Source organism: Dysidea avara, chromosome 3, assembly GCF_963678975.1.
Source record: "Dysidea avara chromosome 3, odDysAvar1.4, whole genome shotgun sequence".
Lineage (NCBI taxonomy): Eukaryota > Metazoa > Porifera > Demospongiae > Dictyoceratida > Dysideidae > Dysidea > Dysidea avara.
Window position 1 is genome coordinate 27,960,260 of NC_089274.1, and position 223,310 is coordinate 28,183,569.

General features: G+C 38.7%; 1 protein-coding gene and 3 long non-coding RNA genes across 8 annotated transcripts; 1 reads left to right on the top strand and 3 right to left on the bottom strand.

The window, feature by feature from the left end:
• The first annotated feature begins 7,003 nt into the window (after nt 1-7,003).
• On the top strand, nt 7,004-8,792 carry LOC136251888 (uncharacterized). Of its 2 annotated transcripts, XR_010699246.1 has the most exons (6): nt 7,004-7,244; nt 7,614-7,772; nt 8,260-8,350; nt 8,404-8,491; nt 8,545-8,625; nt 8,677-8,792. It is a non-coding gene; the product is annotated as an uncharacterized lncRNA (long non-coding RNA). The 2 variants fall into 2 exon arrangements; XR_010699247.1 differs by lacking the exon at nt 7,614-7,772 and having other exon boundaries at nt 7,069-7,244.
• Nucleotides 8,793-13,379: 4,587 nt separating this feature from the next.
• LOC136250612 (transient receptor potential cation channel subfamily A member 1 homolog) lies at nt 13,380-219,502 on the bottom strand. 4 transcript variants are annotated; one of them, XM_066042842.1, is made up of 23 exons: nt 219,352-219,502; nt 200,365-200,435; nt 193,791-193,977; nt 185,114-185,876; nt 183,119-183,452; nt 152,343-152,434; nt 141,656-141,711; nt 133,823-133,910; nt 125,653-125,794; nt 122,435-122,601; nt 89,695-89,867; nt 73,221-73,356; nt 73,029-73,092; nt 64,988-65,162; nt 64,075-64,098; nt 52,689-52,724; nt 52,229-52,635; nt 39,750-39,953; nt 38,450-38,518; nt 26,042-26,242; nt 14,199-14,324; nt 13,676-13,780; nt 13,380-13,604 (listed from the first exon to the last, which is right to left on the bottom strand). In XM_066042842.1, exons 1-23 carry the CDS (start codon nt 219,428-219,430, stop codon nt 13,545-13,547), a joined length of 3,759 nt encoding a protein of 1,252 aa, XP_065898914.1. In that variant the 5' UTR covers nt 219,431-219,502; the 3' UTR covers nt 13,380-13,544. The 4 variants fall into 4 exon arrangements, with proteins under 4 accessions (XP_065898914.1, XP_065898915.1, XP_065898916.1 ...); XM_066042843.1 differs by having other exon boundaries at nt 13,676-13,758; nt 14,198-14,324; XM_066042844.1 differs by lacking the exon at nt 26,042-26,242.
• Nucleotides 219,503-220,576: 1,074 nt separating this feature from the next.
• Nucleotides 220,577-221,033, bottom strand: LOC136250614 (uncharacterized). The gene is made up of 4 exons (XR_010698597.1): nt 221,008-221,033; nt 220,884-220,958; nt 220,728-220,830; nt 220,577-220,680 (listed from the first exon to the last, which is right to left on the bottom strand). It is a non-coding gene; the product is annotated as an uncharacterized lncRNA (long non-coding RNA).
• A 93-nt stretch (nt 221,034-221,126) lies between these two features.
• Nucleotides 221,127-221,955, bottom strand: LOC136250615 (uncharacterized). The gene is made up of 5 exons (XR_010698598.1): nt 221,716-221,955; nt 221,614-221,650; nt 221,398-221,558; nt 221,311-221,349; nt 221,127-221,260 (listed from the first exon to the last, which is right to left on the bottom strand). It is a non-coding gene; the product is annotated as an uncharacterized lncRNA (long non-coding RNA).
• Nucleotides 221,956-223,310: the final 1,355 nt, after the last annotated feature.

Genomic DNA, 223,310 nt, shown 5'->3' on the forward strand with positions numbered 1-223,310 from the left:
ATTCAGCTGTAAACAGTTCAACCTGTGTGACTTATTTTTATGATCAATTAACACAATTGTAAATTATTTCCTAAATGTACATGTAGCTAAACAAATCATTAAAATCTTCTTCCTCATAATAATCTTCTCCCTGTGGTAAAGAAAAAGATAAGTTAAAAGAAATACCTAAAGCTGTCCAAAGGATGGCTTTAGGTATGAAATTACCAAAATAAGTGATATCTAGTCAAAAACAGCCAAGCTGTAAAAAAAAGGGTGCGGTCTCCAAAATTCCAGGATGAAAAAAGATGTGAAATCAAAGGTGGCAGCCAAGAAATGGTTGTGATGGTAGGTTAATGGCAAAAAAATTTAATAACGACAATTCAGGTGAATTCGGTGCTGAATCCTAGTGAAACTTGGAGGAGGCAACACAGATTCACCTGAATTGTCGTTATTAAAATTTTTGCCATTAACCTACTATCACAGCCATTTCTTGGCTGCCACCTTTGATTTTACATCTTTTTTATCCTGGCCTTTTTGGAGGCTGCACCCTTTTTTTACAGCTTGGCTGTTTTTGATTAGATAGAGTGTTCTAGAACAATCTAGATTTTCCATTGGTAGATCTATACTTTTACTATTGAGTAGATTTTAGCTAGAAATTTCATTTATAAGGTAGAAATTAAGTGAGGTGAGCAACTGTGATAGCAGTGGTTCAGTGGTTAAAAATTTGGGTGTTCAGTATGGAGGTCCCTGGTTCAAACGCAGGTTAGTTTTTCATGCACACTCATACCCTGCAGTGACTGTTCTATTAGAGTATCTCAACCCTGTGATTTACAGTAGTTTGGTTTTTGCTTTGTGACTCTATAACTGTCAATGTGATTTCTTTTAAACCACAAAAGGTTTTAGCTATGATGATTATCCTATATGCATGCAAACTTTTAAGTTATCTCCACAAGCGGTTTACCCTGTATATAGACATGACAACAAGTTGGCCTTTTAAATGCAAATAATTGTCCATAGCTCTATGACTGTTCATCAGATTTATACCAAATTTTTTGTCACAATATGGTCTTAAAGTGCACCAGAAAATTGAGCTATACATTTGCATTTTATAACGGATTTTGTAAAGTGTGAGAAAAGAATAATCTAAGCATCTCAAGTCCCCTGAATGAAGAAAGAAATTAAGCCAAAGTTTGAGCTTTTGTGTATTAGGTAATCTTGCTATGTGGGATGCTGAAGGCGGAGGGTGTTTGCAGTACAAAAATGATTCCGAACGGAACATGGAGCTACGTATGCATGAAAATTGCACTTTCTTTTTTCCTGTAAATATATACTCATGGTGCAGTGTGCCGGCTTTCTTGGCCACACGACACACTATCGTGTGTCTTTATAACCTGTTATTGAATTTATTTTTAATAGATATTCATGGCTATTAGAAAGTAAGTTTCTGGTACAAGGATGTTTGTAGTGTTGTGATACAGAATGCTCAATCATTACAAGTACACAAAAAAAATTGGAATTTTCAACTAGAGTTAGGGACCATAGCACATCGATAAAAAGTACTGAAACAAGCTGGAGTAGTGCATGACAATAAATCACAGTAAAACAATAAGAAGTGTTATATCCCTACTGTGCTCAAGATTCCATAACAGAAATGTACATTAGGGATATAACACTTCTTATTGTTTTACTGTGATTTAATATCATGCACTACTCCAGCTTGTTCAGTACTTTTTATAGATGTGCTATGGTCCCTGCTCTAGTTGAAAATTCCAAATTTTTTGTGTACTAATTTGTTAACTTTTTTGTGAATAGTTATCTGGTGAATCCACGCATACCGCATCAAAAGAAAGAAATCATGCTGCGTGCCCCAGTTATATCAATTATTGTCTGAAAATTGAAGTATCCATTTTGCTTCGTTGTCAGCTATGTTCAACCTATTACACAGCAGTACGAATCAAGAGCTGTTAGAAAAGCACCTCTGCAATCAAAGTAGCCAGTATGAAAAATACAGACGATTTCCGTTATGAAAGGAAGCCATCATGTGCTACCACCAAATCAACACTTTATGCTGTCAGCAAAGATGAATGGGATACAAAGGAGGACACTGGTAAGTCCATAAAGAATGCATTGTACGTACTGCAGTTTGCCAAAAGGCATGTGTCTGGCTGAAGTGACGTCAAACAGTGAAAAAATCAAGCCTGTAGCCTTAACAATTGTCAAGTTACACTTATCTGAAGGTATCAGTCAATTACTTAGTAACTCAGTTACTCAGTCAGTCAGTCAGTCAGTCAGTCAGTCAGTCAGTCAGTCAGTCAGTCAGTCAGTCAGTCAGTCAGTCAGTCAGGCAGTCAGTAGAAAATTCTGTTAAATATATGTTTTTAAATTCTGTAGCAACTTGTTGAAAGCATTTTGGGTCAATCTGAAGGCTTGTTTGGCGTTAGTTTTTCCTAACCAATACTGCTTCATTGTTGTCTGGGAAAAGTGAGGCTGGTTTTTGGGTGATGCTTTTCATGGACTACATCTACTTCTTAGTGGTCCCTACTATACAGTACTATGATATTGTAGTAAATTTAGCTAAATGGATTAGACTAAAAAAGGCATGTAGATCTTACATAGACACATATTAATCATTTACACTCAAGCAATAGGCCAATGAAGAAATTCACATTACATGTGTGGAAGTGAGCTGATACATAACCAAAACTAATACATTAGCCATACGTAATTTCAAACCTCCAGTACACATAATTATAACATGAAAACTTGAACAGTCTCAGATCATGTATATGGCACATATGTTCAAAATCAGAGATGATGTGTGCAAGCAAATGACTAGTTGAGTGATGCATGTAACTGCATGGACATATGGACAATGAAATTTCCCCTGACTCAGAAGTTCTCTCTATCACCAAGCCATTTATTGGCTGTTATGTCAGATAGCATATAAGTGGTATTATACTCATGGCCATGCTGTCATGTGATCATCTGTACTTTGTGTCCATGTGCCCATTCCTTGTTGCATGTGCAAACACTTTTTCTTGTAAAATTTCAGCCATGAAATTCTTATGACATACAATACTAACAAGAACAAGCATATATTGCTACGTACATACCATAATTTGTAATGGGTGATTTTGTGTAAAATCTTTTGGCAGTTGTTTAGTTCCCATCCTGTATAAGTAGATTCAGTCACTGCATGTTACAGTATAATAAAACTATAACTAATATATAGAAGGGACCAAAAAGGACATAGGATTTCCATACTAACTATGAAGACATCATTATCGTTATCATCATTGGAAGCACTGATTAGGCAAATTTATACCTAAACATCTTAACATGATGAAATAATTCAATTGTTTCTGGTTAATCATCAAACTACATATCTAATTCCTTCAGACATGAATAGTCCAAACTGACCATGCCTATGTAATAATTAGACTCTTTATGTAGTTGCTGTACTTTAACCACTGTTGACAACTGCTTGTAACAAGGAGCCATCAAGAGCAACTTCAATCTGCCAATCATTTGTTCGATGAACTTCCTCCTAGCATGCATTCCTCAGTCATGTTAGCTCAGGAGAAGGGTGCATCGAATTGGCTCTCTTGTATTTTGTGCTTCATAAAAATGCTTTTCGTGATGCAATTGCGCTTCGCTATCTTTGGCTACCATCTGCCTACCCTAGTCTACTTCCTGTGCCTGTGGTCACTCTTTTATCATAGAACATGCTCTGTCTTGTCCAAAGGCAGGTTTCCTTCTCTGAGGGGTTGGAATTAGCTACTTTGGCATACACAGTACTTAAAACTGAAAAAAGGTACATTTTTTCTCCAGGGCTCCCCATACATTTTAAAGGGAAAAATGGTACAATTAGATCAGAAAGCCATCTAGCAATCTGTACTATCTTGAAACTGCAGTTGCTTCTAGCTGCAAGTTTGTACATGTAATGAGAGTAACTTCAGGTCTTATCTTTGTATGCTTTGTGGTGAGCAAATATGTTGTCAAGTATTGATTGACAGACATTTGAATAGTATTGTAATTTAATATTTCATCACTTATTGCTGTAAATCATATGCGCATGCATGTTTCTAATACTTTAAGACAGACTATAGTGAGAACATGTGTTGTAGCTTCCTTCAGCGCTCCTGTGTTCTACGAGCAATCTACCGCTATACTTCATATATGTTTCACCTATTGCACACTTCTCAATACAATGGTGTATACTCATAGGCAAGTGGATACCTCAAGCGGTAAAAGCATCAAGTTAACAACTTATAAAGGTAAACAACTAAAGTGGAGGTGCCGCAATGATTCAACAATACCTAAGGTGGAGTTGTGGTTTCAATTATGGCATTGTTATGCCGACTTTGAAGTGGTTTATACTTTGAGCTGATGACACAGCCATCAGAAAATTGCTCTGGAGCTGAAAATCGCTAACCTGAGTGAAGTAACTACGTACTTTAAAGTAAGCACCAGTGACTACCTTCTACCCGACAGTATGTTTTTTAAAGTTTTGAAGTATTCTACATACATTACAAGGCTTGAAAAGATTACAAAACAACACAAAACTTACTTATATGTAATGCGCACGATAAAGCTAAGGTTTTCATGATGATCAGCGTGTGGACAAACCCCACAGTGATGTTCATCCTAATTGGAGCTTGGACGACGGAGCAATCTCAAGTTAACATGAGTTGTCATTTTGTGCCATGATTCTATTGGGGAATATACGGAGAATTTTTTTATTAAAAAATCTCGGACAGTATCTTTAGGGCACACATCTAGTAGGCCGGTTTCCCCGAGTATTCGACTTTAGGCAACGCGTCTAGTAGGTTGCCCCGAGCATTCAACTTTAGGGCCGGAAACACGTCTAGTAGGTTGCCCCGAGCATTCAACTTTAGGGGACGCGAAAAGTAGTTCTAGTGTTAGGGTCGGGTTCAACTTTAGTTTCTTCTTCACCTTCAATATATATTATATAGAAGTTATTCCACTCGGAGACATATAAGGTAGAAACTAAGGTAGTTGAGTAGCTGGGAGCCATGTAGCACAATGGTTTGATCTCTGGGCTCAAGCACTGGAGGTCCTGGGTTTGATTCCCGTTCAAGGCATTTTCTGTTTTTCTTTTTTTTCGTTTGAGGACCTTTTTTGTCTAAGTTTTGTTTTTATTCATGTGACTGCTGGAACAATAGCAACAGCCTTAAACGATTGGATAATAGTTGTCTGCATGCACTCAACAGACTCAAGGCTCTACTCACGTGATTACTCGTAGTACCATCATCCCTCAGAAGGCTCTAAACTTAAGCAGCAGCAATGAGGGAAACAATTAAAGCCATTAACAGTAGACTCAAGTAATAGCCCAGCCCTCTATTTGAGACGAGGAATTTATTTTCAGAAGGTGCTGGAAACCCCCAGGCTTATAATCAAGACAGGCATTTAATTGAATGCAGCTTTTATACGAGGAAATACGGTATATGAAGCAAAGTGCCTACTAGCCCAGTTATCAGTGTCCCATATGCATTCTGTCTCATACTAGGGACACTTACCTAAGTTACCTTAGCACCATTTGTTGTTGTCTATAGCTATATAAAATAGTTTTGTGTACATATTTTGTGTAATATAAATAGTTACTATTTTTTGTGTTATATGTATATTTGTATGTATGTGCAGGGCTCCACTGAAAATCAGCTTTAATGAGTGAATAATTTAATCGAGCATATAATAAACAATCTGAAGTCTTTCAAGTCTGTTTTAAACATTCCCCATAAAATTCCATCCATTGATTCTGAGGATATCCTAATTCACTGTGAAAAAAGAGGAATATAAAATGGTATATCTAATGGCTTAAGGGGGCAGGCAACTATGTCCTATGGCTTCCGTGGATTTAAAACATGTCTTTATGTGAAGCTCTATAGTCAACACAGACACTATTATCTAACTGATCAATAACTGATGTTGTAGTTGAGGCCTTGAATATCTGTTTAGTGCAAATCTGAGTAAAAATCTTCAAAGCATGTGTAAAATATGGCACAATTATCATTTTTCAGTAAAATTGATTCTTCTTCTACAGCTGATGATGAAATTCTCTAAACATTTTTGCAGAGGCTTGTCATAGTATTATCTTGAAAAGTATAGAATCAGATTTTCGTATGATGTTATTACCCGACTACTAGAGCACCAGAAAACCGGATCAATTTTTTCTTACAAATATTGAGAATTCCACAGCTAATTTGAAAAAGGAATTCCAAAAATTGATTCCATGCTTTTGTTACAAATCCACTTAGGTAGCAGATTATAAAGTTTGAACACCATAGAACTAAAACTGAGAAACTAGTTTCATAAATTCCATAACTGTGTAGGTTTCTACAACTTTTTGGTCTTAAACACAAAGCTGAAACTTTTAGTGAGTGTTTTTAACTGGAGATGATGATTTCTTAGTGTTATAAATGCATCTGATACAAAAAATAATGGATAGCAAGCAGGGATCAGTAGAAAGCAGTTATTTTCAGGTGAAGCCATATGAATTAGTAGCGTGCCCCCTTAAATTATACAAATAATCTTAGTGTAGTCTTGCATTATACTAATTATCTTATACTTTAGTATAAACCCCATCTTATATTATGGGAAACAGATTATACTTAGTTTAATACACATTCTTTTGCTTTTTTGCTATGGCTTTGTTTACTTAACTAAATGTGATAACTGACTTTTTAGCTTTACCATCTCATTATTCATAGACTTTTGTTTATGCAGACAGCATGAGACTTAAGATTTTCAAACAAAGTCATGATGATTTTACAATAAGTACACAGTCTGATATTAAATCACTATAGCTAGCTTTGTTGTGATAGCTAATTTTATATGCACACATTTTCATATGGCAAAGCATATAATACCAGAAAATTAATTATTCAATCAATTCTTTCTAAGAGTCATACAAATGTTAATCCAGATTTTCTTGCACAGTTAGCACACCTGTAAAAGTTGGTAGTATGCTTGTGTAAAATTAAAGGGGTCAGTGGTGTGTGCATGCGTAACAGATGCAATTAAGTTACCATCTTTGTCGCTATTGTTGTATCAGAGTCTGAGAGGTTGTAAATGTGAGACAGTGTATCTTGCAGAGAGATTGTACGCGATCGGCACCATCGTCCAATGACCGCACAATGATAGTTATGGACCACAACTGTGCATCCCTGCTGGCTGTAGTGGTGAAGTGGCGGCGTGGTGGCCTAATTCCTACGATGGCAGTGATCAAAAACAGCTCTAGATGAGTAAGTATTAGACTAAAATGATAGCTTGTACAATAGGTTTAGCCGTATTAAATTGTTTATTGTGTATTGTATCAATGGCCTGTAAATGATTCAACTTTGGTCTGCAGTGTTAGTTTCCTTCAGTGGTAGCTGCTTCCTTTAAAGAATCTGGTAGCGGCCATATGTGGACAGTTTTGTTCTTTTCTCACAGCTCATCTTCTAATTACTTACAGCTGTTTAAGCCTGATTGCATTTTTATTCATTTTCTTTTCAATAGGGTAGGAATTACAGACTTAGTTTCAGTTCTAGGAGATTCTTCTTATTGCTAACATCTATAAGTAAGTAGACTAGAGAGTGTCCAGTATACAATTTATATTTACCTTCATTTAGGTTTGTGGAAACTGGTCTCATTTCTTCATGTTTTCCATTACTTTTTATCAACAGCTGACGGCTGCTACCTCATGTACGTCTGGCACTGTAATGAGTTGAGTGCTTTCAAGAACCTTGTTTGTCCTTATTTCACTGACCATGCTCGCATTGCTAACAAAAGTAAGTCCACTGAAAGTATGCAAACTTTAGTTGTACTTAGTGATTACAAGATTCTTGGACTTGATTATCAGTGTATCATATGCTTCTTGTGAGCTTACATAACGGACATAAAAATGGCCAAGTGGTAGGAGTATTTTTGTGAGTTTTGGGTATGGGCGAGTGTCAGACAAAGATTTTTGAACGGTTATATCTTAGCCAAGAGCGAATATATCAAACTCTAACTAGCAGGTATGCTTATAAATTAGCCAAAAGAATAGGGATTTAACATAAATCAATGCTTGAATGTACTTATTTTAACACTTTATAACCATACCTGCTAGTTACAGCTTGATATTATTGTTCTTGGCTGAGATATGACCGTTTAAAAATCTTCATCTGATATTAGCCCGACAAAGTCACATACTAAGTGACTGTTTTATGTCTGGTTAGACGCACTGATAACAACTGTAAGTAGTCCAGAATATGAATTATGTTTGCCTCCATTTAGGGTTGTGAGACCTGGTCTTATCACACTTGTCTTAGTTCCATGGATTGTCAGTCTCAGACTCGGTCTCAGTTTTACAAGATTGTTACAAACTGTAAGTACAATGATTGTTCAGTATATACGCATTATATTTACCATCTTTAATAGAGTTGTGGTACCTAGCCCCCATTCTACATGGTAATACTAGGTTTCCAGACAAGGTCTCAGTTTTATGAGATTCTTATTGTTACAAACTGTAAGTCCAACGATTGTCCAGAATACACATTATATTTACCATCTTTGTATTAGAGCTGTGGGACAGTTCTACCAGACGACCAACAGATTGTCACAGAGTTTTACATGGTGATGAACATGGTGATAATAATACAGGTAATTAGTAATAGAACTTGTGAATTGCATTTACTGTCTTACCTGCTGCAGTTGGATAAAGACTGATAAATGACGAAATTGATTTGATACTGTCATGGCCAAGGAGACATTGATTTTACTAGCTGTACCTATTGTGGTTTTAATATATTTACAGAATTAAATTCATTACAAATAATAATTATAGAAATTATTTAGTTAAGGTAGCCACAGATTATAGGAAAGTAAAAAAGTACAATAGTACAGTAGCCAATATATGGTTGAAATAGGCTTAGTATATACATATATAGTCTGATAATACATCGCACTATACTAGTGATTTAATCTCTAATTATATATGACTGTCTTAAATGTATTCAATAAGCTTGTTATAGTAACTTAAAAGTCCTAATCTAATAATATATGCTGTACTATTTCATTCTAATACTAACATAATAAGACTGTTATAGACCTTATTATTCTGAGCTTTTTTCACAGTGATTAACTTAAAAGTTAGCATATCATACCTGTTTAATAGAAATTATTTTGTATAGAAATTTCTATTGTAGAAATTGCACTGTTGGGTTATTGCAATTCATGGTCTTTTCTGCACTTGTACTAGCAGTTCAAGGGCTTCTGAGGGTAAACTGAGGTGCATGTTTTGGTGGTTTTGCTGCTTAAAGATGATAATTCTTGATTTTAGCCCCATGAAATATGCCAGAAATGAACCAAAGGTACCTATCTGTAACCATTGTTTTGTGATAGTGCAAATGTATACGTACTCTTTTAGACAATAGTTTTCACCACGTATTAGTGGATATTGACTAGAAAGGTGTACTAGCTATTATAAAATATTTCAATTACTGTACATGTGGTCCTACAAGTCCCTGCCCATTTACAGTGCCATTAGCATCTAATAGCTATTTTTGGCAGCATATCAGTTTTGTTACACAATTTGCAAAATTAGCTAGTAGGTTTTTGTGATTATGAGTTATTTCAACATTGTAACTGAACACCTGAACACTGTATAATTTGTATAAGTAGCTACATCTAGGGTACATAATTATCATACAGTGTGATAGTACTGCATAGTAGGGACGACAAAGGTGTGAGTGCGATGCCTGCCACCAGGAAATGGACTGCTTGTGGAATGGAATACACAAAGTATGAAAGTAAACTATTGTTGTGAGTAAGTTAGTCTGGTGTAGCTGCATGTAAGTGTATTAACTGGTGGCTACACCAGATGTTAGTGCCGTTGGTGCGTATCAGTAGTATAGATGCAGCTGGAATGTAAGTGGACAGCCATTGTACTTAATGAATATAATTATTAGATTCATGATTGCTGCAGATCATGATCTCACTCATGAATGTGAGAGTTGTAGTTATTTACATATGTGAAGGTAGCTAGCTTTTTAATAGTGGTCATGAATTGACAAAAAAAAGTTCACATTGTGGGTAGTTCTGCAACAGCAGTTAAAGTGTTGATTGGTCAAAATCAACTTTTCCAGAGTGTGACATGCAATTTAGTAACAGTAACTTTGTGAGTTCAAATTTTGTCTTTGACCATTGAGTTGGCACAAATTTAATGGCTTTGACAGTTTATTTTTATTACTGCCACATGCCAGCCATGTGTACTCTTGTGACTGGCACATATGGTAGTAAAACTATTGCAACCGTGAAGGTAATCAGATTTGCAAAAAGGTCTTCAACCACATCCAATTTTGTGAACAGTAACTTAGATTTCATGAAAGATTCAACCCTGAAATTTTCTTCATCCACTAAGCTGCTATGTTATTGCTCACTACTGATCAAATTTCAGCTCACTGAATGGTCAAAAATATGGTCAAATGGTCAAATTCAGGATCAAAGTTGGCAATTTTGGATGTGCATGGATGACTACTTTTGCAAACAAGTATAAGGAATTTTAAACTAGAGTAGGGACAATGACCACTCTGCATGGAGTAACCACTCTACAAGCAAGCTTCCCTATCTAGGCCTTTAGTGAACTGCATAATTTTTCCATAAACGATTCAATAGCACTGATTAAAACATTAAACTCGTGTAACCAAAATTCTCCATGATATTTCTAGGATATGTCCATTCATTGTTAGTACCGCTGCAGTAAAAATTACTGAAACAAGCTGGATCAGAGTAGTACATAATGACCAGATGCTGTAAAAAAAACAAGAGGTGAATATCGCTATACTGTGTATGGAGATTAGTTCATCGTTTTAGTATGTGATATGTGCTTAGACAGTTGGCTAGAAGGATGCAGCCTGATTATATACATATAATTATATCGTAATAGTTGTAACACGGGCATGAGGGCTTTGCCTGATATGTATGCCCAAGAGCCACAGGCCCGAGGGCAGAGGGCATGCATATCAGGCAAATCCCGAATGCCCCGTGTTATAGCTAATATATAACACTTATCAGGCTGATAGCCTGTACTAGCCCAAGCCAATACAAGTGCAGCCACTGGATACATTATTATATGCATACCTAAAATTTTCGATTATGGGTCAGCAGCTAGTATGTTCTGGCTACGTTCGGTTGCAATTGCACAATTGGTATATCTATGTATTATCTAGAGCTGGGTAATAGTAAAAAAATATCGAGTATCGTGAATTTTCAAATTGTAACATGATATTTAGCCTCTACACTATCAAGATGGATGTAACACTTCTAAATGACTACTAAATAGTTCTATTCATGAACCATATTCTTGTCTTTTCATGAGAAAGGAACAATGATTAGGTGTATAAATTAGTAAGTTTGCTCACAAAATTCTCAATTGTACAAGCAACTAACTACTGATCCGTCATTTAGATACTATCGTTATACATATCATTATCGTGATATATTCATTACTATTGATCGTCTTGTGAAAATTTTGCTATTGCCCAATTCTAGTATTATCAAGAGTTAATGATAATAATAATATGGGGGGGGGGGGGAGTCTAATTGTTAATAGGCCTGTATAAATAAATAATTATAAGTGTGTAGGGCATCCCAGATATTATTGTATTCCTTTGCAGTATTGAATTGTGTTATGGTCATATAAACACATTATGTAGAATAAATAGTTGGCTGTAAAAGCAACGCTACAATTGCAACTCCAGTGGGCGATAAAAGAACCAGAGAAATCATTGCTTCAATGACTTCAAGAATCAATCTACCCAAACTTTAGTGGAACAACACAGGAAATCATGAAGAGTCATCCTCAAGTTGCCTTTGGAATTAACAAGCCCCATCATTAGAGAAGACACGAGCTGCACAACAAAGATCAAAGCAGCAGTTAGTCTGAGTGTATTTCAATCAGAACATATACTATCCATTGAAGAAATTAACTCTTGATATTGTTATACTTGATAATACTCTAATACAGCAGTCACTTACTCTAATCTGGTACAACAGTCAGGAAATACTTATCATACTGTATAATAGGGATCACAGAATTTTGGGCTTTTCTGTCCAAAATATCACCCAAAAACCAGCTTCACAATACCATCCTGGTGCCTTGGCAGTATTGGTCAAGTATAACCAAGTGCCTTCAGTACTACTCTAATGCTTCTAATAGATTGCTACAAATTTTTTTATTTTTTTGGAATTTTCTACTGACTGACTAACTGCCTGATGCCTTCAGACAAGTGCAACTTGATAATGGCTAAGGCTATGGGCTTGATTTTCACTGTTTGATGTTGTTTCATTCCAAGATGTGCCTTTTGGCATACCACAGTACTTACAATGCATGCATCATTGACTTACCTTTGTCCTCCTTTGTGTCCTATTTCTTTCTGCTGATTCCCAAAGGTGTTGATTCATGGTAGCACGATGGCTTCCCTACGAGAATTGTCTGTATTTTCCGTAGTGACTGGATTGATTGCAGAGGTGCTTCTCCTACCGTTTGTTTGTAGTGCTGTGAAACGGGCTGAACATAGCTGAAAGTGAAGCATAATGGCCTGTAGACTTTCAAGTCAATAGTTGATATTTGGGATGAGCATTCAGTCGAAAATGTTACCTCTGATACCACCCTTTCTTTTGATGCAGTATGCATGGGTTCACTATCATGATAATGTTACAAACAAAGCAAACAACCAAGTACAGTATAAGGAAAAATTAAGAAATTAAGTTTGATAGGGATCATAGAAAAGGTACAGAAACAAGAGAGGCTGCCTACACCTATTTATCTTGTATTTGTATACACTCTAATAAAACTGTAATTTTTTTAAATTTTGAAAACATAACAGGAGCATTGTTCTAAAGTGTAATAGGCTGTTTTCAAAGCAATATTGGCTCAAGCTTACATATAGGTGAATAGCAGCACAACTCTGCCTATAAAAATGGACTATGAATAGCAATGGGCCAGCAAAGGATGCATGCAATTAATAATTTGGTCGTTGACTTTCAACACTACTGTATACGTATGCAGTGGTTACAGATATATAACCAACTAATTATAATAAACTTATACAGTTGAATTGCTGCTGTTCACTCATCTCTCCTCAACCAGGCTACACTTGCATGATTCTAACAATTCAAGCAATGACATACATTGAAATGGAGTTTTTAAAGCTGCTTTACGTTATTGTTACTGCAGTTCTGCTCTAACTATTATATCTGCATTTTACTTTTAAATTATATTACTGCTGATTTGCTGTTACTGAAGTGGCTAGTTAATGGCTTAGCTAGCTACTAGCCTGCACAAATATGGGAATTTCCCAAACCGCTTGAACTCCGCTGGTTATGGGCCTGCAGGGTAAAATTGATAAAGCACATCATGCAGACAATTGTCATAATTATAAAGAATTAACAATATTCAAATAATGAAAATGTACTTTTACACAACTCAAAAAGTGTAGATTCTTTACAAATAAATATCAAACTAATTCTCAAGTGTTGTAAAACCTACAAGCAAGTATTTCATGTGCAAAATATAAATATCATTCGGTGAGTAATTCTTCTTCATCTGAAGGACCACCTCCATTTTTCAGTGCCAGTGGCTACATTATCAACATGTCATATCAACAACAAATATTACAGTCAGAATTCCAGACAACAAAACTGTACTTACCATGGTTTGCTCTATAAAGTGAAGAAGAACATCTTGCCTTTTGTTCTGTTCATCAATCAAAGCCTTCATCTGGACAATCTCTCCTTGAACTTGGTCCATAGAGCCCTGCATGGATGGTAGCAAACATACTTCACCATATAAGTCCACAGTTTACTGTATTCTCTCAACTCCCTATACTGAAATAGCCAAGCTGTAAAAGAGGGGTGAGGCCTCCTTTAAAAGCCAGGGTGAAAAGTAGTTACTGTCAATGATAATAATGATATAACTGGGGCAGCATCTTTTTTCTCAGCTTAGTGGTTTTGGTAGAGATATCACTTTTCTTGTATTTGCAAGATCCAAAACCTGACCTACAACTGACCTTGGGACTTGCTTTTACTTTTATCTTTTTTTCTTTTCTACAGGAACATCAATAATTTTTTTTTATTTTGTGTATTGTTTTGCTATATTTGAACAACTATGATTCTACTAGGGTAAATGCACTATTAGAGTAAATTAATTGCCTAGACAGCAAAACTGTACTTACCCTGGATTCTTCAACATTTGAGCTGGTTTGCTTTATATACTGAAGGAGAACATCTTGCCTTTTGTTCTGTTCATCAATCAAAGCCTTCAGCTGGGCAATCTCTGCTTGAACTTGGTCCATAGAGCCCTGCGTGGATGGTAGCAAACATGCTTCACCATATAAGTCCACAGTTTACTGTATTTTCTCAACTCTCTATACTGAAATAGCCAAGCTGTAAAAGAGAGGTGAGGCCTCCTTTTAAAAAGCCAGGGTGAAAAGTAGTTACTGTCAATGATAATAATGATGTAATTGTAGGCAGCATTTTTTTTCAGCTTGGCGGTTTTGGTAGAGATATCACTTTTCTTGTATTTGCAAGATCCAAAAGCTGGTCTACAACTGACTTTGGGGCTTGCTCTTGCTTTACCTGTCTTCTTCTTCTCTTCTACAGGAACGTCAATGTTTTTTTTTTTCATTTTGTGTATTATTGCTATATTTGAACCATTATGATTATATAGTATGGACTGAATGCTTTACTGGGGTGACTGCACAGTTAATTGCAAAATTTCCTATGCATAATTATTTAGTTACAACATATATAAAATGTTCCTTTATCTATATTTCTGCCATAAAGCTCTTCTAGTATTATTAATCCATGCACACAATAATTTTCAGTTCATTCCTTTCAGCGATTTAACTGGTAGGCATGGCAACAAATCATTTATAGGAGCTCGATTGGTGCTCCTTTTGTTTTTGTGAAATGCTCTGCATAGTGGGCAATTTCACTGTAAAATCTCTTCAGAGCTACATATATACATATGTGTGAAAATTGTATTTTTCTCTTCCTGTTAACAATACACTAGCATGGCATGGCAGCTTCTTGGGTTGCATGACACACTGGGGCTGTGTGATAATTAAGATAATAAGATTATTTTTTGCTTATGACATTAAGATTTTAGATGTATGAAGACTATACCCAGCTTCAGTTTGACTTGAATTGTCTCTCTGAATGGTCATTGAAGTAGAAATTAAAGTTTAATGTTAGTATATATGATGTCTTACATCTCAGAACTACACAACAACACACCTACTATGTTTGTGGCATTGCCATCCAGCCTGCACAATCTGTCAGAGACCTCACGGTTGTGATTGATCAAGATTTTAAATTTCATGAACACACCTCACTTGTGACTAACAAAGCAAATCGTGTACTTAGAATAATTAAAAGAGTTCTACTTACTTTGACTCTAACATGTTAGTTTGTCTTTACAATTTATGGTGTGTCCTATACTAGAGTACAGTAACACAATATGGAGACCTGACTACTTAATGGACCAAAGGAAAGTTGAAACAATTCAATGTAGAGCAACCAAATTGATCACCAGTATACATGACATTCAGTGACTATGGCACAAGACTTGCAGAATTAAGGCTGCCTTCACTTAATTATCATCGTCAGCGTGGTGATATGATAAACTTATATCAAATATTCAACAGTTTAGTGGACATTGATGTCAATGATTTATTCACATGATCATCAGAAATTACCAGAGGACATGAACTAAAACTTTACAAGTACTGTTCCTCTTGTTTGCTACGAAGCAATTTTTTTTCTCTTACCGTGTAGTGAATGCATGGAACAATTTACCACACGTCATTGAAGTACACTCCTTAAACAACTTCAAGGCCAAACTGGATACACATTGGACAGACAATATGTACTATTTTGTATAATGAGTTGGTGTACTGGCTATTTTTGCTTTCTTGCCAAAATAATAAACCCATCCAAAAACAGTAAAAAAGTGCGCGTCCAAGTAAAGCAGAGTTAACTGCGAAAAAAGTAATGATATCACAATGCGGCCATGTGCGAGGTGTGCAAGTTGTAAAATTAATATTAACTAATCAGATAATACAATGTTATTGTTAAAGTGTTAATGAGAACTATGTGATGCTGCTAGTTTTTAAGTGTGTGAGCATCTTCATAAATGCCACACAAATTTAATTCTCAACAAAGCAATGTGTATAGATTCTCTGATAGCAATAAATAGTTTGAGTTTTGTTCGTAGCATTGCCATAATACAGGAAAGGCGGTCAAACTCAAACTATTTATTGCTATCAGAGAATCTACACACATTGCTTTATTGAGAATTAAATTTGTGTGGCATTTATGAAGATGCTCACACACTTAAAAACTAGCAGCATCACATAGTTCTCATTAACACTTTAACAATAACATTGTATTATCTGATTAGCTAATATTAATTTTACAACTTGCACACCTCGCACATGGCTGCATTGTGATATCATTACGTTTTGTCGCAGTTAACTCTGCTTTACTTTGACGCGTCCTTTTTTTACAGCTATAAGCTGTTTTTGGATGAGATTTCAATACTTTTTGTTAGAATAAGCAATGCACTGTTGATAACAGTAGGTGAGTTTCCATGGTTTTGACAGAAACCCCAGATTACAGTGACAGAAACCCCAGATTACAGTGACAGAATATTAAAATATAACTGTAATTTTAGTGGCCAGGGCCGCCCACATGGGAGGGGGGGGGGAACTGGGGCATTTTGCTCCCGGCCCCAGCCCGAAAGGGCCCCCTTGAATACCTGTTTAAAGAAAGATCGATATACTCTAATAGAGCAGTCAGGATCTAGACCCTTCCTTGCCCCTGGGCCCCTCTTTAACTCTTTGCCCTGGGCGGCCCTGTTAGTGGCATGCAACTGCAGTCAACTAACACCCATTTTAACTAGTAAACCCTTAATAACACTTTGCCTTTCATCTTGTACTGCATTAAACGATCAAGATACTCTATTAGAGCAGTCACAAAACAGCTGTAACACAGCAATCAATATTTAGCATAGTTACAACTTCTGCTTAGCATTGGATTGTATAGTTTAAATTACTAGCTACTTACAGACTTTACAATATAAAAATATGGCACTTGTAGAAATGTGACTGTTCTATTAGAGTATTTCGATCTACTTCAAGCATTGACTAATTCAAGCGAAGAAGCTACGCCCCTGCCAAGAGATCTTGTGAAATGAAATGAGAATAGTAAAGAAAAGGCAAGTATGTACAGAGACAATAGAGGGGTGTGTAATTATGTCCTGTTGTAAATAAACGCCTTTAAAGAGAGAGAAAACCATCAATTATGATGTGATGAAAGTACATAAATTACAGAAAGTGTGCTAGTCCTCGGTCACATGCGACCACATGTATGGTCCTACGGAAGAACCTGCGTGGGCATGGCAAGGGTGTGAATATAAAAATAAAATAGAAAGAAGCTATATAAATTAACTAATACTAGTCACATCCAGCCACTCTTTATTATTCCTAGCCAAAAATATCCTCTCAGAGGCTAGAGTACTTTGGTAGGCAGCATCATCTAAACATTTCCTTACAGTAGATTTGGGGATAGTTATGGTAGGGTTGGAAAATTTGATGAAGTTCAGGTAGTTTCTAATGGAAAGCTGGTTGGTAATGGCCAAGTGCTGAAATTTCTATAGTTTCATAATAACTGGGGATACTTAATCTGTCAAATTCTGCCAATAATTGTAAATATTCAACTTTCGATTGCTTTCTATTCCGTGCTGATTCCAGATGATGGGAAGAGTCTAGTGGACAGGTCATTATAACTTACTCGATTATAGAATTATATTATATTGCAAGTTATTCTGTATGGAGTTCAGCTACAAAAAGTTAATCATATAGACAATTCAACTACAAGCAAGTCACCCTGTAGAGAGTTCAGCTACAACAAGTCACTCTGTAGAGAATTCAGCTACAAAAAAGTCATTGCGTAGAGGGTTCAGCTACAAAAAAGCTATCCAGTAGAGAGTTCATCTAGATCAGCTACAAACAAGTTACTTTATACAATGTTCAGCTACAAGTAAGTCACTCTGTAAAGAGTTCAGCTGCAAACAAGTCACTCTGTAGTGCAAACAAGTCACTCTGTAGTGCAAGCAAGTCACCGTGTAGCTGGAGAGTTCAGCAATCAATCAAAAAAGCCACTCTGTAAAGAGTTCAGCTATACAAACATGTTATAACTCTATAGAGAAAGTTATAACTCTATAGAGAGATCAGCTAGAAACAAGTCATCCAGTAGAGAGATCAGCTACAAGACATCACCTTATAGACAAGTCAGTTACAAAGAAACTACCATGTAGAGATTTCAGCTGCAAACAAATCACCCTGTAGAGAATTCCAGTCATCCTGTAGAGAGATCAGCTAGAAGGATCACCTTGTAGAGAGTTTAACTACAAACAAATCACCCTGCAGATAGTTCAGCTATGAACAGATCACCCTGTAGAGAGATCAGCTAGAAGAAATCACCTTGTAGAGAGTTCAGCTACAAAGAAACCACCATGTAGAGAGTTCAGCTGCAAACAAATCATCTGTAGAGAGTTCAGCCAGAAATAAGTTTACCCTGTAGATCAGCTAGAAACAAGTCACCATGTAGAGAGATCAGCTAGAAGAAGTAACCTTGTAGAGAGTTCAGCTACAAAGAAACCACCATGTAGAGAGTTCAGCTACAAACAAATCATCTGTAGAGAGTTCAGCCAGAAACAAGTTCACCCTGTAGAGAGATCAGCTAGAAACTAATCACCCCGTAGAGAGATCAGCTACAAAGAAACCATCCTGTAGAGAGTTCAATTACAAACAGATAACCCTATAGAGATTTCATCTACAAGAAAGTCACTGTGTAGAGAGATCAGCTAGAAACAAGTCACCCTGTAGAGAGATCACAATTATAAACAGAAAACCCTTTAGAGAGTTCAGCTAGAAATAAGTCACTGTGTAGAGAGATCAGCTAGGAACAAGTCATCCAGAGATCAGCTAGAAACAAGTCACCCTGTAGAGAGATCAGCTAGGAACAAGTCATCCAGAGATCAGCTAGAAACAAGTCACCCTGTAAAGAGATTAGCTACAAAGAAACCATCCTGTAGAGAGTTCATTTACAAACAGACAACCCTATAGAGATTTCAGCTACAAACAAGTCACTGTGTAGAGAGATCAGCTAGAAACAAGTCACCCTGTAGAGAGATCAGCTAGGAACAAGTCATCCAGAGATCAGCTAGAAACAAGTCACCCTGTAGAGAGATCAGCTACAAAGAAACCATCCTGTAGAGAGTTCAATTACAAACAGACAACCCTACAGAGATTTCAGCTACAAACAAGTCACTGTGTAGAGAGATCAGCTAGAAACAAGTCACCCTGTAGAGAGATCAGCTAGAAACAAGTCACCCTGTAGAGAGATCAGCTAGAAACAAGTCACCCTGTAGAGAGATCAGCTACAAAGAAACCAACCTGTAGAGAGTTCAGCTACAATCAAGTTACACTATAGAAAGATCAGCTAGAAACAAATCATCTTGTAGAGAGTTCAGTTGCAAACAAATCACCCTGTAGAGAGTTCAGCCACCCTGTAGAGAGTTCAGCTAGAACAAGTCACCTTGTAGAGAGTTCTGTCAGCTACAAAGAAACCACCATGTAGAGTTCAGCTGCAAACAAATCACCCTGTAGAGAGTTCAGCTAGAAACAAATCATCCTGTAGAGAGTTCAGCTAGAAGCAAATCACCCTGAAAAGAGTTCAGCTACAAACAATGAGAGTTTCAGCTACAGTTCAGTTATGTAAGAATTCACCTTATTAACTACAGTATGTGATAATCATGTTAAATATACAAATATTTCATCAGACAAAAGCTATGCACACAATTACTTCCTTTGTTCCACAATTCCTGCAGTAAAGAAAAAAAAAACAAGTTAAAAGAAGCATCAAAGCCATATGGCCAGCTTTGTGGCTTGCAATACAAAAAGAAGTGATATCTAAACCAAAACAGCCAAGCTGTAAAAAAAGAGTGTGCCCCCCAAAAAGGCCAAAGTGAAAAAAGATGTGAAATCCAAGGTGGCGGCCAAGAAATGGCTGTGATGATAGGTTGATGGCAAAAATTTTAATTACGACAATTAAGGTGAATTTGGTGCCGAATCCTAGTAGAGGAGGTAACGCAAATTCACCTGAATTGTCGTAATTAAATTTTTTGCCATTAACCTACCATCAAAGCCATTTCTTGGCCGCCACCTTGGATTTCACATCTTTTTCACCTTAGCCTTTTGGGGGCTGCACTCTTTTTTTTACAGCTTGGCTGTTTTGGTTTAGATATAATTTACTCAATTATATTACATTGCAAGTTATTCTGTAGGGAATTCAGCTACAAACAAGTCACCCCGTAGTCAGATCAGCTAGAAGAAGTTGCCTAGTAAGAGAATTCAGTTACAAAGAAAACATCATGTAGAGAGTTCAGCTGCAAACAAATTGCCCTGTAGAAAGATCAGCTAGAAGAAGTTACCTTGTAGAGAGTTCAGCTACAAACAAGTCATCCGGTAGAGAGATCTGCTAGAAGGATCACCTTGTAGAGAGTTCAGCTACAAAGAAATCACCCTGCTTCATCTTTTCTTCTTCCTGTGGTAAAGAAAAAACGATAGGTTAAAAAAACTGCTTTGGGGTATACAAATACAAAAAGAAGTGAAATCTAATCCAAAACAGCCAAGCTGTAAAAAAAGAGTGCGGCCCTCAAAAAGGCTATGGTGAAAAAAGATGTGAAATCCAAGGTAGCGGCCAAGAAATGGCTGTAATGGTAGGTTAATGGTAAAAATTTTAATAACGACAATTCAGGTGAAGTTTGTGCCGAGACCAAGCGGCACCAAATTCACCTGAATTGTTGTCATTAAATTTTTTACCATTAACCTACCATCACAGCCATTTCTTGGCCACCACCTTGGATTTCACATCTTTTTCACCATAACCTTTCTGAAGGCCGCACTCTTTTTTTACAGCTTGGCTGTTTTGGATTAGATATGCTTGTCTCCTGGCTAAACGTCTACAATCAGCATTACAGGAAAAAGCTACTCCTGTTAATGTATTGCATTTTTACAATACCGACTTATTACTTATATATAATTTAGGTTTTATATTATTAATTTATATTTATCAGCTTACTGAAAATACTGTAAAAATTGAATGCCTTCTTAAAGCTACAATATCAGATACCGGTTGTAAAAATATTGATACCTACAACACTAAACCCAGCCAGGAGTAGATGCACTTCATCACTAGGGTAATTTGGTCACACTACTAGTCTTCTCTTGTCTGTAAGTATATATCATTTGGTACAGAGTAAGCAAGTTCACCTCATTCTTCCCTCTTCTGTTGCTTCATTTGATCTCACTACTTGGCTTAGAGTTATGTTGTGGAACACGTAGAATAATAGACTTTATTATAGAGATATGTGACATTACCACATCTTACTACTGAGATTTACCAAGGTTTGTGTTGTATTAAGGTCTTTATTTTCTAAAGCACTTGTGAGATATATGTAGAGCAAGAGTTCTAGCTTTGAGACTTCAAAACAAAACTTGGAGCAATGTAAATGCTACTCACTGAAATCCAATTAGTACTAGTAATAGCATGGGTAGCAGTGAAATTTGGGATAAATATCATGAGTGTTGTATTGGAAATACCATTTCCAATACAACAAGAGTGGTATTTATCCCAAATTTCACTGCTACCCATGCTATTCCCAGTTAATACCATACTCGCTGCATATGCGCATGCCGTGCATTAGCATTGCTATGTACGTAATTTGTCACTATGTACTAAACATGTGTCAACGCTAATTGTAACATAAATTCTAGCCAATGAAATTGCAATTACAACTTTTTCACTGCTACCAGTGAAATACGGGATAAATTTCACTGCTACTATTGAGACTTTTGTATGGACAGTGAAACAGGTATGGTATTATGAATTTTAATCAAATTTTTGAAATTTTATGAAGTTTTTTGTTTTCTGTATTGTCCCAAAAAGTGGACATTTCCACATACTAAGTGCTTAATTGGAGTCGAAAATGTTGCTTTGTGGCATCACCATGCTATTTCACTCACATGTTTTTTTAAATCTGATTTTGCAACTTTTCTTTTACCAGTAAACTATGGTGAAACGGATTATCGATCTATCTATTAAAAGGAAAATGGTATTATTTATTGTGCTGTTTGGTAGTTCACCATCTTATCAAGCTATGAACTTTGTGCAGATTCCCACAGCCAGCCACAACATGCTTTAGTTGGAGTTTCTAAGCAAGCTGTAGCATTTCTAGCTGCAGACTGGAACAAGGATTGTCCTAATGTAAGAATAGACTACAGGCACATATTGTAAACTATTTTGTATGTGTAGTCATGTACATGCAACAATTTCAGAAACTAGGGAAGCAAAAATTGTAAATTTGAACAAGAAAGGTGGGGTTTGTTAGTTGTGATCATGAAAATCTGCATAAACAAGAAGTAATAGTGATGGAGAAGTGATCACTGAGATGGTAATGTAAACCACAAATCCCTATTTGACTCTTCTATCAAGGCAAAATAGGGATGTGCCTTACATTACTGCATCAGCAATCCCTTCTCCATCCCCATTACTCCTTGTTTATCTTTATCACAACTAACGATCCTATCATTCTTGTTCAAATTTACAATTTTTTTTGCTTCCCTAGTATTAGGGCACATGGAAGTTTGGGTTTTCCTTGCCAAAAATATCACCCAAAAACCAGCTGCACAATATCATCTTGGTGCCTTGGCAGCATTGATCAGGTATAGCCAAGCCCAAAGTGCCTTCAGTACGAACCTAAATGCTTTCAATAGACAGTTACAGGCTACGGGCTTGATTTTTTCATTGTTCGATGTTGCTTCATCCTGAGACGGACCTTTTGGCATGTTATATACCACAGTATGTACAATGCATGAATCGTGGACTTACCTTTGTCCTCCTTTGTGTTCGATTTCTTTTTGCTGACAGCCCAAGGTGTTGGTTCGTGGGTAGCACAATGCATGGCTTCCCTATGTTTGTAAACAGGAATCATCCATATTTTCCATGGTGAATGGATTGATTGCAGAGGCAACTCTAATACTGCTCTTAATTTGTAACACTGTGTAACAGGCTGAAATTAGGTGAAAGGTGAAGTGTAATGGACATTTTACTTTCGAATCAGTAATTGATACACAAATTGTACGTACTTTTCATGGTTACTACTGGACTGATTGCAGAGGATCAGTCCAGTAGTAACCATGAAAAGTACTACTACTGTTCTTCATTTGTAGTGCTGTGTAATGGGCTGAACATATAGTATGTATACGTTAAGTTGGATCCTCAAAAACATTTAATAATTGTCTCATGGATGCAATTACACATGATTTTGAAATATGGCTCATCTTTAGTACTGCCTGGTCTGCTAAAAATATTTAATCTTTTTGTTGAAATGCCTGGCACAATATTTACAGTGAATCAAAATTTCCACCATACATTTCCTATGGGGAAAGCCATAAATGTGCAGTGTCTATTACAATTTTTTCCCAAACTTGTAATGGAGCCAAACCACACATGTCTGTTGATGAAAATTGTATAGTCACTACTAATCATTTGGTTGGTTGAAATGTTAATTCTTTTGAGAAAAAAGCCACCTTTTTTAGCTGTTTTTTCAGGATCCAGCTCAACTTGTACATACTATAGCTAAAAACAAAGTGCACTGGCCACTTCACCTTCAAGTCAGTACCTGATAGCTGGGGTGCGTGTACAGATGAAAACATTAACCCTGGTGCCATCCTTTCTTTTGATGCGGTGTGTGCTGGTTCACCAGTCATCAAGACACACAATAGTGTGTCGTGTGGCCCAAGAAGCCAGCACCACACTGTGAGTTTATTGACAGGAAGAAAGAAAACTCGATTTTCACACCTATGTAGCTCTGCAATTCTTATCGGATTGGAACCAAATTTGCTACAGAAAAGTGTTGGCCAGGTAGGGGGTCTACATACCAAATATGAAGAAAATTACTCCAGACAGTTCCGAGATACGAGCAACCAAAAGTTTGTTTTAATTTCTTCGTTTTTTTTCTACTGCTTCTTGTTCTTCATTTTGCACACTTTACAAAATCTGCCATAAAACACGAATGCGTGCTCCAATCAGGGTGAAATTTGGCACACTTAAAGGGCTCATTACAGCAATCTCAGTACCACATTTGGTAGGAATTTGATGAACATTTACGGAGTTATAACCGATTATTCACATAAAATAAGGTCAAAGGTCTGTCATGCCCACAGGGTAAACCCCTTGAAGGAATGAGCTGAAAATTGCTATGTAGATGGAGTAACCATCGTAAGAGTGCCTTTTTGTGGTTTGAAAAGAATCGAGATAAAAACCATGGAGATATGACACAAAACCAAACCTGTGTCACAATTACGCTATCTACTTTTATGAATTAAAAAAAAAACAACTATGCCTACCAGGCAAACTGCTTAGAGCAATGAGCTGAAAATCGGTATGTAGCTGGAATAATCATCATAGAAAGTCCTTGCAGTAGTACAGAAGAATCAGATTACATTATGATTCAAAAACGAACTACATGTAGCAAAAGCAAGATCGAGATACTCCAATGGAACAGTCACCCTAATAGAGCATTCAACTGCCAAGATACTCTAATAGAACAGTCACCATGCAGCTACAGAAAAATCGCTCTAGCCATTCAGACCATTACAAGTCACCCTGTAGAGAGATCAGCTTGAAACCAATTCACCCTGTAGAAAGCTCAGTGGGGGGGGGGGGGGGGGGGGCTATCACCCTATAGAGAGATAAGCTAAAAACAAATCACCCTGTAGAGAATTCAGCTAGAAAAACTCACCCTGTAGAGAGATCAGCTACAAACAAGTCATCCTGTAAAGAGTTCAGCTACAAACAAATCACCCTAGTGATATCAGATAAAAACAATTCACCCTGTAGAAATATCAATTTATTTACTGGTAAATCTAAAATAGTTAAAGTATTAAAAATCTGCTGTATAACCTTTTCTTCTAGTGGTAAAGAAAAAAAGATAGGTTAAAATAGCCTCAAAGCCGGCCATAGGCTGGCTTTGGGGTATACAAATACAAAAAGAAGTAATATCTAATCCAAAACAGCCAAGCTGTAAAAGAAAGTGCAGCCCCCAAAAGGCTTATGGTGAAAAAAAGATATGAAATCCAAGGTGGCAGCCAAGAAATGGCTGTGATGATAGGTTAATGGCAAAAATTTTAATAATGACAATTCAGGTAAATTTAGTGCTGAATCCTAGTGAAACTTTACAAATTCACCTGAATTGTCGTTATTAAAATTTTTGCCATTAACCTACCATCACAGCCATTTCTTGGCTGCCACCTTGGATTTCACATCTTTTTTCACCATAGCCTTTTGGGGGCCGCACTCTTTTTTTACAGCTTGGCTGTTTTGGATTAGCAATAATGTTACAAAGTATATAAACAAACAAATATAAGGGAAAATAGGAATTTTAAGTTTGAATAGGAATCATAGAAAAAAAGAGGAAAACAAAGGAGGTCGCCTACACCTGCAGATATACTATTGAACATTTCATCCCTAATTCAATGTTCACTAGTATATCTGCAGGTGTAGGCCACCTCCCTTGCTTCCCTACCTTTTTCTATGATCCCTAATCGAACTTAAAATTTCTAATTTTTCCTTATACTTGTACATATAAATGCAATCATAAATGTGCAAGCTGTAAAAAAGGTTGTGGCCTTCAAAAGCTTGGGTAGAAAAGTTGTGAAATCAAAAGTGGCAGCCAAGAAATGGCTGCAATGTTGTTAGTGCTAATAAGTTTAATAATGCACAGCTTTGCATGGATTTCACTTCCTTTTGTGATTTGGTATCATGTTAGCTTCATGAGCTGCGATCTAGGTTTCATAATGGAGGGAGATAATGGTTAAAGACTAAGGATAAAGTAAGGGCTTAATGCTTAAATTAATTGCAAACAAAGTGTTGACATATCTACACTTACTGTGGCAGGCATCTCATCAGCATCATTCTTCTTGTTTTTGTAAAATAACAACCTGATGACTGTGTTCCACACTGGAGTCCTATGAAATTGATTTCTTAAATAGGACCTATCATCATTTACTCGAAAAGTTTCATCATCAAAATCTTTTTTATAACGCTTATGAAGGTATGGAATTTCTTCAATACGTAGAATGAAATTCACCTGCAAATTAAAGATGAGTGTAAAAGCATAAATCATACCTAATACTATATATATATACACAATAGTCATGCATACAATGTATATGCACTGTGAATGATGACCATTTTGAAGTCTATCTCTTGCCCTCCCGCAGCCCCCCTACCCTCCACCCCTTTGTGAGCACTTGTGATACTACTTCGCTTGTCCAACTACTCAGATTTTCTTTCTTATTTGGTGAGAAACTCTGCAAGCAGCTACAAGTACTGGAAGTGGTCTGAAAGGTAATAGATTGATGCATCTTTTGTGTAAATTTCATACATGTGCTTGCTATTCTTGGCATGTTATGCTGACTTGAATTCTTTACAACCGTTTATCTCAAAACTTCTATTGTGCAATTTGGATCGTTTTTCCAAAATCCAGTCACAAATAATAATGTTTGAGAAAACTACAAGGCCTAAGGCTTCGCACTCACTGGGAATGGAATCCAGTTGAACAAAGAGACAATCATATAATGGGCAGGTGTTTTTTCATGGAGGTGATAGAAACGGCACAATGATTCTATTTCACGCTGATCAAAACACCTTAGCATGTGACCTATGTTCCATTGTGGGTATGTGTTCGCTTGCTCATTGATCAGAAAGAGACAATGGGTTGGAAAGTAGATGTACAACAGGTTAGTGTTAATTAGTCAGGTCACACATGTTTTATCAGAGCTGGTTGTTTACAGGCAACTTATTAAATACCACTTTTTGTGGGTTTCATCAGCCTGTTGGAAAAATGGCGCTTGCAAAATAGCTAATGTAAGAAGGCTGGAAGTAAGTCTCTTATAAAAATACTGTACATTCTAGATACTCTAATAGAGCAGTCACTTTAGTGCACACACTTTTAATTGCCATGTTTGGCTAGCTACCTTATAGTTCTACAAGAAATTAAATCACTAAAGCAGTTAAGTTGTGTGTTCATTTTGCAGATTTGCTTAGATTGAATATATACTCTAATAGAGCAGTCACTTACCCTAATACAGCAGTCAGTTTCTAACTTTTAATTCTGTCATAGCAGTCACATCTACGGTTAATTGCCAGCTTAGAAAACACATAATACTGTTATATGACTGGTGTTTATATTACACCACTGGAAGTAGCTTATTCTCAGCTACATAGTAAATGCCTTGCCCTGTTTGTTGCGTTTGTACATGTACTTAATTGTATGTGACCTGGTCCCAGTAGTAGTAATAATAATAATAATAACTGTAGAGCCAAGTACTAAAGATAATACAAAATGCGATTAAAATTACATCATTAATAATGAAATAATGAATGAATAAATAAATAAATAAATAACAAATAAATAAATAATGTTTCAGAAAACTACAAGGCCTAAGGCTTCGCACTCACTGGGAATAGAATCCATGTTGTATGAAAAGACAATCGTATAATAGGCGGGTGTTATCGTGGAGGTGATAGAAATGTACGACAATTCTATTTAATGCTGATCAAAACAGTTAGCACATGACTCCCACTATTAGTAGATCAGGCGGATTCTAGACAAGTGAACTACTGTTCATTTGTGTTTGAAAGTGGGTGACAGCGACTCTTTTGATTGGAAGACGAGTGGTTGCTACCCCTGCATAATAAACAATGTGATTGGAAGTTGCTACTAATTGCTGGAGGTTAGTTTGTGTTGGTTAAAACACTTTGATAGTCTTGTTTCTTTAGTCTCGCGTAACTAGGCTACCAACCTTCACTACTGTATGGGATGGGAGAAAGCCTCACCTGGCAGGCCATTGTGCGAAGAAGGTGCAGTTTCCAGCTGGTAAGTTTGTGTGATGATGCATAGCTCTCCACCTGAAGCCTTTTAGTGCCAGGAGTGTCCAGACTGATCACTGATATGGGCCCTGAGAAACTGCCAAATTGCATCCCACATACTGAACTCTGATGGAGAGAACAACCAACATACACAAAATGTTCCCATAGGCTGTTAATTGCTATGTGCATGGTTGCGTTTGCTATTAACAGCTATTTTTATATGCAGCTACAGTCTGCTGTCATCGGCAATGCTCCACATACTTGCACACACTGACATATCCATGAAATTCTGGTATTGCCTTTCAGCCAAATTTGTGCTCCAATTCTTTTTTTTTTTGATTTTACAGTGTATCCACAGCATCATGTGATCATTTTAGTACAAATGACCCAGCTCATGTTAAATATATACATTACCCAGATATCAGTTGTAGGTGACAGACAGTTGAAATACTCTGCTTTTATCCCAATCTTACTGTGGTCTGCTAATACATCCCTTATGTATATGTGCCAGTCAATTCCTCTAGAATTATATTACTATGCATCTTTTCTACCTGCACACACTGTGTTCACCATGCACTGTTCGTACATGAACCATTAGTAGGTTGTCCCATTGGTGATTGTACTTGGTTGTATTTGCCCGGGGCCTAGTAATAATAATAATAATTATACAACCAAGTACTAAGAATAATAAGAAATGAGGTTGAGATTATGTCATAAATAATAATGAATAAATAATGTTTGAGAAAACTATGAGGCCTAGAGACATGAATTAAGCGTCGATAGATTCGCCTGTGAATGAAGGCACAACCGTATAATAAGTATGCCTGTTCATGCTGATGACTTGACCATACGTGTAATTCTATATAATGTCCAGTACCACACCCTTGCTTAATTACAGATTGTGTGGAGTGATTGCAGGAGAGCCAGAGGCCACTTTACATGTAAACAACAAGACTACAAGTATGTTTAAATGTTTGTAACTGTACGTTTTGTATGCAAGATATGCGCTCCAGGCGTCAGTGAACAACCAGCTGATGACCAGCTGGGATATCAGCTGATGTGCTGAGGAACAACCAGCTGATACACTCATGAACAACAGGGTAATGAGTATGTTTTAAAGTAATACTTGCATTGTACATCTTCATCCTTCACCTGGCTTGCTAGCTGGAATTATTTTCCACCTGCTTAACTACTAGTCTACTGCGAGTCTGTAATAAACAAGAAGATGTATTGCTGCATATACAACAATGTGCAACCACCTCCTGTATGTTGTGCATGGCTGTATGCATAAAATTATAGACCGTGATCACTGTGCCAACTAGTGCCAATGCCACACCGCTGATATACTGGCACATCATCAGTGGCCTCTAGTTATAACAAAGTTTATTGTGCCACATTAGCTTGATTGGGATCATTTGCCAAGTGTGCCTTCACTATGTCCCTTGCTGTGCATAGCCTCACTTCACTGCTGAGTCATCTTCAGAGACACATCACACCTACGATATAAACTTTCAATATAGCTTAACTTGGTTTTTGTGTAAGTTGTGTTTTAGTATTGTAGTTTTCTGGTGCCAGTTAAACTCCCTTGCCTGTGTACGTATGCATATGTATCATTTTAACCGGCGCACACACTGCTCTGAGTGCAGGGTATGGCACTGCTTTTACTTGCCCAATGGGTAGGTTCCAACGTTGGTGTATGTACTTGGTTGTATGTGACCTGGTCCTAGTTATACAACCAAGTACTAAAGATAATACGAAATGCGGTTAAAATTACGTCATTAATAAAGAATGAATAAATAATAAATAATGTTTGAGAAAACTACAATGCCTAAGGCTTCGCACTCACTGGAAATAGAATCCATGTTGTATGAAGAGACAATCGTATAAAGGGCAGGTGCTATCCTGGAGGTGATAGAAACGTACGATGATTCTATTTAACACCGATCAAACAGTTAGCACGTGACGACTACTATTAATAGATCAGGTGGATTCTAGACAAGAGAACTACTGTTCATTTGTGTTTGAAAGTGGGCGACAGCAACTCTTTCGATTGGAAGACGAGTGGTTGCTACTCCTGCTTAATGAACAACATGATTGGAAGTTGCTACTAATCACTGGAGGTTAGTTTGTGTTGATTAAAACACTTTTTTCTTTAGTCTTGCGTAACTAGGCTACCTTCACTTGTGTATGGGATGGGAGAAAGCCTCACCTGGCAGGCCATTGTGCGAAGAAGGTGCAGTTTCCAGCTGGTAAGTTTTGCATAGCTCTCCACCTGAAGCCTTTTAGTGCCAGGGGTGCCCAGACTGATCACTGATATGGGCCCTGAGAATCTGCCAAATTGCATTCCACATACTGAACGCTGATGGAGAGAGTAAACAACATACACAAAATGTGCCCTTAGGCTGCAGCTGTTAATTGCTATGTGCATGATTGTGCTTGCTATTAGCTGCTATTGTTATATGTAGCTACAGTCTACTGCCATCAGCAATGCTCCACATACTTGTGCACACTGACATGTCCATGAAATTCTGGTATTGCATTTCAGCCACATTTGTTCTCTAATTTCCGAATGGCTCAGGGCATGTAATGCCTGCATGCTATTAGGAATTACATGAGGAAGGTGAAGTTGAAATATCAATATGTAATGAGCATAATTACACACTATTACAGCAATTCGAAGTGTTCCCGTGACAAAATAATCAAAATTAAGTCATTTCCGGAATCCGGAGTATATAAACTGCCACGTGTTCGTCCAGACCGGCTCTTTGTAGTTATCAGCTTGAACATGACTGATCCACACTCTTGGCATGGGTGCCCTAAAGGTTGTGCATATGTGCTGGAAAAGAATTAACAATATAATGAAGCTACACATAGATACATTTGTGGAGGGTACATAGGGGGGACATATTGATATTTCAACTTCACCTTCCTCATGTAATTCCTAATAGCATGCAGGCATTACATGCCCTGAGCCATTCGGAAATTACATTTCGGAAGGCTCCGTTTCCATATCAATATGTAAGTTTGAAGTCCCCTCTGATGACAGGATAGCTCGTCCGTATGTGGACTGGCTCTTGTTACCAGCTGGTAGTCTGTGGTAGAACTTCCGAAAGGTACTCTCGGATGACCAATCTGCTGCCTGTAGGATGTCAGAGATGGTAACACCAGAGCAAGCTGCTTTGGAAGCTGCTGCTCCTCTCACCGAATGGGCCTTGAATATGCCCGTATCTATACCCGCTTCTTGTAAGCAATTCTTCAGCCATCTAGCAATCGTACTGCTGGAGACTGGGTCATGCTTTCCAATCCAGGAAAGAAATAGAGTGGTTTTCCCACTGTCCTTGCCTGAGATAGGGGCACGGAACTCTTGAGTTCTCTTCTCGTATGCCTGAATCGTGACAACTGGGCAGATGAGTGGTTCGTCTGGAAATCTGGGATAAAAGAAATCCGCTAGGGGTTTTGATGGTCTGCTTTGTTTTGACAAGTGCTGGGGTTTAAAGACTACACCCTCAGAAGTGAAGGACCGGCTTCTGATGTCTAACTTACTCAAATCCACTGACCTTGAAGGCCTAGTCAATGCCAGAAGCATTGTTGTTTTTAGAGTAAGTGAGCGAAGCGTAAGTGCCTCATTAGTACCCAATTGTTTCAGGTACCTTAATACCACTCCAATATCCCAGAAAGTAGAATATCTTGGCTGGGGGGGTCTCTCATTGAATACTCCCTTGAGTAACCTGGTGATCAGGGGGTGCTGCCCCACCGATTGGCCATCCACCTCGGCATGGACAGATGAAATTGCTGAACGGTAGGCATTGAGGGAACGGTATTGGTATCCCTTCTCATACAAGTTGGCTAGAAAATTGGCAACATCCTTACAGGTCCAACAAGGGGATTCCTATCCCATTGATGACACCAATCTGTCCATTTGGTAAACAATGAATTGTAGTTGGATTGCGTTTTTGACCTCCAGGAGGACAAGAGGAGGTCTGAAGCTTGTGAAGAAATTCCCCGTGATTCAAAGGATTCCCTGAGATGGGCCATGCAACTAAGTCTGGAACTCCCTGACTCATTATGAATTCCTGGTCTGATGGGAGCATAACCAGATCCTCTACTGAGGGTAGTAGCCGCGGGTAATCCTCCAGGAGTCCCAGGATGGTTGGGAACCATGGTTGAGTACTCCAAAGGGGGGTGATCATGATCGATCTGGCCTTCTGATGATTCACCTGTGACAGGCATCGAGGTATCAGACACCATGGGGGGTTGGTATATCCCCGTGTCATTGACCAAACCTGGCTGAAGGCATCTGTCCCCTCTGCCTCTGGGTCTGGTCTCCAGCTGAAATACCTCGGTAACTGTCTTGTGAGGCGGGAAGCGAATAGGTCTATCCCGCAAGGCCCCATCTGGGACTGGATTCTGCTGAATATATTGGGGTTCAGCATCCAGTCGCACCTGTCCCTCACAGTTCTGGACTCCTGATCTGCTGCTGTATTTTGTACTCCTGGGAGATGATCTGCCGCTAGGTATAAATTCCGTTGCAGAGTCCATTCCCATATGGTCACTGCTAGATTGCAGAGTGGTTGGGAGTGAGTCCCGCCCATCCTGTTTATGTAGGACACCGCAGTTATGTTGTCCAACTTCAGTTGTATAGTTATGCCGGACTTCTCCTTCGTAAAGCACTGGATTGCTAAGAATGCTGCAAGGAGCTCCAGGTAATTGATGTGGTTCAGGGACTCTGCCTTTGACCACTGTCCCCCTGTCCGGGTTTCCCCTTGGCGTGCTCCCCAGCCCATGTTGGAGGCATCGGACTCGATGGTCATGGATGGCCTGCGAGGTCGTAGGGGTGATACCATCAGGGAACTCCTGTCTAGTGATATCCACCACTGTAGGTCCCTCTCGGCTTCCAGGGTGAGCTGGAGTTTGACGTTGAACCTGGACATCCTGTTCACTAGGGATTGATCCTCCCCAGTCACAGAATGTATCATATTCTGTAGGGTCCTGTAGTGCAGGGGTGCTTGCCAGATGGCTCTTGCTGAGGCTGAGGCCTTCCCGACGAATCTGGCCAGGTCTCTTATTGAGACTACCTGCCGGTTGATGAGGGTTCGAGCATCCTGCTGTATCTTCCTCATCTTTTCGGGAGGGAAGGCTAAGTGTAGGGAAGCCGAGTTCACTAGGAATCCCAGGAACTCTATCTCCTGTTGGGGAGTGAGCTGAGATTTCTCCCTGTTGACCATCAGGTCCAGGGCCTGGAAGATTTGGCACACAGAGGGAATGAGCAATATGAGTTGTTCCCTGGATTGGTGCATAATTAAGATATCGTCTAGATATATAATCAGACGAATTCCCAACTGCCGTAGCATCCCCACAACTGGTTTCATTATTTTTGTGAATACCCGGGGAGCTGATGTCAGCCCGAATGGGAGACACACGAATTGGTACAACTTGTGTTCCCATCGGAATTGAAGGAGGCCTTGGTGCTCCTTGTGAATTGGGACTTGAAGGTATGCATCCTTCAGGTCCAGTTTCACCATCCAGTCCATTGGCTGGATTAGGTCTGGGAGAATGTGGAGGCCCTCCATCTTGAAGTGCCCTGTCTTCACAAAGTTGTTGAGGCCCTTGAGGTTTATCACTGGCCTCTGCCCCCCCCCTTTCTTCTCCACCAAGAAGATTTGGGATACAAAGCCGAGGTGGAAGGGCTGGACTTCTATTATGGCACCTTTGCCCGAAGTTCCTTGACCTCCTGGGTTATCTTCTCCCGCTCCTCTTGGGTCTCCTGGCTGGGCCGCCCCTGGTATGGAGGCTGGGAAAGCTCTAGTTTGTACCCTTCTATCGCATTTAAGACCCATCGGTCTTGTGTTATCTGTTCCCAATTGGGAACATAGTGAGCGAGTCTCCCTGCCAGACTGGGACTGCTTATTTGCAAGTCCATCTGGCCTATCAACACATTTATGTGATGTGCCTGTGAACCCTGTGGTGTTAACGTGAGGGTAGGGTTGACAATATTTATTAAAGTTGTTGTTAAAGGTGTTGACGACGTACTGCTTATAGTTGTTAGTCATTTCTTTGCCTCTGCTGACGCCGAACTGTTTGGTCTCTTCTTGTATTTTCCAGGGCCGAGGTTGTTCTGTCGGCTGCCCCCGTAGCCCCGGTGTTGTTTGCGGGAGTAGCCTCCGTGAAAACCCGTCTTCCCCTTGGAGGTTGGTTGGTACACAGCCTTTCGCAGGGCCGCTGCTGACTCCAGCTTGCTCTTGGCCTTCTGAGCAAAGTCCTCTCCAAATAGGTAGGGTGCAGCATCCTCAAAGTCCTGGTCGTTCATCAGCTTCTTCAGCTGGGGATTGAAATGTTGCAGCAGGTGTTGTCTTCGTTGGGAGGACTGATGATGTGAGGCATCCCCCATTAACATCAGTGAGGCTTGGACCATTGGGATTACCTCGGAGAGTGTCAGGTTATCCTCGCCAGCTCTTTCCAGGATGGCTGCTAGGGGTCCAACTGCCTCCAGCCACATTTCCTGTGACCTATAGGCTACCTTATCTTGTTTGAGGGCCTCTGAGGAGAGTGTACCCTCCACCACTGGGCCCAGCCTTGGACACCTGGTCCATCTTGAATCAGGCTGGCCGTATTTGGCCGCCTTTGCCTTCCGGGTCGCGTACTCCATCTTAGACTTGAAGGTGGCCTCGAAGAAGGCTTCGCCCTCTTCAGAGAGTGCAAACCTCGCTTTCCTATCGGGAAGCTCAAGGTCCGGTTCGGGGTCGCTATCGCTGCCCTCTGAACCACCATCGTCCTGCTCGATGCGAGCGGTTGGCTGGTCATCGGCGCCATCGCCATCGCGAGGCCTTTTGTGGGGTTGGCATTCTCCATTGCCGACCTTCAGGTTGGCGACCTCCTGTTGAAGTGTCGAAACAGTGGTTAACAGTTCCTTCAGGAGCGTTTCTTGCGTCTTCTCGCCAGGATCAGTCATGGCTTGACTAGCTGAGCGCGGAGATGAAAGTCGAAGTGCTGTCGCAGCAATATAAAAAGCCGGTCTGGACGAACACGTGGCAGTTTATATACTCCGGATTCCGGAAATGACTTAATTTTGATTATTTTGTCACGTGAACACTTCGAATTGCTGTAATAGTGTGTAATTATGCTCATTACATATTGATATGGAAACGGAGCCTTCCGAAATGTAATTTTTTTTTTTGGTCTTGCAGTGTATCCACGGACAGCATCATGTGATCATTTTAGTACAAATGACCCAGCTCATGTTAAATATATACATAACTCAGATATCAGTTGTAGGTGACAGACAGTTGAAATACTCTGCTTTTATAGTAATCTTACCATGGTCTGCTAATACATCCCTTACGTATATGTGCCAGTCAATTCCTCTAGAATTGTATTACTGTGCATCTTTTCTGCCTGCACATACTGTGTTCGCCATGCACTGTTTGTACATGCCCCATTAGTAGGTTGTCCCGTTGGTGATTGTACTTGGTTGTATTTGCCCCGGGCCTAGTAATAATAATAATAAAATAGCAATTCAAAAACTTAACTAAAAGATACTATTGGAGTGCATGTGTACTCCTAGCAGAACACCAGCATAACTAAATTAGAGATATGTAACTGTCTGAGCTAAAACTGACCATTTTCTCACATTCCTTGAATTACTCCATTTTATTGCTTCTCTGTTATCTGTGGTAACAAAGAAGTGGGCAACCAAAGTTTTAGCCTTTTGTGATGAATAGTCTTGGAGTGATAGCACTAGACATTTGGAACAGCAATAAAATTAATTTGCACATCAACAATACGAAAAATAAATTGCAGGAGCTTATTTATTAATCTATGATAACTCATGACTGAAACAAGCTATAAAGGCAAGACTTCAATCTGTTCACTGTGAACTGGCAAATCCATCAAGGTACATCCATCCATCCATTAAGGTATATTTTAAGTACTTACCCTGTACTTCTCTGTGTGGAGAAAGAAGAAGGCCATTCCAACAAAGAAATGACGTCGGTAAACTTGTTTCTACCACAATGTAAATAAGTACACATAGCTCTGTCCCTTTTGCTGTATGAACACGAACAAAATTTTCTTACTCTCCATCCAATGGTGTATAGCTTTTATTGATACAAGTACACAAAAAAATTGGAAATTTCAACTAGAGTAGGGACCATAGCACATCAATAAAGAGTACTGAAACAAGCTGGAGTATATAGTATATGATGTTAAATCACAGTAAAACAATAAGAAGTGTTTTATCCCTACATGTGCATTTCCATTATGGTATCTTGAGCACAGTAGGGATATAACACTTCTTATTGTTTTACTGTGATTTAAAATCATGCACTACTCCAGCTTGTTTCAGTATCATTTTGGTATGTAATAAAGGCTATGGTACTATCCTTTCTTTTCTAGACTAAGTATAGAAAGGTGCTGCATGTATCTGTACAAGTACTCAATCATGCATGCAATTTTGTTGTTGTTAGTTCATGAACTTACCTTGTTAACTAAGTATCCCAGAAAACAATGAAGCAAAAAAAAACACTAGTGCTGTACTATATGCCATAAATACTGCAGTCTATAACAGCCTATACCAGCCATTCAAAGAAGGGTCAAGTATTAGTTGGAACATCCATTTATGGTTACTTTATTGTTTGATTAGTTGTGTGATTTAGACCACCATTATACTTAAGTAACAGTACTGTGATGGTTATTCAGCTAATGATTGCTAAGTTTGAAAGCATAAAATGCTACAAAAGCTACTTGTAACAGACCACTCATCATATTGCATAACACATTAGTAACTGATGTCAAATCAGTACAGAATTGGTAGATTGGTAATAAATTTCTTGGTATATGGCTATAGTTCATAAATATTAAATCAGTACATTACTAATCTAAAATTAATAGTATTGTAGCTATATGACTATTTATATAACCAAGAGTGTTAACAAAAATTTGGTTTAGTGTACGATATTTGAAATGCACTATAAAAATTACACTAAATGTCACATTTTGGCTCTTGTTTAGTTGCTCTTAAAGTCACAGCCTTTAAATAAATGTCATGATTATTGTTACAGTTTGCATGAAATACTATAATATATGTACACATGTACATGGATTGATTTATGGAAAAGCATCTGTACTATTCAGTAAGATGAACCATAAGTAAGAAGGAAAAATCATTTTAAATCATGTAAAAGTTCAAGCCATTTCATCTATTGTTGGATCATACAGTATGGTAGTACTGTATATTAGGGATCATGGATATTTGGGTTTTTCTGGCCAAAAAATCACCCATAAACCAGCTTCACAATACCATCCTGGCACCTTGGCAGTATTGGTTAGGTATAACCAAGCCCAAAAGTGCCTCCTAAAGGTTTCCAATAAATTGTTACAAAATTAAAAAAAAAAAATTCAATGGAATTTTCTACTGTCTAACTGCCTGACTGCTTGCCTGATACCTTCAGGCAAGAGTAACTCAATAACAGCTAAGGCTATGGGCTTGATTTTTTCACTGTTCAACATAGCTTCGTCCTGAGACGTGCCTTTTGGTATACCGCAGTAAGTACAATGTACGCATCATGGACTTACTTTTGTCCTCCTTTGTGTCCCATTTCTTTTTGCTGACAGCCCAAGGTGTTGATTCATGGTAGCGTGATGCATGGCTTCCCTACATGCAGTACATTTATAAATCGTAATTGTCCATATTTTCCATTGTGACTGGATTGATTGCAGAGGTCATTCTAACACTGTTCTTCATTTGTAATGCTGTGTAATGGGCTGAACATAGCTGAAAGCAAAGCGTAATGATTGCTGCACTTTCGAGGCAGTAATTGATAGTTGGGGCACACGAATTGTCGTATTTTCGTGGTGACTGGATTGATTGCAGAAGCACTTCTTCTACTGTTTTTCTTTTGTTGTTTATAGTGCTGTGTAATGAGCTGAATATAGTTGAAAGCAAAGCATAATGGCCACTGCACTTTCGAAGCAATTTGATAGCTGGGGCACGCGTTCAGAGAAAACAGTAATATATTCTACATGGCGCCATCCTTTCTTTTGATACGGTATGCATGGATTCACCAGTCATAATAATGTTACAAAAAAGTAAACAAACAAGTTTAAGGAAAAATTAGGAATTTTAAGTTTGATTAGGGATCATAGAAAAAAGTATGGTGAAAAAGAAGGTCGCCTACACCTTCAGATATACTAGTGAGCATTTAATCCCTAATTCAGTCTTGGTGTAGTATATAAATCATATAAGTACGCCAAGTGCTGTTAATAAGTGTACTGCATATATCCTTATCAAATTAAAAGTAGCCATTTTGAATAGTAGCCTAAACAGTTCTATCGGATTTACTAATACAGTACATTTAACCAATTAAATGCAATAACACAATAGGTGGAAGTTAACAGTGCAAATATAGAATAATTACGGACAACGAACCGTTAAAGCAAACATTCTCAGTTCAGCAGCTTTTCTGATTTCTTTGACATCATCAACAGCTAAACCAACCTATATTAGTATAATCAGTATTATATGTACGCAGTTGACACACTACATTCAGAAATGAGGTTATCAATTAACACTATCCCCCTTTAAGCTACGTATGTGATAGGAAATCCTAAAATTTTAATATTTTTATACCAACCTCTTTCCAAAAAAAATTGTCTGAAAAATAAATCTCTTACATACAGGTATTTTAAATTTCTCAAGCATTCTTACATAAATACTCTAGACAACTGACTAGACTAAAAACAATGCCCTTCATAGTAGTTAATCTATGTGTCTATAATTAATCTATACGTACATACAGATTGATGTATGACTTATTCCCATAAGTGGTTTATGAGAAAAAATCAGTCCTTTTGTAAGAAAAGTTATGTATATACTTGTATCTTTTACTTTAGACCCTAAATTTGATGGCATTTGGTGCACCTTAGATTAGTATTAGCATCATCACAGATAGCCACTTGAGTCTCACAACTTTTTAAATCTAGTTTTAATGCTGTATCCTTTTATCACAGCTTAGCTGTTTTGACATAAAACCACTTCTTTTGTGTACCCCAACTCCAGCCTTGAAACACGGGATTATCCACACTTCTCTTATACACAGGCACGATGCAGATTACTGAAGTTACATATTGCATTATTCATTTTACTGATGAAAATCAGAACTAGACAATTAAACCTATGTATTAAATAGTTCAGATAGGTAATCAAAAAATTTGAGATTTCAGTTGGAAATAAAACCTGGTTGCTACATATAACACCCTCTACTGTTTATCAAGCTTATATTACCCTAATAGCTACATGATAATCACACATAGGTTTACAAAATAGTCTTTTCTTGTTCAACAATTCCTGCAGTAAAGGAAAAAAAAAACAAGTTAAAAGGAAGCCTCAATGCTGGCCATAGGCTAGATTTGGGGTTTGCAATTACAGAAAGAAAAGTGTATACCAAAGCAGCCTAGCTGTAAAAAAAGGTGTGACCCTCCAAAAATGCCAGGGCAAAAAAAGTTGTGAAATCAAAGGTGGTGGCCATGCAAGAAATGGCTGCACTGATGCTAATGCCAATGATATTATTAAAATTTATTGGTATTAGCATATCATTGCAGCCATTTCTTGGCCACCACCTTTGATTTCACAACTTTCACCCTGGCTTTTTGGGGCCACACCTTTCTTCATCGCTTGGCTGTTTTGGTATAGATGGTAATACAAAAATTACTTGTAAATGTATTATTACCAATAAGTTAGATAGGAGGATGGGCATTAAAATCATAAACACTATCCACAGAATATATGCAATTTCTGGATAGAAAAGATCAATTCCTGCTTCAGCATCTTCCTGACTGTTAAAAAACATTCCATCAAAATCAAATCCTCCAGTACTCATCACAGCAGTTTCGATTAAAGCACGAGCTGGAGATGAAAATCCTGAACGTTCACCCTACACCCAAAAATATAAAAATAAGTGCACACAGCCTACTTAGCCCACACTACAGAAAGTATTTTCTGTCAATAAATATGCACATGATTGCAAAACCATCAACAATTCAAGTATGTATTTCATTGCATACATAAAATAATGAGGAGCTCTTAGTTGAGGCTCACTTATGAAGTGTCATATATGTATGTAGACATCATTTGACACTGTAATTATATTTAAGATAGCCCTGTCTCACATATCAATGGTGTTATGCTGGTTTCCTAGAGGTACAGCTAGTTGGTTGTTAAATAGAACAAGATATGAAGCACGTGCACTTTTGCACATGTGCAATGAGTCCTTATAAAATTTGCCATGTTTTCACACCTTTGGCCTTTTTCTAGCTTGCTAGTGTTGGTTGTTTCTTGTTCATCAATCTTAGCAATTTGTGATTTTATGTGATTAGTGATGTCTGACGATACTTCTATACTTGCCTTGATGCAGCAATCACTCAGGCAAATGGAGAAGCAGTTGTCTAGCATATCAGGAAAATGCATAAAAGAACCCCAAAGGGTGACACAGCTGCCTGGGGGAGGAGAATTCTGGCTTGGTACACAGTACCCTGCTGGTACATAGTATGGAACTCAAATCAGAGGAGGAAGACCACAACACACTGAAGAAACCGGTAGAGCCTACCAGTTACAACAAGATTTGCATATCTCCAGTTCATGAAGATAGCTTTCTCTCCAATGGAGAATAAGAATAGAAGGAAACTCCAGTATGAATTCATAATGCTGGACATGCCGTTTACCACACTGCCCAACCTAGATAAGATGATTGCCGGTGAATGTTCAAAGAGTACTAAAGCCAATGACAGTCTTTTCTCTGACATCCAAACTCACTTCTTGGATGCTGTGTGGCCTCTCACGGGGACATTAGAGACAATCAATGGTGGCACACAGCTAGCCATTGAAGATGTGGAGGGCATCAATGTACCAACGTCTGTCACCACTCATCGAGTCTACAGTAAAGTGTGCTGGGAGAACATACAGATGGAGGTCAATCAGCATTTACAGAGGTCACAGATGACAGCACGACAGTTGGCTCAATAGATAGGGAAGCTGCATGCAGCATCTCAGGAAGTTCTTCCTGCCCCTCTGTTTTACCAGTCACTACAAGGAGATCTACAAAGGGCTCTGAGCAAGAGTATATAATGGGGAGCCCCCACTATATACTCTTGCTCTGAGTCATACCAACCAGAACTACAATGTAATGCTGTCATATATCAACTCAAGCCAGGGAGGGGCTCACGACATTCACTACTCCTGGTATGTACTCTGCAGTCAGAGTGATGTCTTTGGACAAAGCCCACATCCACAGGGCCTTGGCCAGATCTGTCAGTTGGGGGAACACTGTTCCCCCCATGTTGTTGATATATACTACTGCTGTCTGGTTGTCCAGTTGTAGTAACACTGACATTTCTGTATGGTCCTTCAGGAATGTTTTTACTACCAAGGTTGCAGCCAGTAGTTATAGACAGTTTATATGCAACCCCTCATGCGGGAGGGCCTATGGACCTCCTGTCTTGGTGCCATTGCAAACTGCTTCCCAACCATGGAGAGAAGTATCTGAGATGATAATTATATTCTGTTGTCTGCATAGTAGAGTTTTGCCATTCCATTGAGCAAGCTTCTCTTGCCACCAAGTTGCAGAAGCCGAGACCAGATCAACAAAAGACAGGACAAACTGGAACCTTAAGTTGTTTCAACAGATCAACCAGAAGTGGGGACCACTGCAGGTGAACCTGTTATCATCTTGCCTACCACCCAACTACCTCGATACTTCAGCTGAAGGCCAGATCCCCTAGAAGAGGCAACAGATGTATTTAGCTAGACACTCAAAGGATATGCGAACCCTCCATGGTGCTTGGTGGGCAGAGTCCTGTCTCAGGTGCACCAACAGCAAGCTCAAGTGATCCTAATGGCTTCAGTGTGGAAGGGTCAGTCATGGTACCCAGTCCTGTTGGAATGCTATATGACTATACACAGCAACTTCCTTGCACTTTGAGCCTGTTCCAGCAGACATCCAACGCCAGTCAAATGGATCTTCTACCCCAACTAGCAGTATGGCCTATCTCTGGCAAAAATTTGGACATGGAGGTCTTTCAGAGGCAGCTAAAGAGCTCATACTTGCATCCTGGAGAAGCAAAACCTCCAGAACCTATGATTCTCACTTTAATAAATGGTTGGGCTAGTGTACTGAACAGGGTCTTGATCCTGTTTCGTGACCCATTTCTGACTTCTTGACTGATTTACATGGTTAGGGGTATCAAACAAGTTCTCTTAATGCTTACAGGTCTGCCTTATCCAGTACATGACAGAGTGGATGATGTGGACGTGAACAAGCATCCACTAGAGGCCATGCAGGGTCCTGAAAGGAGCCTTCCATGTCAAACCACCTCTTCCATGCTACACTACTACTTGGAATGTTCAGGTAGTGCCAGAGTGTATATCAAAGTGGGGTGACATCCAGTCACTGTCACTCAAGTTATTGACTTACAAACTGGTCATGTTAATGGCACTAGCTAGACTTTCACAACCAGTAGATCTGGCATCCTTAGCCATCAGTAGATGTCAATTTAAACCAGTGGAGTGTCTTTCTTACCATGCAATCTGGCCAAAAAGCCTAGACAGGGTAAGTCCCTAACTGATATTTTTGTTACCTTTTTGGCAACAAAGAACTGTGTCCAGTAGAGACTCTTTGGTGTTACCAGACAGTAACATCTTCTTTAAGAAAAGAGTCCAATCAGCTTTTTGTGGCCATAGTGAAACCTCACAAACCTGTGGCATCCTGTAGAATTGCCTGATGGTGAAAAGGAGTGCTAAAACATCCAGGTATTGACGTTAATATTTTCACAGCTTACTCTACAAGGAGTGCATCAGTGTCAGCTGCACAAGGAGTGCATCAGTGTCAGCTGCCGCAGACTCTGGAGTGACAACCAGTGACATCTTGAAGGCTGCAGACTAGATTACAGAGTCAGTATTCAGGAAGTTCTACTATTGTCCTACCCATGACCCCTGTTATGGCCAGGCTGTGTTATCTTCATCAAGTAGTGGGATCTGAACTATCATGTATTTTTTGTGTTAGTGTACTCATGTGTAATATACACTTGCTAAACTTCACCATATCTTGAGCTACCATTGATATGAGAGACGGATTCTTCTGAAATATAATTTCCAAATAGCTTAGATCACACGATGATTATATGTAATTTGGAATTATATGAAGAGGGTGAAGTCGAGTATATCAGTGGTTCCACCCACCCATGTCCCTTCTCACATACATCTGGCTCACCCAAAGGTGTGAAAGCATGACAAATTTCATAAGGATTCATTGCGCATGTGTACAAGCACATGTGCTTTTGTATCCTGTTCTATTTAACGAACAACTAGCTGTAACTCTAGATAGGAATCCAGACCTAACACCATTAATATGTTCAGATTCACCTTCTTCATATAATCCCAAATAGCATGCAACTATTGCATAATCTGAGCCATTTGTAAAGTACTGATGCTGGCAGCTCTCGAGTCACATTCATGTTTACTGGAAGATTAGAACATTACAAAATAGGTACTCAAGTAAGGTTAGTGCTAAATTTTACTACCACAATAGTGGCTCTGTAAATAATTATCATGATAGCAAATACTTTTAACTTATTACACATGAAATGCGTTATTAAATAAAACATTAACAAAATATCATACAGTATAGTAGTACTGTATAGCAGAAACCCTTGTATTTAGCTTCCAAACAAAAATATCAAATTTGTTTTACTCAGAACAACTTGGTAGTACCACATGTTTAGGATCAAGCCCAAACATGCCTTCAAATAACCAAAAATATTTTAAACACAATTTACCACTGTAAATAAGGTTAACAGACAAGGGAGCCTGAGGAATAGTTGGCATTGAATTCCGGTTAATAGAACTGGATCCTGCGATTGTTAATAATCAATACTGTTGCATGTGTAAACGGTGATCACGCGATCTCTACTCATGGCAAAGGGGGTGCTATTTGGAATTAGATGAAGTCAGTCATAAAGACTGAAGCTTTTGCAGGTAGTCAGGATGCCAAGAACTTCGAAGAAACGTAACCCCAATGACCACCATAGCATCACTGTGGCAATCGGTCAGCCTTCTAGTGGAAGTGCTTCATCTGCACTTATCAGCCAGGAACCTACCAGCAACAGGGACAAAATCTGATGGCCAAGTGACTTCATGAGGCATTGCATCCTCCCACATCGTCTCCAGCTGAAGATGCACAGCAATCATTGAGTGGCATTGCCACTGTGCTGAAAACACAAGCTAGCCAAGGGTCCATGTCTGAAACGCTGTCTACACAAGCTAGCCACCAGATCATGCAGCAGTTCCTTCAATTTCTCTCCTCTCAAACAAGGTGGACAACTGCTAGGGGTGTTAACAGCCTCCCAACTGACTATCCCTCTACTGCAAGGTGTATCATCAGCCTCACACCCAATTACTTCGATACTGTCAGTATCAGTACCTTCTATTTCCCCACAAGGGTTGAGCACTCAGTCTCTGAACCTAGCTACAACAACTATCGCTCCGATATCAGGCCCACCTTTGACTGTGCTACCTACTCAGCCACCTGCTCCTAGTACTGTCCCAATGACTGTGATACCTATGGCCACTCCTATGCCAGCCCCACCAATGACTATGCTACCTACAATTGTGCTACCCATCCAGCCATCTGCTCCTAGTGCTGGTTTAATGCCAATGAACACTCCCCAGCAGCCGCTCATGTTGCTACCTACCGCCCCACCTCTGATGAGCATTCACCAGTTGCCGACGCACTCCACAACCTCAGAGGCATTTGGCACACCACCAACTTTAAAGATACTAGCAGCACTACTGCAGCAGTTCCTACAGCAAGCGACTGATGCTCAACAGGCCACTCCTATTCCTGCACAGCCACAACAATTTAGTTTCACACAACCAGGAATACAGCAGCCCCCACTTGACAACCTATCTCCAGCCTCAGATCATGGTGCACCCTTTACTTTAGAGCAAACTCCACTCAGTCAGCCAACATTCAACTTGCCTGCAATCAGTGCTCACACTTGTGCTACTCTACCAGTGCCACCCCACCTGTGTCAGCAAATCATCAGTGGTGAGTATGTTGATTTTTGTGTGTTGCTCAGTAAATGTAGTTATGATGATGACAGGCAAGCTTCATCCTTGCACACACTGTTTTATCATTAGCAACCTGGATGGAGGCCTGGATTATTTATGCCATGGTTGTTATGAGAGTATCCTGCTAGAACCTTAGAACTACTTGCTTACCAGTCCATAATTTGCTCAGCTAGCAGGTCCTTGCCTTGCATGCCTGGTTGAAGTATGATAGGAAGTTTAGGGCCCTCCAACTCAACTAAGCAATGGGATCAATGGCTAACTACTCACTTGAGGCCATTTCTGTGGGACCCCTTAGTCAAACTGCCAACTGCTGGCCCTGTCCGTACTGCAAAGCCACCACACATTTCCCTGAGAATTGTCCCTGGTCGCCCTTTGGAGTCAGCCACCAACCACTTCAGCAACCTAGCAATAGACCTAGCAATGTCCCTATCTGTGGAGATGGTAATTGCACCCACCATGTGTGCAGACACCAGCACATCTGCACTTTCTGCAAAGGGAACCACCCCATCTCCGCTTGCCCACAGCAGAGGCCAAAGTGAGGATTTCAGTCCTCACTTCAGATGACCACTCGTTCAGGAGTGTGACGCACTGCACCTCACACACACCTGCACCTACACACAGCACTCATCTTCGATCATCTAGTTCTGAAAACCCTGTCCCCTTTAGGACACTCCAATAGCTTGCACAGTGCACCCTATTCCAAACACACCACTTACCTACACTCAGTGCACCATCCACTGCACCCCTGTCCTCTTACTGCACTCTCTTCATGGCCTTTCACCCCTGTGTTAATCAATAAATTTAAGGATGAATTACGTTTACATCCTGACCGCACCTTTGTCAGGAAATTAATACTCAATCTGACACATGGATGTTCCATAGGATATGAGGGACCACCCTTTGCACATACTTGCAACAATCTTCCGTCAGCATTCCAACAGCCAGCAGTATTAGATGCTGCATCGGCCACAGAATATGCTGCAGGGCCCTTATGTCAACCCTCCACTGCCAAACCTGCACTGCTCTGGCTTAGGCCTAATTCAAAAGCATGATGGCGGTTGCACACCATTTACCATTTGTCTGTGCCAAGATAACATAGCATTAATGATTTTATTAACCCAAATACATACGCCCTTACATACTGTTCAGTAGATCATGCATTTGCCATTGTCAACCAACTAGGTAAGGATGCTCTTAATGCAAAGATTGACCTAAAAATTCCTTCAGGTTGATCTCTGTATGCCAAGAAGATTGGCATCTTCTTGGCATTTACTGGAAGGGCAGATATTACATAGACACATGCCTACCCTTTGGGCTTAGGTCTGCCCCATTCCTCTTTAATCAGTTTGCCTCTGCCTTACACTGGATACCGCAGCACAGATGCAATGTCCACCACCTTCTTCATTATTTGGACGATTGCTTCACAGCTGGTACCCCTCAATCATGTGAATGTTCAGGAAACTTGGCAGCTATGCTCTCCCTTTGTCAGCATCTCAATACACCAGTGAAGCCATCCAAAGTAGAAGGACCCACTACTTGCCTTACATTCCTAGGGATTGTAATAAATACTACTACAACGCAAGCTAGCATTTTCCCATGGAGCGAAAGTCAGAGCTCCTCAAGGGTCTACAAGACTTAAGATAACTCACCAAGTGTACAAAGCACCACTTATTGTCGTTGGTTGGCAAGCTCTCCTTTACCTGCAAAGTCATACCAGCAGGGCAAATCTTCCTCAGGTGCCTGATAACCCGTAGTAGATATTTCTCTAGGATGCTTGCTGCTTCAATTGCGTCTTTAAGGTAGAGATGGACCGATACCACTTTTTACCGATATTTCCGATACGAGTATTTGTACTGAAATTATTTACAGATATCGATACTATACATTGAAGCCTAGACAAGTTTATTATAGAAATTTCATTGTTGTGATACATAGCTAGCTATTAAAATATCACAGTAATCGATTGACCTCAGTTCAATCAAGTTTTAAAATATTCATTGTATAACAGCTAAACATGACAAACATCATTGTGGATTACTAATTTCTTGATTTGAGGTAGTTTTCTTGTAAGCTTATTGATAAGGCAATTAATTGCGTGGACAGCCAATTATTGTACAATATTTGTTATAGTTTTTCAACCAAACCTTTTCATGAAAAAGCAAGCCAAGTAGTCATAAACTTATTTCTTGGGGAACAACTGCACCACCATTTAATTACAAAGGATTCACGTGCTCTAATATATTAGAATACACATGGAGCAATTGCAGCAATACTTGGAAAAGAGTAACAAAGGCTTTGTTTCACTACTTTGTTAAGTTACTGATTAGCTCAACTAAGTTATTAGCTACTGGAAACTTAGCTAGAGATGATTTAATAAAAGTGGCGAGTGTCTACTGTGGTATCTGTACCTGTATTACCGATACCGATCCGATACCTATACTGGTATCAGTCCACCTTTACTTTAAGGTGCAAAGCACAGCAATAGTAATCAGCAGACGAGTTCTCTTCTTGTTGGCTTGTACCCTCTTGATACCAGTGCACAGGAGGCGGAGTAAAACATCCTCAGTTGGGTCAGGGAAGTGATTTTCTATGTGTTCAAGGTGAATCCCAGCAAGATATATCTTGATCATGTCATGGGACAATTTCTGTGCGAGATAGCAGAAGTAATGGAGAGTAAGTGGTGAAGCTGGGAACGGCTTGATGTTGAAGTGTTTACAAAATTGTTGAAGTGCTCGAACCTCAGCTGGATACGTGCGGCGTGTGGAAGGGGCTACTCCAAGTTGCTGATAGTGATGGAGGAGTCTTTCAAGCAGTGGGCTGGCCATGCAGGGATGGTGTCCTGTTGTGGTGTTGATTGCGGGGCTAAACATTGGAAGCGTGCCACCTGGAAACGAGACAGAGCATCTGCTATTGAATTGTCCAGACCTGCAATATGCATTATAATTACATTTGTGTTATATGCCGGGCATCACAAAAATATACCAATTTAATAAAGGTCATAACATCCACAGCACTGGCTTTTACTCTAGCCTTCTACAGCTTTCTGAGAGCTAGTAAATTTGCCACTACTGAGCTTACCTGACCAGATCTCCACATGGAAAATGACTGCTATTCCTTGTTAATTTGTCAGTTGAAGACAGATCCATTCTGCAGTGGTCACGTTATTACCATCCACGTTTCACGTACTTCCACCTGTCCTGTCAAAGCCATGCATCAGTATGCTAGTCAAGTGCCTGGATCTCAGAGGCAAGGTCCACTGTTTCACGGAGGACGGTTCTCCTCTCTCATGAGGCAAAATCTCGCAGTCACACTCCACCACCTGCTGCAGCCAACCAATTTTGATGAACAGCATTTTGTTAGCCATAGCTTTCACTTAGGGGCAGCAACAACTGCAGCAGCTGCTGGCTTACCCACTTGGCTTAAGACATTAGGGAGATGGATTAGTGATGCATATGAAACGTACATCCAACCTCCCTCTTCAATCTTTCGATCAGGGCAACACCCTTGTACAGGCTCTGCCTTTTGGTGTCACCCTGTCTTTTGACAAATCAGATAAATAATTACACAACCAAGTAATAAAATTAATAATAATAATAATAATGTCCTGCTACTCCTCTCCAGTACTGATACCAGCCATCAGACTGTTTGGAACCCGGACCACCATATAGTTTAAGGAAGAGAATCGCAGCATACTATGGTATGTCATTGTTGTGCTCTTTGTTGTATGTTGTGCATGGCTGACTACTGTATGCTTTGTTTGGCTGGCTATTGTATACATGCCTAACTAGTCACTGCTGTATGTATACATGCCTACCTAGTCATTGCTGTATGTATGCTCACTAGCTGCTGTGCATTACTGACTATTGTATACGTGCCTACTTAGTCATTGCTGTATGCATGTTTACCGGTTGCTGTGCAGTTGTTGACTATTGTATGTGCTGGTTACCCTTTGCTTAGTTCATTAGATTAATCATTTGTCTTCCTTTGTTTCCCACCTCGTTGTATGTTGCTCATTGGTCACTCATTGCTCAGTGTTCATTGTATTATGTACTGCTTATTGTTTGTTGCTTATCATGCATTAATTTTTGCTTATCATGCATTGCTCATCGTTTGTTGTTTGTCATGCTTTGTTCATTGCTTATTATGCATTGTTGCTTATTGTGCACTGTTCATTATTGGTTGCTTACCATGCCTTGCTCATTGCTTATTTTGCAATGCTCACTATTTGTTATCATTCCTTGCTTATTTGTTGCTTATCATGTCTTGCTCATTATTATTATTTTTTATTATTAGCACTTTACAGTGACCAGCACTGAAGGTCTGACAGCAACATGTGCTGCAGCCTTAAGATTACCTACCCTACAAGGACTTAGACCTAGTGACTTAACTTACTGACTGAATAAGGTGTAACAGAAAAGGGGCCAAAGTAAGGAAAAAAAAAATCCCTCCAACCCCAGGATTCGAACTGCAGGTCACCTATTTGTTGATTATCATGCATTGCTCATTATTTGTTACTTATCATGCATCACTCATTGTTTGTTTCTCATCATGCCTTGCTCACAATTTGTTGCTTATCATGCAATGTTCACTATTTGCTGCTTATCATGCCTACTCATTGCTTATTATGTATTGCTCATTATTTGTTGATTATCATGCATTGCTCATTAGTTGTTACTTATCACTCATTGTTTGTTTCTTATCATGCCTTGCTCACTATTTGTTATCATTCCTTGCTTATTTGTTGCCTATCATGCCTTGCTCATTACTTGTTGATTATCATGCATCGCTCATTATTTGCTGCTTATCATGCCTTGCTCCTCTTATTATGCATCGCTCATTATTTGTTGCTTATTATGCATTGCTCATTATCTATTGCATATCATGCCTGCTCATTGCTTATTATACATTGCTCATGATTTGTTACTTATCATGCTTTGCTCATTGTTCATTATGCATTGCTCATTGTTCATTATGCATTGCTCATTGCTTGTTATTTTCATGTGCTGCTTGTGCTACCTTGCTGGCAAGGTTTGGGGGAAACTGGCTACAGTCAGGCTGCTTGATGTGACATAAGTACTGGCTATAGGAATATATATACAGTTGCTAACTTCCTCACTGCAGGTGCATTTAGCACCTAGCATCTGGCAGTGTCCTGGACTGCCTTGTTTATCCCCAAACTATGCATAGCTCTGATGCATGTCATATAGCAGTAGTGCATGCAGGCCAAGTGGATGTAGGATGTTAAACAAGTTTTTTGAAAATATATGCTTCTATCACATTAACTAGCTGACTAACTGACTACAGTAACTAACTAACTAACTAACTAACTAACTAACTAACTAACTATCCAACCAAAACTAAACTAACTGATGCCTTCATCCAAGCATAACTCAACCATAGGTAATACTACAGGCTTAATTTCTTCACTGTTTGACATTGCTTGGAGCTGAGAGATTCCTTTTCACCTACCACAGCAGCCGCAATGCATGCATCATCAGGGGCGTAGTCAGGATTTTTTTGAAGGGGGATTGGATTTAAAGTGGAATGTCTTAAGGGGAAAAGCCTGGGTGTTTCCCCTAGACCATGTTTGAACGAAAATGATGCATACACAAAATGTACCCTTAGGAAGTAACATTAAAAGGTACTGTTTGTGCATCTAACTAGCTAAAACCTATACACACTGCTGTTTATGCAGCTTATAGAAACTATAAACCTATGGTAATCTTCACTTCCAGACAGCACTACTGACAGCCAACTTCAATTTCCTAGCACACGGAAGCCCTCCACACTTGAGTCCCTAAGTTGGCAATACTTCTTTCCAGCTATACATTATTCTCGGCCAGTCCTGCTGTTGATGGTCAATAACTTATACTTGGCTTGTACTCCAATATGTTCGAGACATCATGTGCCCACAACAAGTAACAAATAAACAAACCATTCATCAGGTAAATATACATCAACAATTCAGTTTTGTACTAACCTGACACATGTATAACACGACCACTCAACTTTAGCAGTGCTGTCTTGTAATATGTCTCAACCGACCATTGAACAGTCCTTCGTCATTTCATGCACTTGTGCCATTTCAAACACTCGCGCCATTTCAACCATGCATCACGTGTGCAATTGATCACATGATGCAATAGATATGCTGTAATGTGATGTGACCCTCAAGAATAGTACAGAGGAGTGCCAGTGGGCAGATTTTTACTATTAAAAAATTCTGCCTTTGAAAGGGGGGTTCGTCCGAACCATCCAAACTTCCCTGCCTACGCCCTTGATCATGTACTTACAGTACCTTTGTCCTCCTTTGCCTTCCATTTCTTTCTCCATTCAGTTTTAGATTTATGAGTCACATCATTGGCTTCTTGTGTTGACTATCACCTTGGATATACAATTGACAAACTATATTACTGAAGCAGGAATCAACTGTGCACTTGTATAGTTGCAAGGTGTAGGTGACATCCCTTGTTTCATAACTTTTTTTCTATGATCTCTACCACTCTTCCAAATTTTTCCTTGTGCTGGTATAGCAAATTATAGACTATTTGCTATAATTTGTCACACAAAATCAGATGGATTTAGCTTACATAGGGCATTATGTAATAACACATGCAATTGCTTAATTTTAAATTAATATGTAGCTTTATAGGCCACTGATTTGTGGAGAAAAAAACTAAAATATGGAAAGTTTGCTAATCAATCACATTTCAATGCAAATTTTAGCTTATAAACACTATCATGTTGTTATTATCAGTACTATTGCTATTTCAATCATCAGATATTTATTGATACTATTGCTCAGCCCCCTACAAGTAATACTTAGGTAGCTTTAAGCACTATGATACCAGCTGGAGTTAATTGACAGGATATGTACCTCACTGTCTTTGAAAATGCAATACTGTCTAAATGGTATGCCTTTACTGTAGGCTTCAATTCATTTTTGAAAATTCTAGTCAATAATTGCATACATATTTAGCTGGTGGTAGTCATTCATGTGTTGGAACAGGTATTATAGCTAAATTAAAGTGCATCATCGCCCTGTGTAGCATACACATGGACGTGTACATTAGATTAATAACTTACGGGTCGGAAAAATATCATGTAAAATGTTAATCCAAAGGAAATCACCAACATTAGAGCAAATATCAATAAAGTCAGGAAAGTGAAAATGATGTGGATGAACATCTCAATATAAATGCCAGTCAGGGGAAATTCTTTCAAAAATAGTATCAAGCTAAGCCAGGAAATCAACAAAGAGAATGCCCCAATCTGCCACTGCCAAGACTCTGGACACTGACATCCAGACTGCAGACCATATGACACAAATATCATTGACGACACAAATGAAAATATTTGCAAGTAATTCTCTAATCCAAGAAGATACCGGATCCTTAGGACGAAGAATTGAACAATTTCAACTAAAATCCGAATGACAGAAAGTATATAAATTATGATGGCGGCAACACGCAGGAAAGATTGATTGTAATCATCTGTAAGTATATACATAGTAGTTTTGTTAACACACAGTAATACTATAACTAACCTTCACATATTATATCATCAATGGAAGAAACAGAAACTACAAGAAAAATGTAAATTAGTATATAAATATATGTGACCAGTTGAGCAAAAACTGGCCATTTTTACACGTTCCTTGAATTCTATTTTATTGCTTCTCTGTTATCTACAGAAACAAAGGAGTGGACAGCCAATGTTTTAGCCTTTTGTGATGCATAGTCTTGGAGTTATAGAGCTAGCCAGTTGGAACAGGAATAAACTAGTAACAATGTAGCAAATAAATTACAGGCATATATTTAATTGATCATAACTCATGACTGAAACAAGCTACGAAGACAGGGAAGCTCAGTCTGTTCACCATGAACTGGCACATCAATCAAGGTATACTGATATCCCTGTACACCTCCGTGTGAACAAAAAAGAAGGCCATTTCAACAATTAAATGACAACAGTAAACTTCATTTCTACCGTAACATAAATAAGCGCCTGTAACTCACATCATTGTACGAACATGAAACAAAGATTATATTACTCCCAATAAAAGGAGAATCTGGTGGTGTATAAGTTTTATTGATTTGAGCTCTGTTTCGGTACATAACGAAGCGATTGAAATGTGTGTAAATTTTATGTACCATACGTATTTTTGCCCAGTTTATTTCAATTTATTTATCAAGGCTTTACAGCACAAGGGCTGAAGGTCTGTAGGACACCTGGTCCTACAGCTTGTTTAAAGTTGTTACAGAAAGTATGTTTGAAAAGGTGGAGAAAGGAGAAAAAAATCCATGACTGGACCTGGTTTTTATAGCAAAATAGTTTTATGTGAAAATGGCCAGTTTTCGCTCAACAGGTCACATGCTCATACTGACTAAAAACATGAAAAAAAAAAAACTTAGATAAATATCAAGTGCATAAGTGCATATACATATCATGAGCCACAATAGTGGTTTATAATAGAGATCAGCCAGAAAATATTCAAAACTCTCTAACAGAATGCATGCCAAAAGCAGCCTTCTATGCTTTTGAGTATGTTCAAACTTTCTAAAGCTTCTGAATTGTCATTAATGCTGAACAGTAATTAGAGTAAACAAGTTTGATACTGAAATTTGATTGGCTGAAAATATGGTCTCTAAATCCTGTAGTGCCACCCATGCTCATGTCCAATAGAGACCACGCTCTGAGGCAATATGAAACACAATAATGTCGCACCTGTAACATTGGAAACCCAAGGGCATTTAAATGGCTAGTAACAGCTGTACTGAATTAGAGGGAGGTACAATGGGCTTGTTTGTACTAATCAACACTACATTTCTTGTTTACAAGCAGCTGTCAAGGCACAACAACAGGAACAATGAGTTGTAGTCCAGTACTTCTCGAAACATAGCATGCACCTGTAACATTGGCAACGTATGGATGTTTAAATGGGTAGCAACAGCCACACTGAAGTCCTGCAATGTAGGAAGGTGTAGAGGGTTTGCTTCTAGTGATTAACGATACATTCCTCATTTACAACAGCTGTCAACTCAAGGTAAAATAACGAGTTGTAGTTTGACTATTATTTAGCTATGGAAGGTAGTTTAAAACATTTTTTTGAGCAAAATAGCCTCAAATTTCCATCTTGTTTTATTCTTCATCTTATCTTCTTCTTGTTCTGTACATCTACAGCCCACAGGAAGCAGAATCCAGCAGTATAAATTAATTGTGTGTTTAAAAATATTCCTACCCAAATCTGTTCTGTATTAAGTTTTCTAAAGCATTTGCAAGATGTAGAACAAGAGTTAGAGATTAGAGATGATATAATTTGCAAACCCATAGAAGTGACACTTCAAAATGTCAATGCACAGAACTATAAAATGTATTGAGGTGTGTTAGTTTAAATATTAAACATGAATGATAATCTAATTTTGAACATTTCAGATTTTCAAACTTTTTTGAAGTTCTTCATTCTACATTGTTACAAAAGTAGGATGTTTTGTACACTAAGCACTTCAACTGAATTTGAGCACAATGTTTTGTGGTGTGCTATCGCACTCATGTTTATTGCAATTAACTCTTCCTTTTATCAGTAAAAGATATGGCAAAGGGAATTTATCTTATCTACTAAAATGAAAGTGGTGTTGTTTACAGTGTAGTGAGTTTTGTACAGAGGGGTAGGATAGCCCCTGTAAACTGTATAAAATTAATTGTGTTATGCTCGAAAATAGTTTACGTGAGTTCAATGCTTACTGTAGAAAGTAGCTGATGAACAGGTTGTATGTAAGAACATACGTATCTACGTACTTGCAGCGCACATACTGATAAACTATTTTATCCATGCACATGAACATGAAAATATTGTAGAAACTAGAGAAACAAAAAATTGTAAGAACAAGGATAAGGAAAAATTAGGAATTTTAAGTTATAATAAAACTGTTTAAAATTCCCTACTTAGTTGGCCTCCCTGGTTTGACCACTGAGTGTGGCGCTTGGCCGGTATCCAGGTGGCCTGCAGATCGAAGTCACGCTGGGGTTGGCTTTTTTTCAGCATTTGTCCCACTTTACTTTAGGATACTAAACTTAACGATTTTCGCTTAGGTTCCCTGGGCTAGTGGTGAAGCACTTCGTACAGGCTCTGCCTTCTATGCAAACCCTCCAGTGCCCAACTGGTAGACTTGATAATAATAAAAAAATAATAAGTTTAACTAGGGATCATAAAAAAGTAGGGAAACAAGGAGGTCTGCAGATATACTAGTGAATATTTAATCCCTACTTCAGCCTAACCCATGACTGAATTAGGGATTAAATGTTCACTAGCACATGTGCAGGTGTACACAACCTCTCTTGTTTCCCTACTCTATTTTCTATGATCCCTAATTGAATATAAAATTCTTAATTATTTCTTATACTTGTTTGTTTATTATTTTTGTACCTAATATGACTGGTGAACCCATGCATACCGCATCAAAAGAAAGGATGGTGCCAGAGTTTAACATTTTCATCTGAACTCGTGCCCCAGCTATTAATTACTGACTTGAAGGTGAAGTAGCCATTATGCTTCACTTTCAGCTATGTTTAGCTTGTTATACACAGCACTACAAACAAAAAAAACAGTAGGAGAAGTGCCTCTGCAATCAATCCAGCCACTGCAAAGAATACGGATAATTCTCATGCACCAACTATCAATTACTGACTCAAAAGTGATGGCCATTACGCTTCACATTCAGCTTGTCACACAGCATTACAACGAAGAACAGTGAACGTCTCTGCAATCAATCCAGTCACCACAGAAAATATGGATGATTCACATTTACAAATGTATGGAAGCCATGCATTGCACTACCACGAATCAATACCTTGGGTTGTTAGCATAAAGAAATGGGACACAAAGGAGGACAAAGGTAAGTCTATGATGCGTGCATTGTATGTACTACATTATGCCAATAGGCCCATCTCGGGACAAAGTAACATCAAACAGTGAAAAAGTCAAGCTTGTAGCCTTATCTGTTATCGAGTTACAGTTGCCTGAATGCATCAGGCAGGCAGGGAAGCAGACAGGCAGGCAGGCAGGCAAGCAGGCAGACAGGCAGTTAGTAGAAAATCCCATTGAATATTTTTTTAAAGAAATTTGTAACAATTTATTGGAAGCATTTAGGGTCATATGAAAGCACTTTTGGGCTTGGTTATACCTGGCCAATACTGCTGTGGCACCAGAATGGTATTGTGAAGCTGAGTTTAGGGTGTTTTTTGGCTAGAAAACCCAAACTCATGATCCCTAATCATACAGTACGATAGTACTGTATAGAAGGGACCACAAAGGTGTGGGCATGCCCAATGAAAAAACATACCCAAAAACCAGCCTCACTTTTCCCAGATGACAATGAGGCAGTATTGGTTAGGCAAAACTAAGCCCAAACAAGCCTTCGATCAACCCGAAATGCTTTCAAAAAATTGCTACGGAATTTAAAAAAAATTATTTAATGGAATTTTCTAGTGACTGACTGACTAAGTAATTAACTGACTGATGCCTTCAGACAAGCATAACTCGATAACGGCTAAGGCTACGGGCTTGATTTTTTCACTGTTCAACATCACTTCAGCCCGAGAGGTGCCTATTGGCATACTACAGTATGTCTGTACAATGCATTCTTCATGGGCTTACCACTGTCCTCCTTTGTGTCCCATTTATCTTTGCTGACAGCAAAAAGTGTCAATTTGGCAGTAGCACGTGGTGGCTTTCCTTTGTAATGGAAATCCTCCATATTTTTCATAGTGACTACTTTGATTGCAGAGGTGCTTTTTGAACAGTTCTTGATTCATACTGCTGTGTAACCGGTTGAACATAGCTGACAACAAAGCGTAACGGATACTTCACTTTTCTGACGATAATATTATTGATATAACTGGGACACACGACGCCATTTCTTTATTTTGATGCGGTATGCGTGGGTTCATCAGTCATAATACTTATTATTTACAAAAAAGTGATCAAACAAGTACACAGAAAAATTTGGAATTTTCAACAAGAGTAGGAACCACAGTACATCGATAAAAAGTACTGAAACAAGCTGGAGTAGTGCATGATATTAAATCACAGTAAAACAAAAAGAAGTATTATATTCCTACTGTGCATTTCCGTTATGGTATCTTGAGCACAGTAGGGATATAACACTTCTTATTGTTTTACTGTGATTTAGTATTGCGCACTACTCCAGCTTGTTTCAGCACCTTTTTTCAATGTGCTATGGTCCCTAGTCTAGTTGAAAATTTCAAATTGCTTTGTGTACTTGTATATAGTACTACTGTATAGTATGATAGGGATTGTTAGTTGGAAGGGATCGCTGAGGTGGTAATGTAAACCACAAATCCATACTTTTACTCTTCTATCAAGGCAATATAGGGATGTGCTTCGTCAATCCGGTTATGTCTGATGATTACATCATTCTTGTAACACTTTAATGGCTTCTGGATCTGATTGGATATCTAATAAATAATTACAAGTAGAAGGAAAATTGGGAAATTTAAGTTGGATTAGGGATCAAAGAAATAAAAAGTTGTGAAACAAGGTAGTAGCTAAAAGGTGATGAAACAAGGAAGGTTGCCTATACGTACCTGAAGATATACTAGTGGACATTAAATCCCTAAACTTCAGTCTAACCATAATTGAATTAGGGATTAAATGTCCACTAGTATATATGAAGTAAGTGATGGTGCATTGCTTTTAATGGCATCACAATGAGATGAAGAAGGAGCTCTAAGGGTCCAGTCAGGCTTCAAATCTGAGTTGTCTTGGAACTTCTTCTAGCTGATCTCTCTACAGGGCAATTGTTTGAGCTGAACTCTCTACATGATGGTTTTTTTGTAGCTGAACTCTCTATTAGGTACCTTCTTCTGGCTGATCTGACTACAGCGTGACTTGTTTGTAGCTGAATTCCCTACAGAATAACTTGCAATGTAATATAATTGAATAAATTATAAATGCAGCCGAATACTTTATTAGGGTGACTGTTCTATTAGAGTATCTCGATCTCGCATTTGTTACACGTAGTTGTCTTTCGAATCATAATTCAGTGGTTTGTAATCCGATTCTTCTGTACTACTGCAAGGACTTTCTATGAGGATTACTCCAGCTACATACTGATTTTCAGCTCGTTGCTCTAAGCGGTTTACCTGGTAGACATGAAAACTAATAGTTTCTTTATTCATAAAAATCGATCACGTAATTTTGACACAGGTCGGGTTTTGTGTCATATCTCCATGGTCTTTATCCCGATTCCTTTCAAACCACAAAAAGGCACTCCTACGATGGTTGCTCCATCTACATATCAATTTTCAACTGATTCCTCAAAGGAGTTTACCCTGTAGGCGTGACAGACCTTCAACCTTATTTTACGCAAATAATCGGTTATAACTCCGTGAATGTTCATCGGATTCCTACCAAAGTTGGTACGGAGATCCGCCTTAATGAGCCCTTTAAGTGTGCCAAATTTCAGCCCGATCTGAGCATGCATTTGTGTTTTATGGCGGATTTTGCGAAGTGTGCGAAATGAAGAAGAAGTAGAAGAAGAAAAAAACGAAGAAATTAATACGAAATTTTGTTCGCTCGTATCTCGGAAATGGCTGGAGCGATTTTCTTCAAATTTGGTGTGTAGACTCCCCTTGCTGGCCGGCACCTCTCTAGCAAATCTGGTTCCAATCAGATAAGGGATCACAGAGCTACATAGGTGTGAAAATTGCGTTTTCTTTCTTTCTGTTAATATACTCACGGGTGGCACGCCGGCTTCTTGGGCCGCACGACACACTACCGTGTGTCTTGATATAGTTGGGCCACTTCAACTAAATTTCTTGTTTCTCGGACCTGACCGACCGACCCATAAAATTTGTAAATGAAATGTTTTTGTTCATTTTTAAAGATCACGTGTTCGATCACCAGAGTTTGTGGTGTCAATGTATTGTTGGCCATCCATATCTCATGCATGGGGCGAGCTTGGTTATTGCAAGAAGAGTTGTAAAAGCAGACTATGGATGGACGTTTGGTCATTTAGATGTACTAACCATAACTAATAGTTTGTTATTGAATGTCGTAGTTTATACACGTGTTGCTATAACTTCAGTTTAAAAAATATTACCACCTATTATTATTTTATTTATACCTACTTACCGACCCACTTTTCAACTAGTTTCAGTCCGAGAAACAAAAGATTTAGTTGAAGTGGCCTTGCTCCTCTCCCTTCTCCTAGGGACCAAGAGTGGGGACTTGTATTGAGAATACTTCTTCACTATCCCTCTTCTGGTACCACAACACTTATAAACTGAAGTTCTTATCATACAAGAAGGAGTACACAGCAATTATCCTCCTATATACCTTTGAGGTTCAGAAATATACTCTTATCACATAGCTGTATTAAGACCACTGGTCAAGGGTGAAATGATCTGCCAGTTTTACAGATAGGTTGTATGTCAGTCTTTCTTATGCTAGTTTCTCTGCTGGAGGTATTCACCCTGGCATGCAATGAGATTCTTAAACAAAGAATTGTGGATTACTATCATAGCTCTAGCTACACATTATTAACAAGTTTTAGATGTTTATGTTCATTTAGTTTTCATTCCACTGGAAGTTGTGGTGGGTACTCCATTTCAATGGGCCTGAATAGCTTTCTTCCCAGGAACCGTGGCCTCTCCGGGTAAGTAGAATTCGAGGAAAACGGGATGGGAACAGAAAGCGGAAATGGGAATGACCCACGGAAAATGCCTGATAAAGGTCATCAAGGGTCATCATGCAATACACAAGTTGAACAGGTTGGATTTTGCAACACAATGTTTCTTTTTGCAGCACTGCTTGGATCCTTTTGCTAAAACGAGCGAAACACTCTAATAGAGCAGTCATCTGCATTAAATCTAATAGAGCAGTCAAGAATGTTTGGTAATTATTGCACCAGGGACCCACATTGATGGCCTGTGAATTGATGGATTATAGCTGTCACAGATTGGGTAAACAGACTAGTTAAGTCATCAACATTGAAAGTTAGCTACTCCCTTGAAACCTTACAAAGGATTCTAATTGACAGTACCTGCATATAGATGCGGGAAGTTGTACCTGCAACCTCAGGAATAAGTCACATAATGGGTATGTGGTAGCTGGAGTATGTGTATAGGTGCATGGCTCCAATGAGGAGACTAAGCAGGGGACTTGACAAGCATACCAGCTAGTCAGGGGTGGATCCAGGGGGGGGGCTTTGGGGGCTGAAGCCCCCCCCCCCCCCTTCATATTTAGGCTTTACTTGATCAATATGCTGAGTATTATAATGAAATTTCGTCTTAGCATAATTATATGATCACTAATAATACAAATACTCATAAAACCACCTTATAAACATCTTTCCAAGGTATTATCAATGGATTTATGCTAAAGTTTATGCAACAAGGACTCGGATCAGCATTGGAGGTGTACAAGATCAAGATACTCTAATAGAGCAGTCAGCTAACTACTCTAATAGAACATTCACTGGAAACATGTAGTTAGTTCTGTTATGGAATTTTTCCAAATCTGCCTGCACCTATGCATACAATGAAGTGCATTGGTCTGTTTAAAGCGCTTCATTCATCTACTTGTGCAGTTTATATGTATGGTAATACTTAATTCAGGTACACAATTTCCATTGAAAATGCTCTCAGATTCAATCTTGTATTGTTCAAATTTCAAAATTTTCCACTTTCAACATTATTATTCTAACATGCACCTATTCAATGTTGTGCAATTGTGAGAGGGGTGCATCATGTACTTGGTTGTCTGTAACCTACCCAAACTTTTCCATTAGTAAAATGCTTCAGAGAGCCATACCTACAATCTAAAGGCAGTATATAAAATATCTACAGGCAGAAAATATTATGAATTTTATGTGGAAATGTCTCCAAATTGCAGTATTTTAGCAACTGTTTTTCAAAATTTTTCCTGGGGGGGCATGCCCCCAGACCCCCCTAGTTCCAGCATGCTTCGCATACTGGGAAGTGTGCTTCACACATCTCTACCTAAGAGATTAGTACCTTGAGTTAGCCCCCCCCCCTTTTATAAATCCTAGATCCGCCCCTGCTAGTGTTGCATACATACCCCCATCATATGACTTCTTATCTGAAAGCAGTAGTGTGTAGTTTTCAAAACCTATAGGCACTGTCAGTTAACTAGAATACTTTGTGAATCGCAGTTTTTATCAGTATTAATTTCAAGTCAAAATAACAATTGAAAAAAAGTCAAATGTTTAATATTTTAAAATGTTTATGCCAAGTTTCAAAGAAATAGCTAACTTTCAATATTGATGACTTAGCTAGTCTATAAATCTACAGTCCATTAATTCACAGGCCATCAATGTGGGTCCCTGGTAGGATAGTTAACAAAACATTTTTGACTGCTCTATTAGAATATTTCAGTGCAGGTGACTGCTCTATTAGAGTTTTTCGATCGTTTTAGCGAAAGGATCAAGACAATACTGCAAAGAAACATTGTGCTACAAAGTTCAACCTGTCCAACCTGTGTTATTGTACGATGACCTTTACAGGCATTTTCCATGGGTAGTTCCCGTTTCAGTTTTCCGTTCCTGTCCTGTTACCGTTTTTCTCGAATCAAGACACACGATATGTGTCGTGCGGCCAAGAAAGCCGGCGACCACACCGTGAGTATATTTACAGGAAGAAAGAAAACAGCTTTTTCATCCGTGCATAGCTCCATGGCCCCTTCTCCAAAGCACACCATTTTTGCATTGTAGCTGTCCCCCAAGTAGGGTACACCACACAGCAAATTTGATTAAATTCGCAACAACCATTTGCGAGATATGGGCATTCAAAATTTCGTTTTTATTTCTTCATTTTTTTCTTCTTATGCCGTATGGGGGCTACGGGGGCTTTGATTTCTTTTCGCACACTTTGCAAAAATTGCTGTAAAATGCAAACGTGTAACTCGATTGCCTTGATCTTTGGCACAAATGAAGAGCGTGTAATGGTGGATTCATGTACCAAGTTTGTTGTGAATCTGAGTAATATTCAAGGAGTTATGAGCATTTATTCACATTAAAAAATCAAACTTCTGTCACGGCTACAGGGTAAACCAAGCATAGAAATAACTTGAAAATTGGTGTGTAGATAGGCTGATTATTGTAGCAGTGCCTTTTGATAGTTGGAATAGCAATACAGTTACAGCGACAAAGTTATAAGTGGAAAATAAGCAAGTGTAAAATTGCAGGATCGAGATACTCTAATAGAGCAGTCACAACGGGGTAAAATGTGCAAAAATGTTGAATAAAACTTACTAGAGTTCAAACCAGGGACCTCCATACCTAACACCTGCATCCTTAACCACTGAACCACTGCTACCTTGGCTGATCACCTCGCTTAATTTCTGCTTTATAAATTAAATTTCTAGTTGAAATCTGCTCATAATAAACGTTTGTAATTTTTTATAGATCTACCAATAGAAGTACTAGATTGTTCTAGAACATTCTATGTATGTTCTATTAGAAGTCCTCAAAAAATGTGCACTCTATTAGAGTATTACAATAGTATTATCAAATATTGAATTAAATCATGCAATGAAATACATTTGTAAGTCTGTCTTCAATAATCATCATTGTATCTACACAGAAAAGAAGAAATGTGAGTAAAAACAAACCTCATAGTCAGCTATAGGCTGGTTTTGGGGCCTTATAAAGTACAAAAAGAAGTGAAATTCACACAAAAACAGCCAAGCTGTGAAAAAATGGTGCAACCTTAAAAAGCCTGGGTGAAAAAGTTGTGAAATCAAAGGTGGCGGCCAAGAAATGGCTGCAGTGATGTTAATGCAAAAAAATTTTAATAATGGCAGTGTGCATTGTTAAAATTTATTAGCATTAACATCATTACAGCCATTTCTTGGCTGCCACCTTTGATTTCACAACTTTTTCACTCAGGCTTTTTAAAGCCGCACCATTTTTTCATAGCTTGGCTGTTTTTGTGTGGATTCTACTTGTCCGGCCTCTCCCATGTCTAGAGTTTAACCCTCCTCTGGGGTGTAGTTCAAATCTGGGTGGGGGCTTGGATCTCCAGATCATCATAACACCTTCGTTTGATCAATCAGATATTTGGACTGTTGTCCTGACCCAAATAGTGAAGGTGATGCCCTTTCAAAGTTTTCATCCTTATCCACCAGTGTTCAGTTTAAGCTGCTAATATTTCTTGTCATGCTATAGTGGATACTGGCATTCCCCACCAAATCCACTACTCTAGTTGTGGCATTAATGGCTTGTTTGTGCCCCACCTTCTCACCATTAGAATCGGCTTTCACAATGAGAGTGAGAGGGGTTGCTGCATCTAAGACAAAGGATTTACCTCTGCCAGCTGATTGCTTATGGATTTTGCTTGAGAAGACACCCCTGACCTCATGATTCACCTATCTAGCTTGGGGGGTCTTTAAGGTTCCACTACCCTGGGTAAGGTGAAGGTGTTTCTTGTCTAAAGCCACCTGGTCTTGAAGCAAACTTCTTTATAGGAAGCAAAGTTCTTGCTTTCTGCCTGTCATCAAATCAAAGAAGCAAACTTCTTTGATGGCAGGCAAGCTGGTAAATCAATTCAAGTTTCTGCACTTTAAAAAAATTCTATATACGGCTGCCTATAAGTGTTTTCTTGTTTTTAATGCTGTGTTTGATATTAGATGAGCTAACATTATTCTGTAAAGGTGATTTTTATTGTTTATGATGTTTCTAGGATGATTTTATTAAAGGAAGCATTTAGGCAGTGCACATCATTTTAGGAGATATCCCTACTTAAACAGTACTATTGTGCTGTTTGACAGAAAAAAAGTGTATACATACAAATACATAATTAAGTACATACATATGTACTTTAAAATATCAGCTAGGTACGTATACAGTAGTTGTAGTTGCGTGCAGTTGTTCAGTACATAGACCACTTACCATGTGAGGTGTTCACATCTTTGCCTGAAAAACATATACATATGTTAACATCACCACAGCCAAGAAATCGATACAGTGATCTTAATCTCAACAATGACATTGCAAATTGATTGACATTAACAACACTGCAGCCATTTTATCCCACAACTTTGAAACACATTTTCCTTATTTTTGATTACTGTAGCTTAGCTGTTTGAATTACATTTTCATTTCTGTGTGACTGTTCTATTAGAGTATAGTTAGTTGGGTTTTCTTTACTCTGTACATAGTTGTTACTTTGATTTCTTTTATCACGGTAGTGTGTCGTGCGGCCCAAGAAGCCGGCGTGCCACCCGTGAGTATATTAACAGGAAGAAAGAAAACGCAATTTTCATACCTATGTAGCTCTGTGATCCCTTATCCGATTGGAACCAAATTTGCTACAGACGTGCCAGCCAGCTAGGGGAGTCTACACACCAAATTTGAAGAAAATCGCTCCAGCCATTTCCGAGATACGAGCTAACACAATTTCTTTTTCTTCGTTTTTTTGCACATATTTCAATCGATTTCTACCCGAGGAATTTACCGCCACTGTAGCTGTATTCAAGTGAGAGTTAGTCCAACATGTAACAGCAGTAAGATGTCGAATTTTTACATTGGAAACCCTACCTTATACACTGGTGTGGTGACCAAAAACTACTCTATTACAGTGTAGTGATTCCGTGTTAAGCACACCATAATTATTTATTAGGTGTATGCACCTAAAAGACGGTATGATTTTTACAACAGTTTTAGAATTATAATTGCATGCACTTAACAACCTGACTCTATGGTACTACCACACTGTATGATTACAGCACTTCCGTGATATCATTAAGTACATACATACTATCATATTATATATGCACTATTAGTAGATGATTAGTTCACTTACACACTTCACTTTCTGGTGTAGGAGACTCCATTGCAAAACTGGTCAAGAATGCAACAAATATTGCATAGGCTAAAAACCTGGTTAAGTATAACCATATTCCAAATGACCACCATTTGTGAAGAAGAAGTTTGGCTGTAAGAGGATGCTCCATAAGATTAGCTCTCCCATAATCAACCTGCGGATGTTTAATTTAAGAATTTATACAAGTTCTCTAAATAGCGTGGTAGTATGCTCACAAAATGTTAAATATAGTCCAGTCAGATCATACAAATTTAATCCCTAAATGTCATTAAACCAGCATGTATGGATTAAACTTCCACATCAGGTGATGATCTCATTATTTTCATCACTATTTATTGTAACAGTCCCTATACACTAAATTTTCCTTCCACTTGTTTTATTTTCTTGACGTTTTACAGCAAATTATTGAAAGAGTTACAGTGCTTCATTTGTAAGTGCAAGTAACAGTTAGTTAGTTCAGTCAGTCAGTCAATCAGTAGAAAATTCTGCTAAATAAAAAAAATAGCAACTTATTGGAAGCATTTTGGGTTACACTGAAGGCGTATTTAAGCTTGCTAAGGTGCTGAAAAGGTATTGTGAGACTGGTTTCTGTCAATATTCTTTTGTAGGCAGTCTCCTATACTGTGTAATGCTACAACCTTGATATATATATATACGTATATTTAAATTAATACACTAGTTTTTTTGTTTTTTTTGTTATAGTATACAGCTACACATACTTGACTATTCTATTAGGGTGAATGTTATATCAAGACACACGGTAGTGTGTCGTGTGGCCCAAGAAGCCGGCGCGCCACACCGTGAGTATATTGACAGGAAGAACGAAAACGTCATTTTCACACCTTTGTATCTCGGTGATCACTTATCTGATTGGAACCAAATTTGCTACACAGTTGCCCGCCAGCCAAGGGAGTCTACATTCCAAATTTGAAGGAAATCGCTCCAGCCATTTCCGAGATACGAGCTGCCAAAGTTTCATTTTTTTTTCTTCGTTTCTTTCTTCTTCGTCTTTTCGCACACTTGCAAAAATTGCTATAACACGCAAACGCGTACTCCGATCGCCTTGAAATTTGGCACACAGAAAGGGAGTCCAAAGGCGAATCCTAGCATCAAATTTGGTATAAATCCGATGAATGGTTCAGGAGTTATGACCGATTATTCGCGTAAAACAAGATCGATTTGTTGTCACGCCTACAGGGTAAACCGCTTCATGGAATGAGTTGAAAATTGCTATGTAGATGGAGTAACCATCGTAGGAGTGCCTTTTGGTGGTTTGAAAGGAATCGAGATAAAGACCACGGAGATATGACACAAAACCCAACCTGTGTCACAATTACGCGATCGATTTTTATGAATAAAAAAGTATTAGTTTTCACGCCTACTAGGCAAACCGCTTAGAGCAATGAGCTGAAAATCGGTGTATAGCTAGAATAATCGTCATAGAAAGTCCTTGCAGTAGTGCAGAAGAATCGGATTACAAACCACTGAGTTATGATTCGAAAGCCAACTCCGTGTAGCAAATGCGAGATCGAGATACTCTAATAGAACAGTCACCCTAATAGAGCATTCGGCTAATTTATTTATTCCATTATAGAATTTTATTACATCACAAGTTATTCTGTAGGGAGTTCAGCTGCAAACAGTTAATCTTATAGATAGTTCAGCAAGAAGACAGTCGCCATGTGGAGAGTTAAGCAAATATATCACTATAGAGATTCAGAACATTACAAGTCACACTGAAGAAAGTTCAGCTATAAACAAGTCATGCACTGTGTAGAGAATTCAGCTACAATTAAGTCACTCTCTAGAGAATTCAGTTACACAGAATTCAGCTACACACAAGTCACTGTGGAGAGAGTTCAGCTACAAACAAATTACCCTTTAGAGTGATCAGCTACAAACAAAACACTTTGCAGGGTGTTCAGCTGCAACAAATCAACCTTTAGAGTGATCAGCAATGAAGCAATCAACACAAATCTACCTGTAGAGAGATAAGCTAGAAACAAATCACCCTGTAGAGAGTTCAGCTACAAAAAATCACCCCGTAGAGACATCAGCTAGAAACTAGACACAATGTAAGGAGTTCAGCTACAAGCAATCACCCTGTAGAGAGTTCAGCTAAAACAAATCACCCTGTAGAGAGATCAGCTACAAACTAGACACAATGTAAGGAGTTCAGCTACAAGCAAATCACCCTGTAGAGAGTTCAGCTACAAACAAACCAACCTGTAGAGTGATCAGCTAGAAACAAATTACCCTGAAGAGAGGTCAGCTACAAAAAATCACCTTGTAGAGATATCAGCTAGAAACAAATCACCCTGAAGAGAGGTCAGCTACAAAAAATCACCTTGTAGAGAAATCAACTACAAACAAAACACTTTGCAGAGAGTTCAGCTACAAACAAATCAACCTTTAGAGCGATCAGCAACAAACAAATCAACCTGTAGAGAGATAAGCTAGAAACAAATCACCCTGTAGAGAGTTCAGCTAAAACAAATCAATCTGCAGAGAGATCAGCTACGTACAAATCACCTTATAGATAGTTCAGCTACAAACAAATTACCTTGTAGAGAGATCGGCTACAAACAAATCAACCTGCAGAGAGAACAGCTACACACATATCAACTTGTATAGAGATCAGCTACAAATCACCCTGTAGAGAGATCAGCTACAAACTAGACACAAAGTAAGGAGTTCAGCTACAAGCAAATTACCCTGTAGAGAGTTCATCTACAAACAAATCAACCTGTAGAGCAATCAGCTAGAAACAAATCACCCTGAAGAGAGGTCAGCTACAAAAAATCACCCTGTAGAGAGATCAGCTAGAAACAAATCACCCTGAAGAGAGGTCAGCTACAAAAAAATCACCCTGTAGAGGGATCAGTTACAAACAAATTGCCCTGTAGAGAGATCGGCTACAAACAAATCAACCTGCAGAGAGATCAGCTACACACAAATCAACTTGTAGAGAGTTCAGCTACAAACAAATAACCCTGTAGAGAGATCGGCTACAAACAAATCAGCCTGTAGAGAGTTCAGTTAAAACAAATCAACCTGCAGAGAGATCAGCTACACACAAATCAACTTGTAGAGAGTTCAGCTACAAACAAATAACCCTGTAGAGAGATCGGCTACAAACAAATCAGCCTGTAGAGAGTTCAGTTAAAACAAATCAACCTGCAGAGAGATCAACTACAAACAAATCACCTTATAGAGAGTTCAGCTACAAACAAATTACCTTGTAGAGAGATCGGCTACAAACAAATCACCCTGCAGAGAGATCAGCTACACACAAATCAACTTGTATAGAGATCAGCTACAAACAAATCACCCTGTAGAGAGATCAGCTAGAAACTACACACAATGTAAGGAGTTCAGCTACAAACAAATCACCCTGTAGAGAGATCAGCTACAAACTAGACACAAAGTAAGGAGTTCAGCTACAAGCAAGTTACCCTGTAGAGAGTTCATCTACAAACAAATCAACCTGCAGTGAGATCACCTACAAAAAAGCACCTTGTACAGAGTTCAGCTACAAACAAATTACCCTGTAGAGAGATCGGCTACAGACAAATCAACCTGTAGAAAGATCAGCTACACACAAATCAACTTGTAGAGAGATCAGCTACAAACAAATCACCCTGTAGAGAGATCAGCTAGAAACTACACACAATGTAAGGAGTTCAGCTACAAACAAATCAGCTTGTAGAGAGATCAGTTACACACAAATCAACCTGTAGAGAGATAAGCTAGAAACAAATCACCCTGTAGAGTATTCAGCTACAAGCAAAATACCCTGTAGAGAGTTCAGCAACAAAGGAATCACCATGTAGAGAGTTCAGCTGCAAACAAATTACCTTATAGAGAGTTCAGCTACAAACAATTCACCCTGTAGAGAGATCAGCTAGAAACTAGACACAATGTAATGAGTTCAGCTACAAGCAAATCACCCTTTAGTGAGTTCAGCTACAAACAAATCAACCTGCAGTGAGATCACCTACAAAAAAGCACCTTGTACAGAGTTCAGCTACAAACAAATTACCCTGTAGAGAGATCAACTACAAACAAATCAACCTGTAGAAAGATCAGCTACACACAAATCAACTTGTAGAGATATCAGCTACAAACAAATCACCCTGTAGAGAGATCAGCTAGAAACTACACACAATGTAAGGAGTTCAGCTACAAGCAAATCACCCTTTAGTGAGTTCAGCTACAAACAAATCAACCTGCAGTGAGATCACCTACAAAAAAGCACCTTGTACAGAGTTCAGCTACAAACAAATTACCCTGTAGAGAGATCAACTACAAACAAATCAACCTGTAGAAAGATCAGCTACACACAAATCAACTTGTAGAGAGATCAGCTACAAACAAATCACCCTGTAGAGAGATCAGCTAGAAACTACACACAATGTAAGGAGTTCAGCTACAAACAAATCACCCTGTAGAGAGTTCAGCTAAAACAAATCAACCTGCAGAGAGATCAGCTACAAATAAATCACTTTATAGACAGTTCAGCTACAAACAAATTACCTTGTAGAGAGATCAGCTGCAAATTAATCAACCTGCAGAGAGATCAGCTACACACAAATCAACTTGTAGAGAGATCAGCTACAAACAAATCACCCTGTAGAGAGATCAGCTAGAAACTAGATACAATGCAAGGAGTTCAGCTACAAGCAAAATCACCCTTTAGTGAGTTCAGCTAGAAACAAATCAACCTGCAGTGAGATCACCCACAAAAACGCACTTGTACAGAGTTCAGTTACAAACAAATTACCCTGTAGAGAGATCAGGTAGAAGAATTCACCTTGTAGAGAGTTCAGCAACAAAGAAACCACCATGTAGAGAGTTCAGCTGCAAACAAATCACCCAGTAGAAAGATCAGCTAGAAGAAGTTACCTTGTAGAGAGTTCAGTTACAAAGAAACCATCATATAGAGAGTTCAGCTACAAACAAATTAAACCCGTAGAGAGTTCAGCTAGAAGAAGTCACCTTGTAAAGAGTTCAGCTACAAAGAAACCATCATGTACAGAGTTCAGCTACAAAGAAACCACCTGTACAGAATTCAACTACAAACAAATCACCCTGTATGTAGAAGAAGTTACCTTGTAGATAGTTCAGCTACAACAATTCACCCTGTAGAAAGATCAGCTAGAAGAAGTCACCTTGTAGAGTGTTCAGTTACAAAGAAACCATCATGTAGAGTGTTCAGCTGCAAACAAATCACTCTGTAGAGAGTTCAGCTACAAAGAAACCGCCATGTAGAGAGTTCAGCCTCATACAAACCACCTTGTAGAGAATTCAACTACAACAAATCACCCTGTAGAGAAGAAGTTACCTTGTAGAGAGTTCAGCTACAAAGAACCATCATGTAGGGAGTTCAGCTACAAAGAAACCACCATGTAGAGAGTTTAGCTGCAAACAAATCACCTGTAGAGAGTTCAGCTAGAAACAAATCACCCCATAGAGAGATCAGCTGGACGAAGTCACCTTGTATAGAGTTCAGCTACAAAGAAACCATCATGTAGACAGTTCAGCTGCAAACAAATCACCCTGCAGAGAGTTCAGCTACAAAAAAACACCTTGTAGAGAGTTCAGCTAGACGAAGTAACCTTATAGAGAGTTCAGCTACAAAGAAACCATCATGTAGAGAGTTTGGCTACAAAGACACCACCATGTAGAGAGTTTAGCTGCAAACAAATCACCTGTAGAGAGTTCAGCTAGAAACAAAATACCCTGTAGAGAGACCAGCTAGAAGAGGTTACCTTGTAGAGAGTTCAGCTACAAAGAAACCATCCTGTATATAGTTCAGCTACATTTCAAGTCACCCAGTAGAGAGATCAGCTGCAAAAAAGTATCCTGTGGGGCATAATGGGCCTGTAATAAATATATGTGTATGATTTGTATAATTACTAATAAAATCAAAAATAATTGAAGTACTAAAATTCTTCTTTAAGTTATTTTCTTCTTCCTGTAGTAAAGAAAAAAACACATCGGTTAAAAAAGCCCCAAAGCCAGCCATAGGCCGGCTTTGCAGTATACAAGTACAAAAAGAAGTGATATCTAATCAAAAACAGCCAAGCTGTAAAAAAAGGTGCGGCCCCCAAAAGGCCATGGTGAAAAAAGATGTGAAATCCAAGGTGGCGGCCAAGAAATGGCTGTGATGGTAGGTTAATGGTTATATTTTAATAACGACAATTCAGGTGAATTTGGTGCCAAGACCAAGCGGCACAAAATTCACCGGAATTGTCGTTATTAAAATGTAACCATTAACCTACCATCACAGCCATTTCTTGGCCGCCACCTTGGATTTCACATCTTTTTTCACCATGGCCTTTTGGGGGCCGCACCTTTTTTTACAGCTTGGCTGTTTTTGATTAGATTAGAGTATCTTGAGTCAGCCTTTCACCCCAGGAGGCATGTCACTATTTCATATTTCACTATGCTAGTGTTATGAACACAGCTAGACCAATAATAAGGGGGCACGGTCATCATGATTGAGTAAATAAATTGTGACCGGATCTACAAGAATCCCATATGTTCATGCAAGCCTAACTTTGGAATGCAATAAACATAATGGGTGAAATATTTACAAAATTGAAAAAACCCATAAATTTTTTGAGCGCTTGTTTCACAATGAAGGAAGATGATAACAGCAAACGCTATGGTACGTAGCATCATGATCCCCCAAAGCAAGAGGAGTTTGAAAAGTTCTTGGATTGTAGAGCTGAAACTTTAGTTGGCCACTCCTTTGGCTATCTGGATAAAGAAAATGTAATAAAATGAATTTTGAAAAATGCGCTAACATATGGGGTTCTTGCAGATCCGGTCACAATTGTCAAGAGGCATAGTCTCTCTGTGCTCGATCACTATTAATCAGCCAAGATCATTAATGGGTGAGGAATTGTACCTATCATGAAGTTACAGGTATCTACCAAGCGTAAGCACTTTAGTATGTTTGTGGCATCTAAAATGCTGTTTAAGGAAAGTGTTGATAGGGAAAATTAATGTCTTGATATGGTTTATTGCATGAAGAAGACGAACAACTAGCTTGATTGAAGATAAAAGGAAAGACAAGGTGCATAGGGCACACACTCGTTGGAACCCAAAAAAGGTACATACCACTGGTGAGTTTGTAATTGTGGCATAAAATGGTGGCTGTGCATTGTTTTATTTGACCTCCAGCCTTGTGACTGTGGTCAAGCAGGCTGGCAGGCAGACAAAAATTCAACTTTTGCTGATTTTTAAAAAATTCTATATCTGGCCAGCTGTAAGTGTTTTCTTGTTAATGCTGTATTAGATGTTAAATGGACTAATATTATTCCGTAAAGTGATTTTCATCATGTAAGATGTCTCTAGGATGATTTTTAAAGGCAGCATTTTATGTGGTGTGCTTCACTTTTAGGGGGTCCCTACTTAAACAGTATTACTGTACTATTTGATACCACTTTAGCGTGGGTGTTTAAAGGCACTGCTCAGGGATTAACATATTCCTCTAGATATTGTCCAGGCAATATCATGGGAAAGCTCATGGTTTTGATGCCCAACCAGTTCAAAGATACGAAACGCTTTGACTTGTTACATTGAGTGACACAGAACTTCACATTGTGGATTTTAGTGTACAGGTCTAGCTAGGTTCAGTGTAGTCGCTAAGTTTTGACTTGATGATTATAATAATCTATGATGAATGACAACCAAAATAATATTTGGGCAATGTGTGGACACACCATGTAATGATCACACAACCACGACTGCTACATTGCAACATTCAGTGATGAAAAAAGTTGACCAGTCTGTGATGATAGCAGCATGGCTTATAATAGTTTTACACTACGTATTTAATGGTGATATACACTCAAGATTGACCATAAATATTAGTGGCAATACCAATATACTATCAGCCCTAAAATTTACCACCAATACTGCCACAATGGTAGGCAATAGAGGGTCAACTAAGTGAGAAGGTCGCACTATATTTAAAACATACATAGTTAACATACATATCATTACATACCATAATTTGTAACGGATGATTCTTAGCAAAATCATGTAGATTACATTCCACCCTGGCAGTATTACTATAGAGAATGTATTAAGTAGGTACATATATACAGTACGTGTACTGTAGTTCAGTTCATGACACACGACCCACAATTAAACACTTACATACATACAAACACATAATCTGTACATATGTAACACATACTTTGTTTGTCTGTGAGAAGTATTCTGTTGTATACATATGTCATCTATAAACTCATAGTTGTATTTCCTGGTGCATATGTTGTTTACTGGTTTTTCTGGCGTTATGATGCATCTATCCATTACTTTAGCAGCAACATCTGTGTATCATACACATTTGCATGTTATTTATTTTAAATTATGAATGATGTGTCTGCTTGTGTATCAAGACACACTATAGTATGTCATGCAGCCCAAGAAGTCAGCACGCCACACCAGTGGGTTATTAACAGGAAGAACAACAATGCTATTCTCATGTATACGCAGCTCTGTGCTGCCTTTATAAAATGAAACCATTTCTGCTATGAAAATTCCCTCCATCTTCAGTAACTGACATACCAAATTTGAGCATAATTGCTCATCCTTGATATACAAGCTTTCAAAAATTGGCTTAATTTCTTTGTTTTGTTTTTTTCACGCCTACTAAAGCTGCCATAAAATGCAAACATGTACTCCAGTCGAATTGAAATTTGGTGCACACAAGAGGATTTTAAAGGTGTATCTTACTACTAAGTTTGGTTTGGATATGACAAACAGTTGTAGAGTTATTCACAAACAATAAGTTCAATATTTTGTCATGCCTACAGGGTAAATCACTTATGGGAAGAAGCTGAAAATTGGTTTGTGGATACGTTAATCATCAAACTCAAAAGTTTTGTTACTAGTAACAATGCAGAGCATAGTGAAACAAGCTAATGTTATGCTACTTCTAAAACCAGGTGCCATGCAGTTATATATATAAGTATTTAAAAAAATTAGAAATTTACAAGTAGAGCAGGGACGACAGTACATTGATAAAAAGTACTGAAACAAGTGCATAGGGGTAGTGAACAATACTAAAATACAGTTAAATAATAAGACGTGTTATATCCCTACTGTGCATTTCCATTATGGCATCTTAAGCACAGTAGGGATATAACACGTCTTATTATTTAACGGTATTTTAGTATTGTTCACTACCCCTATGCCCTTGTTTCAGTACTTTATATCAATGTACTGTCGTCCCTACTCTACTTATAAATTTCTAATTTTTTAAAATACTTGTTTATTTGCATTTTATGGAACGTGATTATAACTTAAGCCTAATGGTCATATAACTTTGTGTTTGTAATGTACATCATAGCTGCAATGTGTGAAAATGTATAGATAATATCAAGAGTACATAATAATAAGATATATAAGAGAGAGTGTCCAACTCTCCCCTTAGAAAGGTACTGAGTCAAGTTGTCAGTAAACTTCAGGATATTCTTGCTTTATTTTAACACTCACAGTTAAGTGAAAGGCTTGTTGATAGGTGTCAATGGCCTGCACATCAATGATTTCTGCTGAAATACACTATGTCTCTTGAGTTGTGCCCTTTATGTTGTAGATCAAAGCATTTAACACATTGAGTGGATACAAGATTGTTGCATCATCACTTGACTCAGTGCCTTTTGGGAGTCTATTGCAGTAGGACACTCTCTCTTACTCTCTATATTATGTACTCTTGATAATATGTATTGTTTCCCCACTTTCTCTTCTATAAGTCCTACTCTACCTTTTACACATTCGTTAACTATAACTTTGTTAACAATGATGTTACCAAATAAGCTATGTTATCTTTGTACCTGTTATAGGCTAGCTATATGGTACACATTGATCATTGTAGTGGAAATATTGTGGAACACAATAAGTAATTGTTGCACATAAGGACGATGCTACTGGAGCGACTGACAACTGACAGGGAATTGTGACTATGAGATTATGCATTTAATACATTATTATTCATGCATTTAATTAGAAGTTTTGTATTATATAGTTATACAACGGCCACGAGTGCTCTGCCTGATATAAACGCACGAGCCTGACGGCCGTCAGGCCCGAAGGCAAGTGCGTTTATACAGGCAGAGCACGAGTGCACGTTGTATAACTGTTATGTACCACTCACCTAATAGGTGGAGAGATTCTCACAAGACAGCTGTAATGCTTATAAAGGCCAGGTTTCTAACACTGATTGTGGGTAACCAAGCCAGACGTTGCGATGACGTTCCCCCTGCAGTACTGCAGCCACCTGAGATATTGAAAGCCAGTACGCTATGGGTTATATCACCAACCTGCATTCGCTGTTCGACTCTCATCATGTAGTGCTCAGCATGCCAGTGTGCCATATAAACTAAGCACCAGACTAATCGCCATAGTGATTCTCTCAAGCGAAAAAAAGCAGCTAAATAGATGGTTTAAGTAAACAAAACTAACTACTAAACGATACTAGTCTAATTCTTACTATTCACACTCGAATCTGGTGGCATGACAAAACTGGTTCCCACAATCGAACGTAAAGGTTAGTATTATTTAGAATATATTTGTTTTATTGAGTCATTGTCGAAGTGGACTACAGTTTAATCTGGGCTAAGATGGCACCAGACTAGTAAGGTGTATAAGTACGTTTATATATATGTAGACTAGAGTTGTGGTCACCCATGTTGGCTTTTCGATTGCCATTGGCTGCTTGTAAACATTATACGTATTGGTGACGTTATGGCCCACAATCGACCTTTACATGTCAGGCTATAAAAGAATTCGAGTGATCTGTGAAGTGTCTTTTCACCTATTAGGTGAGGTGTCGTAGTGGTCTTCACCACCGGCACTTGTGCTATGCTGCACAAAACCGCAGCCAGTACAATATCTGTATATTGCACTGCGGTCGGTGCATTATAACTTATAATGCACTCGTTGTGGTCTACAAAACCGCAACCAGTGCATTATAAGTTATAATGCACTCATTGCGGTCTGCAGCAGTGCAATATACAAATTATGGCACTGGCGATGCCTTTGAACTGCCCACGCAGAGTGGTACATATGCATTTTTACACTTAATAGTGTTAACAGCTTTAGATACACACACACAATTATGTAACAACAGGGTTTGGCAAGATTAATACTGTAATAGCGAAGAATGTGTTCGTTGCAAAGAAATGCGTTTAAAACGCAAGCAGTTACACCTAGCCGCTTAACTTTGCTAACAACAAACACACTAATACTATAAACAAGATGTCTTACGCGTGTGAATTTTATTCAGCAAGATTAATACTGTAATAGCGAAGAATGTGTTAGTCGTAAAGAAATGCGTTTAGAAACGCAAGCAGTTAAACCTAGCTGCTAAACAACAGACACACCAATACTAAACAAGATGTCTTACGCATGTATTTTGTCGATGACGTACGATAGGTCCCGAGACAGGTACTGTATAAACCAAACGTCAAATCACAAACGTATTTTAAAAGTTTGGTGCGATAACACAATGATTATGGAAGCCCTATTGATATGGAAACCCTACTGATGAGCAATGACCACAATAAAGAAGGATCAAAGGAAAATCAGTAAGCAATAGTGCATACATTGTAGGATATTTAAATTACTAAAAGTTTCATTTCCATGAAATTCGAAGCATTTCCACCAAAGAAGTAAGGCTGTAGCTGTAGCCAATTTTCTGCTACGCTTGACTGAACGCATCAGGCAGGCAGGCAGGCAGGCAGGCAGGCAGGCAGGCAGGCAGGCAGGCAGGCAGGCAGGCAGGCAGGCAGGCAGGCAGGCAGGCAGGCAGGCAGGCAGGCAGGCAGGCAGGCAGGCAGGCAGGCAGGCAGGCAGGCAGGCAGGCAGGCAGGGCAGGGCAGGCAGGCAGGGCAGGGCAGGGCAGGCAGTGAGGCAGGCAGGCAGTGAGGCAGTAGAAAATTCATGAAAATAATTTATTTTTTTAAATTTCGTAGCATCTAATTGAAAATGCCTCTGGTCGTTCTGAAGGCATGTTTGGGCTTGGTTATACCTGACCTATACTGTCAAGTGGCCGTGAAGGGTTTGCAAAGATGATTTTGGCTTGAATTATTTTTGTAGACCACGCCCACATCTTCGTCGTCCCTATATATATATATATATATATATATGGCCAGAACTAATCAACAATGTATTTATTTCAACTAATAAGTTATTGTGATATACAGAATTATCAAATTACTAAAGGTATTGTAATTTCAGATTTTGTAATTAGTGAATATTTTGTAATTCAGTTGCTATGCATTGCTAAGAAAGCAAAATTCAAACAAACTGCCCAAAGAAGGGTTTTAGCTTCACCTCACACATAATGCTGAACTTGTGATGCAAACGGAACTGTTCAAATGGAACTGAAATCAACAGTAGGTAGATAGGTACACACACAAGTTTTTATGAAAAAATTCGGTAAACCAGCTGCACGCCCGCAGCCAGCCTTTGGCCGGCTGCGGGCACATGCCTGGTTTAAAAACAAAACATGGGTAACCTAGATTAATAAAAAACAACCAATCATTATATACAGACAAACAGATAATAATGACAAATAGAAAATTGCTGTACGGATAGTATATTTAAAACATTCACGGTTGTAAATGAATTGGAGTAACAATTACAGAGTTATAATATAGAGCCTAATATGTGTAAAAATATTCTATCGAGATACTCTAATAGAACAGTCATCCTAACAGAACATGCATCCAACAAATACACATGCATTACATAGTAAATTTGATAATATTTATAAAACAAGTAGTTATATCCTATTCTACAGAAAATAAAATACAGCCAAGCCTTGTGGCCAGCTTCGGGGCTTTTCACATACAAAAAGAAGTGATATCTATGCCAAGCAGCAAAAAAGGGTTTGTCCCTCCCCCCCCCCCTCCAAAAATAATAGATGAAAAGTTGTGAAATCAAAGGTGGTGGCTTCAACTACAAACAAGTTACTCTGTAGAGAGTTCTACTCAGCTACAAACAAGTCACCTGGTAGAGAATTCAGCTACAAACAAGCCACCTGTAGAGTTCAGCTACAAAAAAAACACCCAGTAGGAGAAAGGAAACAAACTGATTCAACACTTCATAGCAGGTAGATTCTTTGTTATTATGGTACTGTATTTTTTGAGATAGCTTGTTTCTGTCGAGAATGAAGACTGACTGACTGACTCTAATATAGCAAGTTTATGTTTTATCTTATTGTACTAGGTTAGGCTATAGGTATTTTCAATTGTGGTTGTACACGTGAGCTCTGTGTGTGTGCATTATATAGAATCTTTCCCGCCTCGTGGTGCATGGTGATAGAGGTCAAGTGGCTTTCGTCAAACATTCCAGCAAGAGAACCTGGTAGCTGAGACGACCGATATTTGGAGACACTCCCGCATCCGTCTCATTGGTGCTGTGACGCAGTCGCAAGTCGTTAGCCTTACACTTTCTAACCCGCCGCTTAAAAGTCGTGGTACCGTGGCAAAGGAGAACGGTACCCAGTAAGGCAAGCGACTCATTATCTTGATTCTGTTCTTGTTGGTTTTATTTCAGTTACCGAAAGCAAATTATGGCGATGGAAGTTCCACACCTCCGAGCGTCACGAAGGGCTCATCGCGCTCACCTCACTCGAGTTTTTGGGAAGATTGACGCCATTCTGGAGAGCAACGATGCTCCTGATGAGAGAAACACTGCCACCCTTCAAACATCGTTAGAGCAACTCGAAGCCAAGAAATGTACCATTGCGGAACTTGACACAAAAATTGTTGCCACAATTGAGGATCCAGAAACACTTGAATCAGAAATTTTGGACTCCGAGGAAATAATGTTCAATGTGGCTGAAAAAATTACATTAGTCAAAGCAGTGTTGGCCAGACCAAAGCCACTCAATATTCAAGCTCTACCCTTTCAACCGCAGAGTGTCATGATCCCACCATCCAGTAACTCAATCAGTGATCAATTGTCAAGTCATTCGGTTAGTGACCGACCATCCAATCACACCGTCAGTGATCAGCCATCAAATCACACTGTAAGTGATCAGCCATCAAGCCATACAGTTAGTGATCAATCAGCAAGTCATTCAGCCATTGTTCAACCATCAAATGAAAATGCATCTGTGACTGACACCCCTCAACAACAGCAGCGAACTGAATCCAACGAAGGAGCAAATCTCGCTCAGGCTCAGGGGTATGTTAACACCTTTGCTGGTATGTCCCAGAATGTCAGCCGCCTCCCCAAGCTAACATTACCCACATTTGGAGGCGACCCATTGAAGTGGCAGACATTTTGGGACTCCTTTGATTCTGCTGTGCACTCCAACAATGTGTTAACTAATGTTCAGAAACTGAACTATCTGAGGGCACACCTTGAAGGTGAAGCTGCAAGGGCAATTGCTGGCTTTCCCTTGACCAGTGTTAATTACCAGCAATCCTTAGATCTGTTGAAGGACAGGTTTGGTGATCAACAGAGAATCATTAATGCCCATATGCATTCACTGATGAACTTGCCACGTGCTAGTCACAACATAACTGGTTTGAGGGCCTTCCATGATGCCATTGAAAATCATGTGCGTGGTCTGTCAGCCTTGGGTCAATCAACAACGAGTTATGGGGCCCTGTTAGTTCCTATGGTACTAGGGAGACTTCCTGCTGATGTGAGAAAAAACCTGGCCAGAGAGCACAGCAGCCTAGAGTGGACCCTTGACAAGCTAAGGAAATCAATTGCCACAGAGATAAGAGTCCTTGAAGCTGGTGCCCTAGTTTCTCCATCTCAGTCAGACGAACACCACTCCACAGCTTCATTTCACACAGGGGCCATGAGCAAACCTGAACCTAGGAAGCTTAAGTGTGTATTTTGCAAGGGACCACACCCAGCTACACAGTGTGACACTATCCCAGACCAGTCTAAACGCATGGACATTGTCAAGCGTGATAAGCTTTGTTTTAATTGCCTTGGTCACCACAGAGTTGGTCAATGTCAGTCGAAGGGCCGCTGCAAACACTGCAAGGAGCGACATCATACCAGCTTGTGTCGAGGGACACATCACCAACAGAATCCTCCTAACACACAGAGACCAACTTCAGAACAGCAATCTACTCCCCCAACTCAAACTACACAGAATTTGATAAATTCCACGATATCACATCCTCAGCCAACCAAGGTATGCTTTCTGAAGACAGCTGTTGCTACAGTGAGAGCTAACAACTTTTCTGCACAAGCAAACATATTACTAGACGAGGGAGCACAACGCTCATTTATCACACAAACTCTCGCCAACTCTCTGCACCTTAATGTTCAAAGAAGAGAATCAGTTGCAATTGCTGCATTTGGAGCATCAGAGGTTTCCAACCAGACTCTTCCTGTTGCCACAATCTACCTAGAAACTACAGAAGGCATTCAGATTCCTATCAATGTTCTTGTCACTTCGAGAATCGCTCAGCCACTCCGTAACCTTCCCTTTTCCTATATTAAGCAACTGCCATATTTGAAGGGGCTACACCTTAACCATGCAATCTCAGACAGTGATGCAATCAACATCTCAATGCTTATAGGAGCCGATGCTTACTGGTCCATTGTGCAAGAAGCCATAGTTCGAGGACCAGGTCCTACTGCTGTTCAGACTAAGATTGGGTACTTACTTTCAGGACCACTATACAACTACACCAGCTCTATAGCATCCAGTGTATTTCATCTTAGTTCAGCATCACTGTTCGACTCAAGTGGTATCACCCCAGTAGAAAGCACACACTTTGGGCTGAGTAAGGAATCATTTGACTTCCTACAGGAGTACCTTCACAACTCAGTAAGTCGGCAGAGTGATGGCACATACATTGTGAGCTTTCCATGGAAATCCAGCCACCCCGTGCTACCTACAAACAAGTCCACTTGTGAACGACGTGTGAGGTTCCTTACTCGTAAACTAAGCAACACTACTGGCATGCTTAAAGTTTACCACAGCATAATAGAGGAACAACTGAGACGTGGATTCATTGAGCAGGTACCAATCTCAGAATTAGCCAAGCCATGCCATTACATACCACATCACGGTGTGCACAAGGATTCAGCAACAACACCGCTCAGGATCGTGTATGACTGCAGCAGCCGTGAAGCCAAGCATTTGGCAAGTCTCAATGACTGTCTAGAAACTGGGCCTCCCTTTCTACAAGAACTACCAACTATCCTCATCCGATTCCGTTGCCACAAGTTTGGTATTAGCGCTGACATTGAAAAGGCATTCCTACATGTTCAGTTGCACGCCAAGGACCGTGACTACACTCGTTTTCTCTGGCCCTGCTGTCCTGATGATCCCAATAGCCCACTTCAAACATACCAATTCAAAGTTGTCCTGTTTGGATCGGCCAGCTCGCCATTTATGCTGTATGCTGCCCTTCATTGTCATCTCACACATTGTAGTTCGACAACATCCAAGGATCTTCTTCAGAATCTGTATGTGGACAATATTCTGTCAGGGTGTTCTACTGAAGAAGAGTCCATTGTGTACTACACTGAGGCCAGAAAGGCACTATCTGACGCCAACTTTAATTTAAGAAGCTGGGCATCTAACAGTGTACAATTGACTACTGCAGCAGAGAAGGATCAAGTTATGGATAGTGGCAAACAGATAAACACACTTGGACTTGTGTGGGACACTGCCAATGACAATTTGTCACTCTCTCAGAAGGCCTTACCACTTGACAATTCTCCAGCCACAAAGCGCAAAGTGTTGCAGCAATCCTCCATGATTTTTGACCCATTGGGTTTTGCGTCCCCAGTTATGATTAGTGCCAAATTACTGCAACAACAACTATGGCAGAACAAGTTATCATGGGACAGTCCACTCCCGGCAGAGAGCCAACAACAATGGCAGACCCTTCTAGATGATCTCCGACAACTACACGCAATCTCCTTTCCTAGGTGTTACTTTAAGGATGGATTAAGTACAGATGCTCCAATTGAACTACACGTATTCTGTGACGCAAGCACTAAGGCTTATGGAGCAGTGGCATACTTTCGTCAAGGCAGTGAAACATCATTTGTGATCTCGAAATCCAGAGTGGCCCCCCTGAAACAACTCACACTTCCTAGACTAGAACTGATGGGTGCCACTACTGCAGCTCAGATGTTTACTTGGATCAGTTCGTCAATTCATCACAGGATCAACTCAGTCCATATGTGGTGTGACAGCCAAATCGTACTTCATTGGCTCAACAGTGATAAGAAACTGAAGCAGTTTGTTTCCAATCGTGTGTCAGCAATCACTAAAGCTTGCCCTGTCCAATGGTGGGGTTACTGTCCATCTGCAGACAATCCTGCGGACTTGTTAACTAGAGGCATTTCGTTCTCAGCTTTACAAGCCTCAACTATGTGGACACATGGACCAGAGTGGATTGTTCATGAAGAATTAAGGCCGACATGGAGTGCTACTGACATACTAAATGTTCAACTTACTGTTACAGATGCTGAGTTGCAATCACCGGACCCAGTTGAAGAAACAACCAAAGGCGATCAGCACCCTACTGTGGCAGCCGTCATTGACATAGAGAGGTATGGTACTCTGTCTAAACTGTTGTACATCACTGCATACGTGTTGCGATTTATTGAGTGTATCAAATCACATGGATCCAAGCCTGTAGGACCGATCACTGCCAGTGAACTAAGTAATGCCCAGAATGTGTGGATCCAAAGCTGCCAACATTCAACTTACCTGAAGGAAATCCACTCTTTACACAGGGGACGGACATCCAGTAGACGTCTCCCACTTGTCAGACAGCTCAGGTTGTTTTTAGACTCTGACAATTTCCTCCATTGTGGTGGGAGGATACATAATGCTCCAGTTCACCACAATACCAAGTTCCCCTATCTTCTCCCCCCCAATCACAGACTAACCGCCTTGATTGTGTATGCTACTCATGCCACTCAACTACATGGGGGCACAGATACTACAGTGACTGCTCTGAGGCAACGTTTCTGGATTCCTGCAGCACGGAGAGTAGTGGCGAGGTTGCTTCGGAAGTGTGTAATCTGTCGTAGAGTTGCTGGAAAACCATTCCCTGTCCCTGATCCACCACCGCTGCCACAGGCCAGAGTACAAGATGGCCCTCCCTTCAGTGTGACTGGAGTTGATTTTACGGGAGCGATGTACGTGAAGAGGGAAGGAATGGTCGGTGAGTATAAGGTGTATGTGTGCTTGTTCACCTGCGCTAGTACCCGGGCTGTGCACCTTGAAGTTGTAACTGACCTTACAGAAGAAACCTTTCTACAGGCTTTCCGAAGGTTTGCTGCCCGCAGGTCATTGCCCCGTCTGATCATATCAGACAATGCTTCAACTTATACATCAGCAGCAAAGGAGTTACATGAATTGTTCCAGTCACCTACACTGAAGTCTGCTCTTATGCACAAGGGCACAACATGGCAATTCATTCCCAAAAGAGCTCCCTGGTATGGGGGCTTTTGGGAGAGGCTGGTTGGAATGGTGAAGATGTCTCTGAAGAAGACCTTAGGCCGTGCCTTTATCACACTCACTGTCCTCCAAACCACCATTGTTGAAGTCGAAGCAGTGCTCAATGATCGACCTCTAACACACCTCTCATCTGCCACTGGAGACCTTGAGCCATTAACACCCTCTCATTTGTTGTGTGGGCGCCGAATTGTTCCTCTACCACATCCAAATGTTACAGATGAAGAGATATCTGACCCTGATTACCACTCTGCAGACCAGTTGAGAAGTAAGATAGACCGACAAGGCCTGCTATTACAGCACTTTCAATCACGATGGAAGAAGGAATATCTGACTTCGTTACGAGAAGTGCACCGCACAACAGGCACCACAGAACAAACAGTCAAGACAGGCGATGTGGTGCAAATACATGATGATTGTCCTAGAAACCAGTGGAGACTTGGAGTGGTTGAAGAAGTTGTGAAGGGGAAGGATGGATTTATCAGATCAGTGACATTGCGCACGACAAGTGGACACACTAATCGTCCAATTGCACGTCTATATCCCTTGGAAGTGACACATTCTCCAACAGACGTGGAAACACTTGAGCAAGAACCTGAGCTGCCAGCACAACAGAATAACCAGATCTCTCACAGACATCCCAGGGGAGCAGCCTTGAGAGCAAGGAGGCAGTTAAGTGAATGGACTGAAATGCTACGCCGCCGCCCGGAGGATGTCGAGAATGAAGACTGACTGACTGACTCTAATATAGCAAGTTTATGTTTTATCTTATTGTACTAGGTTAGGCTATAGGTATTTTCAATTGTGGTTGTACACGTGAGCTCTGTGTGTGTGCATTATATAGAATCTTTCCCGCCTCGTGGTGCATGGTGATAGAGGTCAAGTGGCTTTCGTCAAACATTCCAGCAAGAGAACCTGGTGGCTGAGACGACCGGTATTTGGAGACACTCCCGCATCCGTCTCAGTTTCTTGATAATCGATAAAATCTATATACAGTTAGCAGTGGTCCCTCCATTATCCAGCCATCAATTAACCGAATATTTCATTATCAAAACAGTAGAAATGACTGTTCCATTGGAGTATTTTGTCTAAGGTGTGCATTATATTTAAGTAATTGAACAGGGCTCTGTATGTAATAAAAAAATGATTAGGCTTCATTTATCACTTTTCAATTATCTGAATGCACTCAGCACCCAATGATTTTGGATAATAGAGATTTCTAAGAGACTGGACAGATGCTCATGAAGGTACGCCTGTTTAAATCCAGATATGTAAGTTTGCAAGAAGTTTTGTGCTTAGTGCATTTTTAATGCATTTTTAGTTTTCTGACTTATGTGAGTTTAAGGGTTAAAATATGGTAACACAATTATGTTCATTAAAAAATTCTATTAAAATTGCTTTTAAAACCTTAAAATCTATACCAAAACACCTTAGCTGTGAAGAAAGGTGCCCCCCCCCCAAAAAAAAAGGCCAGGGTGAAAAATGTGTGAAATCAAAGGTGGCAGCCAAGAAATGGCTGTGATGGTAGGTTAATGGCAAAAAAATTTAATAACAACAATTAAGTTGCATTTGTGTTGCCTTCTCCTAGGATTCAGCACCAAATTCACCTGAATTGTCATTATTAAAATTTTTGCCATTAACCTACCATTACAGCTGTTTCTTGGCCTCCACCTTTTTTCACATTTTTTTCACCCTGGGGCCACACCCTTTTTCACAGTTTGGTATACTCCAAAGCCAGCCTGTGGCCAGTTTTGGAGCTTGTTTTACTTTCTTTTTCATTACTGCAGAAAGGAGAAAGATATCAAGGGCTGTGGATATTTTTTATATTGATGAATTTTTTTTACAAAAAAATTATTACTGTATTAAAATTATCACACATGTCCTCGGTTGGCTCACAACGTGGCAGGCTTGTATTCAGCAGAAATCTCTGCGAGGTAACTTGTTTGTAGTTGAACTCTCTACAGAGTGACTCCCAATGTAGCTGGACTCTCTACAAGCTGACTTGTTGTAGCTGAACTATGTACAAGATGACTTCTTTGTAGCTAAAGTCTCCACAGGGTGTGTAGCTGAAAAAATCTCCACAGAGTGACTTGTTTGTAGCTGAATTCTCCACAGGGTGACTTGTTTATTAATAAACTGTACACAGTGGGACTTGTTTGCAGCTGATATCTCTGCGGGGTGACTTGTTGGTAGCTGAATTCTCTACAGGATGATTTGTTTGCAGCTGAACTGACTTGTTTGTAGTTGAACTCTCTACACGGTGACTTGTTTGTAACTAAACACTCTACTGAGTGGTTTTTTGTAGTTGAACTCTACAGGTGACTTGTTTGTAGCTGAATTCTCTGCCAGGTGACTTGTTTGTAGCTGAACTCTCCACATGGTAATTTTTTTTGTAGCTGAACTCTCTACAGGGTGACTTAGTTGTAACTACAGGGTGACTTTTTGTAGCTGAAATTTCTACAGGGTGACTTTTTGTAGCTGAACTCTCTACAGTGTGACTTGTTTGTAGCTAAACACTCTACTGGGTGGTTTTTTTGTAGCTGAACTCTACTGGTGGCTTGTTTGTAGCTGGATAATTCTCTACCAGGTGACTTGTTAAGGAGTGTGCAGCTAGCTAGACCATTAAGGAGTAAGGTGATCTTGTTTACTGTTAAGTAAATAGCTAGATTGTTAAGAGATGGGGTCTCCGTACTCTATCGCTATTAGTCCACCTAGATCTTTATTTGATGGGCATAGTCACAAACCTATCACGAGCAGGATCCCAATCATGAAGTTGCAGATATCTAGCAAATGCACCTCTTATAGTAGTGCTGGGACTGAAGCACTTCTGAAATCCACCTCTGAAATACTTCTGTGGCATCTAAATATGCTGCTGAAAGAAAGTGTTGATATGGAAAATTAACACCTCGATATGGTTTCGTTGGATGAAGAAGAAGACAAGCAGCCTGATTGAAGATAAAAGAAAAGACAAAGTGCAGAGGGCCTACAATCGTCGGAACCCCAAAAGGCACATCTCACTGGTGAGTTTGTTATTGTGGCATAAAATGGTGACTGCGTGCTGCTTCGTTTGGCCTCTAGCCTTGCGACTGTGGGCAGTGAGGCAGTGAGACTAAAACTCGAGTTTTGGCGATTTTTAAAATTCTATATCCGGCTACCTGCAAGTGTTTTGTTATATTTAATGCTGTATTATGTATTATATGGAATAAATTGGACTAGTACTATTCGTAAAGATGATTTTCGTTGCGTAAAATGTCTTTAGGATGATTTTTGAAGGTGGAATTTTGGGCGGCGCATGAAATTTTCAGTGCAATCCCTACTTAAACAGTACAGTAAACATGATGTTGATACAAACAGTGTAGGTGATGCGGAGGCATGCAAGACAACAGGTTAAGATGTAAGTAAGAGGGGTCATGTGGGCATTCTCATTATGTATGGTCAGCCACAATAGGTGTTACATCCACTATGGTACCAGATTACAAGAACAGTATTCCTACATGAGAGCTTGGAGGAAAAGCTTTCCAGTCAGTTGCCACAGAACTGTACATCTTTTTGTGATGTATGAATTTTGGGGAGGACAAAATTTTCATTATCCTCCTCTCTGGTATCAATCCCCAAAAATACTTACCCCTCTAAGATCCAATAAGGGATATATAGTAAAAAGAATATTGAATCCTGCACACCTCCAGCTAAGAAGGTCTAGAGACATGCTCTCCTAGGTAATTCTTGAAAAATAGCTATCATGAGAATGTACAAAAGTGGAAGTAGCATTAAGCAACAGTAAATTTAAAAACTGTATGGTTTGTTGCTACAAGATTACAATCCTCCATTAAAATTGAAATCTCTTTAACTCTTAAAACTACCACTACATATATATGCATGCAGCAAAATATATACTAACTCCATCTATCTGGTGATATTGGATGATTTGGTAGGTGTGCAGGATTCAATATCTTGGGGTAAGTATTTTTGGGGAATGATACCAGTGGCGGATCTAGAAATTTTTAGAAGGGGTTTCAGATTCAGGAAGTTTTCAAAATAACTATGATCCCAGACTAAGAAGTGTAGCTATATAGTCCAGCTTGGGTAAATGTTAACTTAGCTCAGTGGCCTATAAATCTATGGCTTACACTAGCTAACAATGAATCAGTAAAAATCACTCCACAACATTGTTTCCCAGCTGAAACTTACCAATCCAGAACGTTTTGAAGCAAAACAGCACTTTTAATCATTAAAAGCTGTGCTGACTACCCAGTATTATAATCACAAAAATAAAAACAGATAATTATTTTTAGAGGCGCTTAACATGCTTAATCACCATGATGGCATTTTCAGTGATTTCAAAGGCAACAGTATGAAGTTAGCCAGTAGAGAAAGTCCCAATATAATACACTATGTATAATTCCTGGTGATTTTATCACCCACATGAATTCAACTGTGAATAAAATTGGGGCGCGTGCACTATTTTCAGAGGGGTTTCAGCTGAAACCATTGCAACCCCCTGTATCCACCACTGAATACCAGAGAGGAGGAAAATGAAAATTTTTGCTCTCCCCAAAATTCATAGGCCTTCTATGTGGAATACAACTATGAACCCTGCACTGTCATATTTCTAGCTATTCTAGAAAAATGGAGAACATAGTCAGGATGCTGCCATGTCACCCTAAACTGTGCTATATGGGTTAGAGTTTGAACCTACTGCGGTAGTTAAAGCTATTTTATTGTCATGAATCAAAATGATAACTTAATATGGTAGTTAAATTAAGTCAATCCTCCCCACTCCCATCTGAGGACTGAGATAATTCCTAACCCCTAATTCCCTTGAAGGAATCAGTTTGCTGACTGCCCTGTCAGCCAAAACAAGACAACCTAACTTAATTCTTGTTTGTTATCTTTTTGCAATATTCTGCTTCAAACAATGCCTCTTGCTTTTTCCCATGCTTTTTCCTAGTAAAGTAGCATGTAACTAAGCAAACATACAGCAAGTACGTACACAATAGCTATATTATAATGATAACACACTGCATATAGGATACCTGGTTAGTAGAGGGTAGATGGGAATTTCTTTTAGACTTACTGAGACCACTTTCCACAACTTGATTACTTTCTAAGTTAATCATGTGCGCCCTGCGCATGTGTTTCGCCTTTCTAGTTAACTCTAATCTTATATCCCACGCAGAACCAATTGCACACCGGCCCTTCCACATCATTAACTTAGTTAATATGATTAAACTTCATTTAATGCTGCTACATATATAAATTATGCATGCAGTAAAATACATACCAACTCCATCTATCTGGTGACAGTGGATGATTTGGTAGCATGCTACGTATGTATGCTGAGTTTGCATCACGCACTGGTGAGAACTTCCTTCCACCCCTTCCTTTACCATACATGTCCTTTATTGCAGCTCATTGGATATAAACACAAACTTCATTAAGCATCAACCACTTTTAGCAAATACCCATCTTTCCTGTCCCCACCTCCTGTTCTTTAAACTATAGGCCTAGTTGTAAATAACAGTTTTAACCAGGCAGGCACACTCCTGGTTTCTTGAAATCGTTTTTATAAAAATGTGTGCATGTATTCCTATCTATGTTTATTCGTCCATATGCACCCACATGAGCAAACCCATTTAGTGGTAAAAGTAGCCAACGTGTGAGAAATAAAGGCTAAATGAAGCCTGCATTAACCTTCTGTACAAGTCAGCTTTACTCTGAGATGGTTTCTTTCCATCGGTTTGAATACCGATGTATAGACTCTCTATATATACAAATTCTGTAAACCACATTCCATTGGACTTCTTGTTTAACAACTGAAAATACCATAGGAGGCCTTGTAGGCTACCAGGAAAAACATATATCTTTGATTTGAAAGGGGCATGTCCCCTACATACATGAATAAAAATTACCAAATATTACCTTTAGTGCTTGGTTGTATAATACTGTGCAAGACCTCACAATTGAGAATAAAAAGCACACTATAGTCATGAATTACATTCAAAATGTTCTACACTTAATGCATTAGTAATGCATAGTCACCAGTGACACAGCCAGACCTTCAGACATGGGTGGGCATGCTTACCTACAAGTTTCACCCCATGCAATTAGCTAGCACTAAATGGAGGTCCATCTTCGGTGGATTCTACATACATCAGTGGCTAACAAGTTGATGTTGTCCTTGCATGCATGCATATATTTGTACCTGGCATGTGTCGAATCAGCAGTTTCAACGGTGTTTTATTCCCAGTAGTGTGAGTACAATCACCATTGTTTCCACTGTTTCCATCCTGTCCAGTTACTGCCACTGGTTTATTGTCCCGCCATCGCATAGCTTTTTCCCAATGATCAGAATTAACAATAGCTGAGGCAACTTCACTAAGAACAAAATACAATCACTAATACATTAACTGAGAGTGTAAGTTTTGCATACATATGCAATTATTTTATGGGATAAAATGTGACCAGATCTGCAAGAATCCCATATATTAGTGCAAGCCTAGTTTTATGGTAGAATGCAATAAATGCAATGGGTGAAATATTTACGAAATTGAAAAAAAAATCTGTAAATTTTTGAGTGCTTGTTTCATAGTGAAGGAAAGTGGTAATGGCAAATATCTTGTTACCATCGTGATCCCCAAAGCAAGAATCTTTGTTTCATGTCAGTACTCCCAAGGAGACAGAAGATATGAGCATTAGTCTGCCTCACATTGGACATGCAGTTTTCTATCATTTTTCTTCACATTTTTGCCTTTGCCCTGGAAGGCAAAACTTACCCAGCAATGGATTTACCTGTTCGTGGAGAATCCGATGGTGTACGTCTCATCTCAGTACAGGACTGCATTTGTAAGTTATGACCATTTAATTACATGCCTGTAGTTTATTTTCCATATTGTCACTGTACAAATCAATTTTCCTGTTGTTGTAGTACTGTATCTTCAAAAGTTCAAGGCTTCTAGAGCTGAAACTTATTCCTTTGGCTGTCTAGATAAAGAATATGTAATAAAACAGAATTCGAAAAATGCGCTAACATATGTATGGGGTTCTTGCATATCCGGTCACAAATATAATACAGTACAGTAATACTGTATATTAGGGTTGGGCTATTCTGGCCAAAAATAACATGCTAAAACCAGCCTCACAATACCTTCATGGTGCCTTGGCAGTATTGGTTATAGGTCCAAAAGTGCCTTTAGTACGACCCAAACCACTTCCAAAAAGTTGCTACAAAATTAAAAAATATATTTAGTGAATTTTTCTATGACTGACTGACTGACTGACTGGCTGACTGGCTGGCTGGCTGACTGACTGACTGACTGACTGACTGACTGACTGACTGACTGACTGACTGACTGACTGACTGACTGACTGACTGGCTGACTGACTGACCGACTAATGCCTTCAGACAAGTATAACTCAATAACAGCTAAGGATACAGGCTTGATTTTTCACTGTTTGATGTTGCTTCAGTCCAACAGGTGCCTTTTGGCATACCGTAGTACATACAATGCATGCTTCATGGACTCACCTGTGCCCTCCTTTGTGTCCTGCTGACAGTGTGAGGTGTTGATTTGCTGTAGCACTGCATGATGGCTTCCCTATGTTTGACGGGAGTCATCCAGGTTTTCCATTGCGACTGGATTGATTGCAGAGGTACTTTTCCTAGTGTTCTTCATTTGTAATGCTGTGTAACATAGCTGAAAAACAAATCTATAATGGCCACTTCGCTAATTCAGCTAATTGATAATTGGGGCATGCATTCAGATGAAAACAATAAGCTTGCTTTTGTTCTAATGTGGTATGCGCAGGTTCACCAGTCGTAATAATGTTACAAAAAGTAACAAACAAGTATAAGTATAATTTCTAAGTTTGACTAGGCATCATATAACAAAAACTGAAAGTAGTGAAATAAGGGAGGTCGCCTACACCTGAAAATATAGTGGACATTCAATCCCTAATTCAGTCATGGGTATTGACTGAATTAGGGATTTAATGTCCACTAGTATATCTTCAGGTGAAGGTGAGCTCCCTTGTTTGGTATAAGGCAAGAACCTGACACATCAGCTAGTTGCAAAATGTAGTTTATTGTATCACAATAAATTGAAGTTAACATGCATGCTGCAGATATTGCGATATTGCACTATAAGAACTTGCACACAATTTCCGTGACCTAAGTGCATGCTATAGTGTAAGGGTGCGCTATGATCTAAGCATGTGAAGTAATGTTGAGATGGTTTCAAGTATTGTGTAATCAACAAACTGGTTTAACAGGTTTGCAGTCACGTGACATGCCACGTTCTTGAAAGGCGAATGGCCTAGTTAAAGAAAAATTCTAGTAGGTGAAACAAGACCGCTAAGTGTCACGTTGTGTACCGGGGACAGTGGTTGGTGAACAAAAAATGTGCCACTTACACGAGTTGTGTATGAGCCGAGCTACCATGTTCTTCGTAGCAGTCCTTCCAGCCTACAGAATCAATCAAAATGGTAAACAAGAAACAAGGTCGCCATCACTGGAAGTTCATTATAACCGGTGAGCTCGTTTCTTGTGTGACACGTGTTGCATGTGGCGCACTAAACTGAATGAAACTGATCGCACCATTACAATAAGACGAACGGCTATCGAGGGATACTAGCGGGTCATTCCATGCCAAATCAACAAAAAAAAATCCCAACCCCATTGGATTTTCATGAAATTTGGCATAGACATGGACTCTACTAAGAAACTTTCTCACACCAAAATTGGCCGATTCTATTGATCTCCCTTTAAGATATGACCACTCCAAGTTTATTGCAAAATACTACACTGGTTTAATAAAATGGCCATAACTTCGTCAGTGATTATCACAAAACCTTTCTGTTTAGATTTGTGGAATGCTTATTAAATTCTCTTTCAAGTGATATATAATTTATTATAATTACTCAAAGGAAAAGGTCAAACCACAAAAATGTGACTTTCCTTTGATCTTACTTTTTTCAAAAAGGATATTTCAATTACTTTCATTTTTTGTTCAAATATTCTTCTAATACCCTTCTTTGATGACAGTAAGTTTGAAGTTGGGATGGCAAGTAGATCATGAGTTGTGGCTACATACGTAATTTTACATGCTACTGGTGGTATAAGTATGAACACTACTATAACAATACAAACTTTTAAATTAAATTATAGTATGGAATCTCATCAGAACGTGGCCAAGTTGCAATACACATACTGTTGGGGGCATAGTATAGAAGTATCATAAGGTGGTTAAACAGAAGTATCAATATTCACCATTGCTGAAGCTACACCAATATCCCCTATTGCTATGTATATCGATGCAGTTATGATAACAACATGATTTTGGTGCAAACACCATCAGGAGTCCATAATAGAGATTTTATGAACTCCTGATGCCATATAGTGTGAGGGCTTACTAGCAAATTATCTTATGATACTGTAAGTTTTATAAGAGAAAGGTTAGACAGAATTGTGGAAACTTCACAATAGACCTCTATTAAAATTATGAAGTTGGAGGGTTTTGATTTGGTACAGTGACTGTATAGAAAGGCCACCTTATAAGGGCCAACTATAAATCTCCAAATAAAATATCTATACACTACTCCACCTTTCAAAAGCAGCCACCTGCCTGAAGGTGATTGGCCCAAAGTTTTGACCGGCTTAGATAGGTTCCAATGTAAATCATTCCTTCCTTATTCACCAAATTCTCCACCAAATATTTCCTCCACCAAACTTTTGTTATTATGTAGTGTCTGCTGACATGTACAGATGTCCAACAGAATAACAGCTGAAGAATTTGTGAATTTGGTGAATAAGGAATGATTTACCCTCTAACTTCATAATGTTAATGTGAAGTTTCCACAATTTTGTCAAACCTTTCATAAGATAATTTGCTACTACACCTTCCCACTATATGGCATCAGGAGTTCATAAAATCTCTATCATGGACTCGTGATGGTGTTTGCATCAAAATCATGTTGTTATCATAATTGCATCAATATGCATAACAATAGGGGATATTGGTGTGTCTTCAACAATGGTGAGTATTGATGTTTCTGTTTAATTACCTTATGATACTTCTATACTATGCCCCCAACTGTATGTGTATTGCAACTTGGCCACGTTCTGATGAGATTCCATACTATAATTTAATTTAAAAGTCTGTAGTGTTATAGTAGTGTTCATACTTATACCACCAGTAGCATGTAAAATTACGTATGTAGCCACAACTCATGATCTACTTGCCATTCCAACTTCAAACTTACTGTCATCAAAGAAGGGTATTAGAAGAATATTTGAACAAAAAATGAAAGTAATTGAAATATCCTTTTTGAAAAAAAGTAAGATCACAGGAAAAAGTTACATTTTTGTTGTTTGACCTCTCCTTTGAGTAATTATAATAAATTATATATCACTTGAAAGAGAATTTAATAAGCATTCCACAAATCTAAACAGAAAGGTTTTGTGATAATCACTGACAAAGTTATGGCCATTTTATTAAACCAGTGTAGTATTTTGCAATAAACTTGGAGTGGTCATATCTTAAAGGAAGATCAATAGAATCGGCCAAATTTTGGTGTGAGAAAGTTTCTTAGTAGAGTCCATGTCTATGCCAATTTTCATGAAAATCCAAAGGGGTTGGGATTTTTTTTGTTGATTTGGTATGGAATGACCCTAGCCAAGTTCTCACGCATGTTCTATAAGAAGTTTAGCATAATTAAAGTGACGCTGCGATGAATTGCTGTACTGGCTTAGTCTTGTAGTTAGCTTTCAAGCTTGTCCTTTAACATTGTGTTGTTAGCTTCCGGGCTTGTCTGTTCAAGTTTGTCATAAACCTCTGTTCCAAGTGTTGTCAGCTGTTACGCTTGTTTGTTTGAGTTGTTTAATTGTCATCAGGGTGTAATAAGCTTTCACCATTAGCATGTTTATATATGCACAGCTAACATGTGCCTTGATTTGCATGAGGTATTGCTGTGTTTATTTTATATGCTATGTATGCCACTACTGTTGCTCATGCCTTAGTTAAGTGCTAGTGCTGCATGCTGCTATCACATAAGGCACTGTTGCATGATGATGCTGCATGAATGTTATTGTGCTTTAATAATAATGTGTTGCGTCAATGATTTGCCAGCTGTAACTGCTCCTACTATTCAGCTTCTATTAGATCACTGATATTTGGCACTACATATGCTGGATACATATAGGCACTGGCTAGGTTATGGCTAAGGGTCACAGATGGTGTTATCAAGCATATATCACTGGCAAAAGCAAAATCAGAAACTCGTAATGGCTTAATGCTATCGCATTGAGAATGCTGCTGCATGATATGCTGCCACTGCATGATTGAGAGTGCTGCATTGCTGCTGTTGCATAATGAGAGTGCCGCTGCATGATATGCTCCTGTTGCATAATGAGAGTGCTGCTGCATGATATGCTGCCATTGCATGATTGAGAGTGCTGCATTGCATGATATGCTGCTGTTACATGTTTGGCTGAGAGTGCTGTTGCATAATGAGAGTGCCGCTGCATGATATGCTACTGTCGTATAATTGGCTGAGAAGCAGAAGCAGCAGCAATATTCATGCAGCAGCAGCAATATTCATGCAGCAGCACCTTCAGTGCAATTGTAGCAGCAGTAACATTCATGCAGCAGTACTCTCTTAAGTGAATCATGCAACATACTTTGCATAGCGTAAAAGCACAATATCCTCATATACTTGCAACAGCTTGCAAGCGACCAGCCATCAAACATACAAAGTTGTAAGCCTTACGTATAGCATGCTACCGGAGAAAGCTTGTCCAATAAATACTTGCCCATTAGTTGTGGTCCCATCCTCATCCCTCAGCTGCCACCAAACTATATGGAGGAGTGTACAAACACAGTGTAATTAGAGTGCATAAGTTTTTTTTTGTTTTTTTTTGCAGGCGCTACATTTATATGGCAGTATGCTGCAGCTGCTGCTGCTGCTGCTGCTGCTGCTGCTGCTGCTGCTGCTGCTGCTGCTGCTGCTGCTGCTGCTGCTGCTGCTGCTGCTGCTGCTGCTGCTGCTGCTGCTGCTGCTGCTGCTGCTGCTGCTGCTGCTGCTGCTGCTGCTGCTGCTGCTGCTGCTGCTGCTGCTGCTGCTGCTGCTGCTGCTGCTGCTGCTGCTGCTGCTGCTGCTGCTGCTGCTGCTGCTGCTGCTGCTGCTGCTGCTGCTGCTGCTGCTGCTGCTGCTGCTATTACACTGAGGGTGCTGCATGTGCTGCATGAGTATTGCTGCTGCTGCTATTGCACTGAGGGTGCTGCATGAGTATTGCTGCTGCTGCTATTGCACTGAGCGTGCTGCTGCGTGAATGTTATCGCTGCTGCAAGAATGCTATTACTGCTGCTGCTGCATAAATATTATTGTTACTATTGCTCTGATTATTACTGCTTCTGTTAAAGTGTACATATTCCAGACATCAATTGGTCGATATGCAATACTGCCCAAGTATGGCTACTACGGCATCTAGTGACCCCAACCTGATCCCCTCAGTTGCCCAATTCCATTTGTGGCTGCTGCATGAACGTTACTATCGCTGCATGTATGTCATGTCCCCAACACAAAAATAAATAAATAAATAAATAAAAAATTAACAAATTATCGCTACTTAATGAAACATTAGTGCGGCCACGTAAATGTAATCACTGCTGTGAGCTTAAGGGCGCCACTATTGCATGATCTGCCGAGAGTGCGGAGACTAGTGGAGTACTGTGCGATGCTCTTGCTGCTGCATGATATGCAACCTAATGATATACCAAAGCACTGCTGCATGAATTTTATGGCTCTTGCATGTCTGCTATTACTGTTGCCACTACTGTTGAACTACAACTCTGCCGCAAGTAATTTACTTCTACTGTTTCATTGCTAGTATTGCTGCCACAGCATGCATGCTCTTCACTACAGCCTTGCGAGTTATCACTGCTTCTGCAGACAGGCATGTCCTAACTGTTGCTTTCATGTAATACCATGCTTATGCGACTGCTACACTATTTAGTGACCACCTCAGTTGTCTAATCCAACTCTAATCTTACTGGCTCATGCATTATCATTACTGCCACTGCCATTGACATCATTATATTTCCATGATTGACCTACTACTAATGTGTAACCACTCTCCAATCTCTTCTACATCAACCCCCCCTCCTCCCCCACTCTATGCTATTAATTATGTACCTAGTGGGTATTTGTATTCTTCCCTATGGTCAAAAGTGTTTTTTCTTTAGTAATACTATTATCTCCTTAAGCATGGCAGCTCTTAGATGTGCTTGGGTTATTCCATTTCCACCTTTGTGTATGTGAAATTGCCACCGGTTAGTTACAGTGCAGTAACTTTCTGTCGTTGAACATGCATATGTGACCACTGCACTTCAGCTGTGTTACTCTCTGCAGGCTTGCTCCATGTCCATGCATATGCAGGTCCATTGGTGGCTATAGGCAGTTAGGGGTGCGCATATCTACACCAAGGTTGCACGTCCCTTCTCCATGTATATAATAACACCTTACTATAGGGTTTCCTTTCCCTGGTGTAACAGTAGGATAGGTGTCATTGTCTAGGGAGCCTTTACGAGCTTTTCCATACCTCTGCAACCTATCTACCTTCTTATGCAATTAAATATATCGTTCGGTTGCCAATGTAACTTGTAATACCTCCAGTATACACCAACTGTTGCATACCTATATAGCTTAATGGCTGTTACTTTCACAGGCATGCTCCATACTCGGGTGTATGTATGTTCATTGGTGGCTGCATGCAGGTAGGAGGCTGGGTGCATATATCAACATCTACCAGCTTGTTTTTGGGGGTACATACCTCCAATCCTCAGTTGCACTTTCCTTCGTCAGTACATAGTGTCTGCGTGCACAAGAGTACTCTTGTACTATAAACTTGAAAGCATCTGTATACAATATGAACTGCTACATGTCTAAAATCATTGCAGGCTTTATACTACATAAGTAACCTCTTTAGCTCTAATTGCAAGTTTACTCGTGCTTACCAATGTCTGTATGTATAGTACTTGGCTGTATTCAGACTTGGAATACAACTGTTGCTGCTGCTTATGGGCTTTAACATTTATGTTCTGCTTACATGCTTGCAAAAATGCATATCAGTATTTGCAAAGCCACTTAATGCTCACTAATATATGCATACATTTGTTGCTGCATACAGGTAGTTGACACTCGCATACAATCATTTGGCAGGCCTACTGTGTACATTGCATTCATGTCATATGTACACACTCCTTTATACTTATGCCATACCTGCACACTCCTTAGTACTCACAGGTTCTCAGGCATTAGTCCCTGCTGGTCATGCAAAACTCTGCTTAGTAAGATGCTTACTGCTATTGGTACACATACAGGCTCACTTGTATTCTCATTTGGTATTGTTGTAATTTTCTATATACCATCGGGATGTGTCATATGCTTCATGCATACTTGTGCTCTGTGTGGTTATCAAGACACACGGTAGTGTGTCGTGCGGCCCAAGAAGCCGGCGCGCAACCCCGTGAGTATATTGACAGGAAGAAAGAAAACGCAATTTTCGCACCTCCGTAGCTCTGTGTTGCCTTGATGAAACAAGACAAATTTTGCTGTGTACATTCCCTCCAACTTCAGTACTCCACATTCCAAATTTGAGCAAAATCGCTTCAGGCATTCCTGAGATATGCGACTTCAAAAATTGGCTTAGTTTCTTCGTTTTTTTTTCTTCTTATTTTTCTTCCTCTTTTCGCACACTTACAAAAACTGCTATAAAATGCGAATGCGTTATCCGATTGCCTTGAAATTTGGCACACAGAAGGGGGGGTATAAAGGCGCATCTCTGTACCAACTTTGGCTGGAATACCATATACAGGCAAAGAGTTATGAGCGATTATGCACGAAAAATAACACCAATATGTTGTCACGCCTACAGGGTAAACCGCGGATGGGAAGAAGCTGAAAATCGGTGGGTGAATAGGTTAACTATTGAACCTCAAACCTTTTGTAGTTTGAAAGAAATCGAGCTAAAAACCAGGAAGATACAGCGAAAAAATCAACAGTATGTAACAATTATGCAATTGAGATTAGCTAATTTTTTTATTTTTTTTTTATTATTATTATTATTATTATGCTTGCCACGCCTACCAGATAAACCACTTGGGGTAATGCTTTGAAAATCGCTGTACAGATGGAGTTATCATCTTAGAAAGGCTCTTCAATGGTGTAGAAAAATCAGACTTAAAGCCACGGAGTTATAACACGAAATCCAACTTGGTGTAGCAAGTGCGAGATCGAGATACTCTAATAGAGCAGTCATCCTAATAGAGCAGTCACCCTGAACAGAATTCAAGAGATCAGTTAGAAATAAGTAACCTGTATAGAGATCAGCTACAAACAAATCACCTGTAGAGAGTTCAGCTACAAACAATTCACCCTGTTCAGACATCAGCTAGAAGAAGTTTTCTTGTAGAGAGTTCAGCTACAAACAAATCACCCTGTTGAAAGATCAGCTAGAAGATGTCACCTTATAGATAGTTCAGTTACAAAGAAACCACCATGTAGAGAATTCAGCTACAAACTAGTGACCCTGTAGATACATCAGCTAGAAGAAGTTACCTTGTAGAGAGTTCAGCTACAAAGAAACCATTCTGTAAAGAGCTCAGCTGCAAACAAATCACCTATACAGAATTCAGCTACAAACAAATCACCATGTAGAGAGATCAGCTAGAAGAAGTTACCTTGTAGATAGTTCAGCTACAAACAAATCATCCTGTAGAGAGATCAGCTAGAAGAAGTTACCTTGTAGATAGTTCAGCTACAAACAATTCACCCTGTACAGAGCTCAGTTAAAAGAGGTTTCCTTGTAGAGAGTTCAGCTACAGACAAATCACCCTGTAGAGAGATCAGTTAGAAGAAGTTACCTTGTAGATCGTTCAGCTACAAACAATTCACCCTGTAAAGAGATCAGCTAGAAGAAGTTACCTTGTAGAGAGTTCAGCTACAAAGAAACCATCATGTAGAGAATTCAGCCACAAACAAATCATGTATAGAGAGTTCAGCTACAAACAAATCTCCCTGTAGAGAGATCAGCTAGAAGAAGTTTCCTTGTAGAGAGTTCTGCTACAAACAAATCACCCTGTAGAAAGATCAGCTAGAAGAAATCACCTTGTAGAGAGTTCAGCTTCAAAGAAGCAATCATATGAGAGTTCAGGTACAAACAAATTGTCCTGTAGAGAGATCAGCTAGAAGAAGTTACCTTGTAGAGAGTTCAGCTACAAAGAAACCATCATGTAGATAGTTCAGGTACAAACAAATCACCCTGTAGAAAGATCAGCTATAGAAGAAATCACCTTGTAGAGAGTTCAGCTACAAAGAAACTATCATGTAGAGAGTTTAACTACAAACAAATCACCCTGTAGAAAGATCAGCTATAGAAGAAATCACCTTGTAGAGAGTTCAGCTACAAAGAAACCATCATGTAGAGAGTTCAGCTACAAACAAATCGGCCTGTAGAGAGATCAGCTAGAAGAAATTACCTTGTAGAGAGTTCAGCTACAAAGAAACCATCATGTAGAGAGTTCAGCTGCAAACAAATCACCTGTAGAGAGTTAAGCTACAAACAAATCTCCCTGTAGAGAGATCAGCTAGAAGAAATCACCTTGCAGGGAGTTCAGTTACAAAGAAATAAACCATGTAGAGAGTTCAGCTGCAAACAAATCACCTGTAGAGAGTTCAGCTAGAAACAAGTCACCCTGTAGAGAGATCAGCTAGAAACAAGTCACCTTGTAGAGAGTTCAGCTAGAAGAAGTCACATTGTAGAGCTACAAAGAAACTACCATGTAGAGTTCAGCTGCAAACAAATCACCCTGTAGAGAACTCAGCTACAAACAAATCGCCCTGTAGAAAGATTAGCTAGAAGAAGTTACCTTATAGGGAGTTCAGCTATGAACAGATCACCCTGTAGAGAGTTCAGCTACAAACAAATCACCCTGTAGAGAGTTCAACTACAAACAAATCACCCTGTAGAGAGTTCAGTTACAAAGAAACCACCATTTAGAGAGTTCAGCTGCAAAAAAAATCAATCACTCTGTTGAGAGTTCAGCTAGAAGAAGTCACCTTGTAGAGAGTTAAGCTGCAAATAAATCACCCTGTAGAGAATTCAGCTACAAACAAATCACCCTGTAGAAAGATCAGCTAGAAGAAGTTACCTTGTAGAGAGTTCAGCTACAAAGAAACCACCATGTAGAGAGTTCAGCTGCAAACAAATCACCTGTAGAGAGTTCAGCTAGAAACAAGTCACCCTGTAGAGAGATCAGCTAAAAACAAGTCACCCTGTAGAGAGTTCAGCTAGAAGAAGTCACATTGTAGAGAGTTCAGCTACAAAGAAAATACCACATAGAGAGTTCAGCTGCAAACAAATCATCCTGTAGAGAGTTCAGCTAGAAGAAGTCACCTTTTAGAGAGTTCAGCTACAAAGCAACCACCATGTAAAGAGTTCAGCTGCAAAAAACTCAATCACCTTGTAGAAAGATCGGCTAGAAGAAGTTACCTTGTAGAAAGTTCAGCTACAAAGAAACCACCATGTAGAGAGTTCAGCTACAAACAAATCACCTATAGAGAGTTCAGCTAGAAACAAGTCACCCTGTAGAGAGTTCAGCCAGAAGAAGTCACATTGTAGAGAGTTCAGCTACAATGAAACTCCCATGTAGAGAGTTCAGCTGCAAACAAATCACCCTGTAGAGAACTCAGCTACAAACAAATATGCAGTGTAAAAAGATCAGCTAGAAGAAGTTACCTTGTAGAGAGTTCAGTTACAAAGAAATAAACCATGTAGAGAGTTCAGCTACAAACAAATCAGCTGTAGAGAGTTCAGCTAGAAACAAGTCACCCTGTAGAGAGATCAGCTAAAAACAAGTCACCTTGTAGAGAGTTCAGCTAGAAGAAGTCACGTTGTAGAGAGTTCAGCTACAAAGAAACCACCATTTAGAGAGTTCAGCTGCAAACAATCACCCAGTAGAAAGTTCAGCTATGAACAGATCACCCTGTTGAGAGTTCAGTTAGAAACAAGGAATCCTGTAGAGAGATCACCTAGAAGTATCGCCTTGTAGAGAGTTCAGCTACAAACAAATCACCTGTAGAGAGTTCAGCTACAAACAAATCACCCTGTAGAGAGATCAGCTTGAAGAAGTCACCTTGTAGAGAGTTCAGCTATAAAGAAACCACCATGTAGAGAATTCAGCTGCAAACAAACACCCTGTAGAGAACTCAGCTACAAACAAATCGCCCTGTAGAAAGATCAGCTAGAAGAAGTTACCTTGTAGGGATTTCAGCTACAAACAAATCACCCTGTAGAGAGTTCAGCTACAAAGAAACCATTCTGTAAAGAGCTCAGCTGCAAACAAATCACTTGTACAGAATTCAGCTACAAACAAATCACCCTGTAGAGAGATCAGCTAGAAGAAATTACCTTGTAGATAGTTCAGCTACAAACAAATCACCCTGTAGAAAGATCAGTTAGAAGAAGTTACCTTGGAGAAAGTTCAGCTACAAAGAAACTATTTTGTAAAGAGCTCAGCTGCAAACAAATCACCTGTACAGAATTCAACTACAAACAAATCACCCTGTAGAGAGATCAGCTAGAAGAAATTACCTTGTAGATAGTTCAGCTACAAACAAATCACCCTGTAGAAAGATCAGTTAGAAGAAGTTACCTTGGAGAAAGTTCAGCTACAAAGAAACTATTTTGTAAAGAGCTCAGCTGCAAACAAATCACCTGTACAGAATTCAACTACAAACAAATCACCCTGTAGAGAGATCAGCTAGAAGAAATTACCTTGTAGAGAGTTCAGCTACAAAGAAACCACCATGTAGATAGTTCAGCTGCAAAGAAATCACCCTGTAGAAAATTCTGCCAGAAACAAATTGCCCTGTAGAAAGATCAGTTAGAAGAAGTTACCTTTTAGAGAGTTCAGCTACAAAGAAACCATTCTGTAAAGAGCTCAGCTGCAAACAAATCACCTATACAGAATTCAGCTACAAACACATCACCCTGTAGAGAGATCAGCTAGAAGAAGTTACCTTGTAGATCGTTCAGCTACAAACAATTTACCCTGTAGAGAGAGCAATTAGCAGTAGTCACCTTGTAGAGTGTTCAGTTACAAAGAAACCACCATGGAGATTTCTGTAATCAATATAATATTATGTGACCGGATTTGCGAAAAGGGGTCTTCCACACACATCCAATTCCGTAACCGTTGGAGACCATAACTCAGTGTTCAAGTAACATATTAACCTGAAAATTTCACCACGTATTCAGCTATAGTGGTGCTCACCACTGTCCAAAATTCAAGGCAATAGCTCTTTCCAATCTGAAGTTATCAATTGTCAAAGTTGGCAAATTGGATGTGTGTGGAAGACCCCTTTTCGCAAATCCGGTCACATATGTAATATACAGTATATATAATTTGTACATTTACTGATAAAATATTTAAAGTACATCTACTTCATCTTTTCTTCTTCCTGTAGTAAAGAAAAAAACATAGGTTAAAAAAGTCCCAAAGCTGGCCATAGGCCGGCTTTGGGGTATACAAATACAAAAAGAAATGAAATCTAATCCAAAACAGCCAAGCTGTAAAAAAAGTGTGCGGCCTTCAGAAAGGCTATGGTGAAAAAAGATGTGAAATCCAAGGTGGCGGCCAAGAAATGGCTGTGATGGTAGGTTAATGGTAAAAATTTTAATAAGGACAATTTAGGTAAATTTTGTGAAGCGGCACAAAAATTCACCTGAATTGTCGTTATTAAAATTTTTACCATTAACCTACCATCACAGCCATTTCTTGGCCGCCACCTTGGATTTCACATCTTTTTTCACCATAGCCTTTCTGAGGGCCGCACACTTTTTTTACAGCTTGGCTGTTTTGGATTAGATTATAACTACAATAATATTACTGTCTAAGTACTATTGTAATTTTATATGTGGGGTACAGCAAGCTCGGGCACCTGGGGAAATTTGGAGGAATTTGGGTGAATTAGATGCTAGTTATGTAGCTGTAATGCGTTATCAATTGATGCCAATGTTAACGTTCATGACATAGCTTGGTCTGTCATTTTGGTTGCTAGTGATCAATTGCTGCAATTTGACATGTCTTAGTGGTTTGCTATCATCACTTGCAAATGCTATGTTCATTCATCTACCCTATTTATGGAAGAACTTACTGCCCACCCTATGATTTCCTCAGTTGCCCATTATTCATCCAAACTCATCCTCTTTATATCACATATTATATGATCTATATATTGTCATGTCATGCATGATCTCATGTAGATATAATCTTATTTGCTATTATGGTATCATTGTATTCTTGTTGCATGATTGTTGAACTTGTGTATTGTAAAGTACACTACTGGCTTTGTGGGAAAACGTTATGTGATTAGCATTAGGAAAAAGAGTAGGCAATGTAGAGCTTGGTGCAGTGGAAGGGTGGATAGCTAGGTTAATAAATGTATTATATATATGAGCACATATGTGTAATTTAATCCTCTATAAATGGTGGTGGTTGCCACTATTCCCAGGGGTGGCCCCCAGCAACCAACATGTTAACCTACTGCTATTGCTCAAGAAGAAAAACAGAGAACTCTGCTGGTGAAGGTGACGTTGACAGTGTGGCTACTATTAGGAGTGCAGTCAAATCTGCAAATACATGTGTCACATACAATAAAGATAGTAAATTGTGATGTTCACCTCAGTGGTGAAGGTGCACTAAATTCTACAACTGCACCAACTACTGTTGTTGGAGACTCAGATGTTTCCAATTTTGACGAACAGACTGAAAAGTGGGTTTGTATTGACAGAGTTACCCTGAATTTAAATGATACAGCCATTTTACTTCGTGGTCACTGTTTAACAAACAAACACGTATCATTTGCATGGGCACTTTTGAAGAAACAGTTCCCATCTATCAATGGGCTCAAATTAGCTCTTGTTGCAGAACGACATGGTAAAGTTTTACCTTCAAATGGGGTACAAATTTTACTGGATCATGATAACGTTATCCACAATGGACTGCTCCAATGACAGTGCAAAAGTCTATGATTCAGCTTTCGATAGCCATCCTAAGGAAATTCTATTGTAAATAGTATGAGAAGACAGTAAAATTCTCAATCATGGACACAGAAACGCAGCCAACACCTAGCGACTGTGGTATATTTGCTATTGCAATGATGGTTACCATTGCTTATAGCAGTGAGCCATGCTTTAATAATTACCAACACTCAGTGATGAGCAACCACCTTTCACAATGCTCTAAAGATAAACTTCTGGTTCCCTTCAGTTCCTCACCATCAATGAAGAATAAAGCAAAATGGACTTGTCTAACCTTCAATGTAGAACAATGAATAAGTTTTAGCAACTATTAGTTTATCAATTACTTAGTGCAATCATGTTGTGAATATAATAATATTGTTGCTAATGAAATGACTGTGTAATTGAGTTACAATAAACGTAAATTTTTCATAGGTAGAGTGTCAAAATCACCACTATAGTTCACACTAACAATAATCAAGCACACATAATTATCACAGTGTATCAGAAGACCTTAACATCTGCAAAGCATGGGTTATTTCAGCATGCCTGAATCCATTAATGGCAAGCTGATACGTACTATAGATTTTTGCAATTGAAGACATCGACCAGCTTACACTCAAAGGCTTTATTGCACTCATTCGTACATCTATTTTGATGAACCCCACTGTCAAGCTGTCTTTGCATATCTTGAGCATACCAAATCTCAAACCGCTTTTTAATGGCATCTTTAAGTGGTTCATTTATGGCCACGTCAATCGGCTGTAGCTTGCCAGTACAATCAGTTGGAACCACCACCATTCAAATATTTTGGCACGTAGCAAATCCTTAAATTTAGTTGTTTGCTGTCCTTTAAATATTGCCAGGGCAGGCTGGAAATGTGGTAGCTCAGTGCATCCCATTTTGAGGAATCACAATTTAATGGCACTTCATTAGACCGATGGTCTGAAGTGTGTGACACATCCCAACCCTCAGGAAATTCAACCGCCGGGTGACATCTATTGGTTTTTCCCTCATACAAAATCTGTGGATGCATAAAGCACCCTGCCAAAGTAGCAGCCAGAACAACAGTTATTGGTCATTTATCATCTAATCCCTAGATAACTACATTCTTGCTACCCTGCTGCTTCATTGTGGCCCAGTCATCAACTGGCAGCAAATGGATGCCTTTGTGGTCCCAGTTGATAATCAGATAATCTGGTATGCCATTCATGATTACCTCTGCACAAATATCATTTAAGACGCCTTCTTTGAGGTAGATGAATTCACTCGGAACTACTTTACCTGTGTTGCTGCTCTTTTGTCTTACAAATTCATTCTAAACAGAAAAGATTTAGCCTAAGTATAATGGCTTCAGCAACAGTCATAATCACCCACGTATTGATTGAAGAGCCAACAGACCTCAGGGACTTAATGTATTCCTGTACTGCACGATCAGCTTCTTCTTGGAATAAAAGCGGCCATCCCTGATGTTTCGTGGGTAGTTTTTAAATCAGTTTTGTATTTCCAGCCTTTATATGCTCTTTTAGCTCATGCAAATACTCTTTTTTGAAGCGTCTTGCATATGCCTCTGGCACACAAAATTGGAGAAATGCTAGGATGCAGCTGTTGGACCATGCTCAATAGCATATCTTCCAATGTCAGCCCTGTCTTCATCAGAGTAAGTTGCATACAATACAGGTCTTCCCCTAGGTTTCTCCACATCTTGATTTTCTGATTTGCTGATTCCATATCATCAATGGTCAAGTGTTCATTGGCCTGTAATTTAGATGGCATCCAGTCATTATTTTCTGTCTTCTTGAAGTACTTCAAAAAGAGCCATGAGTTCAGATGCACTTCACAAGCAAACATAATACCTGACATCACTTAAAAGTTACATAACTGGCTGGCTATTTGGTGGATTTATATTTGACAATTCCAGTGAAAATTTGCCAACTGCCAAAATTAATTCCCTGTCAAATTTTTTGCTTATACAGTAACAGTTTTTGTCAAAGGTCCTGAAATGCTAAAATACACTTTGACTAAAATCAATTCTTGCTACTATTGTTATAAGCTGGAGCACATGGTTTAGTCAGATTGTGCTTTGTTTAGCAGATATAATACATTTTAGTATATTGTGGTTAGTGCACTATAAACTATCAGACCATGGGATTTCAGTACATGTGTGATACACAAAAGTGTCCATGTACAGCCAGTCTCAAGTCAGTGGTTCCTAGCCATACCAACTTGAAGTACAATAAGAACTTGCACTGCAGCATATTATACAGTATGTGAGTGGGTTAATAAGGGTGTGCTAAAGAATGCCTGTGAAAGGAAGTCTGTAAATCAACAGTACGGTAGTTGAAGCGAGTCCATCCCTGCAATTTGATGTTTGGGGATGCCTTATGGAATACAGTGGATTTGGGTAGAATGACATTGTGATAGCTCCACTTTAGGCTATAATTATACACAAGGCTACTAACCTACGTAATAATCTACAACCATGCTATCATTTATTCCATGGTAATACTAACTCGATTTTGAAAACACACCAATACAGTCTCACTGGAAAAGATGCATAGCTTCAAAAGTACTAAGCACTACAGCATCAAGTCCACAGCACTTGTCATACATACGTACATCACAATGTGATATACGTACAGTAACTACACTTTGTAGCTTAATATCTTGGCATAACAACATAATTGAATTATTATAAATGCATTAAACAATCAATTTATCAAACAGTGCAGTAGTACTGTTTAAGTAGAGATCCTCCAAAAAGATGCGCACCGCCTAAAATGCCGCCTTTAAAAATCATCCTAGAAACATCTTACGCAACAAAATTCACCGTTATGGAATAATACTAGTCCATCTAAGTTCTAGTTATATCATGGTACGAGTATGATATCGTAGTTATTAATGAGTCCAAGGCAAAGCCAAGGACGATTGTTAATAACTTTGATATCATACAAGTAAATATGATATAACTGGATTGTACCATCAAAGAAACCAAAATCAACACATTTCACACAACTAGTTTAAGGTTGAATAAATGTATAAGTGACTTGGATGTCCTGGTAATTCTTCCTTGGAATGTCTGATTACAAATGCTTTGGAACCTCAGAAAATCCTTGTTTTCCATCAAAACCCAAGAAAAGAGACTACAACTACTGTGGAACTTTAGAAAATGCTCATTGTTCACCAGAACCCAAGAAGAAAAGGCTGTCACTTTTGAAAGAAAACTACTATCACCTTCGTCTCGCTTTAACAATACTGTTACTGAAGAAGTGACTAAATTTTCCAGGAGTGTAAAGAATACTGCTAAGAACACTTCGTGGGTAGTTAGGGTATTCAATGAATGGATCCAAAAATGAAACAAGCGCATGGAAGTAAAATACCCTAGCAATATTCTAGAGAAAGAGTGTGGCTGTGCTATTCTGTGTGAGTGCTTGAAGCACTTCGTATCTGAAGCTAGAAGAGGAGATGGAATGTCATATCCACCTAAAACACTATAATTATATAGGAAGCCAAATACAATTGCTTATAATTGCTCAGTGTTGAGGTGTTAATAGACAGCTATTGACACCTCTTTGGTCCATGTTTTAAACTGCTAGCCATGCATGGTTTAACTACCAACCAGTGGTATATCTTTGCAAGAGTTCATAATATAAATGAACTCTTGATCTTAGTTGGACCATGGCAGAACCCTTTGATCTGCCCATGCACCATGGTACAACATCACATACAGCATTGAAAACAAGAAAACACTTACCAGATATAAAATTTATTAAAAATCACCAAAAAAACTCAAATTTTTGTCTGACTGCCTGCTTGACCATGCTGGAGGCCAAACTAAGCAGTGCACAGCCATCATTTTATTCTACAATAACAAATTCACTACTGAGATGTGTCTTTTGGGGTTCCAACAAGTGTGTGCCCTCTGTGCCTTGTCTTTCCTTTTATGTCTTCATCCTACTTCATGCAATGAAACCATATTGAGGTGTTAATTTTCCTTATCAACACTTTCCTTGAGTAGCATATTTAGAGGCTGCAAACTGATAGGCTCAAGATCTAATGTGATCTTGATTAATAATGATGGAACACCGAGACCACTCCTATTAACAATCTATCATGATGAGATACACCCCATCTAATTGCATTCATAATGCTAGCACAATGAAAGTAATTATGAAATAGTGGCACACCCCCTAGTGGTGAAAGGCTGACATGTGGTACTCTAATACAGCAGGTACCCTAATAGAACAGTCACATGTGTTTAGCTGTATGCTATAACAAAAAAACCAAACAAACTAGTACCATAGATTCCCTAAAAATTCTGCAGAAATAAATTAATTCCAGTCATCTCTGGCTGAATGATTAGGAAAAAAATTGTACCAACTCGGTACTATATTGTCGAAATTTTAGGGATCTATATCCCTGATATAGTCTGCACACTTCATGGCTATGTTATTTACAATTTATGATCAGTTTACATTAACTATTGTTTACTTTCTGGATTTCTTTCTACAGGGACCAAAAGGAACACCTTGAGGTAGAACTGATGATACTGCAATACTCAATGAATCAGTGCGACGAAAGGTGCTATATACTGTGACTGCCTAGATGAACGATCAACATTGCTTTTGAATACAATCACTCCGATGTAATAATAAGGATTTTAAAAACTAATGAAAACAGAAACCACAATCAATAATTATTAAATTATCTTGATTTGCTAGTGATAATTAAATCTTGCTACCAGATGTTGCATGAAGTGTTCCACAACTTAACAGTGCATGGACAGCATTATCTGAGGGTATCATGTTATAAGGAGATGTGGGTTCCAGTTATTGGAGAGATCTTATTCTATGAACAGAAATAAAGATCATTTTGCGGTAGCCATGATGTCACACAAAGATATTGTTGGAAACGTTCCCTGAACAATTTCACACTTGGTACTTCATCCAGCATTGAGGTAGTGCTGCCACGATATAGAAAAACTCTATATCATATATCACTAAGGTTTATGTCACAATATGAACATATATCAAGATATAGAACTAACTGTAACAATTGAAAGGAAAACATCATACAGTACGATAGTACTGTATGGTAGGGACCACAAGATGGGACATGTCCAAAATCATCCAAAAAACAGACTCAGTTTTCCCTGACGATGATGAGGCAGTATTGGTTAGGTAAAACTAAGCCCAAACAAGCCTTTCACATCGACCTAAAATGCTTTCAACAAGTTGCTACAGAATTTTTAAAAAATTAAATGGAATTTTCTACTGACTGACTGACTGACTGAGTAACTGATTCCTTCAGACAAGCATAACTCGATATCAGCTAAGGCTACAGGCTTGATTTTTTCACTGTTCGACGTCACTTCAGCCAGACGTCACTTCAGCCAGACACATGCCTTTTGGCATACCACAATACATACAATGCATTCTTTATGGACTTACCAGTGTCCTCCTTTGTGTCCCCTTCATCTTGGCTGACAGCGAAAGGTGTTGATTTGGTGGTAGCATGTGATGGTTTCCCTTCGTAACGGAAATTGTCCGTAGTTTTCATAGTGGATACTTTTGATTGCAGGGGTGCTTTTCGAACACTTCTTGATTCGTAATGCTGTGTAACGGGTTGGACATAGCTGACAACAAAGCATAATGGATACTTCACTTTTCAGACGATAATTGGTAGCTGGGGCACACAGCGCCATTTCTTTCTTTTGATGTGGTATGCATGGGCTCACCATTCATAATAATTTTATTTTACAAAAAAAGTTAACAATTAAGTACACAAAAATTTGGAATTTTCAACTAGAGTAGGGAACATAGCATATCAATAAAAAGTACTGAAACAAGTTGGAGCAGTACACAATATTAAATCACAGTAAACATTAAGAAGTGTTATATCCCTACTGTGCTCTTCCTTATGGTATCTTGAGCATTGGAATATAACACTTTTTAATGTTTTACTGTGATTTAATATCGTGCACTACTCCACAGCTTGTTTCAGTACTGTTTATCGATGTGCTATGGTCCCTACTCTAGCTGAAAATTCCAATTTTTTTGCATAATCATCATTGTAAGTTAAAACTTTAGTTGAATGTATACCACAAGTAAAAGTTACTCATGGTAACTAGGTTTTTAAGTACATTTTACTACTGCTGTATAGTTGAGATAAGTGGCTGGCATTGCATAGAAACCTTAAAACTTCAGTTTACTTTGAGGTTGGCTTGTGACCACTACTAAACCATCAACACATAACTTAATTATATGCCAAATACCACATCTCTGGCCTCCCACACATCATTATACTAAGCAGCGCTACTATCCACAACCATCGATATAACTGATTGGCTATATCATATCATATCAACACCTTGTTATATCGGTACTATCGATGCATCGATATATTGTGGCAGCACTACATCGAGGTAGCATATTGTGTGCGGTCACTGGGAATCTTCAGCACTCAAGAGATCTTCATCCCAGGTGCCGAAAAATTGCATGCTTATAATTAGAAACTTTGTCTTGTTTGCCAAAATTTAGAGCACATTGCATTCAATACACGGGGAGTGCCAATTATTTAGAGATGCTGAAATTTTAGGGAATCTATGGTATATTAAAATTATTAATTTAAAAGTGAAGTAGGGATCCAAATGATAAAAAATAGTGAAACAAGAGATGAATGATGGTATTGCAGCATAGCTCAGATTGCTATAATATGCCAATGTAGGGATTTTCCCACCAAGCTATGCTGTAATACCATCATTCATTGCTTGTTTTACTACTTTTTATTGCTTGGATCCCTACTTCACTTTTAAATTAATAATTTTTATTATCTAGTTTAATAGTTATACCATGGCTGTGAGGGATTTTGCTGATATATACACCCAAAGCATGAGGGCCGCAGACCCAAGGGCTAAAGGTGTATATATATATATCAGCAAAACCTGACACAGCTGTGGTATAAGTGATACGTATATGTGACTGGATCTGCAAAAACTTTACACAATCGCACATTTTTCAAATTCCTGTTTATTGAATATTTATAACCTACTTAGCCAAGTGTATGTTGCTCTGGCAAAGTTTCAGCCTCATATGCTAATAACTTTCAGAGTTACAGCCCTACAAAGTAGCAACACCAGAAAGATAGATTTGTACAGCAAGTATTGGGAAAATAAATTACAGGCACTTGCTAAAACAGTTGTAACTTACAAATGGAATCATGTGTAGAGTTGAAATTTGCACCACCGTGTTTGCCATGAACAGGGGAATCAATTACTGGGTACATTTGTTTTATATCACCTTTTTTCATTACATACAAGGGTGGAATTTGTGAAAAACGAGTGCATATGATTGCCTTGAAGTGACGTAAACAAACACCCATAACTTGCCTGTCCTTGGGTGTACTGAACAAATTTTCCAATTCCCCTTTGTAACTGTTCCAGGTACAATGTGTTTTATGGTGCCAAAAAGACTTATCTTAATGATTTCACACACATACATAAATACACAATTATGTAATAATTACAATCAATCATAAGATTACAATTAATAATATTAAATAGTTACAATCAATCATAAGATTACAACTAACAATATTAAATAAGTTCAGTTCAGTTACATTCGCCCCTCCTAGACTAAGCTTGCTCTCGAGCTAAGGTGGTCTAAACCAGTCAGGTGGTCTACGATCACGAGTAGGGTAACAAGGTTCTGCTGGTGACTCTCCTGTGTCTACAGTTATGTGTTGAAAGGATGGGGACTACCAGTGGTCTACACTTTGTGGCCTTGCGTTAGTTGCAGCCTTTAAAGCAGGTTAAATTTGAGGTCACAGTCTGTTGACATGAACAGTTTTAGTTCATTCCCCATTAGAGATAGTGTATGTTGTTGGTCCATTTACAGTTTGTACTTCCCAATCTCCCTCCCACTTAGGATTCAGCTTGTCAGTTGTGGGTGATGTTAGCCACACAGAATCACCAGGTTAGAAGGAGCAAGGTGTAGTGTGCTTATAACACAACTTTTGCTTATGTGCTACTTCTGTCATACGTGTTTCCACAAAATCAGATAGTTGTGCTAGTTTAGAGCATAATTGGTTTTGGTATGATACAACATCATAAGCTGTGGCTGGGAGGCTGCTGTGGCAGGCGCTCAAACATCATCTCAAATGGTGACAGACCAGTTGAGGCATGAGTGGAGTGGATCATGATCACAAATATAAGAGCAAAGTATTTGCAGCAAAGAGTGATTAAAACGTTTGACCATACCGTATTCTTGTGGATGATATGCGGTATTTCTGGATTTTTGTGTTCCAAAAGCTTCAAGAGTCTGTCTCAAAATGCAACTCTCGAAATTGCAGCGCTGATCTGAGTGTAGGATGTCAGGAATGCCATAATTGGCAAACACCTTCACTAGCTCTTTTGTGATGCGACCTGCTATCTGGTTGGGGAGTGGAATAGCATCTGCTCACTTACTGAAATAATCCTGGATAACAAGTAGGTAATGATTCTTGTTAAAAGACAATGGCACTTCTAGGATATCGACCGCAACCATCTGCCATGGTCTTCCAATTGGCATACTAAGCAGTGGAAATTTTGGAGGGGACGGTGGTTTAGAACTCTGACACACTGTGCACTCTCTGCAATACTGGTCAATGTCATTAAGCATACCTACCCAGTACCCCACTTGCCGTATTCTAGCTGCAGTCTTATCATATCCTAAGTGGCCAGCTGATGGTTGGTTGTGATACTGGTACAGTAAGGTTTGCCGATACAATGATGGGATAAGAGGAACTGTAATAAGTTCACAAGCTGGCCTAGGTTTGTATTGTCAACATACCAATCCATCCTTCAGTAGTTGGGACCACAACTGACGATATCTACATAAAGGAGGGTGCTCCAGGAATTCTCACTAGGAAGGACTTGAAACTGTAACAATGCATCATGCAGTTGGCAAAGTAATAGGTCCTGGAGCTGCTGATGTTTAAGTTCGCCAGTATTCTGGACTAAGTGACCAACACCTACATTGTGGTCAGAGTGTTGCCTAGATAAGGCGTCAGCATTGCTATGCTCTACACCCTTGCGATAATTAATGGTGAAATCGAATTCTTGTGTAGCTAGGGCCCACTGGGCAAGTAAGCCTTCCATTTTTTTGGCTGGAGAGTTACTGTAGTGGCATGGTCTGTTACTAGCTAAAATTTACATTCAAGCAGGTAGTGTCTAACTGTTTTAGAGCATACACAATTTCCAAGTGTTCTCTTTTATAATTTCTTTTGGAAGTTGACAGTGTCCTACTGGTGTATGCTACAGTGTACCCACCTTGCTCTAAGACAGCCCAGATACCAGTGGCACTAGCATCTGTCAGAAGTGTAAACTGGTCAGCAGATGAGTTAAAGCTTGGATAAGTAAGAACTGAGGATTCTGTTAATTTTTGTTTTAAATGATTAAAAGCTAATTAGCATGCTTCGTCCCAGGTGAACACAACACCCTGTTGGTACAGCGGTGCTGCAATGTCAGCAAAACAATGAATATATCTCTGGTAATATGAAGCAAGGTCTAAAAAGCTGTGCAACTCACTGGAATTTGTGGGAGTGGGCCAATCACAAATAGCTGATATTTTGGTAGAGTCTGGCTCCATACCCTTTTCAGAAAATACATGCCCCAAATATCTTACATGACACACACCAATGTTACACTTACCACCACAAAGTATGAGCCCTGCAGACTAGAGTCTTTCAAAAACTATTTTAAGATGGCTGTGATATTTCTTCAATGCTGGAGGAGTGTATACGTACATCATCCAAGTAGGTAGTAACAAATGGAAGGTCACATAGAACAGTATCCATTAGCCACTGGAATGAAGCAGGAGCCCCAGACAAGCCAAAGGGTATTTTGCAGAACTGGAATAGCCCCAAGCCTGGGCTTGGACAAAATGCAGTCTTAGCTCAGTCATTTACATGTACTGGCAACTGACAATATCCACTCTGTAGATTTAACATTGAAAAAATAACAGATCCTGCAAGCTGATCTTGTACTTCATCTAGGCGAGGGAGTGGGTATGCATCCTTAATTGTTCTTTTATTGAGTCCACAATAATCCACACGGATCCTGATGTCACCTGTTTTATTGTGAACAAACACTGCAGGTGCTAGCCATGGGCTGGAATTTTCTTCAATAATACCCTCCTTAAGCATGTTCTGGATCTGCTTTTCTACCTCCTTACAATAATTGGCAGGTATTCTGCGAGGTGGAACTTTTACTGGGGTGCAGTTCTGGGGATAAAATGTTCAGTTAGGGTGGTACTGCCAGGCAACATGCAAAATAGACTCTTGTACTGTTCAAGCAATGATGATAATGTTGGTACAACACACAAAGGCATGTCATGTTCAGTAAACAGTGACTCCACAAAAAAATGCACATCACAGTCATCAATGGCTTCTCCGGTTGGCTCTTTCAATGCTTCTATTGCACAGATCTTGGCTTTGTTCTTCTTGGAGTTATTAAATAGTGGTACAAAGTCTTGCAGATTCTGGTCACTTGCTTGTGGAAATGTTAGGTTGACAGGGTTTGATGAGAAGTCAACAACTACTTTGTGTTTGCGGAGAAAATCCAACCCAAGTATTACTGGAGAGATCAATGAGCGGACTATCACCAGGGAGTGATTGGAATGCAGAGATCCCAATTGTATAGATAAAGTAATGGACCCTAATGTGGAGATGTTGTCACCTGCTGCTGATACCAATCTAATGGATGATGCAGTCATGTTCTCTTCTGTGGAGAAGCCCGTCACAACACTTTCTTCAATCAGTGAAATCAAAGAACCTGAGTCCAGCATCATGTCCACTTCTTTGTTGTTTAACACTCCCTGTATGACAGCTGCACTGGGTTAGATAGCTACAGCCACAGCACCAGCCACCTTAGCGGGGCTTAGGTCCTTGGAAGCCCCCGCCCCCTCTGGAACACCCCTTGGTAGTTTCCCGAATGACAATCTTGGGCACATGTCCAAGCTTCCCACACATATGCAGTTCCTTTGCAAGTGCCCTGGTTGATGGCATCCATAGCACGCAACACTTGAAGGTTGTTTAGTGCGCCTCAGCCACCTGCTCCGTCAGACTTGACACCTGGCTCTCAGTTCTTGTACCGGCCTCATTTGACTGGACTGCAGCTGACTTTTGTGGTTCTTCAATTGTCATGAGTAGCTTTGCCCGCTCTAGTACCTTGTCCAAGTTGCTGACCTCCCCCGTGGCTCACAATTGTTTCCCAATGTGCCCTGGGAGTCCACTCACAAATTGATGTAGCATTAGCTGATTGTGCATTGTAGTACCTGCATCAGGCATAGCTTTCTTGGATAACAGCTTTAATTGTGTGAGAAAACCGGAAGAGACTCCCCAGGATTTTACTTCCGTCCACGAAAATCATCAAGAGACACAGATCACACCGGCACCATTTGAGAGATTATCTTGGCCTTGCTGGTCTCATAATTACCCTTCTCTTCTGTACTCAGTTCCAACCAAATTGCAAGCACCTCGCCTTCCAATAACGTTGGTAGTTTCTTGGCTTCCATGGTGTCATCCCAGTCGTTGGCATCAATACTTTATACTGTAAATTTAAGCTTGCACAATTGTATCGGGTTTTCACAGATCCGGTCACATATATCACTATGGTACACACACCTGATAGGTGAAATAACTACAGAGTACTCATCTTGTTCCTTTTATACATTAGTATCTAATGATTGATAGTGGTTTTAAAAGTGTGGGCTAATTAATAGCCGTTAGAACGTTATTCATATGTCATTATGCTTTACACACATCGCCAGAAAATTGCTATTCTGAGATCTGGTTTTTAGTACATTAAGCCTACTAACTTTGCTATTGGGATAGTAAGTTAATATATTAAGTTAAGTAGTTAGGACTATAAGTTACTCACCTATTTAAATCTAGTTGTGTTGTTCTATGGTTTGCTCATTGACTGACTCGTGGTGGGTAGAAATATGCATCCATGCATTGCCCAAATGATTATTTTGCTCATCATTCATTGTTTTGTAACTGCCAACTAATCAGTCCTTAGCAACTACACTGAGCCTAGCCTAACCTTAAACCCAAACCCATAATTAAACCCTCCGTGTCGCTTAATATAATGAGTCAAAGCATATCATATCTTTGAATTAGTTGGGCATCAAAGCCATGACCAAACCATGTTCCCATGATATTCCTAGGTAATACCAAGATATTGTCCGGGAAATATGCGAGTTAAATCCCTAGTGGTGCCTTTGAATGCTCATGCTAAAGTGGTATATTTAAAAAAAAATAGCCCCTGAATTTTCTGTTTCAGCGGACCTTTAAGTGTGCAAAAATTAAGAAAAACCTAGGCCCCCAAAACAAACAAAAAAAGAAATGCAATTCGAGGGCTCATATTTCATGAATGGCAATTTCGGCATTTGGGATGCCAATAGTGAAGGGTATATACATCAGTCAAATTAGGAGAAGGAGCATACATCAAGACACACGGTAGTGTGTCATGCGGCCCAAGAAGCTGGCACACAACACCCGTGAGTACATTGACCGGAACAAAGAAAACTTGATTTTCACACATATGTAGCTCCATGATCTCCTATCCAATTGAAACCAAGTTTGCAACAGAAGCACCCGCGTGGTAGGGCAGTCTACATACCAAATGTGAAGAAAATCATCCCAGCCATTCCTGAGATACGAGTGGCCAAACTTTCGGGGGTTTCTTCCTTCTTCTTTTGGTCTTCTACTTCTTCTTTTCACACACTTTGCAAAATCCACCATAAAATACAAACACATACTCTGATCAAGCTGAAATTTGGCGCACTTAAAGGGCTCATTAAAGCTCGCATTAAAGCGAATCTCAGTATCAAGTTTGTTGGGAATTCGATAAAGAATCACGGAGTTATGACCAATTATTTGTGTAAAATAAGGTTGAACTTCTGTCACGCCCACAGGGTAAACCCCTTGAAGGAATAAGCTGAAAATTGCTATATAGATGGAGTAACCATCATAGGAGTGCCTTTTTGTGGTTGACAGGAATTGAGATATAGGGACTATGGAGATATGACAACTGGTGTCACAATTACGTGATCAAGTTTCATGAATAAAAAAAACTATTAGTTTTCACGCCTACCAGGCAAACCACCAAGAGTGACCTGAAACCAGCATGTAGAGGGAATAATCATCATAGAAAGTCGGAGCAACCAGCATGTAGAGGGAATAATCATCATAGAGAGTCGGAGCATTAGTATAGAAGAATCGGAGTAAAAGCCATTGAGTTATAATACAAAATCCAACTATGTATAACAAGTGTACAATCAAGATACTCTAATAGTACAGTCACCCTATTAGAGCATTCGCATCGTTAGAAAGTTACTCTATTAAAGCATTCAGCTTCATAACAAGTCACTGTGTAGAGAGTTTGGCTATGCAACAAGCCACCCAGTATAGAAAACAAGTTACCCAGTAGAGAGTTCAGCTCCAAAAAAGTCATTCTGTAGAGAGCTCAGCTACAAACAAATCACCCTGTGGAGTATTCAGCTACAAAAAGCCAACCTGTAGAGAGATTAGCTACCAATGAATCACCCTGTGAAGTATTCAGCTAAAAAAAGCCACCCTGTAGAGAGATCAGCTTCAAACTAATCACCCTGTGGAGTATTCAGCTACAAAAAGCCAACCTGTAGAGAGATTAGCTACCAATGAATCACCCTGTGAAGTATTCAGCTAAAAAAAGCCACCCTGTAGAGAGATCAGCTTCAAACTAATCACCCTGTGGAGTATTCAGCTACAAAAAGCCACCCTGTAGAGAGATCAGTTAGAAGCAAGTCACCTGTACAGAGTTCAGCTACAAACAGATCCCCCAGTAGAGAATTCAGCAACATACAAGTCACACAGTAGAGAGTTCAGTTACAAAACTTCACCCTGTGGAGAGTTCAGCTACTGAAAGCCACCATATAGAGAGATCAGTTAGAAATAACTTACCTGTAGAGTCCAGCTACAAACAGGTCTCCCAGTAGAGAGGTCAGCTACAACAAGTCACACAGTAGAGAGTTCAGCTACAAGCTAGACCCGACAGAGAATTCAGCTATACAAATGAATCACCCTGCGGTGAGTTCAGCTACAAACAAGTCAGCCAGTAGAGAGTCCAACTAAAAGCAATTCAAGTCATAGTTCAGCTACAAAAGTCACCCTTTCAGCTACAAACAAGCCACCTGAAGAGAGATCAGCCAGATAGAAGTCACCTGTAGAGTTCAGCTACAAACAGGTCACCCTGTAGAGAATTCAGCTATAAACAAATCACCCAGTAGAGAGTTCAGCTATAAACAAATCACCCAGTAGAGAGTTCAGCTACAAAATTTCACCCTGTAGAGAGTTCAGCTACAAAATTTCACCCTGTAGAGAGCTCAGCTACAAACAAATCACCCTGTGCATGGAGAGTTCAGCTACAGTCATAATGTAGAGATCTCAGCTACAAACAATTCAACCCGTAGAGAGCTCAGCTATACAAACAAGTAACTCTGTTGAGAGTTCAGTTACAAACAAGTCACCCAGTAGAGAGTTCAGCTACAAACAAATCACCCTGTGGAGAGTTCAGCTTCAAACAAATCACCTTGTAGAGAATTCAGCAACAACAAAAAATCACCTTGTGCCACAATCAAATCACTGTGCAAAGAGTTCAGCTACAAGTCACCTTGCAGAGAGTCAAGTGACATACAAGTCATCTTATAACTAGAGTTCAGCTCTAAAAAAAACACCCTATAGAGAGTCTAGCTACATTGGAAGTCACTCTGTAAGAGAGTTCAGCTACAAACAAGTTACCTTGTAGTTGTAGGGATTTCTGCTACAAGCCAGCCGACCTGTAGATGCAATAATACAGTATTATTATTTTTAAAATGCATCATTATACATGTATATAAGCAAAATACAGAAGAATTCCATTCTTGATGCCTTCTTCTTTCTGCAGTAAAGAAATAAAAAGACAAGTAAAAGAAGCTCCAAAGCTGGCCTGTGGCCAGCATTGGAGTATACAAATTTACAAATACGAAAAGAAGTGATATCTATACAAAAACAGCCAAGCTATGAAAAAAGGTGCGGCCCCCCCAAAAAGCCAGGGTGAAAAAGATGTGAAATCCAAGGTGGTGGCCAAGAAGTGGCTGTGATGGTAGGTTAATAGCTAAAATATTAATAATGACAATTCAGGTGAATCTGTGTTGCCTTCTCCAAGTTTCACTAGCAAATTCACCTGAAGTGTTATTAATTTTTTTTTCCATTAACCTACCATCACAGTCATTTCTTAGCTGCCACCTTGAATTTCACATTTTTTTCACCCAGGCTTTTTGGGGGCCGCACCTTTTTTCACAGCTTGGCTGTTGTTGTATAGATTTTTTTTTTGTCAATATATCCATTTTTCCCCCATGAAATTGGTAATGCGTATATCAAACCAAGGAGCACAATATGCATGACAAGTTCCATGTTAGCATCACACATAGTATATTGTTGTTTGGTCTTCCAATATGGAATTGCGTGTTACAAATTATGAAATTAGTGCTCAATAGAGCTACCAAGGAGTATCTCAAACTAACACTGAAATTTAACAAACATGATTTCTATTCAGACTTAATAGATACAAGTATAATGATAAATTAGAAGTTTATAGTTCAATTGATCCAAGTGAAACACCCACATCTGCAGGTATTCTAGTGGACTCTAATTCATATACACTTATATGGAGGGTGGCGGTGATAGTAATAGCCTTCTGCAGCAATCTACGATAAGGATTGCTTTGCCCTTCAAGGATAAACTCAAACCCACCGACCAGCTCACAATGTCTATTTACTACACACACTATAATCACATTACATCATACACTATTAATATTCTAACACTACAATTATGTTTAAGTCAATCTGTGACAACACTGAAATAGGGATTAAATGTCTACTAGTATATCTGCAGGTGTAGGTGACCTCCATTGTTACACTACTTTTTATGGCTACGATCCCTAATCGAATTTAAAATTCCCAATTTTTCTTCTACTTGTTTGCTTACTTTTATTGTAACATAATTATGACTGCTGAACCAGAGCAAAAGAATGATGCCATACTTAATGTTTTTGTCTGAACGTGTACCCCAACAATCTATGTAAATTACTGAAATGTGAAGTAGATATTACAGTGCATTTTTCAGCTATGTTCAGCCTGTTACACAGCATTACAACAAAGAACATCATGAGAAGCACCTCTGCAACCAATACACTATGGAAAATATGAACATTTTTCCATTACAAAGGTAGCAAAGCCATTATGTGCTAGTTAAAACAAATCAACACCTAGTGCTGTCAGCAAAAAAAATGGGACACAAAGGAGGACAAAGGTAAATCCATGATGTATACATTGTATGTACTGCTGTATGCCAAATGGTATGTTGGGCTGAAGCAATGTCTAACAGTGAATAAATCAAGCTAGTAGCCTTAGCCATTATTGAGTTAAGTGCTGGTCTGAAGGAATCAGGGCTGGTAGGCAGACAGGCAGTTGGTCAGTCAGTAGAAAATTCTGTTAAATAGTTTTAAAAAATATGTAGCACCTTATCAGAAGCAGTTTTGGCCACTCAAACGTTTTTGGGCTTGATTCTGCCTAACCAATTCTGCCAAGGTGTCATGAAAGTATTGTGAAGCTGGTTTCTGGTTAATACTTGCTTTGACAAAGTACAAACTTCCATGATCCCTAATATACAGCTACTACCACACTATGTATGATGCATATTTCATATATACCACACCTGTGATAGGGATCAAAAGCACTGTGCTGTGGTATATAACTGATATACCACGGCAAACTGTGGTATATAACCAATATACCAAGCTTTGTGGCTATGCTTACCATATATGGTGTAACTTTACACATTCCATGAAAGTCTCCTTCGTGGATAACTTACTAACCGTGACTAGGTGGGCGTGACATCACTAAGAGTCTAAAACATCTGATATTCTACTAATTTCGATCTCCAGGAGGTACTGTTTCACTATAAATTACTATCTATAATCGTTTCATCTACTGGGGTGTAGAATATAACAGTTATAACACGATTACTCGGGATATGACTAAACATATGCACTCTCACTCAAGCACTGTGCACTCTCATGAACCGTGTGTATATTTTAGTCATATCCCTCATAAGCGTGTTATAACTATAAAATAAACAGAACTGCAGATAATGTGCACTGTAGCCTACAGCATGAAACATACAGAGTATTTTCCAGAGGCGGTTCTAAAAAAATTGCTAACTGGTTTCCAACTTTAGGGTAGCTAAAGGGGTGGGGCAGCTCGGGGTGGGGTCCATGAAGTGGCATTGAAATTAGAATCAGAATCTACTATATAGTTTATTTAGGTAACTACGAGTGAAAATCACCCTAAAATATAGAATCTGCCCATTCAAGCCTATATAGAGAGATTTAAAATGTTATTGAGCAGAATCAAGAACGAGAATTTTTAGAGGCACGTCATGTGCTTGACGGTACAAAAGAAGCATTTTGGATCATTTTGTGGTGAAGAGAGAGTAATTTGACCACTAATAGTTAATAATAAACTATCCAAGTAGTTAAATACAGTATGTTATTTTAGGCTTAAAGTTTGTTGAGTGTTTTAATCATATTTTTGATCTCAAAAAGCCACCTAGTTTCCGGAAACTGGTGAAACTCCCTTAGAACCATGCCTGGAAATTACAGCCTATGAGATATTACAATGGCATACAGATATGTAAGGTGTCAGCTATATATGCCTATTCATTTTGATAGTATTTCAAACTCATTCACACTTCTACATTATAACATACTACACGCACACCCCAGAAATCATTAAACACAAACCTGTGCCCATTGATAATGGCAAACACCAAGCAGTTACACTTAAGTGGTGTTTTTCCCTTCTCTGGTACCTCATAATCTTCAAGAGCAACATCAACCCCATCTTGTTCAAGCAATCGTTCAACAACTTTCACATGACCATAATAAGAAGCAATCAACAGCGGACTAGTCTGCAAGAGAATAGAAATATGATTGTGCAAACAAACCAAGAAATTGCATAAACATAAGTACACATAATCAACAATGCAGTAGTACTATTTAGTAGGGTTCTCCCTAAATTAACAAGTACACAATTTTTTTTTTGGAATTTTCAACTAGAGTAGGGACCATAGTATGTCGATAAAAAGTACTGAAACAAGCTGGAGTAGTGCATGATATTAAATCACAGTAAAACAATAAGAAGTGTTATATCACTACTGTGCATTTAAGATACCGTGAAATGCACAGTAGGGAGATAACACTTCTTATTGCTTTACTGTGATTTAAAATCATGCACTACTCCAGCTTGTTTCAGTACTTATTAACGATGCGCTATAGTCCCTACTCTGGTTGAAAAATTCCAAATTTTTCTGTGTACTTGTTTGTTAACTTTTTTATAAATAATAATTATCGTGACCAGTGAGCCCACGCATACCACAAAAGAAATGGCGCCGCATGCCCCAGCTTTATTTGAAAGTGAAGTATCCATTACGCTTTGTTATCAGCTATGTTAGACCCATTACACAGCATTACGGATCAAAAACTGTTCAAAAAGCACCCTGCAATCCATGCATACCACATCAAAAAAAAAGATATGGGTGCACCCCAGTTATATCAATTATCGTCTGAAAAGTGAAGTATCCATTACGCTTCGTTGTCAGCTATGTTCAACCCGTTACACAGCAGTGTGAATCAAGAACTGTTTGAAAAATACCTCTGCAATCATAGTAGCCACTATGAAAAATACAGACGATTTCCATTACGAAGGGAAGCTATCACATGCTACTGCCAAATCGATACTTTTCACTGTCAGCAAAGATGAATAGGACACAAAGGAGGACACTGGTAAGTCCATGAAGAATGCATTGTATGTACTGCGGTATGCCAAAAGGCACCTCTCGGGTCGAAGCAATGTTGAACTGTGAAAAAATCAAGCCTGTAGCCCTAGCCATTATCAAGTTACGCTTGCCTGAAGACATCAGTCAGTCAGTTGCTCAGTCAGTCAGTAGAAAATTCCGTTTAATAATTAAAAAAATTTGTTGAAAGTGTTTCGAGTCAATCTGAAGACTTGCTTGGGCTTAGTCTTACCTAACCAATACTGCCTCATTGTTGGAGAAAAGTGAGGCTGGTTTTTGGGTGATGTTTATCATGGGCCACACCCACTCCTTTGTGGTCCCTACTATACAGTACCATTGTACTGTATGATGGGTGCTGCCCAATACGCTGCCATTAAAAACCAGCATAGGAACATCACACAAAGTGAAAATCACCTTTGCAGAATAGTCCTAGTGCATCTAACCTCAAATTCAGCATTAAAGCAAGAAAACACTCACAGACAACTGGATATTGAAACTTTCAAAATCACAAAACCCAAATTTTAGTCTGCCTTCCTGTCTGCCGACCTGCCTATCTGCCTGCCTGCCTGTCTGCCTAACCACAGTCACAAGGCTAGAGGCCAAATGAAGCAGCGCATGGTAAACATTTCAAGCCACAATAACAGACTCACTGGTGGCATGTGTCTTTTCTGGTTTCAACAAGTGTCTGACTTCTGTGCTTCATCTTCAATTACATGTTCATCTTTTCATTTGTGCAAGGAAACCATATATACTGGGTCATTAATTTCCACATCGACACTTTCCTTAGAGGAGCATATTTAACGACACAAAACTATTTGAAGCACATAAGCAACTGTTAGTGGAGTAGATAAGTGTAGCTGAACTTGTAATGATCGCATGGGGTGACCATGCCCACAAGAACATGCCACTGCACTCTTGACCATGCCCATTAATGATTTAGCTGCATTAAGCTGTGGTTTTGCTATAAAAACCTATAACCCTATAGACATGGCAAAACACGCCCTTAATACACTGCATAACTCACTCTAGACAATCATGGAGATTAAAAAAGCAGTCACAGCCACATGTGTATAACCCTAGTTAATATTGTACTCTCGGTACAGAGAATATAATATGATATAGTAATTATCTAACTAGTTATTAATTTAAAGTGAAGTAGGGTTCCAACATAGTAAAACAAGACCTATGAATGATGGTAGCTATTACAACATAGCTATGTGGGAAGACCCTACTTAGCATTGAACAGATAGTAGTAACATACCAATGTAGGGATTTCCCAAATAGCTAATATTGTAGTAGCTCCCGTCACTCATACCACTACTTTCTATTGCTGAAACCCTACTTCATTTTAAATTTTAAATTAATTGCACTAGTACATATATAGGTATGTTGAGTTGCCATACTTGGAAAATTTCAGTATGCCTATTTGATACCAGTTTTGGAAAGTATTAATTTTGCCAATTGTGGAACATCTTTAAAAGTTTTACATTGAGCCTACTATTATTATTCATTGCTTTGCAATAAATATACTAGTACAATTAAAAATCATTACAAAACTTTGTGTGGGTGACATCAAACAAATTCCATAAAAAATGTTAACTGTACTCTATTGCCCATCAACTGTACTTTGTGAAACTTCAAAGCGTATGCAGTTATGACTTCAATCAAAATATAAGCGCGAGCAGCTTTGTTGTCAACAACCTTCTGGGTGCAGCCAACATTATACCAGAATTCAATAATCAGCAGCTTACTCCACAAAAACACTACTGAGTGGTTTACGTACGTAGTGTGCAATACATTTGTTCCAATAGTACAAATGACCAAGAGTTCATAATATATTTATTGAACTCTTGACATGATGTAGTGTGCAATACATTTGTTCCAATAGTACACATGATTTTGTTATTATGACTTAAAATGGTAGTCGTACGCTATTCCATTGGGCCTCTAACCTAGGTGGCTGGCTGGCAGGCAGGCAGGCAGGCCAGGCAGGCAGGAAAACCAAAAATCGTGTTCTGAATTTTTTTAATTAATAGCTCTTTTTCTGTAAGAGTTTACCTATTTTTAAGGTTGCTATTAGATGCTTCTTTTAATCAGGCAACAGATGTTTACAACGTATATGTTGCAAACACTACCATACTGTATGAGATGAGCATTTATACTTACATTCCAAGAAGAAATCTTATAATTTTTAGCTCCTTCAAATTTACCATTCACATTAGATCCCTTCTCAAGTAAATAGTCAACAATTTCTTCATGGCCATGTCGAGCAGCATAAGTTAGAGGAGTATGGCCATCTGTTTCATTACTGAAACAAAACAATAACATGATATGATAATGTACATACGATGTAAGTCTGTACATACATACACGGTTTAATCGTAGTGTGTCATGTGGTCAAGAAAGCTGGTGCACCACACCGTGGGTATATTGAAAAGAAGAAAACATGTTTTTCACAAATGCAAGCTCCAAATTCGATAGTCGTGAAATTCGGTATACATCAAGGATGTATTGAGATAATTATTTGCTTATTTTTTTGTTGTTGTCAATCTGGCATGATAAACTGCCTATAGAATGGCTTGAAAATTGGTATAGCTACAGAGTTATAAGGTAAATACCAATATATGTAAAATTACAGGGGACAAAATACTCTAATAGAACAGTCACTGAGTAGCAAAAATGGGCACAAAAAACATTTACAAAAAAAATTGTCCAAAGCTTGAATCAGGAACCTCCACGCCTAACTCTCAAACCTTTAACTATTGAGCCATTGTCTCAGCTGCTCGGCTATCATAATTTCTACCTCATAAATAAAAATTCAGTTTAAATCTACATAATACGAAAGGCTCATAATTTCATATATCTATCAATGGTAAATCAAGATTCTTCTAGAACATTCTCTGTGCGTTCTAGGGCTGAGACAAATAATCTGAAGCTTCAAAGCTTCATTAGGTTTCATAATATTCAGATGACACCAAAGCTTCATTACCATGGATACTAACAAGTTAAACCAGTTACACAAGTATTGTCACTCCTTGCACTACTGGGTTCTAAATTGCTTAAAGTGTATTAAAAAGCAATGAAATTGTCTTCAAACATATTAAAATGTTGTGAATTCTCACTTTTTCAAATACGGGATTTGGGACAATGATAGTAATTAAAAAGTAATGAATTTGTACTGAAATCTCATAAAATTGTAAAATATCATTATCATTCCGTTTTCACAAACTATATTGTTGAGTGATAAAGTAATGAAAATTTAATGAATTGTGACTACACAATCACTGGTAATATTTTTACATCATTTTCAGATATACTGAAATGTAATGATTCTTTGAGTACACCTTTTCATGACATTTTCATGTCCAATGTTTTGAACTATTACATGACGAAAAGTAAATGAATTTATTTTAATAAATGTTTCATGGGATTTTCATAAAGTGCCTAAACTTACTCACCACAATAAATCAGTGGTGTAGTATAAGGCAACCAAGGCAGTACGTTGGCCCAGGAAACAGTGTGAGTTGAATGAAGAGAGCTTTACTGCAAACAATCAATATTCTAATAGAGCAGTTAGCTCTGTAACAGTCGGGTTTGCCTTGTCTTCTAAGATTTTCTGGCTACGCCTACACTAGTAATTATCTTAAACACATTAGAAGCCTACTCAAATAAAATTCAGCACAGGCGATGTTATGGAAATGATGACTCATAAATCACAGACACAGACCAATTGTGAGTATCTGTAGCTACTGTCAAGAAGACAACATGGAATCTTCAAGACCTCAACAGTGAACTATCTAAATCAACACTGCCAGTGTAATGATTTATTCTGAAATAGCAAACTATTTTGAATGTTGTAAAATTATTCTACGGTATGTTACACATTATATGTGTGCATGCACTTTCAGTATTGTATTGATACATTTGATATATGAACTGGAAAATTTAGATCATGAATTAAGAGACATGGCATTAACTGTAATATTGTCACAGGACAAGGATCTTACTAGGACACCAGTTGACTATGAGGACCTGTGAAAGTTAGCATCTATACAAGCCAGGAAAGAATTATTGCTAACGGTAGCTATTCTGTGCACCAGCCAGAGATTCGTTACTGTACTACAACCATACTTGCCAGCAAGTTAATAGCTCAGTACACTGTATACACTACCAACAACCTAACAAGTGATAAGTAACAAAAGGGAGGAGGTTGTCTGTTTTCAGAGCATGCTAGAGGACAACAATCATTCCCGGATACTGACACTCCCAGCAGACACCCTGGCCCAAGCCCTGGCCGTAGTACTTGATCAAGGGGTAGTCACTTCAATACTGTCTGTTGAAACACTTACGACCGGGATCAAGATTCAATCAAGCAATCAAGACGTCTGCAAAAGTAATGATCAAGCACCTTCGAAAGCTAGTCTTTAGCAACACGAGGATTTACTAGGCTTTTATGGTAAACGATCAAGAATCAAGGCTATTTTATAGGTGAAATCAAGCGATCAAGGCAAAATTTCAATGATCAAAATTCTTGATCCCGGTCACAAGTGTATCGACTAGCGGTATGGAAGTGACTACCCCTTGTTGATATGCCTACACATTATAAAACAACAGTACGTGAGTAGTTCTTTTTGCCGGGTCTTACACAATATACAAGAAAAAGCACTTATACAGCAGTATTAAAACATGCATGAAACCTTGTACAGTGTTTTACCTGGCTCTTTAGATAGTATTCTATATAATACCTCCCTAAACAAATGATGTAATATCGTCATTATCAATGACTGTTATGGCATAGTTACGGCTGTACAGCAAAGTTGTGTTTGAGACCTTGTTCTGTAACAGTGTGGAATAGTGAATTTTATTGACATAATGGACAAACAGTGGCGCAGAGGCAACCCTCACAAGACTCTCAGCGAGTGGAACTGCCGGGAAGCTGAGCGGGAAACTGGATGGCAACGACTGAATGATACCAGTCATTCTTGCTGACTCTACAGGTATGTTTCCTTCGTATCGTTACATTTGTATTAGCCTCTTCTTGTTTATCCCCGGACAGCTATTAGAGTAAACTAATAGTCTACAAGAGTCACTGCTTTCAGTATATCAGCCCATACCACCTCAGAGTACAATATACTTCTTCAGCTTGTTATGTACGAGTTCAGTTTTGGGTTACCACAGTTCTTTATGTGTTCCTTCTTTGTGGAGCATGGTGTGTGCGTTTATATCTGTCATTCATCCATTTAGACAGGTACAATGTCATACTGCTGCAACTGAACAGTTGGTGGTTGAGAATCATGGCCTACGTCTATTTCACTGATGTGCACTGTAGAACTTTGCCTTGGCCAATTTTTCTATCATGGTGCATGCATGACTATAGACTGGTTTCCATATAGCTACAAACTGTCTGCATTATTGCCCGAGTCAGAGTCTACTGTAGCCTGCGACTGTACCTGAGATGGATTAACAGTTCGCTACATGTCTGTATTTTACAAAACTGGCATCCTTAATTTGGTACAGCTCAGCACATTACAGGAGTTTAAGTGACACTACAAAATGTGTTATACTTGAGGCATCATGCTTGGCTTCTTCAAATTGAACAGTGCCTGAGTTTTTGTGTGGTGTTTGTTTCCATTAACAAATTGCCCTGCTGCCCCCATCAACACCACGGTAATAATTGCAGGCAATGCACATGCAGGTGGTTTGCTGTTATATAGAAACCAGCCTTATGCCAAGTCGCCAATGTGCTTTGATATCTCCTTACTTTTCATTATTGCATGGTCAGAAAGCTATACAATCTGCCCATGCTGCTATGTTCTGCCCACGTTAATCTGTGGAGTGACCGACATATTATACTACCTAGTAATAAGCATGGTAGGAAACTGTTTTCCACATATTTTGTTTCATAGAGAACTTCTTGAGTGGGCCACCAGCATGACATCAGTTAATGTATATCTTTGGTTGGTGTTCATAATACTCATGTCTTATCTGTAAATGTGCACCTCTCTGCTTGCATTGTATATATCTAAACTTCGTTTCTTACATTGTTGCTCATTGCCAAGGCTAGGTACTGCTGAAAATGGCCCATACTTGAAATGCTAGATGATATTTCACAACATTTATCTTAATTGAAACATAATTACTGTACACATTTGCATAATTAAATCCTAAGTGTCTATCAGGCCGCACTCCATATTCCATGATGGGTACATTCAAGGAACCACGTCTGATATAACCCACAATGGCATTAGCCTGTGAGTGAAATTAAAAATCACTTCATGGTACTTCAGTTGTCATGGTACTTGGAGCATTAGATATTTTGTCATGGCGTACAGTAGCATATATTTACAAGTTGTCTAAATGTTTGTGTATCCATGTCATATACTGCACTTAGTACATGCATGCCTCTGTACCATAGTTACAACTATTCCCATAACTTATAGGTTGCAAACAGCATTGAAACCGGGTCACTACTGCTGACCCGGGTGTCCCACTGACCCAGATAGCAATCCGGGTCAGACCTGGATTTGACCCGGATTAATTAAAGCCAAGGCGCATGATAAGAGCTATGTTTCGGGTAGTCTCGAGTAAGCAAGACTATGTTTAGAGCGTTTGATTCGTGTTGAGTTAACGAGTAGTTATGTGATAACTAAGCCGGTAAGTTTATAATTTAAAACTAGTCAGTGGGTTTAGTTCCATGTAGCTACTGTGAGTTTACAGACAGCAATTGGGTGTGGCTTCATGCATACCTTGTATTACAATTTCCAGATGTATTAAAGTGGGTGTGGTTCACAAAAGTATTTATCCTACTGCAAGACTAGACTATGTACAACTCGTACAATAGTCGATTAGTGGCGTGGCTCCATGTAAGCTTGCAGACAGCAACAGACATGGTTTTGTGCTACAGACTGCACTTACTAATACATGGGCGTGGTTGAACATACGTTTGTAATGTGATAAGTGGGCATGGCTCATGAATGAACTGCACGATTAGCGTTAAAAAGTTTCCAGGTCATCAAACTAACAATTTCATTTCTCACGTGATCCAATTTGGGTCAGACCTGGATAATCTGTAAACCAGGTCGGACCTGGATGACCCGGAGAAAATGTGACCCAGTTGACCCGGATGACCCAACCCAGTTTCAACGCTGGTTGCAAAGTATAAGTATTGGACTATTGACTATAATGAAGAGGATTGTTGATGCTGTGAAAACTTTTGGATAATAGGAAAAAAAAGGCTGTAACTTAGAAGCTAGTATAAGAGTACATAATATTTACATAGGAGAGAGTGTCTAACTTGAATGCATTCACCAAACACCCCGAGCAAAGAAACAGCTCAGCATTTTGTGAGAACAAAGGCTTTTCCCTCATCAACATAAATCAACACCAATCAACAGTACCCTATTTCCAATGAAGGTGACGATTTGATGAAAGGTGAACTTTGGTGAACTTTACCCAGGGTGTTTGTACAGGCCATACTGAGAGTTAGATACTCTTCCCATATTAATATTGTGTACTCTTGCTAGTATATACAATACAATACAATACAAAGCTGTAGTACTATATATAAGGGATCGTTAAACTTAAATAATTTTTCCTTGTAGTTCACATAGCATATTTGTTGAGTAAACAGCTTATGTTCATACCATTCTAGTTTAGTTAGTAATCAAATGTGCTGTTCTATATATTGTGCATATGTACATTAAGAGTTTACGTATACAACATGTGCATTGCATGTATCTTTGTATGTATGTTGCAATTTTAGATATTGGCACCCATTCGGTTGGGAATTTATTATATAGTTATACAACGGCCACGAGTGCTCTGCCTGATATAAACGCACGAGCCTGAGGGCCACTAGGCCCGAAGGCAAGTGCGTTTATACAGGCAGAGCACGAGTGCACGTTGTATAACTGTTATGTACCACTCACCTAATAGGTGGGGAGAGTCTCACAAGACAGCTGTAACACTTATAAAGGCCAGGTTTCTAACATCGATTGTGGGTAACCAAGCCAAACGTTGCGATGATGTTCCCCCTGCAGTACTGCAGCCACCTGAGATATTGAAAGCTAGTACGCTATGGGTTATATCACTAACCTGCATTTGCTGTTCGACTCTCATCATGTAGTGCTCAGCATGCCAGTGTGCCATATAGACTAAGCACCAGACTAATCACCAGTAGTTCTCTCGAGCGAAAAAAGCAGCTAAATAAACGGTTTAAGTAAACAAAACCTAACTACTAAACGATACTAGTCTAATTATTCACACTGGCTAAACTCAAATCTGGTGGCATGACAAAACTGGTTCCCGCAATCAAACGTAAAGGTTAGTATTATTTAGAATATATTAGTTTTATTGAGTCATTGTCAAAGTGGACTACGGTTTAATCTGGGCTAAGGTGGCACCAGACTAGTAAGGTGTATAAGTACGTTTATATATATGTAGACTAGAGTTGTGGTCACCCGCGTTGGCTTTTTCGATCGCCATTGGCTGCTTGTAAACATTATACGTATTGGTGATGTTATGGCCCACAATCGACCTTTACATGTCAGGCTATAAAAGAATTCGAGTGATCTGTGAAGTGTCTTTCCACCTATTAGGTGAGGTGTCGTAGTGGTCTTGGCCACCGGCACTTGTGCTATGCTGCACAAAACCGCAGCCAGTGCAATATCTGTATATTGCACTGCGGTCGGTGCATTATAACTATAATGCACTCGTTGTGGTCTACAAAACCGCAACCAGTGCGTTATAATGCACTCGCTGCGGTCAGCAGCAGTGCAATATACAAATTATGGCACTGGCGGTGCCTTTGAACTGCCCACGCAGAGTGGTATATTATGATATATATCATTCACAACAATTTTATTACGTTTTCACAGCTTAAATTTCACACTAATTTCACAATGTTTTATAGTGTAATATTCAATTCACTTTCACGACCTTTCAATTATTTCTTGCATACTGAAATAGTGTAAATTAATGAAATTTTCAGTACAAATTCATAAGTATTTTCAGTACAAATTCAATACTACAGTTACTTCAAATTAAGATTTCACAACATTTTCACAAACTTTTCAGGTAATGAAATTTAAAAGATTCACAAACTTTTCAAGTGGTCAATTTCATACAGTTTCAGGTTATTATAATTCTGTGTGAATTTATTGTGAATATTTTTTCATACTATTTTCATTGCTCTGGTATCCAGTAGTGTTGTGGAAGCTGCCATTTACGTATTTTTTGGCATAGTTATAGTTTACACAATGGTTATAGTTTACACAATGGTTATACTGGAGCTATAACAAAGTGTAGGAGTTTGTACTACAGTGTACACCCTAATAACCATCAACTGTGTTCATTACTTGTTGACATGACAGCTTCAAAACTCTCGTAACATTATCAAAAGAAGCTTTGGAGGATTTATCAGCCCCAGTTCTAACATACATTCTCAAAAAATTTGCACCTATTACAGTAATAAAAAACATGATCAAATAAAATATACAATACTATTGCAACTTCTGTTTTCTGTAATCATCATAATCATCTGTGCCTGTAATTTGACAAAAATAAGCCCCAAAATCAGTTTTTGGATGGGTTTAGGGTATTACAGTACAATAAGAAGTAAACTATTACAAAAATAAGTGACAAATAGTCAAATACAATACAATACTAGTGTAACTTCTGAGCCTGTAGATAAAAGAAATTGGGTAAAAACAAAAAGTCAGATAATGGCTGGCTTTGTAGTAGTCCAAATACAAACAAATCCATGCAAAAACAGCTAAGCTAGGGTGTGGCTTAAAAGTCTGGGTAAAAAAGTTGTGAAAGTAAAAGTGGTGGCCAAGAATAGCTGCAATGATTGAAATTAATATCATTGCAATCATTTCTTGGCCACCACTTTGATTTCACAATAATTCACTCCCAGGCTTTTGAAGGGTGCACCCTTTTTACAGCTTAGCTGTTTCTTGCTATGTAGAAACAAAACATCTTTACATTACACCTGCATTTTTTCCATGATGGAATTGCAAGCAACCTTTCAATATATAACTAAAAACATGGTATATGGTTCAGTATGTTTTATAGTTTCATCCTAAGCAGCATACAGCTGTCTTTTATAAATCAACAATGTTTAGTAGTTTACAATTACAACACAAATGCCTTTAAAAATGTGTGACATTCTCAACTTGGTTGATCCTGGGTCATTTCAAGGTTATAATACTCTTCTGCAGATAGTACACTGTAGCTATGTAAATAACAACTTGCAAAGTGTCAGTGGTACGAGTTTTGGTGTGGACTGTGCTGGTTGTTGTAGAACCAGCTAAGTATACATTTACATAAAACTCACACTGCATCAATGTCAGCATGATGGCTGATCAACAGCTTGACAATCTTCAAGTGTCCATTAAAAGTGGCAATGTGCAATGGTGTTTTACCTGTAATAACATTGCCAATAGCTCTATGAACTCTACAGTCTACATCATGCAATACAATAGTACCAAGAGTAAATAATAAAACTTTTATTATATATATTTACTCTTGATAGTGCTGTATATTAGAGATCATGAAAGTTTGGGCTTTTCTGGCCAAAAATACAGCTTTAAGGTTTGTTGTGTACTTACGTATGCTTGAAAAATATTAGAATCATGAGGTATCACGCGACTGAACACATTGTTGGGGTACAGGGTTGGGACGTGACGAGCACCCGCGAGGACGCTGATACGAACCCTCCACAGAGTAACTTACATGGTCCTTCGAGCCGGAGACAGCGTTCTACCGATTCATCGCTCAACCACTAGTACACCCGCGAGCAAGCCTACGTGGGAGACTCGCATCCGAACCACAAACGAGAATTCCTTGGTACCGGGTGAATGGTACCTGAAGAGGCGAGTCCCAAAGTGTGTTACGGATTAGTCTGTTCTTGTCTGCCTTGTATTTAGTTGGTGCTCTCCAATTGGAGAGTGAAGATTGGCGGGAATCCTGGTGAGCCGCTTGCTACCATAGGATACACCGAACCGTGGAGTACGTGAGTACTACTATATAGAAGTAACTAGCAGTAGGCTAATCTGAATATGGCAGAAGGCTTGAGTAGAAAAAAGAAGGTCAGAGGTGGGCATCGCTCATCCACCAAACGTACAATTGCTACTCTGTATGAGGCCATAGAGTCTACAGAAAACCCTGATGGTATCTTAACTAAGCTAGAGCAGTGCAGAATTACTCTTAATGAGAAACGTGATACCCTAAAACAGTTGGATGATGAGATTTTAGAACTTGTAGAGGATACAGAAGTTGATGATGAGATTGAGCAGGTAGATGTATTTAGAGAGAGGATCCAAGTAGCTATTATTGATGCTACTGCTGCTGTTGACAGTAGGAAATCTAAGCGAGATCAACCACCTGAACCTCCCACACTTGAAACCGACGACGTCAGCAGTGCTGTCACAGAACCTACCACTACCTCTGTCTCTGCTCCAACCAGTGACAGTCCATCCTCTACTATTGTGAGCTCAGTTGGTGATTCACATACCATTTTGACATCACCTACCACAGTGAGCTCAGCTGACGAGTCACATACCAATGTGATACCATCTACTACAGTGAGCTCAGCTGTCGAATCACACACTACTTCCACATCAATTGCAGTCACCAGTACAGTTTCTAGTGCTCTGACAACTGTTATGGCTTCAATAGAACTACCACGACTATCAACTCCCATATTTAGTGTTCCCTCACTATACCCGCCTGCCATACCAAGAACAGATCATAGAATGATGTTTAGTAGCCCTTTCCGTCTGCCCCCACTTCCACCTGCTGGCCATACACCAATAGCAACATCCACAGAGCACGTTGCAAAGGTGAAATTACCCAAATTGTCCTTAAAGAGATTCAACGGAGACATTACACAATGGTCTACGTTTTGGGACACCTTTCAGTCATCCATTGATAGTAACCCAGGATTATCGAACATTGACAAATTTAATTATTTAAAGTCATTGTTAGAAGGGCCTGCATCGGAAGCTGTGAGTGGACTGAAGCTGACAGCCGCTAATTACACAGAAGCAGTACAAATTTTGAAGAAGCGATTTGGTAACAAACGACTCATTGTGGATAAGCATATGGAGAACTTGTTAAGTATTGATGCTATTACATCCCACAACAACTTGAAAGGTCTCAGACACCTTCATGACATGGTAGAGTCACAGATCAGGGGTCTGCGATCTCTGGGGGTACCTGCAGCCTCCTACGGTAGTCTAATGTCTTCTGTACTAATGGCCAAATTGCCCCAGGAATTTCGGCTCCTGGTGAATCGTGAGGTACATGATGAGGAGTGGAACCTAGATGGACTCATGCAGTTAATTGATAGAGAAATTGATGCCAGGGAAAGAGCTTCCATGGGCACTCACAATCTGCGGAGGACTCGCACAGACATATCCACTGCTGCTGCACTGTTATCTAGTGGTACATCCCAACCTAAGTGCTCGTATTGTCGTCAGAACCATTCGTCGACTTCCTGTAAGACAGTAGTCGATGTTGCAGCTCGTAAGCAGATTCTGCGAAGGTCTGGGAGATGTTTTAACTGCTTACGAAAGAATCACATGAGCCGGGAATGTCGTTCAAATGGAAGATGTAGCAGGTGTGGAGGTAGGCACCATGTTAGTATCTGTGATGGTTCCTCTGCAAACAACACTAGAGAGGCAGTAACTCAAGATGTAGCATCAAACCATCAGCAAGGAGAAGCTTTAAATCTAACCAGGGTGATGAGACCAAACACTGAAGTAATTGCCACTACATCAGCTTATTGTGGCTCAGTTAGGGCACCTGTGTTACTACAAACTGCTAGAGCCTTAGTGTTTAAGATTACTGATCCCCAGAGGAGGCTAGAAGCTAGAATTATGTTCGATAGTGGCAGCCAACGATCATATATAACACAAGAATTTGCTGATGCCTTGTCTCTGTCCCCGCAGTGCTCAGAAACAATGTTAATTAGGACCTTCGGCTCCCAGTCAGAAGCAAGGCAGGTTTGCGATGTGGTGTCACTTGGTATGGTAACGAAGGACGGACGAAGCCTGCAGTTCTCAGTCTTGACAGTTCCCTTTATCTGTGAGCCGTTAACTAGCCAGCCCACCTTATATGCTTCAGAGAACTATCCCCATCTGGCGAATTTAGAATTGGCAGACTATGCAAATGAACAAGATGAGTTAAGTGTTGATGTACTTGTTGGGTCAGACCATTATTGGAAGCTGGTGACCGGTGATATTGTTAGCGCTGAGGTCGGTCCTACAGCTGTTCGCACAAGGCTTGGTTGGGTTCTAGCTGGTCCAGTTGAAGGAATCTCTTCTCACACCTCCACCAATCTTGTAGTAACACACACCATGACAACTGATGCATATGTTTCACAAGACACAGACCAAGAGTTAGACAGGAAGTTGAAACTGTTCTGGGATCTTGAGTCACTTGGTATTCGGCCAAATGAAGCTACAGTATACACCGAGTTTGAAAACACCATTCGTTTTAGTGGTGGAAGATATGAGGTCTCCCTTCCATGGAAGGAGTCACACGCTGCTTTACCTGACAATTATGATCTCTCCCTAAAGCGACTAGCTGGACTTCTCAAGCGGCTTAGACACGATTCCAAGATCCTTCTACAGTATGATGCCGTAATACGTGACCAGATTAGGAGAGGAATTGTTGAACCCATAGAATCAAAGACACCAACCCACAACCGTATACACTATTTACCACACCATGCTGTCCTCCGGGAAGACAAGACTACAACAAAACTCAGAGTTGTATACGATGCATCTTCTCGAACACATGGTCCCCCTTTGAATGACTGCTTGTATACAGGACCTAAATCAGGACAGAAGATTATGGACATTCTACTGCGCTTCAGAGTTCATCGAGTGGCAGTAGCAGCTGACATAGAGAAGGCCTTCTTGATGATTGCTGTGAGAGATGAAGATCGTGACGCTCTGAGGTTCTTGTGGGTGAAGGATGTAAATGATGATGTGCCACATGTTACTGTTCTGAGGTTTACTAGGGTGGTGTTTGGTGTATCAGCTAGCCCGTTCCTCTTGAATGCAACCATTAAGCACCATATGGAACAATACAGTGTACAAGAACCAGACTTAGTCAGCTTGTTTATGAGGTCAATTTATGTTGATGACATTAGTGCTGGTGCGGATGATGACGATTCTGCCTTTCAGTTTTTTACAAGGTCCAAGGAGATTTTAGCTAGAGGAGGCTTCAATCTGCGCAAGTTTGTATCAAATTCAACGTCACTCAGCCGTCGTGTAGAACAGTTAGAAGGAAGCAATGAAGGCTTGACCCATGATACACCTAATGTTGTTGAAGAAGACAAGAGTTACACCAAGGACGTACTTGGTAGCAAGCAGCATTCAGATGGTGAACAGAAGATATTGGGGGTTAAGTGGAACTTTGTTCAAGACACCTTAATATTTGACCTCAATGAACTTGCCAACGTAATGAATAGCTTGAAGGCCACGAAGCGGCAGATAGTTGGTGTAACTGCTAGACTCTATGATCCTCTTGGATTTATGTCACCGGTTATTGTGAAGTTAAAAATGTTTTTCCAAGAATTATGTGCAAGTAAAGTGGAGTGGGATGAGCCCCTTAGTGGCCAGTTATTGATCAAGTGGAACTCTTTGTTGTCTGGATTTAAGGGAGTTGTGACCTCTATTCCAAGATGCTATGTCTGGAGTGTCACAGAGGAAGCAAGTAGGTGCAGCTTTCATGGATTTTGCGATGCATCACTTGGTGCTTACGCTGCAGTGGTCTATGTGAAGATCGAGACGCCTTGTGGGATCACAACAAGCTTTGTCGCGTCCAAGACCAGGGTTGCTCCAGTGAGCAAACAAACTATACCACGTCTACAACTCTTATCAGCACTCCTGCTTGCCAATCTAATCACCACCGTAACAGATGCATTAAAGGATGACATGCCTACAGATTCAGTGACATACTATACTGACTCTAAGGTCTCGTTATGTTGGATCAAGGGAGTTACGAAAGAGTGGAAACCATTTGTGCAGAACAGGGTCAACACTATCAGGAGATTGGTACCACATGACCAGTGGAGGTTTTGTCCTGGGGAAGACAATCCAGCTGATCTTCCTTCGAGAGGTGTGTCACCTTCTGATTTAGTGGGAAGTGTTATGTGGAGATATGGCCCCCAGTGGCTGACTGAAGTAGAACCAGAAGGCGAAGATGACCTGATCACTCCTGAAGAATGCATGAAGGAAATAAGTTACGTCCCAACATGTAATGGTAGTATCAACTGATTGTGGTGGTGTTGGAAACATCATGGACTGTGCACGGTTTGGTACCCTAGGCAAGTTGCTGCGAGTTACAGCATATGTGTTGAGGTTTTGCACAACATTGAAGGCCAAGATCCAACGACAAGAGCTCAGGATGCCAGCCACACTGGGAGCATCAGAGCTACAGGCAGTTGAGGCTCTTTGGGTCAAAGAGGCACAGTCTTGTTTAAAGAAAGTTCAGAACTTTAAAATGTGGGAGCAACAATTTGTGCTCTTTCTGGAAGCGGGAGTGTGGCGATGTAAGGGAAGGTTGGGAAATGCTGACATTTCTTACACTTCTAAGTACCCTGCACTACTGACTAGAGAGCACCCATTGACAACAATGATCGTTGAAGAAGCACACAGGAAGGTCATGCATATTGGTGTCAAGGAGACCTTGACTGAAGTCAGGTCCAAATATTGGATTGTTAAGGGTCGTCAGTTCGTTAGAAGAGTCATTCACCGATGTTTTATCTGCCGGAAACTAGAAGGACATCCTTACAGCTTACCACCACCTCCTCCTCTTCCCGAGTTCAGAGTCACTGAGTTGCCTCCATTTTCATACACTGGTGTGGATTTTGCAGGCCCATTGTATGTTAAGACGCAAGGTTTGGTCAAAACCAGAAAGGTATGGATATGTTTATACACATGCTGTATTGTCCGAGCTGTTCATTTAGAACTTGTCCCTGACATGACCACAGACAGCTTCCTGCGCTGTTTTAAGAGATTTGTTGCTAGACGGGGCATCCCTCAGAGAATGATTTCAGACAATGGCAAGACCTTTAAGGCAGCAGCCAAGAACATCAACATGTTATGTAGGCACGACAGAGTGCAAGAACTCAGCTCCAGTGTTGGTGTGGAATGGTCATTCAATTTAGAGAAGGCTCCCTGGTCAGGTGGAATATTTGAAAGGATGATCAGAGCTATGAAGAGATGCCTTAAGAAAACCATTGGCCGAGCTAACATTACCTATGATGAGTTGATGACTGTTGTCACTGAAGCAGAGATGATCTTGAACTCACATCCCCTCTCATATGTATCTACAGAAGACATAGAGGAATCACTCACACCATCTCACCTTCTTATTGGACGTCGTTTACTGAGCCCTCCAGCTGTGGGCGAGGAGAGTCCACCTGAGGTCTCACAAGTAGCATTGAGCAAGAGAGTAAGGTACCTTGATCGTATAATGTCTCACTTCTGGAAGCGGTGGAGATCTGAATATCTGCTTGAACTACGAGAATCTCATCGACGCAATGGCACTACTCAATGTATGTCTCAGCAAGAATTGAAAGAAGGCGATGTTGTGCTCCTACATGACGACAATAACTTTAGAAGTTTCTGGAAATTAGCAAGGATTGAAAAGCTTCTGAAGGGATCAGACAAGCAGATTAGAGGTGCAATGATACGTGTCCCCTCAAGATCTTCAACTACCATCCTGAGACGACCACTAAAGTGTATCTACCCATTGGAGATCTCTTGCCAAGATAGGAGCACCCCCAAGGAAGACGAGTTGAGGAGTGATGGAATAAAGAATACAGAAGTTATAGAAGAGACACCTGTGGTAGGAGACACAGTTACCAGTAGCCGACCCAACGAGCTGCAGCACAGAAAGCTAGAGAGTGGATGAAGACTATGGTTTCTCAACTGAATAATGTTTAACACTTGTATGCATGTATGTAAGACATTTCTAGTTAAGCTGTTGATTTATCCTTGGTTGACCAGCCTGTAACCAGGTCAACGGGGGGGTGTTGTGTACTTACGTATGCTTGAAAAATATTAGAATCACGAGGTATCACGCGACTGAACACGTTGTTGGGGTACAGGGTTGGGACATGACGAGCACCCGCGAGGACGCTGATACGAACCCTCCACAGAGTAACTTACAAGGTTATTTTCAGATATATATAGATTTTTCATACTTACGGGTCCCTGGTCCCAAGGGGTTTGGATAACTGAGGTTCCACTGTATGTATCGGTATCACCCTAAAACCAGCCTCACAATACCTCCATGGCATCTTGGCAGGTAAAACCAAGCCTAAAACCACTTTTAATACAAGCTGAAAAACTTTCAAAAAGTTGCTATATTTTTTTAAATTTAGTGCACCTGACTGACTGACTGACTGACTGACTGACTGACTGACTGACTGACTGACTGACTGACTGACTGACTGACTGACTGACTGATGCAAGCGGAACTCGATAACAGCTAAAGCTATGGGCTTGATTTATTTTGCTATTCCATGTCACTTCAGTCTTTTGGTGTACCACAGTATGTACAATGTGTGCTTCATGGCTTACCTGTGTCCTCCATTATCTTTGCTGACAGCACAGGGTGTTAATTCGTGGTAGCACCATGTGATGGCTTCTCTATGTTTGATGGGAAACATTCAAATTTTCCATTGTGACTAACTGACTGCACACTGCGTAACAAGCTGAACACGCTGAAAACAAAGCGTAATGGCAACTTTGCTATTTCAGTAATTGATATTTGGGGTGCGAGTTAAAGAGAAAACAATAAGCCTGGTGCCATTCTTTCCATTCTAATGTGTATGCATGGTGTTCACCAGTCATAATAATGTTACAAAAAAGTAAATAAACAAGTACTAGGAATTTTAAGTTAGATTAGGGATCATAGAAATAAAAAATAGTGAAATAAGGGAGGTCTCCTACACCTGAAGATATACTAGAGGACATTTAATCCCTACTTCAGAGTTTATACCCATGACTGAATTAGGAATTAAATGTCCACTAGTATATCAGTAACCTCCCTTGTTTCACTACTTTTTATTTCTATGATTGCTCATCGAGCTTAAAATTCTTATACTTGTACATATGTACAATAGCACTAATGAAATGTGACATACCATATATATCTGTTAATGTCACTTTGGCACCATTCTTGAGCAACTCCATTGCAACCCTACACACAATTACCATTATTAGCTGTATGTAGTGTACATATATGTTTCTTACTAGCTATTGATAATGAATATATATGCATCTAGAAATTAAAAGTTTTGAATTTGCTTCATTGCAATCCCATCTGCATACTGTGTTTTGATAAAATCAAACCTCCATACATTTACATACAGAGCTTTGCTCAATTACTCTAATAAAGCATTTATTAGAGAAAGTCAATTAGTGTTCGGATCATTTCAACAAAAAAAATCCTAACCTCTTCAATTTTCATGAAATTTGGCACAAAGATGTACCCTATCAAGAAACTTTCTCACACCAAAATTTGGCTCATTTCATTGGTCTCCCTTTAAGTTATCACCACTCAAAGTTTCTGTTAAAAATTTCATCTAGCTTATACTTCTTTAATAAAATGCTCACAACGTTGCTTGTGACTAACATAGAAACTTCTGGTTTGGATATTTGAAATCCTTATTAAATTCTCTTTTAGTGGAGTGGCTAAGTTATATGATCGTTCACTTTGTGATAAAAGCACCAAATTTGATGTGGTAATACTTTATGTCATGTATTTTCATTTTAGGATGGGTACCATTAAAATCTACAATGATAAAACCACCATAATTAGCATTTTTGAAAAGCTTTGAACCAAGAAAACTTTACAAACGTACACTTCTTAGCTCTACATGCATACAACATATAAATGAACATCAAAACACGTTTGTGCGTGTAGCAAGAACATGTTTATAGTAAATTGTTTACATTTTTCAGTAAAATCATGACCATACACTGTATGGAAAGAGCTACACTTTACCTGAAATGTATTTGCAGCCAAAATTTTAACAATTACATTGATAGTCTGAATCGATTAACATCATGTTTTTTTGTTGTTGTGGATCATCGTACAGTACAATAATACTGTATAGTAGGGACCACAAAGGGTTGGGCATGTGATAGCCCATGAAAAAACATCACCAAAAAACTAGCCTCATTTTTCCCTGATGACGATGAGGCAGTATTGGTTAGGTAAAACTAAGCCTAAAATAGCCTTCATATCAACCCGAAATGCTTTCAACAAGTTGCTATGGAATTATTGAATTTTCTAGTGACTGACTGACTGACCAACCGACAGACAGACATACAGACAGAATGACTGACTGACTGACTGACTGACTGACTGACTGACTGACTGACTGACTGACTGACTGACTGACTGACTGACTGACTGACTGACTGACTGACTGACTGACTGACTGACTGACTGACTGACTGACTGACTGACTGACTGACTGACTGACTGACTGATACCTTCAGACAAGCATAACTTGATAACAACTAAGGCTACTGGCTTGATTTTTTCACTGTTCAAGGTTGTACATACAATGCAATCTTAACGGACTTACCAGTGTCTTCCTTTGCGTCCCATTCATCTTTGCTGACAGTGCAAGGTGTTGATTCGGAGGTAGTGTGTGATGGCTTCCCTAGTGGAAATTGTCCATATTTTCCATAGTTGCTATTTTAATTGCAGAGGTACATTTTGAACAGATCTTGATTCATAATGCTGTGCAATGCGCTAAACATAGCTGACAATGAAGCATAATGGATACTTCACTTTTCAGACGATAATTTATAGCTGGACCATTTGTTCTTTTGATGCGATATGTAAATATAGGAATTTTAAATTTGAGTAGGGACCACAGTAGAAAAAAAAGGTAATGAAACAAGGGGGTTGCCTATACATGTAACCATACTAGTGCAAATTTATCCCTACTTTAGTTTGTTTCAGGGTAGCATTAGCTATAACCATGACTAAAATAGGGATAATTTTGCACTAGTATGGTTACATGTGTAGGCAATCTCCATTGTTTCATTGCTTTTCTTTCTACTGTGGTCCCTACTCAAATTTAAAACTGCTGATTTTTCCATCTATTTGTGTTAATAATGGATGCTGGCTACCAGCACACATTCAAGATTTGGGAGTACTGGTGTTCACCAATCAACACATATTCAAAATGGCACAGAGTTATATATAGTGCACCTTATGGAGATGGATTGCTTGAATAAAATCAATTTGTGGATGATGGAAAATCTGTTCTAGGCACCATGAGCAAGCTCTTCACTACCAACCAGCTTTTGAAAAATAAGTTAATACTACTTCTATTAAGCTGGGTAATGTATAGGAGATGCTAGACCCTAAGGGTTATTTGAATGAAGATGCAGTCAAATTATTTTTTGTGCTAAACAGTTAGGCACAGAGGCAAACTTGCTATTACACCAAGAATTGCCTTGTTTAACTCAATAATTGGAACCAAAGCACTATTTAAAACAGCAGCACTCAAAAATGATTGTCAATTCTCTGCTAGGTTGTTTACTGTATAGCAGTCAAGAGAATCAGCCTTTAAATTAAAAATGCTTTAAAGCCTCATGAAAATTACCCTGTACTTTCTCTGTTGATCATCTGGCTTAAGCTTACCAAATCCTTGCATTAGGTAATGCGTCATGTCTGATCTGCTGTTGGTAATATCAAGATATTTTGGAATATGTGGATAACAAAATCTGTTGTTTGCAGCTAGACATTGTATGGATCTTTATTTTTCTAAAAGGAAACAATAAGTTCATATGGCTGGGGGAGGTTACAGAAGATGTGTGTTAAATAACACAATTATCTGAACTAGTCTACTTTTTGAGTAACAATAATACTAAAGAAGAGAAATTGCTTTGCTACATATATTTCTCCAAACAGAAAATGTAAAAACATTAACCACAAAGCAATTTATAGCTATAAAGCTACCACTCATCTTAACAGATCTTTCAACGAGCAAAGCTAGCACTGAATTGTAAGCAGAAATTGAACCTTGGAATCATGAAGTGAGTCAAGTGACCGATACTAGAATGTTATAATTCATGTTGCTCATGCTACAACACATGGTCACATTAAATATGGACACTGAAGTAATTACCCCAGCGAACGATTTGGGGTTGACAGAGGAATGGGAGTTTAAAGATTTACCTTTATATAATTCTACATAAATTATTGCACCAAAACTAGGTTATGAAAAAGCAAATGCTTTTTGCCTTTCTTCCATCCATTTGACACTACGTACATCAGCATTTTTCAGTGGAAGAAAATCTGCATGGGATATTTGAAATGTTAAATTTAACATTCGGTTTACCTTTATAGTGCTCCTAATAGTGATTGTGCTCTCGCTGTTAAAATGAGGTATTACAGGTACACCTATCGTAAATGTGTTCATGTACACCCATGGTATTTACAACACCCTAAGGGAGTACTGTAGCACTTGGGGTGTTGTTGAAAACTACAAATGTCATTTTACTCCCCATTAATAGTTAAGCCACTGTAAGGGTGTTTGCCTACACCTTGGTATATTGAAACCCACAGTTGGATGCTTCTATTGAAAATTAGGTTATAAGTACATTTTGTTAACTTCTATAAGAGTAACTTGGAAACAACCATGTGGTAAGTGTACTGTGACACCTTTATGGCTTCCTAGAACACCCTTGGGGAGTATTGTAATGCCTTTGTAACACCTTTTAGTTGCTCCTAGAGCACCCCTGGGAAGTACTACAACTTCCTTCAAAGGAGTTTAATTTACACAGCAGTTATAACTATTCTAAAGGTGATTGGATTACACCCAATTTTAAAAGTGCTAACACATGTACAATATCCAAAAAGTGGTCACGAGGATTTCCACTGCAAAATAAGATGATACCTCAGCCTTTTCATTGTTTCTGATGATTTTCACACAGGCTGACCTTAAGATAAACCAAACAAGTGCTAATATATTATTAAACTGTCTATTAATTTCAATATCAGTGCAGTTTTAACTGTAAATACCCAAATAGTGGTCATGTGGCCAACAATCCCATTACAGCTATAAAGGATGTGCTACAATATGTAGAAGTCTTCATTATAATGTAAGAAAATACACTAAGTTGTGACTTTGGTCACCCTAAAATACAGTAATTTTCTAATAAGCTGCCCAATTTAATTAACTATTATGATTTTTTGGTCACGTAACCACTTTTTGTATGTTTTTGTGTGATAAACTTATGCTGATACCCAATGCTAGAAGCAATACAATAATAAATTAGCACCTGTTTACTTTATCTTAAAGGTTAGTCTGTGTAAAAATCACCAGAAACAACAAAAGGAAGCACCTTCCTATTTTGAGTTGGAAACCCTACCTACAGGGTAAACCACTTGTGGGAAGCTGAAATTGGTGAGTGAATAGGTTAACTATTGAACCTCAAACTTTTTGTGGTTTGAAAGAAATCAAGCTAAAAACCACAAAGATACAACAAAGAAACCAACAGTGTGTAACAATTATGCAATCCAGATTGGCTAATAAAAAATGACTACTTGCCACGCCTACCAGAACAATTCCTTGGAGCAATGCTTTGAAAATCGCTGTGCAGATGGAGTAATCATCTTAGAAAGGCTCTTCAATGGTGTAGAAGAATCAGACTTAAAGCCACAAAGTTACAACACAAAGGTGTAGCAAGTACGAGATCGAGATCGAGATACTCTAATAGAGCAGTCACCTTGAAGAGAGATCAGCTAGAAACAAGTAACCCGTATTGAGATCAGCTACAAACAAATCACCCTGTAGAGAGATCAGCTACAAACAAGTCACCCTGTAGAGAGATCAGCTACAAACAAATCACCCTGTAGAGATATCAGCTAGATACAAGTTACCCTATAGAGATCAGCTACAAACAAATTACCTGTAGAAATATGTGCTGGAAACGAATCACCATGTACAGAGTTCAGCTAGAAACAAGTCATCTTGAAAAGAGTTCAGCAACAAACAATGAGAATTTCAGCTACAGTTTAGCTATGTATAAAGAAGTCACCTTATTACCTATAGTATGTGATTATCATTCATTGTTAAATATACAATTATTTTTAATCAGACAAAAAGCTATACACAAAATTGCTTCTTTTGTTCCACAATTCCTACAGAAAAGAAGGAAAAAAAAACAAGTTAAAAGGAAGCACCAAAACCAGTTTATGGCCGGCTTTGTGGCTTGCAATACAAAAAGAAGTGATATCTAAACTAAAACAGCCAAGCTGTAAAAAAAAGTGTGGCCCCAAAAAGGCCAGAGTGAAAAAAGATGTGAAATCCAAGGTGGCAGCCAAGAAATGGCTGTGATGGTAGGTTAATGGCAAACATTTTAATTAAGACAATTCAGGTGAATTTGGTGCCGAATCCTAGTAAAACTTGGAAGAGGCAATGCAAATTCACCTGAATTGTCGTAATTAAATTTTTTGCCATTAACCTATGTACCATTACAGCCATTTCTTGGCCGCCACCTTGGATTTCACATCTTTTTTGAGGGCCGCACTCTTTTTACTGTTTGGCTGTTTTGGTCTAGATATACAGGTACATGCGTGTTGACAATTTGTATATATACCACTTTCACACCTCACTTCCAAGGGAAAAGAAGGTGTATAAGTGGTATAATATCACTGCTATCAGTGCTCAGAAATGCATTAACGAGAAATGGAGGTAGTATATACAAGTTATATCCCTCCTAGGAGGGATATAACTTGTATATGGGTCATTCCATGTCAAATCAACAAGGAATTTAGGATCACCTCTCGGATTTTGACGAAACTTGGTGTGTTTGTAGTACCTGTGGTGCTTATCACTCATGCAAATTTTTAGCTCCATACATTCCATAGTTTCTGATTTATGACCACAAATATTTAGAATATTTCATGAAAATTTGGTCCATCTCTAGTTATAAAATTGAATGCAACTTTAATCTGTGTAAATATTTTTAAACACAATTTTCACTGATGGAAGACTGTTGATTGACCTTTCCAATGATCCCTAAATTATGGGATATCTACTTAATTATGGTTCAAAAGTACTTCATTGAAAACTGTAATCCTTTGTATTTTGAAAAATACTGCTTGAAATTTTTCAAATTCTTTTGTGAATAATGATTGGGTCATAGTCTATGTTTGATAAAATTTTTGTGGTGGGACCACAATGGGTTCAAGAGATATAATGAATTATGTTGTGGTATGCGGTGGAATTTGCAGGCTATTATTGCTGTATTGGAGTGTACACCTCCAATAACCACTCACAACAAGGCTATGCCAAGTTTGTCTTACAGAGTGAAGGTGTCTAGGTACATTGGAACCTGTATTAGTGACCACCTGTATTGAAAGGCCACCTATATACTGTAGTTAAATTATACTTCTTTAATGTATAGCACAAAAGCATCAACCCTTTCTAGCAAATCCAAAAATGGTCCTTATTAGACAGGTTGACTATAAATTATAGATCTGACCACCATGTGTCCCTAAACATCATGTAAATGTTGTACCATCTCTTCACAAGTACCTTCTTTATTAAGTTGAATCCCACTGTAGTGGATTTAGCCATATTTAAGTTCCGTATGTGGCTGCATAGATACATACAACAGGACTCCTCAGAAGGGATACCTGGATACCTTGATAACCAGGACACCTGTTTATACACTGTACTCCCACTCTAGCGGTGCACATACATTTGGACCAAGATACTTCTGTGGCTTCTGTAATATGAGTACTTTATTATGGTCCTAAGAATGGAGGGGTTTTACCATATACGTACATGCATTGATTGTACCTCAATGTGTGAAATTAATTACTACATTATATTCACAATCACTTTGAAGATCAAATCATAAATTCATACACATACTCACATAGGAAGTAAATCAGTTGACCACATATTTACCATTTACCTGTACTGATCTTCAAAAACGTGAACACAAAATACTTTGATAAACCATTAATTTTAGTAATTACAGTACTATAAATCACACATTGAGGTGCAAGCAAGTGTTAATAATATAAAAACTCTTGGTACAAGTAATGCATCTACTATATACAGTGTAACTCTTCTATTCCCTGGACCATTGATAAAGTGTTCATTTTTGAGAAACCACAGACTTGGACTTGTCTTGGATCCAAAATGTACGTACAATTATAAAGTGAGATCATGAGGCTATCAAGGTACCCAGATATCCTTTTTGAGGAGGTCTGTTGTACCTATGCAGCCATGTACGTAACTTGAATAGTGTAGAGTGGGGATATGTATGTAAGTGCACTACGGCAAGATTTTACTTAATAAATAAGGTATAACTGAAGAGATGGTACAACATTAATGTGTTTATGGACGCATGATGATCTCATTTATAGTCAACCTGTCTAATAAGGACCATTTTTGGATTTGCTAGAAAAATTGATGCTTTGGTGCTATACATTAAGATCCAATTAAAGTATAAATTAGCTGCAGCTTATAGGTGGTCTTTCAATACAGGTGGTCATTAATACAGGTTTCAATGTACCTAGACACCTTCACTCTGTAAGACAAACTTGGCATGGCCTTGTTGTGAGTGGTTATTGGAGGTGTACACTCCAATACAGCAATAATAGCCTGCAAATTCCACTGCATACCACAACATAATTCATTATATCTCTTGAGCCCATTGTGGTCCCACCACAAAAATTTTATCAAACATAGACTATGACCCAATCATTATTCACAAAAGAATTTGAAAAATTTCAAGCAGCATTTTTTCAAAATATAAAGGATTAAAGTTTTCAATGAAGTACTTTTGAATCATAATTAAGTAGATATCCCATAATTTAGGGATCACTGGAAAGGTCAATCAACAGTCCTCCATCAGTGAAAACTATGTTTAAAAATATTTACATAGTACAAAGTTGCAGTTGATTTTGTAACCAGAGATGGACCAAATTTTCATGAAATATTCAAAATATTTGTGGTCATAAATCAGAAACTATGGAATGTATGGAGCTAAAAATTTGCATGAGTGATAAGCACCACAGGTACTACAAACACACCAAATTTTGTCAAAATCCGAGAGGTGACCCTAAATTCCTTGTTGATTTGACATGGAATGACCCATATACTACCTTCTATTCTCATTGATGCATTCCAAGCATTCTCAGAAATCATCTGATTTCTTTGATGAAACTGTGTGATCTCCTCTGCTTTAATATAGTGACACTTCACAGGATCAATAGTGGGCTTTAATTTGTAAAGTGAGCCAAAGCATAGATCATGGACTTGGGGAAGAAGATAGTTTGTTGTTTTACTGAATGAAGAAGGTCATAGGTTAGTTTATATTGCTGTTTTGATTGTATAGTCACGTGGCGATGTCCAGACACTACTGAGGCATAGCGCTAAATTGATTTGGCCATTAGTGTTAACAATGTTACTCACTACTTTGGTTTATTTATGGCTAGTAAAGTAAGTACTTTAGTGCACTTGAATCATCTTATATTGCTGTTTTGACGACTGGCACGATGTCACACGCACGTAGTGACTGGGCGTGGCGCTTAATTTACTAGGCTATTATAGCGCTGTAAACACATTCACTGCTTTAGTTTATTCATGGCTAGTATAGTAAGTACTTTATAGTGTCACTTAAGCTTCATTATTAGTTGTTCAGCTCATATTTGGGCTTCCTGTGTTTAATTGCGTACCCACAATTGAAGCGATCTACATGCTCATGTCGATACACTTACGTTGGACCTCCAGCAGCACCTTGTCGTTGCTCTTATGACATTCACAATCGAAATTCACATGGTCCCATATAAATACACTCGCAAAGCATTCCTGCAGTTTGCACGCTTGCAGGTGAATCACCCAAGTGGAATATATTAGTTGTAACATGGGCACTAGTGATTTGCCTGAAATATATGCACTCAGGTTGCACCATCGTGCTTGTGTGTATATTTCAGGCAAATCACTCATGTCCATGTTACAACTACTACATATATACCCATGCTTGTACCATACAAGCAGCAGTACTTACAACAGTACACAGTAACACTTATAACTCATGATTTACTATTGATCCCAACTTTAAACTCACAGTGGTGAATGAAGAACATTGGAACAAAAAAATAATAGTAATCAAAGAATAGGGATGCAACAATATGGGTAAATACCATATTACATATTGCCTTTAAAAACATTGCAATATATTGCTGTATTGTAATGTTTGTATTATTGCCTTTGGTGATATTAAAGTGCTATACTTGTGTAAATAACTCATGGATATAAGCTACGTAAGATACAGCAGATAGCATAGTGTCATGTGGCGTACACCCACCAGTCAAAAGCTGCGAATGGCCAACAGTTATTAAATAGGTATTACAATACAAGTAGGCAGTACTACAACCAGCACTGTTTGTTTAGGATATGCCTTCTATTCTAGTCACCACTAAAACATCAGGACAGTTGAAAAAGGCGGATACGGTTGGACATGGACATGGACGCGGACATTTTCAAAAAGCACTTTTACATTTATATTACAGTTATTTTCATACATAACGTTGTTTTTACAGCAGTCTTCACTTCCAGACCCAGGCATCCATCTTGTCATAACGCTTATCCATTTATAAGTGCAATTGCGAAGGACTAGACCAGCACTCCACAGAATGCCAAAGTCCATATAGTGTTGTACACATGCTCTAAAGTGTAATACAGATTATATAATTGCTTGTATGCCCCATGCAACTTAGCTTAGCAGGTCAAATCCACAATCTTACGTCTTTTAGTATAAGGCGCAGGCGCTTATACCAAACGTTGAGGGTTTCAAGGACCTGGCCTACGAGATTAGGTTGGGACATGCCAGTTTAATCTCTATGACTCTGAATTAGATTTCTAAAGCACGTGTGCAACACTATATGGTCTTTAGAGCGCTAGTCTATCCTTCGCACATGCGCTTATAAATGGATAAGCGCTATGACAAGATCGACGCCTGGGTCTGGAAGCGAATGCTGCTGTAAAAACAACGTTAGGTATGAAAAATAACTGTTTCATAAATGTAAAAGTGTATTTTAACAATATCCGTGTCTGTGTCCATATCCGTGTCTGTGTCCATGTCCGTGTCCAACCGTATCTGCCTTTTCCAACTACCCAAAACATCAACAATTACATTCTAGTGGCTTTGATTCCCGCCTTCCAGGAGGGCGGCAGCTGAACGGACTAATTATCCACAAACCACAGCCCATTACAACCCTGCAATATTATGCAATATATCGTAACACAGCAAAAATTATATTGCAATATGTAATATATTAATATGTTTCATCACACATATTGTATTTCAATATATCAATATATTGATATATTTTTGCACCCCTATCAAGGAACATATATTTTAAAATTTGAGATCAAAGGAAAAAATCACATTTTTGTGGTTTTACCTTTTCCTTTAAGTAATTATAACAATTTATATATCACCTGAAAGAAAATTTAATAAGGATTTCAAATATCTAAACCAGAAGTTTTTATGTTAGTCACAAGCAAAGTTATGAGCATTTTATTAAAGAAGTGTAAGCAAGATGAAATTAACAAAAACTTTGAGTGGTGATAACTTAAAGGGAGACCAATGAAATGAACCAAATTTTGGTGTGAGCATGTTTGTGCCAAATTTCATGAAATCAAAATGGGTCCGGATTTTTTTTTGGTTGATCTGGCATGGAATGACCCGTTCAGATAATCGACAATTCAGACAGTAGGTGTTTGGATAATCAAACTTCCACAGTATATAGAGCAGGTAACATTTACTATGACTCACTCATAATTTCCACATTTGCAAGCTATGTGTAGAGGAACTTGGAACTTGTTATTCCTCATATTGATGATGTCTGTATTGCCATCCATAACAGCCTAAAATACAATACATTGATTGTGTATAAATTACATATGCAGCTTTAGTAGACTTCTGTTGTAGACAAATCTACATGTGACAATACTAAATCAATGACCACAATAACAGAAAGTGATCTTGTGTAAATGTTGCAAATGCTTCATGCATTTTATCAAAATTTACATACATTAGACATAGTAAAAACTAATAGGGATCGCTGAACAGCCCACAAAACAAGACGACACTTCGACAAGGATCATGATTACATTGAACCCACAAATCCCAATTTTGACTCTGCTTACAGATTTATTAGTCAACCATTTTAGTGTAACAGAGATATCAGAGTAACAGGTTAACCTAGATATTTTATTGTAATGTATTAAAATCGAGCCTATAAAGATTACCCATCCAAAACAGCTTATAGCTGTAAAAAAAGTGCAAGTCCAAGTAAAGTGTGACAAAAAGTAATGATATCATAGTGCAGCCATGTATGAGGTGTGCAAATTGTAAATGTTAATCAGATAATACAATATTATTGTTGTTAAAGTATTAATGAAAACTATGCGATGCTGCTAGTTTTTAAGTGTGTGAGAATCTTCATAAATGCCACTAAATTTGAAATAAAGCAAAGTGTATATAGTAGAGTCTGTTATTGCAAAATTTTGCCAAAATCATTAATGCAGATTAAATCGCCAAATTTTGGTGCAGTGATTCCTTAGGATGTATAAAGTGACCTCAGAAGGGGTGCCACCATGAATTCACCCTGCATCCCCTTGTACGGACAGCTAATTTTGACCATCCGTGAAATTAAAACCTCATTACATTTACTATTTTGAATAACTTGTTTTCTAACCACATTCTCAAAGGTTTTTAGTTCCTGTGTGTGAATGAGCAGTCCATGACATCCCATAACAATTTTATTATCTCTGTGTGAAAGATACATTGCCTAACAAAACTATAAGTTTAGCAAAATTAAAATCAGTAAATTTAAAGATGGCTATTCATGAAGGTTTTTCACAATAATAGCAAGTTACTTATTTTCTGTCAAAAGCAATATTTATGTCTCCACTACACTGGTACACAGAGCACCAGTTTCCTGGATACTTGACCTCCTGACAGACATTGCTTTTGACAGAAAATAAGTAACTAGCTATTGTGAAAAATCTTCATGAATATCTATGATTAAATTTCACCAATTTTAATTTTCGCTAAACTTATACTTTTGTTTGGACCATGTATCTTTCACACAGAGACATAATATCTTTATAAAATATTATGGGATGTCATGGACTACTCATTCACACAAAGGAACTATTAACCTTTGAGAATGTGGATAGGAAAACAAGTTATTCAAAATAGTAAATGTAATGAGTTTTAATTTTGTGGTCTGTCAAAATTAGCTGTCCGTACAAAGGGGTGCAGGATGAGTTCATGGTGGCACTCTTTCTGAAATCACTTAATACATCCTAAGGAATCACTGTACCAAATTTGGTGCTTTGATCCGCCGTGTCACGATTAAATCCATAAGGAACCAGACTAATAGATTCTCTGATAGCAATAAATAGTTTGCCTTTCCTTTGTTCATAGCATTGCCGTATACAGGAAAGGCAGCCAAACTCAAACTATTTATGGCTATCAGAGAATCTATATACACTTTGCTTTATTGAGAATCAAATTTGAGTGGCATTTATGAAGATGTTCATACACTTAAAAACTAGCAGCATCACGTAGTTCTCGTTAATACTTTAACAATAATATTGTATTACCTGATTAATATTTCAGCTTGCATACCTCACACATGGCCGCACTATGATACCATTATGTTTTGTTGCAGTTAACTCTGCTTTACTTGGACGCACACTTTTTTTACAGCTATAAGCTGTTTTGGATGGGATTTCAAACCTTTTTGTTAGAATAAGCATACTCTCACTGTTGAAAACTGTAGGTGGGTTTCCATGGTTCTGACAGAAACAGATTACAGTGAAAACATATTAAAATACAACTGTAATTTTAGTGGCATGCGACTGCAGTCAACTAACATCCATTTTAACTATTAAACCCCTAGTAACACTTTAAAAATGGTCAAGAAACTCTAATGGAGCAGTCACAAAATAACTCTAATAGAGCAGTCACAAAACAACTCTAATACAGCAATCAAAGTTACAGCATAGTTACAACTTCTATGTAGCATTGCATTGTGTAGTTAAATTGCTAGCTACTTACAGACTTTACAATATAAAAATACAGCACTTGTAGAAAAAGTGACTTCTATTAGAATGATTTACTGCTCTATTTGAGTATCTCGACCAGAATATGTGACTGGATTTTGGAAAAACGATCCAAATCGCACATTAGAAGTTTCGAGATAAACGGTTTTAAAGAATTGAAGCCAGCATAACTCTCCAAGGATAGCAAGCATGCGTATGAAATTTACACAAAAGATGCATCAATCTGTTACCTTTCAAGCCACTTCCAGTACTTGTAGCTGCTTGTACAGTTTCCCGCCAAATAAGATAGAAAATCTGAGCAGTTGGACGAGCGAAGTAGTATCACGAGTGCTCACAAAGGGGTGGAGGCTGGGGAGGGCAAAAGATAGGCCTCAAAATGGAGGCAGACCACGATTGGAGTCCAGACACAAGATTACAGGGCTGTGCTGGCTCCTTAGTGGCTGATATGTACCAAAATCTACAGAGAACACATCTGGCCAACATTATAAGGCTGTCCACCAGTAAACCACTGATTCTTGCCAAGCCAGGTCCTTCACAAGGCCTGAAACCGCCATTTGGGCACTCCACACCACCCAGAAAAGACGTCTATTAAAACCAGCCTCATGTAGTTTGAGTAGTGCTGAGGGTCAAAACTTGTAGTACGATAGTGTAGCTGTCCACTGGTGGTGTTAGTTCGATTTTGCCTGATGTGCGATTTGGTTCGGTTCTGTAAAATCTGGTCACATATGCTGTGATCTTTGTGAGAATCTTAAGGCTGTTGGCTCATCGCCTGAAGGTTGTCTTTTCATATTGAAGAGATTTAATGCCACTGAGACACAATTGGTGAGTTTAACCGTAAATGTATTTGTGTTGTAAAAATTAATTGTAAAAGGTGTAGCTAATTAGCGCGTACAATGATAAAATGTATTTTGTACAGTGGAGTCTCTACTTCCTGCATTGACTACTTCAAGCAGAGAAGCCACGCCCCTGTCCATATTAGTACGAGTGCTTGTGAAACGAGAATGGTAGAGAAATGGCAAGTATATCCAGAGACAATAGAGGGGCATATAATTATGTCCTATTGTAAATAAACGCCTTTAAAATTTATATTACTAATAAATAAGCACATCTATTATGATAGTATACAATCATTGGACATTGGACCAGGGTGAAAATTTTACTGCTATATTTGGAGGTTGTCTGGAAATGACTTTGTAGCATATATATCCCAGTATCTTGATAATCCTTCACTAATAGTACAGTGAAAACTGGTCATTATTGTAGGGACAAATTTTCTGACCTAGCATATTAAGCAGGTGGCTGCATTTTGCAGCCTTAAGCAATCGGTAAGAAGCATCTGCAATGCAGCTATTCTAACTGGCTATACAGATGGATTTAGTGATGGATTTAGTGATGGATTTAGTGTGCAACAGTGTGTGAGACAGTGAGTGCTGGCAGCAAGGAAGCAAGTGTTACTAACCAATCTGTTAGAGCACCAAAGGACTTATAAGCTCCTGATGTAGGTTATAGGATCGCAGATGGGACATTTCCAAGTTGGCTGTCAGCCCAAAGTGTAAGAATTTTCACTTTCAGTCCTTATAAATAAGCTCCTGATTATCCATATAGGATATATTTTTCAGAATATTCATTTCAGTTCTACTATATAGTAGCCAAGCATAAGACAAAAATAACACCATTCACTTCCAGCATTCCACATTCCAGTGGTTTAGTGGTGACCACAACACTGCCTGAGTAAACTGTGGTGAGATTTCAATCTACCAAAAGCCCTGGATTGTCTTCAACACATGAAATGCCAAATATCTAATGCCTGGCTTTCATCCTAAGTCTTACATAGTGGACCTGCCTTGGTGGCCACTTGTATAGAAGGCTGCCTCTCTAAGAAAACCAACTTTTAAATTCTCCTGTGAGACATCTATATGGTTAAATCAGTGCTTTGCTAAAGCAGCTACCTGGCTATTAAACCAAGAAATTTTGGCCCAAAAGTAACCATCTTAGGCAGGTTCCACTGCACCTACTTAGCTGATTTACTCAGGTATATATGGTAGCCATATCAGAATACTGCTTAGCAGTGACACTTATCACGAGTATTTATGTCACAATGTGTTACTTTATCACCCATCTAAATACAATCCCTGAATGTGTTATTTTGTGTACAAAGCAATCTGCCACAAGGTTGGCCATAAAGTGACCCGAGTAAAGTTTCAGTGTATATTGGTAACCATTAATATTGTTCACCATTGTTACTTATATGCATTTTTACTTTTCGCAACTTTTCCTTTTCAAGTTTACTGATGGGCACTGTGCAGTTTTGTTGATTAGTCCGTGCATAATGTGGTGATTTGGAACACTAAAATGGTATGTAGCATTTCTTGTATGCACATGTTGTAATGTGTCCACACATCTTAGAAATAAATATGATTATATTCTCCTCTATACATACTCAGTTCCATTGTGCCACTGGGTTGTAAGTGGGCTGAGTCTGTATCATCAACGACATATTTGGGTCACATTTTGTCCTGGCCAAGTGGGTCTCATCCTCTGACAGAATGTACAGGATCAGATAATGTGTATAAATTACAGTGGAACTTGTCTATTGCCATCTTCGCTCAATAAGCAGGTAGCAGTGTATAAAGTCTAACTTTGGAATTGGACTTTCGAGAGGTCGTCTTTCTATACTGGCAGCCATTAAGACAGGTTTCACTGCAACAACCTTGATTGTGCTGATGGAGTGTGCATACTAGAGATGCAACAATATCCTCCACTTAGTTTTGTTTGATAGTGACGCAATGGAGACTATGTATCATTGTACTTAAATACTGTACTGTTGTAACTCTAGTACATATTTATAACAAGAATGTGTGTTAACTGTCTAGACACACCCACTCATCTGGATTCTACAAATGGAGTCATACCAATTCGTTGTTGTTAGTGCACTTACTCCCAGCTATCGACCATTGCTTATCTGTGTTTGGATGAATATGCCATCGTGTGAGACCTGCTACCATGGTAGAATCTGCTGGGCCACTGGAGAAGTGGAGACATTATTTTCATAGCAGTTATATCACAGTCATTATATTGCACAATTCTAACACTACTATTGTGAAAACTGTATTCATGTGTCCTGTGTATGTTGTAACTTCATGTGTCCTGTGTATGTTGTAACTTCATGTGTACCCTGCGTATAATTTTGTGTGGGGGGTGCTATAAAATGCATGGTGACAATTCTGGTGGTTTTGCTTCCTTTTAGGCTAGCTACATGCACTAATTAAATACACTTACCATTCACAGCCTGTTTCAACAACTGGTAACCAGAGTTGTGCTCTGTGTCATTCTTTAAATTCTTTAAGCCACGCCCTTATAGAGCAAATTATGTGAGGGTGACTAAATTCAAAATTCAAACTAGCCATTCTCGAAAACATATGTAACAATCTCAACAATAACTTTTTCATTCACCTACATGCCAAGCGAGTATTGCAGAAAACAACAATATGGGTTTTGTATTTGGCCTCTAGGTCAACTGAGGACAACTGAAACTTCGTTTGGTGCTGAAATTAAGACTGTAGGGTAATGATGTATGGCGAAATCGATGATTTGAATCTTGAAGTGATTGAGCAAATATTGAAGCGATGGCAGGGCAATGAATGTTCGGAATGCACAAAGGAACTGCAAGGCAAGCACCTGCGGTTGTGTCTAACCGCATGCTAAAAAAAACAAAAAAATTAAATTAAATTAAAAAAATTAATTAATTAATTTAAAAAAATTAAAAAATAAATAAAAAACAACAACAACAACAACAACGAAACCTCCCTTTTGATGTCAGCAATCTCGATCTTGAAACAGCCAACATGGATTTGCTTCACTATTTGTGTGGTAGTTACTAGTGACACAATGAGTTTAAATTTAGAGTTTCAGAGGGATAGCGTAAATGGCAGGCGAGTTACAGACAGGCCGAATTTGTACAATGTTCATTCCTGTAAAATCCTCACGTGTAGTGGTAGCATCATATATTGTCTGCAGCATGCTTTTCTGCTTTACTGGCCACGCGACTCACTAGCGTGAGTCTTGATTGACACACTGACTTAAATGCACACACAGTAAAATATTATAAGGCATGACACATTCCTAATGAGCAGTTGTTGTCATACTACATACATGTAGGGTTATCATAATGGTCACTGTCACATCTATAGTATTAATAACGAAAGCATACACAAGATACCTTAATAAGTCAGCCACCTGTCAAGAGATACTAAACCTGAGATCTCTGAGAATCCATCAAGTGGTATATATTGGCAATAATCTACTGATGGCATCCTTAGAGCAGCAGCTAACAGAGCATATCCATATAACCATATTGCTCATCAAAAATTAGTCAACAACAAGAAATCTTTTCTGACTCCTCATAGAACATTGAGTACTAGGGCTGAGCGATACTGCCATTTTAGTATCACAATCGATACTGAAGCCACTATTCACGTTCACGATACTTATGAATAAGTCAATCATAGCTGCTGCTACATACTGTATTGCTCAGCATTTCTGCAGAAGTCCTTATAGGTGATAGTAAACTAGCCACTATCATTCTTGTTTACAGTAACAGTTATTGTAACACATGCTTTGAGGTTATGTTGTGGTGTTCACACCTCTCTGCAGGGGAAACCAGGTGGGTCGACTTTATCACTTACAAGGAGTCTTCTTAGCCTAGTACTGCATAACAAATGGATTTTTAATGACAGTAATGTACAGGCATGATATCACGATAGTTAATAACAAAATATCGCGATAGTTAATAACAAAATATCACAATATTGATACTTTCAAAATATCGCGATATATCGCTAAAACGATAGTATCGCTCAGCCCTATTGAGTGCCTGGGAATGTCAGCAAACACTTGACTATGGACATAAAACAGCAAGGCAAAAAAATCAGACAGATTAGACAGGAAACAGATTGACTGCTATCCCAGAAATGATCATCTGCTCAGCACCTCTCCCTGGGTACCACAAGAGCTAAATGCAACCACTTCAACTCTGTGAATGGCCCCATTTTTCTGCTGATTAATACAAATCTGCCAAGTATTGCCGCACAATCAGGAGAATTACCAGAGACTGGTCCAGCTGTTTCCTTATGCACAAGATTTTCAGTAGTAGGAGCTCCATCCCACTTAATAAAAAGGAAGTAGCATGATCATCCTTAGTAATCCATCCCTGCAAGGTTGCGTAGCCACCTGCAGTGGCAACAGAACTGGACCAGAGGTTCATGGGTAATCCTCAGTGGCAGTTAAACAGCTACGTATATACAAAAGAGAAGACAGGCATCTCAATCCTCCTGCAACAGGACAGATACACAGCAGTTGCTAATATCCACAGAAAGGTATGCAGCATCACCAAAGTTGTCTTAGCTAACAAAGGATCTGTGGTTGTAAGCTTGAGACTGTAGGTTGAATTGAAAACCATCTAGTAATACCAAGGGTATATAGTGGGGAGAGAGTGTGTCAACACTGTGAAAAATGAGCCTGTAAAGTGCTATGGAATCATTCAAATGACTCAGTGATTTGTGTTAATTTGTGACTACTTATAAGCGCAGGGGGTGCACTTTGCATACATGACTACTGAGTGAAAGAATGGTGTGCTCGAGGAAAGTATGGCACATTGCACAGAAGGATTCGCTGTATAAAGAGAAAGATGCAAGCAGCTAACCTGGAAAGCAAACAGCGAGGTTTTATCTTGGTCGAGATTTGATTTTATCATGGTAGAGGTTTCATCATGGTCGCCATCCCCTGCCTCGACACTTCAACTAGTGAAAATGACACGTCTACATTAAATTTCAGGCAATGCAATTCCATGCAGACCACCCATCAAAACTTTTAAGGTGTTAAATCTCAGCAATCGACAGCGGTCAGGTTTACAAGAAGTATGTGCATTACTTTATGGGCTCATTTTTCACAACCTACAGCGTAATTCAACATTCATTATATGTGACCGGATCTGTGAAAAAGGGACACAATCACACAAACGTAAATTTACAGTATAAAGCATTGAATACATTGGGTGAAATACTTGCGTATTATTGAAAAATTTCCATAAATTTTTTGAACGCCTCTTTCTTTGTGAAGGAAGGGACTAACAATAAAAACCTGGACATCATCTTATTCGCCTGCTCAAGAGGAGTTGGCAACTTTTTGTTTCGTTGCAGTATACCCAAGGATACGTAAGTTATGAGTGTTTGCTTACATCATGTCAAAGCGATCGTACGCAATCAATTTTTCTTCACGAATTGTGTCTTTTGTATGCAATGAAGAAGGGCAAGTAAAGGAAAAACTTACACAGTAATTGATTGCCCTGCACATGGTGAACACGATAGTGAAAATTTTAGCTCTGTACCTCAATCCGTTGATAAGCTACAACCGTTTTTGTAAGCACCTGTAATTTACTTTCCCTATACTTACTGTACAAAATCGATTTCTGTTGTTGCTATTTTGTAGGGCTGTAACTCCAAAAGTTATTGGTATATGAAGCTGAAACTTTGCCAGTGGATACACTTGGCTATGTAGATTGTAAATATTTAGTAAACAGGAATTCGAAAAATATGCGATTATCTCCTGTTTTTGCAGATCCGGTCACATATACTCTTGGTAATACAAAGTATAAGGAAAAAATACATTTTAGTATATAGGGATCATGAAACAAACACCTGCAGCTATGCTAGTGGAAATTTAATTCTAACTTCAGTCATGGCTATATTTACTTTATACAGTACTAGCATTGGTACCTGCCCAGTGCAGTACCCAGTGCTACCTACGCGCAGGATCATTTCACATTCCACATTAACCACAATAACATGAATCAATGCATTGGAAATGAAGCAGTAAATATTATGTCCTAAAGTAGCATGGATGGTGATATCTTTGCATGAACCTTATTCCACCATCATGCAAGCCTGATAGTTAAAATGATATGGACATGCAGGTTAACTAACAGCAGAATTACACATAAGCTAAACCAATAATTATCAAGACAAGTGCAAATTATGTGGTGTTGTCCTCTATCATGCAGGCACTGTAATAATGTGGTCAACAAAAAGTATTTAAAGCCATAGGCGGTGGAAAGGGGGGGGGCTAGGGGGCTAAAGCCCCCCCTCGGTCTGCTGAGGGGGGGCTTAGCCCCCCCCTCAGAATGATATCACACCGAAATTATCTTTCTTGGAGTGGGGCTGAAAACCGTGATAAAGATCGAGATACTCTAATAGAGCAGTCACTCTAATAAAGTAGTCAGTGTGTAGCGAGCTATGAAAGGATTTTTATGTAGTTTGTCAGCTAGAAATGGTAGCTGGTGAGGTGAAAAGCTCTTGTCAGTTGGTTGCGACCTTTTTTTTTTTTTGGTCTCATCTTACCAAACTATAGAAATAAGTCTGGGTCAGCCCAGCCCCCCCTCATATCAACTACTTCCTCCGCCGCTGTTTAAAGCAGTACTATATATTTGTTGTAGTTTGAGCAAAATTAACTTAACACACAGGTGCACACTTCCTGGCAAATAGTGTTAATAATTTAGGCAAGTTGTTAACATCACAAAGAAATGGAAAGGCACTTACTCTAATAGAATACACAGGACAAACACACAGACAAATGAACATGCACCCAAATGGCCTGCCCATGCCTGCTCTATACACATCAAATGTGCTAATGTATATGTTTCCAACAGTCCATATACTGTGCAGCAATACCAGGATGCTATGAACTTACTATGAGAAAAAAAAAGTTTAAGTTAAAAAAGTATGCACCAAAGGTATATAAAACGAAAAAAAAGTTTTGTCACTGGCAGGATTCGTACTCTCACCCTACACAGCAGTAACTGCAACAACTTCAGGGGAGGTGCATTACCAGCTGAATTGTTTATCGTGTGGTTAGCAATGGAATGTAGCTGAAGTTTTCTCTACATCGTGTTCTTCAACATGCTGTAGCAGACAAAGGAACTCATGTAGAAGCTTGGAATAAACTTTGCGACGTAGCCAGATAGTGAGCATTTTATTTCACGTGCAAATCATGTCAATACATACATAGATTGCTAAGTAAGTGTCATCAATTGCTGGCACATGAAAAAGTGTGTCACAAAAAGGTGGCACTGAGAAGAAAGAAGTTGTCGTGGGCAGGAATCAAATCCTGGACCTATGGGTTAACAGTTCTATGTGCTAACAGTTGTGGTTTTGACAGGAATGTACCTCAAGTTTTCCTCTACACCAATGCCTCTGTAGAGAGTAAACAAAAGCATGTAGTGATTTGTAACAACAAACTTGGAGTTGCCAGATTATAAGCGTTTAATTTTGTTAAAGTCTCCTGTCAATACGTGCTTTGGTTGTTGAGTTAGTGAGTCACGAAGTAGACAGACGGATAGACAGACAGACAGCTTTATCGTACAGTACTGTATAGTAGGGATCATTGAGGTTTGGTTTTTTTCTGGTCAAAAAATCATCCAAAACCAGGTTATACCATCCTGGTGCCTTGGCAGTATTGGTTAAGTATAACCAAGCTCAAAAGTGCCTCAAGTATGACCGTAAATACTTCCAATAAGTAGCTAAAAAGATCTGTTCAATGGAATTTTCTGACTGACTGACTGCCTGCCTGCCTGCCTGCCTGCCTGCCTGCCTGCCTGCCTGCCTGCCTGCCTGCCTGCCTGCCTGCCTGCCTGCCTGCCTGCCTGCCTGCCTGCCTGCCTGCCTGCCTGCCTGCCTGCCTGCCTGCCTGCCTGCCTGCCTGCCTGCCTGCCTGCCTGCCTGCCTGCCTGCCTGCCTGCCTGCCTGCCTGCCTGCCTGCCTGCCTGCCTGCCTGCCTGCCTGCCTGCCTGCCTGCCTGCCTGCCTGCCTGCCTGCCTGCCTGCCTGCCTGCCTGCCTGCCTGCCTGCCTGCCTGCCTGCCTGCCTGCCTGCCTGCCTGCCTGCCTGCCTGCCTGCCTGCCTGCCTGCCTGCCTGCCTGCCTGCCTGCCTGCCTGCCTGCCTGCCTGCCTGCCTGCCTGCCTGCCTGCCTGCCTGCCTGCCTGCCTGCCTGCCTGCCTGCCTGCCTGCCTGCCTGCCTGCCTGCCTGCCTGCCTGCCTGCCTGCCTGCCTGCCTGCCTGCCTGCCTGCCTGCCTGCCTGCCTGCCTGCCTGCCTGCCTGCCTGCCTGCCTTCAGACAAGCATAACTCAATAACGGCTCAGGCTACAGGCTTGATTTTTAAAATCATTCCATCCATAGATGTGCTTTTTGGCATACTGCACTAATGTACACACCATGGACTTACCTTTGTCCTCTTTTGCGTCCATTTCTTTTTGCCAACTGTCCAAGGTGTCAATTTACTGTAGCTCGATGGATGGCTTCCTGTTTGTGAACAGGAATCGTCCATATTTTCCGTGGTGACTGGATTGATTGTAAAGGCGTTCTTCATTTGTAATGCTACGTAATGGGTTGAAAATAGGTAAAAGCAAAGCATAATGGCCACTTAACTTTCGAGTCATAGTTGGGCACGTGAATTGTCTGTATATTTCATGGTGGCTGGACTGATTGCAGAGGCACTTCTCCTGTTGTTCTTCATTTGTAGTGCTGTGTAATGGGCTGGACATAGCAGCATAATGGTCATTTCACTTTCAAGTCAATAATTGATAGCAGGGGCACGCGTTCAGAAAAAAACATTAACTCTGGTGCCATGATCTGCCATCCTTACTTTTGATACAGTAAGCGCAGGTTCACCAGTCATAAAAATGTTACAAAAAATGTAAACAAACAAGTACAAGGAAAAGATAGGAATTTTAAGTTTGATTAGGGATCATATATTTGATTAGGGATCATATGTAGAAAAAAGCAGAGAAACGAGGGAGGTCGCCTACACCTGCAGATATACTAGTGAACATTTAATCCTTACTTCAGTCTATACCTGAATTAGGGATTAAATGTTCACCAGTATATTTGCAGGTGTAGGTGACCTCCCTTTTCCCCTACTTTTTCTATGATTCCTAATCAAACTTAAAATTCCTAACTTTTCTTTATATTGTACTAGCATTGGTACCTGCCCTACGTGCAGGACTAAACATTTTAATGCCACAAACAGACACCAAGCATTAAACGCCATGTAGCAATGTAGCATGCATTTTTTTTAACTTTTAAAATATGAAGTTTATTTTGTCTGTGGTTTTGACAGGAATGTAGCTCAATTATTTAGTGAGATGTCCCTACCAGTGCCATGTTGTAAAGAACAAAGAAAAGCATTGGTACCTGCTTTACATGCAGGACAATTAATAATACATTGGGAACTGGGCCAAGCATAAATGTTATTGTGTGTGTATAGCATGCATATTAGTCCATGACCCTTATGCCTTCTTTTAACTATGTATAGTGAAATAATGAACATGCAGTGTTAGCTAAACTACATGCAAGCTAAGGCAATACTTACATGACAGGAGGTGTACACACAGCACATTTTCAGTATGCTATGCACTAATGTTGTAGTGACACATGTTGCCATACAAACCCCACGCAGGTGGTTAAACATTATCATTAATTGTCCGATCATTAAGGTAATGTATGATCCTTTAAGCAGATCTAGATCTAAAGTGAAAGGATGTAAACAGGATTAGTGAAATAGTTGTGCGAGGTCAAGCAATTGCACACACAGTTCCTCAGTGTAAACTATGGTATCTGCATGATGCCAGTAATATTATCATTTTTCAGATGCACAGTAGTACCTGCCCATGCAATCATGCAATTACGTTGTTTCTTTTCTACAGCAGTATAATGTCATACAGTTGCAGATTAAGTGTGAAAGAAGCCTCTAATAGAGACAGGACAAACACACTATGTTGGCAATTCACCTGCCCTACTACAAAAGTGCTATAAGAGTCCCTATGATGAGTCTGTGCCAGTGCTGAAAAACTGTGAGCATAAGAATATCTAATCAAAAACAGCCAAGCTGTAAAAAAAGGAGTGCGGCCCTTCAAAAGGCTATGGTGAAAAAAGATGTGAAATCCAAGGTGGCGGCCAAGAAATGGCTGTGATGGTAGATTAATGGTAAAAATTTTAATAATGACAATTCAGGTGAATTTGGTGCCGCTTGGTCAATTGGCACCAAATTCACCTGAATTGTCGTTATTAAAATTTTTACCATTAACCTACCATCACAGCCATTTCTTGGCCGCCACCTTGGATTTCACATCTTTTTTTCACCATAGCCTTTTGAAGGGCCGCACTCCTTTTTTTACAGCTTGGCTGTTTTTGATTAGATTTCACTTCTTTTTGTATTTGTATACCCCAAAGCCAGCCTATGGCCAGCTTTGGGGCTTTTTAACCTATATTTTTTCTTTACCACAGGAAAAAGAAAAAGATGAAGCAGATTTTATAAATACTTTAACTCATTCTGATTTTATCAGTAAATGTACAAATTATATATATAATGCATATATTTATTACATATCAATTAATCCCCACAGGATAATTTGCAGCTGATCTCTCTACTGGGTGACTTGAAATGTAGCTGAACTCTCTACAGGATGATTTGCTTGTACGTAGATGAACTCTTTACAGGATTCTCTCTACAGGGTGACTAGACTCTAGCTGAACTCTCTGCAGGGTTATCTGTTTGTAGTTGAATTCTCTACAGGGTGATTTGTTTGCAGCTGAACTCTCTACAAGGTAACTTTTTCTAGCTGATCTGTCTACAGGGTGACTTGTTTCTAGCTGGTCTCTCTACTGGGCGATTTGTTTGTAGCTGAATTCTCTACAGGGTGATTTGTTTGCAGCTGAACTCTCTACATGGTGGTTGCTTTGTAGCTGAACTCTCTAAAAGGTGACTTCTTCTAGCTGAACTCTACAGGGTGATCTTTTCATAGCTGAACTCTCTACAGGTTGATTTATTGCAGCTGAACTCTCTACATGATGATTTCTTTGTAACTGAACTCTCTACAGGGTGATTTGTTTGTAGCTGAACTCCCTACAATGTAACTTCTTCTAGCTGATCTTTCTACAGGGCGATTTGTTTGTAGCTGAGTTCTACAGGGTGTTTGTTTGCAGCTGAACTCTCTACATGGTAGTTTCTTTGTAGCTGAACTCTCTACAATGTGACTTCTTCTAGCTGAACTCTCTACAGGGTGACTTGTTTCTAGCTGATCTCTCTACAGGGTGACTTGTTTCTAGCTGAACTCTATACAGGTGATTTGTTTGCAGCTGAACTCTCTACATGGTGGTTTCTTTGTAGCTGAACTCTCTACAAGGTAACTTCTTCTAGCTGATCTTTTTACAGGGCATAATTGTTTGTAGCTGAGTTCTCTACAGGGTGATTTGTTTGCAGCTGAACTCTTTACATGGTAGTTTCTTCGTAGCTGAACTCTCTACAATGTGACTTCTTCTAGCTGAACTCTCTACATGGTGACTTGTTTCTAGCTGAACTCTTTACAGGGTGATTTGTTCATAGCTGAACTCCCTACAAGGTAACTTCTTCTAGCTGATCTTTCTACAGGGCGATTTGTTTGTAGCTGAGTTCTCTACAGGGTGATTTGTTTGCAGCTGAACTCTCTACATGGTAGTTTCTTTGTAGCTGAACTCTCTACAATGTGACTTCTTCTAGCTGAACTCTCTACAGGGTGACTTGTTTCTACAGGGGATTTGTTTGCAGCTGAACTCTCTACATGGTGGTTTCTTTGTAGCTGAACTCTCTACAAGGTAACTTCTTCTAGCTGATCTTTCTACAGGGTGATTTGTTTGTAGCTGAATTCTCTACAGTGTGATTTATTTGAAGCTGAACTCTCTACAAGGTGACTTCTTCTAGCTGAACTCTCTACAGAGTGATTGATTTTTTTACAGCTGAACTCTCTACATGATGGTTTCTTTGTAGCTGAACTCTCTACAAGGTGATTTCTTCTAGCTGATCTTCTCTACAGAGTGATTTGTTTGCAGCTGAACTCTCTACATGGTGGTTTCTTTGTAACTTAACTCTCTACAGGGTGATTTGTTTGTAGCTGAACTCACTACAGGTGATTTTTTTTGTAGCTGAACTCTCTACAAGGGATACTCCTAGCTGATCTCTCTACAGGATGATTTGTTTGTAGCTGAATTCTGTACAGGTGATTTGTTTGCAGCTGAGCTCTTTACAGAATGGTTTCTTTGTAGCTTCACTCTCTACAAGGTAACTTCTTCTAGCTGATCTCTCTACAGGGAGATTTGTTTGTAGTTGAACTCTCTACAGGTGATTTGTTTGAAGCTGAACTTTCTAAATGATGGTTTCTTTGTAGCTGAACTCTCTACAAGTTAACTTCTTCTAGCTGATCTCTCTACAGGGTGATTTGTTTGTAGCTGAATTCTGTACAGGTGATTTGTTTGCAGCTGAGCTCTTTACAGAATGGTTTCTTTGTAGCTGAACTCTCTAAAAGGTAACTTCTTCTAACTGATCTTTCTACAGGGCAATTTGTTTCTGGCAGAATTTTCTACAGGGTGTTTTCTTTACAGCTGAACTCTCTACATGGTGGTTTCTTTGTAGCTGAACTCTTTACAAGGTAATTTCTTCTAGCTGATCTCTCTACAGGGAGATTTGTTTGTAGCTGAACTATCTACAAGGTAACTTCTTCTAGCTGATCTCTCTACAGGGTGATTTGTTCGTAGCTGAATTCTGTACAGGTGATTTGTTTGCAGCTGAGCTCTTTACAAAATGGTTTCTTTGTAGCTGAACTCTCTAAAAGGTAACTTCTTCTAACTGATCTTTCTACAGGGCAATTTGTTTGTGGCATAATTTTATACAGGGTGATTTCTTTGCAGCTGAACTCTCTACATGGTGGTTTCTTTGTAGCTGAACTCTCTACAAGGTAACTTCTTCTAGCTGATCTCTCTACAGGGTGATTTGTTTGTAGCTGAACAATCTACAAGGTAACTTCTTCTAGCTGATCTCTCTACAGAGTGGTTTCTTTGTAGCTGAACTCTACAAGGTGATTTTTTCTAGCTGAACTATCTCTTTCCATAGTTGCATGAACTCCCTACAAGGTAACTTCTTCTATATAGCTGATCTCTCTACAGGGTGACTTGTGTGTAGCTGATCTCTATACAGGTTTCTTATTTCTAGCTGATCTCTTGAATTCTTTTCAGGGTGACTGCTCTATTAGAGTATCTCGATCTCGCACTTGCCGCACCAAGTTGGATTTCGTGTTATAACTCCGTGGCTTTAAGTCTGATTCTTCTACACCATTGATGAGCCTTTCTAAGATGATTACTCCATCTGTACAACGATTTTCAATGCATTACCCCAAGCGGTTTATCTGGTAGGCGTGGCAAGCAGTTTTTTTTTTTATTAGCTGATCTCGATTGCATAATTGTTACACACTGTTGGTTTTTTCGTTGTAACTTCCTGGTTTTTAGCTCGATTTCTTTCAAACCACAAAAGGTTTGAGGTTCAATAGTTAACCTATTCACCCACCGATTTTCAGCTTCTTCCCATACGCGGTTTACCCTGTAGGCGTGACAACATATTGGTGTTATTTTTCGTGAATAATCGCTCATAACTCTTTGCCTATTTATCGCAGCCAAAGTTGGTACCGAGATGCGCCTTTATATCCCCCGTCTGTGTGCCAAATTTCAAGGCAATCGGATATGGCGTTCGAGTTTTATAGCAGTTTTTGTAAGTGTGCGACAAGAAAAAGAAAAATAAGAAGAAGAAAAAAAAAAAAAAACGAAGAAACTGAGCCAATTTTTGAAGTCGCATATCTCGGGAACGCGCGAAGCGATTTCGCTCAAATTTGGAATGTGGAGTGCTGCAGTTGGAGGGCATGTCCACAGCAAAAATCGTTTTGTTTCATCAAGGAAGCACAGAGCTACGGAGGTGCGAAAATTGTGTTTTCTTTCTTCCTGTCAATATACTCACGGGTGTTACGCGCCGGCTTCTTGGGCCGCACGACACACTACCGTGTGTCTTGATATGGATAAAAAAATTGTATGGTACAGACTGGTAGAAGAAAAGGGTGCATCAAAAATTCCCAAAAGTGAAAAAAGCCTATAAAAGCGTGTATTGATTCGCTATAGCAATACTCGCTTTGCCAGACTACCTGTGGATCACACCATAATAACAACCAAGCATTAAAACATCAGTGCCATTCATGCCCTGCAACATGAGTGGTGATATTGTTTTTAATACCACTATCTTGCATAGTATACCAAAATTACTCCAGAATTGCAGTAGCTAAACTACTGTAGTAATACAACACACAGGTGTGAACAATGTGGATGGCTCTAGTAGTACCTGTCCTATTATGTAGACTATACATGGAGCATCATTTGATAATGTCTTGACAACTAAAAAGACATTACTTTATTGGTACCTGCCCTACAATGCAGAAGTTGCCATATTGTAACAATACTACACTCCCTAATGTTCCCTTTACTACACTACAACTTATTGTCATCACCTCTAACCTCCCTACATTTACAGCACTACTATACTGTATGATATTTTGAGCAAGCTAGCTACTATTGACTGTTATTACCTATTGTCATCACCTGTACTAACTATTATCAACCAATGCAGTGGAGGACACCTGCATAACCTGGACACTTGGTAATGGTCCTTAAGTATCCCTTAACATGTCACATGTAAACTGACCTAATAAATCGGGAAACCTTGATAAGCAGGACACTTTTGGTCAGTCCCAAGGTGTCCCTACTACACAGGTTTCACTGTAGAGTGAGAGAAAAATAGCATGAAAAGAACATAACAGAAAACCTGTTATGAAAAAGGCTGCCAAAACAAAAAAAAAATTAGTAGCAAAAAAGGTTGAAGAAAAACAAAGTTGTAACCAAAAGGTTTGGAAAAGGGAAAAAAAATGAACAACCGGGAATTGCACTCACGACCTCCCAGTTTTAAGCTTCACACTCTACCGCTTGTACAAAATTTCGCTTGTGGTTACAGGGTTGTTAAATGTTGCTTATAAAGGCATGCTTAAGTTGAATGGTAATAGGTGTTTACTTGTGGTTTACAGAAAGAATTCAGGCGAATTTTTGCTCTACACCCTTGCACTAAATTCGCTGTAAACGACGAACGACGGCAGCTAGAGCCTTCATTTAAACGCTAGGTTATTCCTGGATTATGAGCGCTATGTTTGGTGCCAAAACCGCTTCGACACGTACAGCAACTGGCGAGAAGAATGCGTGAACTCAAATGGAATGCAGACAGACAAACAGACAGCTTTTCAGCTTTATATATATAGATACTAGCATTGGTACCTGCCCTACATGCAGGACTATAAGCATTTTAATGTAGAAAACAGAGACCAAGCATTAGCTATGTAGCATGCATGGCGATGTTACTTGGTTTGTTTTGTCTGTGGTTTTGACAGGAATGTAGCTCAATCATTCAGTGAGTCTTCCCTACCAGTGCATTACTAGACAGATGCTAATAGTATCGTGGAGAGAGCCTGAGTGTACATTTTTGAACTATTGTTGGCAGTGAAAATTACTGAAACATTATGGAGGAGAGTGTCTAAGAATCAATATTAGTGATGCACCGATACCGATACTAGCATCGGTATCGGGCTTATTTTGATGGTATTGGGCTTGTATCAGTTTAAGTACAAGCCTCCCAATACTACCGATATTCGATGACGTAGGATAATTACTTTTCAAGAGGGCGGATGTTAGTGACATGTGAAAGTAGTATGGCTGTGATAATAGATGTGATAGAAGATGAAATAGAAAGCCACGAAGCCACTGAAAATAGCCACGGAGCCACTGAAAATAGCCACAAAGCCACTGAAAATAGCCACGAAGCCACTGAAAATAGCCACGAAGCCACTGAAAATAGCCATCAAGCCACTATACAAACGGAAAGTGAACCACTAAGTGCTGATAAAGGAGTAAAAGAAAGGAAGAAAACCAGCGAGATATGGAAATATTTTAAAGTCGACAAGAGCGACAATAAAAAGGCGATATGTCTTACTTGTGAGGAAAAAGTTTCTTGAGGAGGAAGTGTTTCAACCAAATTCAACACAAGCAACCTTCGTAAGCATTTGATGGTACACAAGGATCAATTTCAAAGTCTTTTAGAAGAGGAGAAGAGAAGAAAAGAAAAACCAAAAAAAGCTGAAGGAGTTGCATTGAAGCAAGAAACATTGAAATCCATGGTAGAAAAACGCACAGCATACAGTGCAAATAACCCAAGAGCAAAGGCTATTACTTACCGTGTTGCTGAAATGATCTGTACTGACTTACAGCCCTTTAGTATTGTCAGTGATGTAGGGTTTGAGCATCTGCTGGCTGAACTTGAGCCCAGATATGTACTACCAAGCCGTCAACAGTTCTCAGAGGTTCTTATTCCTGAGATTTTTACAAAAGTCAAACAGGGAATCTCTGAGCTTTTGAGTTTGGCTAGCTACGTCACTCTGACCACTGATATATGGTCAAGTACCAACTGCTCTCATTCATTTCTTAGCTTGACAGCACATTTCATTGTGGAAAGTAGAATGGAAAAGAAAGATGTCATGTTGTGTGCTTGGAAATTCAATGAATCACACACTGGTGTCAATATAGCAGCTGCCATACTATCTCATGTTCGCCAATGGGAGATAGAGGACAAAATAGTATGTGTTTTACGAGACAATGCTTCCGATATGGTAGCTGCAATGAATTCTGCAAAACCTCAAATCATTGTCATGCTTGGCACACTCTCTCCAATTAATCATCAAGGATGGTATTTTACTGCAACCTGCAGTGCAGCAGTTATTAGCCACTGCTAGATCCTTAGTGGGTCATTATCATCGTTCCACCAATTCATCATTTCAAAACTTCAAGAAAATACAATCACAGCTCAACTTACCTGACCATGTCCTTATTCAGGATGTTACCACTAGATGGAACAGCTACTATTATATGTTAGAAAGGTTAGTAGAGCAGAGGAAAGCCATTACAGCAGCTAATACTGAATGTCAACCACCTGTTGAACTAAACACACAACAAAGGCTTTTGGCTGAAAAGGTAATAAAACTTTTGAAGGTTTTTGAAGAAGCAACACAGGAAGTTAGTGGAGAATATGCCAGTGCCTCTGTAATCATACCAATAATCAGGGCTCTAAAGAAAAAAATTTCAGAAGATGAGGATGACCATGGTGTTATGTCTATGAAGAAGAGAGGTATGTTAAAATCCATACAGGACCGGTATGGAAATGTAGAGCAAGAATCTCTATGTGTACTTGCTACAATTTTAGACCCAAGATTTAAGCTAAAGGGGTTTATGTCTGCTAGTAGTGCAGCTCATGCAAGAATGCTTCGTATTACAGAATGTGAGGTTTATCTGAAGAAATGTCAGTCAGACAGTGATGAGCCACAGCCGAAACGTAGCAGAAGTGACTCGAGAGAGAAGTCCAGTTCAGCATTATGGAACCTGTTTGATGAACTGATAGCTGATTCAACAAATGGTGATGGTGAAGGTGACTGTGGAACTGATGCTGAAGTGATAACAGAAATGTATTTGAAGGAACCTGTAGTCTCTTGTTCTGAGCATGTTCATCCCTTAGAATATTGGCAATCGAAGAAAGCTGTTTGGCCATGCTTAGCTCATCTAGTTTGCAAGTACTTATGTATACCTCCATCATCTGCTGCTTCAGAGCGATTGTTTAGTAGTGCAAGTAACATTATCTCAGCAGAAAGAAACAGAATTTTGCCGGAAAAGGCTGAAATGTTGCTCTTTATTAAAAAAAAAGCTTACCTGTTGTGGGATACTAATTGCTTTTTGTAAGTTTTCTTGTGCTGTAAACAACACCTATATTGTATCTGACACTTTTAATCACATGTTACCACTTGAATATATTGTTTAACTGTAGTATCGGTATTGGACTTGGTATCAGTGTTTTTGTCCAATATGGTATCAGTATTGGCATCGGTTGTAAAAATCTGGTATCGTTACATCACTAATCAATATAGCTTGTGTAAAATCACTATGTACACATCTGAAAAGCTTTTATTGATGGTATGATAGGTGTTGATAAGGTCAAGTCTTTGATCTACTACTTTAACCACTTCTTTTCAAGTCATTGCAGTTTTACGACACCGCATATAGCTATTCACGGTTTCTATGCCTTCTCCTTTCTGTCTCTTCAGGAGTTTCTGCATCCCTTCTGAGCCTGTACTGCTCCCTCCTACATCTAAGACATTCCTCCGTATCCATTCAATAGTTACACGTGGCCAGACATCACTCACATGGCATAACAGTAATCTACACCGATAACTCTCGTAATATGAACCATTACACATACCAAATATGGCTAAGCAGTAATCTACACCGTTAACTCCTCCGTTAAATGAACCATTACTCATACCAAATATGGCTAAGCAGTAATCTATGTCGTTAACTCCTCCGTGAAATGAACCATTACACATACCAAATATGGTTAAACAGTAATCTACGCGTTAAATCCTGTTAACTCCTCCGTGAAATGAACCATTACACATACCAAATATGGCTAAGCAGTAATCTACGCAGTAAATCCTCTGTGGAATGGACAATTACACACACTTGTATGGACTACGCACACCGTATAAGGAGAATGGTCTGGAAGCACGTGTAAGGTATCTGCTTTACATTGTAATTTATTGTAAACGTGTCCATTACACTGCTGACTCCCTAGTGTGGGGCTCACTGAGGCTCGCCCCAATAAAGAACAAACAAAGGCATTGGTACCTGTTTTACATGCAGGACAACTAATGTGACATAATAATGCATTGGGAACTGGGTCAAGCATAAATATTATAGTGTCTGTGTAGCATGCTGATAGTGCATGATTCTTATGCCATCTTTTAACTACATACAGTGAAATAATGAACATGCAGGGTTAGTTAAACTACATGCAAGCTAAGGCAATACCTACATGACAGGTGGTATACACATAGCACAGTTTCAATTTCTACATGATGTTTACCTTACTGTCAACAAAAAGAAATACTTTACTGTCAACAAAAAAAATGAACTTGTGCATAATTTAAAGCCAACACGATTTGCAATTACAGTTACTGCATGGCAAGCAAAGTTTCAGAACTTGCCCTATGCTATGCACTTTAAGTTTAATGTTGTAGTGACACATAGCTAACCTCTTGCCATACAAAACCCCACGCAGGTGTTTAAACAATATCACTAATTTTAAACGTCCTATAATAATTAAGGTAATGTATGATCCTTTAAGCAGATCTAGATCTAGAGTGAAAGGATGTGAGCAGGATTAGTGAAATAGTTGTGCCAGGTCAAGCAATTGCACACACAGTTCCTCAGTGTAAACTACGGTATCTGCATGGTGCCAGTAATATTGCATTGTTCAGATGCACAGTAGTACCTGCCCAATCATGCAATGAAGTTGTTTATTTTCTACAGCAGTAATAAACATAGGTGGCGGAAAGGAGGGGGGGGGGGGATAGGGAGCTTAGCCCCCCTCAGAATGATATCACGCCGAAATTATCCTTCTTGGAGTGGGGCTGAAAACCATGATAAAGATCAAGATACTCTAATAGAGCAGTCACTCTAATAAAGCAGTCACAGTATTAGAGCAGTGTGTAGCAAGCTATGTAAGGATTTTTATATAGTTTATCAGCTATAAATACATAGCTGGTGAGGTGGGCAGCTATTGTCAGCTGGCGGTGACCTATTTTTTTTTGGTTTCACCTTACCAAACCAGAGACAATGTAGTGCCTTGGTTCATTTCCGCCCTTGTTCAGCCCCCCCTCATATCAACTACTTCCACCACCACTGGTAATGAGGTAAAGTGTCATACAGATTAAGTGTGAAAAAAACTTTTACCTACACACTGGACAAACACAGATAGACAAATATATTGGCAATTTGCCTGCCCTACCACAAAAGTGCTATAAGAGTCCCTATGACGATGTAACGCAGTCTATGTGCCAGTGGTGAAAAACTGCGAGCATAAAAATTAGTGGTTAATGTTTGACACTCATCCACTAACGACCCTTGATTGTCACAGTGAAACTCAGTGGTCTTGTGTTGAAGCAGTGGTCCCCAGACAGCACAGTTCCTGTACATCTACCTGCCGACCTTTCCTGGTGCTATTCTCCTAGGTACTCCGATCCTGAGGTTGCTGTCCCCTTATAATCTGATGATTAAAAGGGGGTTTGGTTGGTGTACAGAGCCTTGACCGTTACATGGGAAAACCTGTTAACTTTGAAAAGGTGTGAGGGGCAAACATGCTAGCTTAGTGTTTTTGCCTGAGTGAGAGCATAAGTTCAGTGTTGAATTCTTCATGTGGTCCTGCCTTCACATGCATATGCCGGATGGCTGAGATGTATACTTTTATGTTAGTGCTGAGATGTATACTTTTATGTTAGTGTGGGCAATATTGGAAGCTGCCAGATGTGTGGCAAATAGTAGAAGTGATTGTACTGAGGCTGGTATTGGAGCAACATTGATCACCTGGCAGAAGTTTGCAAATCTTTGCTGGCCAGCTGCGTAAGTGGTTCTGGTGTTGAGGGCTAGGCCATAAGTGAGGAATTCTGCTGCCTTGTGTATTGGAGGTCAGTGGTATCCATCTGTTCCTGTGACCTTGGTTCTTGTCATCTTGAGGGAGACCTTGTAAGCAGATACGTAACGAAGGTGTTTTTTTGTTGTTGATAATCTTGAATTGTGTTACCTATATATATATATAGTCCTTTGTTTTGTTTTGTTTTATGACATGATATATGCATTAACTGCATGATATGAAGTATTTTATATACATAATTTACAACAGCATGTGATTAAGTCATATGTACTACAGCATGCTCTTATTGAGAGACTGGTTTGGTTTAATTGGATGATTAGTGTTTTTGACTCGAAGTAAGTTGTCCTGAAAAGTCTTCTGAAACTACAGGAGGTCCAGTCCAGTATTGATGGAGACACAACATGCAGGATAGATGGTGGCAGTGGCGTTGGTATGGTTGGCATGTGCAAGTGAACTTCTAAAAATTTTAACGTCTAGTTTCTTGACACAGCATGTCAACAGCATTATCGGCTATTCCCGCTATGTGGGTTGCTGTGATGTGAATGTCAAAAACTGCTGTGAAGAACCATAAACACCTGATGAGGTGCATCACTGTTTTGTCTTTTGATGAACCTAACCACTATAGGCACCAAATTCCTTTGCCATGATGTTAATTTTGGACCATTCTGATGACCATGGTAGTTGGAACCAGTGGTTCACAAAAACAGCTTTAAAGCCCCATGAGCCAGACACGTCGGTATCGACATGATACTTGAAGTTTGGGTTGGCTGAGCGGAGGAAGCTGACGCCATTCCAGCTTTTGATAAAGGTATTCCACCAGTGGAGATCCGATCGAAAGCTCCTGTTCCAGCGAGAAAAGTGTCTCATCTTTTTTACTTTTGCTGCAGTGCTATACATTCTAGCCACGAATGTCCGGCTGGATCTTACTAGTTTGCTGGTATGTTGGAGTAATCCAACCAATGATAATATTTCCTTTTTTTGAAGCCTTCTTTTGGTGTAGCCATGTAGACAGTTGGCACTTTATGCATCTCAGTTTGTCATCAGGCAGTCTTGCTTGCAGTTTTTTGAGTATCAAGGACAATGCCAAGGAAGGTAAGACAATGAGATGGTCCTTCCAGTTTTTCCATGGCCAAGGGGATTCCCAGGTACTTGGCTGTATCCATCATTTTGTTCAAGTTGTTGAAACATGTAGGGTCGCCAGCCGGTCCCTTCATAAGGAAAATGGTGGGGAACGCTCCCTGCTGATCCAGCATCCATGAAAATAGGTCTGCTAGAATGTTGAACAGCTTTGGAACTGACCTAAGACCATATGGGAGGCAAGTGTCAATGTAAATTCCCCTGTTCCATTCCATTGCTAGCAGACGGCAGTCAGTTGGGTGCACTGGAAGCAGGTGGAAGGTGCTCTTGATATCCATCTTGGCTAACAAAGCCCCAGGACCCAACTTAATCATGTGGTTAATTGCTGTATCCACTGAAATATAGGTGAGGCTGCACAACTCCTTAGGGATTCCATCATTGACGCTGAAATCTGTTGGGTGTGATAGATCAACGATCAGTCTCCATTTGTTTGGTGTGTGGTGCTTTGGGATGACCCTGAAATGGCTGATTTGGGAAGCTGGGATGTCTTTTCTGTGGAAAGGCCAATAACACGATGTGCAGTGATCTCTGCTTTGAGGTAGTCATCCACCACTTTGGGGTGTTGGAGAGCTCCAATTAGGTTCTTACGAGCTGAGCAGAGAGCTGAGATAAAGGTTTATTGAAGCCAACTCTGAAACCATGTATTAAAATCAGTGATAAAAAAGTTGGCCAGTGCTTTGTCAGGGTATGTGCTCAACAATTCATGTAAATTGTAGGAATGTAATGGTGTCATGATGACTGTTGCCTCTGGGGGAACCAAAACATAGTATGAAGCATCTGCCATGTAAGACGTTCATTCAGATAAACAGGTAGACTAAGGTGTGAGACAAGGCATGTGATCCGTTATCAGTTAGTGGAGCTGCAATTAAAGAAGAAAACTGCATCACTTATATACAAAATTATGCAAGTTACACCCAAATTTATTTGCATGCATATAATATATGAATTGTTTGTTTAATTGATTGGTCAAAGGTGTGTACAACTTGAAACTACAATGTGAGCAAAATACATTGGCTAGTATGTGCAGGGTTTAATGCTAGGCAGCCCTAAAGTAAATGTTCTTTTTTCTTTGAGTGTGTTGCCCAAGCTATCGTCTTGCTTGTTTGGGTGGTTTCTTTCTTTGTTGGGGCAACAGATGGCCTTATGGCAGTTGTCAGTGATGGTGAGGATGTTGATGCACTGGTAATAGACATGTTCATAATGGCAGTTATGGTGAGGGTATCTGTCAAAGGGAGTAGCAGATTTTCACAGCCCAAGCCAGTTATGTGAGCGCATGCCTAGCTAAGCTAATATAGCTACAAACTAATAAGGTAGCTGCGTATAGTAGTTACGTCGTCATGACATACACTAATTTATATGTTTCTAGACAGACACCAACCATTCTAACCTTTAATGCAGTAAAGGGATGTGCAGCCGACTTCACATTACCACTTGTTAATCCTCTATTATATTTGTGCATCTAATGATCGAAGCACGTGATGACCAGTGCGGTGGACGTTCTTCCAGCTCTGCTGAGAGGTAGGTTATTATTATTGGGGGTACAGGTAAGAAGGCAAACCCTGTAAAAACCTGATCAATTGTATAAACAAAATTAGACTTTACAACATATAGATGTGACCATAGATTTTCGAGAGAACTCGAAAATCTATGGTGTGACAGCTAGGGAACTTAGAAGTTACTAAAGTTAGTGTATGTATGAAGCAATATCTTAAAATCAACTCTTTTAAAGTGCTAACATTGCTTCAGAATGTGGTTTACAAACACTAAAAATTCGAAATTTTCCTGGGGGCATGCCCCCAGACCCCCTAGAGGCACACTCATCACAATCCCTGAATCATTACCTGGCTTGTTGCCTGACCAGCCACTAAGGGCTTCCACCGGCCCTGCATATGGATACTTTCTTATTTGAGGAGGCAGATGAGTGTAACCTCAAACTGGACAATCTAGTGCCTCCGTTGGAGGTACCTTCCCTGACACTCCATTGTATGGTTGAGGTTGTTGAGGCTTTGCCTAAATTGGCAATCGTATGAAGCCCAGTTGAGATCCTCAAATCCCTTTTGGCTGTTGATTATTAAATTCAAGTATCCTATGAGGTCTACAACATGTTCAGGTTTAGCATGGGATACTACTGCAGTGTAAGTGCTAATCCTCCCCCAATTTACAAAGGTGGTGTAGTGGTGGCCGTTAGTGCTCTCAACTTTGTGGTGGGATTAGTTGGTTTACTTGGACAGTCTCCGTTAAGTTGGTTGATGTGGTGAAGCTGATCCACCTTTGGAATCTGGTTCATTGCTACAAGAGAAAGTAGGAAATGGGTGTGTCACGTGTAACTGCTAAGGAGTGTGTGTGGGGTGTGTGTCTGTTGGAGTGCCGGCTTAGATGTAGCACTGTGGTGCCTTGAAATATATATACATATATATTTATTGTATTTTTTTTTGATAGGGGAAGGGGTGTGTGTCAATATAATTAAGCATAGTATACTATGCTTAAACATTAGTGCGTGCTGTGTGTGTAGCATACACCATTCCATACCTATGCTGTTGTTCCTTTGCTCCTGCGAGACTAGCTCCTCTTCTACTTCATCCACAGTTGGTATTTCCGTTCCATCATATGTGAGTCAGCGTTGGATTTGTCAAGGCGCCCAGGATTATCTTCAGATCTTTGGGATGTATTTCTTTGTTAGACGCTGGCCATACGAACGCTTGGCAACTGTTGGGTTCATTGGTTGACTGATTACTTCGCTTTCTGGAGGCCATTCCTGCTGGCGCAGTGTCCTTGGTGACAGGCAAAGGTCGACCACTAGCGGCCGATCTAGCTCTGGTGGTGGCACCACTGTGGGACGATGCGGAGGAAGACCTCTTCTTTGACGTTTTGTTCGTTTGACGGTCCATTCTGACAGTTAACTTCTTTTAATTGTACCTGACCATGTGTATTGATGTATCTCCTGTATTCCTAATGACGTCCCGCATCATCACCAAGCTTGATCCAAGTTGTGCTTCATGTTTGCTTGAGTGTAACATTAACTATGTTTAACTACTTAAATGTCATACATGAAACAGATAGAACAAAAAGGTACATCAAAAAAGTCCCAAAAGTGAAAAAAATCCATAACCTAGGTGGTTATAATCACTTGGGGTTGGGGTGCACACATCACCACAGTTGTTTGTCTGTGGTTTTGACAGGAATGTAGCTCAACTTTTCAGCGACAGGAATGCAGCTCAACTTTTCAACGACAGGAATGTAGCTCAATTTTCAGTGATCCTTCCCTACACCACTGCCTTCATCTCCCCATAAAGAGCAAACAAAAACACATATTGATTTGCCACAACAATGCTTGCATTGTTTAAATTTGCTAAAATCCCACATCGATATGTGCTTTGCATGTTGTGATCTAAGAGTTGAGTTTTAAAAAGGTGTGCACAAAAAGGTTGCCAGAGCGAAAAAAACAAACAAAAATAAAATAGCCCCTACCTGAATTTGAGCTTGGGACCTTGTATTTACGAAGCATGTACCCTAACTACTAAGCCAACTGTATTCTATGTTAAAAACCATCTTATAAATGCATACATAAGTTGACTGGCATAGGCGTTTACTTGCAGTTTGCATGTGACTTACAAAACAAATTTTTGCTCTACACCTTGCACTAAATGCATTGTAAAACAACGAATGACGGCAGCTAGAAGCTTCGTTTAAATGCTAGCTTATTCTTAGATGATGAGTGCTTTGTTTGGTACCTAAACCGCTTCGATGCATGCAGCAACTGGCAAGAAGAATACGTGAACTCAAATGGAATGCAGACAGACAGACAAACAGATGGCTTTTCAGCTTTATATATAGATATAGACTAGCATTGGTACCTTCCCTTCGTGCAGGACCATTTCACATTCCACACTAACCACACGCAATGGCAAATCAATGCATTAGGAATGAAGCATTAAAGATCATGCCCTATAGCATGTATGGCCATAAATATTGCTTTTACATGAATCTAATAGTAAAATGGTATGAACATGTGTACCACATGTAAGCTAAAGCAATATTATTATCAACACATGTCCAAACTATGTGAGGTTAGTAGTACGTGGCCTATCACACAGAAACTGTAGCACAGTCAATAGCTATATTGCACGTGAAGATTAACTTAACAGATAGGGGTATACTTCCTGACACCCAGGTTAATTATTTTTACAACGTAAGCAAGCAGTTAACATCATAAAGAATTGAAGTTACAAAAGAGCACTTACTCTAAGAACACACACAGGACAAACACACAAACAAATGAACCAATTGGCTTGCCCATGCCTGCCCTATACCTAATAAATGTGCTACTGTATACTCTTACAACAGTCCATATGCTATGAAGCAATACCAGGATGAAATGAACTTACTATGAAGTTAAGTTAGAAAAAGTATGCACCAAAAAGGTAGACAAAACGAAGAAAAAAAGTTGTGCCTGTGGCTGGATTTGAGCCCGCAGCCTACACCGCTAATAACTGCAATCATTTCATTGAGGTGCTATACCAGCTTAGCTGTTTGTCTTATGGTTTGCTATGGAATGCAACTGCAAGTTTTCTCAACATTATGTGCATTTAATGTACTGCAGCGGACAAAGGAAAACATGTAGGAGCTTTCAATCGTAGCCAGATGGTGAGAGTTTTATTTCTCATGTGAATCGTGTTGATACATGCACAGACTGGTGAGTAAGCATGGTCAATAGCTGACATATGAAAAAGTATGTAACAAAAAGATGGCACTGAGAAGAAAAAAAAAGTTGCCATGGGCAGGAATCGAACAATGGACCTTTGAGTTAACATTCTATGCATTAACACTTGGGCTGTTTGTTTGTGGTTTTGACAGGAATGCTGCTCACGTTTTCCTCTACACTAATGCCTTCAACACTTTATAGAGAACGAACAGCAGCATGTAGCCATTGGCTGTTGACATTTAGCTGGTCATTGTAATTTATAAAAGCTTAGAAAAAATCATGACATGAAAAGGTACAAGAAATGAAGAAAAAGAGTAACACAATTGGGACTTGAACCACAGACTTCAAAGTTTGGAGTACCATGCCTACCACTGGTGCTTTCTGGCTAGTTCTCTTGTTTTTGTATTGTTTTAAATGCAACAAATATAAAATACTATATAGTCTACCCCATATACTAACCCTAACCTAACAGCTTAGTCCAGTCATGCCCTAATCCTAGTTGCATGTCTTCTTAATCCTAAGAGGACTGTTTCTAATCCTAGGAACGCTGTTCCTAGTTCTAGGAGCACTTTTCCTAATCCTAGTGGCACTGTTTCTAATCCTAGAGGCACTGTTCCCAATCCTACAACCATGTTTCTTAGCTATAGGGACAAATTCCTAGTGTTTATACAATAAATTTCCAGCTAAATAAATATTTGCACCCTGGCTAAATATCCACTTCGAATATGCAGATTATACAGCAATTATCAGTATTAGTTAATTGGTTATTTCATACATCCTTTGGCTTTGGTAACGGATCTCTGTATTGGTAGAACACTAGTTTGTCTTATATGATCATCATTGTATCTGTAGATACAAAGAGATTTGTGTAAAACAAGCCTTAAAGCCAGTTTATGGTTAGCTTTGGGGTATTTAAAATATGAAATCCATGCAAGCTGTATAAAAAGGGTGTGGCCTTTAATAAAATAATTTAAAAGCTGGGTGAAAAAAGTTGTCAAATCAAAGGTGATGATTTCACAACTTTTTTCACCCAAGGCTTTTAAAGCCACACCCTTTTTAAACAGCTTGGTAGTTTTTGCATGTATTTACCATACAGTACTATTGGCCTGTTACACTGCATAATTAATTTACAAATACATACAATGACAAATGTTGCTCATCTAACCTTAAGCACATTCACATCACCATTTTCAACAGCCAGGTGAATAACATTACATTCACGATTGTCAGTAGCTGACACATTAGCATTGTACTTGTCATCATTGGCATCATCACCTGGTTCATCATCTTGCTCACCATCACTTGGTTTGCCAACCGGCTCATCATCACCTGGTTTCACAATAAATAAATTCACAGCTCCAATACTGCCAAAAACGGTAGCTGTTAACAATGGTGTCATGCCATCTTTGTCTTTGCATTCCAACATTGTTTTGTCATCTTCATCTTTCCACCATTTCAACATTGTTGTCTTATTTTTGTCTTTGTCTTTACACATTTCCCTACATGACATCATCACATTGCAGAAAGCATTAACACTTACTACTGGGAATTACATATTAATACAACTTCATATATCCCTATACATCCCTGTACGTAGCCTTATGAAAAACTAAGTACATGCAAACTAATTGGTAGTGGATTGTGTACTTCTAAAATCAGGTCAAAATTACTCTAATTTTTTCTTCAAGATTCTAACTCCCTGTATTAATCTTCTCACAGGTCAAGCACCAGTAATGATATTGTTTAAAAACTGATTTTCATTGCAAGCATACAAGCAATCATACATTCTTTATCAAACAGATATTTAGGGTTTTTGCTGAATGCCAACACACTATTCAATTGTAATTGAAATTAATTTGCAATCATTAATAATTACTTTTTTGAAAATAATCATGCATACATTATAAAGTTTCAATTAAGAAGCTCTGTGATAGACGCAACTACAAGTAGAGAAGTATGTACTTATATGTCGAATCACTTGCTTGAATATCATGTGTTCATACACAGATTCTTCCTTTAATATCTTCACTTGTATAATAGCTTGAATAAACTGCTTTGGTAAACATAATATGTAGCTGTTTAGAATACAGTGCTTACATTTTCTCACAGAAAAAAAACTTTTTATTCATGTGTATACACACAGATACTACAGTAGTTAATACATCGATTGTTACAATACATTTTCATGTGTCTTACACTTGGCTAAAACTGTAGTAACATTTTAAAGCTCTAGAGAATGCAGCAGTGGAACGGTTTGAAAATACCACTCTGTATTAAGAATAGAATTGCTTCTTCGATTACACTGAGTTGCACTGTTAAGGAATTATTTGGTGCATGAAGTAAAAGAATGATGTGTTAACATAATGTATAAAGACTGTCAGTGGAGTCAAAATAAGTACTTGTATGTACGTAAGTGTGGGAAAACTACACTGTAGTTGACTGTATGTATGTATGTATGTATGTATGTATGTATGTATGTATGTACATATGTATGTATGTATGTATGTATGTATGTATGTATGTATGTATGTATGTATGTATGTATGTATGTATGTATGTATGTATGTATGTATGTATGTATGTATGTATGTATGTATGTATGTATGTATGTATGTATGTATGTATGTATGTATGTATGTATGTATGTATGTATGTATGTACACACCAAAGAAAACATATGTTTGTTCTCAGTACTTTCGCAATACAAAGAAATACAGCTTTAACTACGTATGTAGATGTGATTACACACAAATATTGCAACTTTTGACCATTATTTGCTTACACTGCATGTAGGTACAGTACAACATGGTTACATACATACGTAGAAGCTGTTCCCTGGGAAAAGTGAGTGTTTGCATAGATATCATAAGTGTAAGCATATCTATATGTATATGAATCAAACTGCTATCATGTGAAGTAATTAACATACTTATAGATTACTGGAGAGAGCTAAAAATAATAGCTGAGTGATTCACCTAGCGTAAAAGTTTTATAATCTTAGTTTTCAATGAATAAGTGGACAATAAATAATGAAGTGTGTTGAACGTTATAATGGTACGTATGAAAGAACATTTCAAAGTAACATTTACATTCTTTGATCTATTCAGATAGGCTACAGTACTAAAAAGGCATGCAGAAATACAAATAAACAACAACTTACAAACGCAATTTCTCCAAAATTTTTGTATGATCAGCTTTAGCAGCAAGGTGAAGAGCATTTTCACTATTGTTATTCCTCACTGTAATGTCTATTCCATGGCGTACAAAAATTTCACCACCAATGTTATAATTCACTATTGTATCTGCTCCAGAACGATCGCATGTGAAACTTTCAACAACTCTAGCATCTCCAGATTTGACAGCCAACAAAAAAGGTGTGTGTCCATCTTTATCCTTGTCTGCTAAAAGACCCTTTATGTGTGCAACAAACTTATGAGTAAAGAACATCTCCACCACAGGCTGGTTGTGTTCAAGAGCAGCAACATGCAAAGGATTCATTCCATCATTGTTTTTCTCATTGAAGAGTGCGCCAGCATCAATAAGCAGCTTGCACATTGCTTGGTTGCCATTAGCACATGCAATGTGTAGTGGTCTATTTTTCTGATAGTCTGCCCTGTTAACATCAATACTTCTCTTTCTACATTGAAGTAGCTTTTTCACCATGACAGTGCTTCCCCTCTTACAAGCAACATGTAAAGCAGTAGTACCAAAGCTATTCTGTTTATTAACATCCTTAGAATGATGAAGTAAAGCCAATAAAGAATTGTTTTTTCTATCCCCTGGTTCAATTTCTATATCATCATCTTGTTCATTTGCTCCTAGCGCTTCTATACGAGCTTCTTCAAACAACTTACAAGGTACGTGTTGGGCAGCTAATACCAAAGGAGGATTTTTAGCCTCATCATCAGTGCACTGATCTGCATCTGAACACAAAAAGAATCATTATCATAAATATGTATATATGTAACTGGATTTATATAATGTCACATTTTAAAATTCAAATATTTATAAGGCACACAAGCTACCAATAAATTTTGAGGTGATAATAATCAACAGTATCCTGAAATATATACAACAAATGGTAGAATTAATGCCTCAAAATGGTTTCATTGCATGAAGAAGGATGAAGAAAGCCTGATTGAAGATAAAGGAAAGACAAGACACAGAGGGCACACACTCATCAGAATCCAGTAAGTGCAACAAATTACCTTAACAGTAAACCGTAAAATTCTAGTTATTTGTGTGACTTATACAACAAGATGAATTTTAAAAATTGGAAATTTCAAAAGAGGAATAGAGATTGCTAAAAAAATCCACAGCACAAGAAAGCATAGCTGGGGTGGTAATGTAAACCACCACAAATTCCTATTTTGACTCTCTGTCATAAAATTTAAGTTATATACTCCATTCAAATTTTGAGTTGAACCAAAATAGGAATAGTGGTCTATATTACCACCCCAGCGATCCCTTGTTACTTTGTGAGATCCCTAAAGCTATTCCCCATTCGAAATTTCCATTTTTTTATTCATCTAGTTTATGTACTTTTTATTAAATCATTTGTGGATTTGTTTGATTGATTGTCTTGAATAGAAGAATTTTATACAGTCATTGTTTCAGTATACACATGAAATTAATCAAATTGCAATGTGCATACAAAGTCTTTTAAGATGAGATAGAGTTTACATTACTAGTGCCTTTATTCAGTGCATGCTTTGTTGTACTTGATTGCAATATTAGAGTGTTTACATGACTACTCTATTGGAGTATTTTGAATAGTCCACCCACGTAAAATAATCACAAAGTGAAAACACCACCTTGCAAACAAGGTCTTCAGCATACATTAGCTTCATGGCCTATACTGAGTTTAATAGAACAGATTTCATTAACAAGAAGTGCACACCAGCAAACCTACGTAACTTTGAACACGATCTTATTCTATGCATGCATTATGGCATTTGTACAAGAAGTAATGACTTGGTTTGGGCTGTTTTCATTCAAAACAAAATCAAAAATAAGTCATGGACACAAAATGATCTATTCAGCAAGCCTTGCTGCTTTTTATTCAGGAATTCTCCTTGTATACTTTGCTATGCATGTGAACAAACTATAATGAAATATTTAAAGAATAGGGATCGCTGAAAAAACACTTGAAACAGGAAGGGATTGCTGGTATAAATCAACAAGTTTCATAGTTACCCAAATTCAAGCGTTAATCTGATGGCTGCAGGTTCGAGGCTGTCCAGGTCCAGTCATGGATTTTTTTAAACCTGGTGTACACCTACAGCCGGCCAAAAGGCCGGCTGTGGGCACATGCCTGGTTTACTGAAATTGTTTTCGTAAAATGTGTGTGTGTGTGTGTGTGTGTGTGTGTGCGTGTGTGCGTGTGTGCGTGTGTGCGTGTGTGCGTGTGTGCGTGTGTGCGTGTGTGCGTGTGTGCGTGTGTGCGTGTGTGCGTGTGTGTGTGTGTGTGTGTGTGTACCTACCTATCTACCTATGTTTATCCGTACGCACCCACGTAAGCAAAATTGTTAAGTAGAAAAACAGCTTTTACATAAGAAGTAAAAGTTAAATGAAGTCTGTATTAAACTTCTGCACAGATAAACTTTGCTCTGAGGTGGTTTCTTTTCGGCCAGGTGTGGCGACTCTCCTCCAACTTCGTGAATTATCTTCCCTTCGAGTTTTACAGGCATTTAACGACTGAAAAACAACTGTGCAGGCCTCGTAGACTACCAGGAATAGCCTATCCCTTCAAGTTGGAAGGGGGGTGTATCCCCTACATACGCAAACGAAAATGAAGAGCAGCTTTGAGGCTTTGTCGAGAGAATTTGTGGAAAAAACACGATAGTCAAACTATAAAACAGTTTAGAAGATACTTCTGTGTTTAATGTGTTGATAAAAGTGGTTTGTTTAACAAGCGCTTCCTTAGCAGTGCATAGCAACATAATTGAAGAATTACAAAAATTTCGTGAATTACAAAATACGAGAATTACAATTAATTATGTACTATTGCAAAACCAAAAACTTATGTAATACATATAGTTGGTTAATAACTTCATTTCAGATGAGTTAGCTAGCTGCAAGGCGCCTGGTTTTTTTAGAAGTTGCACAACATCAACTTGTTCTCCTTTCTCTACCTTTTTCAAACATACTTTCTGTAACAACTTTAAACAGGCTGTAGGACCAGGAGTCCTATAGACCTTCAGCATTTTATTGTTATTATTATTATTATTACTAGGACCGCATCACATACAACCAAGTATATACACCAGCGTGACAGCCCCCCTGGTGAGGCTATTAGGTGGTGAAGGCACGATCCCCAAATCAACTCAATATGTCACAGTTATATAGTGGCACAACCAAAACTTTCCACATAAATAGTAGTCCTCAATACATGTAATTTTAGATATAGTGCCATTGCTGATTTGACCTTTGGTGACCTTTACGGCCATTTTTGTACCGAGAATTGATCATTTTTGTCTTTAACTCCCTGAGGCAGTAATTAACTTGTTAGAACATGGTACCAAGCAAACGATCTTGCTGATAGAAACAATTTGGTTTTTATTTGAAGTCAATAGGTGATTTCATTACAAAATTATGATCATATTTATTAGCTGCAAAATTTGATAAATTTATGCATAATTATCTGCCCACAGGTAATTCACACCTGGAGGGCAGGTAAATATATCAAATTTTGCAGCTAATAAAAATGATCATAGCTTCGTAATGAAATCACCTATTGACTTCAAATAAAAACCAAGTTGTTTCTATCAGCAAGATCTTTTGTTTGGTACCATGTTTTAACAAGTTCATTACTGCCTCAAGGAGTTAAAGACAAAAATGATCAATTTTCTGTACAAAGATGGCCGTAAAGGTCACCAAAGGTCTAATCAGCCATGGCACTATATCTAAAATTACATGTATTGAGGACTACTATTTATGTGGAAAGTTTCATGGCTTCATGAAAAAGTGCACAATATTGCCAATTTTGGGGGCTACGCCGCTATACTAAGTAGTGACAGATACAACTCAATAGTGGCATCGTAACTAAAGGCCACCAGTAGCTAAGTGCCAGTACATTATTGGTGTGGTAATGGCACAGTGATGTGTACACAGTATATGCAAACACAACCTACAGGAGATGCACAATACTGTAGGAGTATACAAGCCAGGTGAACCAGATAAAGGAAGACAGCCAAGCCAGCCAGAGCCTAGTAAGCTAGGTAAAGGCAAAATGTACAATAATACAAGAAAACATTTAAAACATACCACACTCTTTACAATACATTAGTACAAACAGACAACCAAACCAACCAGAGCCTAGCAAGCGAGAATAAATATAAAATACAAGACATACGTACATTACAATACAAACAAACATACCTGCAGCTGGCATGTCAATCCTACTCAGGTGTCCTGCAGCCATAAATACACGGAGCGCATCCACTGGCAGCTGACATGGTGACTTGAGACTTAGTGTGCCAGCTGGCAACACTTTCAAACACAATTGAACAGCAATTTGCTCGTCTAAATAGCCATTTGAATCTGTTCGATTGGTAGTGGGTATATCACGTGCTGTTTTGATCGGCATTAAATAGAATTGTCATACATTTCTATCACCTCCACGGAAACATTCACCCATTATACAATTATCTCTTCATACAATATGGATTCTATTCCCAGTGAGTGCGAAGCCTTAAGCCTTGTAGTTTTCTCAAACATAATTTTATTATTTATTAATTATTTATTTATTTATTTCATTCATTATTAATGACGTAATTTTAACCGCGTTTCGAATTATTCTTAGTACTTGGTTGTATAATTATTATTACTAGGACCGCGTCACATACAACCAAGTACATACACCAACGTTGCAACCTACTCATTGGGCAAGTAGCTATAACAGTGCCATAGGCAACACTCAGAGCAGTGTGCGTGTACCGGTGGAAATGATATATATGCATACGTACACAGGTAAGGGAGTTTAACTGGTATCAGAAAACCACAATACTAAAACACAACCTACACAAAAACCAAGTTAAGTTAGCTATATTGAAAGTAACTATATATTGTAGGTGTGATGTGTCTCTGAAGATGACTCAGCAGTGAAGTGAGGCTATGCAGAATAAGGGATATGGTGAAGGTACAATTAGCAATTGATCCCAATCAAGCCAATATGGCACAACAGACTCTGTTGTAACTAGAGGCCACTGGTGATGTACCAGTATATCAGCGGTGTGGCATTGGTACAGTGATCACAGTCTATAATATTATGCATACAGCCATGCACAACATACAGGAGATAGTTACACATTGTTGTATATGCAGCACTGCATCAGCCTCTTGTTTAGCTATTACAGACTCACAGTAGAGCAGTAGTTAAGCCAAGTGGAAAATAATTCCAGCCGCTAGCAAGCCAGATGAAGGATGAAGATGTATAATAAAAATAATTCCAGCCTCTAGCAAGCCAGATGAAGGATGAAGATGTATAATACAACTACGTATTACATTACTCATTACCTTGTTGTTCCAGCTGGTTGTTCATGAGCGCATCAGCTGGTGTCATCAGCTGGTTGTTCACTGCATGACGCCTGGAGCGCATATCCTGCACACAAAATGCACAGTTACAAACATTTAAACATACTTGTAATGTTGTTGTTTACCAGTAAAGTGGCGCTGGCGCCTGGCCTCTCCGCAGATGTTTACTAATCTTCTCCTTCGAGTAATCTGTAATTAAACAAGGGTGTGGTGCCAGGCGTTATATAGAATTACACATACGGTAAAGTCATCAGCACGAACAGGCGTACTTATTATACGGTTGTGCCTTGATTCACAGGCGAATCTATCCCCACTTAGTTCATGTCTCTAGGCCTCGTAGTTTTCTCAAACATTATTTATTATTTATTTATTTATTCATTCATTATTAATGACGTAATTTAACCATATTTCGTATTATTCTTAGTACTTGGTTGTATAATTACTAGGACCGCGTCACATACAACCAAGTATATACACCAACGTGACAGCCCCCTGGTGAGGCTATTAGGTGGAGAAGGCCCGATCCCCAAATCAACTCAATATGTCACAGTAGTGACAGATACAACACAATAGTGGCATCGTAACTAAAGGCCACCAGTAGCTAAGTGCCAGTACATCATTGGTGTGGTAATGGCACAGTGATGTGTACACAGTATATGCATACACAACCTACAGGAGATGCGGAGTATACAAGCCAGGTGAACCAGATAAAGGAAGACAGCCAAGCCAGCCAGAGCCTAGTAAGCTAGGTAAAGGCAAAATGTACAATAATACAAGAAAACATTTAAAACATACCACACTCTTTACAATACATTAGTACAAACAGACAACCAAACCAACCAGAGCCTAACAAGCCAGAAAAAATATAAAATACAAGACATATGTACATTACAATACAAACAAACATACCTGTCCTTATGCAGCTGGCATGTCAAACCTATTCAGGTGTCCTGCAGCTATAGATACACGGAGCGCATTCACTGGCAGCTGGCATGGTGACTTGGGACTTAGTGTGCCAGTTGGCAACACTTTCAAACACAATTGAACAGCAATTCGCTCATCTAAATAGTGCCATTTGAATCTGCTCAATTGGTAGTGGGTATATCATGTGCTGTTTTGATCAGCATTAAATAGAATTGTCGTACGTTTCTATCACCTCCACGGAAACATTCACCCATTATACGATTATATTTTCATACAACATGGATTCTATTCCCGGTGAGTGCGAAGCCTTAGGCCTTGTAGTTTTCTCAAACATTATTTATTAATTATTAATTAATTATTTACTTATTTATTCATTCATTATTAATGACGTAATTTTAACCGCGTTTCGTATTATTCTTAGTACTTGGTTGTATAATTACTAGGACCGCGTCACATATAATCAAGTACATACACCAACATGACAGCCCCCTGGTGAGGCTGTTAGGTGGTGAAGGCACGATCCCCAAATCAACTCAATATGTCACAGTAGTGACAGATATAACACAATAGTGGCATCGTAACTAAACGCCACCAGTAGCTAAGTGCCAGTACATCATTGGTGTGGTAATGGCACAGTGATGTGTACACAGTATATGTATACAAAACATACAGGAGAGAAATATACATTATTGCAGTATTGTATACAGCAATACATTACAGGCAACATCACCAGATAAAAATTATTAGCCAATATACAGCACAGTATATCAACATCAACTAGAGCTAAATAAGGTTCATCAGTGGTGTAACAATGGCAGTGATGGGTGACACATAATTATGCATACACAACTTGCAGGAGATAGCTACGCAATACTGTAGGAGTATGCAAGCCAAATGAACCGGATAAAGGAAGACAGCCAAGCCAGCCAGAGCCTAGTAGCTAAGCCAGGTGAAGGCAAAAAAGATTAAACACGTATTGAATTGCACAAAAGAAGTTTGCCATGCCAGCTGCACAAGACAAGATTGTTTACTTGCATTTTATAGGTAACCGTATTGTAAATACGTAGCACAGCATATGTTTTCTTGTATTGTTCAATTACATATTACAGTTATGTGAATGAATCCACTGGCAGCTGGCATGGAGACTTGAGACATTACAAACATAAAAATTTACTTGTAATCTTCTTCTTTATGTCTCCTGCTGTCACTTCACAGACATCGCTAATCTTCTCCTTCGCGAAATCTGTAAATAAGCAAGGGTGTGGTACTGGGCGTTATATAGAATTACACGTATGGTCAAGTCATCAGCATGAACGGGCGCGACAATTATACGTTTGTGCCTTCATTCACAGGCGAATCTATCCCCGGTTAGTTCATGTCTCTAGACCTCGCAGTTTTCGAGAACATTATTATTATTTAATCATTATTATTTTTTTATTTATTTATGACATAATTTTACTGCATTTCGTATTATCTTTTGTACTTGGTTGTATAATTATTATTATTATGTGTAAAAGGAAAGAAGGCAGTAAAAAAGTCTGTAATACCTTATCATTACAAAAAAAAAGGTTAACTTAAGACTAAAGGTAGTACAATATAAATAAAAATCAATTTGAGTCATTTGATCTGAGAAGAAATCATCAAGCTGGTTCTTAAATACATTTAGAGACTGTGCCGTAACTACATAATCTGGTAAACTGTTCCAAGAATTTACTGCTCTTACTGAAAAAAAGTGACATCTTGCCCTGGTGGTAGCATGGGGCTTGTATAGCTTGTACATGTGGCCTCTAGTAGAAGTGACTGAGGAGATGATAAAAAGGTCAGAAAAATCAATGCCACTATCATTGTTAACAAGACAGTATAGTAGTATCATATCACCTCTTAGTCGACGATATTGCAATGAAGGTAAGCCCAGTATACGTAAACGTTCTGTGTAAGGGGTGTCTTTCAAGCCAGCAAGTGTTGGCTTTAATTAATCCGGGTCACATCCGGGTCAAATCCGGGTCAGTGGGTCATCCAGGTCAGCAGTAGTGACCCGGTTTCAACGCTGGTGCTGACACAAAATCAAATATTTTCGAACTCCTCTTGCTTTGGGGATCACAATGCTACCGAGATTTTTGCTGTTAGCACCTTCCTTCCTTCACCACAAAACAAGTGTTCAAAAAATTACAGATTTTTCTTTAAATTCTGTAAATATTTTACCCGTTGCATTTATTGCATTCTACCATAAAATTAGGTTTGTGCTAACATGAGGAATTCTTGCAGATCAGGTCATAAATGGTTTCTAAAAAATAACCCAGCTGAGAAGGTGCCTGATTTTTATGTAACTTGCTACAGCTAAATCACATACAAAATGACATAAGCACATACAAACATACCTGCACCAAAAGTACAAAACTTCTCTAGTGTTTCAGCATCATTCCTTATTGCAGCCATGTGTAGAACATTAAGCTGCTCACTATCTCCTATTGCGTTAATTAGGTTTTTCCTTTCCTCATCAGGCCTGTTTTCTAAATATGATATCCATTGTTTAAGTGCACTATCCTTCTTTCCATCTTTCACTGCCTACAAGTATATGAATTGTATAGCAAATTATTCACACGTATCCAAACACCTAAATAGATTTTTAGTACAATATGCATTAACAGGAAATGCTCCTTTATTATTTGTACAATGTAATGTTAACCTAAACTGTCATTGTAAGTTATTTGTACATTAAATAGCAAATTTGGTAGGTTGCAAGTTCTATCTACTCTTTCAAGTATTGTCAAATCCTTAATTCTGTCTTTATACAATATACCCAAGCAACCTTAGTAGTTCTTCCCTAAAGACTTGGGATAAACTGTCCCTATCCAAATAGTTAACATTTTTGGAGAATAACTATTTAGATCCCGCACTATCACAAGGTGAATAGAGGTATTGCAGCTATAGTGCCATGCAACTGCAGACCTAAAACAACTACACAAATAGTTCTGCATGATACTATCAGTTCTAATAATGGACTTAAAGGATACTAAAATTGTTGGTGAACTACTATTGAGATATTCTAATAAAGTACTCACTTTGAGCAGTGCAACATACTAAACTTTAAATACTCATAGTGTACCATATAGGGCAATGTTTCAATGGGTTAGTTTTCATGGTTTTGTCTTCAACTACAAATTTTTTCCTACATCAAGACACACAGTAGTGTGTCTTGCGGCCCAAGAAGCCGGCGCGCCACACCCGTGAGTATATTGACAGGAAGATCGAAAACGTCATTTTCACACCTTTGTATCTCGGTGATCACTTATCTGATTGGAACCAAATTTACTACACAGTTGCCCGCCAGCCAGGGGAGTCTACATTCCAAATTTGAAGGAAATCGCTCCAGCCATTTCCGAGATACGAGCTGCCAAAGTTTCGGTTTTTTTTTCTTCGTTTTTTTTTTCTTCTTCGTCTTTTCACACACTTGCAAAAATTGCTATAACAAGCAAACGCATACTCCGATCGCCATGAAATTTGGCACACAGAAAGGGAGTCCAAAGGCGAATCCTAGCATCAAATTTGGTACAAATCTGATGAATGGTTCAGGAGTTATGACCGATTATTCGCGTAAAACAAGATCGATTTGTTGTCACGCCTACAGGGTAAACCGCTTCATGGAATGAGTTGAAAATTGCTATGTAGATGGAGTAACCATCGTAGGAGTGCCTTTTGGTGGTTTGAAAGGAATCGAGATAAAGACCACGGAGATATGACACAAAACCCAACCTGTGTCACAATTACGCGATCGATTTTTATGAATAAAAAAGTATTAGTTTTCACGCCTACTAGGCAAACCGCTTAGAGCAATGAACTGAAAATCGGTGTATAGCTGGAATAATCGTCATAGAAAGTCCTTGCAGTAGTACAGAAGAATCGGATTACAAACCACTGAGTTATGATTCTAAAGCCAACTCCGTGTAGCAAATGCGAGATCGAGATACTATAATAGAACAGTCACCCTAATAGAACATTCGGCTAATTATTTACTCCATTATAGAATTTTATTAGATCACAAGTTATTCTGTAGGGAGTTCAGCTGCAAACAGTTAATCTTATAGACAGTTCAGCAAGAAGCAAGTCACCATGTGGAGAGTTAAGCAAGTATATCACTATAGAGATTCAGAACATTACAAGTCACACTGAAGAAAGTTCAGCTATAAACAAGTCATGCACCCTGTAGAGAATTCAGCTACAATTAAGTCACTCTCTAGAGAATTCAGCTACACAGAATTCAGCTACACACAAGTCACTGTGGAGAGAGTTCAGCTACAAACAAACTACCCTGTAGAGAGATCAGCTACAAATAAAACACTTTGCAGAGTGTTCAGCTACAACAAATCAACCTTTAGAGCGATCAGCAATGAACAAATCAACACAAATCTACCTGTAGAGAGATAAGCTAGAAACAAATCACCCTGTAGAGAGTTCAGCTACAAAAAATCACCCTGTAAAGACATCAACTAGAAATTAGACACAATGTAAAGAGTTCAGCTACAAGCAATCACCATGTAGAGAGTTCAGCTAAAACAAATCAACCTGCAGAGAGATCAGCTACAAACAAATCACCTTATAGACAGTTCAGCTACAAACAAATTACACTGTAGAGAGATCGGCTACAAACAAATCAACCTGCAGAGAGATCAGCTACACACAAATCAACTTGTAGAGAGATCAGCTAGAAACAAATCAACCTGTAGAGAGATCAGCTAGAAACTAGACACAATGTAAGGAGTTCAGCTACAAGCAAATCACCCTGTAGAGAGTTCAGCTACAAATAAACCAACCTGTAGAGCGATCAGCTAGAAACAAATCACCCTGAAGAGAGGTCAGCTACAAAAAATCATCTTGTAGAGAGATCAACTACAAACAAAACACTTTGCAGAGAGTTCAGCTACAAACAAATCAACCTTTAGAGCGATCAGCAACAAACAAATCAACCTGTAGAGAGATCATCTAGAAACAAATCAACCTGCAGAGAGATCAGCTACAAACAAATCAGCTTGTAGAGAGATCAGTTACACACAAATCAACCTGTAGAGAGATAAGCTAGAAACAAATCACCCTGTAGAGAGTTCAGCTAAAACAAATCAATCTGCAGAGAGATCAGCTACAAACAAATCACCTTATAGATAGTTCAGCTACAAACAAATTACCTTGTAGAGGGATCGGCTACAAACAAATCACCCTGCAGAGAGATCAGCTACACACAAATCAACTTGTATAGAGATCAGCTACAAACAAATCACCCTGTATAGAGATCAGCTACAAACTAGACACAATGTAAGGAGTTCAGCTACAAGCAAATTACCCTGTAGAGAGTTCATCTACAAACAAATCAACCTGTAGAGCAATCAGCTAGAAACAAATCACCTTAAAGAGAGGTCAGCTACAAACAAAATACTTTGCAGAGAGTTCAGCTACAAACAAATCAACTTTTAGAGTGATCAGCAACAAACAAATCAACTTGTAGAGAGATCAGCTACAAACAAATCAACCTGCAGAGAGATCAGCTACAAACAAATCAGCTTGTAGAGAGATCAGTTACACACAAATCAACCTGTAGAGAGATAAGCTAGAAACAAATCACCCTGCAGAGAGTTCAGTTACAAGCAAAACACCCTGTAGAGAGTTCAGCAACAAAGAAACCACCATGTAGAGTTCAGCTGCAAACAAATCACCTTATAGAGAGTTCAGCTACAAACAAATTACACTGTAGAGAGATCGGCTACAAACAAACCAACCTGTAGAGAGATCAGCTAGAAACCAGACACAGTGTAAGGAGTTCAGCTACAAGTAAATCAGCCTTAGAGAGTTCAGCTAAAACAAATCAACCTGCAGAGAGATCAGCTACAAACAAATCACCTTATAGACAGTTCAGCTACAAACAAATTACACTGTAGAGAGATCGGCTACAAATTAATCAACCTGCAGAGAGATCAGCTACACACAAATCAACTTGTAGAGAGATCAGCTACAAACAAATCACCCTGTAGAGAGATCAGCTAGAAACTAGACACAATGCAAGGAGTTCAGCTACAAGCAAATCACCCTTTAGTGAGTTCAGCTACAAACAAATCAACCTGCAGTGAGATCACCCACAAAAACGCACCTTGTACAGAGTTCAGTTACAAACAAATTACCCTGTAGAGAGATCAGGTAAAAGAATTCACCTTGTAGAGAGTTCAGCAACAAAGAAACCACCATGTAGAGAGTTCAGCTGCAAACAAATCACCCAGTAGAAAGATCAGCTAGAAGAAGTCACCTTGTAAAGAGTTCAGCTACAAATAAACCATCATGTACAGAGTTCAGCTACAAAGAAACCACCATGTAGAGTGTTTAGCTGCAAAAAATCACCTGTAGAGAGTTCAGCTAGAAACAAATCACCCTGTAGAGAGATCAGCTAGAAGAGGTCACCTTATAGAGAATTAAGCTACAAAGAAACCATCACATAAAGAGTTCAGCTGCAAATAAATCACTTGTAGAGAGTTCAGTTACAAACAAATCACCCTGTAGAGAGATCAGCTAGAAGAAGTTACCTTGTAGATAGTTCAGCTACAAACAATTCACCCTGTAGAAAGATCAGCTAGAAGAAGTCACTTTGTAGACCTTATAAAGTACAAAACAAAGTGAAATCCACACAAACTAGCCAAGCTGTGAAAAAATGGTGCAGCCTTAAAAGGTCTAGGTGAAAAAGTTGTGAAATCAAAGGTGGCGGCCAAGAAATGGCTGCAATGATGTTAATGCTAAAAAATTTTTAATAATGGCTGTGTGCATTGTTAAAATTTATTAGCATTAACATCATTGCAGCTATTTCTTGGCCGCCAGCTTTGATTTCACAACTTTTTCACCCAGGATTTTTAAGGTCACACCATTTTTTCATAGCTTGGCTGTCTTTGTGTGGATAGGCTATTTTCATAATTTTTTGTAATACTCTAATAGAGCACACATTTTTCTGAGTACTTCAATACAAAAATTTCCACTGATAGATCTACGAGTTATCATTCTAGTGTACTAAATCACAACTTTCATTTATAAGGTAGAAATTAAGTGAGGTGAGCAACTGACAGCAGTGGCAGAGTAGTAAAGGGCTTGGGTATATAGATGTGAATATCCCTGGTTCGAAACCTGAGAGAAAAATTTTCCAATGTTTATTTGCACACGTTTTTTTACTTCTCGGTGACTGTTCTATTAAAGTATTTCAATTGCACTTTTTTCATATGTTTGGTTTTGCTTTATATCTCCTTAGCTAATACTCTCAGTACTTTCAAACCACAAAAGTTTGCACTACAATAGTAACTTTATGTACAGACTGATTTTTAAGTTATTCAGTCAAGTGGATTACGCTGTAGGCATGAAAACAAATTACTTTTGCAATTTTCAAAATCACGCATAATTCTGTTGTTCTTAGTTTAATCTGTACAAAAATTGGGCTGTAAATGTGCTTTTACTGCCCTTCAAACTTGAAATCAATTGACTAAAACATGTGCGAGTTATAGCAAGTGGAGTGAAAAGAAGAAAAAGAGGTAGAAGGATTTAACTCAAATTTGAAATAGGAGGTGCCCTACCCCGAGGGAGTTTCCACAGCAAAACTGGTTAATTTCCGTTCAGGCACTATTGAGCTATGAATGCATGAAAACACCGGTTCCTGTAAAATACACACTTGTCTGTCACACATCCACACTAACTGTACTTGGTTGCACGACACACTATCATGTGTCCTGATAAAGATGTAATGAAACCACTGTTAAATATTAAGCATTGAATGCAATAGTTAACAATATACCACAAAAAGGACAGACAGACAAAGCCATATGTAATTTGCATATATAATGTACCATTCACTTATAATAGGCACTACTATATACTAGTTGAGGCAATAGCTCTATACTAACTACTATACATTTAACAACAACATGATTAAGTTGTTTATTGCTGACTGCCTATAATTTTATACACAGTACATACATAGCTAAGCTATCATGCCTTTCAACATTAGGCATATCCCACTAGACACATGGACAATGTAAATTATCAAAATTTTAGTACAGTACTCCAAGACACTCCTTCACTATTACAGTTCATACATTATGCACTTTTGTTAAGTATCATTGACCTGTTACACTGTTAAGAGTATATCAACTAAAATATTAGCAAAAAAAAACTAAACTACTATAGACCTTATTCATTTAGAACAGTAAGCGCCCTCTGATGTCACGCGAAGCCATACAAGGCACTCTATTTTCCATGGTGATGGTTTTTCGGACGCCATTTTGAGTTCTAAAACTGGGCGAGCACAACGGTTGCTATCATGTTACCATAGTTATGGTACTGCAAATGGCGAATTTGGCGGAGAATTGTGATGTTACTATGGTTTTGGTATTGCAAATGGCGAATATTGGCGGACAACTCCTTCGCAACGGGTTATAAGTGCTATGAAATTAATTTAGTGAATAAGGTCTATACTGACAATTAGTGCTGGGCGGTATTGAAAAATAGCAAACAGTATACCTTCCATAAAAAGTATCATGGTATTACTAAATATCGCGGTATTAAAGTAAAAGCCATTAGTATTAAAGTAACTGCCATTTACCTCAACAAAAGCACCAAATGGTAGGTCAGCAAACCTCAGGTACAAATTACCACAAACAAACTTGTTTACATAGTTTGGTTAGCTGACTACATCAGCACCTGCCTACAAACATTGTCACATGTCTGGCTGCCTTCTAAATATGGGATGAAACAAGCCCACAGGGAGGCCATAGTGCCCATACGGTATGGCAGTATTAAAAAAATCAGGCGTATCAAAACTGGTATGACTTAAATATCACAGATTACTAACAATACCGGTATATCGCCCAGCTCTACTGACAATGGTTGCAGTCATAATTTATAACATGCACACAAATACATATAACAGCAGCTAACCTGAAGTAAAGATTTTACTAGTGGTTCTTGAGGAACAGGTGATGAGTCTAAGGGAACAGTAGATGCCATACCTACAATGGGACATACACATACACAATGAACCCAGAGACATGCACTTGATAGGTACTACACCAAATACAATAAACTGTTGATAAGGCACTGTTATGATTAGATGTGACAAGTTTTTCTGCCACACATTATAAGCATTTTATTGGTATTAGTTGCTATATAATCAGAATCAGTTGCAACATACAGTGGAACCTCTATTTAACGGACACTTTGGGACCAACCAATTTTGGTGAAATTTTACTATTATAAGGAGGTTGTCCTCTTTCAGAGGTAAAATTGTATTGGTAAAGGTCTATAGGGACCTCAGTAACTGTCCTTTATAAGGAGGTTAAATGTACAGTGTCCTTTACAGGGAGGGTCCATTAAAAGAGGTTCCACTGTATTTGGCAGCTCTTACAACATACGTAGCATAATTATTTTTCCCACACAAAGCGAAAAGTCATATAGCCTGCAAACTTCACACATACTTTGACGGTATTAGTGTTACCTAGGTGATATGGGAATCAAGTTTGATACATACTCATCACACTGTTAATTTCTACGTACAATTTATACTAAATAAACTTTGAGACAACGTATAGCAGGATAAGCTGTCTTACTGTACATAGTTAATTGCAATGCAATTATGCAAGCATCATATCCTAGCACTACCTATACTGATGAAAGGAAGTATAATAGTTATTATCCTACAAGATAAAAGTGGCATTAGTCCCACAGAATAAAATTTATGCGGTTTGCAATATTACATTTTGATCCTTGATGCACTGCTTGGCCATGGATGGTGATGCAATAACGATTACAAATACATACTAAGTAGCCAAATGATAAATGTAGAAAATCATACTGACACATGAAAGAGATGGATAAATAATGTCAACTGTATAGCATTGAAACGGCAATTTTTTGTGAGAATAGCAACTATGATAATTACATCCCTATAAACAATACTACTATCTTTTATATTAATCTCAGAACAAAAGACCTTTCAATATCAGCTCTCTACACAGTTGTTAACAAAGTATTGCAACATATGTATAAGTTAGGAACCTAGACAAAGGTTCCTAACCAAATCAGAAAATGGCGGGGTACTAGTGGATAAATAGATTTGTTGTGGTTGAGTATAACATCATGATGACATTATATCTTGCACAAAATGTAACCCACAATCAGTTTCCACATCAAGACATGTAAATATGATAGTGTGTCATGTGGCCAAGTACAACCAATGTGGGTGCGTGATGTGTATTTTACAGAAACCAAGAAAATGTCATTTTCATGTATCCGTAGCTTGATAGTGCCTGAATAGAAATTAGCCACTTTTGCTGTGAAACTCTCTTGGAAAGGGAATCTCCCATTCCAAATTTGAGTTGAATCTTCCCAGCCATCACTGAGATGCACGCCTTCAAAATTAGTCTTATTTTCTTGTATTTTTCTTCTTGCATACTTTAGAAAAATTGTACACACGCTTTGGTCAATTCACTTCAAATTTGGATGAGTCACTCTTGCAGGGTAAAACACTTGATGAAATAGCTTGAAAATCGCTCTGTACATGAAGTAACTATCATAGTGCAAACCTTTTATAATTTAACAGAAACTGAGATGATGGTCATGAAGTCATATAACAAAAACCCCAATGATATCTAACAGGTGTGCAATCTAGTTTCATAAATAATATAGTTTTCTATCAGACAAACCACTGCAAAAACCAACTAGGTGTAACCAGTGTGCGATCAAGATACTTTAATAGTGCAGTCACGTTTAGCTACATTACCATGCCAGTTACCCAGTAGAGAGTTCAGTTACATTAGAGCTAGCCCAGTTCAGCTCTATTACAAGTCACTCAGTAGAGCCCTGTAGAAAGTTCAGCTACATTAAAAGTCTCCTGTAGAGAGTTCACTTACAAACAAGTCACCCTGTAGAGAGTTCAGCTACTTACAAGTCACCCAGTAGAGGGTTTAGCTACATTAAAAGTCATCCAGCAGAGAGTTCAGCTTTGTTACAAGTCTCCCTTTAGAGAGTTCAGCTATATGTAACAGGTGTTCCTGTAGAGAGTTTAGAAAAATAACAAGTCTCCCTATAGAGGGTTCAGCTACATCATACAGTAGGGTAGTACCGTATATTAGGGATCATGAAGAACTGGGCTTTTCCAGCCAAAACTATCACCCTAAAACCAGTCTCAATTTCCATTTATGACAGTTTGGCAGCATTGGTTAGGCACAGTTAAGCCCAAAAAATGTCTTCAAACCAACCCCAAACCTTTTCAAAAAGTTTCTGTAGAATATTGAAAAATTATTAACAGAATTTTATGCTGCCTGACTGACTGACTGACTGATGCCTCCAGCCAAGCATAACTCAACAATGGATAAGGATACAGGCTTGATTTCTTCACTGTTTGACATTGCTTCACCCTGAGATGTGCCTTTTCGCCAACCACAGTATGTACAATACACACATCATGGACTTTCCTTTGTCCTCCTTTGTGTTCCAGTTCTGTTTGCAGACAATGCAAGGTGTCAATTTGCGGTAGCGTGATGCGGTTTCCCTGTGGCTGTGTTGGATATCACCCATATTTTCTATAGCAACTGGATTGACTGCAGAGATGCTTCTCATAATGTTCTTCGTTTGTAACGCTGTGTAATAGGTGAAGCATAACTGAAAACAAAATGTTTTCCAAAAAGTATGTGTGTATGTGTGTGTGTTTGTATGTATGCATGTATGTATGTATGTATGTATGTATGTACGTATGTATGCATGTATGTATGTATGTATGTATGTATGTATGTATGTATGTATGTATGTATGTATGTATGTATGTATGTATGTATGTATGTATGTATGTATGCATGTAGCATTTAAGTAGGGATTGTGGTGAAACTTTCGTGCACCGCCCAAAATTCTGCCTTCAAAAATCACCTAGACATTTTACGTGACTAACATCACCTTTACGGAATAGTACTAGTTCATATAATACACACTACAGCATTAAATATAACAAAGCTCTTACAAGGGGCAGGATATAGAATTTTTTTAAATCGCCAAAACTCAAAGTTTAGTCTTACTGACTGCCTCACTGACCACAGTCTCAAGGCCAAACGAAGCAGCGCACGGTCACCATTTTACGCCACAATAACAAACTCACCAATGGGATGTGCCTTTTGGGGTTCCAACAAGTTTAGGCCCTCTGCACCTTGTCTTTTCTTTTATTTTCAATCATCTTCATCCAACAAAACCATATCAAGGCATTAATTTTCCGTATCAATGCTTTCTTTTAGCAGCATATTTAGATGCCACAGAATTATTTCAAAGCTGGATTTCAGAACTGGCGCTACTATAAGAGGTACACTTGCTAGATATCTGCATCTTCACGATTGGGATCCGGTTAGCGATAGGTTTGTGACCATGCCCACCAAATAAAGATCTAGGTGGAGACCCGACCTCTTAACAATCTAGCTATTTACTTAACAATAAACAAGATCACCTCACTCTTTATTGGTCTAGCTGGCTGCGCACCTCTCGGCTGACTCGAGATATACTCTAATACAACAGTCACTCTAATACAACAGTCATGTATGATAAAACAGTTATAAGTTACATTGTTCTGGTAGACAAAGTTATTTTTATAAGAAAAAGAAACAAGTACAATATAAAATCAGTGTTATTGTTCTAAAGGAGACAGATAGAGCTACCCCTCAGCAAGGTTGATGGCTGGAGGCACACAGGAACGCTTGGATCTAGAATGTGATTCCCTGATACACATTACTGAAGAGTGCAGTAAGGAGAAACCCAAACTACAGCGAAATGGGCGAGATGTTTATAAGTGATGGTATCTGCCTTTTCCATGTCTACAGATGTGGAAAATACAAGTAGACTAATACAAGTTACATTGTAGCTAGCTGTGCCACAACAAAAAAAACTAAACAAACTAGTATAATTATTAAAAATTATTAATGTAAAAATGAAGTTGGGATCTATGCAATAAAACAAGAGATGAATGATGGTGTTACAACATAGCTCAGTGGGAATTTCAGTCCCTACTTTGGCATTGAACAAATAATAATAGCTAATGTGCCAAAGTAGGGACTTTCCCACTGAGCTATGCTGTAATACCATCATTCATCTCTTGTTTCACTACTTTTTATTGCATAGATCCCTACTCATTTTTAAATTAACAATTTTTAATATACTATGTATGTATGTATATATGTATGTATGTATGTATGTATGTATGTATGTATGTATGTATGTATGTATGTATGTATGTATGTATGTATGTATGTATGTATGTATGTATGTATGTATGTATGTATGTATGTATGTATGTATGTATGTATGTATGTATGTATCTATGTATGTATGTATGTATGTATGTATGTATGTATGTATGTATGTATGTATGTATGTATGTCTGTATGTATGTACATACGTACGTACGTATGTATGTCTGTATGTAAGTATCCATGTTTGTATATTTGTTTGTCTTTCCGCACCCACATGAGCAAAACTTTGTTCGCTAAAAACAGCTTTTATGTAAGAAATACAAGCAATAAGAGTCTGTATTAAACTTCTAAGCTTTGGTTTAAGGTGATTAATACGTGTTTGAAATACGGATGAAGTGAGTTTATAAGGACATGGTAAAGGCCTTTCCCAATAGAGGACTTGCAGCGTGACGTAAATCATCGTAATTGCTAAGCAACCGTAGCTGTCAGCCATGTTTCGGGACAGTGTTTTGGCTGAAAACCGCTTTCTCAGGATTTGGTACAGGCTGTAATGAAGCAAATCAGTGTTGAATTGTGTTGTAAATACCACACAGCTCGTTAAAAAAGGCGACGAAGTTAGAATTGGTGAGTAATGTATCGAAATTTAATTAGCCACCTATTTCACGAAGCCAATGATAAGATCTTCTATTTCGAAACCAGCCCCGCTTCCCAGTGCCACTATACCCAGCGCTTAGTGAATAAATCTTGTTACCTTCATTCTGACCCAATATGCGCCATAGAAAGTTGTCCCGAAACATGTCTGCCTAGCAACAGTTGCTTCACGCGTGCAAGTCCTCTATTGGCTCCACATACACGAATGAAAGTGAAGAGCAGCTTTGAGGCTTTGCCTAAAGAATATATGTAAGAAAATGCTATAGACAAACTATAAAACAGTTAAGAAGATATTTCTATGCATTATTAGTGGGTTAAAGTGGTTTGTTTGATATACGCCTCCTTAGCAGCACTTAGCAATGTAATTTCAGAATTACAAAATATTTCATCAATTACAAAATACAAATTACTATGATTCAATTGTGTATGTAGCAACAAAGCAAAACATCAGGTTTAGTACCTCTCACTGTTAATTAACAGCCAGGTTTGTTTGCTGCATGGTGCCTGGTTTTTAGAAGTAGCACAACATCAACTTGTTTTTCTTTGATACCTAATCCAATGTAAAATTCCTAATTTTTCCTTCTACTTGTTATAAACAAGTTCAGCTACATTACAAGTCATCCAGCAGAGCTAGATGTCAAGTCATGATAGCTCAGCAACATAACAAATTACCCTGTAGAGAGTTACATTACAAATCACTCAGTAGAGTGTCCAGCTACATTACAAGTCCATGTAGAAAGTTCAGCTACTCACTAGAGACTTCAGCTACATTAAAAGTCTCCCTGTAGAGAGTTCAATCATATTACAAGTCAGAGTTTAGTTACATAAAAGTCTCCCTATAGAAAATTCAGCTATAATACAATACATGAAGATCTGGCATGACTACCCACATGCATATGTAAGTAGGTGCAGGTATGTAGCCTACTATTAAAGAACCTATATACATAATTTATTAATACTTTGTAGTCTGTCAGATGATCTTTCAAAACTCAAATGGCATTCAGATTAATGGGAAGTAAAATATTTGATGGTTTGCACCTTAGTATGGATTTCATTTTCCATAACATCACAGGTAATTCTTAAACCTTGAAGACATATAGACCAATGGATCAGCCACTAGGCACGACTCGAAACAAAAATTTATAAAAGCTTATATCGTACTGCTATGTGATCAACATCATTTACTAGAGATTATATAAGGATTAAAATGATTGTTAATTTAACATTTGAATTGTATTCACCATTGACTGGAAAATCAGCCTTGTTATTTGCAGTTAATGGAATTAAATGGCAACAAGTTATTGATAATCTTTTAAAAGGTATACAAAGGATTTATGTGCTTGTAAAGTTTTTTTTCCATGTTGAGCTACTACTTTTGTTGTAGCCTAACCCCTAGGTAGGAATCCTTTAAACTATTAATCTGGTAACATCTATATAGCTGTTTCCTTATCCTGTTTCCTTATCTTGCTTAGCAAGAAATCTTTCTATTTTTCTGTGAGAGAAATAGCTACATTTATTATGTTTGGAAAGCCAATCAAGTTGGCTCAGACTAGGCTTCAACAGTGTTGCTAAGCTGAGAGTAGTATGGCTTATGGTACAGTATAGATGAGGCATGGAATGTGGCATTGTAAGATAAACAATTGTCATTCTTATCTGTATAATAGAGATTTCAAAGCCTCACCTTTCCTTCACAACATCTTGGCAGTATTGGTTAGGTATAATCATGCATTCACAGTAGTTCAAAATACTTTCCTACTACAGAATTTTTCTTCGATTAAAAGCTTTCTAATAAATGACTGATGCATGCATATCCTACAGTACGATAGTACTGTATATTAGGGATCATGGAGGTTTAGGTTATTCTAGCCAAAATTATCATCCAAAAACCAGCTTCACAATACCATCATGGCGCCTTGGCTGCATTGGTTAGGTATAACCAGCCCAAAAGTGCCTTCAGTTCAACCATTTAATGTTATAGTAAGTCTGGAAACTTCTTTCCGTGCAGTATACATATATAAAGGAATGTCTCAGGCCTAAGCTACATTGAACATGAAAGAAGTCAATCCTGTAGTGTTTACCATAGTTCAGTTAAGTATTACTTTCAGCTTTTTCATAAGAGTATGTTAGGGGAGAGGGGGTAAGTATATTTTTAAAAATGTTTGTCTTCATGGTATGTATCAATATTATAAAGACATTATTTAGTACTGGTGGTAAAATAGATGTTAAAGGTGGTAGAAGCTGAGTCCCAGTGAATGGCTCTTTTGGTAAGTTGTGCATATACAAGGCTCTACATAATCAACATTCTGTCAATACTTACATATTGCAATTCAGAAGATGAAGCAGACAGATTTAGCAAAAAAAAACAACATGTCATTCAGTGTAAATAGCATTAACATTTTAATATTATGCTTTTGGGTAGAAGAGAGGGAGTAAGTAAAAACAGTACTCTTTCTATGCATGTGAAAATGCTGTAAATCATGGATGACCCTTATAATGTACTAGCATTTTTAAAAAATGTTAATTTAAAAATGAAGTAGGGATCTATGCAATAAAAAGTAGTGAAACAAGAGGTGAATGATGGTATTACAGCATAGCTCAGTGGGAAGTCCCTATTTGGCACTGAACAAGCTAATGTGCCAAAGTAGGGACTTTCCCACTGAGCTATGCTGTAATACCATCATTCATCTCTTGTTTCACTACTTTTTTTAGCACAACATAGAAACTTAACAATTTTTAAAAAATACTAGTTTGTTTAGTTTCTTGTTGTAGCGCAGCTAGCTAGAGTCACTGTTCTATTAGAACATCACACATGACTGCTGTACATGTATTAGAGTATATCTTGAAGGGTGTGCAGCTAGCTAGACCATGAGAGGTGGGGTGATCTTGTTACTATTAAGTAAATAGCTAGATGGTTAAGAGGTATGGTCTCTGTACTCTATCGCTATTAGTCCACCTAGATCTTTATTTGATGGGCGTGGTCGCAAACCTATTGTGTGAACAGGATCCCAATTGCGATTGCAGTTATCTAGCTACTGTCATCGCATCTCTGCTTGAATTGCGTAATGTTGTGCGTGACTGTGTAGCGTTATGTGTAGTGGTCAGCATGGTAGCAAAGTCTGCATGCTAACCACGACGTACAACCCTATACACAGCCACGTATGGCATTATGCGATTCTAACAGAGATGCAAATGATAGTAGTATATCTCTTAAAGTAGCACTGGGACTGAAGCACTTCTAAAATCGAGCTATGAAATAATTTTGTGGCATCTAAATATGTTGCTGAAAGAAAGTGTTGATATGGAAAAGTAACACCTCAATATGGTTTTATTAGATGAAGAAGAAAACAAGCAGCCAGATTAAAGATAAAAGACAAGGTGCAGAGTTGTTGGAACCCCAAACGGCACATCCCATGGTGAGTTTGTTATTGTGGCGTAAAATGGTGATCATGCGCTGCCTCATTTGACCTCCAGCCTTGCAACTGTGGTCAGTCAGGTAGACAGACTAAAACTTGAGTTTTGGCAATTTTTTAAAATTCTATATCTGGCCACTTGTAAGTGTTTTGTATATGGACTAGTACTATTCCATAAAGGTGGTTTTCATCGCATAAACTCTCTCTAGGATGATTTTAAAGGTGGGATTTTGGGCGGCTCAAGAAATTTTCAGGGCAATCCCTACTTAAACAGTACTACCATACTGCAAGTATAAGGACAAAGAATTTTAATTTTGATTAGGGATCATAAAAAAAGTAGGGAAACAAGGGAGGTCACCTACATCTGCAGATATACTAGCGGACATTTAATTCCTAATTCAGATGATAGGTAGACTGAATTAGGGATTAAATGTCCACTAGTAAATCTGCAGGTGTAGACAACCTCCCTTGTGACTGAAAATGTTCCCAATGCCTCTGTAATCAATCTACTCGCTACACAAATTATGGATGATCCTCATGATAGTCAGTACAAGAAGTAATATCTATGAAGCAACACCTATGTATGCAGTAGGTAGTGAAGAAAGAAATGTGACACAAAGGAGGACAAAGGAAAGTCGCACTGTAACTGCTGGCTATAGCTACAAAGTTTGCGAAGCAAAACAGTAGTTTATACTTTCCTTTTAATCCTTAAACTATATACTATATCATTCATGTGGTGGGCTTTAAAAGCCTTTGTATTCTAACACAGAGTGAGGCATTGACTCTACTTGTGCTTCTAAAATGGTCCAAAGTAGCTGAGGTGACTTCAAACTAAACCACCTCTAAAGCCATTTAAAACCAGGTTTAAATATGACTGTAAAAATACTAGGACTAGTGTAAAAATAAAAATAAATTAAAAATATTAAAATATGGGAATTAGAGATCGCAAAAGAAATAAGAGTCAAACAAGCCAGTATGTTAAACACACAGAGATCTATTTGGACTCAATGGTGGAGATTGAGAAAAAACAATAGTTTCCATAAATCAGGAGCAGATAAGTACTCAGAATAAGAGTCCAAAAAGGGATCTGTGTGTGTTTAACATGCTGGCTTGTTTGACTCCTGTTTCTATTTTTCAGCAATCTCTGTGTCCCATATTTTAAAATTATTTTTACACTATATAGTTTGTTTACTTTAACCCTTTATTATCGAATGGCTAATATATTGCCATAACGAGTGCCCTTTATAAACGGAGCCATAACTCCTTTTTCCTAGGGGCTACGAAGCTGAAATTGCTACCAAACTGCTCAGAAGGACCAGGCGTTTTTAATGAAGTTTACCGTTCGGCGATAGGAAGAAGCATGGGCAAGTTATGGCACTTGGCAATATAAAATAGCGTATACAAAACAATAATACCTGTTTAAAACTCCATGTTCGCCTTCTCCCTGCTACTAGGAGGCTTTAGTTGGAATTACTCCATTCCCCACGTGATAAGGATTCTAAAAATAAATAGTGTGATGTCATCGCGTTGATTAGTAAGATGGCGGCGCCCATCTTTCAATGCCATGGCGATACAGAGAAGATACGCTTTCTTCGCTTCATAGCGCGTGAGTTGTGTGTGTGATCTGTAAGTATTCTAGCTGTGTTGGTAGAAGAGAGAGATGGCTATCAAACGGTATATAGCTTGATGGGTTAATTAATGGGTGGGGTCCACTCGTATTGCCCACAGTTCACACAAGCCATAAAAGTTTTCACACTTGCGGTTTTGTAAAAAAAACTTCGGTAATAAAGGGTTATAATGTGACCGTCTCAGCAAAAACCCGACTTGTTCGCACAATTAAAAATTTTTCTGTTATTCACTCAGCAATATCAGCAGTGTCCAAGGAATGGACCGCCAAAGTTTCAGCCTTCTGTGGTGCGTAGTTTTGGAATTATAGTGATATACAGTAGGAAGAGCAAGATAATCGATTTGTACAGCAACTATACTGAAAATAAACTACAGGCACTTACATTCGCAGCCATAACTTCCATTTGGATTATTCTACAACATTGCAATTTGGCTTATACGTTCACCATAGATCAGCACATCAGCCAAGGTATAGTATTAGCCCTATAGATACTTGCGCATATGGATATGAAGGCGGTTTGTTGGAAGAAATGATGACAATCTTGTTTACGTTTACTGCATCGTAAACAAACGCACGTGACACGCATACTGTTGGAGCTAGAGAAACGAAACAAAGATTTTCGAACTCTCCATGAACAGGCGAATAAGCTGGTATATAGTTTTAATCAATTTGAGTCCTCCTTCTTCGAGTACTGGCCCGATACAAACTCGCATAGTTTTTTTTGTAGCATGCATAATTTTACGAATTATTTTTAAATTTCGGTTTTCTCAATACGCATACTTGTGCGAACAAGTCGGGTTTTTGCTGAGACGGTCACAAATCTATTTATGGATAGCTATATAACATAATAATAAGTACTAGTGGTGCTGTATTACACAATACTAAACATGTACAGTATATCAATCACTCATTATGTACAGTAGCTGTTCAATGTTCGGCTAATAGTAAACAAAGAAACAAACAAGTATGCTTTGTCTCTATATATAGTTTTGATATATCCTGGCAGTGTATAGCATGCTTTGGTCAGCAATGTACATTTTGGATATGGTTTCTGGTACATGTGCACACATGTGCAGTTTTGTGATCACAATAAGTCAAGTATACTGTATATGCAGTAGTACACAACAACAATGCTGCTGGCATGAACTTAATAACATACTGTAGTCAAAATATAGGTAATTATCAGGGACAGATCTAGGATTTTCCAAGGGGGTTGCAAGGCAGCTAGGGACATGGGGGCTAAAACGTGGCATTTGGTTGATACAAATATTAGTGCAGTGTGAGAAGCTAGCACACTCTGCATGAGGAGCATGCTTTATCTAGACCATCTAAGGGCATGCTCTTACAGGAAAATTTTGTGTTCTGAGATCAAACTTCGCAATAATATTGACTGAACATTAATGAATAAGCATTGTGAGCCACTTAACTAAGTGAAAACATTATTTTCTAGCAGTGGTAACTAGCTTTCATATAAGGGCACAGTATAAATGCTGCAGTATGGTTTGAGTTCGAAGTTGAAAGTTCAAGGGGTCTAAAGTCGCTCTTAGTTCTTTACAATTTAATGATGGATACTCTGTTAGAGCAACTGCATGACTGTTCTATTAGAGTATTTCAATGTTTAGCAGCTATTTTAGCCCCTTTGATCCCTCCTTGTTGATTCCTAGAAAGGATTAGCTCTTCTCCTCTCACTCTTTCCATGTCCTCATTGACCATGCATGCAACTGCACCTGTACTGTAGCTTATACTATCTTTCTAGCTAATACACAATAAAATTTTGGCTTCAGCCCCCCACGTAACCCCCCTAAATCTGTCCTTGGTGACATAGGGTTTCCAAATGACCATGTTAACTAAAACAAATTGGATAACTATTAACACATATCAATGCATTAATTTCCCTTGCAGCGACTAAGTCATATCAATGGCAAAGTGAACACGAAACAATATCATTACAATAATAATCAATAATTATAATAGAAGTAGTAGTATATATTGGATTTTTTGGCCAAAAATATCCAGCCTCATAACACCTTTATGGTGCCTTTTTGGAAGTGTTAGTTAGGTATAACCAAGCCCAAAAGTTCTTTCAGTATGACCTGAAATGTTTCCAAAAAGATGCTACGAAATTAAAAAATATATACATTTTAATAAAATATTGAAAATTTCTACTGCCTGGCTGTATGACTGACTGACTGACTGACTAACTAATGCCTTCAGACAAGCATAACTCGATAACAGCCAATGATATGGGCTTTATTTTTTCACTGTTCAATGTCACTTCAGCCTAACTGGTGCCTTTTGGCATACCTCGCAGTACATACGATGCATGCTTCATGGATTCCTCCTTTGTGTCCCACTCATCTTTGCTGACAGTGCAGGGTGTCAATAGTGGAGTTTAGCATAAGCAGAAATATTTTAATTGCTCTGTTAATTGGTGTTGTGCAACCACTGGATGCATTGGGACACGGATGACCACGAACACTAAAACCTTTGTTATACAGACTCAAAAAGAGATATGCCAGTCTTGTAAACAGCTCTGGAGACTACATTGATTTCTACATATTTGGGTGGTTGTCTGCTCGTCATAGGTTATGTAGTTGGCTAGTTACAAGCTGCTGAAGTTGAAAATGCCTGGTGAAAAAAGTGTTCTGGTATCAAGGAATGCAAACAGATGCTTGTTTCTATGTTTTGATCAACAAGAACAAGCATTACGATCACCTGGATAGTGTTTACAGGTACGCTAAACATCATGTTTGTTTGTCCGCCCGTCTAGTTGATTGTAGCATTCATATTCCATGTAATCGATAAATTATCTATTACCAAGCTTTGCCAATCAGTTCTGAGTGGTTTTCAAGTAGAAACTCATGGGTATCAGCCATGGAAAGCATTGTTTTGTAAAATCTTTAACTTTACGGCCCCATAACTCACTAACCCTTAATCCTTTCAACAGCAGATAGCTACGAAACAAAAGAGAAATCAACATAGTTTTTATCTATGTACAGAAAATTGGAACATACCGTATACTTTGTAAGCAACAGAGGTTTTATTGTCAGTTATCATCATTTTCCCAATGACTTCAATACATTTTTATGGATCCAGTATGCAATTAACGCTAATTGCATTCCCAGACGCTTATACTAAACTCCACTATTCGTGGTAGCACCATGTGATGGCTTTAACAGGAATCATCTGAGTTTTCTGTTATGATTGGATTGATTGCAGAGATCCTTCATTCCTTCTCCTAGTGTTCTTCATTTGTAATGTTGTGTAATGGGCTGAACATAGCTGAAAACGAAGCGCAATGGCCAAACATCCCTTCTCAATAAGCAATCAAGGTATGCAATCAAGTTTATGGCTTCTGTGGGGTGCCTGCTTTTAACCGCGAAACCATGTTTTCCAATGGCTACAATGTATTTTAGCCTTCTCTTTCTGCGCATGGTACTCAAGCATACTGAATTGTGTTGGAGGCTGCTATGAAGCTTTCTAAACTTTTGACACTGCTCTTTAAAACAGTCCATGTTGGTAGTTCATACTATGAAACATGACAAAAATATGCAGCAGTAGAAATAATTGCTCACATATGACATCATTTGTGCACATAATCTAAAAAGCACAGAAGAAAAAGGCTAGAACAGTAAGGAACCCTACCAGAACAATAGTACAAAGAAAACATCAATTACAACAATTAAACTTTAAGCCTTGATGGTTAGATTAAGGGAAACACCACCATCAATGCTACCACATATGAAAACTAGGTTTACTTAGATGGTGAAGCAATACAGCACTTCCTAATGGCTACAAGACCAGAAATCATTTTAAAACTTCACCACAAAGTGCCTACCTCACAAAAGAACTATTATTTTAGCTGTTTTAACTCCTCAAGACAACTCGCGCACACATGATGTCATAATTAACAGGTTATCAATATCGCTGCATATAAGCTTCATTAGAGGTCACAGCGCTATTCAACAAGGATCAATTAATAGAGTGGTTCCAGAAGCTTCTGAAAATCCGTATCACTAATTGCTACACCAAAGTATATGAGATCAACAGCTAATCAACAGTGATGTCAAAATACATTGGAGCCTATGGAAAACAGACTTTCGAGGTTAATTTAAGGCACCCCAGTAAAGCCACACAAGAAGCCAAAAAGTGCACTGCATACTTTAGCCTTATTGAAAATGGACTATTCAGTAATTAATAGTTAGGGCATGTGTTCAGACAAAGTCAATAACCCATTCCTTCCATTCTAATGCAGTACGCATGGGATCACCAATCATAATAATGTAACAAAAAAGTAAACAAACAAGTATAAGGAAAATTAAGAATTTGAAGTTCGATTAGGGATCATAGAAAAAAAGTAGTGAACGAGGGAGGTCGCCTATACCTGCAGATATACTGCAGGTGCAGGCAACCTCACTTGTTTCACTACTTTTTTCTATGATCCCTAATTGAATTGAATTTTTCCTTACAAGTACACAAAAAAAATCAACTAACATAGCACATCGATAAAAAGTACTGAAACAAGCTGGAGTAGTGCACGATATTAAGTCACAGTAAAACAATAAGAAGTGTTATGATCTGATTATAACATAACAATTTTATGAATTTGGTGAATGCTCTATTAGAGTCAGTGAATAGAGTCATTATAGGTTTTGGTACTATACAGAGCATTTCAAGAATACTTTTAAGCAGGAACGTTCAGCACAGTGCTATATACAAATAGGGACTAATAAACTTCGTTTAATAATGAATCATATATTATTGAAGTCAAGCATGTCAGACGTGTCGCCAGTAGTGGTGTGACTGTAGTTTACAATTGTAGGGATTTCATTAGCTAGAAAAACTGCCATCTAACCACTCAATACGTCAAAGCAAATAAACTGATTGTAAGTATATAACTGTTGCTAATATGGACACAATTATTTTGAGTTACTCTAATAAGGCAGTCACCCATTTTTAGATTTATTTTTGTTACAGCGCACAGCAAGCCTTCAAAGAATAATTGTAGGCTTTGATGTTTAGAGTATTATTAGCAGTACTAAATAGACTAATGAATTCATTGCAACTATGAATCTTGTTCAAGATAATAGTGGCAACATATATAGTCCAGACACTTATAACCATTGGAATATAATTTGCACTTGTATGGATTTCATTAGTTAGATAAGCTACTGGTTGACCAATTAAGATGCCTGCACACATCAATCAGCTCTCAGTACAACTATTTGTGATTTATGACAAAGCCATTAAACTCTCTAATAGAGCAGTCTTTCGTTTTCAAGTATTAAATAGTTGGTAATGTGTGACTATAATAAAAATGCACAGTAGGGATATGTATAACATTTCTTATTGTTTTACTGTGATTTAATATCATGCACTACTCCAGCTTGTTTCAGTTAATGTGTTGTGGTCCCTACTCTAGTTGAAAATTCCAAAATTTTTGTGTACTTGTTTGTTAACTTTTTTTGTAAATAATTATTATGAGTGGTGAACCCATTAGGGATCTGCAATACATATCGATATGGCAATATATCGATACAGCAAATAAGTATTACGATACGATATTGTACTTAGAAAATATTGATATATCAAAGTTTTCTAGCAGAACAATCAGTGATTGCTATATTATTGTAACAGTAATCTAGATACTCAAATCGGAAAGCCTCTCTATTTATATACCTGTGCAGCTGAACGTTATGAGAAGCCATACAAACCAGTGGCAGATCTAGAAATTTTCGGAGGGGGTTTCAGATTCCACTTAACTTCAGCCTAGCTGTAAGTCGAAGACCCAAAAAAAAAGATCACAACCTGCTGTAGAAAGCCGTAATTGTGATCTCAAAGGCTAAAGTATGAAGTTTTTTGCCAGTAGAGAGTACCGTATGATGGGAATGATTCGCGGAAGAAAACATTCGCGAATTTCGTGATTTTAAGTGCATTCATGAATGTTTTCTTGCAAAATTTTTCCTACAATAAAAAAGTTATTTTCATGGATCAGTTGATGTAGCATTCATGTATTGGATGCATAAGCGGGTGACAACTTGCCTTGCTACTCGCTAAACTGCTATATATGCGTGACCAGTGAGGCGGAGGACCATGGCGTGTGATTTGAACAAAGATGCAAACTTCACTGACAGTGGAATAATCGGTGCTACTAAATGGGGCAATTATAACTGCAGCCCAGCGATTCACTGTGCCGGAATGGCGTGTCTTAGCCTTGCCGCCCCCAAGGCTATAGGCGTGCCTATCGTCCGTGCTCATTATCATGAATGCCTACTGCTCTAGCGAAACAGCGATCATGCATGGCTACTATATGTGTAGTACGCAACGTGTCAGTGTCAGCCATATAGTCAAGCGTTCCCTATCCATAGAAAAAAAGATAATTCGTTGAGGGCGCACGCCTAATTATAAATATTATGCAACAAATCGTGAACGTTTTCTCGCAAATGAGGAAATAGTAGATCATTCGCGAATGTTTTCTTCCACGAATCATTCCCGTTATATGGTATAACACAATATATATAACTCGTGGCGATTTTATCACCCACACGACAACTCGTCAATAAATTTGGGGCACGCTATTTTCAGAGGGGGTTTCAGTTGAAACCATTGTAACCCCCCTGTATCCACCACTGCAAACACACGTGTATAAGTTATTTGTTATGAGAAGCCATACAAATACATGTGTGTAAGTGCTGCCATAGTAATATATAATATCTATGGTGATGCTGTTATGGCTAAAATATTCTTACAGAGGTCTTTTAAAAACAGTAGCTGTTACACTTTTAAGTATAAAGGACTGCACCACTAAGCAGTAAACAAATCTGCTGTATATATACAAGTATAAGAAAAAATTAGGAATTTTAAATTAGATTAGGGACAGTGCACAGTAAGGATATTCACTTCTTATTGTTTTACAGTATTTGGACATTACGATCCAGCTTGTTTCAGTACTTTTTATTGCAGCATTATACACAGTCCCTAATCTAATTTAAAATTCCTAATTTTTTCTTATACTTGTTTGTGAAGTTTTTTTGCAAGCTCATGACCACTAAATATCTGCTGAGTTACTCACAGCACTATTATACTGTTTGACTCATAAAATAACAACTGATCAGTGGGCATGGCTCTACATAAGCCTGCAGGCAATAATGGACATGGATTCGTGCATACCTACACACTGATGAATGGACGTGGCTACCATTTGTCTACAGACTGTAATTTATGTAAGTGGGCATGGCTCTCGAAAGAAGCAGAGCTATGCTATGACGAGTAGTAACAAGTCCACATTTAATTTAGAATGTGGGGTCAGACCCAAATAATCTATAAAGCAGGACCTGGATGACCCAACTCGGTTTAACATTGTTACTAAATAAACTATATTTATTGACTTACCGGTATATATACATTGCTATATAGTTCACCGTGAGTTGCTCTCTCTGATCGATACCAACAGCGAGTCATGTACACGTGTGTTTTTGGTGCACGTGTATTCGAATAGTTTGATACAATATACACTGGTATGGAAGCCGTACTGTAGTCTATTAACAATCAGAGGTAGAACCTTGACTGATGGCCATGGTAAAGAAGGATAAAAGGTAAGACAATAGCGCAAGCATTGTATGCTTATCAATATACCAAAGGTTTTTTCTTAAGCAAATTAGAAACATTCCTGCGAAAAAATTAGGGCTGTAGCTGTAGCCACTTTTCCGCTACGCTTGACTGAAGGCATCAGGCAGGCAGGCGGGTGGGCGGGCGGGCAGGCAGGCGGGTGGGCGGGCGGGCAGGCAGGCAGTAGAAAATTCTGTTGAATAAATTTTTTTCTAAATTCTGTAGCAACTTGACGCAAACGTTTCGGGTCGATCTGAAGACACTTTTGGGCTTGGTTTTACCCAACCAATACTGTCATGTCGTTGTGAGGAAAAATCGTGGCAGGTTTTTGGGTTATATTATATCACGGATCGCCCACACACCTTCGATGTCCCTAATATACAGTACTATCGTACTGTATGATACTAGCCATCTTGGTCATCAAAATGCGAAGTAATCTGGACAAGCCTTTGTGGGAGCATGTGTTAAAATGTTTGTGGTAGCTAATTGTCTGGGTGGTGTAATAGAGGCAGGTATCCAGGTAGAGATGTGCTTTTAACAGCAACTCAGAACACAATAGCTATTTGCATTCACCGAATAAGAACATTTGTATACATAGATCATTGTTGGCTCTTTAAGGTTCAGATAAATTGGATATTGTTACACCCATTAGCTAATATGCCAGTTATAACTAGCCATGACCACTATCGTGATACAGTATCGTATCGAACAGTTTATTGATGGTGATACGTGATACACAAAATGCACTGTATCGCAGAACACTAGAACCCATGCATACTGCATCTGAAATGGCACCATGTGCCCCAGCTATGTCAATTATCGTCTGAAAAGTTAAGTATCCATTACGCTTCGCTGTTAAGCTATGTTCAACCCATTGCATAGCATTACAAATCAAAAACTGTTCAAAAAGCACCTTGCCAGAAAACCCAGATCTCTTAATATACAGTACTACCATACTGTATAATTAAATTTGAGATTGCTTGCAAACTTTTATTACAATGATCAACCTAAAAAACATCCCCCCTAGCACGTAGATAAGCACTGCAGGTAGATCTGCATCATTCTGCGACCACATTCAAAGTCTTGACCTGTTGAAATTTGCTGTGACCTGTGACTAAGAGCCCTTTTCAATTTTTGAACTGTGACTATACAGTGATATTTCGATTGTGGGTAGAAAATGTTTACCCTTGACTGTTGACTTGGCACAAATTTGGTGCCTGCCTTGACCTGTGACTTAGAGTTTGACTGCCATCGCAGAGACCTACCTATACAGTGAGTGTCTGTGTGTCATCCCCTTGTACCTAAGTGACCCAATTACAACTGATGTTGTGTAGAAGTAATATCATGGAAGTATACTAGTCTAGTATACAAACTTGTTACTGTTCTATACACATCAGTGGAGTACCGTTTGATCCATACTGGATATTGCCTTCACTTTCAAGTAGTGTACGCCTTGCGCCATCCTCCTCGTAATCATCTGCCATTTTTTTTCACTCTGTAACAAACGGTAGTAAGGTGAGGTAAGACTAAGCGGGTTTCCGGACACTTTGAAGATCTATGATGGTATTACGGCTGTATATTACTGTAGTGTGTATGTGTACGCATGCGTGGAGTTGAGTAGTACGCGTTAATAAGAAGAATGTACTGAACTGTCGCATGTTCCAGTCCTTGTCCCGTAACGAGGGCACCCCAGCCCGTTACAGAATGGAGACCAATCAGGCTAAGAGTTTGAATACCAAGTGGAGTAACTGGTCATTCAACGGACACCATCACTAGTCTGGCGCCGCCCGCCCCTTCGCAAAGTACAGATAGAGTAAGTCATCAATAACCGGACGATCCTTTTCCCGGACACCTGTAGTTGCTAAACGGATAAACCCATCAGTCTAAAATTTGGAGCGTATAAAGGTCTAGGCTAAAGCACTTCGAATATAAAAATTTCAGCCCGAACGGTTGAAGCAGCTAGGAATACGAAGCCAATATATCTGTCCGGAAAAGCAATCAATAATCCGGACAGTGGCCCTGAACTCAGTAACTACAGCTCCGATTTCCTCCAAACTCTAGGGCAAGTAACATCAGTCTATGGTCGTGTGTTGATAAAAATTTGGAATCTCAGCTGTGTTTGGTTTGGAAGGTACCGCTCGTTGAAGTCGGCTTGTTTCGTTGACTACCATTTCCGGACACCGCTATTCTTTGGTTTTTGGGAAGCCAACGAATTTACAAGATCTCCACAGCCACTTAAATGATGGAAACAGTTGCTGTGAATATTGTGCTACTGCTGTTTTGATCCAGGCGGTATCGTCTGTTTTTTGTCTGCAGAAACTCCTCACATGCCATTGACTAATGTTTTCGAGCAGATGGGTCTGCATGGTATACAGTGATTGATTGATTATAACTTTACAGTAGACTACTGCATACAAGTATAGAATAAGGGATGTACAATTAATAAAATCTTTAGGGTACGGTACTGATGGTCTGCTAGCTCAAGGCTACACTGTTAAAACAGAAGTGCTATGGTAGGTGCTATTGAGCAGTCAAATTTTAAGCTTTTACCATGATAGCACCTCTCATAGATGTTACAATGACACCTTCTGTAAGTGCTACCATAGCACCTTTGACAGGTATCAACACCATATTATTAGACAAACATTAATAAATGAAAATAAAATACATCTGTACAGTAGTTACAAACTGCATGCAGTTCAGTTATTAGGTTGCTCGGTTTTCTTTAACAAGCCTGCAAGTGCAAAAGGATAAATAATATGCATGAATTTATTCACATACCATGTATGGTACGGTGCTTTATACAGCTTCGACCATTATGCAGGACTGGAAGGGGTGGAGTTATCACCAACCGCACTTTACTTGTACATTTTCTACATTCCTCCTATCAATAGTTGCATTTACCAAGTACAAAACAGTTTGACCACAAAAACTTACAATAGTTTCTGTACAAGCTGGTTACTCCGCCACCCATGCGTGACTTCAACATTGCATGTTATTTGTTTCAAGCTGCTGTATGGCACAACATGTAGTAACAATAGATGTAAGCATAACAGCTTACCAAAATCTTTATAGATAGGTGAGATCTTCATGCAGTAAATCATGTTTCTTGAGAGTAACTATTATGGACATTTAAGTCAAGCAAATATAATAGCTTTATACACATGTACCGTTTTGACAAAATATATTGGTATATAGCACAAAATCCAATTGTTCCTATCGTTCCTGCACAACTTCAAAATGGAGTTAGAATAATGTCACGTAACCAGAATACACACTAGCAGGTAAAGGAATTCATATCGGTCACGTTGCAACTATGGGAAAACATAATATGAATAACTGAAACAAATACAAAAAAACATACCTTATGATGTAGGTAACCTAAAATATTATATGTAGATACCTATAATAATGTAAACAATAAGTGTTAGAAAACAGGTCTCCAACTAACCTGTGTTACAGCTGTAGCTACACCTACTCCAACAAACTGATGGTTCTGAAATAACACACTAAACATAGCCTCAGAATACAACACTGAATTGCAAGCAATGAACCACCTGGTTAACATCTCAATAGCAAGTTACCAAGACTACATCACAACATGTATTCATCCTGAGTATGTAAATATGTAACGGGTAAAGTCCATTACATATAACAGAGAACTCACCCTCAGTAAAAAATCTTTCCAAAACAACCTTTGTAACCTACACAATATAGATAGGTTTATAAATATCAAATACGTATGTAACCTAGAAATGATAATTCTCACCTAACTTGTATGTAATACATTCATTAGTACAACAGCAGGAGCTGCAGCTGAGGAGGCAACAGTGAAATCCTCTGAAATCATCCAACTATAGTCAAGATGGTATAATCTCGCTGACAACACAACAGAACACCATCAGTGCTATCTGATTAAATCTATATGCCAGCGATGGACTTCTACAAAACAGAAATAACACATAATATATAGGACATAACAATGCTAAGTAATAGTTAGGACTTTGGATCTATGTAATTCATTAACAACAATCACTCAATACCCATTATGCCCAAAATTATGCTGGGATAATTACCGCATCCCTATCAGTGATAATTAGTGGAGGGCAGTTATTCTTAGAAGGAAGTTACTTTTTTTTTGGTCTTCACCTAGCTATACTCTTGATCAGAAACCAGTCACCAAAAATCCTGGAGCCGCCTATGTGTACACTTTACAAGATTGATGGTTTCATTAAATCATCCATTTCAATTGGTGTTGGCAGTGCATTCCATTCTCTGATCGCCTTCAGTTTGTCATATATGTATACGTAGTGGTAATTTTGTAGATGGTAGCACTTATCAAGTGGAATAGGTGATGTCTAGTATGTGTGGTCGTGATCATGAAGTCTACAGGATCTAAATAAGATGGCCTTCACTACATTCTTGTCAGTTGTACCTTGCTATAGTTCAAGTACATGACATTCTACATAACAGAGTCTCCATCCCATTTAATTCACATTTTAAATTCTCTGACAATGCACTAGATCTCATTCATTGTCACTTGCCACATCACTATCTACCATCAATACATAACACTATTCATTATGTATAAATTCTCCATTCCTTTGGTACTCAGTACCTGCAGAAGTTTTGTAAATAACCAATTCAAGCCCTTTCCGGGTACGTTTCATCATTTTCTTTTTACTAACTGATCCCATTTATTTTTGTCTTGTTCTTGTATAAGTATTTTTTGTGCGTCATGTTCTGTTGTAAGTTTATTTATCGTTGTCAACCATAAATAAACTTACAACAGACTAGCTTGTTTTTGTACTTGTAACCTGTATGTATTTCTCAGTAAGGGGAGCACGCTTGCAGGCTTTGCATTTTGTGTAACCCCGACAGAATTGAAATTGATAATCTAATCTAAGTATAGTAATCAGGTAGAGATGAGCCAATCATGCCATGCATTATTTGGTAAAGGATGTTAAGTCTTTGTTGTTTTGATCCTTCTCTTTGCTAATGGCAACCAGCAAAAATATTATCCTTGAAATATTTAAGCTTGGGAGTGTTTGCAAATCTGCACAAAACAAAAAAAGACTTTTAGTAACAATATATGGTTAACCTTGAAAAATTTTCCCCTTGAAATATTTATGCTATAAGTAATTTTTTTAAACAGTAACAATATGTTCATTCACCATACTGTTAAAAAGTACTGTACTGTTGATTTTATTTTCATTTGAACATTCTGTCCGCAGTGGTGGATGTAGCATTTTTAAATGTGTTTTTTTAAAGTTGGTATAGCTGAAAAATAAAGCATCTGAGGATATTTCTCCAGAAATTTTGGAGATTTTAGAAGCTTTGGGATTGAATTTTAGGCTACTTTTA

Bases quoted from the DNA above. Each gene is read 5' to 3' on its own strand.
- LOC136250612 (XM_066042842.1), bottom strand. From the start codon at position 219,430: ATGGCAGATGATTACGAGGAGGATGGCGCAAGGCGTACACTACTTGAA. The intron at 183,453-185,113 runs GTAAGTTGTTGT...GATGTCATGTAG, and splicing joins ATTTTGGAGAAATTGCGTTT to GGAAATGTGTAAAGACAAAG. The intron at 64,099-64,987 runs GTAAGTGAACTA...TATGTTTTTCAG, and splicing joins TACACCAGAAAGTGAAGTGT to GCAAAGATGTGAACACCTCA.